This window comes from Dipodomys merriami, unplaced genomic scaffold (assembly GCF_024711535.1).
Source record: "Dipodomys merriami isolate MVZ:Mamm:240054 unplaced genomic scaffold, mDipMer1.0.p SCAF_21, whole genome shotgun sequence".
Taxonomy (NCBI): domain Eukaryota; kingdom Metazoa; phylum Chordata; class Mammalia; order Rodentia; family Heteromyidae; genus Dipodomys; species Dipodomys merriami.
Window position 1 is genome coordinate 29,181,512 of NW_027203493.1, and position 244,581 is coordinate 29,426,092.

At 47.1% G+C, this 244,581-nt stretch overlaps 5 protein-coding genes across 13 annotated transcripts; 3 read left to right on the forward strand and 2 right to left on the reverse strand.

Annotated features, from left to right (window-relative positions):
• Positions 1 to 6,102: 6,102 nt before the first annotated feature.
• Positions 6,103 to 75,875, reverse strand: Otog (otogelin). Its single transcript, XM_070032063.1, has 56 exons — positions 75,779 to 75,875; positions 75,290 to 75,350; positions 75,068 to 75,128; positions 74,023 to 74,098; positions 73,053 to 73,145; positions 72,722 to 72,876; positions 68,381 to 68,499; positions 66,946 to 67,151; positions 66,120 to 66,250; positions 65,768 to 65,874; positions 65,276 to 65,385; positions 64,784 to 64,912; positions 63,789 to 63,897; positions 63,494 to 63,540; positions 62,916 to 63,061; positions 61,480 to 61,612; positions 60,465 to 60,642; positions 58,713 to 58,837; positions 57,382 to 57,594; positions 56,020 to 56,212; positions 54,575 to 54,649; positions 54,300 to 54,343; positions 52,834 to 52,987; positions 50,557 to 50,664; positions 48,726 to 48,864; positions 46,897 to 47,031; positions 46,468 to 46,614; positions 46,076 to 46,195; positions 44,607 to 44,723; positions 43,523 to 43,679; positions 38,680 to 38,706; positions 35,995 to 36,162; positions 34,140 to 34,418; positions 27,967 to 28,084; positions 27,203 to 27,282; positions 24,949 to 26,738; positions 23,983 to 24,151; positions 23,535 to 23,680; positions 22,789 to 22,878; positions 20,932 to 21,115; positions 18,218 to 18,444; positions 17,914 to 18,052; positions 15,803 to 15,997; positions 15,386 to 15,598; positions 14,763 to 14,867; positions 14,529 to 14,636; positions 14,071 to 14,172; positions 13,704 to 13,802; positions 12,415 to 12,455; positions 11,312 to 11,387; positions 11,033 to 11,211; positions 10,184 to 10,288; positions 9,880 to 9,999; positions 8,773 to 8,818; positions 6,493 to 6,572; positions 6,103 to 6,374 (listed from the first exon to the last, which is right to left on the reverse strand). Exons 1-56 carry the CDS (start codon positions 75,873 to 75,875, stop codon positions 6,174 to 6,176), a joined length of 8,772 nt encoding a protein of 2,923 aa, XP_069888164.1. The 3' UTR covers positions 6,103 to 6,173.
• Positions 75,876 to 78,537: 2,662 nt separating this feature from the next.
• Positions 78,538 to 124,562, forward strand: Ush1c (USH1 protein network component harmonin). Of its 3 annotated transcripts, none has more exons than XM_070032792.1 (21): positions 78,538 to 78,677; positions 90,080 to 90,147; positions 91,596 to 91,739; positions 91,886 to 92,024; positions 94,969 to 95,077; positions 95,168 to 95,192; positions 95,367 to 95,424; positions 95,721 to 95,815; positions 97,723 to 97,807; positions 98,917 to 98,976; positions 99,115 to 99,171; positions 99,522 to 99,664; positions 100,699 to 100,764; positions 101,107 to 101,231; positions 104,285 to 104,361; positions 118,345 to 118,386; positions 118,855 to 118,929; positions 119,240 to 119,339; positions 120,473 to 120,582; positions 121,886 to 121,941; positions 124,098 to 124,562. In XM_070032792.1, the coding sequence occupies exons 1-21, from the start codon at positions 78,642 to 78,644 to the stop codon at positions 124,108 to 124,110; spliced, it is 1,683 nt and encodes a 560-aa protein (XP_069888893.1). In that variant the 5' UTR covers positions 78,538 to 78,641; the 3' UTR covers positions 124,111 to 124,562. The 3 variants fall into 3 exon arrangements, with proteins under 3 accessions (XP_069888893.1, XP_069888894.1, XP_069888895.1); XM_070032793.1 differs by having other exon boundaries at positions 104,288 to 104,361; XM_070032794.1 differs by having other exon boundaries at positions 104,288 to 104,361; positions 118,855 to 118,908.
• Positions 124,563 to 137,172: 12,610 nt separating this feature from the next.
• On the forward strand, positions 137,173 to 210,977 carry Abcc8 (ATP binding cassette subfamily C member 8). 7 transcript variants are annotated; one of them, XM_070032785.1, is made up of 40 exons: positions 137,191 to 137,386; positions 139,515 to 139,656; positions 143,910 to 144,031; positions 148,164 to 148,330; positions 150,415 to 150,657; positions 151,474 to 151,662; positions 155,687 to 155,731; positions 158,651 to 158,815; positions 162,676 to 162,831; positions 165,531 to 165,665; positions 165,943 to 166,105; positions 175,625 to 175,665; positions 176,779 to 176,924; positions 179,301 to 179,406; positions 179,556 to 179,672; positions 179,988 to 180,063; positions 180,601 to 180,706; positions 188,541 to 188,573; positions 190,033 to 190,071; positions 190,769 to 190,867; positions 191,786 to 191,870; positions 192,516 to 192,596; positions 194,135 to 194,272; positions 195,645 to 195,770; positions 196,402 to 196,501; positions 196,711 to 196,952; positions 197,051 to 197,217; positions 198,272 to 198,341; positions 199,069 to 199,226; positions 201,507 to 201,599; positions 205,758 to 205,860; positions 206,353 to 206,466; positions 206,796 to 206,916; positions 207,060 to 207,190; positions 208,134 to 208,212; positions 208,392 to 208,500; positions 208,835 to 208,938; positions 209,702 to 209,835; positions 210,212 to 210,274; positions 210,736 to 210,977. In XM_070032785.1, the coding sequence occupies exons 1-40, from the start codon at positions 137,239 to 137,241 to the stop codon at positions 210,871 to 210,873; spliced, it is 4,794 nt and encodes a 1,597-aa protein (XP_069888886.1). In that variant the 5' UTR covers positions 137,191 to 137,238; the 3' UTR covers positions 210,874 to 210,977. The 7 variants fall into 7 exon arrangements, with proteins under 7 accessions (XP_069888889.1, XP_069888890.1, XP_069888886.1 ...); XM_070032786.1 differs by having other exon boundaries at positions 190,036 to 190,071; XM_070032788.1 differs by lacking the exon at positions 155,687 to 155,731 and having other exon boundaries at positions 137,173 to 137,386.
• A 4,836-nt stretch (positions 210,978 to 215,813) lies between these two features.
• Positions 215,814 to 218,857, forward strand: Kcnj11 (potassium inwardly rectifying channel subfamily J member 11). The gene has a single exon (XM_070032796.1). It carries the CDS (start codon positions 216,065 to 216,067, stop codon positions 217,235 to 217,237), a length of 1,173 nt encoding a protein of 390 aa, XP_069888897.1. The 5' UTR covers positions 215,814 to 216,064; the 3' UTR covers positions 217,238 to 218,857.
• A 3,857-nt stretch (positions 218,858 to 222,714) lies between these two features.
• Ncr3lg1 (natural killer cell cytotoxicity receptor 3 ligand 1) lies at positions 222,715 to 237,706 on the reverse strand. The gene is made up of 4 exons (XM_070031777.1): positions 237,646 to 237,706; positions 231,038 to 231,385; positions 225,646 to 225,972; positions 222,715 to 222,800 (listed from the first exon to the last, which is right to left on the reverse strand). Exons 1-4 carry the CDS (start codon positions 237,704 to 237,706, stop codon positions 222,715 to 222,717), a joined length of 822 nt encoding a protein of 273 aa, XP_069887878.1.
• Between the last annotated feature and the right edge of the window lie 6,875 nt (positions 237,707 to 244,581).

Sequence of the window (244,581 nt, forward strand, 5' to 3'; positions counted from 1 at the left end):
ACTCTCCTTTTTAAAAATATTGTTATTATAGAAGTGATATACATAAAGGTTATCATAAGTCAGGTAATGAGTACATTTCTTTTTGGACAATGACACCATCACCATCATCTCTTTTAATCACCATGGACTCATCATAACTGGTGTGTGTGTGTGTGTGTGTGTGTGTGTATTGGTCCTGGAGCTTGAACTCAGGGCCTGAGTGCTGTCCTTGAGCTTGTTTTCCCCCGCCCTCAGATCTCAGCCTTCTGCATAGCTAGAATTACATGTGTGAACCACCGAATAACTTGGCTATATATTCTTTTTTAAGTAAAGATCTTCAGTGAGGTGAAGGCGTAGGTATTCTTGAGGGTCTTCTCATCCATTTGCAAAATAGCCTTTTATGGGTACATTCATACCAACAATGCATCAGAGGTCCAGCTTACTCTGCAGGGTGTCATTTTTAATTGGTGTCTTTGGGTGAACCCCCCAAGTTTCAAGCTGTCTAATGGTGAATTGAGGTACAGTGACATATGGGATGAAGAGACACATCGGAGGGAAGTGCCTTTCCTGTCCCTCCCGAATCCCTCACAGACCCCTTCTCTCCTCTTCAGAGAGTCCCTCCTGTACATGCCCGAGGGAAGGGGGGTGGGGTGGGGGTGGGGAAGGGCCTGCGGCACCTCTGCCAAGATCCTGCTGATCTATGTTCTCGCCTGACACTCAGCAGCTGTCGTGCAGGCGTGGGCTGCAGGCGCTGTCCCCATGGGCCGTGTGCAGGCTGCAAGCCGCGGAGCCTTTCCCGCCTAATCCAAGGGGCACTGGCAGTGGGGAAGGAGACAGCTGGGTGAAACTGATCTGCAAAGGAATGGAATGGTATAGGCCCCCCCAGCACTGGGTTGGGCCGTCTGCAGGCTGCCTGACCCAGCTGCTGAGCCTTTTAACCCTTCCTTCTCTTTCTTCTCTCTTTTCTCTGTCCTAGGAGTTGATGTTACCCTGCTTAGTCAAGTTCCAGGAAGCCCCTTGGCTTGGGACCTTGCAAAGAAGCCAGCCTTATGATAGTTACTTTGGGGCAAGAACAAAAGGTTGAGTTACCTAGGAGCTTTCTGTCTTAGGAGACTTGGCTCCTGGACAGTTTAGAGGTGAGTCCGATTGCAGAGGCAGTGGGATCAGAGCAGGCAGACCTACCCTGGGGTGGTGCTCTGTGAAGAGACCCCAGCAGAGGCAAGGGAAGAGCACCAGGTCTGGATTCTGGTGCTACCTCTGCTATTGCTGAGCTTTAATGAGACTTGGGTAAGTCTTGCTCTGGGGTGCTAAAAAAAAAAGTGGAGGTTGAAGAAGCCATTTAAGTTTCTTTCCATGGTGGTCACAATAACTCATGCATGAAATACATGCCTTGTACAAGACAGGGGCTTTAACTGGAAACATTCTCACCATCACTTTGCTGGGCTTTCATTCCCATTCCAGCCATAAGGAAGCTGAGTCTTGGAGAGGATAAATCACACAGTTCTTTTAACTCCTACTCCCTCTTCAGCTTCTATCTCTGCCAAGTAACTCTATTTAGGGAAACTGAGGCAGGAGGGCACAGCTGGCTGGGTTGCTGCAGAGGCAAAGGCTTGGGCTGAGCCTGATAGAGGGTGAGTTGGAGCTGCTTCCAGGTCTTTGTTCCTGCTTTCCTCTTGCCCTGGGCCATGTTGGGCTGGGATCCCCTGGCTCTGCTGGGCAGCTTCACACACAGGCACAGACTGCAGTTGTCCAGTGCTTTCCTACCCATGATCTCACTTGACCCTCATGCCAGCACTGAATGCAGAACCTGTCACTCCTCCTCACCATGAGTGACTGAGGCTTGAAGTTTGCCAGCACCCTACAGCTGTTAAACCATCCAAAGTAAGACTACCACCCTCTGTCCACTGCCTTCATCATTCCAGAGGAAAGCACCCAGAGAACCCCTTGATCTCTTCCCTAGTTGAGGAGGAAAGTCTGAATGTGAGCTCAGGAGTAACAAGTATGCATTAAGTCCTGATTTCCTCATCTCTCCAGCTGTGCAAGTATGCAAGTCACCTGCCTTCTCTGAGCCTTAACTTTCTTATCTGTTCTGAATAAAGATATAGATGAATAAATGAACAACTGCTGGAGCCAGACCAACATCCCCCTACCTTGGCCTGAGCACGGTCACTGGCCAGCATGCAAGTCCCAGATAAGAAGAATCTAGGGCTGTAGGGTGTGTGGGGTATTTTGGGGGGAGGGATATGGTAAAGGGTTTTTCAGATGGTCTGAAGGGCAGGCAGCTACTACCTAGGAGAGGAAGCAATATGCAGTCTCAGGGGAAGCAAAAACACAGAAGCAGGAAGGGACACTGTGCATGGAAAGGAGCTAGAATAGGACTCGAGTCTGGCTAATTGGGAAGGCGCTGAGCAAATGGATGTATGGGCTTCATAAGTATGTAAGGGCTTAGCAGCTAGCCTACGAGAGTAGCTTAATTTTAGAAAGTGAGCCCTTCAAGGGTCTTGGGGCAGAACCAGTTCTCGCTGCTTTCATCCACTACTGCCTACTTCTATCCAGTCCTTGGGCTGCCCGGATCTCTGGACAAGGGGCTGGGCTGGGGAAGGGAGGGGGTGCAATTCCAACTTGGGAGAGGGCTGCGCAGGCCTCCTGCCTGCTGCAGGGGATTAACTGGCACCACCACAGTGGGTTGGGGCACCTGCTCCCCAGTTCTACCCACCCCAGCACCCTTTAACTCTTTGCTGTCCAGGCCCTTCACTGTCAAGCTTAGAGGCATGCTCAGATTCATTATTATACTCTGAATTGTATGTTGGCAACCCAGATAAATAAATATCCAAGCAGGATCTACCTATCCCGGGCTTTCTTCGTGCCAGCCAGGGGCCCTCTGAGACTCTGGATTTCTCTTCTGCAACAAGCTCTTTTCTCTTTCTCTTTCCAGGACATATGGTCAAGTCATCCTTCCTTAGAGCATCGAATGACCCTCCTTGACTTCCTGCTGTGTCTCTCCTCCGTCCTTCTCAGACAAATCGCTCAACACCACCTTTCTCACTATTTCTACTTTCTCACTGAGAGGGCACTGTCCACCAGCCTCCTCTTCCTGGGAAGCAACTAGACTACCTTCTCCCAACCTTCCTTAGAGGTAAGTGTGGCCACAGCCCTGAGATCAGGACCATGGGATGGAAAGACAGCAAGTCACTTCCAGTCTAGCAGCCGCATCCTTCTTGTACATGCTCCCTGGACACCTGGGCACTGGCTGGATACAGGGGGAGCGTACCCTCTGTGGAGAAGATGGGGGCCCCTCCAGATGAAGGTGTTAGGATTTTGGGTCATTGCTGACACAAAGTTCCAGCTACCTAGGATCACCTCTTTTGGGCTTTTTTTTCTTGTACCCGTCCTGGGGCTTAAACTCAGGACCTGGGTATAGTACCTTAGTTCTTTCGCTCAAGGCTGGTGCTCTATCACTTGAGCCTCAGCTCTACTTCTGCCTGGGTTTGTTTTGAACATTGATCTTCAGATCTCAGTATCTTGAGGAGCTAGGATGACAGGGGAGAGCTGCTGGCGCCCAGTTTTTTTCTCAATAGGAGGAAAAAAATAAGTGTTTGAAAATAAAATATCTGAGCCACAGAGAAGTTGTAACTTACTGTGCATACACACCAGCCTGTGAAGGATTGAGCCCTCATAGCCCTTCTTCTCCTCTACTTTTCCATGTAGAAGAAGCCAGTCAAAGCAGGGAAAAACAGGTCTACAACTCAGAAAACAAGAATTGCAGGGGGGAAAATTCTAAGAGGGGAAAAGATTTCCTAGGAGAAAATGTGGCTGATAAAAGTTATAACTCTAACATTCGACTTTGAACTTGAACTTGTTTTTGTACTTGCCATCAGCCTTTCCTGACCCATCATCTTGAGTGGTTTGTAACTTGGAGAAGTACAAAAGACAGGGCCACACACATGGGTGAGAAGTTCATGGGGGCCAAGCCCCAGGAGAGAGGGCTGGTGCTGCCAGAGGTGACAGGATTGGTGAGGAAAGAGTTAAGGGGACTGTGTGAGCAGGGCTGGCTCCCCCCACAGAGGGGGCAGTAAAATCAGCATGTCGCCTCCAATTTGCTCTCCCCTGACCTTGAACGTGAATCATTCCATCACAATGTCCTTACTGATTTCCACAGGAAGAGGATTAAGCCCATAAAATCAGGGCGGGAACTTGAGCCTGCACCAAGGAGAATGGGATGGTTCTTGGGCTCACAACCCCTCGTGTTTGCAAATATGTCAGAGAGAGCTGCAGGCTGGACAGCCAACCTGCTCCACTACCGACTCCGAGTGTCCAGGCTGATCCTGGCCTTCTGTTTCCTTACCTGTCTCATGTGTGGCTCAGGGATTGTCTCAAGCTTTAAGTCTTGTCCAGAGAGCAGGGAGGAAGCAGAGAGATGAGGAAGATGATACAGTGGCTCTATCACTTGAACTATACCTTCATCTTGCCTTTCTGCTAGTTATTTTAGGGATGAAGTCTAGCAGACTTCTCTGCACAGGCCTGCTTCAAATTGAGATCCTCTGGATCTCAACTTCCTGAAAGAATTTCCTTCTCTTATTAGGGGGCAAGGGGGTGCCTCCCTGCCCCCTATCCTTTTTCCAACATGAAACAACCTACCAATGCACTCTTCTTCCTCAGTTGCTCCTCGGGTGTGCCAGTGCTGCTCTAAACTTGAAGGCTTACTGATAGCCCATTGTTGGATTCTCCTTAACCCTGCATCACCAGTACTGGCTGCAAAAATGGACTGAGTTTCTTGGAAGAACAACAAGGAAATTAATACAACAATGCAGAGTCCACATGACCTGTGCTCAGGGTCTGCCCCATTCATATCTTGGATGAGACCACTCTGCCTATGACTCCATAAAGCTGAGATCACTCCTCAGGCTCCTTACCTGGTGGCCAGCTCCCCAGCTCCCAATACCAATACTCTCTCCCCTTTTCCCACTCCATTCCTTTAGAAGCCAGTCCCACATCAGTTCATTCCCAACTAGCAATAGGGCACAATGCTGGGCACCTATTGGACAACACAAATTGGGCATGCCCTCCAGGGCTCTAAAATAGGATCTTCTCTTCCCAGCCAACATGCCTTCAGATTCAAAGTAAACCCAGACCCTCAGAGATGCTTGGAAGTCTTCCTGTGGTTTATTGATACATAATAACAGAACACAGTCTGTAGGAATAACAGAGGACCATGTGGCCTTTACTCCCCAAGGTGGCACCAGGCAGCCACACATCTGCAGACATCCAGGGCAGTGCTGAGGCCTGAGTAATCTCAGGTACCTGTGGACCCTGTAAGAGGTCTTTGGGAAGGACATTCTGCTTTGGAGACAAAGTTCTGACAGATACTAAGGGATGCTGGGACTGCATGCCCACTGGGCAGCATTCTTTCCCAACAGAAGCTCTCTTGCTAAAGAACTTCATGGAGCACAGGGCCTGGTATTGGCTAAAGCACAAAACACATGCTCAGCCCCATCCTGAGGCCAACTCTGCTGTATCCTTGGAGGAAAGGCACATTGCAGAGCCAGGAGCTACACTTGCAGCTTCAAAATACCCATGACACAAGCTAAGCTCCCTCCAATGGTCACCATGGGAGGTTAACAGTACTGAACATCAGGACATCTCTCTTCTGAGGAAGAGGGGCCTTGAAAGTCATTGAGCTCCCTCCCCCATCTCTGTGCTTGGCCTCACAGATCTCCATGAAAGAACTCTGGCCCTCAAGCTCACTTTCTGTACTTTGGGGGAGTCCTTCTGCGTAGCTCTAAGTAGGCCCAAATGTTTCAATTAAAGATCTCTTTCCTTTTAGTGTCTATGTTTTTCTTGTGGTTAAAAAACAACAACAAAAAAGAACCAGGTTACCTAATCAGCTATTCTAATCCTGTGTTTAGGCTGGGGTCCACTTTGGTCCCAGCGTCTTAGGAAGAGTCCCACCACCAAAGAACCACCCAGACTCGCAGAAGTACAGAGGCTGGATCTTCAGCCCTTCCTGGTCTTAAGCCAGAGACAGAGTAGAATTCCTGGAGTGCTGAGCTTGTGGCACTTTCCCATGGGGAAGAGGGGGAGGTGGGATGGGTGAGTGGAGCCTATTCCATGTCCACCACCCTTCCTGGGCCAGCTAGAAGAGGAATGTGCCAGTAGTGGGGATGAGTGGCCCAGCAGGTTCTGGCACCCAGGCCTCAGGACCACTGGCAGGCACAGTCAGTGGGCTCCTGCACTGTGTAGGGCACCCAGGTGGCATTGGTGGCACAAAAGAGTTGCACAGAGCGCCGCTGCAGCCCCACCTCACGGCAGCACTTGCAGAAACGAGCATAGGTGTTGATGTTATGGTTGTAGATGCTGGCGGATGGGCATCTTCCATCACAGGATACTAGATTCACCTGCAGACAGGCAAGTCAGTGAGGCAGGCTGAGGTGTACCTATTTATCCCTGCCCCACCCCCCAAGCCTTCTGCATCTCCACCTCGCCCACCCCATCCACCCTGTGGGTACCACGTACAGGAGTGTTGCTCCGGCATTCGTTCTTGCGGATGGTCATGCGAATGGTCACCTTCTTGCAGGAGCGTCCATCTTCTTTACCTGGGGGAAACAGAGTAGATGGGGCCCATTGTGGCCCCCAAGACCTTCCGAAGGGGGCCAGCCTGGGCAGTTAGCATCATGCTGGAGAGCTTCTCTTCCAGGTTAGTGTCCATGCATTAGTGTCCCATGGAGTGGGGCTTTTAACTCAACACCTGGAAGGAGGTGGAGTTGGGAAAAGCAAAGTCCATAGCCTTAGCAAATGAGACAGTGGGAGATGTCTGGAAAACTCTTTGGGGGACTCTGCTATGAAAGAGAAAGATTTGGGGTGAGGGGCAGGCTACCTTCCCACCCAAGCCCCAGAGCCTGTCCTTGGCAACCTGGACATCTTTCTCTGAGCTTCCATTTTCCTACTCTGAGAGGCCACAGAGCAGTGAAATTCTGCAATTTTCAAAGTGGATAGGATCTACAGATTTCCCTGTCCCTCAAAGGGGGCTAGGAACTTGTTCATGCTCTGCTCACAGAACGGTTTTAGGGATGGAAAGTGCTAGGTATAGGGTTTCTCCTTCCTGGACCCTGTCTCACAGGTGATCATGGACACAGCTCATTCCTGCTTTGCCTCCTTCAGTGATGTGCTCCAGTATCCCCTTACCCAGGCCTTTCCCAATGCCCCTTCTTGAAGGTATGACTCCCTCCCTCCATACGTCTTCTCTCCCTGACCTTCCCTTGTCTTATCACTCTCCAGGACACAATCGCTGTCCTATGTGAGGCACATCTGTCATTGTGCTGTTGAAGTGTAAGCTTTAGGCCTTCTATTGTAGAGCTCCTTCCACACTTCACTGCGAGTTCTTTTCTCATCCTAAATAAATACTCACTTTGACACCTCAATGCAGAGTTGTAATTATGTGCTTCCTCTGTGAATGAAACCCCCCTTTCCCACTGTAGGTGCTTCAGGCCTCGCAAAGCTCAATGGCTCTGTCTCATGATATATTTCCCTTGATGTTCTGTCTCCCACTAAAATGTCAGCTCCATGAGACCTCGCATATGCCCTGTTTACAACCATGCACATGGTTGGGGCTCAGCAGATACCAACACTATGTAAGCCCAGGAAGCCCACCAGAAATGGGATGGAATTCATTCTCTTGGCCCCCAAGCCTCCTCCTGCCTCTATGGCAGGAGAACCCACGGCTGTCCTGACCATAGCACTCTGGGCCCTGAACAGAGACTGGCTGGGTGACCAGCACCAGCAAAGCAGTGATGGCATTGGGCAATGGTGTGCACTAGGTCAGGGGGAGCTGCTAAAGCATTTCCATGCAAGCCCAGGGAATGTTGCTCATTACCCAGCATGCACTGTGGGCCAAATGGTCATTGCCAGAGTCAGGGAGCAAAGGCCTCCCCCTCCCTCACCCTAGGTGCTCAGGCCACATAGCAGAACAATACTGTGGAAAATAGCAATGCAGCTGCCTGTCTCCAGTCCTGTGGGCTTCTGAGTGAAGTACCTGGACGGCAGTGGACACTAACCCATGGAGGAGAGGTGGACCTAATGGGGACCACAGGAAACAAGGTCCCCAGAGAACCTGAAGAGAGGGACATCAGTCTCAGGTCACACAAGAATTCAGCGCATGAGGCTGTGGGTCAGGTATTAATTAACTAATGCTGTCCTAAGCCTGCTTTCTGATAGTAAATGCTGTGGGCATAAGAGGGGCTCATATTATACATCCCTCTGGGAGTAAGCCCTGAGCAGCATGGGGTGGGGGCGCAGTCACAGGAGCAAAGGTCATTAGGCCTATTGTCTATTTATGCATATGTGGTTGGGAGCTACAGGGTCTGGGTGTGTGGGTGTTTGGACAGATGCACAGTAGGAATTCTGGAGGCCTGAATCCCATTCAGGAAAAAACCTCTAAGCCCAGAGTTGCTGCCTACAAAGAAGAACTAAAGTGGGGGACATCCACACTGGAGTCCTTGTCGATGATAGTCAGAGGCAGAGTGACTGGTGAGCGACTGACTTCCGGACTGCAATGTCCGCCTTGTCTGCAAGGAGAAGCAGAGGTGTAATATCAGGGCAGAAGGGAAAGCATGTGTGAGGCCTTCAGCCGTCCCTGTGTGTATGTCGGTGCCATGAGCCTCATGTTAGGAATTACCCTTCATCTGCTCATCTGAACAAGTGCCATCACAGGTGCCCGGCCAGAGGCCTGGCCCTCTCACCCCTGACATGATACTCTGCCTCCAGCACCCCTCACCGCTGAGCTTCCGCCACACTCACATGTCCTGCAGCATCCTTCCAGGGAAGGTACAACAGAGCCCCCGACCTAGAGGGAGACAAGGAATAGGTAGGTGGCAACCTCTGACTAGGAGCCGGTACCCCAGCCACAGGCAAAAAAAAAAAAAAAAAAAACGAGTCTGAGAGTCTTGACTCTGTTTTTCCATGGTGTCCCAGGGCAGAAGCTCCAGGCATGGGAGAGGAGGAGGGGTCAACCTGACTGACAGCTAGCATGGAGTCTGCAGATAGCCCCTGGTGAGGCTGGGGCTTGGGTAAAGAAGCTACAGGGCCTCCCTTCTTTCCTCATCCTCCCCTACTGCCTCTGTCCTGGGAAAGAGGAAAATTTGGAGCCATCCCACCATTACTGTTTCCCTGCAAGGAGTGTCAGAAGAAGAGGTTCAGGGATAAGTCCATTTAAGTTAGTGTTCTCGGGTCAATCTCAGCCCTGGATAAGCCATCCTTCTTTGGGCAAGGATGCCCTACTGCCCTGCTTCTTTATTGTGAGATGGATAGAACAATGGATTGGGGTAGCTCTTTGTAAAGTAGTGTTTGTGAATGTGTGGATGAGGATGTGGATTTCAGGATACATGTGTGGTTTTCTGAGTGCATATTTGAGCATGTGTGTGTACATGTGTGATCTCGCAGGTCTAAGTATATATATATAAGCCTATATAATCAGCTATGGGTGTGTGTTTTCTAGAGAAGAGTCAGAGATCTTAAAATATCCAATATTAACCTTTGTAACATTATTAACTCATGCCCTCCAGGAATCCTCTTCTTTAAAGTATGTCCATTTGGACAGTTATGGCTCAAGACACATGTCAGCCACAGGACTAAGCTGTGAGTACCTGTCTGTGCATGTGCAAGAATAGGCCTCTCTGAGGGCCTTGAGGTATATCTGTATGGAGGTGTATATTAACATCCTTGTGGGGGGTGTGAGGTGTGTGGCCAACTGCCTGTGATGCTGCCAGGACTGTATACCTGCATGCATCAGTGCATGGTCATGTGAATGTGTGATGCTGCTCATCCTATCATCCTATACTCCTAAGCACAGGACTCCTGCCCTGTCACCACCACCACTAGCGAGAAAGTAGGAGAGAAGGCACTGACCTTGGCGCACTCTGTCTCATTGAATGGTGGGCAGCTGATGGGCGAGCGAACAAGCACAGCACCCAGGGGAGTGCTGCCACAGTGGTGGCGGGCGCAGTCTGCAATCCAGGACGTCCCGGGCTGGAGAATGCAGAGATGGGTGATGGGAGCATGTGACCACACAGACAGTTCTGAGGACAGGCACAACCTAGGACCTGCCCAACACCCTCCTCTGTATCAAGCCCCGGCCTGAAAGCCAAAGAGGGTCCTGCTTATAAAGACCCCTTTTAGGGTAGCTTCCCGGGTGGGCTTGGGATCTGCTTACCAAGAACAGGGAGGTGGTGCCGTTGGGGAAAGTAAAGAGGCAGGAGACATTCCTGCAGGAGCCGCAGCAGGCTGCCAGGTCCCGTGGGTGCTCATATTCCTGGTTCTGTAGACCAGGACAGGAAAGGAGGCTCAGCCTGGTGCAACTTCCACCCTCCACTCTCCATGACCTGCTTGCTTCTGAGTGAGTGCAAGGCCCCTGCGGGGGCTCGGGAAGGGGAGTTGCAGTCTACTTCTATCTCAGATAGCAGGCAGAACAACCTAGTCCCTACCCGAATCCCTGTGACTGCCTTCCCTGTGGCCGGGGACCTCTACCCCTCTGGAAGAGGCAGTATTCTGACAATCAAGGTACCAATTTTGGTTCTAGATGAACCTCGATTTGAGTCTCAATTCCTGCAGGACTCCTGACAAATGACTACATCTGCCCCCTCACACTTTTCTCATCTGTGAAATGGGAGTCATTCTAATACTGTTTATTCAAAGAATCCTTATTTGGGGCCTCTCTATAAGTCAGTCACTATTCTGGGTGCTACAAGAGCTCAACAAAAGACAACAACACACACAATAATCCAACCCCTAGGGAATGTGTCAGGCATCCAGTGGGTGTTTAATAGATGCACATTCTGCCTGTTAAATACCGACCTTTGCCGGGCCTTAATTCTGTCTCTTTACTATTGCTTCTGGCTTCTCCTAATCTTTGTAAGCCAGTCAGAGAGCCAGTGTGGTGCCCACTATCCAGACTTGTGGGTGGGAGGGCCAAGCATCCAGGGCTGCCTGATTTCTAGAATACCTAGCATCTGCCAGGACAGCCCTCCTGACCCCCACAAGCCCCACACTGTCCCGCCCGTACCGCCTCACAGTGAACGTCACACAGCACAGAAGTAGTGTTGATCTGGTAGAAGCTGGTGAGGGGGTCCAGCACATCTGTACAGCGAGAGGTGTGGCACACACCATCTGCTGAAAGTTCTACCACCGTCTGGCCAGGCTGCATCACCCCCAGCTCACGGCTCAGACACACGGGTGCTTTTACTGGGTGGGCAAACAAGGGAAAAACAATCCTCAAGAACTCAGCCACCAACGATGGCCCACCCAAGGCTTGTCCACCCAGGGACTTCCCTTCCCCACTCACCACACTCGTACTTGGCACAGCCACACACATTCTCCACGCTGTGTATGAACTCCTCGTCCAGCTGGGACTTCTCCCACTGGGGGAGGCAGAGGTGGTCAGCACCTAGAGTAAAAGCCCCACCCCACCCTCAAGAGCAGTCTGCCACTGGGGCTCCTCTCCATCAATTGCATCCTACAGTGGACAGAAGGGCCTGGCAGGCCTAGGGAGCCTTGGCATCCTAGGAACTCCATCACTATCCCCACTCAAGGAGAGTCTCCAATGTCCTCCTCTCATTGAGGGATTGTGCACAACTGCTGGTCCAGAGCTCTGCTTGGCCTACACCTACTTCTTATCTTTCTTCACCATCATGGAGAAGAGGGTGGGGATAAGGGAGAAAATGGGAGGTTATGGGTACCAGGATGGGGTGAAGGTATAGATATAAAAAATGATCTGAATATTACATTTCTTAAAGAATTCTTACTTCCCCTTCTGGTGGTATACCATGGTGATGAAGGGCATGGACTCTGGAATCAGAATTCCTGACTCCAATCTTAGCTCTGGTTTACCAGCTTTGTGACCTTAACCATAACTTCCTTGTTTGAATAGTTGAGATAATTAATCCCAGAATCAACCTCCTGGTTGGTTCCTATGATAATACAGAAGAAAGGTCTGGGAATGTTCTGGGCCCACGGAAAACTCTTGGTATGTACGAGCTACCACCATGATTATGATCAGTGCCATCATTATTACCACCTTCATCGTCCTTACCATACCTACTGTTACATCATATTGTCATCACCAACTACGCCATCACCATCACCATCACCTCTACCAATTCTGCATCGCCATCACCATCACCTCCATCGACTCTACCATTACCATCACCACCATCCTCACTAACTCCACCATCACCACAGCTATCAGAATCATCTCTATTGAATCTTCATCCCAATTCTGAGGGAAAGAGGGAAACAACACCCAGAAAGCTAGCAGCAGGGCCCAAATAAGAATGCTGACTTATGATCCAGGGATTATTGCACAAGATTGTGTCTCCAGAGAGGTGCAATGAGGATAGGAAAGAGGAAGCAGAGCAGAGCCAGTAGGCAGGGGCAAGGTCTCCATACCAGATGGCACCGAGGCACAGGAATTGTATCGCAGTCACACTCTGAAAAACAGGAGAGGCCAGGCCCCATCTTAACAGGAATGGTAAGGAACAAGTCTCCTGGGGGCTTTCACTGGAGGTACAACCCCCTCTCAGGACACAGATCCAGCTCCAGCCCAGCCCAGAGCAGTAGGGGTGGAGAGGCAAAAATCTCAGCCTTCTTCCAACTCCTCATGGGAGCCACAGCTCTTCTAGTTGGGCAGGTGGGTAGTGATGAATCCTGTATAGTAGGCTGCTTGCTGAGAATGCAGTTCAAATAATCAGGCAGGCAGACCACTGACAGATTTCCTTTTGTCATCTGTGATTCGTCTGTCTCCCTAGACACGTGGCTTCTCAGAGAACAAACACAGCAAGAACGGAACTTCTGACCATCTGAATTTCTCGAGTGTATGTTTCAGCTACTCAACTTTGCCACAGCCTTGCCCAAGAACAGGTCTGAGCTGTGCAAAATGGGCTGCTTGGCACCACTAAAACAGTTACGGGACACACCAGCTCTAGCTCTCAGGTTGGAGAGCTGCAGCTCAGAGCAGCTGGAAAACAGCCTTCTCATTTGTGCCTAGCTTTTTCTGTGCTGAGCACAAAGCAAGAAAGAACACAGACTATAATCCTGCCCTTGTGCACTGTGTTCTAGTAAGACCTACAAGCAAAGTACGGAGTTCCTCAACTCATTTCAACTCTTTCTATAAAAGGACAATATAAAAATCACTGGTTTGGATTATTGATCATTGATTCTCTTGTCTGCCCCCTCCAAAGGATGTCAGGTGACTTTTTCCCCTTTTTAAGTACTGGTGGATCATAAGCTCAGAGCTTCAAATCCTCTACCTCCTGAGCTACATCCACAACCCTTCCATTTCTAATTTATTTTCCAGATGGAGAAAAGCGTTTCACTAACTTTACCTAGGCTGGCTTCAAACTTTCCATCCTCCTTTCACTTCCTAAGTATCTGAGATTACACCCAGGTTTGAGGTGAGTTTTAATATATGTACCATCAGACAGTTGTAGAAACACTTTTAAAAATGGAAAACTGTTTTAGAATAGATAACTTGATTTTTCCCCCCTGCTTTTAGGCTGCAGAGGAAGGTACAGAATGCTTAGAACGCAGAGTGATGTAGGAGCAGCCAAGTCTTCTGTAGAGACCTGGGAGGTGGAGCCTCAGCACAGATGACAGTGGTGGGCCTCTCTCCCCACCTTGCTCCTCAGTAGGGGCCCTGGATCTCCACCTTGGGGTGGCCCCTCTGATCTAGAACTTACCACAGGACTTGTAGGGACAGCAGCGATCTGGGCTCCATACCTCCACCAGGGCCGTGCCCATGCCACACTGAACTTGGGGGCAACGAAAGCTCTCACACACTGGGGACACGGAGGGATAGGAAACATCTTAGTCATAGGCACCTTGGAGTATGAATCCCCAGGGAGCAACACTAACCAAGGAGTATGTGCCCCCCAGTTCCCCCTGAGGTGTCCTCAGTGTCCTTAGACACATCTAGGGCTGAAGTCCAGAGGGAATCTGAGCTCCTGGGCTCTCACAGGGCTACTTCTGGAGATTCTGGTGCTGTCCCTGAGGTTAGGAAGGACCCAGAGCCCCTGCCCGCATGGCCCTCTGTATTCCAGGACTCACCACACTGGTACAGAGGGCAGCAGAGCTCCGTGGTGTTCCTGCGCACAGTGAGCGCCTCCCCTTCCTGGCACTCTGGGATGGGATCCGGACAATCACCACAGGCTGCGGGCAGGACAAATCGTTCTGTCAAAGATGGCCCCTTTCTGGGGGATTGTACCTCCTGGGGTACAGAGCAGCTTTCTGGGGGTAGGGATGGGCACTTCCACTACTCAGATGTGGCAGGAGCTAAACCCAAATAAGCATTTTGAAGTCTTCTGTGACTCACTTTGGAGTCAGAACCTAGACATTCCCTATTTCCACCCAATATCTGACACTGAATAAGTGTCATTTCTTTGTGCACAGCGACCTAGGAGTGACGTGGAGTCCATTTCCTCTACACCGAAGACCCCCTTCCCTGAGCCTGCCCTCCAGCTCACCCAGGATGAGAACGGTGGAGGTCTCAGATCACAATTACCCACCACAGAAGTAGGAAGTGCAGCATGAATCCCCCAGGCGGCCTGAGATCAAGATCTGGTCTTCACGGCAACTGGGAATCAGTGCTGCCTCGCACAGATCTGGGTCACATTCTAGGCAAAGGACAGAGTATAGGCACTGAGAGCTCCTGCCATGGTTCTGCCCCATCTCCAACCAGGATCCAGCCCCAGGCCCAGCCCTGTCAGCCAGCCCCACTCTCCCCTTCCCTGTCCTCTTACCACAGCTGTAACTGGGGCAGCAGGAGTCCTCCTGAAAGTGGGTGAGGAGGCGGTACCCTGGGCGGCAGGTAGGGGCAAGCCCTTCACACAGAGTCTGGTTGCACACTGGCCAGGGAAGTACAGGGCCTGTTACCTATAGGCTAGGATGTCCCCCTCCATCCTCCAGTACTGCCCTACTCTTGTTTACTTACCTCTTTACACCCCTGCATCTCCTAAACCTATACTCCTGGAGTCTACTCCAGAGAGGGGCCTCTGAGGGTCACCCAAGGTCCGGGACCAAAGAGCAATAAATGTTCAAGATGTGCCATGTGTCAGCTGCTGTTCAAATCAGTGTTGACTCAGACAATTGACAGCCACACTAAGGTTTGATACTACCGAACAGACTCATGTTCCAGGCAGTCCAGCTGAGGCACAGCCCTTGTTAAGTATTTTGCCAAGCCTACAAGGTGGAAGATGAGGTCTAAGTCTCCTGATCCCAGAGCCTATGCTGTTTAGCACCACCCCACATCGATCGAACTTGGGCTTTCCCCTCCCAGTTCACATCCCACAAGATGCTTTAATTTTTCCAGGCTCGAGCCATCTGACTAACAGTTGAGATCTGGGGAAGTGAAAGGTGGACTCACCACAGACAGACCCCAGGCAGCATGGGTCCTCGGTAGGCAGGAGCAAGATAACCTCCCCAAAGCGTGGGCAGCTTTCAGGCCGGGGCCCCGGGCAATCCAGATCCACAGGGACGATGGTGTCTGGGGCTTGGCACTGGTGCTGGCAGCACCCACTGAGGGAGCTGTTCCAGGTCTCCCCCAATGCCCTGGGCACTCCTGCACTGTCGGTGCAGGCTGCAATGGGGCAGATCAGGGCACAGGGGACTGAGAGAGTAAGGCAGCCCCAGAATGCCCTGGCTAGACCCTCCCGAGACACTGATCACCCCAGAACAGACCTATTAGGAAACAGAGTGGCCCCAGCATGGGCAGCAGGAGTCAAAGGAGACTAGGAGATGAAGCCAGCGTTGAGGAGCCTCCCTGGGGCAGGGAGGGACCTACCACACTTGTCCTCAGGGATGCAGAGTGCAGAGTGGCGCCGGTGCAGGATGGTGCCCTCAGAGCACACACAGGCCTCTCCCAGTACCTGGCACTGCTCAGCATCTAGTGGGCCCAGAAGCCCATCCTGGCACGTCTCAGGGGGCTCGCAGGCCGCCACACATGCCTGGTAGGTGGAGTCACTGGAGCACAGGAAGGCTGCAAGGACACAGCAGTCATCAGACTCCAGGCAGGGCTCCCCAGGCAAGGCCAAATGAGCAGGAAAAGCTGATGAGAGGGCTCAGTGCAGAAATCGGGGTGTTTAATGTTTGACTTCTCTTTATAGCCTACAGCCCCCATCTGTTTTGCAAATAAAGTTTTATTAAACAATCATGTGTGCTTCTTTTGTACGGTGTTTGTAGCTCTTTTTGTACCACCCGGGAGGAGATAGGCACTGCAGAGCTCATAGAGCCGCAAATATTCACAATTTGACCTTTTGATAGAAGAATTTGCTAACTTCTGGCTATAGATCAGTATTTTCCAACTTTCTTGACTGTAAAAGTGTAATTTACATCGTGATGTCAATACACACAGTTTATAGAACAGCAACTTTCAAGCTTGAGGGCAAAAGATTCCCTGGGAGCTTGCTATTGTTGGGACCCCATCCAGGACCAATTGAACCTCTGGCTGTGGGACCCAGGCATGAATACTTTGTGAAGTTCCCCACATGACTAACAATGGTAGCTGGGATTGAAAATTGCTGACATTTTGAAACAAAAAAATTCTCTCATGAGATAATATCTTCCCATACACACAACACACACTTCTATTTTCCATCCTATTCCCCCCCCCAACCCCACCCCTACCCCCCTTCCTGTGGCTTGAACTCTGGGCCTGGGTGCCATCCCTGAGCTTTTGTGCTCAAGTCTAACACTCTATCCCTTGAGCCACAGCTCCACTTCTAGATTTTTATGGTTAATTGTACATAAAAGTCTCACAGACTTTCCTGCCTGTGCTTGCTTTGAACCACGATCCTCAGATCTCAGCCTCCTGAGTAGTTAGGATTATGGGTGTGAGCCACTTGTGCCTGGCTCTATTGCATTTTTTTGCATTTTTTGCATTTTTTTGGGGGGGGGGTCCAGTCGTGGGGCCTGAACTCTGGCCCTGGGTGCTGTCCCTCAGCTCTTCAGCTCAAGGCTAGCGCTCTACCACTTGAGCCACAGCGCCACTTCCGGCTTTTTTCTTTTTGCCTATGGAACCCAGGGCCTCAGGCATGCAAGGCAAGTGCTCTACCACTGAGCCACTTTCCCAGCCCCCGACCTTCCACAACTTTTTAAAATATCTTTTTCTTTTTTGTAAGAAAGGTCATATAATAGGTGTGGTCTTTCTGGGAGCTGTCCAGAGCCATTTTAGATGTGTTCATCATTAGAAATAGACTGCTTGAGAGGTCACCCCTGCCTATTGATTTACCTATTAATGGGAGGGAAGGAAGTCAAGGACGTGTATCTCATTTTAATCCTCAAGAAAACAGAATGGGGAGGAGGATTCAAAGAAAAGAAATATCAACAAAAATGAAGCAAAGCAAACTACCATTTGCTGTGAAGGCATTTATAGGACACCATACACAATTATTTCTCATTGTCTTCAGTAAGTCATAAATTAAAACAAAACTATTAATCTGCCAGGTGCGGGTGGCTCATGCCTATAATCCTAGCTACTCAGGAGGCTGAGATCTGAGGATCTCCGTTCAAAGCCAGCCTGGGAAGGAAAGTCCGTGAGACTCTTATCTCCAATAAACCACCAGAAAACTGGAATTGGTGCTGTGGCTTATGTGATAGAGTGCTCCCTTGAGCTGAAGAGCTGAGGGACAGAGCCCAGGCCCAGAGTTCAAGTCCCATGACTGCCAAAAAAAAAAAAAAGTATCAATCCATTAATATAAACAGTAATGTTCATTAATACAAAATATATTTTGTATGAATATAAAAATTACATGAAAATAAATGTTTTTAAACTCATGAATATGTCAGTGAATGAAGGAATAAGCACAGACTTAATCTTTGCCCTCGGGGCCCTTCCCTACTCTAGTTAGGGATGGGAACAATCTCAATGGAAGACACTTCTGACGCCCTACTCACGGCAATAGTCGGAACGCCGCCACTCAATACACACGTGGAACTTGTGGCACATGGCCACGTATACAGTCAGTGCCACACAAGGCTGCTGCACGTACTTGGTGTCCCGGATCCACAGCTCACAGAATGACTCTGGGGGGATCTGAACACATGCATCCATCAGTGCTCCCTACCCTACGGAGTGCCCCACATCCCTGGGCCTGGCTCCTCCCAGCCCTGCCCAGCAAACAACGAGCCTTTACTAGTGGATGCTGCCCGCCCCCCTCCTGCAGGAAGTCTCCCCACTCTGAACTCAACTGGCACATACAAAGCGGTGGCAGGCACTGAACGTGTGGTTGGACACCATGCGCAGGCAAGGAGAGCAGTCAGCCGTGGCACAGCTGTCTGGGCGGAAGCGGGTCTGGCCCTCTGAAGTTAAGGAACTGGGCATTTGCCAGCTGTCCAAAAATGGAGCAGGGTCCTCGGCCTCAGCCCCACCCACCACAGAGCCGTCCTTTAAGGTGAGGTCATTGGCCGCATCTCCATCACAAATACCTGCAAGACGCAGAATTATTCCAACAGCCACAAAACCAACACCCTCCCAGGGCTTCTGCTCTCACTTTGAATACTCATTACAATCACTTTTGTTGTTGGCTTGAATTCAGGGCCTGGGCACTATCTCTGAGCCAGAGCTCCACTTTCAGGTTTTAGATGGTGAATTGAAAATAAGAATCTCACAAGCTTTCCTCACCAGGCTGGCTTTGAACCACAATCCTCAGCTCTCACTCTCCTGAGTATCTAGGATTACAGGCATGAGCCACCAGCACCTAGCTACAATAACTTTTTATATAGTATTTACTGTTACCCATCCCTACCCCCAACACACACACTTTATAGATGAAGGAAAAATGAGGCAGAGAAAAGCTAGGATATGTGCTGTGTAAGGAACTATCTCTGTCTTGAGGAAATATACCCAAGCATTTAGAGATAGACACATGTCATGAGCTTACTTTCAAAAGGTACAGAAATGCAAATTCATATACTATGTATAATGTATGTATATGATGTGTATTATGGTATATATAATATTCAAAGAACATAGAAAAAGAGGAATGAGAGAAAGAGAAAGAGAGAGAGAAGCAAATAGGGTAAACTGTGAACACTCAGTAAACCTCTGGGTAAAAGGTAATAGGAGTCTCTTGTACTATTTTTTTCAGCTTCTAGGACGGATATGTCAAAATACAAAGTTATCCCAAAGAATTTGTTTTATCAGAATTTTTTAGCCAATCATAACATGCTTCTTCTTTCCAGAATCAGTTGTCCTATGTTCCTCAGGCTCCTTTGCATCTGTGTGTACCAGCCAATGGTATGAGTTAAGGTGAGGGCACCCCTTCCCCATTGTCTTTCCTCTGAAATTGTAAGGAAAATAGCAGTGCTACAGGCCAGGAGAAAAAAAAAATTGTCCCTGAGTTACCATTAATCATGTGGGATAATTGTAACCCCTCTGTACAGTATGTTCACAAATAAAATAAAATTTAAAAAAATCATGTGGGAATTCACATGTGCAATGAATGAATTTCGGGAGTATTAAGGCACCGGGATGAAGGTGAGGATGTGGCTTGTGTGCTGTAGTGTATGATGTGACCTGCACTTTCCACTCTGTCTCCCACATAGGGGGTCTGTATTCAAGGCTCCAGAAACACACTTCCCCATGTGTGACTGTGCTTGTACTGCTCTCCTTGCCTGAAATACCTTCTCAGACATTCTTCCTTTAAGGATGCCTCCCAGGCACCCATCCATGACCTCCCTGATTCCATATAACACAATTTTCCAAGTCTATCTTTCACAAAAGTTTTTTTTAAGATGAGTGCCAATGCTCATTTTCTCTTAGATTTTCATTAATCTCAGCATTTCCTCTATTATCTAGTGTGATGCCCCAGATATCGGGTGCTAGTTCAAACAAAGGAATCAATGCTCTGATTCCTGCTCTGACATCATGAACCTAGAGCATAATGTAGGTCAAAACTTTCTGAGTTTATAACCACGCCCGTGAGCACATTTGGGGTCTCGGTTTTGAGTCACTGAGGATTGTGACAAACATATCCTAGGAATGAGTTGGCTTGCCAGACTACTGCTGGCTACGGTGCTTGTTGCTGGAGATGAGCAGAGCAGAAGAAAAGTGAACAAAGCTGCTGTGCTGCTAGAGTATATGCATGTGTGAGAGGATATGTGTATGGTTAAGAATGGAAGCTAAATAAATAGATTCTCTTGCTATTCTGTGACTGAATAAGCATGCTAATGCACACATGTGAGTGGAATATGGACAGGGCATTCTGAAAACAGGGACATGGATATGAATTAACACAGTGGGTTTAGATGAAGGATGGAGGCTGTGTGTGGGTGTGTTGAGTGTGTGTGTAAACATTCCTACATCCCCCATCATCGTGATCATTGCAGTCTGCATGGAGTATCATGTGATGAGGGATAGTCACACTCAGACTTCTCCTGCGTCCCTTTTTCCTAGCCAAAAACATCTAGTCTCTTAGGGCATGCTCTCTGACATCATCTATGGTCTGAAGAGCACTAGTTCTTCATGTTGTGACAGTTCTGCCCTGTGTTCTTAGGCAGGCACCTAACTTCTCTGAGACTCCACTCTTCTTTGGTTTAGTGGGGATACTAAGGGCCACCTCTCAAAGCTGTTGTGTAAATGACCTGAAGAAAGTGAGCTCAAAGTGTGGGAAATCTTTGTGAAGGCCCAGGCACCTACAGAAAGGAAAGATGATCTGGCTTTTGTGGGAGCTAACAGACAAACCTGGCTGAAATGACAGCTGGCTAGAGTCCTGTACTATCTCCCTGCTAGCAGCTTCAGCTTTGGAACAAAACAGCAGGTAGATCTCTCTGCTCTGGACGCTCTATTGGTCCCATCTTGGTCTATCCCAGCCCTTCTTCTGGTCCAAAGAACTATGCCTGGTGGCAGAGATGGGCCCAGGAAGCACCACCAGTGCCTAGCTACTCCCCTCCCCCAGCTGGGTCCCACCTCACCACATAGGCCACGGCCCTGGCCCTTGCTGGCTTTGCTGGCCTCCAGGATCATGAGTCCTGAGCTGTGGAGCCACTGGATCTGGATGTCTGAGGGTGTCCGGGCTATATACATGTGGCCTGTATCCTCAATTCTGAACCCATACCTGCTTACAGGAGGCCACACAGCCTGTGAATCCACCGTCACCTTGAGGGATAGGGAGTTCAGTGTGAGCATAGCTTGTCCATCTGTCTGTCTGTCCAACTAACCAGCCAGCCAGCCTGCCATTTTTTGTTCACCTACCCATCCATCAGCTGACAAATATGTCACCTCCTTCATGTCAGGCTCTTTTGCAAGCACATCATATCAAGACTTGTAAGATACTGTTAAAGCAGTACTTTAAAAAATTATAATGTTAGGGGCTGGGAAGGTGGCTCAGTGGTAGAGCGCTTGCCTTGCATGCCTGAGGCCCTGGGTTCGATTCCTCAGCACCACATAAGCAAAAAGAAAAAAGCCGGAAGTGATGTTGTGGCTCAAGTGGTAGAGCACTAGCCTTGAGCTGAAGAGCTGAGGGACAGCGCTCAGGCCCAGAGTTCAGGCCCCACGACCGGACCCCCCCAAAAAATTATAATGTTAAATACTTATACTGGAAAAAAGTAGCCTGTTCTCCAATCACTGACTTAGACTTCCAGTTTAATAAACTAGATAAAGATTACTAAACTAAACCCAAAGGAAACATAAGGACTAATGTAATAAAGATCTTTGCAGGAATAAATGAAATAGAAAGCATATAAACAAGAGGGGGAAAAGTATGACCTATTTATTTCTCTTTGGAATTTTATTCATTTTTTATTTCATTCTTTGTGTGCAACAATAAATGATAAACTTCTAGTCAGCAGATCAGAGAGAAGAGAGAAGACACAAATTATTAGAGTCAATAATGCCCACCCTCTTCCTGACTACTAACAACCACCATTTTCTTTCCCTACCTTTGCCATTTCCAGAATGTCATGTGACCTGAACCAGAATCTATAGTGAAATTCATTTAAATTAAGGGGAAGAAATTATCTTCTATCATGATTGTAGTGATGGTTATGTAACTGTATAAGTTCATTAAAACTTACAGAATTGTATATTAAGCAAGATGAAATTATGGCTATAAAGTAGACCTTACTTTTTTAAGTATAAAAATAAAGAACTAAATGATGAATCTTAAAGAAGATTTTGCTTAAGCTTCTATTTCCCAAAGCCCTGTTTCTGAGCGCTCTGGGATGATGACTTTATATGAAGAGATTAAGGCTAGATTCCAACAGGGAGGTACAGGTCTTGGCTCATGAATAGGGGGAAAGACATCACTTTGGGACCTGAGGAGAAGACAAATATGTCTAGCCCTGTTGGGACAGAACTTCACATGGAGTGATCATTACTGGACAGTCCATCCTCTTGACTGAGGTGTCATGTCCTTCCTAGTTTTAGGCTTGCATGAAGTCAGATGGAATCAGAGCTTCTGTGGGATTCTATACACCATCTGCCCAGCGTTGCATGGGTTCACACTTACTCTCTCTCACTTAGATGGAAACTCACTTACACAGCCCAGTGACATTACTAGTCCCCTAATAATGAATTCACATGGGCATAAACTTTTATGAAAGTAACAAATGTGTGACAGTTTATCAGTAAATACTGAAGACTACTGTCTCTTTTCATCCAACTTCATATCATAATTTTCCTCCTGAAACCCTTCCTGGCTCTAATGTCAGGAAAGGTATATTTAAAATATACCTAGTTTTGAGTTTTAAAAAAGGATCTCCCCAATCATAACTTGGTTAACATGCTTGTAGATGATTGCTACCCTTCCCTGGAGGCTAACAGGTACTCACCTTTCTGTTGAAGCGATCAATGGTAACCTGATGGTCCAGATGAGTCACATTCAGTATTACCAGACAGAATGGGGGCCAGTTCAAATGTCCCTGCAGAAAGAGCCCAGCCTTATCAATCCAGGGTCCTGCCCCAAGTTTCCATCTAAGTGAGAGTGCAAGTGTGTGAGCACATTGAAAGAGCTGGGACCATGGCACACAGAATCCCATAGAACATCTCTGATTCCACCTGACTACATGCAAGCCCAGCAAAAGGGAAGGATGGAGGGTGGGAGGGAGGGAGGGAGGAAGGGAGGAAGGAAGGAAGGAAGGAAGGAGGAAGGAAGGAGAGAGGGAGGGAGGGAGGGAGGGAGGAAGGTAGGCAGGCAGGCTCACTTTGTTCAGGAGCCATCCTAGCAGGCAATCACCTGCAGCTGGCACACATAACTACAAGAGACACATTAGAGTGGCCTCCCAGTTCCTCCATACTCCAGTGCCAACCCACAGGAGCCTAGAAAGCTGGCAGTGGGTTGGGAATGGTGCAAGGGGCCCTAGGAATGGCGGGAAGGTGTATTCTGCACATCTCGTTCCCCATGTCATCTGGCCTGAAGCAGGGAAGACTCCCAGGAGACAGAAGGACTGTCTCTGTGCGGAGTGGACTGTCACATCTCATCCCTGGCCCCTTCAAAGCTCAGGGTATTTCCTAATCTCCCTCTCTAAACCTTGGTTAATGCCCAGGTCCTGCAGAGAAGAAAGCAAGGTGTACTTACCAAGTTGGCACTTTTGCAGTCAAGGACATGGACAGTGATCATTTCATCTGCTCTCTGGCTGAGGATGTAGATGCCCTCCTTGAACAGGGCCACATGGCTTCCATCAAAGGTCACAAAGCTCAGGTCAGGAAAGATTGAGCATCGGCCTGGGGGTGAAGACAAGGTGTGAGAATAAGCAGAAACCTCCAAGGCCAAGACCACCTAGGAAGATGGGCAAATGCCTGGGCCTTTTCATGGATGATTCAGAGGCCTAGACGTTGAAGGTTCTCTCAGATCGGGTATCTTACAGAGGTCAGAGATCAAAAGGGTAAGAAATATGCCAGGTCAAGGGTCACCCTGGGATAACAAGTCCCGTGGGAAGGGAGGCAGGGTAGTGAAGGTAAGGTAGCACACAGATCAGAGGTAGTTGTTAACTGGGTAAGATACATACAAAGACTCTACGACTCACAGGCACACTCCCAGATGGGGCAACAGCGATCTCCACCCACCCGAACAGCAAGGCCTAGGACCCCACAATGAGGGCGTGCAGCACTCTGAGGACAGTGCTGGGATTGGTTCACACGGATCAGCTGGCCTTCTAAACAAATATGGCGGACGCAGTCCTGCTCAGCAATGGGCTAGGGCACAGAAAAGAGAAAGAATATCACAGCCAGTACCAGGGCCTCCAGCCCCTCCACACCTGTTTGAACAATGCAGATCCTAGCAGGGTAGTTGACTTTGAGGTAAAAATTATTAGGGAATGGTTCCCACACCCCACATGCCTGCCAAGCCAACAAGGGCTTGGGACTGAGATTGGGAACCAGGGGCCAGAATCTCTGAGACCTCTGCATATCTGTGCTGAAAGCCCCAAGTACACAGACTTGCAGACACATTAGGTCATGCTCACAGACATCCAAGCATACATGCATACATGAACACACTTTCTTTTTCTTGATTTCATGTAAAAATACACACAAAGAATGTCACACCATGCAGCACATACACATAAATACATTAGAATTTACTTTGTCTAATGTGTAAACACATTATGTGTGTGTGCATATTGTGTGTGCATAGTCTTATAGCAGATACTCAAGAGACAAATACACACTCAGTGGCACACGGTCATTGTCACACCACATCAAGTACCACATCAAGTCATCTGATCAGCCCCTCAGGTCCAGATGGACAGAACGGGATGTTGCTGTGCTTTCCAGATTCAGAGAAGCCTTGGGAAATTCTTGGGGCACCAGAAGCTTGGGGCAGAGATAGAGAAAAAAAAAACCCTGCATCTCCATCTTGCAGCCTGGCATCTGTGAAGACAGAGGCTGTCATAGGCCTGAGAATATGTGTGGTCTGTCGAGCTCAGTGCATGGGGGATGGACACGTGTGGAGGGAGGTTCTGCAGATGAGTAAGAACCTGCAAGTCACTCACAACACAGCTGGCAGATGCATTCGCCTCCATGGAAGTTGCAAAGGCCTCAGCCGACCCTTGTGTGATGATGCCCTGGGCTGGAGCTGAGCGTCCCGACTGCTCAGTGGTGGCTTCACCCATTGGCTCTGCTGGGGGCTGGGGTCCTGCTGGGGTCCCATGAAGTCCCAGCTGAGGGAGCAGAGCTAGAGAGCTCTCCGGGGAGGCCGTCCTGGCTGAGGCGTGGCTCAAGGGGTAGGATGTAGGCACCACCGGCACAGTGCCAGCCCGAGGGCCTTCAGCTTTCGTCACCAGTGGGGCATCAGTGTGGTGCACAGTAGGCGTGAGCTCTGTGGATCTGTCTGGGACAGAACTATAGAGGGAGGTGGGCAGGGATACTTGCTTAGAAAGAATGGCCATTTTCTGGGTGGTGCTCTTTCGTGGGGCAACAGATACTGTGGGGGCTGCCCCTGCAGGCATGGCCATGACTCCAGAAGTTGGCAGTGTGGTTCCCAAAAGGAGGCTTGGTGCTGTGCCTGTTACCTGGGGGGTCATGTGGCTGGGTGGATGCACCTGGGCTACCACGGCTGGGGTGAGAGGCGCTGCTGAGCTGAGTGTCTGAGCAGGTGGAATTGTGGCCACCACCAGCGATGTGGCCTGAGGCTGATGTGGGGGAGTGAGAACAGAGCCTTTGGAGCCAAGCGTGGCCACAGGAGCAGATGTGCCCGTCTTAGCCAGGGGCAGGCTAGTGTCAGGATGCAGGCCGGAGAGGAGCTGGGAGGGCCGAGCTGACTCCAGAGACACTAAAGCTGTAGCCCCCAAGCCATGAGCAACTGTGGACAGGCTGGTGGCAGCCGAGGTCCTTGGGAGCAGGGTTCGAGGCCTTATGGCTACAGTGGTACGTCGGGCTGGATGGGGCAGGGCAGTGGGGACTGGGCTTGGACGTGAGGATACTGGCCTTCCCATGGGATGGCTGTGCCCAGGCTCTCCCTTCTCTGTGGATGACAACACCTCCATGCCCTTGGTGGCAAGGGGGCTGATGGGAGCCCACGCTGCAGCCGCACTCGCCATGGCCAGGGGGCTGCTGGGACTTGAAAGCCTCCGGGCCTGGGTGGGCTGGGGCATCCCCGTCTTGTTCATAGACATAGTTCCTGCAGATGTCAGCAGGGACTTGTGGGCCCTCAAGGAGGTGGCAGATCTGGGGGTAACTCCAGGGGTAGCCACGGGCTTGGAGGAGGGACTTGCCGGCAAAGAGGGCTGCAGGAGTGCTGTTGTCCTAACAGGCAAAGAGCCACGAGCTGTGACTGTCACAGCTTTGGTCACCAATGGGAAGCGAGCTACAGGGGATGATCGGGAGGAAACGGTGATGTTGCCGCTCCCTGCAAAGGCCAGTGTCACCTTGGTCGTCTGTGTGACACCTGATAACATGCCAGGCGTGGGTGTCTGCATTGACACAGGGTGGGTTGAGGACTCCAGGGGCTGAGAAGTTGCCAAGAGGCTGGTGGTCACTCCCTTGCTGCCAGTGGCCTCTGTGGGGTGGGCGGGGAGGTTGGATACAGTGAGCCCTATCGGATGCGGCAGGGCAGGCTTGGTGGGACCTGAGGTCGTCATTGACCCTTTGGTGGCTGCCATTGGTGGGTTTGAGGCTGAGGTAAAGGGGGCTGTTGGGGTGAAGGCCGGCCTGTGGGTGGCGGCCCTGGTTGTGTCCAGTGGAGGCTGCAGCTGTTTGTCGCTGAGCGTGGGCAGGACTTGGCTGGGTGTCAAGGTCTCATTGCCAAGCGCCTCTGTGGGGACCCAGACCGTTGGCTCTACACCTGAGGCAGACAAGAGAACAGGCTCAGTTGGGGTGGTAGCTACCCTTGGCTATCATCACTGGGTAGGACTGAGGTGCAGAGCTGGAGGCCTGGCACCCTAAAATGACAAGATAAGAACAGCTTCCCAGAACCAGGTAGTCAGGGCCTTCTGTCTTTTGGCCTCGGAGGTCTTCAGAGAAGTTAAGAGGTCTGGACTCTTCCCTAAGCTTGAAATCCTGAACCCAGAGCCAAGAAGTATCACCTCCAAGTCTGGCCGCCTTGTCTATTCAACACAAGACCCTGACTGGTCCTGTCCCCACCCAGGCCTCATCTTTCCCCTCTATGAAATAAGTGCATTTGAATTGTGAAGCCCATTTGGAAATATTCTCCTTCCTAAGGCCCTGACTCTATGGCTTCAGTCCTGGGGCTCTGGGCATGACAGCTCAATGACACTCTGGGCACCTAGAGGAATCCACGCCACTTACAGTCCTGCAGATAGACACATCTCTGGGTGACTTCATCTAGGACCTTGGGAGCAGGGCACACAGGGATACAACCTTCTACCCTGAGGATAGAGCAGGGACCCTGGTTAGTGGAGTAGAATATAGAGCTGGTCACCCCCTTTAAACCTAGATAGAACACAAACACTGCACTGTGCACATGCATGTGTATGCAGACTCAAATGTGTATGCTGAACATGGCTCCCTCCCCCAAGAGAGACAGAGCTGGATAAGATGTGAATATGAAGACATTTGTGCACATCCTAGCCACAGTGTACATACCCTCATATCTCCCTCTAATCACGCAGGTTGATAAAATAGTGACCCTTCTATTCCTCCATCCCTCAATCCATCCATGTATCCATCCACCTATCCATACACACACATTCACACAGATTCTCACAAACAGCAGTATGTATACCCTCATTCTCACACACAGCTGCACAGATCACCTTTTTCATGTAGATCAGATGTGTTCACATGTACAACTGTGTACAACCCAGGCAAACACACATAAGGCTCAGCTGTATGCATATCTATATTTGCATATGGTTTATCTACATATATGTACTGGGTATATGCAACACATGAAGCACTCATGCACAGACATGTGAGGTACACATACACACCTTTGTGTGAATTCATGCACATGCTCCCAGACGACAGACACGCCCATGTGTGTATACAGTTGTGTACAATACACTGGTGCACATACTTCAACCCCATGCTCACGATCCTCTGTCTCTCACCTGGGCACATCCTGACAGCTGGCTGCCCGTGGGTCCCGGCAGGTTTGGAAGCAGGGGCTGGCACAGGCATCATAGCGCCACTCACAGATGGGGTAGGCAGCTCCTGAGGGCTTGGCATCTAGAAAGATGACCCACCCACAGTCTCTGGACTGAGCATGATCAGACACCATCTCGGGGTCAGATATCAGAGCACAGAGGGCCTCCCAGCTCACTACCATGTCCTCCTTGCCCTAAAGAGGGGACAATAGGACTAAACACAGAGAAAGGGTAAAAAGCCAAACCAAGGGGACTGTATTCATGATGGCTGGGGTCAGTGCTTGGGGATCCTGATGATCTGAGGGTTCAGGCTGAGGGAAGTCTAGCATGGGTCTGGCATGGGTCGTTAAGGGTGGGTTTCGAGGACTGACTGAAGAGACTCCTGATCTCTCCCCAAGGCTCCCCATTTGCCCTGCCCTTCTGAGATGTTGGTCCCAGGATTCTCTGCATCCTGACATCTCGCCTTGTCTGCCTCCATGGAGGCAGGTCTGTCCTGTGACAGGTGAGGTGAGAGCATCTGGAGACCTGTTCCTATCTGAACACAAGGCCCTCCTGCGAAGACAGCCCTCACAGGTGAGGGGCCATCTTTAAGCTACACCCTCTGTTCATCTTTAAGCTCCGCCCTCTGTTCCCAAAGGTGTCACCCCACTAAGGGACTTGGTGCTCTGTGAGCACTGCTCTTGCTGCCTCTGGTAGCTGGACTCATGGTAATAATGACAATGAAGACACCAAATGTTGCCCCACACCGCTCACTGTATCCCTTCCTAAATCTTCTTCATCATCTTCTAAAGCAGACATGATTCCCAGCTTACAGATGAGGAAACAGAAACAGAAATCAGGGAGGGGAAATAAAGTTGTGAAGATGTTCTCCAAAGATGCCCTGTCCCCTGTGCCTTGATAAATGAGAAGTCTGTGGCCTATGGGGTGTGGAGATTAAAGTTAGTGAAGTAGACCAGATTCTAGACTATGTTGGCACAAGTGACAGTCTCTACACCGCAGCTAGAGTGGGTAGTGTGGCAGGTTCCATGGAGACCCGAGGAAGCAGTGGCGCCCCAGGAGTCCCTTCGAGGCACCCTGATTCCCCAGCTGCTGCTGAATGCAGACACCTGTTTTTCAAAGAGTTTGAAGATCTGAAGCAAAGACTGACTCCTGGGAGCATTTACTCTCTATCCTGCCCAGAGAACAGCCTGCAAAAGTCTTCAATCCTCACAATATCCTTTGAAGGCAAAGTACAGGTAAATTTACAGAGTTGAGATGAAAGTTCCCCTCCAGTGTCAAGCACCAAGGTCAAAATTTGAACCCAATCTGTTGCCTTCAGGAGACCCACCTCTCAGCCAAACATACAAACAAACTCAGAGTGAAGGGGTGGAAAAGGATCTACCAATCAAATGCCCCCAGTAAGAAAGCAGGTGTAGCTATCCTGATATCTGACAAAATAAACTTTTCATTAAAATCAGTACAGAAAGACAAGGACGGACACTACATATTAATAAAGGGAACAATCCAAGAGGAGGATATAACCATCATCAACTTATATGCCCCAAATATTGGTGCACCCAGATATGTCAAACAAATGCTCTCAAACTTACAGAATAAAATAGATCCCAATACGATAATACTAGGAGACTTTAACACACCACTCTCACCAAAGGACAGGTCTACCAACCAGAGGATTGGCAAAGAAGCTACCGAATTAAGAGAGGCCATACTTCAAACGGAATTAACTGACTGACATCTACCGAGTATTTCACCCTAAAACAACACAGTACACATTCTTCTCAGCAGCTCACGGAACTTTCTCCAAAATAGACCATATCATAGTTCATGCAAGGAACTTAAGCAAATACAAAGGGATCGACATAATCCCCTGTATCCTATCTGACCACAGTGGAATCAAGCTAGCTCTCAATAACAAAGCATACCGCAGAAATTTCTCTAATACATGGAAATTGAACAGCACACTCCTTAACAAAGCCTGGGTAACAGAAGAGATCAGAGAAGAAATAAAGCATTTCCTACAACTCAATGAAAATGAAAACACCTCACAAAGAAACTTGTGGGACACAGCAAAAGCATTTCCTACAACTCAATGAAAATGAAAACACCTCACAAAGAAACTTGTGGGACACAGCAAAAGCAGCCCTCAGTGCCCACATCAAGAGAATGGAGACAGACCAAGTAAATAATCTCATGTTGCAATTACAACAGCTAGAAAAACAAGCAAAAATGGGACCTAAAGCTACTAGACGAAGCCAGATAACCAAATTAAGAGCAGAGATTAACCAATCAGAAAATCAGAAAACCATAACCAAAATAAACCAAACAAAAAGCTGGTTCTTTGAAAAAATAAACAAAATTGATGGCCCGTTGGCTAGATTAATTTAAAAAAGAAGAGAGGAAACCCATATTAATAGGATTAGGGATGCCACGGGAAATATCACAACACGTACCCAAGATATCCAAACAATTCTAACAGACTACTTTCAAAAGCTATACTCTCTAAAGGAAGAAAATCGGGCAGAAATGGATGCATTTTTAGAGAAATACAAGTTGCCCAAACTGAGCAAAGAAGAAGTAAACCAATTAAATAAGCCAATATCCTATAATGAGATACAGGAAGCTATCAAAAGTCTTCCAACAAAAAAAAGCCCAGGACCAGATGGATTCACAGCAGAATTCTATAAGACCTTTAAACAAGAACTAATACCCATACTCCTCAAGCTCTTCAGAGAAACAGAGAAGGAGGGAGCTATCCCAAACTCATTCTACGAAGCCAATATCACACTCATCCCCAAACCAGGCAAAGACCCAACCAAAAAGGAGAATTACAGGCCAATTTCCTTGATGAACACGGATGCAAAGATCCTTAACAAGATTCCAGCTAACAGAATCCAGAAACACATAAAAAAATAATACACTATGACCAGGTAGGCTTCATCCCAGAGACACAGGGATGGTTTAACATACGTAAGTCAATAAATGTAATCCAACATAGCAACAGAGCCAAGGTCAAGAATCACATGATTATCGCCACAGATGCAGAAAAGGCCTTTGATAAAATTCAACATTCATTCATGCTAAAAGCTCTGGAGAAAATAGGAATAGAAGGAACATTTCTAAAAACAATAAAAGCCATTTATGACAGGCCAATAGCCAATATTATACTTAATGGGGAAAAGCTACAACCAATTCTCCTAAAATCAGGAACAAGGCAAGGATGCCCACTGTCTCCACTCCTCTTCAATATAGTCCTAGAGCCCTTAGCCAGGGCAATAAGGCAAGAAAAAGACATTAAAGGGATCCGCATAGGGAAAGAAGACGTTAAACTATCCCTTTTTGCAGACGACATGATACTATACCTCCACGATCCCAAAAACTCCGTCCCCAAACTCTTAGAAATCATAAATCACTTCAGCAAAATAGCAGGATACAAAATAAACCCACAAAAATCAGTTGCCTTCCTATACACTGATAATGTACAGGACGAGAGGGAAATAAAGGGAGCAACCCCATTCACAATAACCTCCCCCAAAATAAAATATTTAGGAATTAACCTAACCAAATATGTAAAAGAACTATTTAGTGAAAACTATAAAAAGTTAAAGAAAGAAATTGCAGAAGTCACTAGGAAATGGAAAGACCTCCCATGCTCCTGGATAGGCCGACTTAATATAGTAAAGATGGTAATACTTCCAAAACTAATATACAAATTCAACACAATTCCTATTAAAATCCCAATGACATACATCACTGAAATACAGAAAACAGTCCAAAAATTCATATGGAACAACAAAAGACCTAGAATAGCCAAAACAATTCTAGGGGATAAAGACAATATGGGAGGGCTATCCATGCCGAACTTCAAACTCTACTACAGAGCTATAATAACAAAGACAGCATGGTACTGGCACAAAAACAGACCTGAAGACCAATGGAACAGAATAGAAGATCCAGAAATAAATCCACAGGCCTACAGCCAGCTGATATTCGACAAAGGAGCCAAAGACATACAATGGAAGAAACACAGCCTCTTCAACCGCTGGTGCTGGGAAAACTGGGCAGCCACATGCAGAAAACTAAAAGTGGACCCCAGCCTATCACCATGCACCAACATCAACTCAAAATGGATTAAAGACCTTAACATTAAACCTGAATCTCTGAAAATACTGCAGGACAGAGTAGGAGAGACACTTGAACTAATAGGCACAGGAAGGAACTTCCTGAACAGAGTCCCAGGGTCACAACAAGTTGGAGAGAGACTCGACAAATGGGACTACCTTAAAATAAAAAGCTTCTGCACAGATAAAGCTATTGCAACCAAGCTAGAAAGACAACCAACTAATTGGGAAAAAATATTTACCAGCAATATATCAGACAAGGGGTTAACATCCTGTATATACAGGGAACTCAAGAAACTAATCCCTCCCAAACCAAACAAACCAATTACTAAATGGGCAAGGGAACTAAAGAGGGACTTCTCAAATGAAGAAATAAAAATGGCAAAGAAACACATGAGGAAATGTTCATCATCCCTGGTGGTGAAGGAAATGCAAATAAAGACAACCCTGAGATACCACCTTACCCCAGTCAGAATGTCCCACATCTACAAATCAGCCAATGACAAATGCTGGAGGGGATGTGGAGAAAGAGGAACCCTATTACACTGCTGGTGGGAATGTACACTTATACAACCACTTTGGAAAGCAGTCTGGAGGGTCCTTAGAAAGCTAAAGATTGACCTCCCTTATGACCCAGTCATACCACTTCTAGGCATCTACCCTGAACAACAGGCACCAATATACATGCACCTCCATGTTTATTGCAGCACTGTTCGCAATAGCTAGGATATGGAAACAACCTAGATGCCCCACCACAGATGAATGGATCCAAAAATTGTGGTATCTATACACAATGGAATATTATGCAGCCATTAGAAATGACAAAATAATGGCATTTGCAGGGAAATGGATGGAGCTAGAAGGAATCATGTTGAGCGAGGTAAGCCAAGAACGAAGAGACAAACGGTACATGGTCTCCCTGATAAGTGGATGCTAAATCCAAAATGTTAGGTGATATGACAAAACTAACAGGACTTAAGAAACAAAGAACTCCCACTCATCTGGTTGAACCACTACTAAATATCCCCATGCTGCTGATCACATATATGGTATATAACATGTGAGCACTGTTATATGTTACAGACTGTGATAGACAATTTGCTCCAGGAAAGTTAGAATGAACTTGTGACTTTAAATGAGCATCATTATTCCACAATACTGTGAATTTCCGGAAATTAAGTAATCACTTAATCACAATCAAAAAAAAAAAAAAAAGAACCTTGGGGAAGGGAGGGAGGGAGGGGATGGTAGGGGGAAAACAATGGAGGGGGTAACAATGTTCAAGAGGAAGTGTACTCATTACCTCACTCATGTAACTGTAACCCTCTGTATAGTATCTTTACAATAAAAAAAAGCAAAAAAAAATTTGAACCCAAGCTTTATAATCTGTGTTTATTCTACCCTTTCCCAGTGTCTCCTAGTGAAAACCCCAGCAGTTCTGCTGCCCTGGTTTGTTTTAAATCTGTCCTTGTGGGTGTCACTAGAGGACTCAACATGAGCTGAATGTAAGCATGGCCCCTCTGGGACTGAGACAAAGATCCACATTTTGGGGACAGACTCACCTAGCAAAAGAGAATAGTCAGTAGCCTCAACTGGAAAGATTAGGGAGTTAGCCCTCTCACTGCCTGGAAGCCTGGGCCTTACATGGAAGAGTTGGGCTTCTGGCTGCTCAGCCCTGGCGCTCCAGTGGGCAGTCTTAAGTTCATGGGTAGACATGAGCCCCTTCGGCAAGAAATCTGAGCCACAGGCTACCACGGCGGCTTCTCCCCTCACTTCCACAAAGGCCATGTATTTTTAGACCGTGTCATTGGCCTGTGGCCTGGGGCATTAGGCAGGACCCAGGAAATTGGCTGGACCCCAACCCACGTGGTTAGGGCTCCCTAGCCTGCCAATATGGAGGATGGGCCACCTCTGGTCCTACAGGCGGGACCACTGAAGGCAGCGAGGAAGAGGGCAGGAAGAACAGTTGAGTAGAGGGAAGGAGGAAGTGTCAAGAGTGACGGCCAGGTAGTCACTTACCCAGAAGATGGAAGAGTGTGCCCTGGCGGAAGGCGTCGGTGTGCTCATAAAGCCGCAGAGCCAGTCCCAGACCAGACACATGGAAGAAAAAGCCAGGCTTTGCCAGGGACTCCAGTGCCACTAGGCCTGCCTGCCACGTCCCCCGATGCACCGAGAAGGAGGCATGGTGGTGGAAGATTTCACTGCCCTGCCACTTAGCCAGCTCCAAAGACCCGTTGGCTGTGACATGGAGGAAGAAGTTGGGTCTGTCTGCTGCTTCCAGGGATACCACATCCGGGTCTGCAGAGCCAGGTGAAAAAGGTCAGTGACGAAAAGGGGGTCCAGAGTTGGAGCTGGGCAACAGGCTGGGATGTGTCCGCTCTGTTGGTGACTACTCCCCCATGGCTACCCCTAGCTCCCCGACTTCTGCATTCCCCGGGCCTCGTGTTATTCTACACTCTCAAGATTCGGCAGTAAATAAAGCAGGCAGAAACGGCTGCTCTGAAAGAGGGCACATTGTCAGACACGGGAGAGACGCTGGGCTTTGGCGATTTGCCAGGTTCCAATGTCTCCATGACACTTCTTGCTCCCTGTTTCTTTTCTATCACCAACTTTCCTATCCCTCAAGGCCCAAGACAAGGGGTTCCTCTCTGTGTAGACCCCAAGATCTCACTTTTTCTTTGCTATCTAATACCCTAGGTATGTATAGTACAGGGGAAGGAGCACAGGACAGGGGCCAGGAGAGCCTGGGCCTTCGCTGGGCTGATGAGACCCAGGCCTGATGATGACAGAGAGCCTGGGCTGGGCAGTCCTTTGCCTGGCAAGGTCTCTGAGGCTGAGCGTCTCAGGGGTTGTGCTGTAGTATGTCCACGGAGCTGCAGGAATGCCAGCATATACTCCTGACTACATATGATTACCACTACACTGAAAGAAGGTCAGAAAGTTCTCACAACCTCTTCAAGGAGGACCACGTGGATCCGGGGCTCAGAAATGACTAAGCAGGAAGTACTATCTTGGAGCTGAAGACTTCTGACCTTCCGATGGCTGGGTCTTGGCTCTTCACTCTCAGGTTCTTTGTGCAGCCATGTAATAATTCCACCTGCCACTTCCTACTGGACCCCAGCTTGCACTACTGAGAACGGGGACCGTGGCTCCCCTGGGGTAGGGCAGATGTCCTTTCTCTCCTACACCCCTTCCAGGACTCCTCAGTGCCCACTCCTGAGCTTAGCCAAGTCCCTTTCTTGTCCTTCTCAGCCCTCAGGGGGAAGGTCACGTATTCCAAGAAGCTTCTGCTGGCTCCCCAAGACTAACTTAAGAGCTCCCCCTAGTGTTGACTTGGGTGTTGTGCATGCCTTTAGCCATCCTCCCTGTGGGACCGAGACTGATGTTCAGCAGGGACTGCGCCTCATCCATCCCAAATTCCTGTGCCCAGCTCTGTGCCTGGCATGGGATTAATAAAAGGGAGAGAGGGAAGTGGACAGGAAGGAGAGGGATATAGGTGAGAAGAGAGGAAAGAAGGAGGAAGAAAATGAGAAAGGAGAGAAGGAGGAGTGAGGACAAAAGGGAGAAGGAGAAGGAGGAGGAGTGGGCATTGTGTTAAAGCATACAAGCTGCACAATGCAAGGTATAAAGAAAGACGCATCCAGCCTTGGCCTCCCTGGTATTTGGGGAGGAAGATGGAAAGTATCTCTTTTCTTCACAAAGGCTAATTAACTGTCCCAGAAGCCCAGGCTGAACTGGGAGATGAGACCCTGTTGGTGTCCTCATTCCTCCAGCCTCAGTAGATGGCTTAGGGTTTCAATACCTTCTCCTCCTCCAGCACCTGCCTCTCTCCTTCCCAATGGGCTAGAATGGACCTTCCCAGAATGGACCTTACCGTGGACCTTGGCCTTGTACAGAGCAGCTGTCAGCAGGAAGTTCGCAATGTCTCCTGGAGCCACATCCTTTGCCCTCACTAGGGCTAGGTCATCACCCAGTACCTTCACGACCACCAGGGCACCACCTGCCACCATGCTGGACAGCTGATAGGGGCCTTTACCCAGTGCTGGAGAGAAGAGCTCAGTCAGAACCCCCACACTTACCCCACCTATCCCACCCTGTCCAATCTAGGGAAGAGAGTGGGTACCAGGAAAGGACTCTTAGTGGCTTCTTATTCCAGGTCCCAGAGGCATTGATGTCCTTGAGTAGGAAGAGGGGCAGGGAGGGGGGACCCCAGGCTGGCATCTGCCACTGAAACTGGCCCTCTGCACAGTGATGGAATCATTCCACAAGGAGCCTGGGAAAGCTGGCCTCAGGGCGCATCTGAGGCCTCAAACGTCTCTCTATACCTGTTTCATCATCCCTGGTCTCTGCCCATCCATGGCTTGAGGGATGAAGGCCAGGAGGCCAGAGCTCAATGTTAATGATCATCTACTGGTTTCAAGCACATGCACATTTGTATTTTGGAGGTTTCTGTACATATGCACAGAGGCTGGAATGGGACGTGGGTTTCCCAGACAAATCTAACAGACTTGTAACTGAGCTTGCTGCTTGGGATGTGGTCGGACCCTCCATCGCCTTCCTCAGGCTTCCCGAGTCACTTCCCCAGCCACATTCCTACTGGGACTCACCAGTCATCCTTGGTGCCTTCAGGATAGAATCCAAAAGAGCCTACCTTCAATTTGGGGGCTCTTGACCCTCTGGACCCCCACTTCCCTCCATCCTCTCCTGCTACACCAAACTTCGCTTGCTCTCTTCCTTGAAAGAGCCACATTCTGGCTCAGCCTGTCTTCATTGTGCCATTCCACCCCCTCAGAATAGTCTTCCCTTTTTGGTGCCTGGCAAATGCCTACTCTATTGCTAGGGGCCAGCTCAAATGTCCACTCCGGAACCCTCTCCTGCCACACAGAAACATCCTCCTCCTCCTCTGCGCTCTGCCAGTTTTAGGAGCGGACACACATCCGTCATGCCTGTGCAATGTGAATCTGAATTGAGTTCTCTATCTGTCTCCCCCAGTAGAGAGTATATAGACAAGTGCTGTGTGGGTAAATGGTCAATAACATCTCAAAAATAAACAAAAAAACCATGTTCGGTGTTTGCTTATTCCTGTGGTGTAAATCCTCCCAGCAGAGATCACTTTTAAACTAACCACTGGATGCAGAGTTAGGGACACAGTTGGTGCTTGGGAGGCAGTGCGAACCTTTTCCAGGGCACCCCTATACCAGGTTCCAGTTCCCACTGACTTCCCAGCACCCCACCAGGCCTGACCATAGCAAATGTCGACAGAACAAAGCAAGGAATGGATGGGTGGGTGGGTGGTAGATGGAGGATGCTAGAAACAGCTTGTCCTTTGCCGGTTACTGCCACTCAAAATGCCACAGAAGGGGAAAAAAATCTCTGCTCAGAGCTGTCTTGCTGAAATGTCTCGCCTGAAGTCAGAAAGACACTGCCTGTCCTGGGGAACTATGATTTTCCCAATACAGACCCTTTCCTTTATGAGTTGGTGACTCATAAAGTCCCAAAGGACTAACATTTGGATGGAATTGTATCGCTGAATTATTATTGCTAGATCCCAAGTCCAGCTTTCATCTCATATGCTCTTGCAGTATCTTTGCCTCTGGTCTGTCTTCTTCAATTCCATCTACCATATTTTTTCCCAGGGGCAGTGATGTTTCTCAAACCAAAACCGGTAATGAAAGTAGATGGGGACATAGTCTTGGGCCTATGGCCACATAGGCCAGCTCATGCAGGGTAGCACCTAGAGGGTACCTGGGGGCTTAGGAGTCTGAGGTGAGCAGCACTGTGGACTAGATGAAGCACCTAACTATACTAAAGCCTGACTTGACCCAACTGGATGAAGTTCAGTGCAGAAAACTATTCTGGGCAACCATTCTGCCACTGCCCATTCAAGCTCAGTGATTAAATGGATTCAGTAGCTTGAACACTGGACACTAACCTCCCTTGGATCCTTAGTTAGAATCTGTGTTTCACCTCTGTTAATAATCTAGGTGTTGGCACATATCCTGATACCCTGCAAGCTTAACTATATTTAAAGACAGATCTGGCAGGCCATATGTTTTGCCCCAGCGCTCCTCAGAAAGAGCAGTTTGCATTTGCTTTTGCAACTCAAATCCTCAGGGAACTCAAGATGACATTCTGTAGAACTGATGAGCTTGATTAAGAAAGCCACATTGCTGGCACTCTGGTACAAGTGGCTTCTTCTCTCCTGTTTAAGCTGACTTGAGTGAGTCTAGTCCCTGGGAAACTGGCTGGCCTGAGCCCCATACTGGGACTGTAGAAACTACTGGGAACTGAGTTCCTGGGCATCTATGTGTTCTGCACTGTCAAGATGTGCTCTCTCTGTCTCTGTATCTGTGTCTCTCTCTGTGTCTCTGTCTCTGTGCTGTGTCTGTCTGTCTGTCCCCCCTCTCTCTCTTTCTCTCTCTCTTGGAGTCCTCCCAGCCCCCAAGCCATGGCTCTTCTGGGGGCAGCGGCACATCAGTCTGGCTGGGCTGGTGTGGTAAAAGGGCAAGGCTGGCAGTGAACAGGTTCCTGAGGTACCACTTGTGGGCAATGGACTTACCTTTGTTAAAGAAGTCACAGTCATATGCTGAAAAAGAAAGAATAGAGATTTCCTGTGAGCTGGCTCAGAGCTTGGAGCAGATGGACAGAGACAGGAACTTCGACCTAGCCTCTTCCCTTCCGCAAGGGCCTGAGTCTGAACTTCAAGATCCAGAGATGGTCTTCTATTTAAATGACTTTAAGTGGATGAAATACAGTGGTTCCTCTGAGCACCTCCAGCACAAGGCTCAAGGTCCAGTGTAGATATTCCAGAACGTATTGATATGAATAAATGGGCAAATGTTGGACAGAGGGTGGTGGCCCTACAGAGTAGGTTATACACAGAGTAGATTATGACCTTGGTTAGAACCAAGGCTTGATGCTCCAATTGGAAATGTCCCAAAGGAATACAAACAGAAGTTTGTTTCCAAGAAGCCTGGGTAGGAGACCAAGGGCTTTCAGGGACCCAGGCTTGTTTAGTTCATCTCTGTATAGTTTCTTTGGTTCTGGCAAGGTCTTCTACAAACCAACCATCCAGGCCTTGACAATCTCCTTCGAGAGTGGGCTCAGCATGCCCTCTAGTGGCCAAATCATAGCACCACAGCCTGTCTCCCTAGCACCTCTACATGGATTCCAGCCACAGTGGTAAACTGGGGACCTGGTGGGGACACATAATGCCAGGAACAAGGCATGAGGAAACAACTGATGGGCCTGAACTAAGAAGGGGTCTCCATTAGCTGTAGGCATGGTCTGTAAGGAGCCATCTTCCCCCCTTCACACCCTAAACCCATGGTCAGTACATTTGGCATTGCCTTCCAGAAATTATCTGCTGTGCAGCTACAGATAAATGTGTGCCTTTCCTCATTAGTGGATTCAGAAGGTTGAACTTAGAAAATTACAAGATGGCCAAGTCTCTGCTTTCAGATGTGCATCAGGTCAGTGGGAGAGAGCCCAAAAAATGTCATTAAAAGCCAGCTTTCTGGGGTCAGACCAAAATTTAAATCCCATCTCTCTCTCTTTTTCATCCATTAACTATACTAGGGCAAGTTATTTACTATCTCTGTTCTAAGATGGGACCTCTGCTAACACCTTACTGGATTCCCTAGGTAAGGCAAAGTACTTCTTTCATGGGGACCAAATTCTCAGCAATTAAGATTACAAAATGGGTCAAAATCAAAATAAAGTCACTTGTGTCAAGCCCTAACAGCAACAACAAAATAGTAAGTAGGGGCAGGTAGAGTATGAAGAAGAGACTCTCATACATGTCTCCCAGGTACCAGAATTATCCACAGAAGACTGTCAGAGCCACAACCTTATAGAAAGACCACCACCACCTTGCACAAAAAATACTGCAACTAGCCCGGTGCTGGTGGCTCATACCTGTAATCCTAGCTACTCAGGAGGCTGAGATCTGAGGATCACAGTTCAAGTCAGCCCAGGCAGGAAAAGACTATGAGACTCTTTTTTATTTTTATTTATTTATTTTTTTGGTCGTGGGGTTTGAACTCTGGGCTTGGGCGCTGTCCCTGCACTCTTCAGCTCAAGGCGAGCGCTCTACCGCTTGAGCCACAGCGCCACTTCTGGGTTGGTTTTTTTTTTTTTGAGTGGTTTATTGGAGATAAGAGTCTCACGGACTTTCCTGCCTGGGCTGGCTTTGAACCGTGATCCTCAGATCTCAGCCTCCTGAGTAGCTAGGATTATAGGCATGAGCCAGCGGTGCCCGGCTTCCATGAGACTCTTATCTCCAATCAACCACCAGAAAACTGGAAGTGCCAGTGTGGCTCAAGTGGTAGAGTGCTAGCCTTGAGCTCAAGAGTTCAGAGACAGCACCCAGGCCCAGAGTTCAAGCCCCTGACTGACAAAAAGAAAAAGAAAAAGAAAAGAAAATGCTACAACTGTTTAAGCTTGGACTGGGACAATCCTTGTTAGTGATCCTGAGCACACCTAGCTCTGATTTTTATGGCTAAGAATTATTCGTAAAACATCTCCTTCAGTCTCCTCCGTTTATTGTAAAAAATTTCCCCTTGACTAAACTCCTTTGCATACACCCACAGTTTACTACTGCACATGCATTCCCATTGCAATGTATTTATTCCCGAGTAAACTTAATCTCTGAAAACAAACTTTCTCTGTACTATTTAGGTTGACAATATTTCTGACATCAGAAATGAATACAAAAATCCATGATAAACAAAATACTGCAATTTTAAGATAAGCACCAAGTCAGTAACTGTATCCCACTGAGCCACAGTGGAGCCTGAGACAAAAAGAAAAAAATCTATAATATTGATCCTCTGACATTTCGTTCACTAAGGGTATCTTGAACCAGCTCTTACTTTTAAAAAACACTATTTAAAAAAATAAAAGAAAGAGAAAGAGAAAAAAAACTGTATTGAGCCAAATGGGATGGCTCACATCTATAACTCCCATACTTGGAAAGTAGAGGCAGGAAAATCATGAGTTTGAGGCCAGCCTAGGATATATAGTAAGACTCTGTCTCAAAAAAGCAAGGGTTCCATGTGTTAGTGACTCCAGGGTTGTCTACAGTAATTCCCTCTACCTCATCCTGGCACTACAATGCACATGAGTGTTGCTCATTTTACCTTCTTTCCTAGAAAATTTCCTTATGGGTTTTCTAAAGCAAACCAGCAAAACCTCGAAGTTTGAGGATGAAATTCAGTTATAGAATACTGACCTAGCATGCACAAAACTCTGGATTCAATCCCCAGCACTGAAAACATGTGTATCCATGTTATTTCATGCCAGGTGGCTCACGCCTGTAATCCTAGCTACTCAGGAGGCTGAGATCTGAGGATTGCAGTTCAAAACCAGCCCAGGCAGAAGTGTCTGTGAGACTCTTATCTTCAATTAACCACCAGAAAACTGGAAGTGGCACTGTGGCTCAAGTGATAGAGCACTTGCCTTGAGCTGAAGAACTGAGGGACAGCACCCAGGCCCAGTGTTCAAGCCCCATGACCTACCAAAAAAGATATTATTTCACTTGATCCTTGTGTTTTCTGATGTTTCCCTAAGTCTCACCTCTCCAGGGATGTGCTTTACTTGCCTCACCCTCATCTTGACGATGAGAAACGTTCATTTAATTGTGGCACAAAGCCTGATGCACTGGAGATCCACTGTGAACCTGTGTATCGTCTCCTTCCTGAAGGATTGTTATGACAGAAAAAGCAGGAAAGGAAGACTCTATGATGACCCAGGGCATCTCTGCTGAAGGAACTCAGTGAAAAACAGGCAGAGAAAATAGAGGCCAAAGGCAGATGCTCCTCCATCTTCTTCCTTAGTAACTAAGATTGTAAAAGTAACTAACTTTGTAAAAGCCTATTTTCTGGGACTCAGACAAAGCAATGGCAACCCCACTACAGGGTATGAGGTAATATCAAACTCTTTGCATGCTTTGTCCCATTTAACTCTTCCAGCAAGTTCTCGCCTACTACAGAAACAAAATTCAGAATGCAAGGAAGGTGCAAAGCTATCTGATTTGGTGGAGCTCAGATACAAACCTGGAGAGTTGGACCAGGAGAAACCAGTGCAGATATAAATAATAATCAATTAATGAATAACTTAACCTATTTTATTTTACTTTTGAACATTACCATATACATAATACTAAATATTAGTTATAATATTTAATTCTGTTTTGTGGTAAGCATTGACACACTAATAGAATATATGTATATATATTTGCATATATATATATGCAATTGTAATATTCTTATTGGATAGCAAATGTACAATCAACTGTGTTTGCAGGCTTCCATTTCTCTGAAAGAATGCATACTTGTAATAGGACCTCCAAACCTCAGCTAAGACAGAGCTTTTGTATTCATTACTCCCATTTGATCCTCACAATAAACCTGGCAAGGCAGAGTTATCTATTTTTCAAATGAGAAAATTGAGCCTAAGAAAAACTGGGTGGCTTGTCTGAGGTCACATGGCATGCAAATGTCATTTCTGGGCCTGGAGCCCAGGCCTCTGGACTCCTCTAGCGAAGTAGATAGGAAGGTTTGCACCTGACTGTCTGAGGATGGGCCTGCCCCACCCCCCACTAGCTTAATGTGACTTGATCTGGTTACTTCTCTAAGTCTCCAGACTACATGTTCTCCGAGTGTAACAAAGTAATTTACAGTTCTATTCCAAAGGGAAGTTGTAGGACTCTATATTCCTATATTACCACTGGAAAGCTTACCTAGCACGTGTGTGACCGTGAGTTCAATTCCCAATACTTAAAAAAAAAATCAGTCATGAATTTCTTGATCAATCACTTCACACCTGTAGCTAGGGCTACTTAGGAGGCTGAGAACTGAGGGTCACAGTTGGAAACCAGCCCAGACAGGAAAGTTCATGAGATTTTTACCTCCACTTAACTGCCAAAAAGCCAGAAGTAGAACTGTGCTCTACTAGTAGAACATTAGTCTTGAGCAAAAATGCTCAAAGATAGCACCCAGGCCCCAAGTCCAAGCACCAAGACCAACATACACACACAAAAAAATCAAAATCAAAAGAGAATCGTAAGAACTCAGTGAAAGTAAAGGGACAAAGAAAGGGTGAACAAAGGTAGAAGTAGTATTCAATAGACACTACGTTAAAAATGAACTATGAAACTTGTGGGCGGGGATGGGAGGGAAAACTGGGAGACAGAGAGGGAAGGTGTGACATTGTCCTAAAAGAAATGCACTCTTTACCTGACATGTAACTCTAGCCCCTCTGTACATCACCTTTATGATAACAATAAAAATTTTTAAAAAGGCCTCAGTGAATAATGCACACAAAGAAATCAGCTGGTGCCCATCACGCAGAGAGTACTCAGTAGACCCTAGCCCCAAAGATGGTGGGTCGGGGACACTCACGGCAGAGGCGGGGGCTCCTCCAGTCCACAGCTACCCCATGCTGGCAGCACTGGTGGGCATAGGCAGACACGCTGGCACAGAAGCACTCACAGTCACCACCCCGGCTGCATCCGCATGTGTCAGTCAGGCAGTTTGAGTAAAACCAAGTGACATCAACCTGGAGGAGGTCAGAGGTCAAGGGACAGATTCTGAAGGTTAGTTAGACTGACAACTTTCCATCTAATGGCCACCAGCACAAACATGATGGAGCCATGGCCTGGGAAGAAGCATCTGTGTGGGGTGACTGGTAGAAGAAGGCAGACATTTGGGAAGGAAACAAGAAGTCCATGGCACTTACAGACATACGCTTTTGAGAACACTGCTCTTCTCCCCAGGCTAGGAAAGTGACTAAAGAATAGGTAGAAGCTGTGCACTGGTGGCTCACGCATGTGATCCTAGCTACTCAGGAGGCTGAGATCTGAGGATCATGGTTCAAAGCCAGCCCAGGCAGGAAAGTCTAGGAGACTCTTATCTCCAATAAGCCACCAAAAAAAACTGGAAGTGGCAATGTGGCTCAATTGGTAGAGCACTAGCCTTGAGCTGAAGAGCTAAGGAACAGCACCCAAGCCGAGAGTTCAAGCCCTACAACTGACAACAAAAAGAATAGGTAGAGTCTGACATGGCCAGCCAACCAGTCCCAAGGCAGCCCAAGCTAGCCTAACAGCTACCTTTAAGCCCCAGGGTGGTATGCTGAGCTCGGCCCCAGCACTCATCTCCATGGAAGCCAGAGAGCAGACAAAAACAACAACAACAAAACAAAAAAAAACCAGAGCTAGAACATGAGAGATTGCACTCACTCTACAGCAGAACTTCCTAATAAGGAAGACGTGCCAGACAGAGATGAGCTTGCAAAGGGCAGAGCTACTGGCTGGCTGATTCTAGTCACCAAAGGACACTAGGCAGATTCATCTGGGCAAGCAGATAACAGAGAAGGATCTCTCTCTAGACTTGAGGTGTCTCTTCTGAGGCATGAGGGATCCCAGGGGCAGAATGGGTTTGGGGAAAGTTCTGGAAGCTCAGGAGGGGCTGAGGTGGGTCCACTCACCACAGGGTGGCAGGTCTCAAACACGGAGCTGAGGAGGATGCCACACTCCTTTCTGGCGAATGGCTCTCGGAGAGGATTCAGAACACATGTGTCCCTGGGGTCCAGAGTTTCTGGGCACTGAGGGGCAAAGACAGAACTCTGGCTTTCCCTCAGCCCCTGAATGTCTGTGGCTGGTAGGCAGAGACTCTTAGAATGACCATCTGCTATTCATGTTCTTGTATGATCCCCTCCTCTGGAGAGCTGCAGAGGGCAACAGCTTCAAAGGGATTCAAAGGGATGTATGTGGCTATATGTTTGCATTGACCCATTATGCAAAATCTCAGGGCTCAACTAGCTAAAATCTTTCCCTTGCTGGTTGTGAGGCAGCAACAGCCATGCTGGGAACCCTTTTGGAGCTAGGTGGTCTCTGGCAACAACTGCCCCCAATGTTGAAACTCTCCTTCCTGTAAGTTGCCAGAAACAGAACATAGCCCACAATCATACCAGTGGGTGGGAAGCTATTCCTTCTCCAGGGGAACAGTCTAGCCCTGGTTATCACCTTGACTGTAGTCTGTTAGATACTAAGCAGAGAACCAAGCCACAGTCCCTGATTCCTAACCCCAGAACTGAAGTAAGACAGACATGGTGTTTGGTGCTATAAGGTTTAACATGGTTGCACAGCAATTGATGACTAATACAGATTTTCCCTACATCCTGCCCCAGATCTACATTTTCACTAGATCCTAGTCATACAAGCTCTTCTCCACCTACATCCCCATTGGAGAATTAAGATCACTCAGTCCAGAAACGACAAATATGAAATACTCACGTCTACTATCTCCACTGCTGTACCCAAGGCAGACATAAATAATTGATCATAATTCTCCTTGCAACTGAACCTGACCCAAGTCATTCCTCAGCATCACTCCCCTGGCAACTTCATTTAACTAATTAGAGTCATCACACAAGGTGAAATCCATTCACCATCCCTGTCCTTGAACAGCTCCTTCACTTCACAGAGGACCCACACAGAAGAATTTAGGTTCATCAAGCAACTAATGGTGTCCTCCCTCTTAAAGTCCTCTATCCAAATATGGGGAACCACCAGTCCCACCTCCTCCCTGTGATTTCCTCAGCCCACATCACTCCTCTGCACCAGAGCCAGTGCAAGGCACTGAGAGGCAACTGGGATAGATGACTGTCAAACTTCAATGTGAACGGCCTTCCCCACTAGGTGGCCATGTCTCCTAGGAAAGAGACTACCTGCTCCAACCTCTCTCTCCTCCCCCTGGGACTTAGCCAATGGCAGGTGGGCAGCTGGCCCTGTGAGACTGGATGATGCGAAGAGATGAATCTCTACTTGAGGGAAAGTCAACCAGAGGCTGAGAGCAATTCCCAAGAGCAGCCTCACACCAAATAAAACAATCTCTTGACCAGTGTGGCAAGTGCCCACCTGAATGAGGGGCTCCAATCAGCCCAGGGAAATTTACCTCAACTGCAGCCCAACTGCTGCCAAACTCCTGGGGGTTCGTTAACTCTAGGTTCTCCGGGGTACGCATCTCATTGATGGTTTTTAAGTCGAAGTTCCCACACAGGCCTGCCAACTGGCCCTAAAAGGAGAGAAGGCATGTCCAGCTGCAGGCATACCAGGGGTGAGCCACGGGCAAAAGGATCCCCATGAGCCCCAGAGTCTTGCATTGATTCAGAAGCAACAGCTGGGACAGTATTAGAGGAGAAAGGACACAGAACGGGTGGGGACAGGTAGGGAAGAGGTATGTTCTTCTTGGCTCCTTGGGGAGAAACAGCTCAGCCAAGGATACCTAGTAGCTTGGCTCAGCCCCAGGCAAAAGCTGAAGCAGAAATGTCCTGCTCATATGACTACCTGCCACTGAGGCCCGGCTTGGATGTGCACTGTGGTCCTCTGATCCCACAGGAGGGTGATGTGCTCCCGTGGGAAATGCACCAGCGTGAAGAATCCTGCTCGCCAGGTGTGGACCTCCTGCTTCTCATCCAGGAAGCTCTCGGGACTCTAAAGGGGCAGAGGTGGTCAGTCCTTAGGAGCGAGTGTTTTCTAATATCCAGGTCAGCTGTGTTTGGCTACAAACCACTGCCCAATCCTAGGATCTCACCAATACCTCTGTTTCTTTCATGTCCTGACATTGACCTCTAGTTCACTTTGGACAAAGAATTTAGCCTGAGCTCCTGCCTTGATGATGCTCCAGGCCTCGGCCATCCCCTGTCCTCGTCCCCACCTATTTATTCTCCTTAGCCCACACACTGCAACACAACCTTCACCAGCCCCGGGCCTTACAGGATTCCCCGAGTCATCGTCAAAGATGATGAGTGAGTTCCCGACGTTGATGGAAATAAACTTCCTGCAGATGATGCCAGAGCTGTAGCAGTTCACATTTTCTACAATCACAGAGAAGCTGAAATTGGATGTGCTCTGAAGAGAAGAAAAGAGAACTCATTAAAACCAGGGAGATATGCTGAGTGCACAGAAGCGGGGGACATGGACCCTGAAGTTGTTTTCAAACCACTTTGTGTGAACTATGTGATTTAGGCAATTCCAGCTTTCTAAAGCTAGTTTCTTTGAGGTGGGGGTGGGGGTAGGAGAAGTAGCATAATATTTAGCATGTAAAGTGATCTAAGAATAAATGAGTGAGTTAATATAATAGGAATGATTGGGTTTGATGGGTGTAGGGAAGGGATTTTTTTTCCAAACTCTTGATGTGAGCCTTTCATTGGAGGGCAGCTTGCCAGCATTAAACATCATTTAAAATGTTTTAAGTTTTTTATACAGTAATTCTACTTCTAAGAATCAAAAGACACAGCCATACAAGTATTTGCTGAAAGGTTTAAATACTGGAAACAACCTAAATGCCCAGCAATAAATAATAAAACATAGTATGTAGAATGTACTACCAAGGTTCAAAAGAATAAACATGTACTGACAATATGTGATCATGCCCAAGGTATACTTTTAAGTAGAAAGGGCAAATAGAAGCTTATGTCTGCAATCCTAGCTACTCAGGAGGCTGAGATCAAGGAATCATGGTTCAAAGTCAACCTGGCCAGACAAATCTATGAGACTCATATCTCTAATTAACTAGCAAAATGCTAGAACTGGAGGCATGGGGTCAGGTGGTAGAGCATCAGCCTTAAGAACATGAGGCCCTGAGTTCGAACCTCAGTACAGGCATAAAAAGTGTATATGTACAAGTACATATATGTGTGTTGGTGTGTACCATGGAAACTGGTCCTTCAGTATTCACCCTTAAGAGTAGCTATTTAACAGAAAAGCAATATTAACTTCAATATATTCTTCTATATTACCTCAAATTATAATGAAGAGCATACAATGCTTTCAGTTCTTTTTAAATAAAATAGGGGCACAACGGCACACAGGCTTGCTGTCCCATATATTTAGGAATCTGAGGTGGGAGGACCACTTGAGCCCAGAATTCAAGTCAAAAATAAATAGATGATGGCTGGCTAGCTAGCTAAATAGATTAAAAAAATAGCACAAGGTACCACATGCCCTGTTCATGCCTCTCTTTGTGGGGCTGTTACCTTTGCTGTGCTACCTGCATCACTATTCCAATTCTTCTAAGAGAAACTAAAGACTTTTTAGCTCAGGGCCCCTGAGTCATGACTGGGGACATATTTCTTAGTTCAAATCCAACATAGTTCTACTGCTGGCCAGTTGTGTGGCTCAGAAAGTTCCCTAATGTCCTCAGGCCCAATTTACTACATCATAACCTACAGCCAGCAAACCCAGACTTGGAGGTTGCCATGAGAACTGAGTGAAAGAATCCACAAAAATGGCTCAGTAGACCACCAGGAATATACTGTATTAATAGCACTAGCTTTTAGGCATTAGCCCTTTCTCTTAGAAACAGAAAAACCAGTGGGACCAATTGACAAGTTTATATATAATGATGAGTGAGGAGGCAGCCGAGTTCTCTCCAGCTTTGATTTGCTACTCAACCCTTTTAGTCCCTGGCAGCCACATTCTCTGCCCCACCAATTATGTACTAGATCAGGATGCAGAGCATTAATATTTCCTGACTGGTTCCCCAGGCCTGGTGTCTATGGAGCCCTATGGAGTCAGTTGGGCAGACACACCCAGGAACTCACCTTGACCAAATGTACTTTGCAGGCCCCCACGAAGTCAAATGGGAGCCCATCAAATGTGCGGTAATGCCGGTCACCATAGGCCGTGCAGGTCGAAGCACAGGGGTAGAGGGTACAGAGGAATGAGCCCCGCTGGCACACACTGAAACACATACACAGAGGCTCACAAGGCCCAGCCCACCCTATTTGAAGGCTCTTGACAGAGCCTTGAATGCACACCTTGTGTCCCTAGGCAAGAAGGCCAACAAATATCCCCCACCTCCAACAGAAGCCTAGCGGGCAGGACTTTGAGCCTGAGATGCTGGGCTCATAGTTAAAGACACATACCTAATAAATAATGGGTCTTATATGTAATGTAGATCCCTTTGACTCTAAAATCCATACTCTGTCACTTGATTCATGCATTCAGTCAAGACTAGGTGCCTAGCATATCCCAGGCATTCTACCAGGAATTTGAGATATATTAGATTTTTTTAAAAACTCTGCTTTATTGAAACTTATATTCTAAAGGGACAAGATACACACTAACAATTTAAAAATAGCAAGCATGAGTAAGGAATACAATGTACTAGAAAGACAGTGAGAGTTCTGGAAGCAGCAAGCTGAAGGGACTTGGGAAATATATGAGAATGGAGTGGCTAATGGTCATGTAAACAGTCTTAAAAGAGGTTGGATGGACATCTAGATGAAAAGCATGCTGAAAAGGGGCATCATCAGCAAAGGCCCTGAAGTATACTTGGGAGATGAGATGGCTAGATGGTACAAGGGCAAGAGACTAGATGAAAGACTTGGAGGATGGTGGAAGGTCAGATGACATAGTCTCAGAAGACCGTGACAGAATGAGAGAGGATGTCGTTGGAGGAGTTGATGATGGGCATTACATTATCTGATTTGTGCTCTTCTCTGGCTGCTATACTGAATCCAAGCTGAAGGTTGGTGGGTTCAGGGAAAATGCACCATTTTGAGACTACTGCAGGAAGTCAGGAAAGAGAAAAACAGTAGCTCAGTGTACGGTAATTGCTGAAGAAGAAAGAGTCAGATTTGAGGTGTATCTTGAAAGCAGATCCAAACGGATTTGCAGATGGTACTCTTGGCAAGACTAAGCCATCAATTTTCAATCTGTTGCCACATGTACCTGGCACCCTGGTCAGTTCTGACCCACCAGAGTCATGAAGTCTCACAATCACTTGAGCACATTTGTATAGAGTTCTATGTCCTGGAATTAAAACTCAAGGACTTCTGGGGTCAGACAGCTAGGGATCAGATGCTATAGATACACACTTATGTGTCTGGGGAATACTGCTTTGGAGCAGATGGGCAGCATCTACAGAACTAGTCCCAAGTTTGTTTCTATAGAACCCAACATTCATATACACATTTGAATAAGCCCACATTCATGTAGTCACAAAATATGCCAAAATATGCCAGGTGATAGTGGCTTGAGACTGTAATTCTAGCTACTCGGGAGGCTGAGATAGAAGAATCACAGCTGGAAGCCAACCCAGGCAGGAATGTCTATGAGATTCTTATCTCCAGTTAACCACCACAAAGCCAGAAGTAGAAGTGTGACGCAAGGGATAAAGCACCAGCCTTGAGTAAAAAAGCAAAAGGATAGCAGCCAGGTCCTGAGTTCAAGCCCTAGTACTAGCACATAAAAATATATTATTTATATGCATAAATTTTGATATGTACACAGACTCCTCCATGACATACAAGCATTCACCATGAACTTGAACATGGTAGAAGGAGAAAGCCACACTATATTTGACAATGTATTCATAGCCATGCCCTTTCCAACAAAAAAATCAAAGCCTTCCTCAAGGGCCTCACTTACCAAGTATGGCAGGGTGACATCACCTGGTCCCCAGGGAAATACTCCTTCCCCTTCCAAGTGCAAGGGCACTCCTCTGGTGGAAAACATGTGTCCCCATGTCTAAGCAGGCTGTAGGGACACAACAAGCAAGTCATCAGAAGAGCACCTTTCTTCAGTCTGCCTTGATCTGTGCATCTAAGGTGCATGAAGCAGTTCTCAGTATATATGCTAGAAGAAACTGACCATGTATCTGCTATTCCATTCCGGTGCCACCCAAGGAAGCTCAGAGGTACCTTGGTAAGTGGAAAACCAAGAGACAGGCCAGGGCCAGTTCAGAAGTCTCTGCCAAACATCGATGGTAAGGTTCAGCTCTCCCAGCCACAGGCCTGCCTGGTCAAGTTGATATCAGGGTCTCTTTAGTCACTAGCTATAAACCAGCGACTAGATCCTGAAGGGTATTAGTGGAATTGTCAGCCTACAGGCCCCCAAAACTACCATGTTCTTACCTTCTAGTCTGGCTTCCTTGAAATCTGACTCACTATCAGGCAGGAGCTAAGAGAATCATCTCAGGAAATGTACTGAAGTTCTCAGGTTACAACTCTAAGCATGTCTCCTTTGGATGTGGGAGGACATTCAAAGTTTAAATGCTCCTTACAGAGACTTGCAGTTCACCCTCCTGTCTTCCTCCCACAAGGCCATGTTGTGATGCCTACGACTGCTGTTCTGGACGCTCTCAAGACAATGTGAGTTGTTTCTCCTTGATTGCACCTATACTCGTTACGATCAGTCTCTACGCGGCTAACCAGGTTCCTTCTTCAAAATCCATTAACCTATCTTGGGGCATTGTCATCCTGGTATCTTCATCACCACTCCTTTCTCTTTGGTTTTAAGGATTTATATCTCTTTCGTTCCATTACTAATGTTTTATTGTGATTGTAGAAGGAAGCCTGGAGATAGGGGGGTGTGCTCAACCCACTGTGTTTTACCTAAAGCTGCTAATCTTTATTTGTCTCTGTTTTTTTCATGTATAACACATGGATAATGACACCCTCTCCCAAGGTCATTAGGAGAATTATGATCCTGAGCACACTGTTTAGCACCAAGTAAATACACAGCAAATACTGCTTCCTTGTCTTCTGCTACCCCATAATTGTATCAGACATAGCAATGATCAGGTTCACTGTCTTCAGCTGTCAGGCCTAGGCCCAATCCCAGGCACACTGCCACCTACCATCCATACTCCCTCCTTGTTCCTGACATGTACCCACCACATGGGAGAGCATAGGAAAAATCAAGGCTGAGGTATCTGCCCTCAAATTGTTCTCAATTTGTGGATTATCTTCTCTTTACCTTTTACAGGGACCCAATCATTCCTGCATTCCATTCGAGTAGCATTTTTTTTTATTTATTTTTGGGGGTCCGGTCATGGGGCCTGAACTCTAGGCCTGGGCGCTGTCCCTCAGCTCTTTAGCTCCAGGCTAGCTCTCTACCACTTGAGCCATAGCACCACTTCCAGCTTTTTTTTCTGCTTATGTGGTACTAAGGAATCGAACCCATGGCCTCATGCATGCAAGGCAGGCGCTCTGCCACTGAGCCACCTTCCCAGCCCTAGAGTAGCATTTATAAAATACATCTGGGATTCAAATGAGTGAAGACAATGCTGTCTGCTCACATAAGAGTGCTTACTCTGCCATTTCACAGAAAGAAGAATGGAGACTCACTCAAAATCCACAAAACCTAGCTCCTGGAACTCTTATATGACTTTAATGGCAACATTTCAGGAGACTAGAAGAAAGAATATTTGCACTGGGCGAGGCTTTCTTTTTGAAGTATTTAAAGGATATCAGCTCTCCACCTGAGGACTCTGCTCAGAATTGTCCAGATGAAGAGGTTGAGAGCTGAAACCTGAGTTTCTTCTGGCCTGGTCTTCAACCCATCAGATCACTTGGGTGAACATACCAGACCTTCAACTCAACATTTCTACTTTGGGAACATACTCCATCCCCCTGTTGAGGTGAGCACCATCACTCACATTTCAAAGATGAAAAAATAGTCTCAGAGAAGATAGGTGCCTCCCTCATCCAAAGCCACACTTTCAACAAGAAGCACAGCCAGACAGAACCCATCTCTGGCTACCCCCTCAGACGCCTGCTCTTTCTAAAGCTCCTCCTGGGCATCATGGCTGCCCTGGGCCAGCACCACCCTGCCAGGTGGTGTGAGGCTGTCCTCACCCCTCCCCTCGGGTCCCTGGTTCTACCAGACTCCAGGCAGGTGAAGGAAGGAAACACAGGTCCATACCCCTGGGGACAGGCGCAGCCTGACAGGCAGGGGTTGCGGGCTGACACACTCAAGTTCAGCAGCTGCTGCTCACACGTCCGCTCCCTGCTCAGCTCTGGGTCTGTGTGCAGGTCACTGCAGTTCACAAAGACCTGGCCTGCTGGGCAAGCCACAGCTGGAAGGAAAGAAGTAAGTGCTGTAACCCCTGGGCGTGGAATGGACTCCTACTTCAGTGGGGACTCAGGAGGCCTAGGGCCCTGCAGCTGGAGAAGGCAGGGAGAGAATGGGTATTGCATGGGTTTCTACATACCCATGGCAGAGGGAGAGTTGGATTTGTTTGGTCACATTATGCAACAACTGCTACCATCAGGAACAGGTCTGCCATACCAGTTGCTGCCCCAGGCACTTCCTATGCATTATTTTATTTAGTCCTATTTAGTCACCCTGTATGGTGTTATTATCCCCCTCCCATGTGATGGAATGAAGTCACTTCTGCTTCGAAAGACAGTATAGACTGACAGGAAAGGCCCCAGAAGGACCAGGAGAGAGGCCAGAAAGGGGATAGCCAAGCATCATAACAAAATGGACAAAGTGCTTTGAACATTATGGAGCCATTTTCCTGCCACCTTCGACATTAACCTACTCTTTCTCCATAAGCCTTCAGTAAAGTCTGCCAAATTCACACTTGGTGTGAATTTTGTTTATGCTTTGGAGGGTGAGGGGGCACAGGGGAATCAGTAAATGTCCAGGCTCAGATGGAAGATAGAAAGGAATAGTTAAATCCCAAAGAAACAGAAATCCAACACAAGAAATTAGAAAACAAAAAACAACAACAACAACAACTTTGAAGAATCTACCTAAAACATGAATAGTATGTAGGAATCTGGGTTATCTTCAAGAGAGGAAGACTTAGAGAGGTGAAATGAGTTACTCAAAGCTTCACAGTTCATGTCAATAAAGATTTGAACCCAACTGAGTCTCAAGGCCCTGCCCTTCACCACCTGCCTCATAATTATTCTCCCATCCCCTCCTTAGGAGGCTCCTCTAACCCAGGAGGCCTGCCCTGAGGGCTCCAGTTCACATGCCCTACCTCCTTGCCCCAAGTAGACTGACATCCCACTGTTTCAACTACCTTGTCTCCGTGACCCCAAAATTTGGCACCATGCAGGGCCAGGCCAGCCTTGGTGGATTCTTGACAGCTCAGACCAAGGAAATCCAAGACTCAAGGGAGGATATGAAAATGTACAGATACTTCAGGAGTGTCTAGTGAGGGCTGAGGATGGGATAGAACTCTAGGATGCCAGCCTCCAAGATGGATCCTTTGCCAAGAGGGCAGAAACATAGAAGGCCCAAGGTAGGAAAATCTAGGGTAAGAAAATCTGGGGTAGGTTCATCCTACTCTAATAAGCACTCCAGCTTTCCACTCTCCTCTCCATAACTCCACTATCATGAGGGCGAGAGAGTCCCCACCGTCCAGTCCCCCTCACCTGGGACTCTGCTGTCACAGCTCATGACACCATCTTTGCAGTGGCTGCAGAAAGACAAGGGTGTTGAAGTTAGCTGGCTTGATCACTGTAAGACCCACACACCCAAGTCACTGCACTCATCACTCTAGGGTTCAGAGAGACACCCCCATTCAACTCACTGTCCCCCACTCCCTGTACAAAGGGGGAAGGAGAGTGTCACATGGTGGAAAGTTCTACTTGGCTGCAATGTCTTCAGTCAGCAGCAAGAACAACAGGCTCTTATTCTAGAAGCTCACCAGTGGCCCAAAGATGGGATGTCACTGTCCCCTGGAGGATAGTCCACTCCTTGAAAGTGGCAGGAACACTTGTTCCTACACAACAAAAACAAAAATGCAAAGAAAGGTGAGAAGACATAGAGGCTGGAGTAGATACAACCAAGGACAAGGAGCCTGCCTGAGCCAGCTGGAGGCAAGAAGACACGTGGAATCTTCTGTAACATGTGACATGCTTCCATGGTATGGGTAAGCCAACTTGGCATTAAGTGGGGCTGGGCATCTACCAAGATCAGATAAGGACAGCCCCACTATTTTCCATTCCCAAACAGGCTTCCCTTGGATGACAAATAGGAGAAGATAAGCGTGTGCCTCTACTTCCTCAGTCCACGTCATACTGTGTGAGAAAACATTATGCTGATGTGGCGTCCTGGTCATTCATACTCAGCATCTGTCCTGACCAGTCATTAAGTATTTTGACACTTGGTAGGGGACATCTGGCTAGCCCTTCACATACACTGCCTAAATGCTTCCTCAGAGATCCTGGGAGGTAGCGATTCTTAGGCTGTCTTCTGATTCTTCGAATCATGAGGTCAAAGGCCATGTCTTTTCACCCCACAATTCCCACACTACCTGCTGCTTCTGGACACATGCAGGCCTTAGAATAGAGAAAACCAAGGCACAAAGGGATTTCAGAACTCATCTACCCCGGTCCCACAAAGGTCTCATTTGTTGACAACACTTAACCTCCAGGAGTGAATGTGGAGAGAGCATCTAGATCCTGAGGGAGGATTCTGTGGTTTGGAAAGGCCTCTGAGTGATTCCTATTTTACTCTTCATGAGTCCCCTCTTCCCTTTGACCACTGGGAAACCAAGTAATTATTACACATAGAGAAAGGCACTAAGAGCCTTGCCAGTGTTCTAGGATCTTTGAGGCCTCTCTCCACTACTTTCTACTTCTGTTCTCTGACTACCTGGAGTACATGTAGGCCCCAAGCTACTCATCTGCCTAGAACCTTGTCCTTTACTTAGATCTCTCTCAGATGTCACCTTAGCCAAGGGCTTTCTCCCGTGCTTACCTCATAGATGTAATAGCCTAGGACTCTCTGGCCTCACTCTGCATTATATGCTTTATAGCTACAGTTTACACCTAGTCCCATATCTTTTTGTGTGTCTCTCTACCCTGAAGTGTGAGTTCTAAAAGGGCAGGACTCTGTCTTGGTCATTGCTGTATGTGAAGAACACACCAGAATGTAAATACATGTGAAAGAAGGGTAGCGGAATGGAGAGAGAGTCCCTCATGGCTGGGTGGGTGGTTCTGCCTGGTGAGAAAGCCAGCCTGAGTCAGTGACCTGCCAAGCCAGAGCTGAGGAGAGGCCTGGACAAGGGTCCAGGACTACTAGAAGCCCAGTGTGGCTCTCAAGTGTTAGCTGGGAGACCTGACATAGAGGTCAAGTTAGCTCACTTACCTGGGGACACAAAGGTCAGCTTTCATGTCCAGATACGTGTCTGGTGGGCAGGTGCATCCTTCCACACATTCGTCCCTATTAAAGCTGTCACCACCATCAACCCTACAGGGCTCAGGACTGGCCAGATCCTGGCAGGTTTGTCCACATGGGGCCACACAAGGGCTGTACTCCTTGGTGGCTTCACAGGACAGTGCTGCAGGGAAAAGAGGGATTGGGTTTTGTCTTTTTCATCGCCATAATCGTATGAAGTGGGGTTATGATCCTAAGAAACGTGAGAACCAAAGAAGTTAAGTTACTTGCCCAAGTTCAAGATCCAGGCTAAGCTTTGTACCCAGGTCTTGCTCCAGAGCCCTATTTATTGCTTCTTACTATACTACAATGTAAAGTAGGCTCCAACTACCTATTGATGTTCAGGCTGCAAAACCGCCAGGATTTTCCTTTCCTTATAGAGTATTGCTCTTTGGTGGTAACACAGGGGGAGGTCCCCATCTTCACAGGACTCTGAAGAGCAATTGTATGCTCTCTAGAAGTCTCTCAAGCTTTGCCCCAAGACTCTGGGCTGCCCTCTGCTTATCTGGCCACCATCTTACTTCCCAGGGGTCTCCTACTAGGTCAGGAACTACATACCCACTGAGGCAGACATGGTCAGTTGTTCTGAACTCAGGCTGAGCGTCAAAGCCATCGGGGGGAACTTTTAAAACATTCTTATGTCCAGACCCCACAGCAGGATGTGCTGTTTTGGATATGTGCCTATCTGGATGTGACCCAGATATGTGCACTTTTTTTTAACTTCTAATGTGCCATCAGGGGTGAGAACCACTGGTTCTGTCCAATCACCTCTGGAGAAACTCTAGCTTGGCGATGGATGGGGACTTTTACAAGGCCTTGGAACAACAGTTCACCTGCAAGGCTGGAGTAGAGCCAAGATCTCTTGACTCCAGGTACATTGCATTTTTTTTTTACTTATTTGCTAAAACCTCACAATGAGTTGGATCTGTTCTGAACTAAGAGACGACTAAAACATGGGGAACAGCATAGCATAGGGGTGGAGTAGGATGGGCACAGGTGCCTCGTACCTATTAAGCCAAACCCCAGGGCCTCAGAGACAGTGCTCTTGAGAAAGCTCATTCTGCAGCCAGGAGAAAGTGGCTCTGACCAAGGACAGTGGCAGTGGAGATGGTAAGAAATGGGTGGATCTGGACTGGTGACTGGGACAGGGGTCACCGGCAGAGATGGAGAGCACAGGAGAAACAGATCAGGTTGGGGGAGACCGAAGAGTCTAGAGAGGTGAGGGACACCCCGGTCTGGAACCCAGGCTCCTGCTGCCCACCTGCTATGGGTGTACAGGAATGGGGCACTTACCACATGCTGGCAGGTGAGCACGGAAGTCCACTGAGAGCCCGTGGCGCTGGCATAGGCGGGCATAGTGGGCCAGCGTGGCACACATGCAAGGCTGCCCACAGCGGCAGGCATCCCGACGGCACTGCTCGAAGTAGGGCACGGGACTCAGGTAGGCAGAGCAGGGCGCAAACAGCTCCCCTGTGAGTACACTGCAGGACTGCAGTGCGTAAGAGGCTGGGCACAGGGAAATAGGAGCCAGTGGGCCTGACATACCAGGATTCAGTGTCTCCCTCCACCTTTCTCTTTCTCTCTCAGTCCCTCTCACCTTCCTTCTCTCCCTCCCTCCTTCCTTTTTTTCCTCTTCCTATCTCCCTCTCTCCCTCATTCCTTCTCTCTTCCCCTTTATCTCCCCTTCCCAAAAGGATTCTCTGTGTGTGGTATGTGGTGTACGTGTGCGTGTGTGTGTGTGTGTGTGTGTGTGTGTTTGTGCAGTAGGCAGGTACCTCAGTGTGCACTGGCTGAGAATGTATGGGTACACTTTGCTCTGGGTATAAATAAATGGCTGGCAGTGGGCATTGTGTACAGAAGTGTGTGTGTGTGTGTGTGTGTGTGTGTGTGTGTGTGCGCGTGCACAGGCATTTCTGTAAGGATTCTGCCTCATAACAGGAACCTATCTAGCAGAGAGATATACAAAATAACGAAAATTCATATGCTCTTGTGGCTTACCTTCTGGTCAGAGGAGACACTCAGTATAAACAATCCCTACAGCAAGTTAGAAGGTGAAGAATCTAATGAATGAGAAAAGGCTCAGTGAGCAGCAAGCATGGGGTAGGGGCAGAAGTGGCCTCTGCAATTCAAGCATAGTGGTCAGGAAGGCCTCAATTAGAAGGTGATTCTTGAGCAGAACAATTGCAAGAATGGAGAGAGTGAGACACATATCTATCTGTGAGAAGAGCACTGTGGGAAAAGCCACAGCAAATGCAAAACCCTGGCAGGAGTGCAGACCTGGTTGTGCAGGTAGAACAGCAGGGAGGCCAGTGTGGTGGAAGCAGAATGGAAGGCAGAGGAAGCAGGAAGTGAGAGAAGAGGGAGAGCAGGAATTGGCCTGATGGGGCCACTTTGGGCCTACCTTGATAGGAGCCAGTATAAAGGTAAATGTTCAGGACAGTGGTAGACCATGAAGCTTCCTGTCTCCCTGGCCCTCACCTCTCTCCTGCCCTCTCTGTAGCTTCTTCTCTTTTCTCTCCTGGGAATCTAGCCAGCATCCCCCTACGTGAGTTCTCATCTCAACTCTCTCAAAGCAGTCCCGTGTCCATCCATTCCCCCCTGCCTCCCCCTTTCACCTGTCTCACCAGCTTGCAGGTGCATGTCACAGGGGTCCAGCAAGGAGCCAGGGGCCAAGGGGGAACAGGCAGATAGTGTTTTCCAAGAGTTGCCAAAGAGTTGTGGGGTGTTCTCAGGCACACCCACTGGGGACCTAGAGCCATGACAGAACTAGAGTCACATACTCGCCCATGTGGACCCTAGGACACATATAGCATCCACCCAGGCAAGCACATACCAGCATTTACACACGCAGACAGACATGGACTAAATAGAAACACATACTCAGGTACAAATGTACTCACCTAAAAATGTAACCCTCAGAGGCCCAAATAAAGCACTTGCACACACCCACAACACGTGTACACACAGTAAATATACACTGAGCATGCAAATTGCCAAGGGTAGTCTATACAACCACCTTCAAACACATACAATTATACAATCATTTAAAAAGATGCACAACAAAGGAGGAGGATGCAATGCTTGGTAAGAAATGTATGCATTATCCTGCCCATGTAATTGTAGCCCCTCTGTACAGTATGTTCTCAAATAAAATAAAATAAAATTTAAAAAAAAATAAAAATAAAAAAAAGATGCACAAAGTTCAAAATGGGTTAGAACTGTACACTTTCAGCACCCTCCCCCACTCTTCATGGAGACATGGGGGCATGTTGAGAAGCACCAAGCCTCGCTGGGTTATGACGCTCTCCCCCTCCCCTTTCTCTGGCTCTCTTGGTAGGAAATGGTGACACATGGTCAGCAGAAGGACAAGCATGCTTCCTAGACATGACCGGTCTTCAAGAGTCACCAACCCTGGGATGAGTGGTAAAGTGGAAAGAGGCTGTCATCTGCCTGTGGGCTGGTTCTGCCTGCACCCATCAGGTCTGCATTACTGCTCTAGGCCAGTGAGGATACTCACATTGCATATAGCAACACTCTTCCTAGAACTCACGCTTAAGAGGTAAAACAGCCATGCACTAAGCCAAGGTCTGCTTCCATCATTCTGGACAGCTGCCCTGACATCATCCCAACAGGCAAGAAAACAGGAAAGGACAATGGAAAAGACAACAGAATGTATATTTGTAAATATTCATCCAAGAGCTTTGAGATTTTCCTTGTCCAGGTAAGGGAGGAGGAGGAGGCTGTGCATGGACGTACTAGTAGTGGGACTTGAACTCGGACCTGGGCACGGTCCCTGAGCTTCTGTGCTCAAGGCTAGTGATCTACCACATGAGCCACAGCTCTACTTCTGGATGTTTGGTGGTTAATTAAAGATAAGAGTTTCATGGACTTTTCTGTCTTTAAACTGTGATCCTCAGATCTCAGCCTCCTGAGTAGGTAGGATTACAGGTGTGAGCCACCAGTGCCTGACTTGTCCTTGGTTTTTTGAGAGCAAATCTGCAAGTTCTTATTTCTGCAAATTTCTTATTTCTGGGCAAAGGATTCCTCCTAGCTATCCTTTCGTATTGCCCACCTGAAGTTTTGACTATAATTTCTAGCCCTATTATCACCAATTTGTCCCACTTTCTGAAAGGCTTGACTCCTGTCCCCTCCTCCGGGTCTCTCCACTCGCTTAGCTCATGGAAAACTACTTCCTCAGACTATTCAGAGTCTCACAGAGTGTAAATTCAAAAGCATTCAAGCCCCTGGTAAGAAAGACATACTGATTGCTCTGGGACAGAAAGCACAGTAAGAGCCCGTAGGAGACACACGGGCTTCTACATCCATGTGCCTAAGGTGCCAGCCTCCCCTTCTGTTGCCAGGGCGGGGGAACGTACAGGAAGTCGTCCTGTGTGTTGCCATTGAAGGTGCCACAGAGGCCCACGGTGTCCTCCACCCATCGCTGGTCTACCTGCAGGTAGAGCCGCAACCCTTCCCGGTCATAGAGCACCCGCACACCCACGTTGGTCCTCACCCGCAGGAACACAGAGGACAGCTTCCGGATCTCGAAAGCATCTGAGCACAGAACCAGAAATGGAATGTAAGGAGTTCGTCCAGTACAGCACAATCCAACATTACCACTATCACCAATCTGGCCCCCTACCACACCCAGCCTGAGAACACTGTGATGATGAAATTGGGACCTAGCAGATAGCCAGAGCTGAGAAATAATCTTTCACCATCAAATGCTGACAATTACAGCTTTCCTTTCCTTAAGGAAACGATCTGTTTCTTCCTCCAGCACAAGGAGAATTGTGAAAATCCTCATTGTTTTCACAATGTTCACAATACAACTATATAGTCAATATGGCAAATTTCAAATTTAGATTCAAGTGTAACAAGTTTTATACCCAATTCCTTTTATACCCAATTCATCCCACTCTTGTCAATCACAAGTAGCTATTCCTTCTCTTCCTCTCTTCCTATGTCCCTCCTTCCCAGCTTCCTTCCTTTCTTCCTTTCTTTGTTCCTTATTTACCTCCTTTCTTCCTTCCCTCAGTGCTGAATTTTACATGTTAAAAGTTTTTCCTTTTCTGTTAAATATATTTCTATAACTTACCGGTAAGTCACTTGTGAAATCAGGATTCAGTAAAATAATAACTAGTATATGTTGAAAACAACAGCCATGTGTATGTGGTAATGACAGAAACTATCAAACCACTACTAGAGAGACCACTGTCATGTTGGGGTGGGGACAAAGACACATTTTATGAGTCTATATTTCTGGAACCTAGCCTGAGCTACCACTTCCATGGAATGTGAGTTCTAGCCCATGTAGTAGTTCCTTTGACCAGAGGACCCAGAGGAAAGAGGCCTAAATAGCCAGCCCCCATAACTCTTAACTGTCCATACCATCTGTGTAGGGTGGGGTGATCTTGTACTGGTCAAAAAGAAGGATGTCCCCTGCCTGGGTCAGGGTCACCTGCCTCCGAGGATCCTGGTGCAGAATGACTGACACTGACTGGACACAGGCTCCATCTAGATTCTGGAGAGAAAGGACCAGTTGGGCAGAATTAACCTGTCTGTCCCTGCTGGCCCTCCAGGGATACAGACCCAGCCTAGTTTGAGAGGTAGACTCCTCAGATTGAGAGACAGAGACCCAAAGTATAGCAAGGAACATCTAACCAAATGCTCTCATCTGGGAAATTGTCAGAAAGAGATTAACAGACTTAGAATAACACTAATCAATACCATCGTCAGCTCTCATATTGTCTAAAGACACAGAGCAGAGATGGAAGCCCGAAGGCTCATTCTGACCTTGAAAATACACCATCTGACTGCAACTAGAATTTTAATTTCATCTTTCTATGAGAATCCTTCTATATGTCATATCTTGCACTCCACTGACAGGCAAGAATCACTGTCTGGACGTAAGGTCCTCCATCTCTGAAATGGATAGTACACTTGGATGCCTTCATACCTCTAATCACACATTCATTTCAACATTTTCTGAGGGCCTCCTGTGTGCCAGGTTTTGGACATAAATGATGGCCAAGATAGATATAGTATCTGAAGGAGATTACATATTCATGTAGTACACAGACATTATAAAATTGACTATAGTTGTAGATAGTGATACAAATAGTGGTGGATGTTAAAGAGCATGTAAAGGAAGCAAAGTCTACAGAAAAATCAAAGGCCATCTTAAGGATGACCTTTGGTGTATAGTAGTTTCAAATCATAACAACACAAGCCTTAACATTACAATATTACTATGATGGTATAGCTACAGTAAATTTTGATGTGCAGTTACCATGTTTAGGTGCTATTGTGATCTCTCCATACATATTCATTTGCTTAATCCTCACAGTACTTGGGGCTGGGAAGGTGGCTCAGTGGTAGAGCGCTTGCCTTTCATGCATGAGGCCCTGGGTTCGATTCCTCAGCACCACGTAAGCAGAAAAAAAAGCCGGAAGTGGCGCTGTGGCTCAAGTGGTAGAGTGCTAGCCTTGAGCTGAAGAGCTGAGGGACAGCACCCAGGCCCAGAGTTCAGGCTCCACGACCAGACCCCCCCAAAAAAAATCCTCACAGCACTTTGTCAATCAGAAAACAAAGACACAAAAAGGTAGCATTTGAGGTGAAGTCTTTTAATATGAAAAGAATAATAAAGTAGATTTAGACCTACTATAGAGATTTATTTAAAGCACTAAGGCCCAGGAAATGAAAATAATTCTCAGTCAGCAGTAGGCAGCTAGGCCAGGGAAAGACCTGGACCCTGCCCTAAATCTTAGTCCCTTCAGTGAGGTGGTTTGGGGCCTGGGGATGCAGGGGGTTCGTCCCAGGCTTACCAGACCACATGGGGCATTCTGCAGTGTCACTGTGAAGGTGCCCGAGGAGCGGCTCTTGGCCAGGATGTACTGACACGTGGCAGGAAATGTGTACCGACGCCCATCAAAGGTTGTGAAGTGGATGTCACCAGTCACTGAGCATTCCGCTGCGGGACAGAGAAAGGTTACTGACCCATGGGAGCTGCCCACACTCACACTCTGTAGGCCCAAGCATGCTCAGGGTATAGAATCCTGTTATCTGGCGTCTACAAGAAGGGGGAGATCTCCAGTTAGGGGAAGACCCTGTCCTCCCCAGAAACCTGTCTGAAATAGACACATCCCTCCTTGGGGCTTTTCTGAGACAAAGACTTAGGCCCTGGACTTGGAGAATACTCTAAATACCCCAAGCTCAGAAAGGGCTTAAATATATAGGACACTGTAAAAAGCCCTCTTGTCAGGGGCTCACGTTGTCCCTTAAGCAGAGTGACTCTCAAAGGGAGGGCAGGCTTAGCCAAGGGAACTAAGTGTCCCCAGAAGACCTAGCCTAGAACACCCTGAATCTAACAGAAAAGAACAGAGTCCAAGGTCATCAGACGTACCTGGGCAAACAGCTGTGCTGCACACCCATTTGCCAGCAGTGCAGGTGCTAGAACACAGAGCCCATAGGAGTAAGAGTCACCACTCCAAGGCCTGGAGGCTGCAGGGCTCACGTAAGTCCTGCCCCATCCCCCCATCTTCTCATCTCTATCATGGGTAGCCCCTCCCCTCTCTCCGTGGGTCTAATAAATTTCCTTTGGACTTGAAGAGGCTGAGTTTGTGGACCTGTGCCACTGGAGCTCCCAGATTCCACATAAGCAGCCCTGGCAGAGTACCCCAAGTACTGAAGATACAGACCAGGCATTGCAGTCTTCCTTCACCACAGAGCCAGGCGGGTACAGTGTCCCATGGAACTCACAGGGACACTCAGCTGGTGCCACGCAGCTCCCATCTTCAAAGATCATCCCTAGAGTGACAGCAAAGGCCACTCAACTCATTTCACAAGTAATCTGTCACTTTCCTTATTCACGTTCTTTGGCCTCTGTCCCTACTCTCAAACTGCTCAAAGTGAACCTTTTCAGGCAGACCTTTGCTCCATGGACCACTTCCAACTTGCATACTACCTGATTTCTTCTCAACACTTCTCAAAAGTCAGTTGTGTCTAGATACCATCTCCAGCAGGAAGCCTCCCTGACCTCTCACCCCTCTCACCTCTCACCCATGAATTCCACTATCTCTTCTTGTCTGAGCACTTGAGCACCATTTGACTTCAGGTTGGGGTCAGATGTGCATCTGATCTCTGATTCTGACCTCTAAAGTCAACACCTGCAGCTTGAGAATTTTTTTGTCTCAACCGTCCACCTAGCCAAGTGAATTTTACTTCACAGCTAGGCTGCAAATGTATATGCTACAATAAAAACAGGACAAAGTAATTATATATGCATAAATACTTAAGCAAAGATGTGTGCATACATGAATGAACGAGTGACTTGTCCTCTACTATACACCTTAGAAAGCTCGGTCCCTTGGGAAAGGAACACAAACGTGCAATGCCTATATTCCTCTCATCATACAAAATAATATTTGTCAAAGAGAGCTCCAGGAAATGGAAACAAGAGGTTTAAAAAAAAAAAAAAAAAGCTCAGTACCAACAAACTCAAATACCCTGATGATGAATCAAACTTTCAAGAGGCCACAGTTCCACCTCCATTCTTGCCTTCATTCATTCACTTATTCCCACATTAGTTGCTCACACTTTTCTTCATTCATTCCACCTTCAGACCCCTCATTCATGGCCATCTGTGCCAGGCCATGATGTGGTTCCCGGATTCCCACTCGCTACCCCTGCGTACCATTGGGACAGTAGCAGCCATCCACACAGGCGATCTCGCTGTCCACGCAGGACACCCGGGACTGGCAGGAGGCAGGGCAGCAGGCGATGCACTCGTTGTAGGTAAAAGCCTTCTCTTTACAGTGCACAGCTTGGAGGAGGGAACCTGTGTTATGTTGATTACTCTATGCCCCACCCTCATCCAAGCCTTGAGATGGGTGTGAGAAGTCTTTCATTTTCCTGATCCCCTACTCCTGGAGAGAGTATTGGGTGTCCAGAAAATTGGTCAGGGCCTGGGAGGCTCCGAGAACCACCTTTATGGCCCAAACTAGTCTCTCCCCTTCTAAGCCTCAGTTTTTCCATCTGTCACATGTAGATGGAATCTTACACTTAAAACTCTGACAACTATGGTTCTGACTGGGGCAGGACACTGAGCTAAGGACTGAGGATATCACCCGTAGCCCCCACAGAGCTTATCTGATCCCTCCCCTGCCCACTACCAGGTTGCACCTACTGCATTGTCGGAGCTTGGCCCTCCAGCCCTGCAGGGGCCGCCCAGCCTGTGCACATGCCCGAGCATACTCTGTCAGTGCTCGGCACCACGTGGCTTCATCACTTCCTGATCTGTATAAAGAACAAGGTCCAATCTATCATCAGCTCCCCCACATGCTGTCCAGACTGCCAGGGATTCAGACCACTTCAGCTGGGAATGGGATCTGGGAAGGCATCTAGTTACACCAATCCCCAGACTTGAAGCAGGAAGAATAAATCCAATCCCAGCATGGCTTCTGTCTGGCTAGGCAAGCCTGAGGAAGCCAGGCCTCATTCTGGGCCTCAGTTGAATAGGGAAGCTCTGCTCTACTCAAGCAGATAGGAATTTCAGAACTTTGGGAAGCAATTCTGTCAGTGCCTGGGATTCTTAGGCTCAGTGGCCCATGTGCCAAGCCCTTACCCCAATACTGAGAAGGTTTTCCCCAAACCACCCTACTTCTGGCTGACCACTCACTGGCATAGATCACTGGTACAGCTGGCTGTGAAGGGCAGAGGGCTGACATAGGCATGGCAGGCATCGAAGGGTGGCCTCAGCAGTGCCTCACATCGCTCATACACACCCTGAATGGGGCAAAGGCCAGGAACTGGGGCTAGGGGCTGACAGGGGCATGCATAGCCCTCTGACCACAACAGCCCCATAGGGAACACCAAACTAGACTGGAGGAAGAGGAAGAAAAGGAGGGAAATGGAGAGAAGGAAGAGGAGGCTATGGGCACCCTGAATCCAAGAGCTTTTCAAAAATGGGACAGGAATACAACTGCAACAGGGAACTAGGTGGAAAGGGAGAATCCTCTCCAGGGTCAGACCTGCATGGTTCCCAGGCTCTGCTGCAGGCATGGTGGGCGAGGCAGAGAAGAAGTTACAGGCCCTGGAGAGTGGTTGGGAGGCTGTTCCTGCCAGCTGTGCACAAACTCAGTCACATCATCTGTCAGCTTCCCTGCAGGAAAGAACTGAGTGACTGGGGAAGTTTGGAAGAATCCAGACTCCTGAGCTCCCAAAATAAAAAAGCACAGAGGAGGCAAGGCTATGTAACCAAAAGAGGCCTGATGTGTAAGCCTGACCAAGTTCCTATATTTCCTTGAACCTCAGCTTCCCCATGTGTGAAGAAGGGGAAAGAATCTGCTGCTCATAATCCCTGTGTGTATAGTTGAGTGGATGCAGTAAGTGTTTAGTAGCCCAGGGGTGGGCAAAGAGTGTTATTTCCTTTCTTGTGACCAGAGTCGCCATGTCCTGGCACTGAGTCCTTCCCTTCTACTTCTTACCACTCCTACATTGGGACATTGAGCTCCACCTAGGCTCTCTGCTCCCCTCTTCCTTCTCTTGCCACTTTGTGGAGTCTATCCTATCTGGCAAAGTGCTCATTAGACCTGTACACAACTCTGGTTGGAATGATTGTTATGACTATTTTATGACAGAAGGAACAAAGAGCTGGAATGTTTGAGAATATGCCCAAGACCACACATTTTAAAAGAGATTCCACTTGGCACCATTGAGTTTTGCATACAGAACTTGTGATCCTGAGTTCTGACTCCAGTGGTCTCCAACTTCTCCCAGCCTGACTGGTTCTCTCACCACCACCACCATTACCACCCCCCAGAAGAATCTCTCAGAGACACCTTCCTTAAACCTCACCGTAGCTGGTTACCAGGTCATCCTGAGGGTCAGCATTGTTGTTTCCACACAGCCCATGGGTCCAGCCCAGGAACTCTGGGCTCATCTTGATGTAGACAGCCGAGGCGCCATCCCAAGCCAGTGTGAAGGCTGACCGATGTCGCACAATGACATAGCCAGCCAGCTGCTGCAGATGCACGCCTCCCATCACATGTGGCAGTTGGACTCTACAGGGCATAGCCAAGAGCTCCAGGATTTCCACACTACCTCCATGGTACCATCCCTTCACCAAAAGGACCAGCCATCCTCTCCCCAGTGATCTGAGCATTCTACCTTCCCTCCCTTGATTTTTCTAGAAATCCCAAGTGACTGGAAGCACGCCACTGGAATGGGATTCTTTTACCCTCAGGTTTTTCAGAACTGCAATTCCTCTGGCAGGGATAGATCTTAAGAATCCTTAGATATGACAGCTCTTTTCTCCATGACAGGAGAGGGGATATAAGAGGACTTCTAATCTATTTTGCTATTAGGAAGCAAGAACAGAGTGGGAAGAGAAGCCAAGAGAGGGGAAATGGAGTTCAAGAAAAAACACACTCATGCACCAGCATTCCTGACCACATTCTCTGTCTTGCTGGTACATGGTCTCCTGACCAATATAGAATTCAGCAACTTTTGTCCAGCTGACAATCAGCAAAGAAAAAAATGTAGTGTCTGAAAAGCTAGACGATCTGAATACCAGCCCTTTCTTTGAAGGGAAATCCTTAGGCTTCAGCCTTATTCTGAGCTCCAGGACACTAGGTGCTGTTTCCAGACCCAAAGCTAGATGCTCTTCATAACGAGAAGAGCATCTCTGGCAGTAACCTGAAGTGACTATGGACTGCCAGGGAAGGAAGGAAAGACAAGAAAGAGATCCAAGGAACATTTCAGCAGGACCATTATCTGGGCCATTGGGCATGAAGGCAAAGATGTTTTGCCTCTCAGGTGGTCCCCAGGAGGAAGCCCCTGATAGCCCAGAAAGTTAAATGACATTCAAATGACCCTGTGTCCATCGAAAAGAGTGAAGAAAGTATACGCAGTGTCTGCCCACAGGAAACTGGATCCTTTGGGAAGATGTCTATCAAATATAAAGAGAAAGAGAGAGAGAGAGAGAGAGAGAGAGAGAGAGAGAGAGAGAGAGAGAGAGAGAGAGAGAGAGAGAGAGAGAAATGGGTATAGTATATAGTGGTAAACTCTCCACTCTTTAGAAAATTCTATTCTCCTGTAAACCTTGTACTTAGAAACTCATAGGAAGCCTGACTTGGTTCTCTCTGCCAGCCCTACTAAGAGGCTGAGAATGTTTCTTTCCTAGTAGTGACATAGTGACAAATGCTGTTTGTCCTTTAGGCTTGACAAGGCAAACATCCCCCTGTGCAGGATCAGGGAAGAGGACAGCTGAGGGTAGAAGGGTCACAGTTACCTCACACCTCCATGGGTGACTTCCTTGGCCAGACGAATCTCCTGCTCACCAGCAAGGAAGAGGCTGACAGACCTTGAGCAGATGTAGTGGGCAGAGCCACACTGTGGGTCATTATGCACCTGATTGAGGGTTTAAAGAGCAGCTTGCAGCTCCTGTCACAGGAGCTTCTACTTGTTGATGAGCTTCCAATAATACAGAATGTTTGCTGAGCACCTTTCTTCTGCATGATAGGGTACTGGAACTATGATGGTCTATATTTTTAGAGAGGTAACTGATACACAGTGAGAAGAGATGAAGGTTGCATGCACTTACAACTAGTAAATTAGACAGCCAGGTTTCAAATCAGAATGGTTTGTATTCCAGAGATTTGTGCCACGTCCATGTTTCTGGATTGGTCTATTTATCCTCCCCGGGTTATTTCACTGAAGGCACTCACCATCCCACTCCCCTGCAGATTCTCATACCCATACATACCTCTATACTTTCAAGACACTTTTAGTGAACACACTACACACTCTACTCCTCTCTCCCCCTGGTAGGAAGAGAATTGGCCACCCCTGTACACAACTCATTCCTATGTTGCTTGTCAGAGACCTATATCTATCTCTACTCTATTTCTAGCTATCTATTACCCAAATGTAGAGCAGAGTGCTCAAAGCTTAGGGAAAAGTTATGTAAATATCTCCCTGCCATATTTGGAAACCTTCTCAGGAACCAGTCTAATCTACCAGATTACTGTTAGCTGGTTAAGCAGGCAGAAGTCACTTGAACTGAAAATGAGTAGCACAAAATTCCAGCTACTCAGGAATGTCTAGGCCAGTCTAGGCAAAAAGATATTGGATCCCATTTCAAAAATGAATTGGGTGCGGTGATGAATATTAGGAGAGTACGTAGGAGGATCCTGGTCCAAGGCCAGATCCAGGCAAAAACTCAAGCTCCTATGTGAAAAATAAAGCAAAAAAAGAAGGTTTAAAGTGATAAAATGCCTTGTCTAGCAAGCATGAAGCCCTGTTTCAACCTCATTACTACCAAAAAATGAAATTAAAATATGAGGGATCAGCTGGACCCTGATGGCTCATGCCTATAATCCTGGCTTCTCATGAGGCTGAGATCTGAGGATTGTGGTTTGAAGTTAACCTGGGCAGGAAAATCCATGAAACTCTTAGCACCAATAAGCTACCCCAAAACAGCCAAAATGGAGCCATGGCTCAGTGGTAGAGTACTAGCCTTAAGCAATACCAACACCAACACACACACACACACACACACACACACACACACACAAATAGGACCAGTAGAGGAAGCCATCTATGTTCTAATTAAATGTTTTTCAACATTTTTAACTATGATTCAGAATACAAAATAAATATATAAATAAAACAAAGGTGTTTATATTATATATACATATTCATGCGTATTATCTTTTCTTCTTGTTTAATGCTGGCATGCCTCGAGTTGATTTCATAACTCCCTAGGTGGCATTAGTCTTAATAATTGTAATACAGCCATAAAATATTACAGTCATGAAAACTGATGTGAGATAGCTCAAGACAAAAGAGGAGAATGGTTAAGGGCCGCAGCCCAACCAGGGTGGGTAGCAGGCATAAACCTACCACAAGACCTATCAGGAAGAAGGATGGCACCCAGCTGAAAGAAAGATGACTCTCTATAACCCCAGCTCCTTGCACTCAGTACTGACCAGTGTACCCTTTAGCACAATTATTTCCCAAAGTAGGCGCCCTCCACCTACTAGAGAAACCTACTTGAAGAACCTACTTAGAAGAGAATTGGCCTAGCTGGGTGCTTGTGGCTCACGACTGTAATCCTAGCTACTCAGGAGGCTGAGATCTGAGGATCGCGGTTCAAAGCCAGCCCGCAGGAGAGACCGTGAGACTCCTATCTCCAATAAACCACCAGAAAACCAGAAGTGGCGCTGTAGCTCAAGTGGTAGAGCGCTCGCCTTGAGCTGAAGAGCTGAGGGACAGCGCCCAGGCCCAGAGTTCAAGCCCCACGACCGACAAAAAAAAAAAAAAAAAAAAAAAGAAGAGAATTGGCCTGTGCCTGACTCCCCAAGCAAGACATAAGTAGGCATGTAACTCAGATCTATGGGACAGCCACTCTCACAGAGGTATTCAATATATTTGACATGTTTTTTTTCTGAGCACTAATCCAGCTACAAGGGACATCAAACTAAGACATGGCCCTGGCCTAGAAAGGTTACAGTTGGTAGAGGAGACTAAGAAAAATATCTGCAATGGGGAAATGTGGTGTATATATAAATAGTGGAATTCTATGTTTCCATCAGAAAGAATGATACCACCCCATTTGTTAGGAAATGGAAAGACTTGGAAAAAATCATATTAAGTGAAATAAGTCAGACCCAAAGAAATATAGGTCCCATGGCTTCCCTCATTTTCGATAATCAATATATGTCTAGGATAATTTTATCAGATGAGCAGTAAAGCTCAAAAGCTGTGTACATATGACTACATAAGATGATACTAAGTGAAACGAACTCCAAGATAAGGACAAAAGCGGTTTTTCTGCGTTGTTGTTTTTAATGTACTATGTGATTTTTTTAACAGTCTTTCCAAAATTTATTGAGGGACCATTCTGTCTCAAATATGATTGTGGACCTTAGTGATAAACAAAAACCAAGTTAAATACTTGCAGTAACAGAGTTTGCATGGTATGTGGCCATAATCACAATACTGTTATTATATCAGACACTACTCTAAGCTCTTTACCTGTCTGCACTTTCTCCATCTCCAGATGAGAAGACTGAGGCATATAAAGGTTAGGAAAATTTTCCCAAATTCTACATGAATAGTAAAGGGTCAATGTCAGGATACCCATTCATCTTGGCTTAATTTTTTTGTTTCTTTTGTATGTTCTTCCCACTATAGTATATCCCCTGTTGTCCCTGTACTTGATTATGGTACTCTGCATCTTGTACATACATTTATCTAATTTGGGAAGGGGAAGGGGAATAACAAAATGCTTAAACAAAGACACAGGATTGCAACAAGGATACCCACAAGACACTCTATTGAAAATGAACTTTACGCCGGGCGCTGGTGGCTCACGCCTGTAATCCTAGCTACTCAGGAGGCTGAGATCTGAGGATCGCGGTTCAAAGCCAGCCCGGGCAGGAGAGACCGTGAGACTCCTATCTCCAATAAACCACCAGAAAACCGGAAGTGGCGCTGTAGCTCAAGTGGTAGAGCGCTCGCCTTGAGCTGAAGAGCTGAGGGACAGCGCTCAGGCCCAGAGTTCAAGCCCCACGACCGACAAAAAAAAAAAAAAAGAAAAAGAAAATGAACTTTACAACTTTGGGGGAGGGGAATGAAGGGGAGGTGGGGGAGGGAAGGGATAGTGGGAGAACAACAAAGGAAGGGGTAGCAATGCTCAACAAGAAATGTACTCATCGCCTCACTCATGTAACCGCAACCCCTCTGTACAGCATATTTACAATAAAATTAAATTAAAAAGAAAACAAAACAAAAAAACAGCCACAAGTAGAGAGAAGGGGGGGGAGAGAGTCCTGTAATGGTGGAGCTGTTTACCCAGAGAGGACGTCCTCAGCCAGCTTGGGTAGTCAGGAGACCTAGGAAGGCTCCGTGGAAGAGGTAGCTCTAAAATGAGCCTCATCTCCTGAGGCACCATGTTCTTTTCTTAGGAATCTAGCATTCCTTTTCTAAAGCATTCTCAAGATTGCTTCTCTTCACTTGGCTCACCTCCAATTCTTTTCTGATCTCAACTTAAATGTCACTCCCATCCTTTCTCAATAAACAAAATCAGGTTTCCCTAACGTGCACTTTTATCATTTGGTATCTCTCCCCTAGAGCACCCAGGAATACTTAGGAACTGATTCATTTCAGTTGCTGTCTGCTTTCTCCATTAAGCCACATCTAGGTTATCCTCAAAGCCTCTCACCACAAACCTTGTGCCCAGAAAAAGTGTACAGAATGCACTAAAATATCTGACAGATGCCTGTCTGAGCGAATGGGTAGCCAGACACAACCAGAAGTGGACGTGTGAACAAAGATGGTAGAGCCTATGGCTCCTCTGAGGAAGTGTTGAGGGAGTTGGGGACAGAAAGGTAAAAGCTTCTCTAGGACAAGCAGAGCCCAAGCCAGCCCAGGCCAGCCTCCAGGGTCTAGTGGAGACTTTGGAGACAATCAGGGACCAGGCCATCCAATGTGAACAGACCGTGAACAGGCATAGCCCAGGCCACCCAAGCTCTAACATCTAGCAGAGACTGTGGACAAGCAGAGCCTAGGCCACCCAGCCTCCAGGATCTAGTGGAGACTGTGGCAGGCAGGCCAGGGAAGACCTCACCTGGACAGAGAAGCTCTGGCCCTCGGCTTCGTGGTGCCCCACCAGCGTGTAGCTACCCTTTCCAGAGAGGTAGTAGTAGAGGCCGTCAAAGGTCTCCACGTGGTGCTGCCCCCATGCGCGGCAGATGCTGTCCCGCTCCAGCCCGGCGTTGTACACTGAGGTGGGGGAAAGAGAGACTATCTGCACAGCAGTGGTGGGTACCAGGCCAAGGCCAACTCTGGCAGGACCCCTATGCCCTGTCATCCTCCAGGCCCAGCACCCCAAACTTCAGGCCCATGGCTTTCCCTGAACCCCTTGGTCCTTCCCCAGTGTGGGTATAGCCCAGACCCACCCATTTGGCAGCGTGGGCCAGTAGCATTGAAGCGTCTGCAGTCACAGAAGGCCGGGTACACACATTCACCCCCATTGAAGCAGGAGAACAAGTCTGTAAGGGAGATATAGAAGCATTTCCATGAAGAGGAGAGCAGCAAAATCCACATACAAACCTCGCGACAGGCACAGGTGTCAGCCCTCCAGGATGTGTGGGAGTCAAGGTCCCCATACCAGGCAGTACCAGATTCCTCAGCAACTAGCCTGAATGGGACTGTGGGATGGGGTGGTTCATGGTACTGCCCTCTCCCTGACAGACAGGCAGACAGGGTGGGGGGGGGTCTCAGAATCTCTGTCTTTAATATACCACAAGATACCCCAAAGTCACTCCATCTGGGCCCTCAGTTTTTTAAGCTGCGTTCTGAGACCATAGGGCAGGTGGAGTGAGCAAGGGGACGGCCCTGAAGTCTTCAGGCACTCTGGCTCCATAGGTCAAAGGAGAAGTGAAAATGGGATTAGGGACAGATAGGGGAGAGGACTCATGCAGAGCACAGAAATGAGAACAGCTACCATGGACAAAGAAGAGACAAAATGTGGTAAGGGAAGAAGTCGCAGACACTGGACAGGTAAGGGGAGGGACCACAGGAAAGCGTCAATGCCACAGGAAGTAAGAAGAGGCCACAGAAGCAGGGTGTGTGTGTGTGAGGAGGGGACAATCACTAAACAAAACACAGTCTCAGTCAAGTCAGACAGGACCAGGGGGAGCCCCTGGGCCATGGGCACACAAACAGAATCAGGGAGAACACTCTCCTCAAGCAGGAAGGAGAAAGCCAGTGAAACTGGACACCAGGTCAGGGGAAGGGAAAAAGACAAAAACAGAGGAAAGAAGTCACAGCAGGCCCAAGGGACACCTCTGCCTGTCTTCAGAGGCTTCTCTGTGGGCTAGAATATCCCATGCATAGCCAGCAAGTCAAAGGAAGGGTGTCACTTACAAGATGGTGCACATTTTGCCCGATGGAGCCGCCTTTCCCAGGAAGACATGACCACAGAGTCCAGGCCTTCAGTCTCCTTTTAGAGACAAGAGCGGGGAGGAAAGCAATTAGGGCTGACCTCAGGCTGGGCCCCTGTTTGGCCTTCTTAGAGGTCACAGCAGAGGGCAGGTTCCCAGTCCCACAGTGTAACTCCTGAATCCTTGCCACCTTTCCTGGCCACCAGGATTTTCAGACCTGTCCTAGGCCCAGGGAAGCCCAGGATCTAGCGGGAAAACTCCAAAGTGGCATCTACAACTTGAACACATTCCCCACCAAGTCAGGACTCTCCCAGAGACCATGCATCTGAGGAGGAGAAAAGCAAGGTGGAGCTAAGAAATCTTAGTTCCAGACAGAACTCACAACCCTCTGTCTCACCAGACAGATACCTTTTAAAAGGACCGTGCTGACCATCATGGGTATTCAGTCACCACATTCTAGAAGACTTGGACACCTGTATTCTTAGGACTCCAGCCTGAGCAATTTAATGTCACCTAGAACTGGGACTCTGGCACAATAGGCTTCTCTGCTCAGAGCCTCAGCCTCCTCATCAGCACTACACATAAGGTACCATGCTACGTGTGGTAAGAAGAGTCTCTGCCCTCCATGAAGAGTATGTTCTTGTTCACATAGCCAATAAGCTACAAGTGACAACACTGTGATGTTTGTCTCCATGCCTGTCTCCCTCAGTGGCATCCCTATGAGCACAGGCTGAACCCCCAGCCTCCAACAAAGGATTCGAAACATTGGAAGCATTCAGAAACATTGGTCCCTGCAGCCCAGCCCCAATCTTGCCCTGGTGAGCAGAAGAAGTTTCTTTACCTCACCTTCAGACATAACCTCCATCCCCATCCTGACCCCCTGAGTGATCACTATCCTTTGCCAGTTTTCCCTGTTCTTAACCTACCTTGGGCCTTGATTCCTAGGTTCCCCCGGACAATTTTTATATAGACTTGTGTGTCCACCCACCTCACCCCTAATGAAGTCACCTTCCTCTGACCTATCTTACCTGGCTTCTCATCACTGTTGTGGCATCCTCTAGGGCCAGGGTCGCCTCCTGGTAGCCGTGACTAGATGAGAAACAAGCCTGGTAAGGGGTGGTGGGGGCTGGGAATTGCCAAGCCTCCCCTCATCCCCAGGCCCGTCCCCCACCCTCCCTACAAGCTAAGTCTCTGGGGTGACTTGTGCCTGGAATCAAGATGGTGGGGGTTGCCAGTACATACTTACTCACCTGGTTTCTGGTGCTGGCTGGGGCTCCAGCTCTGCACTGGCCCACAGTGTGGGTGCTGCAGCTAGATGGGGGCAGGTTGGGGGGAAGGAGATTAGTCTCCACCCTCTGTGAGTTCCCCCGACCACCCTCACCTGCCAGGAAGCCTCTCCCACATCATGCCACCATCCCCCATTTCCTCTCCCCTCAGTCTTCTCATGCTCTTGTTCCAGCTCCCCGGAGGCCCTTCTGGAACAAGGGTCTCCCTCTCCCGGCCACACCCCACTTTTCGAGGGAGGGTGGTCCCAGGTCTCTCTGTTTCTCTATCTTGGGTTTTCCCACCCACCTAGCTTTAGGACCCATTCCCCTCCTGGTGCCAGGCTTGATCTTGCCTTTGGTCTCTCCTCTACTGAGGAAGCTCTGTCCTTCCTCAGAGCATCTCTTTTTTTCTGCTTCTCTGCAACCTGTTCCCCCATGCAAACTTCCAGCCTCCCCAGTCCACACCCCTCTCACCCTGACGCTGGACCCGCCAGGACTTCACAGCCTGCTCCTCGTGGGACAGCCAGATGCAAATGAGTACCACGTAGAGCACAAACGACAGGGGTCCCATAGGGGCGTGTGGAGACCCGGAGCCTGAGCGCAGAGACTGGCCCCGAAGTGTCTCTCTCTGCCAAGGCTGGGTCACATCTCCACTTTGCAGACAGAAGTAGCTGCAGCTCCCCAGGGCCCTCCTCCAAGGCGCTCGGCTCCTCCCCAGGCTAGAGTAACAGGACTGCCCATCTCATTAGCATAAATTAGGCTCCTGGTAAAGGCCCAGCCTCTGCTGTACTAGACCTGGGAAACTACATTTCCCAGGGAAACCTAATTCAGTTCATTCACCTTAAGTTCTCTAGAAGTATCATCCAAACCCTGACCTGCAAGCCCCTTCCACCAGAGACTATGTGGCTGGTCCTACCAGGGCTGGTAGAAGACTTTTACAGAGCGCCACACTGAAGCCTAGAACAGTCTCAGGCCTGCAGAATCCTAGTCTGTGCATCCACTTGGGCTCCCCAATCCCCATTCTGTCTCCTAGCTTTGAGCACTTCTGGGAATACTGGTTCCTTAACCCTCTGAGTGCTGGTCTTGGCTCAACAAGTGTTGACACACATTCATTGTCCCCACCAAGGCCAGATTTGGACAAAACTAACTTGATGTTTTCAAGTTATTGCCCATATATATATATATATATATACAGTGAAATGTTGAACCTGGGAGCAACATTTGAGGAATATAAACTAACTGGATACCAGGTATTGAAGTTATTTATAATGCAGGAAAAAGAGGGAAAGGAGAAGAAGTTTGGTCCAGTAGTCTCCTGGGCATTCATTCATTTTATCTATTAGCAATGTGTTGAGTATGTGTCTTGTGCCCTGCACTGTCACAGACATACAAAGGAAAAATTGTCCTCATATGGGATATCTATACCCACAGGCACAGAAGGTAAAGTGAAAAGGAGAGAACCAAGGATGTGGTTTACAGAACACTGGTTCAGAAATGGACTAAGGATATGTGAGGCAAGAACCAGGACTCAGTACTATCCTCAAAACCAAGTGGAGACACAGTGAAATCAAAAGAGGATATTCTTAGGAGAGGATGACAAAGGCTCAATAGCTATGTGCATATCAAAATATAAAATTATGTTAATCAAAATGAACCCCAAGAAATGGAAACAAGGGTTTTTTGTTATTTTGGTTTTTTGTTTGTTTTCTCTTTGCCACTTTTTTTAAAATTTCTGTACCTTTTGTCTTGTAAGTTTATCTGTCTGGAGTAGAGTAAGGGGAAGCACAGAAATTGTGGGACAAAGGATGAACAAATGCAGCAGTGATATTCACTAGACACTGTGTTGAAAATGACCTGTACATGGGCAAGGGGGTTCAGAAGGAAAAAAAAAACTGAGAGAAAATTAGGGAAGAGGCAACACTGTTCAAAAAGAAATGTACTCATTACCTGACTCACATAACTATAACCCCTTTTTATATCACCTTTATAATAAAAAAATGGAGGGCATTTTAAGAAGGAGGAAGTCAGTGGGGCTGTTGTCATGGTGAAGAAGGCCATGGACTGCATTCTTCTGGGTAAGGACATTCCCACTCTGCCTGGATTCTATCAAATATATGAAATAGCCACATGACACATTTAAGAAATGTAGAGAATCAGGGGGCTTAAATGGGAAGAGAAATATGCCCTTTGTGGTTATTTCTCACATCATTCTCTTTAAGTCTTTATCCATGCCCTCACCTGTGAATTAACTAGTTAGTTGACATAGATAATCTTCTTGAGGGACTTAAAACTTAAATGAGGTGATAATTTAACTGCAGGAAAATAACCTGCTTGCAAAACTTCAGGAACTGGGAGAGGGAGCCAGAGAGGGAGACCTTGACCAATCTCTGAAGGTGTAACTGATTTAAGCCACTTCTATCTCTCCTAATAGGGTAGGTGCAAACAGGTCTAGAGGCTTATCCTGGTTAAATTCAAGCCCAAATTAAACTCTTCCTCCCACCCCCTTCTCACATGTTTATCAGCTCTCCCATGGCCTCCTCTTACCTTCAGTGTGATCCAGGTTTGGCTCATGGTCATGCGCATTCATCACAGGATGGGTGAAGTAAACACAAGCTGGCTGAATTGAATCAAATGAACCAGAGGGTCTGGGTAAAGGTCACTTTAAATCAGGATGTCACTTGCCATCACTTCTATGCCTCAGTGAATTGAGCTTTGTTTTGCTTTGCTTTGCTTGTTTGTTTTGCTGGGCCCTGTCAGGAAAAGAAGGTGAGGGTAGGGAGTCAGTGGAGAGAGCACTCTATGGCTCTACCCCCTGGGCCACAATAAGCCCAGCCCCCCCCTTCCCCAGGAGTTCACAGATCAAGGAACAGTACCTTCCTAGTAGGGAAAGTGCTTGGAAAAAAACACTGTGAAAGGTCCCCTAAACGTGAGATGTATGACAAGGAGTCCAGTCTCAGGAAGGCAGCTGGACCTCTTCTTGTATGTCAGAGAAAATGGACTAGATTACTCCACCCTTACCCACCTAAATGAAGAGATGGGAGTTTACTCTGGGCTCCACAAAGTACCAAAACATCTGGATTCTTCTTCCTCAGTCACCTACCACCGACCGCCCCAGGGGAGCTTTCTTCCATGCCTGGCGACAGGTGTCTTCCAGCCACTCAGCCCAGCCTCCTCCCGCCCCAGCCACGCCCCTGCAGCTACCAGACCCCGCCCCTAGTCCCGGAAGGAGGCCGGGCCAGGGTCACGGTCACGGCTGGCGCCTGCTCTGCAGCAGCCCGGGCACCCTAAGAAGAAACAGGACGAAACAGGCCTCGACACTGCTTCATCAGCCTCGGCCATGGACCGCAAAGTGGCCCGAGAGTTCCGGCACAAGGTCAGAAGCGCGAGGGAGGGATGTCCCAAGCTATGGGGGACTCTGGAGTCAAAGGCAGGGCAGGGCCGGAGGTGGGGCTGGACATCCTCCGCGCTGTCCTACCTTTCCCAGCCTGGGCTCAGGGCTGAAGGCGAGCCAAGCCCCAGGAGGAGGGTCCAGGGTTGCTTGGTTGCCAGGGGAGATCTCTAGCAAAATGAAAGTGAGGGCATTGGAAGTCCAGGTGTAAGGGCTGCCAAACTGACCCCTCTCCAAAATATATCTTTCCTCCCTCACCAGGGGTGATAACTTCCAGCTTTGGTCAGAGACTAGTACTTCCTAGAGGTGCCCAGCAATGGACAAATCCACTCCCCCCTAAGACCCCAGCCCAGGACTGTGGGAGCCAGTGGGAGAGCCTGGCCCCTGAGTGGCAAGAGTTGGAGAAGAGAAACTGGGCCTCTCCCTGCCCTGTGAGGTGGAAAGATGATAGGATAGGAGCATCTGAAGAGCCCCCTAAATGCCGAGGGGCATGCCTAGGGTCTGTATTGGGGCAACAAAGCTGATGGCAGCCAAGCTGAGGGTGTGAAGCAGGGCTCCTGCCCATCCTTCAGCCAGAGCCTCATCAGTCCCGGTGTGTCTATGGCCCTCCAAGTTCTTCACTGGAAGTTGCTGACTTTTATTCAGACAACATTTCCGGAGCTTTTATTCATGGCATTTCCTGCACAGGATCTGAGCACCCCTGAGGCCAAAGAAAGCCACTGAATGGTCCCCTCAGAATAAACTACCCTCAGGCCCTGCCCAAGGGATGGGCAGTGTGTGCCTTGAAGCCACCCCAGAGCCTTCTAGGGACCTTATCTTTAGGCAGAGGGACTTCTCAGTCTGAGGGGCCAGAGTTCAATAAGGGAAGATCAAGATGCTTCTCCCTTCCCCTCCCACTCCCCATTTTCCTTCCCCTTTTCTACTGGGCCCAAAGGAACCGAGCAGCCCTTTGAGGCACAAGCTGATGACTTGGGCCTGTAGTTTGGGTCAACCATGCAGGTAGTACATATTTTGAGCATCCACTCTGTGTCAGATCCAGTGTGTCCCCTCAACTCGCTTGGTAGGTAGATCCTATACTAGTACTTACCTATAGCTGGGCATATGATATTGGGACCAAAGCTTGGTGTGGGCACCAAGGATTAGTTCATAGTGATAGGAATAAGAGCTCATACTTCCAGGAATAAGAGACAGCTAGCTGTCATCAGCTACATGTTCATCAGGAATTGAGGGGCTGCTTGAACTGAATTCATCAGTACATCCTGTTACGGAGGGATGATTGGGAAGAAATTTAAGCCCCTGAGGACATTCTGTGCGTGTGGATTTCAGGCAACCCACTTTGAAGGAACTCAACCTCCTGTCTCCCACTCTGAGCTTAAATTTCACTTTCTTGCCTTTGGGCTAAAAATATCGAGTTTTCTTTTGCCTTTATCCTGTTGGGGTACCTACTGTTTGCCTCTTTTGAGAGCCATCTCCAGGGTCCCCAATATCTGAATGAACTCCAGGTTCACCACTATACATTCTCCCCAGGTGGAGGAAAGGTTCCATAGGGCCTCAGGCCTTTGTGTTCCAGCACCCTGCTCTTCCTCATCACAGGACATTATCTATTAATGCCCCAGTGTGTGCCTGCTGAGCAGGCGCCATGCTGTCCAAGGCCCTGGCTGGACTTTGTGCCCTGCTGCCTGGGAAATAGCAGCAGAAGTTTCTCTCTCAGGCTGGGGACCTGGGAGGAAGGAAGCCACACAGGACAGAGATAAAAAAAAAAACTTCATAGTGGCTTGCTGGGGGAATTTACAGCTTGCTTTCTAATTGTTCCTGTTCTGAGGTTTTAGAGAAAATTTACCCTGGAGCGATCATTTGTAATCTAAGTCTTTACTTGCTGGAAGTGGTAGTTAAGATACTCTGTTATAAGAGATAATGCTGGGTAGCCCTGGGCAATTTACCTCCCTCCTCCCCACTCTGTAATCAGGTCTCTAGTTTGTGAAACAAAGTTATCCTGAATGCTGAAAGTATGTCTGTGTAGTGGGCCAAGTTAGATCCTGTGCTCTGTGGTTTATTATCTGGAATTAGGCAGAACTGGAGTCAAGTCTCAACCCTGTCATCCACTTGTCAGTTGAGACTTGTAGCTAGTTACTTACTCTCTAAGCATAAGTTTCTCCAGCCTTGAGACAGAGTCTGTAGTGCATACACATGAGACAGTAAAGATTAAATAAGAATTCAAACACTGAATGTGGGCTTTGGGCCTACCATGTCTCCAAATATTGAACAAACCCAAAGATTCCAAATATTGCTTCTATGGGCTACTGCATTTTCCTGAGGCCACTAGCCCTTGCTGGTGGAACAACGTTGTGCCAGATAGGCTGTGAACATATGATCAGAGGCTGAGGTATCTCGCCTGAAAACCAGCTTTTCAAAGCAGCCTCTCTGCTCACAGCACAACAGGTTGTGGACTTGGTTACTCATTTGCCCAGGAAGTATTTATTGCCTCTTTGGTAATCATACATTTATGACTGGCCCGGTGTACCCTGCCCAAGGTGAAGGAAATGAGGGGGGGGTGTGGATGAATCAAATCAGAAAGAGCCTGCTAGGGATTTGTTCGTCACTCATTCACTCAATCATATATGTACTAAATTGACTGAGCTCCTAACCTATGCCAGTACTCTAAGCACTGAAGAACAAAACAAAGCCCTCTCTCTTACAGAACATATCCTAATGAGGAAGACAGACAGTTAACAAAGAAACCAATAAATTATTACACAATACCAAATATGATAAATGCTTTAAGAAAAATAAACTTGAATGAGGTATAAAGATTAACAGGTGGTACTTTTATAGAAGGTCATCAGGAAGCCTTCTCTGAAGAGGTATTGTTTGAATATAGGCCTGGAAGAGGAAAGGAGGAGTCATGGAATATACATGAAAGAGCCTTCTAGGAAGAGGACACAAGTGCAAAGGCCCTGACGCATGCACGCACCCGTTATATTCAGGAATAGCGAGTGTGACAATGTGTCTGAAAACGGTAGAGTGAAGAGTAGTAGTGAATTGTGGGTTAGAGGGGCCTGTCGAATGTCAGGATTTTGAGTTTTGTTCAACACTGATAAGTGGGATGACTGGTTTACACTTTAAAGGGATGCTTTCCTGGCTGCCCTATAGAGAAGGAAAGAGTGGGCCCTAGTGGATAGAGGACTCCAGCCAGACTAAGAGGAGCATGGGTCAGACTCAGGAATGTGTTAAAGGTGGCCCTGACGGTCAGCGATGTGATGGCTATGGATGTGGAGAGAGCAGCAGGTACATCCATGTGTCAAGAGAAGGAGTGGGGACAGAACAGGAAGTGATAAAAAATCAGAGTCCATCACAGGGTTTGACTTTTGAGATGCCCTGGGAAACCTTTAGGTGGAGAAGTGACTAAGAGGGTGTGTAGGAACCTGGAGATGAACAATGAGAAATCCGTGGTGTAGGAAGTATACTTAAAACCTGGAGACTGCTTAGATTACTTATAAAGAGAGAGTGCAAATAGAGAGAAGACCTAGGACCAAGCTGGACCCCCCAGTCTTGGAGGAAGGGAGAAGGAGAGGGCAAAGGAACAGCAAAAGAGATAGGAGATCCAGGAGAAGGAAGGTAGGAATGCTGGGCCAAGCCTGGATCAAGTGCTACAAACCAGCTGGCAAACCAGACTTGATAAAAAAAAAGGGGGGGGGGGGCTATGTCCATGGCTTGATGGTGGTGATAATTCCACAGGCGTGTGTTTATGACCAGATGCCTTAGGTTCAGATACATTGAGTGTGTACAGCTTTTTACATGCAATTCTGCTACAATGGAGTGGCTTGTGTGTGTGGGGGGGGGCATGGAGCTTGAACTCAGGATCTGGGCACTGATCCTGAGCTTTTCTGCTTAAGGCTAGCACTCTACCACTTTGAACCACAGCTCTACTTCTGGTTTTCTGGTGGTTAATAGTTAATTGGAGATAAGAGTGTCATGGTCTTTCCTGCCTAGGCTGGCTTTGGACCTTTATTCTCAAATCTCAGCCTCCTGAGTAGCTAGAATTACAGATGTGAGCCACCAGCACCTAGACAAAAAAAGATTTTTAAAAATGGAGAATAATAAACAAGACTGCAATAACATAAGTATTTACTGCAATATTCACTGTGAAGTTCCATGGCTGGATCTTTTCATCCCATCCACGCGAACAAATGGCACTATCAGCTTCTATAGATGTTGAATTTGTATTCATTTATTTTTATATAGTATGATATAAAAAATACGCAGAGCTTATTGCTTTCTAAACTATTCTTATTAACTCATTGAATTAGCAATGAAAACAATGATTAGTCTCAAATGAAAGCATCATATCCTATTTTCTAGGAAGGAGGGTTTTAAAAAAAGAGTTCAATGGCTCATGTTTGTAATTCCAGTTACTCAGAGGTTGAGGTAAGAAGATCTAAGTCCCAGGCTGCCCTGGGCAAAAAACACCAGACCTTATCTGAAAAGTAAAGCAAAAAGAGCTGGAGGCAAAAAAAAAAAATTGTACGATTATTTTACAGATGAGGAAACTGAGGCAGAGGGAGGTACAGAGCCAATTTAGGAAGGCTTTGTTGATCTCACCCTCAATACTCACTCCCAGGCCTATGTCAGACTACGAAGAAGAGAAAGTCCTACACAACTATGGAGGAGATGAGGGAAGAGTGCTGTGTGTTCACAGAGAGTGATAGGACAGGAACCTCAGGAACAGCGGAATCAGAGAGATGGAAGAAGAATGCAGAGAAGAAATGATACAGGGACCACCCTTGCTAGTGGCTGATACTTCCCACCAGCCAGGGCCACAGCACAAAGCAGATGCCACATCCTAAAGTGAAATCAAAGGGGCTCTCTTGAACGGATGGTGGGAACAAGCAGGAAGCACTGCACCCTAGGGCCAGCAGTAGGAAGCGCCTACAAGCCCAGAAGAGGGAGGGTCACCAGCTTGGGGAGATCCAGAGCTGCAGAGAGACCCAGAGGGAGGAACCTGATCAGGGTAGCTCCATGGGGACTAGGCGCCTGACTCCTTTCTCAGCACACCACTCATCTCAGCTTGCAACCCCCTCCCAGTGGTGGAACACAGCAGGAAGCAAGAGGGCATGAGGAAGGAAGTCTGCTTCCCCACTTCTCATAAAGGGCTAAAGGAAAAGCCTCTGGAACAAAGGAGGCCAAGGATACAAATGGGGAAGAAAATACAGCACACATATGTCCCCATTTAATCCCCACAGCAGCCCAGGGAGGGCTTGTCAGGTGGAACAACATGCATTACTTAGTTTATTTTCACTGTCTCTCTCCCTATTTGGCTAGATGCACACATAAAGTCAAATACTATGTGGTTCTCCTGGGCGGCTATCTTGGATGAACAGACCCATGAGAGATGCTGAGATGAGGCTTGAAAGATGCCATACCCAAGTGTTGACCCCACCCTCATCCTGTGCCCCAGGCACAGGGCTAGAACTTGGTGATGGCAGAGGTGTTCTTTCCCACCCTACATGGACCAAAAAGTATAGTACCAGCTGAACATCAGCCAGAAAACATGGTAGTGCTTGGAAATGGGGGTGATGTTGTGATAGAACTCCCCCGCCAATAGTTACCTGTGGATGATGAGCATTTCTTTCCCTACATCAAGGGGGAGCCAAGAAAAGAAAGCCTTCTAAATCTACTTGGAAAAAGAAGAGTGGTGGGCTGGGAATGTGGCTTAGTGGTAGAGTGCTTGCCTACTGTACACAAAGCCCTGGGTTCAATTCCTCAGTACCACACAAACAGAAAAAGCCGGAAGTGGCACTGTGGCTCAAGTGGTAGAGTGCTAGCCTTGAGCAAAAGAGGCTCAGGGACAGTGCCCCAGGCTCTGAGTTCTGAGTTCAAGCACCAGAACTGGAAAAGAAAGAAAGAAAGAAAGAAAGAAAGAAAGAAAGAAAGAAAGAAAGAAAGAAAGAAAGAAAGAAAGAAAGAAAGAAAGAAAGAGAGAAAGAGAGAAAGAGAGAAAGAGAGAAAGAGAGAAAGAGAGAAAGAGAGAGAGAAAGAAAGAAAGAAAGAAAGAAAGAAAGAAAGAAAGAAAGAAAGAAAGAAAGAGAGAGAAAGAGAGAGAAAGAGAGAGAGAAAGAAAGAGAGAAAGAAAGAAAGAAAGAAAGAAAGAAAGAAAGAAAGAAAGAAAGAAAGAAAGAAAGAAAGAAAGAAAGAAAGAAAGAAAGAGAGGAAGAAAGAGAGAAAGAAAGGAAGGAAGGAAGGAAGGAAGGAAGGAAGGAAGGAAGGAAGGAAGGAAGGAAGGAAGGGAGGGAGGGAAGGAGGGAGGGAGGGAAGGAGGGAGGGAAGGAAGGGAAGGAAGAAAGGCAGAGGAGGAGGAGGAAGAAGAAGAAGAGGAGGAGGAGGAGGAGGAAGAAAACTAGTATCTTGTATATAAGAAGTGTTTGATAAATGTCTATTAGTGCGCTGGTGGCTCATACCTGTAATCCTAGCTACTCAGGAGGCTGAGATCTGAGGATCTAGTCCAAAGCCAGCCCAGGCAGGAAAGACTGTGAGACTACTATCTCCAATAAACCACCATAAAACTGGAAGTGGCGCTGTAGCTCAAATGGTAAAGTGCTCGCCTTGATTTGAAGAGCTGAGGGACAACACCCAAGCCCAGATTCAGAGTTCAAGCCCACAACCGACCAAAAAAAAAAAAATCTATTAGTGCATACAAAAGAAAATGCACCCTACAGTATCTGTAGATACCATATTGGATTGAAATGGCTTTATGTGGGTTGAAAAAAAGTCAAAAGTTTCAGTGCCAACAGGGATAGACTAGAGTCTCAGCTCTGCCATTTTGCTGAGCCTCTATTTCTAGATCTGTAAAATGGAGATAAAGATATTTATCCCTAAAGGTTGTTGGGAGTTAAGAAGGTTGTAAAGTACCTCAGAGGTGGCAGAGTGTAACCCAAATAAGCAAGCTAGCCAAGAGCCACAGAGGCAATTCTCTAGAAGAATTTGGATCTTACCTTAAATGAAGTTAGGGCTCAGATGGAAGGAAGTAGAGCAGTCTATCTGGAGTGGACAAGCTGAAAGTGCACTTCGACCAGACAAATCCAAGAAGGTTCTGGTAGATGTATCCTGAGGCATGACCAGAAAGTGGTAGCCCAGGACTGAGCCAAGTGGGTAGAAGGAAGGCTGTCGTCCTGAGCAAGTGGAGTTCATTTGTCATTCAACGGATACCACTGAGTTCTTTATACCTGTGGGCACAGCACAGTGTCAGGCACCACAAAGAAACCAAGATCATGATGGAAAGAATGCTTGATAAGTATCTAAGAACAGTATAAAGCACCCTAGAGTGGGAGGGTCCCCAAAATGATCTTTGGGTGCTTTGTGGAATTCTAGGAGGAAAAAATAGTACATAAAAGTATAGTTTGGGTAACAGTGGCATTGTTATTGTACATTTAAGCTTCCAGGACTCTTTCTGTTTTCAGTATTTGTGAAAGCCTACAGAGTGAGGTGTGAGCGTGAGTTCAGAGAACAAAGCAGAACTATTTCCTTGAGTCTTCTTGGAGACACTTCTTGGGTCCCTCCATTGTAAAATCTCCAGTTGGATAATCACTTAAGTTCATCTTTAGAGAGTAGTCCAGTGAACCAGATCTACTACCCCAACAGCTTGGTGTAGAGATGAGTCCTTTGGGGGTGCTCAGCTTGGCTATGGAGGTAGAGACAAGGGAGGCACAGGTGTCTGGGGAGAAGGTTGCCCATGTGAACAGTGGAGAAGACCATCCTCCTGAAGCAGACAAGGACAAGGTTTGAGTGACCTTGCCAGTGAGTGCAGGATCATAAGGCTGAGTAGCTGAATCCTGCAGGCTGCCTCTGAAGGGGACTGGCAGGACATAGTTTTGGGATGAGGTTCTCCAGATGTAGCAGTCAGTGTTGGAAGCCTGCCTACGATGGCCAGGAGCCTGGGACCCTAAAAATGGGCTCTATCCTACAGAGACCATCTCCACCATGTCCACTTTCTTCCCAGGGAAGGCAGAAAAGCAGAAATCCAGGCCTCAAATTATTCTTGTTTTCAATCTCAGCTTTCCATCCAGTGTACAATAAAGTGGTCTGCTGAAGATAGTCTCCACTATTTAAACCTAAATAGTATATAGGAGGGTATTTTGTTTTTTTGGGGTTTTTTTGGGTCTGGTCATGGGGCCTGAACTCTGGGCCTGGGCGCTGTCCCTCAGCTCTTCAGCTCAAGGCTAGCACTCTACCACCTGAACCACAGTGCCACTTCCAGCTTTTTTCTTTTTGCTTATGTGGTGCTGAGGAATCGAACCCAGGGCCTCAGGCATGCAAGGCAAGCGCTCTACCACTGAGCCACCTTCCCAGCCCTAGGAGGGTATTTTGGCAAAGAGGGATGGGAGAGAATTTTAATTCTGAGGCTTAAATCAACAATAGACTCTTTTCTTTGTCCCTTTCCTCCTGTCACTAGCCACAACCATGGCTAGGCTAGAGGTTCTTTGGTCAGGGTGTCCTCATTTTACCACAGCAGAGGGGATTTTTATGCTCCCCCTAAGATGTTCTAAAACTGGGAGCAGTAGTTCACACCTATAATCCCAGCACTCTGGAGGCTGTGGTAGGAGGATCACACGTTCAAGGCAAGCTTGAACTATACAATGAATCCCAGGCAAGCCTGAGGTACCACTCTACCTCAAAAACCATAAACAAACAAAAACAATAACAAAGTTGTGAAGCTGAGTGGAGTGGTATACATCTATACTCCCAGGATTCAGGAGGCTAAGGAAGGAGGATTACATGTTTGAGGCTCATTTGGTCTATACAGTGGGAACCTCTTTCAACAAATAAGCAAATAAAAAGTTATCTTTTCTTCCTCATTATGAATCAAGCCTTTCTTTTTCCTTCTTTACCTTCTCTCTCTATCTCTGTCTCTGTCTCCCTTCCTTCCTACCTTCCTTCTTCCTTCCTGCCATCTTTCTTTTCTCTACCCCTCCCTTTTTGTTTGGATGGGGCTGAGGAAGGAATCCAGAGTTTCGTGTTTCCTGCAAACACTCTATCACTGAACTACATCCAGGGCTATAAAAGATTTCTCAATAGTGTGGAGGAGAAGAGAGATGTCATACAAAGCAAAGGCTAGAATTCCTGGCCTGAGGAGGCCTTGGGAGTTCTATCCTTGATAGGCCTGAGTCCCACTAGACCGGTGTGGTACAGCAGCAAGAGTGTAGACTGAAGTCAGATGTGGCTCCAGATCTTTGCTCTGCTTGTGAGCTGTGTGGCCTTGAATAAGTGAACTCCACATTTTCCATCCTCTCTCCAAAACCACTTGAGAGCATAGGTCTTATAGGACTGGCAGGGGGGACATAAAGCCCTGAAAAGCTTCTGGTGCCATAAGGGTGAGGGTCCTGTAGATTCTGCGAAGATCACTTCCCTACCCTTCTGTTGCCATACACATATGCACACACACACACACACACACACACACGCAAACTATGTGGGTATACATGTCGGCAGGGAACAAATCTATTCAGTTCTTACCTACTGGACACTTACAGTGTGCTAGGAATGAGGGATCTAGAACAAAACAGACTTCATCCTTCCCTTCATGGGGTTTTTTATCAAGCAAAAGAGACAGACAAGCATTTTATAAAACCCTAAATTTAAAAAAATCTAAGCAATGTAATGACAGAATCAAAATATCTCTGGAAGATGGGAGTGGAAACTGTTTGGGAGTGGGGACTGTTTAGAAGGACACCAGCCATATAGGAAGAAGGGGAACAGAGGGACAGCAGAGACGAAGGCTGCTAAAAGGAGCCACCACACAGTCAGGAAAAGTGGGAGGAGAGGAGGTAAAGCTTGAATATGTCAGAATAAATGATTTGGATTTAGCTTTGGCTTTAAGTGCAAGAGATCCTGTTAAGCAAGCGATGATATGATGGGTGTTTACCAATGTATTTCTGGCCAGTCTAGGGACTTAGATCTTTCTCTGCTCTGACTTCGGCATCATAATCCAATGTGTATGGGCCAGGCCTGACTGGAGGAAGTCCCCACACCTCTCATGAAGGTCAGGGCAGTGTGGGTAGCAAGAGCTTAGGTGTTCTGGTACCGATGGGTGTTTTGGGAAATGCCCATATGAGTGGGGTGGGGATGCATAGCCCAGCCTAGCACCCTTAGAGTTAAGTACCAGTCATGGAAGGATGTGCTGTTTCCAATTCTAGCTGGCTGGGAGCTCCTTGCAGTAGGGAGGGAGGAAGGAGTGTCCTGTGGGAAAAGCTGGCACCCACAATGTGAGTCTCTGGAGGGCAGCCTCCTGAGTTTGATTTCAGTGAAGTGTTCAGCCTGATTTTTAAGAAAAGGGGGTACGGCTAGATCAAAACTAGACACCGACATTCCCTACCCAGGCAAGAAAACCCAAGGGTTGGACACTGCAGTTTTTCCCTATGTTGGGACAGACTGACCCTGGGCTTCTAGAACCCTTGAGACACCCAGACGAAGCAAAGCTCTCCTATCCCTGCTCTGAGCACCAAGCAGGTAGAAGCAGCTTCTCTCTGCAGAGGGCTGAGGCAGAGTCCACACCCTTGAGCCAGGAAACTCAACAGACCCAGGACCCATTCAGTGTCCCGCCTTGTCCTACTACTCTGTCTTGTGCTGAAGAGAGAGATGAAGATACAATCCATAGAGATTCACACTGAGTTGTTCCAAGGAGTTGAATGTGGGGCTTCTGGTTCACTAGCTCCCCTGGAATTGAGGTGCTAATGAAACAGCTCCTGAACCTTACCTTGGAGTCACAGCCATTGACGTCAGCAAATGATGTAACCTGACCCTTCTACTTGGGGGACATGCAGGGACCAGGGAGGGAAGAAGAGTGGACAGGAGACTGCCTAGTGGACAGAACCCCAAGAAGTGACAGAGAAGAATTTCCCTGGCAAAGAAGTCACGCTGGAAATGAGTGATCGAGTGCTTCTGTAGGGTGGGATGTGCTATCTGAGTGAGTGGCCCAAATCCTTTTTGAAAGCATTTATCCGGCACTACAGCCACCATCAGGTAAGACAGTGGACTGCTTCCAGATATCGGTGACAGAGTCGTGGGGTGCGGGTGACACCACTGACGTGGGCGTGTGTCATGTCATGTGAGGTTATATATACATATATGTATGGGTATATATCCCTATGTGTGTATATGTATGTCACGCTCCCTGGGGTCGAGGCTTAGCCTGATCACTGTGGCGGTGCAGAGAGGCACTCCTGAGCACTCCGCAAGACCTCTGTGGATTTGCTATATGAGCCTGGCCCCTGGCCTCCTCCTCTCCTCACAGCCTTAGCCTAAACAACTACCAGGAAGGTTTTGATGGTCTCCTCCTTGAGTCTGCTGTGGTTCTGCCGGGTCTGGAGCTGTAATCTTGCCTTTTGCTTTCACAGGTGGATTTTCTGATTGAAAATGATGCAGAGAAGGACTATCTCTATGATGTGTTACGGATGTACCACCAGTAAGTGTGTGGGCTGGCTCCTGTGGGTTACCCGCAGAGATATGTTCAAGGAAGGAACTCGAGATAGTGGAGCCCAGACATACCATTGGCCTATTCACAGTTTCCGTAAATGTTTTTTTTGGCTTTTTTTTTTGGGTCCGGTCGTGGGGCCTGAACTCTGGGCCTGGGCACTATCCCTCAGCTCTTCAGCTCAAGGCTAGCGCTCTACCACTTGAGCCACAGCACCACTTCTGGCTTTTTTTCTTTTTGCTTATATGGTGCTGAGGAATCGAACCCAGGGCCTCAGGCATGTAAGGCAAGCGCTCTACCACTGAGCCACCTTCCCAGCCCCTCCGTAAATGTTTGCACACATACTTTGTGTTTCACTCTGGGCTAGGGAGCAGGGGTATTCTGGTGAACAAAGACCTACCCTTACTCTCAGATCACTTATAATCTGATGAAGAAGTTCATCAAATAGCAAGAGAGGTTCAATAGAGCATGCTTGTTGAGACAGAACGAGAAAGGCCAGTGACTCCCATCATAAATCATGTGTCTCTGGTCTCCCACTTGCTTTGTTCTTTTTTAAAAAAATTTTTTTAAAATTATTTTTCTGCTTATGTGGTACTGAGGAATTGAACTCAGGACCTCATGCATGCTAAGCAAGCACTCTACCACTGAGCCACATTCCCAGCCCTCCCACTTGCTTTTTGATTCATTCAGTACTTCAGCTTGAAGCTCCTGCTGTGAGAATCAGAGTGAGTAACTCCAGGCCTGGTTGGGGAAGATGGACTGATACCGAAACCCTCAAGAATCCTAACATGTTAGAATATAATAACTGTTAAGGGGAGATAAAATACAAGTGTATAGTTTTCACTTCCAACTGCTGGGGCAGTTTGGTGCTAAGAAGGCTTGAGCTGAGCAGGCAAGAATAAAGAGGATTTTGATAGGTGGTCTATCTGGAAGGAATCCCAGTTTGAGAGTCTAGCATCTGCACCGGTGCAGAAGTATGGACACACAGGCATGAATGGGGAGTGACAGCTAATGTGGGGGAGGACAGGACTTGGAGTACAAAGATGACATAGGATGGAGAGGTTCCTCGGTGACAGGCTGTGGAGACCTCTGAGCCTCGATTGTGTCCTCTGAACACTAGGAAGCCGTGGAAGGGTTTTTAGAAGGGGAGTGGCTTAGAAAAGATTGAGTGAGCAAGTTGGCAGGCAGTTGGCAATGTTGTGTGAAGGCATGTGAGAGGTAGTGTGATGGCAGAATTTCTAGATTTTTACCAGTAGAACAGATGGAAGATGAGAGTATGAGAGACATCATCAACATCTGGCCTAGCGGTAGGAGTTCTGGGATTTTTCAGGAGAGTTCTCCTCAATTCCTAGGCCTGGCCCCAGGGGATGGAACCCAGACTGGGACACACAGGTCGGTCGTGAGCGGGGATGAAGCTCCTGGCATTCCATTTCTCGCAGGACCATGGACGTCACAGTGCTTGTGGGGGATCTAAAGCTGGTCATCAATGAGCCCAACCGCCTGCCATTGTTTGATGCCATCCGACCCTTGATTCCGCTGAAGCACCAGGTGGAATATGACCAACTGACCCCTCGGCGCTCCAGGTGTGGAGAGAGCCACCAGTCTAATGGCAGGGAAGAGGGGGTGAGAGGAAGGGTGGAAGGGCTAACCCCCAGGACAGGGCAAGGCTACTCTGACAGCCAGACCCTCGCTGGGCCATCACTGACTGCCCATCACCTCACCATGACAGGAAGTTAAAGGAGGTACGTCTGGATCGACTGCACCCCGAAGGCCTTGGCCTCAGCGTGCGTGGCGGCCTTGAGTTTGGCTGTGGGCTCTTCATCTCCCACCTCATCAAAGGCGGTCAAGCAGACAGTGTTGGACTTCAGGTAAATAAGCAGAGTCGGAGAGAATAGGGCCAAGGGCCACTCTCTTTCCTGAGCATCTGCGAGAGGACAAGGCCAGCATGCTCTGACATGCACTTGCAGGCATACAGAATCAGGATACAGGCCCATTTCCTTGAATCAAGCTTGGGCACTGATGCCACCTTGTCCTGCTGCTGCTGTCTCCTGTCCTCCATCTCTCCTTCTTTCAAAGGAGAGATGTGGTCATGTCTGGGCAACTGAAGCTTAATGCTAAAAGCAGAGACTTTATAACTGGACTACCCCACCTTAAGGACCATTCTGTTCCTTGTACAACTTTAGTGATCTGACCTAAGACCTCTGTTTCCTCACCTGTCAAATGGAATGATTGATAAAACTATCTACCTCATCAGATTGTAGGAGGAACAAGCAAAAACTAGAAAGTACAATTATGGTGCCTGGCAAGTAGATGCCTTGTGTTTGATAAATCATCAGAGAAAGGGAGATTTAGTCGACACCTACACTCTGTGGACTAGACAAGGGCTTATGTTCATTTCTCATTATTGTGTTGGATGAGTCGCCTTCATTTTATAAATTAATACAGGTTCAGAGGCCAGTAAGTGGCAGAGCTAGAAGTTGAACCCGAGTTTCTTAGTGCCAGCCAGAGATCTCTCTTCAGCACCCCAAGTGCCTCTCCCCCGGAGTCAGGTCTGGGGTTTTTGTCTGTCCAGGTAAAGGAGTTTCCATAGTGACTATTATCAGCATCCCAATCAATGGCGCAGCCTGGGGTTCCAGGGGCCTCCAGCTCTAATGGTTCCAGACACCAAGGAGTACGGGGTAGAGACAGAGAGCTGACAGACATTGCTTTGTTCTAAATCCCTGTCTCACAGCTCCTGGTGACGGCTGAAATTTCAGCCCCTTCATTATTCCTTTCCTCTGTGGCACATTTTCCAGCCCAGAAACTCAACCAGGGAAGAAAACATAATGAGTGCCTCTCTTGGCGTCAGCTGGGCTCTCTTTTTTTTCCAGGACAAGCTCTCCTCCCAGTACGCATGTTTTCAGCAGTGCTCCATAGCTGGGGGCAGGAAGGCATTTAATGAAACTCAGACTTTCACCTTCTCAGCTGTTTCTAGGCTTATGAATTATGTACCCTTTCTGGGGCTGACAGGTTCAGCCCTTCTTTGTCCCTTTGTCCCCTCTGTCCCTCAGATCATCATGTCTCCATGCTCTCTGCACAAAGGCCCTTTTGCAGGATTCTATGAGTAGCTAGGGGGAGAGGGAAGTTGATCCCGCAACTCAAACCAGGCTTTTATGGGAATCATTTTAATGGGGACCTGGGCAAACTCCCTTTAGGAACAAAACAGGGAACTCAACAGAGAGAAACTTGGAGAAAAATGTTTGCATCCATTGACCTGTCCAAGGTTCAAGTTTCTCAAGTCTGAGGGAAACAGGGAGAAGATTCTGAAAGGCAGGGGAAGGGCAGATTCAGACAGCCTGACTGAACTAGAGATTCTGATTATTTATGAGGGCTTGAACCCTTCAATTGGACCTAATCTTAGGGCTCCATTCATCTGTTCTTGCTGCCTACTGGATACTTTTCAGTTTTCTTCAAAAGTGTTCTGTCTTTTTGTTTGTCCTCTGCCCTGCACAGGGCAGACTGTATATTCTAGGACTAGAGAATGAACCTCTGTGCCCTGTTGTCCTCTGAACAATGAACAGGGCAATCTCTGCTGACCCATGAGTCTGGAGGGAACTGACAAGTGATAGGGATCCAGAGAGGGCAAGCTGCAGAGAACTGCAGCCAAGTGTGGCCACATGCCCTTCTTCTCTGCTTCTAGGAGCCCAAGAGACAACATTTGTTGTCTTCTGTCAAGAAGACTTGACTACAATTCTCAGCAGCCCTGTTTGCTTGCTGGATGGGCTTGAGCAAGTCACTTCACCCCTCTGAGTCTCCTGACTCTCAGTCTCATCATCCAATACAATACAGGAAGGTCTTTCAGCAATTTGGTTATTCCATGAGGCATGACAGGACTGATCCATGAGGTAGAAGTAGTAGTGTCCGTCAGTGATCGATTTCATTATGGTCTGTGTCCAGAGCTGGTCTTGCAGGCCTCAAACTCTACAGACCCCATGTATGTCTTCATGGATGTTTCCTCTCATTCTGCAATGACCTAAGCTCTGAGAAGAGAGAGCTGAGAAGCATACTAAGCACTCAGGCATAATGGTAACAACAGCAACTATTTATTGAGCACTAAGTATGTACCAGACACTGGCATGAGTTTGCTTAATTTTCATAGTACTTCCCATTTTACAGGTAAGGGCAACTGAGGTTCAGAGAGTTCAAAATATTGCCCCAAATCACAAAAAAGCAGGGATTTGAACCCAGGACATTTGGATACCAAGGCTCGTTCATTGTTCTTTGTTGTTCCTATAATAGGAAGTTAGACATTAAGACCACAAAATGTTCATTGAATGTTCTGCAATGGAAAAGGAAAGATTGTGTATTTGTGTTGGTATGAGCTTGGGTGAAGCCTTCACTCCTACTCAATTGTGATGTTGAAGTAATTAACAAAGATAGAGAGCCATCCACACAAGAGTGGATGGAACAAAGGCCTGGTAGGGCTGCTTGGAGATTGGATTTGCATGGGTTCCTCAATGGGATGAAGGGAGCACCAGAGTAAAAGCATAGTCTAATCCTGCCACCCATTACCTAAGTACCTCACCCTATCTCTTGGTTTCCTCATCTGTAAAAAAGACTACTTGGAAGTGCTGTCTGCCCTGGGGTCCCTCAGGCTGATGGAGGGAAGGTTGCCTGGGATGAAGTACTAGGGCACATATCAAAGTTGTTCCTGGTGGCAGCATGGCTGTCAGTCCCTTGTTTAGAGAGCAGGCCAGGAGTGTCTGGTCAAAGACCTGCCTGCCACCTGCCACTCCCTCCCCTTGGGGCTCATTTGCTCTCTCTTTGGCCAAGTTAGGGGATGAAATCGTCCGGATCAATGGATATTCCATCTCCTCCTGCACACACGAAGAAGTCATCAACCTCATACGCACCAAGAAGACTGTGTCCATCAAAGTGAGACGTGAGTGAGGCTGGGGCTGGGAGGAAGGAGGTGGAAATGTTCAGCCCCAAGAACAGAGGATCCACTCTAACCTGTGTCTTTCTCCCACAGACATTGGCCTGATACCTGTGAAGAGGTGAGCAGAACCTTCTTCCCATAGCATCCAAGTCCTGGGGTCTGGTTTTACCCCCAGGCTCCAGGCCAGCTCTGCTCCTGGGCAAAGGCTACAGCCATGTCAGATCTGGACTTGGAGGTGGCTCCTTGAACATCTCTCGCTAACCATCATCCTTCTATTTCCCCTTCCCTTCAGCTCTCCTGATGAGTCCCTCAAATGGCAGTATGTGGATCAGTTTGTGTCCGAATCTGGGGTAAGGCCCAGGGCTACCTATGATGGGGCATGGACAGGCTGGTCTTCCAGGATGGACAGCTGTTATGGAACGGAGCGCTTGCTCTGGGGATATGTCCTCAAGGGCTTCACACAGCCCCCAGAATGCCCAGAATGCCTGTGTGGATGGTGGACCCTTAGTTGGCAGAGTTTACCTCTTGAGGAGCACTGTGGCCCTCTAGCCTGTGGGAATTCATCAGTGTTCACCAGGTCTCACAGGCTCAAGGGCTACTTTCATGCACATAGATACCCAGTAACTGTTTCTGTCTCTCCTTCCAGGGTGGACGTGGCAGTCTAGGCTCCCCTGGGAGTCGAACAAGCAAAGAGAAGAAGGTCTTCATCAGCCTGGTGGGTTCCCGAGGCCTTGGCTGCAGGTGGGTGGCATTCACACCGCTGGGCTCAGTCACAACCAGTATACCACATCAGACCCCCAGCATCTCTCCCCTTCCTTACCACGGCGTCTGAGAACACTTGTCATGGGACTTATCCTATATAAGTGATGATGATCTTATAGTGCCTATTTTCTTTCCCCTCTGAGATTCACAAGCACTTATAGGGCCAGAGGGACAGCACTAACAAGTTCCATTTTAAAGAGGAGAAAATTGAGGTTAAAAGGCAGAGCCACATTCCTTGGAGGGGCCCTTGAGTTACTGTCCACCTGTTCATTTCTGTCACAGTTCCCTTACCACCAATTGCCTGTGCACTTTCTTAAGAGTTAGGCAGGGATTTCCAAACAGGCCTAAGGCCTTGGTGAGGACTTGTTAAGCCTTCAGGTGCTATAGCCACTCAGAAGTCAATTCTATACTTGAGATCCAGGACCTTGAATTAAGCCTGTTTTTTTCCCTCTGTGATTTGGGAGTACTAATACCCATCTCATAGGCTTATGAAGGAAGTAAAGTACTAAGCTTAATGTCTGGTAGGTAGCAAGCTAGTTGTATAGAAAACAAGTTGAGAGGGCTGGGAAGGTGGCTCAGTGGTAGAGCAATTGCCTTGCATGCCTGAGGCCCTGGGTTCGATTCCTCAACACCACATAAGCAAAAAGAAAAAAGCCGGAAGTGGGACTGTGGCTCAAGTGGTAGAGCACTAGCCTTGAGCTGAAGAGCTGAGGGACAGCGCCCAAGCCAGAATTCAAGCCCTACGACCAGACCAAAAAAAAAAAAACAAAAAAAAAACAGGTTGAGATGAGAGACTCCAGCCCAGAAAAACTTGGAAGAAGTAGAGTTGAGAAAAACAGTAAGAAATGTCACTACCCTAGGCCTGGGAATGAGACAGTTGCAGTTTTACCAAGAACTGCTGCACCAGCTAAAATTGCAGAGATTTGCTCAAGGCTAACTGCCTATCCAGCTTCTGTTTTTTGCTTGCTTGCACAGCTAGCTGAGCCTTGCAAAATAGCTGGCCACCTGTGAGTGGCTTCTTTGTGGTTTTTCACTATAAAACACCTCCCCTGAGCTATAATTGGGGCTGGTATTTACTGTCTTGATAGTGGGGATCAGTCGCTGTACAGCTAATGAAGATTCCTAACCCGATTGACTGAGTGCTAGTGACTCCTTTTGCCGATCATGGGTTCAAGTCTCACCGGTCCCAGGAAGTTGGAATACTTCATTTCATAAATATTAGCTATTATTATTAATCCATTTTCTTTAATTCATATCACTTAACACCTTTATAAATGATTTTAAAAAGTTCTTTCTTTCTGGAAAATGATAACTTAGTGTAGTTACAACATAGGGTAACAAGGACTCTGATAGAGCTTCATCCTGAACAAGGGGTGGAACACAGGTTAACTATCTGTGCCATCTCCAATCAATTAGTAATGGCTGCCTAGGGTACAGTTCTGCAAAGATTCTAACTCTGTATTCAGTTTGGTGGGGAAGAGTGTTGTGATCAATTAGTGATCTAGGAGGGGAAAATAACAGTACAAGTGCCATCCTTAATCTCGGGATACAAAATGAGTCAAGTGAAAAATCTAATAGAGGAGATGAATTTGAGTCATAAGGGATGACAGGAAGTTCCAGCAACAGGAAATAGACATATGGTATATTGGGTGAGGAACTGGATAGAGGGAAAAATCACAAGTAGTTTTCTAAGGCTATTGCCCAGGGTAGCAATTGAAGACATGTTGGAAGGGAGAGAGACACACAGGGCCTCCTTGGATCCTGAGCTTGTGAGTATCCCATTGTCTGAGCTTTAGACACTCAGGTGACAGGCAGGGCACTGAGAATGAGCAAGGACTCCAGATGACAAGAGAGCAGAGCCTCACCCACATTCCCACCTCCCACAGCATTTCCAGTGGCCCTATTCAGAAGCCTGGCATCTTCATCAGCCATGTGAAGCCTGGATCTTTGTCTGCGGAAGTAGGGCTGGAGGTGAGTGACCTGGTGCTGGCCCAGTGGCAGTAGGGTCAGACTGTGATCACAAAGCCCTCTCTTGGTCATCACTGGCTAATGATTGCTCATTAGAACTCACTCTCCAATAGAAGGCTTCAGAGTGGGTGATATCTGACTCCTCTTCAGTGGTCTCCAGCTCTGAAAGTCATCGGGCCTGAGCTTGGGAATGTTTTAGTAACAACCAAATTGACATTCTGTGCTTATTTACACTGGACTGTGTTTTAATCCCTATAGAAACTCTGAGGTTTAGGTACTGTTTATGGTACCCCATTTACAGATGAGGAAACAGAACCAGAGAATGTATATGATTTTCCCAAGATTGTGTACCTGATATGGTAGGGCTGGGATTCAAACCCAGGTGGTTTGATGCCAGAGCTGAAACTATTTTTTTTTTGCCAGTCCTGGGGCTTGAACTCAGGGACTGGGCACTCTCCCTGACTATTTTTGCTCAAGCTAGCACTCTACCACTTGAGACAGAGTGCCATTTCTGGCTCTTTCTGTTTATGTGATACTGAGGAATCAAACCCAGGACTTCATGCATGCTAGGCAAGCACTCTACCACTAAGCCACATTCCCAGCCCCAGAGCTGAAACTCCTGACCTCTTCTTTGGACAAGTTATTTACTTCATGTCCTTGTGTCTCATATGTAAAATGGGGAGCCTTCCTTCTTGGGTTATTGTGTGCATATGCTATATCTGTGCTAGGTACATAATGATTAATGAACATTAGCCCTAACTATTGTTAGGAAGATGCCTCAACAGCAGCCTCTGCTGCCTGAGATGCCCAATGCCTCCTGTGTCTGAGAACTAAATTCACAAAGCAAACGTCTGAATTCAGCCAAAGAAATTAACCTCTAATGGTATAGTATTTGCTAGCTGATAGGATAGGATGTAAAGGCTGCACATATGAACTTGAGGCTCTCCCAGGCCCCCATTAGAGCTTTTCACCGGTCTTCTCAGTAAGAAGGGTTGATGTTCAGCCATCTGAAAAACCGACATCTATGTCTGGCAAACTGGCAGAGGCCTTCCTGGAGATGATGAATGTAAGGATGATGCCAACACCCTGATCCTACTTTGTTTCTCCATCAGACAGGGGATCAGATTGTCGAAGTCAATGGCATCGACTTCTCCAACCTGGACCACAAGGAGGTAAGATGAGACCTTAACCTATAACCCTTCATCATCATTATCATGTCCCTACTCTACTTCTTACCCCATAGGATCTGGGATCTTCCATGCTCTCTGGTTTATTTTCAGTCCAATTAACAGTCCCTCTTGTCTTTACAGGCTGTGAATGTGCTGAAGAGTAGCCGCAGCCTGACCATCTCCATTGTAGCTGGTGCTGTAAGTCCAGAATGAGGTGATGGGAACCCCATGATCCCTGTCCCCAACTCCAGACCTTCACCTGACCCCTGAACTCTGTGACAGACTCTCCAAAAAGGTCAATTTCTCTGTACAACTACTTAAAGATAAGGGGAAAAAATAGCTTTTTTTTTTTTTTTTAAAAGAAGGGCCAAAGCTCTCTTTTGAAGACCTGACAGCAGAAGGAAAAGACTTCTGCCCTACAAGAAGTTTGAGACAGAGACAGAGTCACAATGCATGGCACCAAGAGAACTGACCACTTTTATGTTGGGCAGTAAATGCTCAAATTCCCCTGGGGAACTGAACAAGGGACCTCTCTTCCTCCCACTAAGGGCCGGGAGCTGTTCATGACGGATCGGGAGCGGTTGGAGGAGGTGCGGCAGAGGGAGCTGCAGCGTCAGGAGCTCCTGATGCAGAAGCGGCTGGCCATGGAGTCCAGCAAGATTCTCCAAGAGCAGCAGGAGATGGAGCGGCAGTGAGTAGCCTACCCAGGGCACCCCACCCACTCTCCTAGACTCCAATTCTGCTCCCAAATCCCATCCACTTTCTTCCTGTCTACTTCCTCTTCCACCTGGGCCAATTTCATCCACAGTCTGAATGAGATCTGTCCTCAGACCACATGGGCCCAGGGGCAGGTCCACCTTTCCATCCTTTGCTTCAAACCACCTGCTCCTCGCACTTTGCTGAGGAGATCTCTGGTCTCTGGACATGTTGAGTACCTCCTGTGTGCTGTATTAGGACCTTGGCTTATTTTAGGATATAATTCCTCCACTAGTCCTGGAAAGTAGATAATATTAACCCATTTTAGAGGCTGAGACTCACAGAGGTGAAGCCAGTCATCACCAAAGCCACACAAGGCAAAGCTAGGATTCACATTCAGACAATCTGGTTCCAGGAGTTCCTGGGAGTTCTTGTATGGCCACATACCTATGATGGTAAGTGTCTCACCCCTCAGGTGGTTGAAATAATGGACTAGAGAATCAATGAGGCGTGCAATTCATAAATCAGAAACTACTGTCAAAATACAAATGTGATACATTCTCAGCACTGAATAAGTGTTTGGAATAGGAAGACAAAAGGATGTGTCCATCTTCTCTATCACAGAGTCAGCCTGGAGGGTCCACACTTAGTTAGCAGCCTCTAGCTTTGCTCTGGGGCCTGGTAGGACCCTCACTCAGTCTAAATCTTTCCTGTCTTCAGTCACTTCACCCATGACTTTAGAGGATGGTATGAAAACCTGGCACTTGGCTTTGGTAGCACTCAGAATCTCTGCACAGTAGCACCAGACAAAACCATCCAGGAGCACAGGGGCCAGACTTTGTTGGATAGCTTTCTTGATCTCCCCCTCCCGCGTCCCCCCCCCCCCCCCGCCTCCCGCCCTGAGCTGATACAGAAGTCTTTGAAAGGGAGCTTGCAGAAAAACTTAAAACTGTTCTCCCATCAGGAATGAGCCATAGGGAAGGGTTGACTCGTCTTATGTAAACTCACACATGCCCATGTGTATTTCAGAAGGAGAAAGGAAATCGCCCAGAAGGCAGCTGAAGAAAATGAGAGATACCGGAAGGAGATGGAACAGTGAGTAGCTCAGATCCATGTGTATTTACACACGTGTCTAAACAGACATGAGCATGCTTACAGGAGTGCGGGCAGCCAGGGATGACCTCCAGACCTGGCTGATAGATTCTCCCTTATTTGCAGCCATCCCTTAATTTAAGTCTAGCCTGCCATAGCAGGGCAACTGGAGCATAGTCTTATACAATTGCTCAGGCTTTGTTCACATTCAGGTTAGAATACCAGGTTTAGAACACTAGAACCATGAGGCTTGGTCTGGTTGTGGTCCTCTGGGAGGCAGAAGGTGGGCCTACCAAAGTTCTTATTCCAACTACAGTCTTTGGGGGTGGGGGGGTCTCATTTTAGGATTGTGGAAGAGGAAGAAAAATTTAAGAAGCAGTGGGAAGAAGACTGGGGCTCGAAGGAACCACTCATCTTGCCTAAAACCATCACTGCTGACGTGCAGCCAGTACCCCTTCGCAAGCCAAAGTGTATGTATTGTGGCGGGGGTAGGGAGCAGGCACTGACTTTCTAGGGCCTGGAATTAAAGGGGGCTAAATTCGGGTCACCACCATCTCCCTAGGTAACTAGTCATGGTTTTCTGAGCTTCCTTCTATACATGGAGAACAGCCATGTGTCAGGGGCCATCTTCCAGGGGCCATTTTCCTTGTTCTGGGCCTACTCCATAAAGCTTCTCCACAGCACAAAGCAGGCAGGCTCCTGGGCTGCTGTATAAGGGATAGGGATCTGTGCAAAAGTGGAAGTGTGCAATGGGATGACAATCTTACTTAGCTTGATGGATGACATAGCCTCTTCCATCCACATTCTGAACATGGCCTGGGTGAAATACGAAAGAGAGGAAAGAGCACTGTTGATCTGAGGTGATGGGTAACTGAGAGAGGAGCTGGCTTGAAGTGCCCCATCACCCACATCCCAGCATATCGGTCACTGTCATGCTGATTCAGAGAGGCAGGCAGGGAGAGGACCATGAGATCCCTCAGCTGTGGTCTGCTGGCTGCACTTTTCTGGGATCTCAGCATTCCCATCTCCTTTTTGTGGGCCCTATGTGCTCATCTCCAGTTTTAATCCAGACCTCGACTAGCTCCTTCCCTAGTCATCTGCTCCCAATCAAGATTCCAGAATGCCTCTTTAAGAGACGCTCAAGCTGCTAGGGCAGAAAGGGGGTCTCTTTTCCTCATGAACTCATGGGAGATAGGGATCAGAAGTATCACAAGAGGAAGCTATGACCATCACAAGTCTAGGATTCCTGGATGAGTATGTATTCCACTTCCAAGATGGGTTAGAGTTATAACTGATAAGCACAGGCCCAGGCTCGGATAATCTGTAGATGGAGGTGAATCTGAATCTGGTTTTGAGAACCAAGATTCCCTACTTCTGTTTTGTGGCAGCCAGTTGGAATGTTTGAATAGGGTCTGGTTAGCTTTGGCTCAAGCTTGGGTGTCAAGCTTTCTAACACAGGTCACTTAGACTAAGGAAGAGTGCAGAACGTCTGGATGGTTCTATTTCACCCATCCCTGGTGCAGGGCAAACAAACAACTCCCAGTCTAGTCCTTCCTGGCAACAGGACACAGTGTCATCTTATGGTCCTCTCAGAAGGACAAAGCACACTCTCATCAGCCACCCTATGACATTCAATATTAGCTGAAAATGAAGCCCAAGCTTAATTCCCAGTGAATATGCTGTGTTTTAGATGGAAAGCTAATTTGCTCTTACAAATGAAATAGGAGCTTCAGAAGGAGAGAAATCGATTTTAATTGCTTCTCATGAAGGTAATCCGAGTCAATGTAGTACCTTCCTAGGAATTGGATCTCAGTTTCACAGCAAACACATCCTCTCAGGAATGATGGAAAGTAAATACCTTTCACTTGCTATTTATTTTAACACTTTTTAACGAAATTGTTTTGCGAATAAAAGGAGCAAGAATTTTTGTCATTGTTCAGGATACACATATTATATTCTGAGGCAGTGCCACAAAGCATGCTATTGATAGTTGAGTTCTCCAGCTCACCTGGGGCAGTGGCTGCAGCCATCCATCTCCATATGCTCTGACAGTTTAGCTCCAATTTGTACTCCTACCAGAATCAGAAAGTGCAGTGAGGTCTCCTAGGGCCTTGTGCAATTCCCACCTCTCCATTCCCAGGAAGCTGCAATGAACAAGGCTATGCTGGGCCCATGACCACATCCTAGACAGCCTTCTCGATCACCCTTCAACATTGAAACCCTGTTAGCTAGCAGGTTAGACTGTGAAGGTGAACCCTGAGTTTTAGAACAAAAAGAGAGAGAGCATAGAACTTTTTGAGCCTAAGACTTAAGCCTGTAGCCTAAGCACGTAGATGGAACAAATTCCTCCGACCCGGCAACACACACATGCAATCCTGGCTCTCCAGAGGGGCTCAAACAGTTGCTTCAAACTCATCTACTTGTGGTCAGCTAGCAGCACCCTAACAGTCTGCCAACCCCTTAGAACTAGCACACATTGTCACAGAAGCCCCTAAAAGACCCTTAGTCATAGTGTAGGCCAAGGGAATATATGAAAGGACCCAGAACTTGGAGATGAGAAGGTTTAAATAAGAGATCTCCAGCTATTTCCTTCCTTCTCTCTCACTCTCTTTCCTTCTCTCTCTTTTTCCCTCCCCCCATCTCTTGGAGCCTATCAGTTACCCCCCCCGTCCCCCCCCGTTCCCCCCCCCCACGTCCCATAGACCCATGATAGGAAGTTGAGAGTTTTTCCTACCAAAACTGTTAGGCAATCTTTTGTACTCCCATTGCATGACTAAATAGTCTTCTGTTGGTTGGCAAGGGAACAACAGTGTTGTCCCACTGAGTAAATGTGATTAACATTGAAAACAAAGAAAAAATGTGCAGCCTTCTCACTGGCCCATGGACAATGAAACTTCAAAGTATTAACACCTTGCTCATCCGCAAGCTTTTACACCGTGTATCAGGGCCCCAGAGAAGCCAGTCTAGTTTACACATAGCTACAATGGATGGATTGCTGTTTTCCCCATACATGGTTAAAAATTCCTGCTTTCCTAACAGGAAATGTGCCCCATTTCCTTTTGAAGTCTCTTCCCAAGCCTCCATCTGCTGCCTGCAAATCTCAGACACTCCCCGGGAGATCCAGAACCCTTAGGCAGAGATGATGAGAAGATGAAAGATACATCCTCCCGTGGCAAGCCTGGGCCTTCAAATGAGTTTAACAGATATTTCACCCTTCTCACCACACTGCCCACTTTCAACCCAATGCCTCAAAGTTGTTCTCGTGTCCCTATCAGATCAGAGTCCCCTTGCTGTTCGTCCATTTTGCAGAAAAAGCAATGAAAGCTACGGAGGTTAAAAGCACTTGGTGCACCAACTAGAGCAAGAAATTTTGCTTTGGGCTTCTGAGCCCAGCTGCTGCCCCTGTCCTCACAGCTGCCCTGGAGGAGGCTGGTCACAGGTGCTCAGGCTCCTGGAAAGCATCTCTGGCTTCTCAATGTCCCACATCCTCTCACTTCACCAGTTTGCTCCTCTTTTCCCCTAGTAGATGATCAGGGAATGGAAGCTGAGCTCAAGCCTACGGATGACCTGGATGGAGGCACGGAGGAGCAGGGACAGCAGGTTGGCACCCCTGCTTCGCTCTCTGGCTTGGCTACCCTGCTTGTACTGTCTGCCTCCTCCTGAAGCAGTGTAGACACTGGCTCCAAGGGGCCAGCCTGTGGTGGGGATCTCTAGAGTCTGGGAAGCTCCTCCAACTCCCTTGGTGGCCCAAAACTTTAGGGACAGGATATACATGGCCTGGATGAAAAACCAGTGACTAGACACATGTCCATCTGCTGGTTGAGCCCCAGTGGTCCACAGCTGCTGTTGGCCTCTCCCCCAGGATTCTCTAGATGCCTCTTAAATTCAACAACTGAGGAAGTAGGACTTGATGCTGTAAGGGGCTTTTAACAACACATTCTAGCACTCATGGCCAAGGGTAGACAATTATTTAAGCCATCACTCCTGATCTCAGGGAGCTCAGGTCTTGGATACTGCTCTGGCATCCTGCCTTCTGGGGAAAGACTAGAGGCTGTGCCTTGCTTATCTGGCATGTTCCAGGAGCACATCTTCCCGCTGCTGCCACTGCTGTTCTTCCAGAGCTGCCCTGGCCACTGCCTCTTTCCATGTTGAAATAGGAAGGTTCACCCGTGCTGTGAGACAAGACAGTTTTGTTCTGTCTGGCAGAGACCCAGGCTTGCTTTTGTCTCGAGCCATTTCTTGGATGGATGGACAGGGTGTCAGATAGGGAGGGCTTTTTCTTTTCTTTTCTTTTCTTTTTTTCCAATGGGACATTGTGTTCAAAGATTATCCATGATCTAGGAAAGCTCATCCTTTCACAAAGAGTTTGCTTGCTGATTTTTGGCACTGACTTCTGAAACCTGTGTCCTGGGGAGAGGCATTCCAGGACCTGGGAATTGGGACTTTTCTCAGGTGGTATTGGGTTTGCTTTGCTCCAGAGTAGGCCAGGTAAGTGGAGAGTCAGAAGGCGGCCTTTGCTGTTGGATCTGCCAATACTATTCTTCATCTCACAAAGCCGCATATTCTTTGGGACCTGAACTTCCATGGATGCTCCAGCCCAGCTGAATATACCTCATCATTTTGCTCTGTGTTCTTATAGCCTTTGGATGGTTTTACCGTTATGATGGCAAATTCCCAACCATCCGGAAGGTAGGACAGGCCTGGGTGAGGCCAGTTTGCTGTTGAGTTTGCTATGGGTTGTGGCTTTCTCCAAACATTTCTTTTGCTATTGATCTGGCCCATTCTCTTGGAGGGCTAGCCCTACCTTCACCTCTCTGACGTCCATTGGCAGGGTTCTCTGGTGGAAGGTTGGTGGGACAGGAATGCTTGGCATGAGAAATGCCCAAGGACCATCAGGCTCCACATAGTTCTGCACCAGTTTCAATCAGCAGAGGCCAAAGGAAGGAAATTCTAATTTATTCTGTCATGTAGACCCAGAGGCTATGACTGGGAACCTGTCAGACAGAATGAAATACCAGGGTATTGTACACAAAGCAGGTCATAGCATCAGTGGTGCCAGATGCAGACTTGCTGTCCAGGAAGGAATTTGTTGAATGAAGTTGCAACAGAAAGTCACACAAATCATAACAGTGTCTCTGCAGGCACCCAGGATTATATATCTTTCCATTCTTAAGGGTTCTAATTTTCCCTCTAAATCTTATTACATTTGTCATTTGTTTTTCTTAATCACTTTGGCATTTTGATTATGAAAATGCCATTCTTATTATCTGTGGCTTTGACATTCGAGATGATTCGGTACTTGGAAATCAGGCTATTGATATAAATCTGAGAGAGCTAAATTGCATGTTATCACTTGACCAGCTCTCTGTGACAATAAGTTTGTCCCCCAGAAACCAATGCACTAACAGCCAGGTGACCTTGATACATAACTTCTTCCTGCTTGAAAAATGGGCTTCTCAGATGTGCCAAGAAAATCTACCCATTTTTCCAGAACATTCCTATGAGTCTATCAGACAACAATATTTTCCTTACCTAGGAGCCTAGATCAGGGTTCATAAAAACCACATAAACTTAGAACACAGCTCCCCCAGGATTCCTTCCCACATTATCATAGTGTCAGAAAACCCTCAGTCTCGTAGGTCACTGGGTTCTTTGTCTTACAGGCCAAATCTATGATTCAGGTTCTTTCATTGTCTTAGACTGCAAATTCTTTTCCACCACTATCTGTTAGAACTCAACTCCAGAGCACCACACACACACGCACACACACACACATGTGCGCGTGCGCACGCACGCACGCATGCACCGGATTTTACTGCCAAAATAATAAAAGGAGACAAATAAGCTTTTTGTTTTCCAGGCACTCATAACAATGCAAATGTGAAAGAGCTAGAATCTCCTGCACACAAATCATCTCACTTGAAACTTCTTGTTTTATTTCCGAAAGCGAATGGTTGTTTGTAGGTAGCACATTGTGCCGTCTGACTCTCCTCTCAGTCTAGATCAAAATGAAACATCTGCCATGAATTAACTGGCAGCGGAAAGGACAATACAATGATGTCTCTCATACCATCTCTGGAAAACTATCATTATTTTGCCTTGAGGCACGGGAGATGCTTTGTTTGTCAGCAACTGAACCACTGAGTCCCTGGGAAATCAAAGGTGGCTATCCACAGCCATCATCAGTGCCTAAAATCTCAGTGTCTCCTATTCCCACCTTGGCAGTAAATCCCTCAGGGATTCAAGAACTCCAGCCTGTGGTCCCACGGTCTATACCAAGCCTTGGAAAATTCATAGTTCTGTTTAAGATCTCTCAGCAGAATTCCTTGAATATATCATTCAGAGCAACCCCACCAATAGCCCACAGTCCTGCAGGAAAGGCAGATTCACACACTTGCCTGGAGCAGTTACCTGGACACGTTTCCTGTACCTACAAGGCAATATTGTGGGCCACTTGCCCCTTTGCATCTAGGCAAATTTTACTTGACTAGGGATGAGGCAGAAACTGTCTGCTGTTGGCCCACTCTACCAAGGAGCCTTGCTCTAATACCTTAGCATTGCTGGTTTGTTTCTAAACCCACAGAGTGGCCATCAATATCCTGCTGGTCCCTGTGGGAGGTCATGCCCTTAATCTAGCAAGCTGCCACTGGACAGAATATTTGTTGCTCCTTTTGGAGAATTGCTGTCTGAACCTAAAACGTGTTGTCAGTGATTCATTTCTGAAATAAGCTAAGAACCTAGTGAACAGTCTAGACAAAGAAGCAGGGGCTCAGAAGCAAAGAAAACCATTTTCTCAAGAGGCCCATAGACTTCTCTTGAGGTAGGTCCCATTTCCAAAGCATTTCAGATGTGTATAGAAGTGGAGTGATGGGACAGGATGAGTCTATAGAGGTCTATAATGACCCATCATCCCCCCAGCTTAGTTGAATGTTGTATGTCCATGGCTGGGCACCCATATTCCTCATTCCTAACCTTGGAAGCTGAGTTGAGTCAGGAAATCCCAGAGCAGGACCAGGAAGACTTCTAAGAGGTGGAGGTGAGCTCAGTGAATGGGGTGCTTCCTCTTGAGTGTGGACTTGCCCTGAGTGTGGACTCTGCATCCTCTCTCCTGCATGCCAGCTCTGTACTTTGTGCTGTGTGGGAAGGGGGCTGACTTCCTTTCTGCCATGTTCCCCTAGCCCCTAGCTTATCAGCACTGTGATCTGGAATTCTCAGGTTTGAATCCTGGTGCAATCACTTACTAGCTATCTGACATCGGGAAAGGGATTTCACCTTGAGCCTTAACTCCTACGTGAGGAGAATGCACAGTACCTACAAAGGAAATAATCCATACAGCCTCCCCATTACCTACTCCATGAGAGAAATAGCCGGGAAAGAGGGCTTGCTTTTGTGGGTCCAGTTCCAGCAAGGTATATTTGCCATTCATCTGACTCCCAATATCCATTGGAACCCTGTGACCAGTGTAAAGAAATTAGTCCTGTCACCTCAGACCACGTCACCCTGTGCTGTAGTTTCCAGCTAGTCCTCAGTTGAGGGAGCCCTGAGTTTGGACTCTCTAGATGCAAGGTCCACATGGGGACCATATCTGATGTCCCTGACTCCGACCCCAGGTCTGGATCTTTTGCCTCCTCTACCCCAGGAGAGTAATTCTTTGCAGAAGAGATTTACCAGCTCTCCAAGACTTTCTAGAATCTCTTAAAACACCTCTCTGGTATCTGAACATGTTTACTTTTCTCTTCAGATGATGGAGACGGCATGTGTCCAGATACTAGGGAATCAGTACAGGGTCTTTTATTCAGATTACACTTTGAAGTTCACAATACCTTTTCATAGATACTATTTCATGGGCACTGAATGAAAACTCGAGCAGCAGCTATTTTTTTCCTAGTTTAGAGATGAGGTGAATCAGGTCCAGAGAGGTTGAGGAATCTAGCTAGTGTCACACGGCTAGTTAGTGAACTAGTAAGTCAGTTTTTTTCTGGCTGGCAAAGGAATATGTCTTGATTTAGCCTGAGATCTGATGCTCAGTTTGGTACAGCAGAGCTGGGGCTAGGGCTCACTATGGGATGGTTACTGGCTATTGTCTGAGGATCAAATGCCCTGTTTGCTGTCCTATGCTAGTGTCAACCCTATCTTGTAACTTTTGTCATATAAACAATGCTACATCTGCTCAGAAAGGAAAAGATAAGAAGAAAGCCAAGTATGACAGCCTACAGGAGTTGAGAAAGAATAAAAAGGAATTGGAGTTTGAACAAAAGCTTTACAAAGAGAAAGAGGAAATGCTGGAGAAGGAAAAGCAACTAAAGATCAACCGGCTGGCTCAGGAGGTATGTGTCCTGCTCACAGATCAGGTGAGCATCCCTGGGACCATAGTGCCAGGGGTCAGCTCAAGTTGTTTCCTGCAGATAGTTCAAGGGTGGGCAATGCCTCCCTTCCAGTCTGGAGAGTGAGGCCCTCCCTCCTGCCAGGGCTGTCTAAGATCAGCTGCAAGGTTAAGCCCATGCTTGAGAATGAAGCTAGCCCACTGCCTCCTACTGACTCTAGGCTGAGGCTAGCGTTTTTGCCCAGATGGTCTCAGTCTAGGCATTAATACACTTGGCTGGAGGTTTGAGTTTGTCCCTTTTATTCTGCCCCAACAAAATGAATTTGTCTAGATGCTCTATCTACAATGTGGTGATGAAGCTGGTCTCTCTGCTCAAAGCCGAGTCTGAGGTTAACTCTTCTGGCTAGCTATAGATCTTCAGTTAGCCCTCCACTCCCTTTGTCTATAGGCTTTCATTAATCTCGGGCCTCTACCCAAATTTGGAGTGCAAAACCAGGTTTCCCTAAGCTGACTTGGCTCTGAATATATGGGTTTAGCTAAGGCTAACCCCTTTGCACAGATGGTAAGGCTGAGGATATCCCCAATTGGGTTATGTGTCTAAGGCTGCTCCCTTCAACAGAAGGTGGATGTGTCTGCAGCTGGATCTCATTAACTTAGGAATTTATCCAAGACTGTCTCCTGCCAGACATGTCCAAAGCAATCACAGCATAAGCAATTACTAGTTCCAACCCTTAACTCCCTATCCACAGGTATTATTCTTTCAGCTTCTCTTTAATGCTTCCATGAATCAGAATGCCAAGCTGATTAGATTATAAGCACAGAGAAGTCCTGGAAAATGTGAAGTGTATTAGGTCTGACATTAGGAAGGAATTAGCTACAAAATTAACAATAAGATTCAATTTGTGCTTCTGAAAGACAAGACACCCTGGAGGAGGGAAGGGTAAGTTAAACTAAGATCAAGGATAAGTTAAACTTGGAACGCACAAGGAGGCAACCAAAAAAAAAAAAATCTTGGAGAACTCTGTGAATACCCTGGGGTTGGACTGACGCCTGGCAATGCATAAGCCCCTTCTCTGGTTTTGCTTGCAAGTGCTGTTAAGTCACATTGGCCCTCACCCTCATTTCCACCTCCTGCAGGTCAGGTGGAACTAGCTTGAGTCTTGCTCTAGACAGGTGATTTCTGGTACTTTGCAGTGCTCTCCTGGTTTTGGAGCAGTGCTGCCATGGGATTCAAAGTGTGCCTTTTGTCCTTTCCTTTTGGCACTTGTCTTGGGTCCCAGGTGTCTGAGACTGAGCGAGAAGACCTTGAGGAATCGGAAAAGATTCAGTATTGGGTGGAAAGGCTCTGTCAGACTCGCCTGGAGCAGATTTCCTCTGCTGATAATGAGATTTCAGAGGTAACAGGGCCCTTCTTTCTGCACAGAACCTCCCAGCTACCTTCAGCATGATCCTCCCTGAGGATAACAGGAGGCATGGTAATCAACATCACCAGCCACACTGGCACCCATTCCCACTGCCCAGGACCCATGCCACCTACCAGCTCCATCCCCCTTTCTCTGTTGCAGAGGGGCATATGTCTTGTATTTCTGGGTTTATCTTCAGAGTTGTTGTCTTATTGTAATTACTAAGCATGCCCTTTACCCACTCAAATTGTGTTCCTGTTTAGAGGCGAAGCTGACTGACCGCCTGACTTACTATTCCCAGTTGGTATCATTTGGGTCTCTCCTGTACTTGGGTACTCTCTACCAGCCTTGTGGGTTCATTTGGGCAACCAACTGGCAAAGAGTGGTGCCCCATAGTTTCTTTTTTGAGGGAATGGATCTCCAACAGCAACAGAAACAGATTAGAAAAGCATTGTATTCCATGCATTATGGTGTGGAGCACTAGTCAGTGTGGACAATAACAGAACTTCCTTACCACCCCCAGATGACCACAGGGCCCCCGCCTCCCCCACCTTCTGTGTCTCCTCTGGCCCCGCCCTTGAGACGCTTTGCAGGCGGGCTACACCTCCATACCACGGACCTGGATGACATCCCTTTGGATATGTTCTACTACCCCCCAAAGACTCCCTCTGCTTTGCCTGTGATGCCCCACCCCCCACCCTCCAACCCACCTTCCAAGGTCCCTGCGCCCCCGGTGCTTGCATCAGGCCACACAAGCACCTCATCTTCACCCTGGGTGCAGCGCACCCCACCCCCTATCCCCATCCCTCCCCCTCCTTCCATTCCCACCCAAGACCTCACTCCTACCCGCCCACTGCCCTCGGCTTTAGAAGAGGCACTGGGCAGCCTCTCCTTCCGCATTGGTGACCCAGGCAATGCAGTGGAGGAGTGGGAGGCAAAGACCCAAAGTGGGAAGCCCTCCAGCTCTCCTGCCCCCGAAAGGAGCTTCCCGCCTACCCCAAAGGTACTCCTTTTGTTCTGCATGCTGTGTTTGCAGGCAGGAGGAGGGGCTGTTTCCCACTGTGAAGACAGGAGGAAACACCATCTCATTCCGTTTTCCAGTATGGACACCCCCCCTCCCCCAGGGCTGCATGTGCATGTGCATGGTTTCTGCTGTTTTGGAGGTCTGTGTTGTATGGACAGTTGCTGCAGGCCTTGGGATGACCAGCAGTATTTCCATCCAAGCCCTTAGCTCTTCTTGGCTAGTGAGGGCTGGGGGGGGGGGGGGGACCTGGCAATATAGTCCTTTAAGATTCCGCTCATGACTAGCCAGCCCTGTGTCACAGGCAGTCAGTTCATGATATTATCCCAGAAAGCCTTGAATATGTAAAGTAACAACAGGAATAAAGTAGGGATGGGGAAGCCGGGAAGAGAGGTGCTGAGTTCTGCAAACGCAGAATGCCTTAGTACAGTGCCCTTTTCCCTGGCATTTGTCAGCTGCATACACTTAAAGTGTAGCATTTTTAGCCAACATCTACCTTAAGGAAAAATGGAGAGAGAGTGCCTAGAAATCTCCAAATTTGCTATTAAGAGACTTGAGATGCTTTTCTTGGACGCTGAGAGATTGAATAGTGATTTTTTTTCCCCTCAAAAAGACATTGTGCTCATTAATTGCTTTTTATCCAAAGATTTTTGGAAGAGGTGATCACTATGGAAGATGTGTGGAGCTTTGACTCTAGGAAACACAAAGTGTTCCTTTGCTTCCATAGCCATAGAGCCGGCTTGAGTCAGAGCTGGGACACTGGCTAAGAATGGGAATACTGAATATTTGGGGGTCTGGTCATGATAGTGGCTTAGCAGCAGTGGTTGATATCAGCCTTCCCATCAACTCTTCCATTTCAGTTACTGCTTGAAGGGCAGAATAAGATTCTCAGAGCATTCAGGAGAGCTTGCTGGGGAGGCAGGTGGATAGGAAGGCCCTGGCAGGCTGATAAGGCTAAGGCTCTAAACAGGTCTCAGAAATTTCTCTGGACCTCTGGTTGGAGTTTGAGTCCTGCAGGGAGAAATCTGTGCACCTTGATGCCTCCTCCAAAGTTCATTCTGCATTCCATTGACTGAGCTCTACCGGAAAGGAGAACAGCTGCCTCTGCTCTGAGCAGGCCTCGGCTATAAACCTGATACAGACCATGGGCTGTGGCAAGGGCTCATCTAATGGGACGCTGAAGACACCTCTTTGTGGTGTTGAGTCATGAGAGAAAGGTGGGAGAGCACCTCAGGAGAGGGAACACAAAAATGGCGGCAGAATAGTAGAGAGTTAAGACTGACCAAGCCTGAATCCTGGCTCTTCCACTTACTGGCTAGATGATTGGGGACATGTGTTATTCCATGTGTCTAAGCCTGAATATCCTCATCTATAAGATAGGAATCATATTAGCACCTTCCTCTCACGAGAATCACATGAATTATATATGAACATGCAAAAACAATGAAATAGTAACACATTCTAAATTGATGCTTATAAAATAAGAGTAGCAGGCCCATGGTAGTTGTTCACTAGGCATTAACTATGGTTATTAACCATACAAAGTGCAAGTCAGTTGGGGTAAAACCAAAAACAAGGAATTGAAGGTCATCTCAACAAACTTTGAGGCAGTTGGTGTTGAAGACAGGGTCCTCTTAGAAATTACAGTGTTCTCACTGTTTGTTCTTAAGCAGAGGGCAGGGAAGATTAAAAATCCCAAACGCAAGGCATCTCTAGGGAGCTGGACCACAGACATTTGAAGTGACTTCACAACCCAGGCTATCCCTGACTCAAAGATGAGGCCCTTGCTTCTGGGTTGGCTCTCCGGCCCCGTTGTCATCATGAGGTGTCTATAGTCAGCCCAGCCACCAGCAGGCCATAGTGGAAACGGTCAACTGTGTTAGCTTGACATGTACATCTGACATACTGGCACTAGTTAGAGGTAAGATTCAGGGCCAGATCTACTCCAGGTATCATGTGATCTTTATATTTTCATTCATCACAATATTTACTCATGACTACTATCTGCCAGACACTGCACTGGGTACTAGGAAACACTACTGGACAGGCAGCCCCAGTCTCTGCCCAAGACAGTCTAGTGGGAAAGAGACAAATAGGCTGACAACTATCACACTACTGAAGGAGTGAGACTAAGGGACACACAGGTGCTGCGACAAGGTGTGAGGATGGGAAGGAAATGCTTAAGGAAGATCTCTGGAAGGCAGTGATATTCCAGATTGAGACTTGGACAGGCAGAATAGAAAGTGTAGACACAAAGCCATGGTAGCAGGAGAGTCTGGCATTTCACAGGTTGTCTGACTGTGTGGGGAAGCTGTCAAGGAAAGTAGAGAAGCTCGTGAATGATCTCAGGGGTTCTTCAGGGGCTCAGAAGTCAGCAGGGACTTGAAAGGTTTGGGCAGAGTTGTGATTTGATCAGATACACCTTGCCCAAGATGAGCAAGTGCGTTAGAGCAAAGCAGACAAGTCACATCAACTACCCTGGATGCCCCTCTTACTGATCCTCTTCCTAAGGTCTCTGGACACTTAATGCCCAGTCATTGAGAATAGAAGATAACTTGTACCGATATACAGGGGATAGACTGTGTCCAAAAGAGCCAGCCCTTAAAAGGAGAGGAAACTGGTGTGGTCCTGTGTTTACCAAGGGAAAGCCTTGACAATGTGTCTGAGTGCCAGTGGCTGCTGGTGCTGGCTCTTGGTCCAAATACCAGATTGCTTACAGCCACTTGGACCACACTTTCAACAGTGGAGCTCTCATCTCTTTCCTGAAAGTCATACCAAGGCCTCAGAAGAGTGGCTAGCCAGACAGGCTCCTGTGCATGGGGGGTAGATTTGCATGTGCGTAGAAGTGCCATGGCTGATCTTGGTTACCCCCCGCCCCATTCACAACCTCACATGGGTCTCTCTTAAACTAACTCTGTAGACATTTTGCCCAAGCCCACAGCCTCCAAGAGGCCCTGGTGTATCAACCATCTCCAAGCCTGTCATGGTCCACCAGGAGTCCAACTTTATCTACAGGCCAGCTGTGAAATCTGAGGTCCTGGTAAGATCCTTGGGTCTCCTCCAGTGTATTTCTAGAGGAGCAAGGCAAACCATGTCTCCTGGGCTCTGCCATCCCTGAGGAGTGTGAAATGCATGCAAAGTAAGATTGGGTATCATCTTGCAACTGTCTTATTGCCAAGAAATGAGTCCGCATGGGTGCACTGGGTGGTGACCTCCCCGTGGCATTCTTGTCCCCTGCCTGACCACACTACGGGGGTATCACCTAAAAGTGACAATGCTAAGCAGAGTGTGGTGGTTCATGCCTCTAATCCCAGTACTCAAGAGGCTGAGGGAGGAGAATTTTGAAGTTCTAGTCAGCCTGGGCCTACATGATGAGTTCTAGGGAATAAAAAACAACAACAACAATAACAAAAAACAGTTCAGTGAAAATGATAGTGTTCATAGCTAAGATTTAGTAAGAGCTCCAGCCATGTTCTGGGCTGTTATGGTCTCATCAGATCCTCATTATGATTATTCTTAGTGTTGTCTATGTTTAAAAATTGCAGAAGCTGAAACATACAGAAGTAAAAAGTAGTTTTCCCAAGGCAGAGCACAAACGTACTAGTCTTTCAGACTTTAAAGCCACAGTCTTACCGACAGAGATTCCTGATGCCTGTGCCACAAGGTCTGCGTGGCATTCATGTGGGGTACCCTTGGCTGGGGAAGAAGCCAAAACTGGTCCACTCTTTGTCTCCATTTTACTTCTCACTGCTCATTAGGGCTGAGTCCTGGGAGTGGTCCTGGGGAATAGGGAGACCTGTCCACCCTGGGCTCCAGTGGACTTCATGGGCATCCCTCACAGTGCCAGCCTCTGACTAGCTTCCCACTCAAGGTGGAAACAGAGCCAGGCCAGAAGAGTTTCAAGGAAACTCTATCCAAATGTCAGGGTAGGCCACTCAGATACTTATTTTGAGCTTTAGCTGTCCTGTTAGCTCCCAAAAAGGCAGAGGCCATGCTTCTGAGATAGCCTGAAACATCCACATCATTCTCTGCTTCACGATAGGGTGTGTCTGCTTAACTGGGACTCTGGAACTGGGACCATTGAGCAAGCCTGGATCTTAAGTCAGACCATGTATATTTAGGAAGGGACTACAGCTTCAGGGATGCAGGCCCAGGATCTGACACCAGGGGGCAGAAAAGACCTGCTTTTAACATCTGGTGGGGATTTTTTTTTTTTTTCTTCCCACCAGCCTCAGGAAATGTTGAAGAGGATGGTGGTTTATCAGACGACATTCCGTCAAGTACTATGATATCTGTTGTGTGTATGGTCTTTTTCACCACCTGTCCCTCCTGTCTGTCTGTGCCTGACTTCTTTCTCCCTGGGAGTTCTTGGCAGTTTCAAGGTGGCTCCAAGTGCCATCTGCCTGGCAATCTCAGACCAGTACTGAGGATTTTGTATTTCTTATGCCTGTGTTTGGGTTAAGAGTGCTCTGGGGTCCCTGCTGCTGCAGGCCAGAGGGAGCCCTCGGAGAGCCACAGAGACCAAGATGGGCTCTGGCTCTAGCTTTAGGAAAAAGGAAAGGGGCTGCTGGAAATGCACACCCCCCCTCCACGCCCCACTCCTTGCCTTCCTTTGTCTCTCCCTTCCAGGCAGACCACAGCTTCAAACTGAGCCCTAATGCTGAATCTCCCTCAGCAGGAAATGGTGGCTCCGCTCAGCCATCTGCCCAGGGTGCCTGTAGTTTCCCTACCTTCTGGAGCTTATGCCCAGAGCCAGCCATTGGATTGGTGGTCTGAGTACCACTGAAAGAAACCTGAAACAGCAAACCTCACAGGCAGCCCTTGCTTCTCCAGCCTTCCCATTCCCAGGCTGATTTAACACTGACAGGCAATTAAAGTGGTTGGGTGGGGGCTGAGGGGGGGAGATGCATATAAAAAGTGGCTGTTCCCAGACCACGACTGCAGAGTGACGCGAGACAGCTAATCCTTAGAACAGTGCAGTACCAAGCCTTGTTCTGAAATACATTATGTATATGAACTCATTTAATCTTTCAACAACTCTGGGAGACAGAAGCTATTATCACTTTCATTTTATAGGCAGAAAGAAACAGAAGCAGAGAGACCTGGACATGCATCCGTAATTACATAGCTCATGTCAGACCCTAGATTTGGATCTAATATGTTCTTAGAAGCACCTATCACCTGCTTCTCAAAGCACTGTTGTTGAAAATAGGCATTGAAAGGCCTGTTGTTTATGAAGCAAATAGCCCTTAGGAGAAAGACATGGAAGATTCCAAGGCTCCAGATTCGGAGTCAAACTCTTTGCTTGTCTTCCCACTGACCAAGTGACTTTAGGCATTAATGCTATCTTTCTGGGTTTCTGTTTCTCCATCCATTGAATGAGAAGTGAGGCTTCTTCTTTAAGGGCCAACCAGCTGAAATGGCTTATAAGTCTCTGAATTCACACAAGACTTGCCATCCGGCTGGCTTATCTCTCAGAGAAGATTTTCAGGGTCACCGAAAAAGAAGGTGGTAGCCAGGGATGTGCCCAGTTTTCCAGAAGGAATAGCCAGGATAATCAGGCCCAGCTCATAAAAGGGTCTGGGCTCCAACCCTGCCTCCTGAGCCCTCTTACGCATGATCAACTGCATCCCTTCTCTGTGTGGTGCCCCAACAATCATAGACTGAAATGTCCCCCTCTCCTTTCCCATGTCTCTCCCCTTCAGGCAAACCATGCTTCATGGAACCCCCAACTTGGACCAGTCTAAACTCTTTGGGGGTTGAGCCTAGGAGATACTATCCAGTGAGAGGGGGAGGAGACAGATGTCCAGGGACCTGTCTGCTTGTCTGGTGTTCAGAGTTTGGCTGCTACCCCCGGAGCAAGGTCTCTAGCCTGACCACAATGCTACAGACCCGGGGACATTTTAGTGTGGTCTAGGGAACTGTGTGCTCCAGACAGCTCTGATCAGTCCAGTGAGGAGTGTGTGGGAACCTGTCATGAATCTCTCACCTTCCTATGGGGACTTGCTGTGGCTTTGTGGTCCTCATTTAGGCTTAGCATCCTGGGTCTTGGATCTGGCTCTGTTTACTACGTAGCTCCTGGCTAAGGCCATGTGATCTGGCTCTGCTTTCTTCTCCTCACTACCCTCTTTCTAAATCTTTGGGGCATTGTCCCTACAGCAACCCCATCAATCCAAGGCCTCAGTTCTGTGCATGCTCCCTCCTTCTCTCCAAATAAAAGACCAATCCGGGGAGGCATCTTACCTTCTAGATCAGCTAACAACAGTGCCAAGCACTGGGTCAGCAGAGTCTCACCACTGCCATGTCTAGCCTTTTGGTGGTACTTTTTTTAACCTCCCTTGGTCACCTTGTAACTATTTTTCCCAGGCAGAGCATCCTCTTGAGCAGGCCTGGCCCCTTCTGCTGGGTCAGAGCACTGAACTGAGAAGCCTGCCTTCAATCCGCCAGGGCCTGGCATGTCCTGAGTGGGGATATAGAAGAGATGAGGTAGTGTCTCAAAAGTCAGAGGGGTGAGACTTTCTGTAGGATAGGAGCCATTCACCCAGGTTCCCAGACAGCAACTGCAGATTTCCACCCCCCTGCTGGACAGTGTAGGGGGTAGGACCACATGCCTCTGAATGCTTCCTGCAGCTTCCTGATCCACCCTGAACAGAGCACTGTGGCTGTTGGGCTGCCAGTCTCCTTTCTGCATCCCCATCCAGGCTACACCTGCCGCTATCCTTTTCCCATCTCTCATCCTTGGGTTTGAACTCATTTTCCCTCCTTTCCTGAGCTTGGGTTTGCAGTGACCACAGGACCACAGCTATGACATCCTAAAATCCTCCTTTTGCTTCCAGGATTTCCGGAAATATGAGGAAGGCTTTGACCCCTACTCCATGGTAAGAACACTCCTGTCCCAGGCAAGTAGTCCCCCAAAATGGGGAGAAAGTTCAAAAGGGTTTGATGGTAGAATGATATGGGATACTTGAAAGCCCTAAGGATGCCCTGAGTTGTTCCTTCCTGTGAAGGCTCCTTTCAGTCAGAACTGCATGGTGTGTGTGTGTGTGTGTGTGTGTGTGTGTGTGTGTGTGTGTGTGTGTGTGTGTGTGTAAGGGGTTAGAACAAGGATTATGCTCACTGCGTGCTAACCAGTCACTGTATTGTGCATTCATAAGGCCTGCTGTTGCTCCATTCTCACATTAACCCCATTCATAAGGCCTGCTGTTGCTCCATTCTCACATTAACCCCAGAAGAATGTACCTGGAAGTTTTATGACATCATGTGTACATACATGTCCATTGTCCCTCATAGGGCCCAGAGCCACTTCCACCTGTCAAGGTTGCCCTATTGGTTTTGTTTCCCTCTAGTTCTCCCCAGAGCAGATCATAGGGAAGGACGTCCGGCTTCTACGCATCAAGAAGGTACCTGGGCAGGTGCCAGAGGTCAGGCCACCATCCTTCTCTTCCCCTGACTCCTACTTTCCCTGTTTTACTTACTCCAAGGTGATTCCTAGGTGACCCCTCCTGTCTCAGGGATGCCCTCCAATGCTGGGCCACTGAGCCCCAATGGGCATCTGGTCTGTTTTCTTTCCATAGCACTGTCCTGGCCTATGCCTTTTCCTTCTTCCTTCTTTCCTTCCTTCCTTCCATCCTTCCCCCCCCCTCTCCTTTCCTTTCTTCCTTTTTTGCTTGCTTGTGCCCAGATACCCACGGGCATCTGTGTGGATCATAAGACCTGTTTTCCTGTAACCAGGAGGGATCTTTAGACCTGGCCCTGGAAGGTGGTGTGGACTCCCCAATTGGGAAGGTGGTGGTCTCTGCTGTTTACGAAGGGGGTGCTGCTGAGCGGCATGGTGAGTGGGTAGGGCCATGCCTGGTTTGGGGATGATGTGTTGGCTATATAAGGCCTCTCAGGAAAGCAGACAGATGCTTGTGTGGAGCAGGCTGACAGTTTCTCAAGAGCTTAAGGTCCATCTTGCAAGCCATCTACCCAGTTTCAGACATTACCTGAAGGTGTGTCATGATGCCAGGACCTGGCCTACACCAACAAAGTAGATGCCAACTTGCCTTGACAGGTTGATGGAAGAAACATTCATAAGATCACCAGATCCTTGACAGTAATAGTACCATCTTCCAAGGGCTGAAGAGGAACAGAAGAGAGATGGAGCCTAATCCATGGGGATGCTGGGAAGGGAAACAACAAGTTGATCCTTAATAGATGAGTGGATGTCACCCTTGTGGCAGAGGGAAGAAAGGCTTTCTGGGAGAAGGACCTGCACATGGAAAGCATGAATAACCCATCCAATCCTGACCTGTCCTCTCAGTGATAATAGTTCGTGCCACATACTAGTCTTAAGTGCCTGACAAAGCAGCCTGGTATTGGTGCTTCATGTGTATTAATCTTATAGCTCCCAAAGTAGGTGCTATAATTATTCTTATTTTGCAGCTTAGGCAAACTGAGGCACAGACAGATCAAAGTACTCCTTAAATACCCACAGCTGGTAAAAGAAGGAAGCAGAACTTAAATCCAGGCAGTGTGGACATTTGGTTTACTTCTTTGCCCAAGTGCTACCACTGCCTAAAATCCTTGGCAGCCTTGCCCTATCCTAGAGGGCCAGAGGCTTGCCATACTCTTTGCCTCTCCCTACACGTGATCTTCTTGCTTTACCAATGTCCCCTTTTCAACAAAATCCTCATTGTTGACAAGCAAAGCCTCTTTGGACCCAGTCTCAGTCTCTTCTTTTGCACTGTTAGCCAGCATCTAAAACTTTCTAGAACATTGGTGAGGACCTCGGTCACATCAGGGAGGTTCTTCCATGCCCTTGAGTGCTGGGGCAGTGTGGTCTCCCTTTCTGTTTGCTCAGCTCATGTGAGTCTCAGAGTCCAGGGTTGGGCCTCTTGAGCCATCCCACAATGAGTCATTCTGCCAATCGCTGGGCTTCGGACACATGTCACATATAACCCAGTTGGCTTTGTCTTCATACAGGTGGCATTGTGAAAGGAGATGAGATCATGGCCATCAATGGCAAGATTGTGACAGATTACACCTTGGCAGAAGCTGAGGCTGCCCTACAGAAGGCCTGGAATAAGGGTGGGGTAAGAAGAAGCCCCTCTCCCCTTCCCTCCTCACCTGCCTGTCTCAGATCCTGGCCTCTGCAGCCAGACCTTACTGTCGGGGTGCCCCAACAGTAAGTGCCCAACAGGGCAGATATCCAAGGTACAAACAACTCTTGGATGATACCCACAAATTCCTGTTTAGTCAATGGACTAAATCCGACAGGATAGAATTCTGAGAAGTGGTCATTTCTTGACCTTGAACAACAACAACAAAAAACAAAAACCCACAAAACATTGGCACAAACCCACTCCAGAAGACTGGGCATGACAAGTCTTCTGACCTGAGAACAAAATGAAAGCTTTCTCTAAGTATTTACTGAATACGAATCAAGAGAGTACTGGAAGCTACTATTAACAGACGTAGAAGGCCCAAGAGGAAGGAGGGGCTGGTGGTCCTCTGCTTTGTGTGTACTAGACTCCTTCCTGCATCAGGGCCACTGTACAAGGTTTTCCCAAAGGCCGTGCACTGCACAATCTGAGAGAGGGTGCCCTCCTACAGAATACAGTATGAATGGTGCCCACTCGTGTTGTGCAATGCACAACCTGTACAACTGTATGCAGGCAGCTGAGCCTGAGGTATTAAGTTCAGTGCCGAGGAAGCTGACCAGATGGGCCTGGGACCCACATGACAGGATGTGGAGAAGAGAAGACGAACGGGTAACATGATGGCTGTCTGTGATTGTCTGAAGGGAACAGAAGTGATCTATGATTCTTGAAGGCAGAGCTGGATGGGCTGGAAGTTGGTCCTGGGGAGAGAGATTCCAACTCAGTCTTAGGAACTATGGCCTGGTAGAGGGCCCAATGCTATTTTTGCTACTTTTTCAATGATTCGGTCAAGCCCAAGATGACAGTCATGGGCAAGCCAACCAAGGCAGTGATGTCATGAAAGGGATCAGTGTTAATGAGACAGAAGTCCAGCCGTTGATCTGGAGATCTTACTAGAAGAACTCTTTCCCAGGACCCACTCCAGACTTCCAGGGGTCAAGTTCAGGAATCTATGCTCCAAAGGAATTCTCCCAAGTGATTTGGAGGTTGCTGCCTGACTCAAACCTCAGAGACTGGAAACTTCCCCCTCCCACCTCCTGCAAAAAATAGTATGGGGTTCTATCTGGGCGCCCATCCCAAACAGGAGGACTCCAGCCGAACTGGAGTGCCCAGCTTCCCCATGGGAAGAAGGCCCTGCTGGCTGACTCCAGGCCATGGAGGCCAGATAGGGGAATGGAGCCCCCGGGGCACATGTACCATCTGTTACTCTCCTCAGTCACATGGCTTCTTCCCACAGGACTGGATCGACCTTGTGGTTGCAGTCTGCCCCCCGAAGGAGTACGACGATGAGCTGTAAGTGTGCTCAGGCACCCTGCTTCCGCCTCCCAACTTCCTCCAACCTCAGCCAGTTGTAAAGGAGTAGCCTCCTGCAGACACACGACTGGCTGTAGTCATGGGCCCTAGACCATCTAGACGAGACAAGTTCTCCAACTAAGCTAGTGCTCAAGTAGTATCAGAGCTAAGGCTGTCTTGGCCGAATTCTTTACATATGTGAACCCAAGGTTCAAGGTCTCAGATCAAGTATGCAATATAAAATTGGGACAAAGATTCAAGACTTTTGATTCCCCGCTCATATGTTTATCTCCTATACCATTAGCAGATAATGATTTCTATATCCATCTGTCACCCTATAGAAGGTCTCCCTGATGTCTAGTGGCATTCACTAGTACTGCATCACTAAGCCACTAAGATCTCAGGCTCTTATCTCAAACCTGTGGGCTCTCAGGAAGCTCCACTTGGCCTGTCATGCTCTGTGAGTCCTTGTGTCTACCTGTGTCTAGAAGTCTTTCTCTGTCCTCTTTTTCTCTTTCCCCTATCCTTCCTATTAGCCTCTCCCTCAGAAGTCCCCCTTCCCTTCCTTCCTCCCTTTCTTCCCTTTTCCCCTTCCTCTGTCCTCCTGCATTCCCTCTCCTTTGCTTATGTTCTGTTTCTCTCTATCCCTGGCTCCAGGTCCCTGCTTCTTCTTGTCATTTCACATGCATTCTTACTTCTGTCTGTTGTTCTCTCTTTTGGCATCTCATCTCTATGCTTAACACAACACCTCCCTACCTCTTCCCCATGGAAGAGGTCATGGCCATGCTGACCAGCTCTCCCTACCCAAAAGAATCTGAATTCTTGCATGTCTTAAAGAAGCCAAGGTCTGAAACCCAGGGTCTAAGCAGGAGCCAAGGCAGGAGCCAAGCAGGGAGCGGTCCGACAGAGCTCTGCCCAGGAGTAACCAAGCCCTTTTGTTTCCTGCTCTGCTCTGCGTATGGAGCTCTTCTCTTCCCTCTTCTGCAGCGGAAAGTCCCCAGCCGGTCCGAAAGCTCCTTGAAGACCGTGCTCTCGTGTACAGACAAGGGTTCCTCCTGCAGCTGGAGCCCACGGTGAATAGGCAGGCGGCCGAAGGGCCCTGTCTGCCAGTGCTGCATGCAGTGGCCATGAGTTGCCAGTGCTGTTGCAGGTTCTTTGGACTGGTATTTGGAGGACACAAGGCACCCTGAAGCGCCTCCTGAGATGTCCTGCCAGCCCCTCTGGAATGCTGTGGGACTCAAGGGAATGTGAACAGCCCAAGTTAGGACCTCTGGCTTGGGTCCCAGGGGTTCTGACAGATGATAGCCCTTGGGATCCACCTTGGGTCACACACAGCACCCAAATGAACGGCAGGACTCTGAGCATAGTTCTCTGTGGACACTGACAATACCAGGAGCTGGGGATGCTGGTCTGGGAAAGCCACAGGAAATCCAGCCTGATTCTCCTCCAGAGGTGCTACCCTGCCCATAAGTGTTGCCCATGCTTGGGCATAGCCAGGGCCATGCACAGGCCCTGAAGGCTAGTCCAAAGAACCAGGGTTGGTGGATTCCATTGGCTCCTGTCCTGTTGTGCCCTGTCGTGACCTGATACTTGCTCAGCCCACACTATCTTCTGCCTTCTCCTTCCCTGGACCCATGCTCTATCTTGGGACTCACTGTGGAGGCCAGCTTTGGTGTGTTGCCCACCTTTGTGCTCCATGATTGTGAAACTGGGATTGGATGTGGCAGCCTCTGCGACAGACCCCACCCCCCACCCCATCTTGGACTTGTAGGCTTCTCTGTTGCGAGTTTCCCAAAACATTAGGGCCTCATGTCCCCAAGATAGTGAGCCTGTTATGTCGTGGCTTCTGGGGTCACCTAAGCGGCCCTATGATTTTGTCACTTGTTCTTGGCAAGGGACCCTCTTCCCTATCACTCTTTTTCCTGGTCCTCTGCATCTCCATCACCAGAAGGTGTCCCTTCTGCTGTCTCCCTGGCCTCTTGTGTGCTGTGGCTGTGGCTGGTGTGGAGCCTCTCAGGGCCACACCATGAGGGGACCCTGGAGGTTAGCAGGGCTTTGGGCTGCCAGGGTGGGAGTCCCATCAGTGGGACCTCACCCTAGGGTAAACATCACCCACAAAGTCTGCACCTACCTGGTCTGTTTTCTCTTCCCTGCAGGACTTTCTTCTAAAGTCCAGAGAGAGAAACCAAATTCACCCTTAGCAGAAGGTGAGCTCCTGACCCCTGTCCTGAGCACAAAGCCTGGGACCAGCTTTGAGAGAAGACAGTCACCAGGCATCAGAAAGCGTCTCCAGACATCGTTCTCAGAACCCGGGAATTTCGAACCTATCTGGTCTATAACTAGAGCTGAATAAGGAACACATGGGCTACTCCTGAAGGCAAATATGGAGGAGGGGGAACCGGCTGTTCTGGACAGGACTTCATGGGCCTGGGCTCTTGTTTCTAGCTTCTGACATTGTGACTTTGGCCTCTCCCAGCTCTAGGTGACCCCTGGCTTCCTTGAGCCCTGAACATAACTCTAAGTCTTTTCTATTCTTTCCTTCATTCCTCTTTTCCCCCTGAATGCTACAAATCTTACTCCCAGCTCATTAATAAAAAAAAACAGATTTCTTTTTCAGCTTATGTGAGTGAATGTGGATTTGAGCAACAGATTCAAGGCTATCAAATAAAAAAACTCCACATGGTTTTGATCCCTATCTAGTGGTGAGAAACATCTCCCAGAGCTGTGATCTGGGCCTGATATGAAGAGGTGACAGAAATCTAGGGTCAGCTTGGAACAGAGGATGAGGGAATAGGACGCCCATGGTGTGAGAACAGTCATGTGGAGGAACTTCTTGCATTTTCTTATCTAGCACTTGGCTCTGGAACAATTCCAAAACCAAAGTAAGAAGAGGGAACCTTATTTGCTGACCTCTACTGTGTGCCAAGCTTTGGATGGATGCTTACCTTTAATCTATGCTATAAGGGTAGGGGCCTTAGATTTTGGATTAATTATGCAGAATAATTCTTGCCCAAACTGAAGGACAGTTAATAATCTGGAATTCCATGATGACTATGTCCTCTGGTGATCTACAAACAGCATTGTGGAGTCCTTCACCTTGAAGTGCCTGGAATCACACCATTTGAAATTCAGCTCTATCTGTTCTTAATTATTGACACCTCAGTGCTTATGGGGACTTGATGAGTGAGATGGTAAAGCAGGAAGGGAAAGGGAGGCATGCTACTGGGCAAGGCAGGAAGAAAGAGGTTGGCAACGGGGATGACATTAATTCCTGAATCATAAGGTCATATAGGGCTGGTAAGGAACGTGGGCTACCATGAGCCTCTTTACTGTCATCAAAGAAATCAGCTCACTTTGGAAAGATGCCCCATACTGAACCCAAAGTACACAGCAGATTAGTTAGTATTAATTGGCTAAGTGAAAAGATCTAGAGAATTTGTATAAAGTTGGTGCCAAAAGCAGTTTCTGGGCTGCTTGGGAAACCATGAGAAACTGAGCTGAGGCCAGAGTCTACAAAGGAGCTGGACTAGACATGGAGATCCTCTTTGGTGATCAAATATGAATAGCACGGACACTCCATTCTGTCCCACATGCAGCAAAAATGAGCTGACAGTCTCTGTATACTACCTTGACAATAATTTTTTTTAATGAGCTGACAGAAGCCACTGAGTGACCTTGTTGTGAAACCTCCAAACACTGGCCCGCTAGGTGACCTTGTTTGCTACCTTAGAATCAACACTATCAGGACACTATCTGGGCCCAAGGTGGTAGGATGCCATATTTCTGTACCACACAATAGAGACATAAACCTCTAAGGCTGACAATTCTGGTACCTTTTGACTCTCCACATTCTAGCTCTCGTTGAAGTTGCTTCCCACAGCTAGTCCCCAGGGCAGCTGAAATGGCTTTGAGCCTCTCAATTTCTGTCTCTGGCAGTCATAGTGAAAGAGCTGCGTATATGGCCTTTGCTCCTGAGACACTTCCTTTGGGCCTGTGTATCTGGGAACCTCATTCTCGCCCAGTTCCAGTCCAATTCTTAAATCTCAAATTTGGATAAAAGGCTGTTTTCAGAGCTCAGAGCCATGTCCTCTTCCTTCCCAGTGGTAACATTTCCCTGACCCCTAGGACCCAGGCTATCCCTGACTTTGTGAGAACTAGGGGGATAGGCATGGACTTCCCAGGGAAGGCAGGTGTGCTGCCCAACACAGAGAGGGCAGAGGGCCACAGCTGTCATCCTCGGGTAGGGATCTGCAGCCCAGAAGCCCCCCTACCCCTCTTAGGAGGGATCTAGAGTGCTACTGATGACCAACTGTCTCTGATTTACTGTGGCTCAACTTTACAACATGACATTCACTAAAAGCCACACTATGAATTTTGACCTTTTCCTGGATTTGCATAAATAGTAGGATCACCCCTGGTGATTCCGAGCTGCAGCAGTGAGCCACAGCTGTCAGTCAGCCCCAAGATCATGAGAGATACAACCATCCCATTCCATACTGTGTGGCTAAGAGATGATGCTCTATTAATGATTGTCAAGTACATTAAAAAAAATCTGTTTTCAAGTGCATCTTTTTACTTACCATACTTTCAACTTTGATGGGAGTATAGTCTAAATTTGGACTCTTCTCTGAAGGCCCCTGAGTTGAGAGGTGGTGGAAACCTCAAGCGATGGGTGCTAATGGGGACTCTGGGGATTGACTTCTGGCTGTGATGCAAGGGTTTCCTCCGCCATGCACTATGTTCCATGTACTGCTTCCATGATGGGCAATCCTGCTACTGGCTCAAAATCAAAGGGCCTACTTGATCATGGACTTAAAATTCCAAAACTGTGGCCCTAAATAAGCATTTCCTCTTTCAAGTTGATTGTTTCAAGGGCTGGGAATGTGGCCTAGTGGTAGAGTGTTTGCCTAGCATGCATGAAGCCCTGGGTTTGATTCCTCAATACCACATAAATAGAAAAAGCTGAAAGTGGCACTGTGGCTCAAGTGGTAGAGTACCACTTTGATTGAGCAAAAGAAGCTCAGGGATAGTGCCCAGGCCCTGAGTTCAAGCCCTAGGACTGGCAAAAATAAAATAAAAGTTGATTGTTTCAGACTTTTTAAAAACATATTAGTGAAAAGCTGACTAACACAGTTGGGGTTAGCAGAACATTAACCCCAGCTAAGTTGTAATCCCATTGTTAATTGAGGAGCATGGATACCAGATGTTTATGCATCAACACGGTGAAGGGCTTCAAACCCATAGCCATGCATTTCATCCTTAAAAACATCAACTCTGGGGGGGAGGGGGAGGATAGGGTGGGGGGGAGGGGATGCTGGGAAGGGATGTGAAGGGTAAACAAAGGAGGAGGCTGCAATGCGTGATAAGAAATGTACGCATTATCCTGCCCATGTAATTGTAACCCCTCTGTACAGTATGTTCACAAAAAATTAAATTAAATTAAAAAAACATCAACTCTGAGATGAAGACAATATCATAATCTCCATGGAGGAAACTGAAGAACCAAAATGTTCAGTGACATGCCAAAGATTAAACAGATAGTAAGTGGCAGACATAGGCAAAGTAGTTCCAGGAGTTAGGCCATTAACCATGGTACTATAACACTTCTATTAGACAAGTAAAAAATGACACAGAATCTGATTTCAGAAGGATCAGAAAGAAAAGGAAAAAAAAAAAACTTTAGCCAGAAAATCGGTCCTCATTCTGTTTTCTGTTTCTAGCCAATCAAAGCCTGGATCCGATTATGACTCTTCTCTGCTTGAATAATCTTCAATATTCCTTGCTGCCTCAGGACAAATTCTTATCTAACATTCAAAGCTCAGTATCTCCTGGCCCCTGACCACTTTTCCATCCTTGCTCTTACAATCTCTTCCTTTACTACATTGAATGCATTAGTTTCCTGGTCTTGCCTTGCCCATCACTTTCCTCTGTCTTCACATATTGTTCCCTCTACTCAAACCCATATGAACTGCTATTCAGCCTTTAAGGTCTAAGTGATTCTAAAAGGGGAGCTCTAGGCTTGGAATGAACTGAGTGCTCTCAGCAGGAGTGTGCTGTTTCCTCTTGAGAAGGCCCCTTGGGGTTTCAAATGACAGAAATTCAACTCAAGAGGACCATTTAAGTGAAAAGGCCAGGGGTATTTGATACCAAGTTGAGCTGGGTCCAGATGCTAAAACATAGCCATCAATATGCTATCCTGTTTTAATTAGCATTCTCTAAAGAAATAGAATATATATGTTTTAAAGAATTGGCTCAACAGGGAGGGTGTAGCATGCTTGTGATTCTAGCTAGTGGGGAGGCACAGACAAGAGGATCACAAGTTCAAGGCTAGCCAGGTCAAAGTAATGCCCTATTTCCAACACAAAACAACAACAACAAAAGAGGAGGATACATGCATAACTCAGCCAATCCCCAGTATCATAAAGGTAAGAAAGAGAAAGAGAGAAAAGAAAGAAAGAAAGAAAGAAAGAAAGAAAGAAAGAAAGAAAGAAAGAAAGAAAGAAAGAGAAAGAAAGGAAGGAAGAAAGAAAGAAAGAGAAAGAGAAAGAGAGAAAGAGAAAAGAAAGAGAGAGAAAAAGAGAGAAAGAGAAAAAGAAAGGAGAGAAAGAAAAAGAAAGACAGAGAAAGATAGAAAGAGAAAGAAAGGAAGGAAGGAAGGAAGGAAGGAAGGAAGGAAGGAAGGAAGGAAGGAAGGAAGGAAGGAAAGGAAGGAAGGAAAGGAAGAAGGAAGGAAGGAAATTGAAGCTGACTCACACAACTGTAAGGGATAGTAAGCCCCAAATCTGCAAGGCAGGTCTATGAGCTAGGAACCCAAGAAAGAGTTGATATTTTAGTTCAAGTCCACAGCCAGCCTACTGGCAAAATGTCTTCTTCCTTAGAGAATATTAGTCTTTTTTTTCTATTAAGGCCTTTAACTAATTGGATGAGGTCCACCTGTAGTATAGAAGGTGACTGCACAAAGTCTACTGACAAGTGCTACGCTCATCTGAAAGAAAAGAAAAACATCTTCATAGCAACTTTAATAATGATCAAATATCTGGATATAGTATATAGCCTAACCAAGTTGATATATAGATTTTACCACCACACCACCTCCAGTGGGCTTCATTCTCAGATAAACCTTTTTTTTTTTTTTTTTCTGGCCCTGGGACTCATATGCTGGACCTGAGCGCTGTCCCTGAGCTCCTTTTGCTCAAGGCCAGTGCTTTACCACTTTGAGCCACAGTGCCATTTCTAGTTATTTTCTGTGGTTAACTGAGGATAAGAGTCTCATGACTTTCCTGCCTGGGCTGTATTCAAACCATGGTCTTTAGATCTCAGCCTCCTGGGATTATAGGCATCAGGCACCAGCACCTGGCATCAGATAGGCTCTTTTGACATAATGCCAAGATGGCTTCCCTTATTCTAAACCCATTCTACTAGAAAGTCCAGCCCCAGCTGTCCTGAGCATTTACTCTGGGTAGCTCAGCCCTGATGATGGAGTGTCCTCAAGATGGGCTCTGAGATAGGGAGAATGATGGAATGGAGGACATTGATCAAGATGTATTATATTCTTGTACATAAAGATACTTCAAAAATTATATAAATTTTACAAACTAAAAGATGAGGTTCTCTTACCCTGCCTCTGCATCTCTATACCTCCTCCTACAGCACCTGGGAGAAGCTCTCCATCTCTACCTTCACATCAAAACAGACAGCCTTTTATGTCCTTTCCCTTTCACTAGGGGAATAGCTCCTGCTCCCACAAGCCATCAGCTGAGTATGTGTGTCTGTATGTCTGTGTGTGTTCATGTGTGCACGTACATACATACATATATATACCTGCTAGATTTTTTTTGTATTCACCTTTATAATATCCAGATCATAGAACAGAGACAAATTTCTTATCAATTACCTTACTGTAAATAAGTGTGTCACCTTCCTTTGCCCACCCCTTACCTACTAGGATGATGTCATGAAATTTGAATGAAAAAAAAAAAAACACCTCCTGCGTGAGTGGCAAATGCTGGAACACTCCATGAGCAAGGAATGAAAAATAATGGATTTTTGGTTTGTATACAGGAGACATTCTCTCCCCCTGCAAGCAAGAAAGGAAAAAGGCAAACATATTTGCTTTCTTGGAGAGAATTCAATTCTCATCTTGATCTTTTGGAACAAAAATATCTAGGGAGACAGGATTCTAGTCTTCCTGGCATCTTGGGCAAGTAACCTAATGACCTGTCTGGCTCTAACGTTTTGGCTGTCTTAAGGGAAATTTCATTTTCTTATAATTATTTCCACGTTACTGGGGCTTGAATTCAGAGTCTTGCACTTGCCAGGCAGGCAGGCAAGTGCTTTCCCATTGAAGCCATACTCACTGTTCCTTTTGCTTTTCAGTTTTTATTTTTCAGGTAGGGTCTCATGCTTTTGCCCAGGCTGGCTTCACACTTCAATCCTATTCCCACTTCCTGCATAGCTGAGATTACAGGCATGAACCACCATGCCTTTCTTTTTTCTAATGGTAGAATACACATACTACCAAATTTAGTATCATAATCGTTTCTAAATGTATGGTTCAGTTATAGTAAGTACACTTACACTGTTGTAGAACTATTATCACCATCCTTCTCCAGAACTTTTCGTCTTACAACCTGAAACTCTATACTCATTAAACAATAAGAGAACTACTAGATTCCCATCCCCTCCCGACCCAAATTCTATTTTCTGTGTGAATAAATCTGGTACCTCATATATAATATATAATACTTGGTCTTTTTGTGGTTGGTTTATTTCACTAATTGTAATATCCTCCAGATTCACACATTTGTGGCTTGTGTTGGAATTCTTTTCATTTTTTTTCTTTTTTTGTGGGGCAAGAGATGGAACCCAAGCCCTCATGCGTGCTAGACAAGCATTCTTCCACTGAGCTACATTTCTGACCTGGAATATCCTTCCTTTTGAAGACTGAATAATAATTATTCCACTGTATGTATACAGTATATTTAATTGAAGCTCTCCATCTATTGAGGTATGTGTAGGTTGTTCCCAGCATTGTACTGTTATGAACAGTGCTTCTGTCCATACATGAGTGTGCAAATAGCTCTTCAAGGTCCTGCTTTCAGTTCTTTTAGTTAGACACCTAGAATTGAGCTGCTGTGTATATCTTACTATACCTTGGAACAGAACCATTACCTAGACTAATAGCTACAACTCTCTCATGTATGCAAAGGGAAAAATGTCTCTAGAGAAAACAAAAGCAAAGCCTTCTTATCTTTATATCATAAACATTTCCAGTCTCATGAGACTAGAGCTTTTTAAAGGAGCACAGAGAAATCCAAAGAGGTTTTATTCCCTGACAGGCCATATATGTACATGAAGTATGCTGGTTGTTTACTTAAATTCACTCTCATAAACAGAAAAAAATTAAGTACTTATTTATTTATTTTCATTTATTTTTGTGCCAGTCTTGGGGTTTGAACTCAAGAGCCTGGGAGCTGTCCCTGAGCTTCATTTTGCTCAAGGCTAGCACTTTACTATTTAAATCACAGCTCTACTTCTGTGGTTTTTTTTGTTGTTGTTATTGTTGTTTGTTTTTTGGGTTTTTTTTTGTAATTTATTGGAGATAAGAGTCTCATAGAACTTCCCTGCCTGGGCTGGCTTCGAACCGTGATCCTCCGGTCTCAGCTTTCTGACTAGCTAGGATTACAATAATAAGCCAAAATGAGAAATTTGGAATTCCCCAAAAGACTAAACAGTGAGCTCCTTCAATGTAGACCCTGTATTCACTATTCTATCTCTAGCAATTAATAGGGATCCTAGCACATAATAGATACTAAGCATAAGAAGGTCACTACATGAATGAAGAATAATCTATCAGGGGCTGGGAAGGTGGCTCAGTGGTAGAGCGCTTGCCTTGCATGCATGAGACCCTGGGTTCGATTCCTCAGCACCACATAAGCAAAAAGAAAAAAGCCGGAAGTGGCGCTGTGGCTCAAGTGGTAGAGCACTAGCCTTGAGCTGAAGAGCTGAGGGACAGTGCCCAGGCCCAGAGTTCAGGTCCCACGACCAGACCCAAAAAAAAAAAAAAAAAAAAAAAAAGAATAATCTATCAAAGCCAAAAAAAGCACATCTCTAATGACATAAAACACACGAACAAGATGGGGGCTGGGAAGATGGCTCAGTGGTAGAGCGCTTGCCTTGCATGCCTCTGAGGCCCTGGGTTCGATTCCTCAGCACCACATAAGAAAAAAGAAAAAAGCCAAAAGTGGTGCTATGGCTCAAGTGGTAGAACGTTAGCCTTGAGCTGAAGAGCTGAGGGACAGCGCCCAGACCCAGAGTTCAGGCCCTATGACCGGACCCCCCCCCCCAAAAAACAAACCCACACGAACAAGAAAGAAAGATAAAAGTATACAGAAATCAGCTTTCCACTCAGCTAAGCAAGCACACAAGTGCTACATGCTACATTCATGGATAAATGTCATTGCTGATCGAGTCATCCACTCATTTGCTCACTCATTGACTCATTCATTCATCCATTGATCCATTTATTGACTATGCATTGAGATAATTTAACTCTGTGCTTGGGCCAAAGCCTCACAAGTCAGTCTTGGCCCGGTAGTAGCTCCTTGCCTCCTGAGGCTGTTAGAACCATAAATGAGTAATTACCATTCTGGGTGATCATGCCAAGGATTACAAGTGTACACTGTCCTGAGGGCGGGATGTGGCTCAGGGAGTCCCTTACAGCTTTGTGTGGATCTGTCTTGAGGGCAAGGCAGGAAAGTTTTTACAAGGATGGGAAGTCTGAGCCCAGTGTTGAAAGGTGAGAAGATGGTGCTGTCCCCACAGTAGGACGAGCATAGCCTCCATTGCTGGGCACACACAGCTGGTGTTTCCTAATGATGGCTTGTGCAGCCAGCCTGGAGGGGTAGAATGCAGGTGGGAACACTTTACCAGGAAATTCCTGAGTACCCACCTCATTGTTGTCCATGATTCCCTCAGTGTGCCTCCTCCTAGTAAGACTCATTAGCTCACTCTCTGTATCTGGAAAGCCTACCTCTAGCTCTCTCAGCATTACACATTTTAGTTCCCTTCTCCAGTTCTCCAGACAACCTCCCTGGCCCTTCTTCACCCCCCCCCCCCCGGCTGTGCTGCCCTAAAGGCCATGTTTTACCCAAAGCTCCCTGAAAGCTGCGTCTCCATGTCTGGCCAAATTACTTTCCCCTTCCCTTTCCTTCCCCTCCACCCCACTTCTGTCTTTTGAGAGCAGCAGGCATTAGATAAGTTTATTGCTGTTTGTGTGAATTGTCAGGAAGAAGGACTTACCCAGTTGGTCATACTGAGAGAATTATTATTCAACACAAATCACAAATACAAGAACACTAGTCAGAACCACATGGCAAAAATAAACATATAATAGTTTTCCTTTTCTCTTTTTCCTTTCCTCTTATTTCCACTCCTTTTCTCTTTTTTCTTTTGCTAAATATATGATGTTTTATTTTGTTTTACTTAGCCAGAGCGTAATCCGCTGAAGGCAGGGACCATCTGTTGGTTTTGGTCCTTACCAGGTGACAGTATGGTAGAGCTGTGGTCTCAACATGTGTTGGGACCACCTTGAGACTTGCTAATCACTAAGGACAGATTGTTTCTTGGACTCTACCAAAATAGTGGCAGACTTAACTGGGAATCTGCATTTTTAACAAATTGCTAGGTCCCTGTTTGTGCAGGGACCACACTTTGAGAGTTACTGCTGCAAGCACCAGGTTCCAGATGCAGCCAAACCTGGTTCCTACTGAAGTGCTGTAGCTTCATAGGGTTCATAAGCTAGGAAAAGTCCCCTAGTCTCTTTCCACCTTAATTTCCCAGAGACACAGTAATAGTCACTTTGGGGGGTTACAGAGGACCCAGCTGGCTAAAAAGCAGCTGCTGAATAAATGCCTATTACAGATCATTTCCATCACTAATGCAGCTCTCACGACTGAACCGGGCAATTCTCCCCGATTAGAGGATTCAGAACTTCTCCACTTCCTCCTCTCCTACTCCATCTTCCCCTCTCCATTCTGTCTTTGAGACAACAGAAAATTTTGATGTGAGTTTCCAGTTCCCATGCAAAAGACAGTATTTTACCCCCAAACCTCTGGGCTCACTCTTCTTAACAAAGCTTCTCCAGGCCTTATCCCCAGCTAAGACCCCAAAGCACCCATATCATTAAAGAATTATCTTGCAAGGACATATTGTCTATACAAAAAGGAAAACAAACAAACTTAACACTAAATATACTCACCACTTTTGAATTTTTAAATTCACTACCTTAGATACACTCACCAATTCAGCTAACAATAGATTTTGGCTCTATGTGGGTCATGAGGGAAACACGTTAGCAATGCTTGCTTAGAGCAGATAAATATTAGGTAGAGCCTGATTCTATTTCAATGTCTTGTTCCCTCAGTCCCATTCTTCTCTCCCTCTCAAGTCTCTACTTGGAAGAGTGAAGAGGTCTTTCCCACACAGAATCATGTACCATTTTAGGGAGCCCACACTCACTACCATTGTACACCAAATTTTCACTGGTCACAGATACCTTAGTTTATCCTGGCTTATAAACAACAATAACTTATTTCTTATAGTTTTGGTGGCAAGGAAGTCCAAGATCAAATCACCAGAAGATGTAGTGGCTGCTGGAGGGCCTACTTGGTTATAGCTGGCTGTCTTGTCATTGTAACTCCACATGGTGTAGGGAACAAATGAATGTTCTGGTTGCCTCATTTTAATGGCAATAATTCTATTTATGAGTGTGCTTTCCTTATGACCCAGTCATCTCCCAAAGCTCCTACCTCCTAAACCTAACCTTGGTTTAGGATTTAAATATCCAATCCCTTATAATAGAGAAGTTATCTGTATGTATTATGAACAGAGCCAGCCAGCTCTAAGTAAGAACAGGGCCTCTGTAGATTGTTCTGCAGATACTGCTTCCAGATAGTCCCTTCTACCACCTACTATATCACCATCCTTTTTGCCTTGATGGTTTACCCCACATCTACCATCCCTGTTTCTTAGAAGGATGCTCCTAGGAGGAACCTGAACTCTGCCACCTGCTTTGCTGGATGACTTTGGGTTCTAAGTTTTCCTTTCTGCTATATCTTCATCTGTGTCATAATGACAGTATGATCTGCTTTCAAGAGAGCTGGTGATCAAGCCAGGTAACATAATAAAGACTCAACACTAGGTAGGAAATCAATCAATTGAAAAATAAATCAGCGAGTGGGCTGGAAATGTGGCTTAGAGGTAGACTGCTTGCCTAGCATGCATGAAGCCCTGGGTTTGATTCCTCAGTACCACATAAACAGAAAAGGCCAGAAGTGGTGCTATGGCTCAAGTGGTAGCCTTAAGCAAAAGAAGTTCAGGGACAGTACACAGGCCCTGAGTTCAAGCCCCAGTACTGGCAAAAAAAGAAAAATCAGCAAGTGCCTAGGGATTCCAGGCAAGAAGTGCCTAGTGACGAGAAATGAACGTTTGAGTGGTGAGTCCACTGTGTACCATGATGTCTCACATATGTGATCCATTGTCCAACTGAGATACTGGGAGGTTGACTTGCCCAAGGTCACTTAGATGGACAGAGTGGAACTGGAACCTGTTCTTCCCCAGCAGAGTTTAGATCCATGCTGTGCTCAAGGAACAGGGGCTGAGGTCCCTGTGGAGGGAGAAGACGGAAGGATAGAAAAGGCAAGCTACTACATCTAGCCTCAGTCCCAGCTCTGGTGCGATCCTCCAGGACCGGATAGCTGAGGTCATGATGGACCTACCAGAGGCTTCTGTGCTGGAGAGGGATGTCCTCTTTTGCTGAGCCCTGATAAGAATTCTACTGCCTTGGGTGGGGAGAAGGACCAGCCAGAGCACCTTACAGGATCTCACAGCACTGGATCAGGTTGAGAACTGAATGAAGAGGATATAATGGAAGGCTGAGTTTGGCCTTCAGTGCTCTCAAGGGTGTATGCTTGGGATCTGCCTTTCTAGATTGTTACTTAGTATGAGTGTTATCTTGGACCAAAGCTTAAGTGGGCAATTTTATCATGTTCTTTTTTTTCTTTTTCTTTCTTTCTTTCTTTTTTTTTTTTTTTTTTGGTTGGTTGTGGGGCTTGAACTCTGGGCCTGGGCACTGTCCCTCAGCTTTTCAGCTCAAGGCGAGTGCTCTACCACTTGAGCCACAGTGCCACTTCCGGTTTTCTGGTGGTTAATTGGAGGTAAAGAGTCTCATGGACATTTTTCCCGGGCTGGCTATGAACTGTGATCTTCAGATCTCAGCTTCCTGAGTAGCTAGGATTAATTACAGGCGCGAGCCACCAGCGCCTGGTTCATCATGTTCTTGAACCTGTGAGGTCTGTCTCAAAGTAAGGTAAGAATTTCAGTTCCTGAGCTCTACCCTCATGGTAGAACACTGCTCTACCATGGGCCAGGCCATGGGTTCCATTACCAGCTAGAGAGAAGAGAGAACTCATAGCTCTTTGGCCAGATACATTTCTACAGCTCCGTTTTCTCCATTCTACCCATTGTCTGCTGACCAGGCTGCAACAATATATCAGAGGCACTAGGAAAGGAGAGAGGGTGGGGTCAGGGGATGTGCAGAGCTGGATTGGAGCCACGTTTCCTGCTTGCTGACAGTGACCTGCTTGGGTCAGTCATGTAATCTCCTTGAACTTCATTTCTCTCCTGAGAAAAATGGAAGTTATGATAACCGTACATAGCAGGACTGGTGAAAGCCTGACCACGTGTGGGAGAGAGCTGGGGACTAGTTTTGAAAATTTCCCATCACCTTCCAAAATCAAGGTTTTTCTCTTCCATGTAGGGTGAGGACTTGCACCACTACATCCACGCGAGCCACGCCCTGGATCTACTCACTTCGGGTCCATGTGGACCCTCTTCCCCTCTTCTGTGCCCCCCAATTCCCACTCAGACGACAGCATGCCCACCGCCTCCCCCTTACCGCCCACCCCCTTCGCCCCCAGCGCACGCGCGCAACGGGGCACTCACAAAGCGATACTCCCCGCCCCCCCCCCCCGCCCTTCCCCGCCAGCACATAGCTGGAACGCAGGCCGGGCTGGTCGGGCTTCTCCCCCCCTCCCCCCCCCCCCCGGTCCCCGGCAGGTAGTGGAGCGGGAGGGAGGGCTGCGGGCGGGCGGGGAGGGGGAGAGGAGCGCCGGCCGGCGGGGCGGGGCGGGGCCCGCGCGGCGGGGGTGCTGACGGCCCGGCCTGGGTGGCGGAGCTGCGAGGGACCGAGGAGCGGAAGGCGCGCGGAGCCCAGCCGGAGCCGGAGCCCGCGCCGCCATGCCCTTGGCCTTCTGCGGCAGCGAGAACCACTCGGCCGCCTACCGGGTGGACCAGGGCGTCCTCAACAACGGCTGCTTCGTGGACGCGCTCAACGTGGTGCCGCACGTCTTCCTGCTCTTCATCACCTTTCCCATCCTGTTCATCGGTGAGCGCGCGCGCGCGGAGGAGGACCGGGGCGGGGAGGGAGGGCGGGCGGGGAGGAGGGGAAGGGAGGCCCGGGGGAGGGGCGGCGCGCCGGGGTCCCGGAGCAGTCCTGCGCCTCTCTCCTGCGGGGAGGGGGGGGTCCCCTGTCCCGGGAAACGCCCTCTGCTCCCCGCATTCTCACACTCAAGTCATCCCTCCACTCTCGGGGGGCGGAGGATGGAGAGGGTGCCCTCCCCCTCCCCCCCCAGCCCCGCGACGAACACAGCCGATGCTCCAATCCCAAAGGATCCCCAAGTTTGGGCACCGCAGGTGTGCAGAGTTGGGATGGAGAGTAGGGCACGGCGGAGGTCTCTGCGCGTGCGCTAGGGAGGAGGGGTGTTGCGGGGCCGGCTGCAGCCTAGGTGGCGCAGCGCGGGGCGTCGGGTCACCCCTCCCCCGGGGCACACTGCCGGTTGGTCCGCCGCTGCCCGAGGTGGAGGTGGAGGCGCCGGGGAGCCCCGGTGCCTTCCCGGGGCTGAGCCTCACAGGAATCCGTAGCCTCCCGACAGTCCTGGGGGGGCCGGTGAGAGGTGCGAGCTAGGGATTCGGATTCCCGCACCGGCCCCGCATGTCTGGGGAGTGCAACTTCTCCGGCTCTGTCTCACCGCGCTGCGTAACCGCGCTGCGTAAAGAACGCAGCGCCCAGCCTGCCGGCTTGAACGTGGGCTGCAAAGTTGGGCGCCGCGGTCGGAGCCAGGGGCCCCTTCTCTTAGATCCCCTTCATCTCTCGTTCTAAGGCCTTGAATCTCCCAGACCAGTCAGTTCTGCCCATATGTTGGCGGTCCTTTGGAGTTCCAGCATGGGTTCGTTCACTTTTAATTAAGAAAAGTAGGGCCCTGTGCAGTGGCCGCAGTAATCTCAGCCCTGGCAAAAATTTAAAGCTACCCCACCTCGACAAATAAACCAGGCTTAGCGGGTTTGTAACTGTAACACCAGCTCCATGGGAGGCATAGGTAGTAGAAGAATCTCCATGGCCTGCTGGCCCAGGCCAAAAAACAAAAACAAAAAACACGTGACCCTATCTGAAACCTACTTAAAGCAAATAAGTGTTGGGGGCGTGGCTTGATTGAAGTGTCCAGTACTTCGAGTACCTAGCATGTGCCAGGCTCAGTACTCCCCAAACCAAAAGTACCTAGCAAGTGCCAGGCTCAGTACTCCCCAAACTAATCAACCAACCCAGAGAGGGGGGGGGGGAGAAAGACGGGGCGGGGTGGGGGGGGGGAGGAAGGAGAATGCAGTCAAGAATTCAATGTGTATCCTAGAAAATGAGGTGAGGGAAGGGGTGAGTAGGGGAGAGACAGGCAAGAATGTTGAAAGGGGTAACACTAGTCAAGATGCTTTGTGTTCATAAACTGCTTTGTTAAATGGAACTTCTTTGTACAACTACCTAAAGATAACAAAAGCATTAAAAATGACAAATCTTAAAATCCATGTAGTTTTGGAAAAGGAAGGAAAAATGGTCACAAAGTTAAATTAATAAGAAGTTGCTGCAAGAGCAAGTTGCTAGTTACTGATAAAATGATTAGACAAAATACAAAAAAATGTGCAACACATGCTCTTGTGTGTATGGAAATAAGGACTGCACACTTCTGTTCATTGTTATGTGGTTTAACTATCTGGTGATATCCCACAAGAGGTCAGTATGTAAAAGGGGTACCAGAATAGGACCCACCAGCACAGGTCCAGGCTTCGTTCTAGGATGTTTAATTCTTTTTTTTTGGTCTTGGGGCTTGAAATCTAGACTTGGGCACTATCCCTCAGCTCTTCAGCTCAATGTGAGTACTCTACTGCTTGAGCCACAGCGCCATTTCTGGTTTTCTAGTGGTTTATATGAGATAAGAGTCTCACAGACTCTGCCCGGGCTGGCTTTGAACCGTGATCCTCAGCTCTCAGCCTCCTGAGTAGCTAGGATTACAGGCATGAGCCATGGGTGCCCAGCTGGATGTTTAATTCTTGTGCAGCAGATGTAGCAGGCATCCTCTTCCTCAGCCTCGTTGTGAACCCCGTCCCCACACACCCTCATATAGTCCATGTTCTTTTCTCCAAGTGGACCAGGTTTCCTACCTACCTCTTACCATCTCTCCTCTCAGGATGGGGCAGTCAGAGCTCCAAGGTGCACATCCACCATAGTACATGGCTACATTTCCCAGGGCACAACCTACGCTGGATCCTGACCTTCATGCTGCTCTTTGTCCTCGTGTGTGAGATCGCAGAGGGCATCCTGTCTGATGGGTAAGTGACTGAGAACTCAGGAGAGAGTGGGATTGCTCCAGGAGGCTAGAAAAGACCAAGGAGATTCCAGCTCACCTGCCTCCCATAAACCAGGATCATTTGCTATGAAATCCAATGCTTTGCCCCACATAGAGAGTGTCCAGTTCTCTTGTGCCAGGCACTAGATACATGGGAAAAACAGGGCCTACTGTCAGTCCATGTCAAAGGAGAGAACACAGACCTGCAGGTCAAGTCCCAGGAATAATATGAGAGCCTATTATCAGCTCCCAAGTCCCGTAAAAGATGCCAAGCCTTGTCTACAAGTTGCTGGAGTTAATTCGGGAAGGCTGGTGGAAACAACTAAGCATGTCAGCCATTCTACTTAAGACCTTTCCTTGGTTTTCTGCTGTTTTATAAGATGCCATTGCTGGGTCCCTGAGTGGCCATTGTCCAAACCTATCTACCTCTAGTCTTATTCCCACAGCTTTTCTCCCCACACCCACCTCTCTCTCTGGGCTTCACCTTCTGGGCCTAACAACTTCTGCCACAGCATAAATGAAACAGTATGTCAAAGTTTTTATATCTGTTTGCAAAACTGTCTCTGGACCTAATCAGAAAGGTCTTGTGTGCATCCAGAAATCCCAGGCCTTAATCATATTTGTACTCACGGCTCAAGGCACATGAAAGTGCCATAAACGTTTATTGAATCCTAGAAGACAAAATAAAATGTTACAAGCAACTTTTCTGGAAGGAAAGAGGAGAAGGCTATATTGGGCAAGCTCTCTGGTGGAGAGGTCCTGGAGTGGAACCCTATGACTAGGGTTCTGACAGGCAGAGTTTAGAAGGGAAATAACAGTGCAGGAGGAGGGGATCAAAGAACAGAGATGACAAGTGTGATCTGTGATAGGATGCCCAGAGGAAAGGTGGGCGTGGTGAGAAGGCTTTAGAAGGCAGGTGGCGCTGAGGGAAGAAGGCAGGCAAGGGTGGAAGTGGGCTGAAACATTAGAACAATGTAGAGGAACCAAGGAGGCTGAGGCTTGGAAACTTGCCTGGGGCATCTTGGGGAGGCTCTGAATCCCAGACTGCATGTTTGTGTTGGATTCAGCCAGCAGTTGGGAACAGAAGAGAGGTGTCATCAGCCCAGTGATTTTAGAGGAGAGGCTGTGGGTGTCCTGGGGAATTGGAGGCAAGAGAGACTGGAAGTGGAAACAGCCTTGTGAGGTGGCTGTAGTAATGTAGGTGAGAGATGACTGCGGTGGAAATGAGTGTCAGCATCAGGGGAGGGGGCAAGAGGGGAACTGCCAACTCCCTGAGACAGAATGGACGAATTAGCAAAGCTCAGTGGCTACTTGGGTGACTGATGGGGCAAGAGAAGAGCATCTGAGGTCCAGCCTCTCTGAGTTAGAATCAGATTGTAGCCAGGCTTGGCTCCTGCCAGCATGGTCTAGATTGGGATCTGGCCACAGAGAAACAGGATCCTTCTATTCCTTTATTCTCCCAATCCCCATTATCCCTACATCTGAGCATCAGCAGTGATCTCTGTAGTGCCTGCTTGCCTAGGAGCTTCTGATGAGTAAAGTCTCCTAGGACCAGCAAGACAACCAGAGGGTGCACACTGTTGACTAAGTAGCAGATGCCCAGTCTGTGTTCCATCCTCACCCCTTCCAAAACAGCACAAATGCTCCAGAGGGTCTAGAGGCATAACCCCCCACACCTAGAAATACTCAAATACGCATTGGCCAAACAGGGGATGGCTGATTCGGACAGCCTGGGCATCTGCTAGCACTAGTTTGTGCCAGCTGTGAAACTTCACAAGTCACCTGGCCTTTCTGAGCCTCACTTTCTCCACCTGTGAAACCAGCATCAAAGCTCTTGTCCAGCTGATTCAGGGTTCATGGAGAATGAAATCAGAGATGGACAGGGTTTAGAGCCTAGTGTAGAAAGGCCCTGGGCAGATGATGTGTTTCCAGAATATGAGACCTGGAGGGAATCAGTCCGGGTATTCCCTCCTACTGGTGATCAACAGCCTCTGCTCTGTGACTGGGCCCCAAATCAGCACAGTGCAAATGGCCATCTCCTTCCCAGAGCACAGGGCAGCGCTTGGGCTGGGCATTTGTCACCTAGTCCCTAGAGCAGGCAAGTGTGAGGAGCATAGAAAACAGGCAGACAGAAGACCCTGCCTTGTAGCACCTATGTTTAATCCAGACTGGGGACATGTAGGGGTGGTGAAGGTAGACTTCACCTCAAGTTTGACTGAGGGTAGGCCTCATTTAGCAATTCACATATCTTAAAACCACTGGCCTTCCTGTGCTCCTTAGCAGTTACTCTGGTGTATGATGCTCTAGAAATATAGGTTAATGAGGAAAATTAATATGTATATGGAAACTCTTCTCAAATCATTGTATGCTGGATTAAGTCTGTGAAAACATTCCCTAATGTAGTATGTATCATCCAAAAAAGAAGACCCCTGCGCAGAGAGAGAGGAAGGAGGGGAAGCTGGTCATTCCCAGGGTTCTCACAAATGATTGCTTTTTGCTTTCCTTGCTTTTGTACCTCCTCTGGTAGTTGGAAGAACTTTTGCTGAGCATAGTCCCCTTTCAACATTTAAAATCAATATTTACAAACTTACTTAATAAGAGAGCTAGATGTTGCCTTTTCTGGTTGGTTTGGTGGCTCAGTGATGTCCCCAGGGATCCAGCCTCTTCTCATCTTTCTATGTCTTCTCTGTGTGTCAGTCATATCTTCCTCATGATCACAAAGTGGCTGCTCCCCTTCTGGAAAAAAAGGGCAAAGGCCGAGGAGACATGCCTCTTCCTTACAGGAAGGATCGTCTTCTATACCCTTTCTTTTGTATCCCATTGGGCCAAGGTTGGGTTATATGCTCCACCTCCCCAGACCAACCACTGGCAAAGGGTGTCTGCTTCAACCAATCAGCCTCCATTCCCCAGGGCTGAGAACATTGGTGCTGGGCAGACTCTAGTGGTTCTTTTCTCCAGGAGTGTGAGGGGGGTGTGCTATTTTGTGAAGAGCCCACATCCCCTCTGTACCTGCACCAGAATCCCACCAGAGAGAGCCTTTGGAGTCCCTGTCCCTGAGCTCTTCAGCTCAAGGCGAGTTCTCTACCACTTGAGCTGCAGCACCACTGCCAGTTTTCTGGTGGTTACCATGAGATAAGAGTCTCATAGATGTTTCTGGCTTTGAACCGTGATCCTCAGATCTTAGCCTCTTGAGTAGCTAGGATTACAGGCATGGTGGATATCCAGTGCCAGGATATCATCCCCATTTCTTTCTTCTGCTTTAGATTTCTATTCATCTGCAGCTTCCCTTCCCTAGACCACATCATAGTTAGAGGCAGGTCCTCCAAGGCTGGAGCCCTGGGCATGCTGCCAGGAGCTGCACAAGCAAGGACAGCACTGAACAGGAAGCTAAAGCAGGCTCTCTGGGGACAGAAGGGTCCCAATGTGACTGGAGCAGAAAGAGCAGGACAGGCAGTGTGGGAGACCACACTGTTGGGCCTCAGGTACCAGGCTGAGCTGCATGGGTCTTACTGTGTTCAGGAGGGAGCCCCCTGCTAAGGGAGAAAGCCTGTGGTCTGGAGGATGCTCTCATTCCTTAGGGGAGTATCACTGAACAGAGTCCAACCACCACAGAGGCCTTGGAGAGTTCCAGTGGGGCGAGCAGGAGCTGTCACTAACTTCTCTCTGTGCTCATCTTGATAGAGGTATAAGGCATGTACCTTTGGCTCCTCTCTACATCTATAACATGAGAAGACTCCGAATACGCATTTCTCCATCACATACTTAGAACTGTGTCTAGTGCAGGGCAAATGCTCAACAAATATTGACTCTTGTTGTTGCTGCAAGTACAGCACTAAGGGAGGGTGTCGGTGCTGACCTGGGCCACTCTGTTAAATGGGTTGTCACTGAGTGATCTGGGGCACACAGGCCTCCATTTCCTACACACCCACCGAGCTCTGGGGACAGTTGCCCAGCTGCATTGTGATTCTTGGCTTCGCAGCAGCTGCTGCCATAGCTGACCCTCCTGGTACCTGGGAAAGAAGACTGAGTGTCCAAGCCTCAACCCTAAGCCCTGAGCCTCACTCTCTGGATTCCTGAGCCCCTTAGTGAGTGCTTTGTTTAAGGTATGGGTATATGAAGTACACTGTGGTTCTGATTTGAGGCCCTATTATGTACTGAGCAATCAGCACAAGGCCTGGGCTGCTGTACTGGTCAAATCCACATCCTCTCTGTCCTCTCTTTCTCTCCCCATCTCAGCGTGACGGAATCTCGCCATCTCCACCTGTACATGCCAGCTGGGATGGCGTTCATGGCTGCTGTTACCTCTGTGGTCTACTATCATAACATCGAGACCTCCAACTTCCCCAAGCTGCTGATCGGTAGGGCGAGGAGAGCGGGAGGGGGGTGGGGCCCAGGGACACTTTCATTCTTTTCAATGTTTTCTGAGGACTTACATACCAGACAAGCTCCTAAGAGCCACAGAATCAAAACTGCAAAGAAAAGATCACCGCCTTTGTGGAGCTTACAGTCAGGTGGAAGGTGTAGTAAGTAAACAAATGAATGGTGATGCTGTGAAGAAAATCAAGCTGAGCAAGGGAAAGGGGAGGGAGGAGAGACGTGGCAGTCTATACACGGTGGCCAGGGACATTGTCCGATAACAGTGACCAAAAAAAGCCTTCTGATAGGAGCAGACCTGGCAGAGAGGCTGGTGTGGGCAAAGCCCAAAGGGCAGAGGGAAGAACGAAATAGGAGAGGTCAGGAGAGAGCAAGGCAGACTCCTTCTTTTCAATGGGCCTGAGCAGCTGGGCTAACAGTGGTTCTGGTATGTATCTGAGATGGCTCAGGAGCAGGAGCTGGGACTGGAGTGCAGGTCAAGCTTTGTGTTTGGAGCATGCTTAAGTTGAGAGATGGTCAACTCTTCTGTCAAGTGAGCAGTTAGATAAGTGAGGTGGCCATTCAGAGGAGATGTAAGGCAGAAGATACACTTTCTATCATGGTGAGTTTACAGCTGGCATCTAAAACTTGAGCCTGGCTGAGATCTCCTGGAGAGAGTAGAAAATGGCCCCAGGACCAGGCTTGCCAGCACTTAGACACAGAAAGGAGTGCCTGCTTGCAGCTTCTCACTCCCTGTGTCTGAGTCCTGGGAGGAAACAGGGATGGCTTCTGGCCTTTATAGGGCACAGACTGTGGTCCAGGCTCAGTGCTGTGCCTTCCTGTTACCTCAGTAGTTCCCATGACTGTGCTGTTGGTACCATTAGTACCCCTGGGTTATGGGGGTGAGGGGAAGGTCAGAAAATCAGAGAGGTTTAAAATAACACCAGCAAACACTCGTTTAGCACTGATGACATGCCAGGCTCTGACCCAAGCATAAGACAGATTCATGAAATCCTTACAAGCCTGTCACATACATCTCATTATTGTTTCCCTTCTATCTACTGTGCAGAAAGCTGGAGTCGGGCTAAGTTCCTCTCACAGAGTACCCAACTAGTCAAAAGATGCAGCCGGAGTCTGACATCCATGCAGGTTTCTGACTGCTTCTGAGACCGTGTGCCTCAGGGTCTCAGCCTGAACTTACAGTCAGAGGTGTATCAGATGTGCTTCTGTGGGCCACATGTCTAAGGCTGAGCTGTGTGTATCTGGTGGTTAGATCATGGCCTTGAGGAATCGGGATATCTGATGGATGTTGGGGTCTAGAACCCTCCATGCTCAGGTCATGGCAGTGCCATGTTGTTGTTAGAAGACAGGAGATAATTGCTGATTTAGTCATGGGTCTGGCCTCCTATGGACGGTGGAATCTGAGCTGAATCAAGATTATCCAGGTGATATCCAGGTGGTGTCCTGATCTCAGAACCCTTCCAGATGATATGCATGGGGGCTAGGGCAGCAGTTGATGACCCCCTGCTTCAGTTTCTGGATCAACCCTCATTTAGAGAGTCCCTCACTAACTACCAAGGCCTAGCTGAATGGAGACCCTGTGGAAACATCCTGTGAGCATCTGGCTAGTTCCTTTTCTCCTTTTCCAGCGCATGATAGTGTGTGCACATGTGCATGTGTGCGCACGCGCAGACACACAGATGTTCTCTGGGAACAACCTTCATCAGACATGGATGGGTTAGTCCTTTTCCAAGGACAAAGGCTTTCCCTTTCAGGAAAAACTTCAAGCATTTCTCCAGAGACAGAAATTCTACAAGAAGGGAAAGTGGGTGAGGTTTTAGGTGCATAATGGCTGTATCTGTAAGGTGTAGGGAGAATAGATGGCCATCAGAGGAGGCTGTTGTAGATCTGGAGTTTCACAGAAAGATTAACAATGTGGCTTACATTGTCTTATGAAAGATCTATAATCCTCAGGCTCCAGATGAGCTGGAGATGTCTTTTGCATGGAAGACATGTCTGAGCAGGAACTGGAATGGAGAGAAGGGAGCTGAGTACGTCAGGAAGAGGTGCCAAGGCTCTGAGGCCAAGAGGAAAAGGGGCATTAGGGAATCTGGAAGGAGTGTGGAGAGCACAAAGGAGCTGGACCTTGGAGGCTAAAGCTGCTTCAGGACCTCTAAGAGCACACCACAGGCCTTGGTCTTTATCCCAGTGGTACTAAGAAGTTGTTTGGGGGTGTTTGTTTGTTTTGTTATTTTTGAGAGTCTCAAAAATGTTGGTCTCAACTTTGTAATCTTCCTGCTTCAAATTCTTGGAGGTTAGTGGGTGCCAGTATATTTGTTTGTGTGTGTGTGTGTGTGTGTGTGTGTGTGTGTGTGTGTGTGTGTGTGTGTGTGTATTTGTTTGTATATATAGAAACATAATAAATGTTACCATCTTAAGCATTTATAAATTCCTTGGCACTAAGTACATTCACACTGGAACTATCACCCACTATCCATCTCTAGAACTTTTTTCATTCCCCCCAAACTGAAATTCTACAAACACCAACTACCCTTAGACCACTTAGACACCTTTCCCAGGTGAGTGGGCAGACTCACCCAGGGCCAGAAGAATTTCCAGGTGGGGACAGTCAAGGAGGCACAAGTGGCCTCCAGTTGCAGGTTCCTGTGACCTGGAGCCCAGATGGAGCTGAAGAAATGTCCCGAGGGCTTCTGCCCACTCTCTTCCTGCCCTCACCTGGGATCCTAAGACAATAGCACCAGCCCCTTTGGGTACACTCAGCCTGGGCCATATGGTAGAACCCAATGTCGTCTACTTCCCAGGCCAGTCAGGCCAAGCAGATCTCCATCATCCCCAAGAGATGATTTTTCCCCTCTGGGATAGAAGGTGTAAGTCTCCTTCGCTCACTTTGAGTCCTCCCTAGAGGAGGGGGCTTGAGGCTGGCTTTACTCCTTGTGGCTCTCAGAGTAAGGTCAGGAGCCACCAGTGCCAAAACATCCCCTCAAGGGTGACTGAGCTAGTTAATGTCCCAAGCTGACAGTGGCTGATTGGTGAATTAGAGGAAAGGGGCCAGGAATTTAGGACAGTCCACCCTAGCTTCTGATGCTTACTCTGCTTGAAATCTGGTTTGAAGATAATAAAAATATCAACAACTGATGCCCAAAGAGTACCTACTGCACCAAGCTCACTGTGGTAAATGTTTTCTATATACTATTTACAACCACTGTCAATGGTCCCCATTTTATTGATGGGGAAACTGAGGGTCTAGATGACTTATCCAAGATCACACCGCTATTTTGTCACAAGATGTAAACCCAGGTGTCTCTGTCTGCAGGGACCCCGCCTCTAACCACTCTACGGCACTGCCTTATAAGTCGACTCACTTTTTCTATACCCCCTACCTCCCTAGTCCCCCTAGGGGACATCACCATGGGCTTGGGACTATGAGTGTGAGACTCCTAGTGGGCTCTCACCCTCCCTTTGCCATGAGCTGGCTGTGAATGTGCACAGGTTACCTCCTCTTCTCTCCCACGCTCTTTCTTATGAGGCCTCAGTTTCCTTACCTAAAGAAAGAAAGGCCAGATTGGCTGAGATATCCCGAGCTTGAACGTTACACTAGGAAGTACTTACAGCCTGGGGTTTGCAGGCATGAGCTCTGGCACTAGGCTAGTCCAGCTCTGCCACTGAATGGCTTCATGGCCCCAATCTTTCTGAGCCTCAATTCATTTATCTGACAAATTGAGCATGATGGCAACTTTCCCACCCAAAGTTGTAGGAAGGAGTGAGAGAATGTGTTTAAAGTGCTTACTTGGCACGGTGCCTATAACTTGGTTAACGTCAAGAAATAATTGCCCTATTCTTCTCGTTATTACTTATTCAAGGGAGATTTGTCTGACTAGTTTGATTTATGAGATCATTTTGGATATGCTTGTAATGACTGTTACAATATGTCACTTCATCTCAAAGGGTCACATTCTGGTATATTCACATGTACACAGCCTCTTGTCAGACATGGATACACATGCATACACACACACACCTCTCCAGCACACCGGTTCTCTCTCTTCTCCTACCCACTTGCACACACACACACATGTACACATACATCCTCTGTGCTCTTGGGTCTCTCCTCCACAGCCCTGCTCATCTACTGGACCTTGGCCTTTATCACCAAGACCATCAAGTTTGTTAAGTTCTACGACCACGCCATTGGCTTCTCGCAGCTGCGCTTCTGCCTGACAGGGCTGCTGGTGGTCCTGTACGGGATGCTGCTTCTGGTGGAGCTCAATGTCATCCGGGTGAGGGTAAGGAGACCATCTGAGGATGGACCTGGATGTGGGCAAGAAGGGCATGGGGTCTGACCCTCATCCTGTTCCTGGGTGTGGGGTGCCCACCTGCTGCAACAGCTAAGCCCCAGAAGAGTCTAGCTGCCATTATCTACCCCAGAAAAGGGAGCAGAGGCACTAAATGAAGTTTTCTTAAAAAATCAGTCCATCTGGCTCAGTGGCCTCTACTCCAGGGTCCCAGAGGGAGAGAAGGAAGTCAGCATGTTTAGCAGAGGTTGAAGCTCATAGATATAAACACTTTAGGAGCTGGCTTTCCCCACTTCATTTTGTTTAGGGCCAGGAGGATGTATCTGTGCTTTTTTTTTTTTTTTTTTTTGTCAGTTGGCCTGGGCACTGTCCCTCAGCTCTTCAGCTCAAGGCGAGTGTTCTAGCACTTGAGCCACAGTGCCACTTCTGGATTTTTCTGCTTACATGGTGCTTAGGAATCGAACCCAGGGCCTCATGCATGCAAGGCAAGCACTCTACCACTGAGCCACCTTCCCAGCCCGTCTGTGCTTTTTTTAAAAACGACTTTTTATTGTTATTATAAAGGTGATATAAAAGGCGGTTATAATTATATAAATCAGGTAAAGAGTACATTTCTTTTTGGACAATGTCACGCCTTCTCTTGATCTCTCCCAGTTTTTCCCTCCCATTGTTTGTGCTTTAACATATTCATATATGTGATGGAGTGCACACCTGTCTTTGTTTTGTTATCTTTCTTGTATTCCTCTTTCCCCTTCACTTCTTACCTCAGACAGACTCCAGCCTTCTCCTTCCCCTGTCCCAGCCCTCACCTGCTCAAATAGCACAGACCAAGCTACTTTGTTTTCCATGCTATGTTCTTATTCGTATAATATCATATGCATCCCACAAAAGAATAATCTATTTAGGGTTTTTCCCTCGATACTAGATACATAAGATTTTCCCCTCAATATTTATTTTACAAAAATAAAAATTTATTTTATAAGAAAAATATATGCTACAGGGTTGGAGGCATGGCTCAGGTGGTAGAGCACTAGCCAGTGAGATACCAGGTTCAAGTTCTGATTGCAGGAAGAGGGTATATGCTATTTTCCACATAATATTTTTCTCACCCAATAAATATCTCCCATGACTCCTTCATAGCAGTCTAATATGTCTAATTCAGGGTTCTCAAGGACTGCATAATATCCTATCATGCAGATGAGCCTTAATGTATTCAGTATCACAGATGGACATTTGTCTTGTTGCCAAGTTTTTGGCAGTACCAGGGGTTTGAACTCAGGGTCTTGAACTTTCTAGGCTGGTGCAATACCACTGAGCCATGCCTCCCAACCTGTTGCCAATTTCTTGCCTTCTGAAGTGATAGTGCATTGAGCAAACCTTTATCTGTATGCATTGCTGCTCTTGGTCCTGTGGGAGAGAGAGCCCAGTGAGAGAGTTACTGGATCAACGTTTCTCTGCATTTTAAGCTGTCATTAGTGTTGTAGATTCCTAGTCAGAAAGGCCGTGATCTACCTGCAGTGAATGAATAAACCCTTCCTTCACCCTCCAGTCAGCCATGGAGTAGAAGTGCTTGCTAACTTGGACCTTCCAATGAGTGTAAGATGCTCATTTAAATAACATTTGTCTGGTTTTTCTGTTTTTAAGTGGTGGTCCATATGATACAAGGCCCTTATATTCCCTCCTTCCATTGCCCCTCATAGTAGATGAATCTTGTCCAACCATTCCTTACTAGTAAGTGGAGAAGTCAGGGCTCAAACCTAGATCTGCATGCTTCAAGTACTGGGAACACTGTATGTAACCCAGTGAGGTCCTTAGATCTGTGGGGAAGACAATACCTAGGAGATGCTTGTTCTTCCCCAACTCAACTTCAGCCCAATCCAGCCCAGCCTGTGAGGTTCAGAGTAGAGCCAGTGAATACTTACAAAGTGACAATGCCCTGGGTCTTTCAGAATAATTATAGACAAGACATGGCGGCATCTGGTGGAGGTCCAGTGTGGAACATCACATCCTGGATTCTTGCTGGGGTGGTGATGGGTAGTGAAGAGTTAACCTTACCATATCCATGTGCCCCACAGAGATACATATTCTTCAAGACACCCAGAGAGGTGAAGCCCCCTGAGGACCTGCAGGACCTGGGGGTGCGCTTCCTGCAGCCCTTCGTGAACCTGCTATCCAAGGGTACCTACTGGTGGATGAATGCCTTCATCAAGACTGCCCACAAAAAGCCCATTGATCTGCGAGCCATCGGGAAACTGCCCATCGCCATGAGGGCCCTCACCAACTACCGACGGCTATGCGAGGCCTTTGATGCCCAGGCGGTCAGTGGGGCATGGCTACTCCACCCATTCTCTGACCTACAGTGTAGAGTCATAGACAGGGACTCAGAGGGCTCCAGTTCAAACCCATGGTAGGCAGGTGGGGAAACTGAGGCCTCATGAGAGGACTAGGCTTACTGTAAGTCACACACTGAGCCAGGGACGAGTTCAGGACTAAAGATTCACAGAATGGTCACAGTTGGACTGCTCACAGGTCCCTCATCCAGATGGGGAAATAGGTCTGATAAGCCCCACTCTTCTTCCCTCTGGGTCTCAGTGAACATAAAAGTAGATTTAAAAAACAAAAAACAGGAGGGTAGAGATATCTCATTCTTATGCTAACACTGTGAGTTTGGCCAGGCAGACATTGTCCCATATCAGAAAAAGAGAAACCATCCCCAGACCTGCCTATAGCTAACCCATTGCTAGCAAGTGTCAGTGCCCATTTCCTGACTTTCTGTCCAGTGCTTCTTCACTGCTGCTGCCCAGCACCACTAAGGCAGGCACAGGGAGCAGTGGTCATGGGTGAGTGTGGTTCATGTCACTCCCTAAGCGTGGTGTTCTGCTCATCACACATCCTTGGGGCCTTGATCAGTCCTCTAGCCTCAGTTTCCCCATCTGTACTGTGTTGACGTTGACAGGGCCCACTCAAATATGCCTTTGATTGCTCTGTAACTTCTTCTTGGGGCTCACCTGTGTGTAGATAAAACTCCCTCTGGGTTTCCCCAGGTGGTAAGAGCCAGGGGCTTCCTGGGAGCTGGGCTCTGCTGTGAATGAATCCTCAGCCACTCTGACCTGGCCATGGTTCTCTCTGGGCAGCGGAAGGATACACAGAGCACACAGGGAGCTCGGGCCATCTGGCGGGCCCTCTGCCACGCCTTTGGGAGACGCCTAGTCCTCAGCAGTACTTTCCGCATCTTGGCTGACCTGCTGGGCTTTGCTGGACCACTGTGCATCTTTGGGATTGTGGATCATCTTGGGAAGGAGAACCATGTCTTCCAGCCCAAGGTAGGCTGGAAGGTAGGGAAGGGCACCCTTGAGATTTGTACTCTTGTGAGAGAGTGAAAGAGGTTGATGTGTGTCAGCCATGGCTCCAGGGAGGGGAGGATGGTTGTCCACACATGCACAAAAAGCCTTAGCAATGTGGCCTCTGGAAGCTGTTCTGTATCTGGTCAACAGAAATGGCAACAGGCAAGCTTGTACCCTAGGGGATTCCTGGTGCCCAATTTTCTCCATGGTCATGGCCATGACCACTCCTGCTGTGAAGTCACTGGGAAAGTTGCAGAAAGTACGTGTGGCAACCCAGGGCCCAGAGACCCCGTGATTGGTTAGGTGTGGTGATTTTTAGTTCTTGTCTTCATCATAGTCTCAGAGGATGCATGAAGAGCCTTCTTCACCTCTGCATACTCTCATTCTGGAGGTTCTACAGGGGTATTTGGGAGGGTGGCTCTCAGAAGAGTCAGAAGCCTCCATGGGCAGGTCTTCTTTCCCGACTCCAGTTTCTACTTAGAGCTATGCTAGTCTGCTAAAAATGCTAGACCTTCCTTCCCATTAAAGCTTAATGATGAAAGGGTTGACATCAATCAAGATACTTAAACTACTTTGTTGAATGGAAACTCCTTTGTACAGCTACTTAAAGATAATACAAAATGTAATTTTTTTAAATAAAGAAGCTTTTATTAATAGAAGCTTCCATGACTTAAAGATAGTTGAAACCCACTAGACTAGGTAATATCTTTCCAGCTCAAAAGATGCTGTGATCTGAAATATTTTGCCTAAAAGTGTCAGAAAGCTATTTCTAGGGGTGATTTTCCCTGCTTGGGCCAGTAGCTCCCACTACAGGGGCATAAGGCCCTTATTCTGTATAGCCACTTAGATTTAGATGGCCCAAAAGGGAAATTTTACCCCAATAAGACTCTCAGCCTTTTTAAAATTCCCAGTGAGGATGCCATTAGTATTTTAACCACAGTCAGACACAATGAAGAGAATTAGTCATGAGGGCCCTTAATAATTTATAATGCCTCTTGTATAGCATTCATTCATGATTGTAGCAGTCAATCCCTCAGGAAGCTTATATTAATTTTTTCTGGAGTTATAATTAGCTGGCTGAGCACTTTAGGTAAGAAATATGATATGTTAAATCTGCACGTCTGATTTATTCATCCAGTACTTATTGAACCCTACCGTGTGTGAGACCTAAGTAGGGCAGTGAGAATATGAAGGTACTGTTTGTGCTGAAGACTTTTGAGGGGAGGGGCGAAGTATTGGGGATTGAACTCAGGGGCCTCCCATCTGCTGAACAGGTGCTCTGCCACTTGAGCCACAACTCTAGCCCCTTTTTGCTTAGGTTATTTTCAGGGTAGGATATAGATTTATGTGCTTTCATAAGACTGGAACATAATCTTATTTGTGATTTTCTATGTCTGACCATTGTGCTTCCCCTGTAGCTTGGGTAAGGGGTCTGTGTCACCACACCCAGCCATTGGTTAAGATGGAGTCTCAAGACCTTTTTTTTTTTTTTTTTTGGCCAGGCTGGCCCTGAAGCATGATCTCAGAATCTCAACCTCCCAAGTAGCTAGGGTTAAAGTTACAGATTGAGCCATCACAACCAGCAAGAAGACGACTTTTAACAACAATGGCCACTTAGGGAGTGGCTGGTTGTGTTCAGGAGTTAGTTGTGCCTTTTCATATTTAACTCCTACAAAAACACTTTTGAGATGAGTACTTATTTTGTAACAGTGTATTGAGATATATTTACCATACCATATAATTCGTGAAATAGGTATTGTTATCTCTGTTTTACAGATTAGAAACTTGAGGTTCAAAGAAGTTGAGCAACTTTCCCCATGATCACTCAGCTAGTTAATAATAGAGTCAGTTTTGAACCTAAGTCTCAAAATACAATACTAAATTGATTGTTACTTACCAAACCATCACCTCTGGGTCTAAAGATTGTGAAATTCAATGATGGAGAGAAAAATCTGAACTTAATTGATGATACTGGAATTTTGAACTCAGGGTCCTATGCTTGCTAAACAAGTGCTCCATTACTTGCTACACCTCTAGCTCTTTTTTACTTCAGGTATTTTTTTTGGTAGAATCTTGAATTTTTCCTCAATGCTGTCATTGAACCATCATCCTCTTATCGCTACCTCCTAAAGAGATGGTCTTATAGGCATGAGTGACCATACTTGGCAAAATATTTTATCCTGTATATTACATAAGACCATGAGGAGAAAACTGGAAAGAGAAATGGCCAACTCAGCTTGTGGTCCTAGACAGCTTCATAAAGATGGATATTAGATGTGGTATGGACAGTCAAGTAGGAGTTGGTTCAATCAAGAATACAACTGTGGGGCTCGGAAGGTGGCTCAGAGGTAGAGGGCTTTTGCCTTGCATGCATGAGGCCCTGGGTTCAATTCCTCAGCACCACATAAGCAGAAAAAGCCGGAAGTGGCGCTGTGGCTCAAGTGGTACAGTGCTATTCTTGAGCTAAAGAGCTGAGGGACAGCACCCAGGCCCACAGTTCAGGCCCCATTCCAGGAAAAAAAAAAGAATACAACTGTGTGTAGGTGGCTCATGCCTATAGTTACTCTGGAGGCTGTAAAGACAACTTTTGTTTTGAGAGGTGGTAAAGTACCGGGGTGTGAACTCAGGGCCTTGCACTTGCTAGGCCAGTGTCCTTCCCCTTGAACCATATCTTCACTCATTTTGCTTTTAGGTTATTTTCAGTTATAGTCTCAAACTTTTGCCCAGGCTACTTTCCAACCACAATCCTCCCATCTATGCTTCCTGAGTAGCTGGGTTACAGGCATTTAACCCAACTGTGCCTAGCAAGAATGTGAGGATTCTTCTTACTGATTTAGACTTTGATGGATTTTAAAGCCTTGCCCAGCATTTTTATTTTTTTTAATTTTTTTTGGTTTTTTTATTTTTTTTATTTTTTATTTTTTGTGAACATACTGTACAGAGGGGTTACAATTACATGGGCAGGATAATGCGTACATTTCTTATCAAGCATTGCAGCCTCCTCCTTTGTTTACCCTTCACATCCCTTCCCAGCCTCCCCCCCCACCCCCCCAAGCCTCCCCCCCTCCCCCCCTCCCCCGCATCAACATTGTAAAGCTTGTTTTCGACATGACAACTTGTACTTCTCATTGTTGCAACAGGTTTGCCCAGCATTTTTAATCTCTGACCTTTACCTGACCCAGAAAAGAGAAGAGAAGAGATTACTTCTTTCACCTACGAGGATGTCACCTTCAGTCTTAGTGAGATCATAGAAACCCCAGAAAATTCTCTATTCACAATCCTGCAGCAACATGGAGCTAGTTGTTAATATTAGGCAGAAATGACACTGGCCAGAGCCTTTATCGGCTTGTCCAGCCATCCTTTTCTTCCTATGTCCCCTAACCCTTGGAGAATTCTTCTAAAGATAGAACTCTGGATATATGAGAGAGGGTAAGAATGATATTTAGAAGTTTATCTTAGAGGCACCTTTGCAGACTTTTTCCCTTAATTTATAGACAAACTCTGGATTTATTACCCTCTCATTGGAATGTTCTAGTCCCAGTTCCTTATCAGCACACAAATCCCCGAGACAGATGGTCCTGCCTCAGTGGCAGCGGGCCTTATCAGATTATAATATTTGTTCCCTGCAGTCCAAATACAATCAGTGAGTTTCCGACATGGAAACGAGAGGTGAAAGTAAATACAGTCCCCAGGCTCTGGAACAAGGAACTCTCCATCCTATGTTTGCCTTATTTGGATTAGTTGTCATCTAAGCCCAGAAAATGGGTAACAGGGACCATTTACTGGGATTGCTTGGTTCTTCTCCTGGCCTTCCACCAGCTCTACCCAGAGAGCAGGGGTTACTGTGATTTTTAGAAGCTCCTTAGCTGTGTACTGCAGCGGTTAATCTTAATTGGAGCCTGGGGGAGGAAGCTCAGCCTGAATCCATCCTGCTTCAGTCCACATAGGTTGTACCCACAGTTTACTCTTACCAATGGCTGCCCTGTCCTTGCTTCCCTTCCAGGATACACAGTTGGCAAAAAGCACATTGCCTTTGGCATCCACAAGGGTAAGAGGTTCTAGTTTCTCCTGTAGTGTGTCTTTAGGTATTTTTTTAATTGCCATTATAAAGGTGATATACAAAGGGATTATAGTTACATAAGTCAGGTGATGAGTCCATTTCTTTTTGGACAATGTCACCCCCCCCCATTCCTTGGCTGTCTTCCAGTTTTTCCCTCCCATCCACACTCACAAGTTGTATAGTTCACGTTCAACACAGTGTCCAGTGATTACCACTGCTGCATTTGTTCACCCTTTGTCCCTCCATTTCTGTGCAGCACCCCCCCTTACCTTCCCAAAGACAGTTAAACAAACAATACAAAAAGAAGATAAAAGTAGCAACAAGGCAAAAAAAACCCTTGTTTCCAGTTCCTAGAATTCATTACAATAAATATTATCTTATATGATCAGATGCACATAGGCATTGTGCCTTTGTGTTCTCCTGAGTATCCTCCTTTGGACTTAAGGTATTTTTGTGACCTGCTGGTTTTCTCATGCTCTTGTCTCCCTGCCTCTCACTAAAAAATGCTGGGACCTAGGCTGATTCTGCCCATGATCTAGTTCTTTCCAGCCCCTGCCCCACCCCCACTCCAATCTGTCACTTGCAGCTGATGCCACCGATCTGGCTGGAGGGCTAGGAAATTGGATTCATAAAGAATCGCTCGTGTCTGAAACCTGCTAGCATTGCTCTGGGATATCAGCTGCTCCAGGAGGAGGGGGGCAGGGGAGGGTGGGGGGCAGGCAGGAATGGATCTAAGACTAAAGCTTCAAATGGACTCTAAGCCCCAGTAGGGAAGATGTGTGTGATGCTAATGAACATGTGTGCATGGAGTACAAACGTTTCTGACAAGTTCTTCTAGAATTGGCTTATAGTTCTGAATGTATGTTCTTCTGTCTGTCCTTCTGTTTCTTGCTCTGTGTGTGTGTGTGTGTGTGTGTGTGTGTGTGTGTGTGTGTGTGTGTGTATGCATGCCATCCCAATTGTGACCATATTTGTGGCTCTCACTATGGGTGGTCTTATCCACCCAAATACACAAGTGCTCCATGATGCTGGTATGCTAGTGTGTACATTGGCTTCTTCATGACAATGCCCAGGGAGCTACCCGGGCCTGGAGAGCCTGCCTTCAGGTCACCGAGTCCTCAGCCACCAAGACTGTTCAGCGTCACCTCTTCCAGGAAAGCCCTACCCATGTTAAATTAGATGCTTCTCCTTTGTGCTCCCACAATATCATGAATGGCTGGAGTACTGCTCAGTGATTGAGTGCATACCTTACATCTGTGAAGCCATGGGTTCAAACTCTAGCACCACAAAGAAGAAGCACCCCTTTTCTTTCCCCCAACTTGGCCATGAATCCTCCAAGAGTTCAGACAGGAGCTGCATTATCTGATCTCTGTACCAAGCACCCAGCTTCCTGAGTGACCCCAGTAGACCTGTGGAAATTGATCCTACAATGATCCAGTACATTAGTGAGATCCGGAGTCAGGAACTCCAGGTTGTGATAAGATCTTCCACTCAGAAGGTTCCACAGTGGCTTCTGGTCCCTGCTCTCCCCAACAGAGAGAAATCTTTCCCACAGATACAAGGAGAGAAAGCCATACATAAGATCAGACAACTCTGTGAGCCAGGAAGGCTGGTTTAGAGGCGCCTCTTAATGAAACCTTGCACCCAAGGTCCAGGAACTTCTTAGTTTAGGAAAAGAACTCAACTCAGAGCTGCCCTGCCCATGTCCTCCTATCCTGGCAGAATATACTTTCAGGCTATTTTTTGTGATTTTAGGGTTTCAACTCAGAGCCTCATACTTGAGAGGCAAGTACTTACCCTTAAGTCACATCCTCAACCCTATTTGTGCTTTAGTTAGTTTTCAGGTAGGGTCTTGTTTTTACCCAGGGCTAGCCTCAGACCCTGATCATAAGCATGGGCTACCTCACAAAGTTTGTAGGTTGAGATGGGATCTTGCTAACTTTCAGCCTTCAATTGACCTTGAACTTGGATCCACACAATCTTTGCCATCTAAGCAACTACAGTTACAGTAGCTGAGCCATAGAACCAGACCTTGACCTTGGGTTCCTTCTCACTTTGTCCCCTTTGCTGTTTACCCTGCAGCAGCTCCCACACCCATCCAAAATGCATGCAGAGTTCAGGGTGGTCTGTCCAAAAGGAGAGAGTTGTGTATTCATGGAAACATTGGTGGGGGCTTTGCTGCAAAGAGATGGATTTATCAAGATCAAAGTTTCCCTGGAAGCTAGTGATGCTGAATTTGGAAACAGACACACTGTTATTCCCTGGTATCTTTAGCAACAAAAGCAAAATGTTTCGCTCCACTGATTAGCATCTGGGATCTTGCTAGAAGTGCAGAGAGAAAGCCTTAAATTAAAAAGGAGGTCCTGGGAGCCCACAGAGCTGGGTGCTCAGGTCTTTGATCCTTTCAGTCTGTTGTCACTGCTTATTTCCCATCTGTCCCCCGGGAGCATCACAGTGCCAGGTTTCCCACTGGTCTTTTCTGTCCAAAAGTCACTGCATGGCAGACTGTTGGTACACACGGATGAGGCCGCAGCTGATTTCATTCCTGTAGCTGAGAGTGCATGATGAGATTTTCTCTAGCAGGTCTGGCTTTGCTCTATTTATTCTTGTTCCCTGCACAGGGAGCTCCCTTGGGCATTGTGCCACAATGCTGAGAGCCTCTAGGCCTGAGGTTAGAAATGAGTTGCATTCTGTTTCAAATGGGAGGTGAAGAAGGCACAGGCAGCCCTCCTTATACTTAGCAGAAGGCTTAGTTGGATTTATTTGTCGGGCTTTTCACTCATAAAGAATTGCAAGCGTGGGGGTGGTCTTTTGATAATCAGGGCTACAATGGCCCAGTGGTATGTACTGATGATGTCATTTTGTTGGTAATGACAATTACCTCTGTTTCTGACCTCTTTCCAACAGACACAATTTCTCGGGGTATATTTTGTCTCATCCCAAGAGTTCCTTGGTAACGCCTACGTCTTAGCTGTGCTTCTGTTCCTTGCCCTCCTACTACAAAGGACATTTCTGCAGGCTTCTTACTATGTCGCCATTGAAACTGGTATTAACTTGAGAGGAGCAATACAGGTATTGTGTGATTCACCGTAAGAAGTACGCTATTCCTTCTCATAAACGTGAATAGTTCTGATGTGAATTTATTTTTGTTGCCCTTCATCTGTGTTTGGAAATAACCATTGCCAAGGTATTATGGGATAGCAGAAAGTGTTTGGGGCTGGATTTGGGACATGTAGTAAGTAATTCTAGCTCTGGCCCTTCCTTGGACTACACAAAAGATGAGATGTCAGCTGCTTAGCCCTTGGGCCTCCTTTTAAAAGTGGCAAACACTCGTAGCATTCCTTCCTGCTGAGTACAGAGGCAACCTCAGAGTCCTTCTCTGCAATTCCTCCAGAGTCTGCTACCAGCTGGTCTTCTTTTGGGCACAGAAATATAAATTCATGTATGTACTAACTCTCCATAGTGTCTAAGAACTTGAGTCTGGGATCACTTCTAAGAGTCACTAGTCTGGTGTGACTCATGACTTACATTTGTTTGCTTGTTTTCTTGGCATACTGGGGATTGAACTCAGGACCTTGCACTTGCTAGATTCCTCCAACCCCTTATTTGGTTATTTTCAAGAATCTTGATTTATGCCCTGACCAGTGGGCTGTGATCCTCCTACTGTGCTTTCTCTCCCTGTCACTGGGGGGGTGGGGTGGGGTGGGTAATAGGTGCATGTTACTGTGCCCACCCACTGTACTTCTCTCATAAGTGGGATAATGGTGTGTGCCTCTGCACCTTGTCATTAGTAGAGATGCTTATGCTGGCTTTGAACCACAATCCCTCAATCTCTTCTTCCCAAGTAGGTAGGGTTACAGACTTGAACTACCCCCTCCCCATAGATTCTAGATTCTTGGTCCTGGTTTTTAGAGTTCATTGGAAGGATGATCAGTCAGTGAGGATGCCCCTTTGAAGATGGTAGTGATATGAGTTACTCAAGCCCCAGGGTTCCATTGAGAATTTCAGCTCATGGTTGAAATAGCAAATCCTTTATGAGAGTCACTTACATAGGATAGAAGATTCCCATAGATTCAGGACTTGTACAGCAGGTACACAATCATCTAAGACCATAGATTCTATGCTAGAAATTCTCAAGAGGAGAACAAGGGCTAGCTTGCTAAGGCTGCCATTCCTAGTAATTTCCATACATGGTGGCAACATCTTAAAGCTACTTTATTCTTGTTTTTCATTTTTTAGAATCAGTAACATTGGCTGGTCCCTTGGGAGCTAGAATTGAGGCTTTTCTAAAAGGGAATGAAAAGAAAAAGATGTAGCCTGGGCTGGAGACAATATTAAAAGCCAAAGTCTGGCTATTCTATTTGTGAGTCTATGTGAATGTTGCCTCTCATGTTGTATGGAACACAACCTGTACAGCTATGCAAACAATACTGTCCACTCTAAATGGACTTTCAGGGAGAAATCAGAGGATTTGCTCAGGGATACCATCATGTGAGAATAGTAGAAAGCACCTAGAAAAAAAGACCTTCAAAGGTTCATAGAAGCTCAGGCTTAGGAACAGCAAAACCACTGCTTCCCACATTCTACCCAGACCCTGTATGTGACTTACAGCACCATAGCCAATTTTGTGGTTGGATAATTTTGTAATTAAATTGATTTTGAATGTGTATGTCATAAATCACCTGCCAGCCTAGAATTTTCCAATTACACTAAAAGAGCCAAAATATGTTTTATAATGTATTAACATGTAATAAGGTTTTTTAAAAATCAGATTGCTTGAATCATTTACGTTAATGAGATATATGAATACATGTGCCCTCGAAAAGAGATGCTGCATTAATTACAGAAACAAATTATGAAGTGAAAATTCTTCCTTGCAGAGATTTACAGAAAGTTATTTATAAAAAAAATTACCCTTATTGATGACTATGTGTCTTTGTAAGTTAGACAACTGTCATATTGTCCGTGAAAAGTTATTAAACAGGAGCTTGGAAGGTGGCTCAGTGGTAAAGTGCTTGCCTTGCATGCATGAGGCCGTGGGTTCGATTCCTGAGTACCACATAAGAAGAAAAAACTGGAAGAGTTGCTGTGCCTCAAGTGATAGAGCGCTAGCCTTAGCTGAAGAGCTAAGAGACAGTGCCCAGGCTCAGCGTTCAGGCCCCACGACCGACTAAAAAAAAGTTATTAAACAAAATTCCTGGAAAAAATATATATGTATACATACACACACACACACACACACACACACACACACACACACACACACACACACACACACACACACACACACACACACACACACACTAGTTGGCATTTGGTGTGTAATCCATGCATCCTGTTAGTTAGTTGGCAGATTACTCTATATCCCTACCTCATGAAAACTAGATGATTATCTTTTTTTTTTTTCTTTTTTTCTTTTTTTTTTTGTCAGTCATGGGTCTTGAACTCAGAGCCTGGGCACTGTCCTTGAGCTCTTTTGCTCAAGGCTAATGCTCTGCTACTTTGAGCCACAGTGCCACTTCTGGTTTTCTGGTGGTTAATTGGAAATAAGAATCTCACAGACTTTCCTGCCCAAGCTGGCTTTGAACTGCAATCCTCAGATCTCAGTCTCCTGAGTAGCTAGGATTACAGGTATGAGCCACTAGCACCTGCTGGTGATTATCTACCTGATCTTGAGCTCACTTAACCTAGGAAGAACATAGATTTGTCCAAAAGTTCTTCCATTATTTTAAATCTGACCTTTGAGATAGAGAGAGAGAGAGAGAGAGAGAGAGAGAGAGAGAGAGAGAGAGAGAGAGAGAGAGAGAGAGCTAGCGCTAGAGCTATAGACATATAGGAACAGATATATCGCCCAGAAAGTCAGCAAAGATATTCATGCTTTAAGAAAACCTGACCCGTTTCCAGGCACTGGTGGCTCATGCCTCTAATCCTAGCTACTCAGGAAGCTGAGATTTGAGGATCATGGTTCTGAGCCAGCCAGGGCAGGAAACTGTGAGACTCTTATCTCCAATAAACTACTCAAAAAAATGCAGAAGTATTGCTGTGGCTCAAGTGGTAAAGGGCACACCTTGAGCAAAAAGAAACTCAGGGATGGCACCCATGCCCAGAGTTCACAAAAAAAAAAAAAAAAAAAAAAAAAAAAAAAAGCCTGAGTTTACACAAGCTAACTTAGGGGTTTAGAATCTACTTTACAACAAGACACAATAGAACTGCACTCTGGAGGAGCATCCCTAGGACATTTAAGACAGGAAAGACTGTTTCCTTATTCAGGAGCAACAGCCTGAAAAAATCAACCTTCCAGGGAGACACATTGCTCTATACATGAAGCCATTAGGTTCAGACCCCATGGGAACCATTACTCTGGCTGCTGCTTGGCAGCCCCATGGAAGCCCTCAGGTGACTCCAAGTGCTGTGTTGGGGCTGAGACTTGGGGTCTTGTCTCACATCAGACCTGCTGAAGCGGAGCCCTTGTTTTGTTTCAAGGCCCTGTGCTGACAGGACCTGCCCCAGGGTGGAGATGGCCACACTGACACACTTAGCCTCCCACTTCATCATTTTTATGGCTCTGAAATGTGTTTTCCATTGGCCCCTGGTAAATCAAGTATACAACTGGACATGAAGATCTGCTTTTAAGATTTAAGAGCTAATTAAGTCCTGTCCCTCAAGGGAGAGGCCTCACTGGCTGGGGAGGAAGTAACTTGCTGGGCCTTCATTTGAATGCTGCCTCCATGATTTAACTTGATCTGTAACAAAGTCCCTGGTCTCTCTGGTCTTAATTTGTCTGAAATTATAAAAGAGAAGCAATGACACAAATCTGCTCTTGGATCCTGTGGGATGTCAGAGGAGCCCCTGGAACATTCCAGACCTGTAGTGTCTGGAGTGGTGATTGGCATAATGATGATGAATGTGAAACACTCTGCTCTCATTTCCAGACCAAGATTTACAATAAAATCATGCATCTGTCTACCTCCAACCTGTCCATGGGAGAAATGACTGCTGGGCAGATCTGCAACCTGGTGGCCATTGATACCAACCAACTCATGTGGTTTTTCTTCTTGTGCCCAAACCTCTGGGCTATGCCAGTACAGGTATTGGATGTGTGCTTAGGACACTGGATGCAGGGTATGGGCCAGCACAACAAAACCTGAGAATCTGCTGGTCCATGTCCAGTGACTAGCTCATTGTCTTCCACTCTGTGTTTGTGTGGGATTTTTTTCCTCCCTGGGGTCTCCATGGGGTGTGCCATGCACTGAAAACAGTCCAGCAATTTCTCTCAACCATCCAAGAAAGCATTGTCATTATACCTTTGAAAATGGAGCCAACCTTCAATAGACTATAGAATATGTACATGTAGAACAAATTTATGGACATTAAAATTTACATTGTAGCAAAGTACTTAATTATATTGAGAAATGTTTATAATGGCTTATTTTAGAAGCACTCCTGTTTGAACTCAGAACCTCCTTCTCCTACTCTACTAGTCGAGCCACACCTCTAGCCCTTTTAACCTGGTTATGTTTTGAAATAGGATCAAGCAGGCCAGTGTAGACCATGATCCCCTATTTGTTTCCCACCAGAGCTGAGATGACAGGCACAAACCACCACACTTACCTTTTCCCATTGAGATGGAAATTCTCCAACTTTTTGCCCAGACCAGCCTCAAGCCACAATCCTCCTAATCTCAGCCTCCTAAGTAGCTAAGATTATAGGCATGAGCCACCTCACTGAGCTCAAACAATGTTAATATTGTTAAACAAGAAGAAAGAAAGTTGCATAAATAGTATATGCCATGTACTTCCTACTAAGTTGTATGTACAATTTGCACTGATTCTCACAGGAAAGAGAATTGGGAGACCTCAGGATAGGATTACAAGCGATTTCTATGTTTTTATGTGTTTCTAAATCCTCTAATAAGTGTGTATTGGTTTAGGAAATTGAAAATGTCTTCTTAACCAAGCTGCCTGAATTTTTCCTCTCTGGCCAAACTCTGTGCTAGGATGGCACACTTGGTGTGACTCTCTAGCCTTAAACTTTTCACTGAAACACTAAAACTGGTTTCTACATGAGAGCTTGTTTAGCCCCCAGCTTCTCCTCCTCCATCTTCTTCTGGACTCCAGCCAGAGTTCCTTCTTTGAAAACATGACATTTTTAAAGCCGAATAAGCTTTGGATTTGGCTCAGGCGGAAGCACATTGTCCCTGGATGGTAGTGGGAAATGCACCTAACCGCTGGCCTTGTCCTGCGTCTCTGGAGTTTCTCCCCCTTTGCACTCTAGTCTCTGACCTGGGAATGAATCTTCACTCTGGTGCTCAAGCCAGAAGTAAAATCCCAGATCACCTCCCAGAAGACTTGCAGGATCTACCGACACTGGTAAATGACTGAAATTAACTTAGGAGCCCCAATCCTATGTGAGCCCCAAGATTGCACAGCTGATAAGTGCTATAGGGCCAAAGATCCCAGTCTTTGCTTTGCATACCCAGACTTGCTGAGGGTTCCCTCCCAAGCAGGCTATTCCAAACCCTCTAGATAAGAGGAATGGACCAAGGATTCCAGGAGCTTGGGGATAAAAGGCCAGAGAAGCATCAGGAGGATCCTGGGAGCAGCCACAGCTACACCCCTAGTCCTACCAGCCTCTGCCAGTCCCTAGGAGATGTATGAGTACAGAGGCTGACCGTGAAAGCTGTCTAAGGCAGGGACTATTAGTGGCTGAGGCACTCTCAGTGTCTGGTACAACCCTAGTAGCTGACTCAGTTCCCCATTGCTTTCATATGAGCATAGCTTGTGCAGGAATTAGGAATGAAGGACTGGATGCCAAAAGGAATTTCTTGGAGAGTAGTGGGGTGGGGCTGCAGGGATCGGCTCATCTCCTGATGTGGTCCTCTGCCTGTGTGTGCCAGCTTTAATGTGAGTTTAACACAGGGAGACAGATGGTGACAGGATCATTTCTCAGTCTCTGAGATACCTGCTAATGCAGGAGGCCTCTGTGATTAACGCCTACCTCATCCCTGAGATGGTGCACGGAGCTTCGTGCAAGGCTGATGCTGAGCTCCGGTACTGCAGGGCCCCCTCAGGTGGTTTCCTTTTATTTCTCTTTTTTTTTTTCTTTCAACTAAGGAAAGCAAAACATTTGTTTTTGTTTGCTTGTTTAGAGAGTAAGCTCTGTATTTACAGGTATTTCTTTGACAGTGACCTGAGAAACTGTTGTCTCAATGCTTTGGGGACTAGCAAAACTGGATTTTATACTCAACATAAATATTCATAAGCAGGCAGAAATTTACATAAAGTTCCAATAGAAACAAAATGAATTCTCTTTTCAGAGAATACCTGCCAGCTCCACTTAAAAAAAAAAAAAAAAAAAAAAGACACCAAGGGCTTTAAGAGTAAGAAGCAAATTCATGGATCCATGACTGGCTCTGGCATGGATGACATAATTTTGCCCCTTTGTTTGTGGATGATTGTTTTCCATTGAAAGTGAAAGGCCAGCAAACCAAAGTGCTGTCACATTTATTGTGTAGACTCAGCCTTGAGTCTTCCATTGGGAAAGTAGACTTGGAGAGCAAGTAAATATTAACACGTCAGCCAGCCTTGCAGACAGTTACCAGCCCAGACCCTCTGTTGGTTTATGAGCCCAGCATGTTGCTCTGTCCTTCTGACATTGCTTTGTCACACCTCCTTACCTGTTTGGAAACTTTAGCATATTCTATTCTAAAGGCTTGGGGTAGAGGGTTGACAGTGCTCCTGGTAGAGCAGCCTCCTGATGAAACATCTCATCCTGTGACCTTCCCCAGATCATTGTGGGCGTCATTCTTCTCTACTACATCCTCGGGGTCAGTGCCTTAATTGGAGCAGCTGTCATCATTCTACTGGCTCCAGTCCAGTACTTTGTGGCCACCAAGCTTTCCCAGGCCCAGAGAAGCACACTGGTGAGTGTCCTAAGATATCTGTGTACCCCCTTTCCCTCTTATCTGCCTGGATCGCTGTCCCTCCATCAGTGGTCTCCTCCCACACTAGACTGTCACTGACCTGTAGTAGGATACTGCTCAGGTCTCCGCTTCTTTATATGTGAAATGGGATTAACAGAGAAGCCAGGGATCATGCCTCTGGGGGACAGGAGCTGTTGGTGAGGACATTGAATGGCTGTCATCCTCTGGGCTAAGAGATGGGCAAAGGCATCTCCCTTCTGGTTTGATGACTTCACAGGAATATTCCAATGAGAGGCTAAAACAGACCAATGAAATGCTCCGCGGCATCAAGTTGCTCAAGCTGTACGCCTGGGAGAATATTTTCTGTACTCGGGTGGAAACAACTCGAAAGAAGGAGATGACAAGTCTCCGGGCCTTTGCTGTCTACACCTCCATCTCTAGTAAGTCCATTGAACTGTCCAGCCCACGTGCTGCTGCATGCACACAGGGCGAGAGTGTTAGGCATGGGTGAGGGTGGAGACAGTGAATTGGAGAGTCTTTAGGATCGATCATCCAACCCAGGGGGCCCTCAAACTGGTTGTAGTAACTGAGCCTCCAGAAACTATAGGCCCTCAGTGTAGAGTGGGGAGAACAAGTGAAGTCTTGTTCCTCATGAAGCTGGTACATGATTGACAGGCAGTAAGCCAATGAACAACAGTGGTTTCCAGTGCTTCTGGGTAGGAGAACTTGTCAGTAAGTCAGCCAGAGCTGCAGCCTCCATTGAGGTCCTGCAAAAGGAAAGATCACAGACCTAAGCCACAGGTGTAGACTGGATTTATAGCAACCAAGTAATTTAGAAACCCCAAGCCAAAGGGAAAGGCAAAGCAATCCCCTGTAGTCCTTGAAGGTAAACAGAGAAAAGCTACTTCAAAGAGACTAGGTAGCTTTCTAGCAACTGTTCCTGTGGAACAATGATCTAGTAATAAATAAATTAAAACCAACAAGAGAATAAAAAGTGTGCCACCAGAGTACAAATCAGTAAACTAAAAAAAAAATAGAATTAAAAAGATTTTTTAAAATAGTTTCTTGATACTTGGGGAGGGTAGATAGACTAATCCAAAATAAATGTGTTTAACATAATGCAACTATAATAAAGTATAAAACCAATAAGGCATTATAGGAGATTATCAGAGGAAATGAATGAAAAAATCCAGAAGTTAATATTTTAGTTAATGAAATTAATTAATTCATGGGACAATGGTTCTCTGGACAGGGAGAGGGCATATGGAGGCCAGGTGATGGTGGGGTCCTAGCCCCAGCTTGTCTGACATGTGACTCATGGCTTCATGGGCCCACCCCTTAGTGATTACTCTCCTAGTGCCTAATTGGGATGTGGATGTTTAGTAACTGGCAGACGTCACTTTAGTTCCCTGATTGTCTAGTTTAAGAGTATTATGGTAAGCAGGGCCAAGTGGAAGGCCCCCAAAAGGAAAGAAAAAAAGAAGCAAAAAGCCAACTCAATGTGCAGGTAAAAGAAGAATTTGTGAATTAGAAGACAGTTCTGTGGAAATTATATAGAACATAGCAAGGAGAGTCCATGAGAAATTCTCCAAGTTGTGCAGCAGTATTGCAGGTGGGAAATGGAGGCCCTGGGGTTTGCAGGATGGCTCCCACCACTCTGCAGTCTCTGTGCTATATTCCAAAGCACTGGGAAGCTGTAAGGGGCAAAGATTTGTGTGAGTCTACTTTCTCTTAGGAGATGAGAAATAGCCTAGGATGGCTTTGAGATGAGTAGGAATGGGGGGGGGGGGGATTGAGAGAAATGGTTGATACTACTTCCTCCAGGTGAAATTGTTTCTTTTTGGTGAACTGCTGGAGGGAGGAGCAGGAAGCAGTAATAAAGTTCTAGAAATGTTTCCCAGACTCATGGAGGATGAGTTGGTCACACAGGTCATCTTCTGTGTTCCTCATGTGTACTAGAGAGAGGATCTAATGGGGCCAGATGGACACCATCCAACACAAGTGCTCCCACAGGACCCAGCTGGTATTGAGCATCCCAAGTATCCGGCCTCCCTGGGACCATCTACAACTTAGTGCCTGTGCCTCAGACAGGACCCTTGACCTAGTAAGCACTTACGGTCCATCCTTTATAAATGGCACAGACTATGATATCTTTTTTCCCCCTGGTCCTAATGCTTGAACTCAAGGCCTAGGTGCTGTCCCTGAGCCTCTTTGTGCTCAAGGCTAGTGCTCTACCACTTGAGCCATAGCACTACTTCTCGCTTTTTCTGAGAAGTTTATTGGAAATAGTCTCATGGACTTTTCTGCCCAGGCTGGCTGGTATTGAACCGTGATCCTTAGATCTCAGCCTTGTGAGTAGCTAGGATTATAGGCGTGAGCCACCAGTGCCCAGCTAGACTATGGTATCTTTACACAGAAAATTCTAGGATCTGATTTTCTCAGAATGAAGCTGAGAGCATGACAAACAGTCATTGTTTCCTGGATTCCTCACCAGAAGAGCTGAATTTCTGGTCTCTCCTTTTATCCTCATGCCTGACTGTGGCACTCAGAAGCCTAGCACTATTCTATAACACAAAGAAAATTGGGGTAGAACACAGAAGAATCAAAAAAGTCAGCCCAGGTCCCTAGCCCCAGTCCCATATCCACCTTCTATCTGTCAGCAATGCCTTTCTGCTCCAGGGGCTGGTCGTATTACCAATACACCCATCCTTGATTGCAGACCGCTGAGTTATACCTGTTCCCAGGAGCAGTGAAGGAGGAAAGGCTCTCCCTACAGCTAGGGGACTTCCTCTCCCAGCACACACAACAGAGTGGGCCAGGGCTGGCTGAATATTGCTGACATGGAAAGAGAGAGAAGAGAAGCAGAAAGGGAAGTGGAGGCACTGTGTCCCCAAGATTCCAGGCACAGTAAGCATCAAAGTAGGGGTAGTTTTACGGCATGCAGTTGGTGGCATGTACAGCTACTTTGCTCCTAGTAGATATATATTCATTTCTTGGATTCCAAGTTGCAATCTGGGATATGTTTTCTTATGAAAACAATATTATAAGATGCTTAAGTTCCTAGGCTATCCCACTGATGCCTGTCTAGGAGGTGTGCTTTGTCCATGGGGCTACAAGGACCTGAGGAAAAGTGACTCTCAAGAGTCAAGATGACCCTGGAAAGAGCAAGAGGCTCTGAAGTAAAGCAGGAGCTTTCCCAGAGCCCCATACTTGTACGGTGACTGAGAATGATAAGCAACAGCCCAGGCTTGTACCAGGAAAGGAAAGGAAATAGTCTTCAAGAGGTGTTATTATTATAACTTCAATCCGTGTATACAGTTATAATGATCAAAGCAGAGTAACTAGCATTTCCATCTCTATACACATTTCATTTTGAAATTTTTGATTGACATGAAATAATTGTACATACTTCTGAGGTAGAGTGTGATGCTTCAGTGCTTGTGTACAATGCATGCTAATCAAATCAGAGTAATTAATGTATTCACCTCCTTATCATCACTTTGTGCTTAGAACCTTTCAGCTCTTCCCTGGTTATTCAGAAAATAGATAGTAGGTTTCTGTGGACTACTCCTCCACTGTGCAGTACAACTCTTGAACTTAAGTGAAATAAGTCAGATAGAGAAAGAAAAATAGCATATGTTCTCTCTCTCAAAAACAGGAAGGAAGGGAAGAAGGAAGAAAGGAAAGGAGAAGGAAGGAAGGAAGAAAGGAAGGAAGGGAAGAAGAAGGAAGGAAGGAAGGAAAGGAAGGAAGGGAGGGAGGGAAGAAGGAAGGAAGGAAGGAAAGGAAGGAAGGGAAGGAGGGAGGGAGGGAGAAAGAAAGAAAGGAAGAAAGAAAGAACGAAAGGAAGAAAGAGAAGGAAGAAAGAGAGGAGGGAGGGAGGCAGGCAGGCAGGAAGGAAGGAAGGAAGGGAAGAAGGAAGGAAGGAAGGAAGGAAAGAAGGAAGGGAAAAAGGAAGGAAGGAAGGAAAGAAGGAAGGGAAAAAGGAAGGAAGGAAGGAAGGAAAGAAAGAAAGGAAGAAGGAAGGGAGGAAGGGAGGGAGGAAGGGAGGGAGGAAGGAAGGAAGGAAGGAAGGAAGGAAAAAATGAAGGAAGGAAGGAAGGAAGGAAAGAAGGAAAGGAAGAAGGAAGGGAGGGAGGAAGGAAGGAAGGGAGGGAGGGAGGGAGAGAGGAAGGAAGGAAGGAAGGGAGAGAGGAAGGAAGGAAGGAAGGGAAAAAGGAAGGAAGGAAGGAAAGAAGGAAAGGAAGAAGGAAGGGAGGAAGGAAGGGAGGGAGGGAGGGAGAGGAAGGAAGGAAGGAAGGAAGAAAGAAAGGAAGGAAGGAAGAACCAATCTGAATGTAGAATGGTGATTACTAGAGGTTGAGAGGGATGGACAAATGGAGGGAGGGGGATAGTAGCTGGATAACAGATATCAAAACAGCCAGAATTTCCCCAGTCCTCCAGGGAGAGCGCTGATAGCCAAGTGCTGTTGGCTCTTCTTGGGATGTCTATTCTCCTGAGAAGAGAGAGCTGGGAACCTGCTCCTGGCTGCAGGCACATGCTTTGTGTGAATTTTCCTCTTCTTCCTCCTGAACCTCCTGCCTTCTGTTACCAGGGATCAAAACATAGGTCATTAGGCTGAGGTAATGAGAATCTCTCATTCTTGCCCTGGCACCAGTCATAAGGTCCTGGAGACAGAATTGCCCTGGAGTCACGCTACCCAATGGGGCCCATCTGGGCTTCCAGTCTGGTTGCCTAGTGCCATAGTCAGACTGTGGGACAGACCAAACCATCTCTGACACTGTCTGATGGTCTCACCAGCAGTGCTACCTAGAGCTTCAGTTTGTGGAGCCCTGGCAGCACATGAAGCTGAAAAGGAATGGACACAGTTTTCCTGACTAAAATCTATATTTGCTCCTGCAAGAAAGCAATGATGTAAGTTACTGGTGGCTGCTGAGTGACTCTATCTGCAGGCTCTTCCTGAACCCAGCATCTGAGAAAAGTAGATAGTGTCCCCATTGTAAAGCAGTTTATGTTCTTCTCAGGAGTCAGAGTTGGCTTGCATAGAACACTGGCAGCAAGTTCAGAACTATAGCCAATTCTGTGCTGGCTGCCTGGCAAGACTGAGAACTCATCATCCTCATTACAACTCAGTGGGGTGTGTTGCTCTACTGTCCCATCATACAGCGGAGAGGACTGAGGTCTAACAAGTGAAATGACTCTAAGATCTCATCCAGAAAAGGAGCTCAAGTGGCTAGAGCATTCGCAGAAATTCACGTGGAGAAGACTTAGGATGTACCTTATGCTATGGGTAGAAGGAAGAGTGGGAGAAAGTTGGAGGCACGAGTCATCATGCTCTTTCAAAGTCAGCTCAATCTATTTCTTTGCAGAAGCAGCTTTACTCCTGGTGCTACTTTATTTGGGGACAAGTTTTGCACAAGTGATACAAGAGTCAGTTTCTGCAAATCAACCAATTTCCACCAGTTCCTCTGTCCTTTGCACAGATGCCATCCCTGTTTCTATGCCAGGCTTTACTGAGGCATTGGGTATTTGGAGATGGGCCTCAGCCTGGCCCTTGAGTCCTAGGAGAAACTGGCCAGGCCCATGAACAGTAGCTGTTAAGTGGCTAAAGTCAGTTCCCAATGACCCTCTGCCTTTTGTGTTACTTGCTTGGTCCTGAGTCTTTCATTTCTTCCATTTACTTATTCAACAGTATTTTTCAAACATCTATGTGCCTGGCCCCATGATGGCATTGGGTGAGAAGATACACTGGTCCCAGCTACTTGTTACTTACAGTCTATTAGACAAGTCAGACACACCACAGTACCATGAGTGACAGGAACAGAAGGGTGCTTTGGGTGCCATATAAGTTGTGCATTGCACCCCACCTAGACTTAGGGATGGTGGTTCCCACTTAGTCACTGTGGTTCCCACAGGATGACCATTAAATAGCCTTAAGAGGAAGGTATGCCTATGTACTAAGGCCTCAGGGTGAGAAAGACAATGTTGGGTTATTTCAAATATCCAAGACTGGCTCAGGTGGGATGTTATACGCTGTGCCCAGACCCCTAGGGTTTCTGCTCAGACAGATGGATCCATGGAAGGAGTTGAAATGAAAGATGTGTCTGCCATATCCTTCAGTGTTCTGTATCACAGTCAATATGAATGGATGTGTTTGAGGTAAAGGTGGTTTGAAAAAACGGCCCAACTAGCACTTCTATACCTCCAAAACCCAGTAGAATGCCTGAACCCAGGCAACTTTCAAAAACTAACTTCTGAGTGAGTTCACTGGTAAAGTATGGTTTGTTTGTTTATTTATTTATCTATTTATTTATTTGTGCCAGTATTGTGCCTTGAATTCAGGGCCTGGGCACTATCTCTTAGCCTTTTCACTCAAGGTTGGAATACTCGCACTTGAGTTACAGATTTTCTCTTCTGTCTTTTTGGTGATTAATTGCAGGTAAAAATTTCCTGGACTTTCCTACTCAACCTGGCTTCAAATTGCGATCTTCAAATCTCATCCTGCTGAGTAGCTAGGATTATAGACGTGAACCACCAGCAACTGGCTCAAAGAATGCTTTATAAATCTTATTTCTACATCATTATAAAAGGGCTTTCACTTTTAATGGAGGTCCTTCAGGCCTGCCTATGTGCAATTAAACTTTCCATAGCAGCATCACACCTACAGCTCACCCTGTAATCTTGTATTTCACCTGGCATTATTATTTAGCTAATGTTTTTTGCTCCCTAACACTCAAGAGTTGAATACTGTCATGTTCTTCCTTTTTTGTGTATTTTGTTTTTGTTTTTTTTTAAATCAACTCCAGGTGAGTCACCCACTCTGTGCCCAAATTGGAGAGAAATCTATTCTCAGTTGTACTCCCCACCCCTCCTACCACCTTACGATCTCGTAGAGCTGTATGTGATCCAGGAAAATGAGTCAAGGCCTTAGTCTTTAGTCACTGACAACTGAGTATCTGGTTCTCTGCTCCCTGAACCCCAGCTGTCTTCTGTGTTGGGAGAAATACCAGAGCCCACTGAAGCCTTGAGCATCACTGTCTTCACAGTGACCATCCACTCTGGGATGATGGGATGATCTTTAGAGACCTTTGAAACACAAGCAGCCATTAATACCAATTCCCCATCCCCCACCCCAAAGGGTATCTAGAACGCTGCACAGCAGCCATTCTTCCAGGAGGGGGATGAGGGAAGTGAAAATTTCATCCTCCAACATTTTACATTTCATCCTTCAACATCTCTCCACCATAGCCAGAATAGCACAGAAATTAATTAGATCATAAGCATTATCCATGTTGCCGCTATATCAGTTTTGAAATGACCATTTTTAATTTTATTAATTGATAGCTTATCTCATTCCTCACAGCAGTTCAGGATTCTATAAACAGAAAGGCAATGAAATAGGAAAAAATATAAAGTAAAAACATCAGGACCAGAGAAAATGCGTAGTGGAATAAATCATCAATTATGCTTTCTGATTGCCAAATCTCCTCAAGAGGCGTTGTGGTGAACGTTTACTGGAACAGTCCCTTCTGTTGGAAATTTCTGGCTTCTTTTGCTTTCGGTGGTTTGTTGGTGTGGTTGTGGTTTGTTTTGGCTGTGACAGTTCTGCAGCTAGCACCATCTTGCTGATGGCTTTGTGCTTCTCTTGACTGATTATTCAGGATAAATTCCCAGGAGATGGATTAGAGGATCAGAATGCCTGGACTTCTGTGTAGTTCTAGCTACAAAGCAACAGATTGCTTTCTCAGCAATTCACATTCCACTCCCAGTTTATTTTTTTAGCTAGGAGTATAGCTGTAGAATGTCGATAGCTCTTGGCTTGGGGCAGAGGGTGGAATAGTAGTGCACATGTACCTTCTGTGGCTTAAGCCCCTCTTCATTTGTAATTATTTTAGAGGGCACCACTCCCTGCCCTGAGCATGTAGCTTGGAAAAACTTTAGAGAGAAAAGGCTACCTTGTGTTGAGAGCTAAGTGGCTGGTGATAGTGAGGGGCCAAGATTTGATGGGCATCTTCCTATTTCCTCTGTTTCTCCCAAACTAATGATGGATGTGCTGTGGTTTGTGTCTCAGATCTGAGTCCCTAATACTGTAAAACTAATCAATGATGATTATACTGCCCCTTGCCAGCAACTATAAGTGAATGCTATGGTATTGTTGTGGGTAACTGGAGATTATCTATTCTTCTTCAAGAAAGGCAATTAAGGTAAATTTATAAGATCATGTATAAAATTGGTATTAAAAAGACTGACCATAAGACTATGATCAGAGAGATTAGCAATGCCACCATTAAGATTGGGAATTCCCCAAAAACAGAGGCCTTATTTTTCCTATCAGATTAAAAATTGTCCAAATTGGGGCTGGGAAGGTGGCTCAGTGGTAGAGCGCTTGCCTTGCATGCATGAGGCCCTGGGTTCGATTCCTCAGCACCACATAAGCAAAAAAAAAAAAGCCAGAAGTGGCGCTATGGCTCAAGTGGTAGAGCACTAGCCTTGAGCTGAAGAGCTGAGGGACAGCGCCCAGGCCCAGAGTTCAGGCCCACGACCGGACCCCCCCAAAAAAAATTGTCCAAATTCAGTAGGTATCCTATCTGCTTGGAAATTCCAGGAGTGTATCCTCTTCTCCTCTTCATATAGGGAACTTGCTGAGAGCATTGTTCCTATCTCCTTCCTCTGACTTAGAGTCCCCTAAGGACAAGGCCTGACCTCTACTCAGTTGGGTTTCCCCGAAGCTGGGACCACATCTCCAAGTGTAGTTTGAAGGTTCTAGCTGGTGCGGGGTTCGTGTAACAAGGGAACAGCCAATCATTTTCTTGGAATAGAGTTGACCATAGAGTTTTGAAGATGCCACCATTCATTAGCCAAGGGTCATGTGCACAGGCCGAGTTCTTGGGCTCTGGCTATTGGCTCCTGGTGTTACAAGACAGCTAATTGCAGAAACAGGCTAGATGGAAACAGAGGATAGAAGAAAGCAAGGTAAAATGGGAAGGTGGCAGCCATGAACAGTCATCTCTTACTCCAGGCTGCTCTCTGAAACTACAGGCCTAGATCAGGGCTCTCATGGGCATCTTACACCTTGGGGCAAGGAAGGAAAGGTGACTTGGGGGGCTGGTCACACTAGTAATTTATGAAGCACAATGTGCAGACAGTACTCAGGGCTCATAGAGGCTGTCACCTACATTATCTCCTCTGACCTTGAGGAAGAGCCTGGGTCTAAGAACAAGTCACTAAAAGTTTACAAAACTCAGTGAGGAACCTGAGGAACAGGGAAGGGAAATGATGTGTCCAAGGACATATAAGAGGGATCCTGGCCTTCTGTGACTTTAAGTCCAGCTCTGTTTGCTCTCTGGAGTTCTTATGAAAGCTCTGAGGCACTTCGGCTAACAGCATAAGGAGGGGCCATTGTTGCAGCAAACCAGCTGTGCCATCCAAACAGACACTAGGAGCTCTAAGGAAGACACCACTTTGTGGTACCCTGAGTCGCTCCTACTTAAGTGTGAATGAGTTTGAAACGCTGCAAGAAGCAGGAGACTGAGAAGCTCATAGAGAACATGCTTGGGTACATACAGGGGCAAAGGCAGCGGAAGGAGCAGCAGCTTGGTGCCTCCAGAAACACATGCTGCTGACCTCACAGTTGGCCCTGGCAACCAGCACTCCAGTCCTTTTCTAACCACTTTCCCACAAGGCTTCATTACTCCATCCAGAGGGAGCAGAATAAGAGCAGTTATGCCTTTATTTAAAGGCTTTAGTCTCTGAGACAGGTCAGCTATGTGGGTGGAACAGGAGCCCTGAGGGAAAATAGGGCTAGAGGAGCCCTCCAGCTAAAGTACTACATCCATCCCTACTTCCTAAATTAGAGGAAGGATTCCCCTGGTCCACACTGCTGGGAGCCATCTTAGACATTTTCCTGTTCAATGTTCATTCCTCCCCCACACTAACTCTTCCTTGTGCTTCCTCTACAGTTTTCATGAACACAGCCATCCCCATTGCTGCGGTTCTCATTGTAAGTGAACCTTTCTCTACTTTCTTTGAGTGAAGGGAGACATATATAGGAGAACTATTTAGGTTCAGCTCTTCTGTACAGGGAGCTCAGAAGATGGGCCCAGTTGGGCAAGAGAGGATCAAGGGAGTTCATCCCTCCCCATCCACGTGTACAGCCTCTCTCCCTCAGGGCTTGGGTGACCTCAGGTTTAGTATCTAGAAAATCAACATTGTCTCTTGAAAATAGCTATTGATTTTTTTTCATGCTAACAATGAAACATGTGTATTATGAAACGAATGGGAAATTCAGAAAAAGAAGGCACTGTAATCCCACTTCGTAACATCTTCAGGGTGTTTCTTTCCCATCTTTATTTTTAAGGCCTAGGATATGTCATTTCTACAAAAATAGGCTTGTGTTGCACATGCAGTTGTGTAACCTGCTTTTTTTTTAATTTAAGAATAAGCCACACATAGCTCCCCATGTCGTAAAATATCACGATGCATTTTTGTTGGGTTTGTTTTTTAACTGATTTTGACCAAAGCTGGGTGGTGAGCTCAGCTATGGGGGAAGGTAAGAAGACCCAGACCCAGCCTCCTGTCACTCACTGCCTGCTATGAGGGATACAGTTCTTTAAAAAGATGTACTTATTTCCCCTGGGGCCAATGTCTCTGAGCTGCGTGAAGTTCACAGCCTGTCAAGCATGCTTGGGAATTCACTTTCAATGTGATTTATGGAGCTGATTCCTGGTCTAGCATTTGGGGAACTGTGGGTAACAGACTGCAGAGCCAGACAGGTAGCCTTAGATAGGCACAGGGAGGAAGTGGAAGGACTGTTTGTTGAATGTTTTCCAACTGAGGACTGGGAAAATGAGCATTCAAGAATGCAGTCTAAGGAGGGTACCTAACGCCAGGCCTGGCAGAACCTGGAGGGAACCAGCCCTGCCCCTAGCAGAAGTCCTGAGCTTCCAGGAGACATTTCAAGGAGATGACAGAGAATAAATAGATATCTCTAATCAGAAAGCCCCATAATGTGACCTTCCCTACCAGCACCCAGACTCTATTCCCAGGGCTGTTTCCAGTGTGGGAAGGAAATAGCCCCTGAGACACCTTAATCTCACTTGTACTCTATCCACAGACCTTCGTGGGCCATGTCAGCTTCTTCAAAGAGTCTGACTTCTCACCCTCCGTGGCCTTTGCTTCCCTCTCCCTCTTTCATATCCTGGTCACACCGCTCTTCCTGCTGTCCAGTGTGGTCCGGTCCACAGTCAAAGCTCTAGTGAGGTGAGAGGAGGGTCTGGACAAGGGCACTGGACAGGCAGCTCATGGGTCAGCCCCAGGGCTTGCAATCACTGGGACTACAGCTGTTTGTCCATGTACACACCTCCCCATTGCTCTGAGTCCCCCTGAAGCTGGTCATGTCTGGTCCAAGGGTCACAGACCATTCAAAGTCTCCAGCACAAAATCTCTAGGGAAGAACACTATCACCTCCAAGACAAAATAAATATATTAAGATAAAATAATGAGCTGAAATTCATATCTTCATAAATTCCACCCAGGGACCCTAGTTCTACTTTTCAGAGCCCACTCAGAATAAGCATCTTCTAGCTGCCTACTGAATGTCTGTTCTCCCCAGGTTAAGCAACTGCTTTTCTTTCCACGGCCCCAGAGCCTTCCCAGCCCTGCTAGTGCAGCAGCTTTCTCTCCAACTCCTGAGTTACTCTCTGTTGGTCCACAGCTCTGGGTTCTAGAGCCTAGAGGTAATGCTGACAGTCTCCCAGAGGTGTCACCCTCTTGAGAATGGAAATCTGAGTGCAGAGGCAGAGCCTCTTCTGGAAAGCCTTTATTACCTGGAGTAGGAAGATTTCCAAGGACCTTGGAAATCTTGAAAGCAAGAATTTGTCCAGGGGGCTGGGAAGGTGGCTCAGAGGTAGAACGCTTGCCTTGCATGCCTGAAGCCCTGGGTTCAATTCCTCAGCACCACATAAGCAAAAAGAAAAAAGCCGGAAGTGGCGCTGTGGCTCAAGTGGTAGAGCGCTAGCCTTGAGCTGAAGAGCTGAGGGACAGCGCCCAGGCCCAGAGTTCAGGCCCCACGACCGGACTCAAAAAAAAAAATAAAAGAAAAGTAAAGAAAGCAAGAATTTGTCCTACGTTGAAAGAGCTGGTCATGTCCTTACCCAGACATAGCAAATGTCTTGAGCCTTCAGTAAATATCCCATTTTCTTATGGGACCCTGGCAGGTCCTGGACAGCTGACAAGAAGGAATAGTTACTAGAATGAAGTCGTGGATGGGAGTCTGAGCCAAGCTCTAGCTCTCAAACACAGAATTCTAGGATCCAAAGACAGAAGCAGAGCTGATGGCCTGGCTTGAGTGCAGGAGCCTCTGCTTAACAGGCAGGAAGCCCTAGTTTAAACTCCAGGACCACCACTACAAAAAAAACACAACAACAACAACAACAACAACAAAACAAAGCAGGCCTAATGTAATGAAATTGTATCCAAGGAGTATTTGACCAGGAAGTGACTTTCTGAAAAGAGACTGGCTCCTATATCCTTGCTATACTACCTCAGTTTATCAGCCATAACATTGAGATTTCTGATGTGCATCCTTCCCCCACCACCCTCATTCCAGCCCTATAATTTTTGTAGACACCCCAGGTGCAACGATGCTGCACCTGTTAGAAATCTATGTCAGTAATCTGGAAGTAGCACATTCTCAAAACCTTTCTTTCTAGAAATACAACATCAGGGTAGCTGAGGCCTGAGGGAGCTCAAACTCTTGTCTAAAGATGGAAAGGAGGACATACCTGAAATAAAGGCTGGCTCCACCCTTTCCCCTTGCTCACTCTTATAATACAGGAGGAGACAGTAAGGCAAGGAGGCAGAGCCTAGGGGTCTGCCCCTCAGAGGACAGGTGCTCAGAGCAGAAGAGTCGTAAGAGCTCCTTTTCAGCCCCAGACTATTAATTTAGGATGTATGTCTGGCTTTAGGCCTGTTGGACACTTAGCAGAAGGAAAGAGGGGATAGAAACAATTCTTGAGCTTCCTGAGACAGCTTCCACAGCCAAGGATGGGTGAGAATGAACCGAAATGCGAAGCTCCAGGTGCTGCCTCCTAACAATTTTTCTGGGGGAGAGGTGAAAATAGCCACCTCTACATGGGATGAGAGAAATAACAGCTGCCCCCACAGCTTATTATGGGGATTCGGTTCTATAATGCTTCTAAAACAATTAACACAGCATCTAGCATGGAGTACATACTCGCAAAATACTAGTTTTGGTAATAATCAAGTTTTAATCCTAATTAATCTTGACACCAACCAACCTTAACCCTGATACTAACTAATAGACACCAACCCTAATCATCATTTAGCTCAATAATCCAGACGAACTACTTTTACGACTAAACTAACCCAAAAACTAACCAAAGACATCCCTAGTCTAGACTCTAGCCTACTCCAGCTAAGAAAAGCACTGGTAATTTGTTTTCCACTCTCAAGAGGGTGACAAGTTGTTTGTTCCCCTCCACTGTGGGCTTTGTGGGAGCTACCTGTAGACCAGGCATTTTCTCAGAGCTGCACACTCAAACCACATCTTCCTCTTTCTCCCCCCCCCCTCTGCCTCTGGCAGGGGTGAGGGGAATCGCTGTGTTTCCATTGCAGTGTGCAAAAGCTAAGTGAATTCCTGTCCAGTGCAGAGATTCGTGAGGAGCAGTGCGCTCCCCGTGAGCCAGCACCCCAAGGTCAAGCCAGCAAGTACCAGGCTGTGGTGAGTTCCTGGCCTGCCCTAGCTACTACTCCTAGCATGTTTCTCTAAGGCCTAAAGCAACATGCCCTGCTGCTTTATGCCTCCACCCCCACTCAGTCCAAAAAAGGAGTTCTAAACCCAGTGGACTCTTACTTCCTTACCCTTCCTAGCCCCTCAAGGTTGTAAACCGCAAGCATCCAACCCGGGAGGATAATCGGGACCTCATGGGTCCACTACAGAGGCTGGCCCCCAGTGCAGACGGGGATGCTGACAACTGCTGTGTCCAGGTGAGTCCCTGACCTTTTCCTGCCACCAGCACCAATTCCCAGAGAAGTTCAGCCCAGGAGAGGCCAGCGCCGAGTCTTCTGCACAGAGGTCACCTTGCCTGTCTCTAGGAACACTGTTTTCATCTCCACCCAGCAGGGGGACCCCTGCCTTCCTCTTGGGCAGTGCCTTGGGTAGGAGCCAGTCCCCAGTGTTCCAAGGGGTGGAATCAAAGTAAGGGGGAGGCTTTCATAAAGGATGGGAAGCCAAAGACCATTCACAGTGAGAACCCCCCTCCTCTCTGTCCTCCTGTGTGACATGGGGTGTGGCCCATGAAGATCATCGGAGGCTTCTTCACCTGGACCCCTGATGGAATCCCCACACTGTCCAACATCACCATCCGTATCCCTCGAGGTATGACCCCTTGTCCCAGCATATACCCCTCCCCAGAGAGAGAAAAAGCAAAGTCGGCATTTCCTGAGTGCCTGCTCCTACTCACTTGTGGTGGGCCCTGTGAGATCCAAACATTTAGAGAGGCATAAGCTGTATCTTCAAGGCCTCTGCCTGCTTGGTTGGAGACTAGCAGCAAGGACAGGGTGCGACAGCAGAACCTTGAGGCCACCACCGGCTATTACAATGATCAATTCAGAAAAAGATCAACTTGAATAGCCAACGATGTCAGGTGCATGAGGTGGGGATCACACTGGGGATCATGTAAGAAAGAAGCAAGGAAGAGGGCATCAGAGTGAAGGAAGAGAAACAAGAGGATGCTGTCAGTTTCGGGAAGGAAAGACTCAAAGGCAGGAGAGGACTTCTCAGGGCTTCCAAGGAGGAGAAAAGAAAATGCCCTCAGAGTTGGATATATTTTTGTCTGACTATTCTTCTGGGTTATGGTTGGTTAGTCAGATTCTCCCCAGCTCCTCTCCCATCTCCTACCCTCTCTCCTTGCAGGTCAGCTGACCATGATTGTGGGGCAGGTAGGCTGTGGCAAGTCCTCACTCCTCCTTGCCACACTGGGAGAGATGCAGAAGATCTCAGGGGCTGTCTTCTGGAACAGGTAACAAGTCTATTCTCCAGTCCCAATTAGTAGGGTGCCCTCTCAACAACTGTTCTGTCTGTGGAGGATGCATCGTGCATTTACTGACTTCCCACTGTGCATTTAGTCAGTACTCGGTAAATGCTAGATATTCTTATCATCATCATTAGTATTTATATCGCATATTTCTCACTAGGTGATATAATACAGTTTTTTGCCAAGTCTTTTGCATGTACCATTTCATTTAATCATTGTGATAATGAAAAAGATAAGTACTGTTACTAGGCCATGTTGTATGAATGAGGGTTAAATTAATTGCTCCAATTCATATATCTACTAAGTGACAGACCTGGAATCCAAACTCAGTTCTGTTTGACCCTAGGTCCCATGTTCACTCAGCTACACTTCCCGTGTGGGAACTTGCAATGCACCATTGGTTTCTGGCTTGGTTATGAGCAAAGTTGACACAGACCATCCAGTGGGTATGTGAAAACCAAGAGCTAACACAGACCAATAGTGGAGGGAGAGAGGCAAAGATCACTACCTTAATTAAAGAGAGAAAACCTCAGGCTGAGTCCATCATGAATCTATTATTTATAATCACCTTCTTCTACATAGCACTGAAGTTGGTAGATAAAAAGATGCATATAATGTGTGTGTGTGTGTGTGTGTGTGTGTGTGTGTGTGTGTGTGTGCATATGCCAGTGCTGGGGCCTCAAGTTGGGGCCTCTCACTGGCTTTTTCAGTCAAGGCTGGCACTTTACCACTTGAGCCACACCTCCACTTCCAGCTTTTTGCTGGTTAATTGAAGGCATAAAAGTCTCTTGGACTTTTCTGTTTCAGGCTGGCTTCAAACTTTGGTCCTTAGATCTCTACTCCTAAAGAGCAAGGATTACAGACATGAGCAAGGATTACAGACATGTGTCTTTTTTAAAGAGCCTTGAAATGAAGAGGGTATAAAGGTGTTCAGTAGTCCTCACAGAGCCTGACTTTTCCAAGGGTAAGACAGCTCAAGCATCCTGCTGGGGTTTTTACTCTTACCCAGGAATAGGATTGCTGCCAGTTCCTCAAAGGGACAGGTTTTCTCTGCTAGTCATTTTTAGGGTAAAATTATCTAGATGTCAATTATTCATCAGCTTAAGTACAGAAATGAGCTAAGGCGTATGGGGGATTGGAAGGGGAAACAACAGGGAGGCAACAATGCTTGATAAGAAATGTACTCGTTATCTTGCCCATGTAATTGTAACCCTCTGTACGGTATTCTCACAATTTAAAAAAATGTAAAAAAAAAAAAAAAGAAAGAAAGAAAGAAAAGAAAGAAAAAGAAATGAGCTAAGGCAAAAATCTTGGGCCCAATGTCTGGATACCAACATGTCCCTGATCCTTGTCTCTTCTTCCTCCTTACCTTCTTCTTTCACGTATCCTCACAGAAGCATAGCACTTCTGGCCAGAAGAGATGGCAAGTGGCTTTCCATGGACTCAACCTTGCTAGTTCAGCCACACATGTCCTCCAAGATATGCCCATCCTCAAGGTCTTACTGCTTCCATTCTCTGTGTAGTAGGCCTTCCCCCCCCCCAGGAGATGCAAGGGACTTCTTCAGGGAAGCTAACACAAGCCACTTCTCATGTGCCAGTCTCTTTGCCAGGTACTGCATTGCCACAGTCTTCGCCACACCCTATGAGACAGGGACAATTGCTATTCACAGAGGAGGAAAGTAAGCTGAAGAAAATGGTACCTCACTCAAGTGGCAGAAGTGGGATTTATAGCTGGACTCCAGCACTTGATCTTCCACTACGAACTGAGAGAAGGGTACATGAACATTGTGAAGGAATAACTATTCTCCCAACCATTAGTCCAAAGGCCAGCAAGCTCTGTACTGTGATACATGTACTTGTTTCTTCAGCCGAGCTTTCAAGGCTCTGTCATTAACACTTATGCTCCTCAACAAGGCAACTCAGTTCCCACCCAGCTCCTATCTCTGTTCAAGACTGGGTTTGGAGACTGTAGTGCCCAGATTTATTGCCCTAGAATGCTCCTTGCTCTAAACAGGCCAACTCTTGCCCAGGCCCAGTGGGGACATCCTTTTAGCCAACCCTAAGAAGTTGTGAGTACTTGTTATAGACTTAGTTTGTGCTCCTATTTTCCCACATTGATGTATTCACTCACTCAACATGGACTGAGCACTTGCTGTGTGACAGACCCTGTACATAAATAACAGGAATGCAAGGATGGTTAAGATGTAGCCTTTGATTTGAATGGAGAGGAAAAAAGATCAGTGTGATGCTAGAGCTCAAAGGAATAACAATGATTTCTGTAGTTGACTAGAAAAGACCCACTGTAGATGTGATATGCAAGCCTTGGAAACAAGTGTGGGCTCATCCAGTGGAAAGGCAGGAATGGCTAGCTATTCAGGAAGCTGATATCTAAGGATCACAGTTCAAAGGCATCCCAGGCAGACAAATCCATGAAACTCTTATCAAATAACCACCAAAAAGCTGAAAGTGGAAGTGTAGTTCCAATGGTAGAATGTCATCCTTGAGAAGAAAAGGCCAAGCAAAAGCACAAGGCCCTGAGTTCAAGCCCCAGTACTGGCACAAAAGTAAAAAGGAAAGAAGTGGGGAAGGAAGGAGTGACAGGAGGAAGGAAGGGAAAGAAAAGAAAAGGCAGAAGTGGAACAGGCAAGTGATCCAGGTAAGCATATGGATTTGCTGCTATTTAAGAGGTGGTTCTACGTGCCTGGAGTTCTGGGGTGTGGGTAGAGTGCTAAAGACCAGACTGCAAAAGTAAATTTGATTTTTATTAGACATGGAAATTGAGATTTAGCCCAAAGGCTGGAGAAAATGAGAGACTAATAGGGCAGGGAAGGAGAGGGAGGGAGAATGAATATGAATGAGAGAAGAGGCTGCAGGAAAGGAGTCAGATATGAGCTTATTGCCCTGGCTGAGAAAAGGAATCTAAGCAAACATGATTCATTTGCCTTCTGTTGTTGGTCCCATGAAGTCCTGGGTAGACTCACATCCTTATATGAACCCCCTGTCCTGTGAGTGGGGGATAGGTTGTATGTCCTTCCATTACTAGGAGAAGCTCCAAGCCTTGGGTATTGGGCCTTTGGTCAGCAGAGAGATGGTATACTTGCAAAGTGAGCCAAGAACAAAATAGCTTTTGATCTGGTAGCCCCTCCTGACATTCTGTGAACCTGAAGCCAGAGGTGAGGACAATGCCAAACCATGCCCAATGGCATGGTTTGGTTTTTGTCCCTACCAGGGCTAAGCCCTCAGCAACCAGACAGTCAGAAAGAGTTCCAAAAGTCACAAAGCAGGAAGTTGGGAGATTAGGAAACACAGCCAAGAATGCTCTGGGGAGACAGGGCTTGGTTTATTGGTACAACTGTTCATTTATTCCTCCAGGGACCAAATGAACTAAGTATGGCTGAGCAGAGAGGACAAATGCTCTGGAGCCAAGTTCCCTGGGCTCCCATTTGTTCTCCATGCTTTGGAAAATTCCATAAGCTTTATGTGCCAATTTCTCCTTTTAACTTGTAGGGCTGATATGAGGATTAACCTAACATGAAGAAAGTGCCCTGTAAATATTATTATAAACATTATTATTTAGCAGTGTACATCTTTGCCAAGAACAAAATTCCCTGCTGTTATTTAATCATATTTCAGCCTATATCTCAAGAGAGACAATGGAAAGCTCCCCAGAGACAGCTAGGATTACAGGTGTGAGCCACCAGCACTCAGCTCCATCAATACTTGAATGAGCAAATTCTATTAGTGTATGTGTCTTACTGCATTGCAATTATTTGCTAATCTGTCCTTCCCCCAGGGGTCTAATACACAATATATATTTTTGTGAACTGCTCTGTGTAGGCTACATAGGGAAATACCTGGTCTCTGGCATAGGGAGTCCTAGGTAGACAGGGACAGATGGAACCCCATTCGCTGAGATCTTGCATAGCACCCTGGAGAACTACTACAGTATCCCTGAACAGACTCTGCATGTCGGCATCCTGACTCTGGGTCTCAGCCTTTTGGCTCCCAAGCATTCAATTTAACGAGTCATAACCCTGGCTGGCTGTCTGCTTCAGTAAACTGCCAACATGGGAATTTACAAACTCCTTTTGTAATTCTTAAAAAGAAAACATGTTAGTGAAAGGTCAATGTTAGCAGATATATGCAGATGGAGTTTCTTCCAGGAAATAAAGAATAGGGCCATGAATATTGAAACAGAATGATTTTAAGTGCCCCCATTGGGACCAGCAAGAAGCAGGTCCTTAGAAAAGCTTTAGAAGCCTGGCCTGATGGCCCACACCTGTAATCATAGCTACTCAACCTAAGCAAGAAAGTCGGTTGAGACTCATCACCAATTTGCCACCAAAAAAATCAGAAGTGGCGCTGTGGCTCAAAGTGGTAGAGCACTAGCCTTGAGCTGAAGAGCTCAGGGACAGGTTGCAGGCCCAAGAGTTCAAGCCCCATGATAGACCAAAAAAGAAAAGGTGGAAGGGGGGGGGGGAGAAAGAAAGAAAAGCTTTAGAAGGGAGGGTCCCCACTCCCAGAAGGAACTGAAAATCTTCCCATTTCCTAAGGCTCTCTACTGGCCCTGCCCCTTCTACCTGCTAACTCTCCTAACTATTACCAATGTCTGCTGACTCAGGGGGCCTGAGTCCTCTTTGCCCTGGGCCTGCCTCAGAGCCTGTTGCCTGGTTGTGGTTGGTGTGAAGTGTGTCTGCCAAGTCCCCTTAATCCCCAAGAGATGATTTTTTTTAATGTCCTTTTCAGCACTGCTGCGAGGTCTGATTTGCCCAAGAGGCTCTGGAACTTTTAGGATGGAGAAGTCAGGGGCTTAAGTACCCCTGGTTTCCTGGAGGAGGTGGTGTGGCACGAGAAATGGAGCTCACTAGCCTAACTTGGAAAACGGATGTCTTCTGGTTAAAGTCCTGACTCTGCCACTCTCTAGATCTATGAACTTGGGCAGGTTTCTTCACTTCTCTGGGGCTCAGTTTCTTACTCTGGACATGAAAAGTATTTTTCTCAACTATGTGGGACCTGATGGCATTAACTGAACTAAGTACTGTGGGCGAAAGCAGTGTTTCATAACAGCCAAGGGCCTGCCAGAAGCGGAACATGTGGAGTGCAGAGGCCTTCAAATCCTAACTCTTCCCACCTCAGTTCACCCATCCTGCCTTTTATGTATGACATAGGTCTTAACGGAGTGTTGGGGCCACTTGGAAGACTTCAGCAATGAGCTTCAAAGACAGTGTTTCTCAGTTCTCCACCCTCACATCCTTCCCTCCAACCACCTGCATGCTGTATTTACAACATATTCTCAGTAAGGCTATATCTCCACTCCCATCTGACAGAGAAGGAAATGGAGGCTTCTCTTAGAAAAAAGGGTTTGCCTTGGGTTTCTCAGCCAGTTAGCAGAAAAGCCTCTAGATTCAATCTGCCTACTTCTCCACTGTCTGCCTCCATATGTTGCATCCTCTTTCACCGGACATTTCCCTCCCTCTTCCTCCACTGCCCTGTCCTTCCCCACCTTCATGATTCAGCTCAGCTCTGCCATGCTAGGAACTTTTCCTCTTCCATATGATTTTAAAATTGCATTTTTCTCTGATTCTACAACAATGCACATTAAATTAGAGAAGTAACACAAGTATAAAGAGGATTTTTTAAAAAGCACTTAATACCCTGAAGCCTCCTATCTTTTCTCTATGTATTTGTATACATGTTTTCATGTACTTTCCCCCAAATTTTCTTCAATACTTTGTTCCTTCTACTTTTCTTTTGACCCTTATAACTCTCTGACTTTCCCCTGATTCATCAAGACTGTGAACCCTGGGTAGGACAGGAAGGTTCTGTGTTGATTCCATGTGGCACCTTTGGCTAACTGGAGAGAATGTGGGTTCCCCAAAATGCAGAGGAGAAACTGGATGCCCACAACACACATGTAAGTCCCTTGCACCTGCCAGATGTATCATTCTTAACTTCTTTTTAATTTTAAATTTTGAAACAGGATCTCACTATGTAGCCCAGGCTGGTCTTGAACTTGTTCTCCTCTTCCTCCTGCCTCAACCTCCTGAGTGCTAGGCATTTTTTCTCTTTATTTCTTTGCATTAAAACAGACACACACAAGCCTTGGAAGGACCCGAAGGAGCTATCCTAGAGTAGTCGAACCCAGATGTACGCTGCAGCCCTTCCCCTCCTCCTTTCTCTGAGCCCGCTCTGCAGACTCTGAGTCCATCTCCTCATCTGTAGAATGGAGATAGGATGTATGGGGCTGAAGGATGAGATGGTATCTGGAAACAGCTTTGCGTCATGCATGAGAAAGGGCCCACAGTGAATACTATACCCGCCCTCTCTTTTTCCCAAATAATTAATATATCCATTAGCAAGCTCCATTTATTACAGATCTATCATGTGGTAAGCACCGTGGAAGCTGAAAAAGATGCTCTTCCTGCCTTAAAATCCCTGCAGACAACCGAAGAGTTGATTGGAGAGTTAGGTAGTCCATTATGAGGGCTAATTGAGCAGCCAGGACAATGATGCACACTGAGTCAGGGCTAGGAGCACTGGCGTGCTGGGTCCCCAGGGAGTCTCCAGATGCATTAACAGCAGCTTTTGCTACTCTAGAAGCAGTTAAAGCAGGACTCCAGAGATAAGCTTATCTGGGATGTGGCCACAGAGCTGGAATTTGTCAGCTTTGGTTTTCTTAATCTGCCTCCCATTAGCAAAGCCTGTCTGCAAATTGTGAATTACAGCAATCTAGTCGTTGGAGAATTCATGTTAGTTTGGGTTAAGAGATTGGAAAGAGCCTACCAACCTCAAAGAAACGGAATGGAGGAGACTGGTAATTCTATTATACATCCCTCATGACTGTCCCCATCACTCATCATTTTTGCCCCCTACCTGAGCAGGAGGTCAGTTTTAATGTACATCCCTATGTTGACCCATCTAAGTTTCCTGACAGAGGTATGGTGATGGGAAGCCACAGTGAAGAAACATTGCGTGAATATTTAAAGCATGAAGTTTGGAGGGAAATGTATTTACTCTGCTACTCCTTGCTGTGTGACTTTGGGCAAGTTATTGAGCCTCTCTAAAATTCACTATTTATAGCCAAAGTGGGAACAATCAAAATAAACCTTCATGTGGTTATTTTGTAAAGTACAAGAAGCAATACTATTATGGTAGTTACCATAGTGCCTATAAAAGTTCGGTAAATGTCAACTGTTCTCAATCATATGAAAATAAGATCTATATACAAAGAGAGCAAGTTGATTTTTCTTAAATGGCAGAGGGCTGTTTCTGGAAAGATGGGAGATGTTCATTGGGCAAGGGTAAATTAACAAGCACAGAGAAAGTCGCTATCAAAATTCAAGTCACTTACTTCCTTATTTCTCAATAAAACTTTTTGCTAGAATTTATAGTGTTGAAATGCATTTTTACATCAAAGTTGCATGTATCTGTGCATTGATCCATAAGAGAAATAGTCACAAAAAAACCAGATCTGAATCACATGCAGTGCATTCTATTAAAAAAAAAAAAAGTCAGTCACACCCTATTCCATTATTAGGTCAGAGATTTCCTAACTATGAAACCACCTTGGTGCCTTGCTGCTGCTCTGAGCCAATCCTGGGTGACTGACTGAGCCTGGAGATTCAATTGGAGGGTGCACAGCTAGGTTCTGGGGGAAGTTGGTAGGCTGTCATGAAGAAGAGTAGCTTCTGCCATAAGGAAGCCACATGGGACCTTTAGGAAGGGAGGGGGTGGGAGGAGTAGGGCACCCTTCTTCCCAGAGCTTCAGTAAGATGGAAAAATGTAATTGCCGTTGATCTTCCTATTTGTGCCCCAACAGCCTTCCTGACAGCGAGACAGGAGAGGATTCCAGGTACCTCCTGGGGGCTCATGACTGGGTTAGGAGTGGGTCCCAAGGAAGAGGAGGGTCTGGGTAGGGGTGAGGGGCCTCTGGGTGAGAATGCTAAATATGCAAAGTGTGTTACTGACACACTCTCAGAGGTAGGAATGTTAAGTCATGTTCTCGGCGAAGGCAAAACTTGGTTTTGATAGAGGAGAAAAAAAAATTAGATTTTACAGTACTTTTTGCCCATCAAAGGGTCATAGTACATAAACAGGTGTTAGCATATCTGTGATATTAAATTCATGGAAAGCAGAAGCATAAAGTCGATTAAGGGTTTCCAGAGGCTCCTTTCAAGGGAGGAAGAAGGAATGACTGCTAATGTAGTGAGGGAGAGGATTCTTTTGGGAGGATGATGCATATGTTCTTGAACTAGATAGTAGTGATTGAATAACTGTGTGAATATCCCAAAACACACCAAATTGATTTTCTTAAATGACAGAAAACAGGCAATTAGAAAGCTATGTCTAAAATGGCTCTAGAAGTAATCATGAAAAAAATAATAATCTGAGAAACATGACTATAAGACAGGGAGCTAGATGTTGAGATAAGTCAGTCTCTTTGCTCTGTTTGTTCAATGCAAGTCCAAAAATTCCAAAGGAAGCAAATCAACAAGATGCTGAGACCTCACAACCCTCCCCTCCCCTCCTCTCTCCTCCCCTCCCTTCCCCTGAGGACATAGTTAGGACCCTGGCCTGGGAAGACCCATCACCTGAGTAAATCAGTTAAGTCTCCAGCTGTCACACCCCACCACCATTGTCATCCCTTCCAGTGTTGTACATGCCCTTTCTCCCACCTTGTCCTCAATGTGATGACAGGCTCAGCTGTAGTAACAATATTTCTTGAGCCAAAAATCATACATAGCATGTGACAAGTATTTGTATGTGTATGATGAGAATGAAGAGATAGACTATTTCTCATGGAGCCACTCAGGCAGTCAGAGCATGAGGGCATCACAACCAAAGTGGCCTCCCTGGCAGATCCCTCAGATCCCCCTGCCTTCCGATAAGGCCACGTGGTCTGAGCCTGGAGCCCTGTTCAGCTCTTCAGCTATAGGTGGCACCCAGCGTCCAGAGTGCCCTGCCCATGTGTAGCCCTGGGCCTAAGACCTCAGCCTGCTCATCTGAGCCAGATTCAGAGGCTAGGCCAGAGGGGCCTTACATTCCTCTCACTGGGAGGTTTTCCCCCAAGACCCTGCCCAATGGTACTCCCCCTCCCCTTCTTCCTCTTTACTGAACCAGGCTCCCAGGGTCTCCTCACATACCGGTTAAGCAGTAGTAGCACCTCCAGAATGGCCATCCCTCAGACTTTACTTGTGGCTACCAATGTGGTTATCGAGGCACACTCAGGTGGAATTTGAGGGAGCCTGAAGTCTTTTTAGGAGATGCAGTCCACTGGACAAAACCTGAGGCCTGTCTTTGCTCCCAACCAGCAGCCCAGAGCGGGAAACAGCAGCTGACTCTGATATCAGGTATGCGGTCTGGGAGTACTTGTCCTCCAGATTAGGCATTCCCCCCGCCCCCCCCCACACACAGAGGGCCTTTGGGCCCATGGGACTCATGTAACCCTGGGGAACATCATCAGGTCCAGCCCCCGTGACTGAACAAGCAGAGAGGGGGTGGGGGGCCTTTGTGCTTCCCTCAGGTTCAGGTGCTGCCTCCTTGCATGGCTGCTCCCTTCACAATGGTTCACCAGGGTGAGGGAGTGGGAGAAGAGAGCTTGAAAGCCATGGTGCACGAAATATGATATCCATGGCTCTCTGTTTAAAAATAAAGTCTTTCTCTTCTCTTTGTAATTCAGTAGTGTTCAAGGGATACTGAAGGAGGAAGAAATTAGGGGTTGAGTGATCATTGGTTTGGAGTGATCATTGGAGTGATCCTGGGGCTCTTCCCTGCTTCAGGTAGAGAAGCAGGACAGAGAGCAGCCCACCGGGCTGGGAGGACTGGGTGTAGGGTAGGAGGCCAAGGTCCTGTCCCTCTCATAGTCAGCCGAGGCCTGCCCACCTAGATCTTCCACAGGCCAGTGGGGAAGAAGAGGTAACACAATGAATTTAGGGGAAGAAATGTCCCTCTCTCTTGCCCCAACCTAAGCCATCAGCTTGACCATGTCCCTGAGAATGAACCCCTGAGAATGCCTCCCTTAATTCCCAGTTCCCTTGCTTGTTCCAGAAAGAGGGGCCCTGTGGCCTATGCTTCTCAGAAACCATGGCTGCTAAATGCCACTGTAGAGGAGAACATCACCTTCGAGAGTTCCTTCAACAAACAACGGTAACAAAGGAGAGGCTGGGGCGGAACACAGGGCTCTTCTGCAGGGTTACCAACCTTCCCTGGGCCCCAGTCCTCCCTCAGTCGCCCTGCCCCTCATTAGTCACTCACACCCAGGTGTCTAATCTGGAGTTCAGCCAATTCCATGTGGCTCAACTGAAAAGGATCCAAATGTACCTGGGTATGGGATAGTCCATCACTATGTCTTGTCTCAAGCTCAGTCTGGTTTTCCATGTTCAACACCCCCTCCTCCCCATGAGGACATTCACAACCAGCACCCACTGAGCTTTTACCAGGCATAGGCCCTGTGCCAGGTTCTTCCTCCATATGATTTCCCCTAACACAACAATACTATTATTATCTCCATTTACAAATGAGAGAACCACACCTCCAAAAGGTTAGGTAACTTGCCCAAGGTTATCTAGGTGACTAAAAAAGGTGTCAAAGCTAAAGCTGCCTCAGAAGAGTGTCACCAAGACACTCTGGTGCTTCCATGGAGCCTGGCTGGCACCTGCCCAGGCTAAGGGCTGGTCAGGAGAGAATGAGAAGTGCAAGCAAGACAAATATTTGACTAGCCATCATCATTTCTGCCTAAATCAACCAGCAGTGATTTTTCCCAGGCAGAGCCCTGAGGATAGGCTCTGACTGCAGCCTTTCCCACTGCATAAGGACTTGTCACTCACTCAGCCTGTTTGTTCCCATCCAATTTCATACTTCAAATATTTAACTTGCTCCAAGTCTGCATGAGGGTGCTGACCTCAGCTGTTTTCAAACTCACATGGTGTTTGCTTGTGCCCAAGCAGGAGGCCCATTTAAGCCATCATTTACCAGGGTTCAGCTACCCAGAGACAAATGATCCCAGGTGCTGAGGTTCCACTCAAACCAGGCTGATCAGGTGCCCTCACCCTTACCTCTCTCCAGGTACAAGATGGTCATCGAAGCCTGCTCTTTGCAACCAGACATTGATATCCTGCCCCATGGAGACCAGACCCAGATTGGGGAACGGGTTAGTAGCAGCCTCCGTTGGTCTCTACCCCCCACCATTACACTTACTACCACTGTTCCCTGAGGTACTTCTCAAGAAGACTGAGTGACCCGGAATAAGGGGTGAGGGAGGTAAAGACTAAAGAGCTGCCTGATATGGGATCCAGTGTGAACCCCTTGTTGATGGTTGTCCTGTTGGTTTTTGAGCCCTAGCTGATGGGCCAGGTCAGCTTCAAGCCCTCCCTGCCTAGGGATGGCAATATGTCTTTCATTTGTACCACACATATGTATACTCAGCCCACATGACACTGGGTCAGGCCAAAGGGTTGTATAGTTTCTGTTCTTGGTCCAGATGGAATCCTCCTTCATTAATTTTTACAAACAGGATTCTACCATCCTTTTCCTTGTGTGTGATTTAAATCCCCAATTCTTCTATTGGCAGTATGAGAAGAATCTTCAAAGACTTGGAAATTCCAGTTGAATTCAGTAAATATTCACAAGTTCCTTCTCTCTACAAAGCAAGGAGGAGACTAAGAGATGGATAGATCCAGGCTTTTGTCCCAAAGAGCTCACAGTCCAGTAGATGAAGGCAGGGGGTGGGGAGGGTGTTGTAGGGCAGCATCCCTAAATGGCTGTGGCATGATCTATTTCTCCCCTTTGGTGATAGGGTATTAACCTGTCTGGTGGTCAGCGACAACGAATCAGTGTGGCCCGTGCGCTTTACCAGCACACTAACGTTGTCTTCTTGGTGAGTGCCTGAGCTGGCTTGTCCCTTGGATCCTCATTCCTGACTGCCTCCTTGGCCATTAGAGGCTTACACATTTGTACACATGTGTGCCATCCATCACCCAACAATCTCTCCCCACCCCCCCTCCCTCTGGGTAAACTTTTCCTTCCAGAGTATTTCTTATTGATAAGGAAACTAAGGCAAGGATAGAGACCTACTATATACTTGAGCCTGAGATCTACAATAGCCATGAGGGAAGTCAAGTTGTGGCTAGGGTCAGCTTTTTAAAGGACAGCTCCAACTTATCAACATATTTGCAGATCAGCTATCAGAATAGCAAATGCATGGAATACATCCTACACTTAGGGCAGACATTGCTAATTGATCACTGTAATGATCACATAGCACTCCAGGTAAACACAAGTTGTCAAAAATGAGATAATACTTATTAGCTACTACTGCATGACTTCATGCTAAACTCTCTGTTAGAGGCTTTAGTTGATATTGAAGAATCCTAAAACCCAGCCCTTGGACTTGAAGATGTAGATTATGATTAGGAAGACAGAGTTCACCCACATACAGCCACAACCAGTTCAAAGCTGAGCTGTGCGGTGCAGAGTAAGAGCCTGGTCCCGGAGACAGCTTTATGGGCTAGAATAATCATGGGTGACTTCCTGAAAGACAGCCTTGGAGAGAGTTAAGCAGTTAAACAGAAGGAAGGTAGGAAGCTGTTTGGACAGGGCATTAGAACGAGGAACCTTGGGCCTCTGATCCCAGGTTTTATTCTCTTTCCTCTCCCATGACATACATAACCCTCCTCACCAAAGGTGCTTCAAAAGTGAAGGTTCATGGTCTGTGTTAGCACTCGGCAGATGAGGTTCTAGATCATTCAGGGTCTTGCCTGAGATATAAACAACCATGTTAAGGAAAAGTGGGGAGAGTTTCAGAAACCTTTTTTAAGCTCCTACTCTGCACCAGTCACAGGCACAATAGATGCCAGCTCTTGGGAGTCTTCACAGTCAGAGCTAAACCGTAACTCAAATCTGGCTTTGCACAGGATTTCCCAAGAGGCAAGAAGAGGGAAAGGTAGGAGGAGGGTGAGCTCAGGACTAGTTCTTGGGTGAGTAGGAGTTCAGTAGGCAGACAGAAGGCAGAACAGTACCCCAGACAGAGGGAACAGCTTGGACAAAGAGCTTGAGTGGCCTGCTCCTTGGAAAACTAGAACAGAGGGGACTTGGGAAAGACATGAGGAAGATTAAGCAGGTTGGAGAGGGCCTGGAATGCTGCACTAGGAAATTTGGGCTTTATACGTGGTGGGGAAACACTGAAGTTTCAGGAGATGGGAAATAAAATGATTGGATCTGTTTGAGAGTAAGAACTGATAGTAGTCCCATTTTAAGATAAGGCAACTGAGCTCAGAGAAGTCAGATGAGTTGTCTAAGATTACACAGCTAACCAGCATCAGTCCTGAGATCATGGTTGATGTAACTCTGGTAGCTCTTCATGCTCACTGTTACCCCTTCCCCCACACCTACCTCTGCCTTTTCCCGTCTGCACAGGATGATCCTTTCTCAGCTCTGGATGTGCATCTGAGTGATCACTTGATGCAGGCTGGAATCCTTGAACTTCTCCGAGATGACAAGAGGACAGTGGTCCTCGTGACCCACAAGCTACAGTACCTGCCCCATGCAGACTGGGTGAGGAGCCATAAGGGGTTCAGAATATAGATGCTTGGAGTGGGGGTGAGCAATCAGGCATCTTTAAAGGAGTCAGTCAGGTGTCTGGTAGCAATTGCCAAAGGCAGCAAAGCAGAAGAGGCCAGCCCTGGGTGGCTTTGTACAGATTGGACAGCTCAGAGAGCTGTTCAAGATTTCCAAGGACCCAGGGATTTGAGATCACCTTGGCCTTCAGATGTCCCCCTGTGCATGTACCCAAGGCTGGCACCAGTCTTGGGAATGCAGAGACACTCAGTTCCTAACATCTCTTCTCCCCTAGCTGATGCCTCATCCTTCAGCCTCAGAAATGTGTGGATGGGAGAGCTGTCTCCCCTCCTCTAACTTCCTGAGAGTGTTGGATTCAAGATGGGATTAGAAGGAGATAATAGAAACAAACAGTGGCAGTAATGGAAACTTTAGTATTCCCAATAGAATGCCTTTTGTGAAACCTCACAGTAATTACATTCTCATATTCTTCAACAAGCAGAAAATAGTTCCTTTTTAAGTCACTGGCAATCACTCCATTTCCACAATGAAGATAATGTGAGTTTTGAAATCCAAGCCCTGCCTACTCCTATATAAAATTTCCTGGGATAGAAGCCAAAACTTGAGGTCTTCTCTGAGCTTCAGACCTATGCCAAATGGTCCTCAAATTTCTCCCCAAATAACTCTTCCTTCCATGTGTGCTGAGATCCTCCTCCACTGTGAGAAAGACCAAAAAGACCAAAGGAAGTCCATATTTTTAAAAATATCCAAACAGGTACAGAAGGCTTATTTATGAGTTTCTGTGCTGACCCTGGCAGGGTAATTCAGAACAATCCTGAATTCAAAGAAGGCAGACATGGGTGCTTAGTTTCCTAAGATGCCCATGAACAAGGCTCCTAGGTGTCTTCCCTGAATCCCCTCACGGTATGGATTGAGAAGGGTCAATTAATTGGGGACTATGTGACAGTGCCATTGGGCATTTCAAATAAAGTCTGGGTGGTTCCAAAAGGGCACAGACACACATATTTAGACCAACATGAGCTTTGGCAAGTACTGAAAGACTCTACAAGCCCTGCCATCGGCAGGAGCAAAGGGTAATTGCAGGTAGCCTGTTAAGCAGATGAAAACTAGTACTGGTGGAGTCCTTGTGGGTAACAGCCATTTGACTAGGAGGAACTCAATTGCTCTGCAGATTGAACCACTGAGAATGGTGTTGGTAAGGGTTGGTTACCACTACTGCCTACTGAAGTAAATGAAGAAGGCTACCCCTAGAAGGTGAACAGTTATACACACATCCATCTCAGACTTCTCAGCCATGGCTCCACCTCCTCAACCAACCTCCATGCCAACTTTGTTTTTGCCTTTGCAGATCATCGCCATGAAGGATGGCACCATCCAGAGGGAGGGTACACTCAAGGACTTCCAGAGGTGCGAATGCCAGCTCTTTGAGCACTGGAAGACCCTCATGAACAGGCAGGACCAAGAACTGGAGAAGGTGAGTGTATCTTGTGAGGTAGGCAGCACTCTTGGATATGAGGTTCTGCTAGAAACTGCATTCACAAAGCCCTACCTATTCTCACTATCCCTGGACACCCGCAAAGGACAGCACATGTGAGCTGGCATGAACTTACTCATATCAGAGAAGAGCCAGTGCCTATGCCAGGTCCCCAGAGCAGAAACAAATAAATGCATGCCTTCCTCTCATCCTCTGGTACTTATATATAACTCATCTGTAAAGCTTTGGGAAATCAACTCAAACTGGCTAAGCAAAGACTCATCAGACTGTCATTGGTCCAATTTAGTTCTGCGTTCGCCTCTGAATAGATCGTCATGGTGAAGGGGATGGAATATGAGGATTGGCCCATCCAAGGTTGTGGGCTGTGAATCACTTGAATCACAGAAACTAAGTAAAGGGGAAATGATAGATCTACCACCTCCTCCTCCACTAGGATCATAAGGTGCTGGTAGCTGATGAAGTGGAAGGAGTACATATCTATGTACACCTCCCCAAGCCAGGGGCTGCCTGGAAGCCTGACACTGGTCACCATGGGAATGGTAGCTCCACACACCTCCCTTTTCCTACCTGCACAGCCTGAAACATTGACCAGCTCCTGTCTGTCTTTAAGGAAACAATCATGGAAAGAAAATCCACAGATCCTCCTGAGGGCTTGCCCCGTGCCATGTCCTCAAGAGATGGATTTCTGCAGGATGAAGAAGAAGAGGAAGGTACAGAAACGTGGGACTAGGCGTAAAATGATCAACCACAGGGATACTAAGATGTTGGGTGCCAGGTGTAGGGAGAGAGTGTGTCTTGATTAAATCTCTCCTCTGTGTACCTCAATTTCCCCATCGGTAAGTAGGGATAAATGCTCATTGGTTCACCCTTAGAAGGATGTGACATTTAAAGCCACAGGGTGGGTTCTTGCGGCCTACAGAGGAGGCAGCCGAGAGCGAGGAAGATGACAACCTGTCGTCAGTGCTGCACCAACGAGCCAAGATTCCATGGCGAGCCTGTGCCAAGTATCTGTCCTCAGCCGGCATCCTGCTCCTGTCACTGCTCATCTTCTCCCAGCTGCTCAAGCACATGGTCTTGGTGGCCATCGACTACTGGCTAGCCAAGTGGACTGACAGTGCCCTGACTCTGAGCCCTGTGGCCAGGAACTGCTCCCTCAGCCAGGTGTGGCCACAGCCCCACAACAAGGGCCAGGGTGGGGGAAGAGGGCTGAGCCTATACATCTCTACAGCTGCAGGATCCCTTGTTCTCTGTCTCTCCAGGAGTGTACCCTGGACCAGTCTGTCTATGCCATGGTGTTCACTGTGCTCTGCAGCCTGGGCATTGTGCTGTGTCTCATCACCTCTGTCACGGTGGAGTGGACGGGGCTGAAGGTGGCCAAGAGGCTGCACCGCAGCCTGCTGAACCGTATCATCCTCGCCCCGATGAGGTAAACACACACACACACACACACACACACACACACACACACACACACACACACACACACACGCAGCTATGTGGTAGCTAGTCATTGACTTCTGAACCTCAGTTCCCCACCTATAAACTGGACACAGACTACCTTTGTCATAGACTTGCGGTGGTGACACAAGGACACAGTGAATGTTGGACTGTCTTCCTCAGCTCTGTGCTGGATGTTTGGCATAATTAGTTCATCTAAATGTCCCACTAGCCCTTCAACATGAGCATCTGTAGGCTCTGGGCAAAGGTGAGCTCCCTGCCTTAGATAGTGCCGACTGCCCTTTGCCACCCACTGGCTCTGCTGCCACCTCTCTCCTTCCCTCCCTCCACCAGCCTGGGAATGGACATAGTGTTCCAATCGTCCTAATGGGATAGATATGAAGCTGAAACCTGCCTGGTTAGGAAAACTTAGCACTGTGACTGCCCAACTGGCCAGACAACTCAGCGTAAAAGTTCAACAGACAAATAGGTTATCAGATCCCTGGAGGACGTCAGACCTATCACCTGACAACACTTTCTATCTTGCTGCTTCCTGGGCTCTCTGTGGCCATGAACATGTCCTCCCCTTAGCCTTTATTTGCTCCAGATCTGTGGTTCAGAAATTCTCTGGGGTTGGGCTGACTCCAGGTCACAGCCTAAGCACTGGCTTAGGGTTTTGCAGGGTCAGCCAGCTGACAGGCTGTCCCAGAGCCTGGTTCTCCTGGCAGGTTGTCCCACTGAAGAGGACTGTATGTCCCAGGAAGACAGCTGCTGAGTGAGTGAGCCAGGCTAACAAACAGTTGAGAAGGGTGGCACTTGTCACAAATGGGCCTTCAAGTCAGTGAAGCTAACCAGAGGCTAATACCCCTTTGAATAACTGGGGGAATTCTCAGGGACATGGGCCATATGTCTGCAGACATGACAAGGCAGCTGCTCCCAGGAGGTCAGACTCACAGGTGACTCTGGAGACACTGAATACCTTGCTTAATATACAAAGAGCAAATCAATAAATGAATGAATAACTGTTCTGCTTGCCTTCTCAGGTTCTTTGAGACCACACCCCTTGGGAGCATCCTGAACAGATTCTCATCTGATTGTAACACCATTGACCAGGTGTAGTAGACTATAACACATTCCCTCCAGAGAGGGAGGCTAGGCCCCAGGGAGATTCTCCTCTCTCTTTATGCTGGGCTCCCCAGATCAGGTGATCAAAGCCCTGGGGGAGAAGTCCAATGTTCCTGACCTGATTCCAATGCTGTGTCAAGGCCAGAGTATCCCCATGAGACCTTAACAAAAGATCTGAGAGAGGCTGAGTGCTAGTGGCTCACACCTGTAATCCTAGCTAATCAGAAGGCTGCGATTTGAGGATTGCAGTTCAAAGCCAGCCTGCACAGAAAAATCCATGGGATTCTTAGCTTCAGTTAACTTGGAAGTGAAGCTGTGGCTCAAAGTGGTAGAGCACTAGCCTTGAGCAAAATAGCTCAGGGATAGAGCCCTGCCTGAGTTCAAGCCCCACAACAACAACAAAAGAGATCTGAGAGAAATCAAATCTCTTAAGCTTCCATCTAAGACCTTACTAGCTTTATTCCAAGTTTTGGCATATTCTGAACCAATGTGCCCAATTATGTGGTAAATATTCATTTGGATTTGGCCTGTCTTCTTTACTTTTACCATCTTAGTAGATGGTAACAGAATCAAGTCATGATTCCTTCTCTCAAGTAGCTTATGTGTATATGGATGGTTAAGCTATGTGCCTGTAATGAAGTCAGAACACAAACACCATGGCAGGTAACAGTCTGAACACAGTCTAATCCAGATGCACCTTACTGTCTCCCCTCAGCACATCCCATCCACGCTGGAGTGCCTGAGCCGCTCCACGCTGCTCTGTGTCTCAGCCTTGGCCGTCATCTCCTATGTCACACCTGTCTTCCTGGTGGCCCTCTTGCCCCTGGCTGTTGTGTGCTACTTCATCCAGAAGTACTTCCGGGTGGCATCCAGGTGATGGCAGCACTTGCCAACTTTAGGGGGTGGGTAGGGAATACTTTGTAACAGGCAGTTTGGTATACTTGCTATAGAATTATCATCCTAAAAGTAGTAGAATCATCTCTTCCCCCAAAAAAATAGAAATAACAGATTAACTGTGATGTAAATATCCATATTGACTCCCCTAACATGATTATCTGTTAGCATACACAAACACTGCAGTTCATATCTAAATTATTTCCTTGAGAGATATGGTCAGGAATGGGATTGCTAGGTCAGGGTGTGTACACCTTTATGTCCTTCGTTTCATTTTGCCAAGATGCTTTCCACAGGGTTGCATGATTCCAGGAGCCTGGCTGATTTAGGAACCAGACTAGTTTCCAATACACCTGATAAGAGAGGTGTTACTGACCCACACTTCCCAGCTAGCGGACTCCAAGCATGGCTGGAAGACTGTCCCAGACATTTCCATTGGTCATATTTGCCCTCTCGCCTTGGAGCCATGTATACCCCTTTCCTACTCAAAATTTTCTAGAAAGAGAGAAATAGCTTTTAACTCTAAACTCTATTTGGTGATTATACTGTTTCTAAATTCGCCTCCCCCAAAACAGACTGTAAATAATGTCAGAAAATTGAGACTATATCTTCTCAAGAATTTCCCCCTCTCATAGTAAGCAGGCATTACTATTTGTTTAGTAGCTCAATAGATTAAAATGTAGAAATCTGTTATGTATGTGTAAAGGAGGAATTAAATATACATTGAGGTTGTCATATTGCTCTGTCTAAGGCAATTCTCATAAACTAACTAATAGCAACTCCTCTCTAAATACTCATTAATACTTAAATAAAAATTCTAGTTGAAGTATCTATACAGTTAGGTGCTGGTGGCTCACATCTGTAATTCTCCTCAGAAGGCTAAAATCTGAGGATCGCAGTTCAAAGCCACCTGGGCAGAAAAGTCCATGAGACACAAAAATCTTGCACGTTTATGTGCCTCAAGTGGCTTGAAGCTGTGATCCTGAGATCTTGGCCTTCAGAGTATCTAAGGTTGAGAACATGAGCCACTGGCACCTGCATTCTTTATTTAAAACAAAACCACACTATTCTCCAGGAAGTTCTCTCTGGGAGTGATTCTGTTAAACTCATAGATTAAAAAAAAAATTGGAGGAAAGTTTTAAAGATCCTCTAAGCTACTATTTGTCAAATTGCCATTTACAACAAATAATGGGTCATGAAATCAGTATCATAGCTCACAACTAGCACTTTAAAATGATGAAATAGAGAGGGTATGTATGTCTGTATTCATATAATAATAGCAAGCTATACTTTGTGAAAACTTTGTTTTGTTCATGTAGGAGTGACATTACTGATTTGTGATATAAAATACATTTCGTATGCAGGTTGTGGTTAGAAAGGTTGAGTACTCTTCCCAAGTGTATGTAGCTGAGTAGAAACAAGAGTCAAAATACTGATCAGTAACAATAATTATTAAATTTAGATGCATTCTGACCACAATCACCTGCCCTACGGGACCAATGTTTGTATAAATGGCTTTTTGCTTGAACAATCCAGAACCCCCTGGCACCAAAGAGGAACATAATACATTGATATTAACAGAATTCTAGTGGCTTTTCAGACACCCTACTGTACTTTGTATTTGAAGAGTTAGAAAACAATGTAGTACAGGCTGTTCTACAAAGTTTATTTCTTCTGCCAGAGGAAATGTTCTCCCTATTCCTCTGGTTTCTACTCTGGTCCTGGAGATGAATGCCTGGGAAAACTAGACTGCCCCACCCTGGTGTATAGTCAAAGAACAGCTGTAGGGAAAGAAGGATGCCCTGATGCCATGGAAACATCTGGCTTCTCCCTCCCCTACAAGTTTTCAGACTTTAGACTGATGCAAAGCCTATCTTGGTCCTTGGGAGAGGAGGGATTTGATTTGGCCTTTCCATTCCCTTGACAAACTATCTCAGCTGTCTACCTGGAAAATGGAGCCAGCACTCCCTGCCTCACCTTTCCTCAGTGCCAGGCTGTACAATAGGAGCCCAGACCCAAATGTGAGCTGACAAATGCATAGGAAGACAGGAGCGAAGCCTCGCAAGCTCTAGTTGAGCGTTTTACATTCAGTACTCAGCCTGATGTACAGGTCCCTTTGTCCTCCCTCTCTGCAGGTGAGAAACTGAGACCTGGAGAGATGAAGCTGCCAGCCCACATCCTGCTAGGTGGAGCTGGGATGCACACCTGGCTGCACCCTGACCCATCCTCCTCACCATTCTGTTCTGCTCCTGGGCACAGGGACCTGCAGCAGCTAGATGACACCACCCAGCTCCCACTGCTCTCCCACTTTGCTGAAACCGTCGAAGGCCTCACTACCATCCGGGCCTTCAGGTAGGAGCCCAGATCCTCCCTTCTCTCGAGACAAGAATAGAATGGAGGAGGGCAGGGTCACAGGTCACGAGATTCAATTGAAAGCACTCTTCTAAGGAAGGTCCCCTTCCCAGGACCTTCCTAGGGACAAGCCCAAGGCCTTTGTGAGCCAAGAGCATAAAAAGAAACAAGGCCGGGCAAGTCTCTATGTATTAATGCTAGAAAGGCCTTGGTTCCCTGGCACCAGCCTTGGGGCTTCTGGGGATGAAATTCTCCTGTGTCAAATGCTACTCCCATTCATTGTACACAGCACGATCTCAATACACAAGTAAGGAAATTGAAGAACAGACTTGAGCCTCCTGGCTCAGCCAATAAACACCTACCATAGATACTGAGCTCCACACCAGGCACTAAAGAAATGAATCAGGTAAACCACTGCCCAGGAGGCAGTTACAGACTAGATTTAGAGCATCCCAGAACAAATCCATGTGACAGCACTCTGCTAGATGATCAGTAGATGCATAGAAGGAAGAACTAATCATCAGGGACTTTACAGTGGACAGGTCACAGGCTCTAGGACTCCAGGAATGGGTAAGAGTTCATCATGCTGGAGGAATTATTGTAAAACTTCAGTACCCTGTCACCTCTGGCCACCTTGTGTGGTGGTGTTGGTCTGGACAGGAGTCTCTGAGGCTGCAGGGGAGTGGAAGAGGCCATTGCTGCTCTCAGCCAAATCTTAGTAGTATCTATTGGAGTATCTCTCTCCCTTGCAGCCAGGACAGAGACTCCTGACCCAGAATGTTGGACTCTAGTCTCTAAACCTCACCTAGATACTGATAGCAAGTTATTTTTAGAATGGCACAGCTGCACAGGGTGTGACAATAACCATGTGACACAAAGCCCTGTGTCCAGGAGGCTCCAGACTAGCCATTGGCTCAGAGACACTTGTAACTTCTCCCCCAACCCAGAAGCCTAGGGTCATCCTGGGAAAGGTTCCTGAGCCTCTGGCACAATGCTACCATCTCCACTCACTGCTAGGTAATGTGAGCCAATAGGAGGACACCTCTTAAAAATCTCAGTAAAGCAGAGCTGAGCTGAGCAATCCCCTAGCTGTCACTGACTGAGCATTCCCTGCCCTTTACAAACCCATGCTTCTTCCACTTGGAGGCCTTGGAGCCAGTCACATGGTTCTAGAGTTGGCTTCTAGCCACCTTCTCATCTCAGTCCTGAATTTCCACAGGTCCCACCACTTCCAGCTCTTTCCAAATCCCTTGGCCTAGCTGCTCTGTAGCTTTACAATTGGTGTCCAAAGGTCTTGGGGCTGGGCAGAGAGTATGACTTTCCTAAAGTGGGCTGGACCTCTTGTGAAGATTCCAGCACCCCGTTACCCACCTCAGATCAAGGCTGAGCTCGAGCCAAGCCTGTGGTCAGCCAGAGGAGCTGCTGCCCAGGGGAGGTCTCTCACTCCTGACACTGACACCGTGAATGTTTTCTAAGTGAATGGAAGACTTTTAATCACCCCTGTGTCTAACTTGTTGGCTATAGCCCAACAGCCTGCCCTGTTGATAACAAGTGTTTATTGATTCCACACTTCCAGAGTACCAAATGCTATGTGTGCATGATTGTATTTAATCAACAGCTTTATAACATAGGTATGGGAAGCCATGTTCTATAGATGCAGGATTGAGAACCAGAGAGGCTACACAAACAGAGTTGATGCAAGGCTTGGAACCCAGCTGATTTGCCCTTCTAGACTTTCACAAGATGCACTGTTGGGGTTGTTGTTGTTGTTCGTATGTTTTGTTCTGTTTTGTTTTTGTTTTTTGCTTACAAGAGTTTCTAATCCTCAGCCCTGGGCTTGATGAAATTATTGGCTCAGAGGTTCTTTCAGTACATACAGGAACTATTACTTTTGTCCATGAAGAGACCGAATCTCCATCCTGACACAGTCATGACATTAAGACTCCAAACTGGGTTAGCCCTACTTTAAAAGTGGGCTTTTCTGCACAGTTCTCAGGTGCACACACTTACAGCCGGAGTGTGCTCGCTCACCCCCAGACTCTTCAATCGTGCACATAAGCCCTCAGACCCACACATACTCAGCCTCAGCCTCCTCTTCCACATATCTGCACTCACACACACACACAGTCACATGTACAGTTGGTTTTTTTTGGCGGGGGAGTGGGTCCAGTCGTAGGGCCTGAACTCTGGGACTAGGCGCTGTCCCTCAGCTCTTCAGCTCCAGGCTAGCGCTCTACCACTTGAGCCACAGCGCCACTTCTGGCTTTTTTCTTTTTTTTGCTTATGTAGTGCTGAGGAATTAAACCCAGGGCCTCATGCATGCAAGGCAAGCGCTCTGCCACTGAGCCACCTTCCCAGCTACCACATGTACAGTTGTACAAGATATATAGTTGCACACTCCCACATTCTTTTTTTTTTTTTTTGTCAGTCGTGGGGCTTGAACTCTGGGCCTGAGCACTGTCCCTCAGCTCTTCAGCTCAAGGCAAGCACTCTACCTCTTGAGCCACAGTGCCACTTCCAGTTTTCTAGTGGTTTATTGGAGATAAGAGTCTCATGGACTTTCCTGCCTGGGCTGGCTTTGAACCGTGATCCTCAGATCTCAGCCTCCTGAGTAGCTAGGATCCCTCATACTTCTTATCTACCCACACACATCAAACATTTGGCCATGCAATCATGAACTTCAGAGACTCACTTCACTATCGGCACACACACATGCCCTCCAAATAGAAATAATCCAAGCTGAACAGCTTCATAAGTAAAAGTAAATGTCCAACAATAATTCCTGGTTTCCTTTGAGTCCCTAAGATTGATTTTAGCAGATCAGTAGTAGTGAGATGTCTTCTCTTTCCCTCATCATGAAGTGTTCCTCTGAGTCCTCCAGGCCTGCCCCATTCCATCAAGGTCTGAGGGAAGTGGCTGGGGGCCCAGGCAGAAAGAGGAGGCAGGGTCCATGAACAGTGAGACAGGAAAATGCAGTGAGTGTCCAGGGTGAAAAAGAAACCTAGAGCTCCCTACACAGAGAAATCCTATCTTCCTATATATGAATATATATATATATAATATATATATATATTCAATGACAAAGCCAGGTGTTGATAACAAATTTGACCTGCTCTGTATCCTCAAGGTTTTTCCAGTTTGGTGAATGAGATGAGTCAGAAACAGCTACAGAAGCAAATGTACAAGTAGATCACATACTATGCAAAGCCAGGTGTTGATAACAAATTTGACCTGCTCTGTATCCTCAAGGTTTTTCCAGTTTGGTGAATGAGATGAGTCAGAAACAGCTACAGAAGCAAATGTACAAGTAGATCACATACTATGCAGTTAATCAGCTGCATAGATGGAGAATTGGGGAAAAGGGCACTTTGGGTAAAGGAATGTCCAGTAAAAGCCTCTCAGAGGAGATATCAGTTGAGAAGTAACTAAACTTGTGAACATGAAGTGAGAAGATATTCTAGCAATTGGCAGAACCTGATCCAAAGGCCTTAGGGTAGAAAAGAGCTCAGTATTGTCAGACTAGCATTTGAAAAGGCCTCAGGTGGCTGTGGCATACTGAACAAGGGAGCTTATGGCAGAGATGAGTTCAGCAAGAGCTGGCTCACACAGGCCAGGCCCAGGGTAAGGAGGTGGTTCCTTACCCTAAAAGCAATGGGAGGCCATTGCTATTCTCAGTGGGGACAGTTTGTGATTTACAAGGTTGCTGCTGACAGCTCAGGAGAGAGAGGCCTGCTGGAAGATTACAGAACATCTGTTAGGGAGCTCATGTAATAGTCAAGTGGGCAGGAAGCAGGAGAGGTGTTGACAGAGGTAAGGATGGTTTGGGAGATAGATATAAGATGGCTTGTGATTGGATATGAGTCCTCAGTTACTGGCCTGAGAAACTAGGCAGATGGTGTTGCCCTTTAACATAGGGAAGACCTGACAAGAGGCAGAGGTGTTTGAGTGAACAAGAGTATGAAGGACGTAGAAATTGACAGGTTAGAATAAGTTGGAAGGAGCTGGGCAGGCCTTCCAGAAGGTGTGGTACATGTACAGTGATCGAGATAGCATGTCTGGGGCTGATGAGACCCAGACAGCCTCACTGTAGGAAGGGAGGGTCCCAGGATCTACGCAGTCCAACATCACTGCCTCAGAACCTCCTCTTCCTCTCCCCAGGTATGAAGCCCGGTTCCAGCAAAAGCTTCTTGAATACACAGACTCCAACAACATCGCCTCCCTCTTCCTCACTGCTGCCAACAGGTGGCTAGAAGTCCGCATGGCAAGTGCCAATGGGAGTGTGGAGTCTGGGCAAGAGCCAAATGTGGGCTAGGGGTGGGAAGAGAAGATGGGGCAGTAGATCATGGATCCTTCCTGCTCTCCAGCCCTGACAGCGTCTCTGCCTGTGGGCTTCTGTGTCTGAGGTGTATACCAAGAGCAAAACTAGTTTGTGTAACTGTGTGGGTACAGAGTTAAAGAATAGTAGTGAGTGGGGGGTGAGGGGCGTGCGCACATAGCAGGCCACTTGACACAGACATATGTGTACATGTGGGGCCCCTCAGTGAGTCACCCCTGCTCAGAGAGCGGGGAGTGGAAACTTGGGGCACAGGCTAGCTCCCGTGCATCAGCTTTCACCGGCTTCCAGTGTGTGTGATGTGTGAGTGCTGGTTTGGGGTGGGGCTGGCTGAGCTGCTCTCTGCCCAGGGAGTGAGGAGGGATGGGGCTACTGTGGCTCCAGCTCCAAGTGCCGGGGCCAGCTGCTCTCCCTCCACAGGAATACATTGGTGCATGTGTGGTACTCATTGCGGCCGCCACCTCCATCTCCAACTCCCTGCACAAGGAGCTCTCCGCTGGCCTGGTCGGTCTGGGTCTCACTTATGCACTAATGGTGAGTAGCTGGAAGTCAGGGTGGGGTAAGATCAGACATCTGCTCTCAGGATCCCAGGGCCCTTCTGCAACCGAGACCTGGGACTGTCCCTCTCCAGGCCTTCCCATGTAGCCAGAAAGACTGACAGGGCCCAGAGACCCCGGACAGGTAGTGAATAAGAAGCCATAGTCACTGTGACCCTTATCATGCCCCCAGGGAGGCCACTCTGAACTGGTGGACAGCAAGAAAGTATCTAGGGGCTCCCGACCCTCAGCTTACTAGAGAGCTTTGTTGATCCAGGGCAAAACTAAGGGAATCCTGAGTGTCTGTGACTGGCTTACTCCACACAGGTCTCCAACTACCTCAACTGGATGGTGAGAAACCTGGCAGACATGGAGATCCAGCTAGGGGCTGTGAAGCGTATCCATGGGCTCCTGAAAACAGAGGCAGAAAGCTATGAGGGGCTGCTGGGTGAGAGCGTGAGAACTCCTGGGGAAGGATCTGAAGGAGGGAATGGCCGGAAGGAGGGGTGGAAGCCTGCGAGTAATGGCACTCCAGATAGTAGGTGTGGCCCAGCCCGGTGGCTGACCCCCAACCTCTCCCCCCACCCCCAGCACCATCACTGATCCCTAGGAACTGGCCAGACCAGGGGAAGATCCAGATCCAGAACCTGAGTGTGCGCTACGACAGCTCTCTGAAGCCTGTGCTGAAGCACGTCAATGCCCTGATCTCCCCAGGACAGAAGGTCAGACAGAGGGCCCAGGAGGGCAAGCAGAGGGGTGGCTCAGAGTCACCTTGTGCACTTCCAGATCTCCTCCAGACCTCGCGCCTCTTCAGACCCCCAGATTCTTGGCTCTGGGCCTGTCACTCTGACAAGATTCCTTCTCCCCTTCCTCTTCTCGTCTTGCTGTTCTCAGGCCCTGGCTCCTCAGCTACCCACCAAAAAATGAACCCCCTGAGCAGCCCTGACTTAGAGGGGCTTTGTCAGGGACTTCTTCATCTGAGCTTCAGCGCATGGGCTTAAGATGGAGATGAAGGCTGCTCTTGACCTCAGGGAGGAAGATACTATCTAGACTTCTGACTCAGTTCTTCCCATGTCCTACCTCACTAGACCCATCTTTCTCATACTGCTCCCTCCATTCATCTCTTTATCTCTCATAGTCTGTGGCTGTCTATTTCATTATCTCTTACCTCTTACCACCACCTCAAGCCTCTTTCCATCTGTCCTTGCTTCACTTGTCTTTCTATGTTGCTATCTCTATCTCCATATTGTTCTCTTGTTTTAATTTCTGCAGGGATCCAAGATCTAGGAAGCAATGCATGGGGTTGGAGCTGCCCCAGGTTTAAGGTGGGGAATACACAGAGATATCCCTGCACACCAAATCTGTGTTCTCTTGCTACACCCATGCAATCTCAGCTCCCTTGCAGCTGCACACCAGACAGACCCAAACCCACACACTAGGCCCAGACAAGAGGATATGTGCACCCTGCACTTTTCTCGGGTCCTCATGTGAGCCAGTAAGCCCAAGCCTGTAACCTAGCCTGGCCAAAGCTAGCTAGTCAGAAAACCAAGACAAGAGGCAATGCTGTGACCTCCCACACCTGAGCACACACCCCAAGTCCAACACTCAAGGCCCCTCTCAGCAGCCCCCAGAGCCACAGCAATGCACCTGCTTCTCTCTTTCCAGATTGGGATCTGTGGTCGTACAGGCAGTGGGAAGTCCTCCTTCTCACTTGCCTTCTTCCGCATGGTGGACACCTTCGAAGGTAAGCGAGTGGATGTGCCCACCAACGGGACCTCCATCCTGCCCTCTGGCCAGATGTCACATCAGGCCCAGTCACTGCCTTCATCTGCATCCTCATGGGGACTGTGTCTCAGGCTGAACCCAGTCACAGTACTGCCCTCACCCTGGTGGTGGTCCACCTGTGCCATCTCCTCCATGCAGGCCGCATCATCATTGATGGCATTGACATCGCCAAACTGCCTCTGCACACCCTGCGCTCGCGTCTCTCCATCATCCTTCAGGACCCCGTCCTCTTTAGTGGCACCATCAGGTGAGTCCCAGCTACTCCTCATCCCTGCCCCAGCTCTGAGCTGGCTCAAGTCCCTTGGATTTATAGCTCAAAGCACCCTAGAGAGACAGGAGCAACACTTTCACGCCCTTCCCATTAGGCCCAAGAAGCCACTGGTGAGGCCCTTTTGCCAGCTCTTGAATGCTGCCCTCCACCACTGCCTTTACCTTGGTGCTCCCCACCCAGCCAGACCCCCCAAGTCACTCAGTTTTTATCCACAACCCCTTCACCACCTTCACCCTCTGAGAGGCCATGGGGAGAATTCAGCAGCAGGACTCTACTCCTCTCCCTGTGGACTTTCCGTACCCTTCTCCAGATTTAACCTGGACCCAGAGAAGAAATGCTCTGACAGCACACTGTGGGAGGCCCTGGAGATCGCCCAGCTGAAGCCAGTGGTGAAGGCACTGCCAGGAGGCCTGGGTAACCATTCCTGGCACTAATGGGCTCTGGATGGTGGAGGAGGGAAGCCTTACACTCAGGTCTTAGTGAGTTCAACTTGAGAGCCTGGAGTCACCAAGACCCCTAAGTCCACTGAGTTCTACCTTTCACAATACAGAAAGGTCACAAGTTACATAACTGGACAGTTCAGGGTCTGGCTCCTCCTGCAAACCAAGGCTGGGGGCGGGGGGGGGGTGAAGAGGAGGGAAAGAGGGTCAGGGAGAGCGAAGACAACAGCTGTCACTGTAAGATGGAGGTTGCAAGTCTCCAAAACCACAGGTGGTGTCTTCAGGCCTGCTTTGTCCCATCTGCCTGCTGAGCTAGTTCTGGCCTGGAAGAGGAGAGAACACAGAGAAATCATAGACACAGGACACTGGATGGATCTTGCTGGAAAGACTTCTCCCTTCCAGGCCTCAGCACAGGCCTTGGTGTGTTTGTGTGTGCAGCCTGCTCCAAGCTCAGTGAGCTGACTAAGCTTTGGCTTCAGTGGATCACTCCCCCACACCATGGCCCCCACACATATTGCAGACACTCTTGCCCTTCTTAAGACATCGCAGCACCATTTCAGTGCACACCATAGTGGGGGAGGGTGAGACTTCTCACTCTAATCCCTACATCCATGTTATGTCAGGTGCACAGACATGTGCTTACTGACACACAGCCACACACTCATGCCTGTCCACACACTTCCCTACAGTTCAAAATGAACTCAGCCCTGCTTCCCTCCCCTCCTGGATGCTTTCAGATGCCATCATTACAGAAGGTGGGGAAAATTTCAGCCAAGGTCAGCGACAGCTGTTCTGCCTGGCTCGGGCCTTTGTGAGGAAGACCAGCATCTTTATTATGGATGAGGCTACAGCTTCCATTGACATGGCTACGGTTGGTTCTGGGCATAGCTGTGGGGCGTCGGCTATGGAAAAGGTCTTAGTGAGATGTCAGGGATCCGATTACACAAAGTAGTCCTAAGGTTCAGGTTGCACTTAACATCAAGTGTGACACAGCAGCACAGGCAAAAGAAAGGGTGGGGGGACCCTGACTCCATCTAGGAAGCATTCACACCCACATAGACTCCACACCAGCATGCAGAGCACAGACTCCCATCCCAGCAGGCTGAGACTTAGCCGCTGAGTGCTGGGTGAGCATGGTCAATCCTACTGGGACTTGGGCTAGATAGAAGCAGGACACGGAGGTAGGACTGGGGTCAAATGGGTCCCCCATGGGCAGGTGAGCCAATAGCTGCTGCCTCCACCTACAGGAGAACATTCTTCAGAAGGTGGTGATGACGGCCTTTGCAGACCGCACTGTGGTCACCATCGCGGTAAGGAGCCCTTCAGTGGGGTGAGAAGGCCACACGCTGAGCTGGTCTCCTTCAAGGAAGGACCCTGGAACAGTTCAGGACAAGAGTCTAGAGTGCTACCAGAGAGCTAGGGCAGGATTTGGGGAGTGGGCAAGATCTGCACCTATACTCCCCTCAGACCATCCCTCTTTTTCTCCAGATTCCAAGATCCACCCCTGTCCCAAGGCCCCAGGAACCAGGCTGGGCTACTTCTCCACAGGAAGGGTGGGGGAGGTCTCTGAGTCTGGAAGCCTGGAGATGAGGGCAGAGCTGGAGGGAGAAAAGTTGTATTAATGATAAGGACCTGGGTCACAGCCCCTTCCTGCCACAACAGTGGGACATGGGGCCTCTTCCTTCAAGCTGCAGGAGGGAGCTCTTAGTTGCTACCCTGCCCCTTCCCTACCTACCTTCCCACCCCTGACCAGCCCCTCCTGCCTGCCCAGCATCGAGTACACACCATCCTGAGTGCAGACCTGGTGATCGTCCTGAAGCGTGGAGCCATCCTGGAGTTTGACAAGCCAGAGAAGCTGCTCAGCCAGAAGGACAGCGTCTTTGCCTCCTTCGTCCGTGCAGACAAGTGACCCATCAGAGCACAAGGGCCACCACACGCTCACCCTGCCCCATCCTTGCCTGGGTTTTCTAACTGTAAATCACTTGTAAATAAAGAGATTGATTATTTCCTTTTCTTTCTTCCTTTTTTCTTTTTGTTGTTGTGAAACTGGGACTTGAACTCAGTACCAGACACTTTGCTCATGGGCTGACACTGTACCAACTATACCAACTGACCCGTGTTTCCAACCCCTGATTATTTCCATTTTTATGACCTTAGCAGACAAGGATTTCGGTGCACTGTGGACGCAGCAGGCAAGGCTGCTTCTGACACATGGCAGCGCTGAAGACACTGTGTGAGCATGGACAAAAGCGTGTTCCTGCTTTGGGAAGTGAGGGTTGTGTGGATCTGTTTGGGCTACTACAACAAAATACCACCACAGACTGGGTAACTTTAACAACAGAAATTTATTTCTCACAGGTGTTGGCAGCTTTGGTTTCTCCTGAGGCCTTTGTCCATGGCTTGTAGCCATCTCTCTGTGTCCTCATGTGGCCTTTCCCTTGGTCTTTCAGTGTCTGTCTATCCCTCCCTTCATCTCTCCTCTTCTTCTATCCCTGACTCTCCTTATAAAGACACCAGTCACAATGATATAGGGTTCCATCTTTCCTACTTCATTAAGCCTTCTTACCTTCTTGCCAAATACAATTATACTGGGAGCTAGGTCTTCAACCTATGAACTTGGGGGTGGGGGGGAGAGACAGTTCAAGCCACTGCCAGGATGATAACATTTCTGTGGTGACCTCATCAGATAAAGTAATAGATCTCTATCCAGTTTGGTCCTCTTCCTTCTCACTTTTATTCTTTTTTTTAATTGTTTATTGTTGTTATAAAGGTGATATATAGATGGGTTAGTTATATAAGTCTAGTGCTAAGTACATTTCTCTTTGGACAGTGTCACCCCTTCCTTCCCTCACTCTTATTCTTGCATTAAAACTATGCAGCCTCATGCTCTGGGTCAGCACTAATTCCATTGCACATGGCAGGAGCCTAAATCAAAGTGGCTTAAACAAAAACTTAAACGTATTATGTTTAAACTTATTACGGTATGTAACCTAAGAGACCAGGAGGTCTTCAAGCATATGAGACTCCAGGGATATGTTTCCACTTCTGGGTTCCATTTTTCTCCCTTTCCTGATGGCAGATGGCCACTAGCAGCTCCAACTTATATCCTACTTCAGGGCAAAGAAGAGGAAGAAGAGATGATGTTTCCCAATAGTTTCATCAAAAATATTGGGAGCTAATCTCAGTAGACCCACTTTGGTCACATTGCTACTCACTGATCAGAGGGCTGGAACACACTGACTGGCCAGGCCTAGACCCCCAGCCCCATCTCTCTATTCCCTGGGCAGGGCATTCAGAAGTGACAGAAGTCTGGTCCTTGTAGCATCTGTACCACAAGTCATCCAGATGGTAGCTGGGAGATCTGGGGATCTAGACACCAAGGGACCAAAACTTTTATCTGCATCAGGAAATGGGAGTACACACCTGCATCCAGCCAAGAAATGACAGATGCTTATTTACCTACCATTTTATGTCTTAAGGCAGCAACTCTCTTGAGTCTGAAAGTCAAAGCTGCACAATACAAGGAAAACCTGCCCATCTGGAGGGGGCCCAGCACAGGCTGGTGTGGAAGTGTTGTGAGCAGAGGAGCTCAGGACCACAGAGCACTTCAAGGTCTGGCAGGCTGGGAAAGGTAAGATTTGAGCTGGGTGTGGGTGGGTAGGAATCAGATAGGCAGAGGGTTAGAAGGGCAAGGGGTAGACTAAGTTATGATGGAGAAAGTGAGTTAGGAGTGTCCATGATCAGAGAAGCAGGGAAGACATCAGCTCAGAGGAATGCAAGGACAAAGAGTATGAAACAGGCCTACAGGAAAAGGGTTTTGAGCCAGAAAGAAACCTAACAAGTGCAGTGTGTAGGGGACGTGAGTATTAGCCAGCATGGGACAGAGTAGAGTAAGATGATGAACACTTTGGATAGGAGACTGATAGTCCTGTCAAGGGGGGGCATTGACTAGCTGGGCTCCAGGGCCATGCCAGGGCCTGGCCTTCACAGCTCTGAGCTGCCTCTGGTAGGTTAGCAGCTTCCTCCAAAGTGGGTTTCTAGGAGAAAAGCCCATAAGGGGCAAGAAGACTCTACCCTTCCCCAAGCCCATCCACCTCAGGTGATTAAAGTGGCAGGGCCATGACAGGAAGTCTTGTGAGAATGCCCAAGGTCATCCTCACTCAAACCCTTCCATTATGCTTTGGTGGTTTACCTGCTTTGACCTGGATTCTCCATAGATGGGCCATCCCTGCTGACTGTCACTAGAACTGATTCTTGCACCTGCCTCTGTTTCATTCACTGTCCCAGTTCTACCATTTGGGCCAGGCAAAATTACTAAACCAGTCATGCTTCAAACCTTTGGTTTGGTGTTTTGTTTCTGAGATAGGATCTTTTCATCCCTGCCCTGGTGGGGCTTGAACTCAGGACCTGAGCGCTGTCCCTGAGCTTTTGTGCTCAAGGCAAGCACTTTGAGCCATAGTATCACTTCTGATTTTCTAGTGGTTAATTGGACATAAGAGCCTTTCCTGCCTGGGTGGGACCATGATCCTCCCATCTCAGCCTCCAGAGTAGCCAGGGTTACAGGCATGAGCTACAAGTACAATTTTTCCTAGTCTGGCTTCTGTCTTCTGAGTATTACAGGTATGAACTACCAACCCCACCTGCAAATATTCTTTTGTAAGGGCTAACAAAGTACATTTGCTTCAGAGATTTCTCAAGTAACTGTCTTTCCTTGATCTTCCTGCTTAGCTCAACATGATTTCCTCTTCTACCTTAGGCACTGCATCTCTCTTAATACAGCCAAAGACGACACCCTTGGTGGCAGGGTTTCCTTAGGATGCAAGTAGGTATGGGAAATAGGAAAACTCACTCTCATCAATATTAAAGTGGCCCACTGTGGCCCATATCCCCAATCTTCCTATTTCATTCCAGCCCCTTGCCTCAAGCCCCCACTCCAACAAATGCTCACTTAAGGGCAAGAGTTTCCTCTCTAAGGGTCTAAACCCAGGAGTGGGTGGAGCCATTGGTTAGCCAACAATTCACAGGGCAGTCCTAGGTTGATGCCTGCAATAGAAACATCAATCCTGTCCAGGTTAACAGCCTGGGGCTGACAGTGTCCAAACTCACCCTGAAACAGCCACTCTGTATAGCCTCACAGGCTACAGTGTGAATATTATAAAGCAAGTGGCAGTAGCTTAAACTCTCTTTAAAATGGGGGAAGGGACTGGAGCTTATCAATGTTTAAGATGTGTGTGTGTGTGTGTGTCTGTGTGTATCCCTTTACATTTATTTAGTGTACATTACCATGGTAACCTAGTAACTTTCCTTTTTGTCGTTTAATAAAGCAGTTTATGAATACAATACATCTTAATCAATGTCACCCCCTCTCAATATTCTCACACAACCCTCCCCTACCCATCCCTTTCCCTCCCTCTTCTTACTTTTGTAAGCTATACATTGGATTCTCGACTGTATTCTCCCCCACTTCTCCTCATTCAGATGACTACCCTGTTCCTTTGACCCCACCTCCACTCCTTCCCAGTACCAGCTTCCTCATGTTGGTTCTGTTGTTGTTGGTTTTGCTGAACTTTGATTTTTGCCTTTCTAAGGAATTGCACTATTTGAGCTCTCCCCAAAGTGTGTGTGTGTGTGTGTGTGTGTGTGTGTGTGTGTGTGTGTGTGTGTGTGTGTGTGTGTGTTAAGCAGACAGGGATTCCGTGCTTTCAGGAAATTCTCAGAGGATCTAAGACTAAGAAAAGACTGAGTGTCTCCCAAAGAGAAGCTGCTGTCAGTTGGGAAGTCCTGGGGTCGTCTAACGCCCCCCGCCCCGCGCCCAGCCCCGGGTTGGTGATGCCACCACTCCGGGTCTCTTTCGCCTGGGAACCTAGCTAGGGCTGCATTAGAGGCAGTGATGACCCAACCGCGGACATGGAAAGGGACCGAGGGGAGCCCGGACGATGGTGACTGCTGTCCCAGAGCAGGAGAAAGGTCACGCTTCTTGGCTGCGCCCCAGTTTCGTAGTGGGGGCCGAAGGAATCTCTTTTAACCCATCCTGATTGGACAAACCCCAGGGCTGCGTCTAGAGGCGGAGGCTGGGGCGGGGTCGGGGCGGCGCGGGGCGGGGCTTGCGCCTGGGCCCGCCCCCTCTCCCTCTCCGGAGCAGGTCGGGCTCCCCCTGGCGGCGCAGGCTTGCCTCTCCGCTCCGCGTGCGCCTCCCCCCACCCGTGTCTCCGGCCCCCACCTTGCACAGGTCGGTATCTGTGCACCGACCGACAGACAGACAGACAGGCGGGGAAACCAGCCGGCGGCGAGCACCCGGGCGGCGGGAGGGGCGGGGAGGCGACGGCTGTGGTTTGAGGAGCAGGAGCAGGTGCGGCAGCGGCGGCGGCGGCTGCGGCGGCGAGCGCGGGCGGAGCCAGGACGAGCGGCGGGCGGGGGCCGCGGCGCCGGCGGGCGTGCGGCGGGGCAGCCGGGGAGGCCAGGGCTGGGGCGAGCTGGGCCGGGGCGGCGGGGGGCGAGGGGATTCGGAGTGGCGCGGCGTGGTGGGGCGGGGGCGGGGGGTGACTCCGGAGGGCGCAGGATCCCAAGGAGACGGAGAGGACGAGAGCTGGGGGAGGCTCCGGAGCGCGGCCGGGGCTGGGGCGGGGGAGGTGGGCTGGGGCGGGCGGCAGACCTGGAGCCGCGGCCGGGCGCGATCGGGTCAGCCAGCTCAGAGGGGATGGGCACCCGAGCGGGAGAGGCGGGAGGAGCGTGGGGGTGGCGTGCGATCTGGGGACTTGGTGAGATCCCGAGGTGTTAAGTTCTGAGGTGGCTCGGGAAGAAAGGCTGGGCGGGGGGGGGGGGGGAACCCGGGAGTGGGGGTCGGCCGGTGGAGGACAGCTTGGCCGGAATCCAGGGCCGGGTGGAGAGAGCAGGGGCGCTCACAAGGCCATGGGCAGGGGGGTTGAGTTGTGAGGCTGAGGCCGGGGCATCTCCGGGAGTAAAGTGGCTCCAAAGTGAGCGGGTCCCTCGGGCGGGAGGAGGGGGCTGACGAAGACCCCGGAGTGCTGCACTAAGCCAGGCCAGGGCGGTGCCCCCCCCCGCCACATGGGGGAAGCCCCTCCCCTGGGGTCACCGGAGCCATGCTGTCCCGCAAGGGAATCATCCCCGAGGAGTATGTGCTGACCAGACTGGCAGAGGACCCCGCGGAGCCCAGGTACCGGGCCCGGGAGCGGAGGGCCCGCTTTGTATCCAAGAAAGGCAACTGCAACGTGGCCCACAAAAACATCCGGGAGCAGGGCCGCTTCCTGCAGGACGTGTTCACGACGCTGGTGGACCTCAAGTGGCCCCACACGCTGCTCATCTTCACCATGTCCTTCCTGTGCAGCTGGCTCCTCTTCGCCATGGTCTGGTGGCTCATCGCCTTCGCCCACGGTGACCTGGCCCCCGGCGAAGGCGCCGCGGTGCCCTGCGTCACCAGCATCCACTCTTTCTCATCCGCCTTCCTCTTCTCCATCGAGGTCCAGGTAACCATTGGTTTTGGCGGGCGCATGGTGACTGAGGAGTGCCCCGTGGCCATCCTGATCCTCATCGTGCAGAACATCGTGGGGCTCATGATCAACGCCATCATGCTGGGCTGCATCTTCATGAAGACCGCGCAGGCGCACCGCCGCGCCGAGACCCTCATCTTCAGCAAGCACGCGGTCATCACCCTGCGCCACGGCCGCCTCTGCTTCATGCTGCGAGTGGGGGACCTCCGCAAGAGCATGATCATCAGCGCCACCATCCACATGCAGGTGGTCCGCAAGACCACGAGCCCCGAGGGCGAGGTGGTGCCCCTTCACCAAGTGGACATCCCCATGGAGAACGGGGTGGGCGGCAACAGCATCTTCCTGGTAGCCCCGCTCATCATCTACCACGTCATTGACTCCAATAGCCCGCTCTACGACCTGGCACCTAGCGACCTGCACCACCACCAGGACCTCGAGATCATCGTCATCCTGGAAGGCGTGGTAGAAACCACCGGCATCACCACGCAGGCCCGCACCTCCTACTTAGCTGACGAGATCCTATGGGGCCAGCGCTTTGTCCCCATTGTGGCCGAGGAGGACGGCCGCTATTCCGTGGACTATTCCAAGTTTGGCAACACCATTAAAGTGCCCACGCCTCTCTGCACAGCTCGCCAGCTTGATGAGGACCGCAGCCTGCTGGATGCCCTGACTCTCGCTTCGACCCGTGGACCTCTGCGCAAGCGCAGTGTGGCTGTGGCCAAGACCAAACCCAAGTTTAGCATCTCTCCAGATTCCCTATCCTGAGAGAGACATGGTCCCTCAGGCCCAGCACACGTGTATGTGTGCACAGAGGCAGTGTGATATGGTATGTAGAGCGATCTGGTGTGGGTCCCTTAGCCACTGTAAAAGCCTGCTGTGAGGTTGGATCCTCCTCAACTCAGCCTCTACGCTGCTTGTGTGCCCGGGGTGTGACAAGGCACTTGTCATTACCCTATTTCTGGCCTCAAGCAGCCTGTACTGGGTTATTTTTGTCCCTGCTCCTCCCATTCCCAGCTCAGGACTAGCTTACCCCTCTCTCCCTGCCCAAGGCTGAGGAGGCTGTAAGAGGCGCTGGGCCCTTACAACTCGTTCTCCAACCAGTCCTGCCCTCCGTGACCAGCCTGCTACAAGTAGGTGGCTGGGGGAAAACAGTACTTAGGTTTAGAGGTCTACTAGCCTGTTTCTGTGGTTCCAAGAAATACCTGTCCCTGAAGTAGTGATGGGCCTAGAGGGGTGAACCTGGCCAGCCCGGGAGGGCCGCATGGAGAGAGCACCTTCCAGCTGCAGCACTGCGCGTGGGGAGCCTTCTTCACGAGCAGGGACAGGTCAGGTTGGTAGGGTTCCCTCCAAAGCACAGATTCTAGCCAGGGAGGAGTAGGAAGCCAGGAGGGCCACGGTGAGCCCTTGCTGACCCCTGCACAGACATAGAGAACAGGAGATAGACCAGGGCCTCAGCCCTTCACTCCCTCCACCAATCTTCCACAGAGAGGGTGCATAGGCCAGGCCAACTGCTCCTTCCTATACTGTCTCCATCCTGGGAGGCTGGGATGTGCTGGGAAAACTGGTATAACAAGTAGAGAGACTGAGACCAGTGTTGTGCTGCTATACACAATAAGCCTCAAGCTGAAGTTTCCCTCAGACTCCCCACCAGGAACTGCTATTGCCCAAAGGGTGATGGGGGGGGCGTGTCTTGGGGCTGTTGGAGAAGGTGTTGGAAAGTTCAGGATGGTAGGGTTGAGGGGGCCCTGGGTTCTGTCTGGACTTCCAGAGCAATATTGTAGATATGTCCTTGCCCAGAATTCTGCTTCCCATTGTCAATAAAGCCTCCCCTCCAGGACCTGAAATCTGGGCTGTTCTTGCCAGGGAAGCAGTAAATGTGCTGGTGGAATGGGAGGGCAGGGCTAGCATCTGCCATCCCACATTCAAAAGGTACCATGCCCTAGCAGAAAGGCCAGGGAAGGGATCTGGAGCTGGACCATCTTCCACTAGCTCAGGGAGCATTTGCCCCTCTACCCAGGAGACCCCACACTACCAGCCTGTCTGGCCATCTCAACCTTTGGACATTTGCCATGCTTTAGAGCCCTGGACCCTGCTTTCCTCCCAGGAATCTGCTGGGAGGCTGAGATACCCAGGGAGAGGGGTAGGGGTATCAGACATTAATGGGGAGGGCTGAATTCTGGCTCTTCAGCCAGCTGTCTTGGGTTCAAATGCTGACTTAAGCTATATAAGTGTGCTCAAGTGATTTAACTTCTTTGTGTCTCAGTTCCCTCATCTATGCTAATTGTCCCTACCTCATAGAATTGTTGTGGGAACAGATAGAAGCACATGTAAAATGCGGAGTGCCTGGTCTATAATAAGTGCTCAATAAATGTTGAAATCTATTAACCCAGACCAGTGGTACTCCTTGAAGCCTTCCCTCCTCTGCACTAAGACCATTCTCTTTTCCTGGGCTTATGCATCTGTTTCCCCACCCCTTTCAGGTTTGGAACTGTGTCTGACTCGGCACTTTGCACTGAGTAGGTGTTGAGTGAATGAATGAATGAATGACGGATGGATGTGCTATGGATGGGTAGACAATTAGATGGATGGATTGCATACGGAACTACAAGCCATGCCTACTGCTGCAGTGAGGCCTGGAGGTAGGATTTGGGTCTGAACAGTAAGATTCTGCCCCAGGCTGATCTGGAGATGTGCTTGAGGGGACCAGTAAGTCGGTGTTGCTGCTAAGCAGCCCTCTCCCCCACACCTTCCTTGCACAGCTGAACTACTACTAGAGTTCTGGGGGGCCTGAATCCTGGACTGTCAGCCACGCTGTTCCTAAAACCTAAGGGAGAATCTAGAGTCACTAATAATAAGCTCCTGAGTGACGATATCCTTGGCCTCCCTTCCATAATAACCTTCCTCCACCTCCTTAGGTGACTGGTGAGCGCCTGAAGCCAGTAAAATTAGGACTTAGTGCCACCTGCTGGCCACAGAGAGAATGTACTTGATCCCAGAAATGGACTGCAGGCATATCCTCCACCTTACTGGGTAGAGGCATTAAGGGCAAGACTATGCCCTCCTTGCTCAAGAGGAACAGTGTGACTCAAGAACACCAAAACCATGGCCAGGCACCAGTGTCTTAGGCTTGTAATCATAGCTACTCAGGAGGCTGAGATCCGAGCATCATGGTTCAAAGCCAGTCCAGCCAGAAAACCATCAGAAAACCAGAAGTGGAGCTGTGGCTCAAAGTGATAGGGTGCTAGCCTTGAGCACAAAAGCTTGGGGACAGCACCCAGTTGCTGAGTTCAAGCCCCAAGAAGAGGGAAGGAAGGAAGGAAGGAAGGAAGGAAGGAAGGAAGGAAGGAAGGAAGGAAGGAAGGAAGGAAGGAAGGAAGGAAGGGAGGGAGGGAGGGAGGGAGGGAGAGTGGGAGGGAGGGAGGGAGGGAGGGAAGAGTGGAAGGAAGGAAGGGAGGGAGGGAGGGAGGGAGGAAGGGAGGGAGGGAGGGAAGAGTGGAAGGAAGGAAGGGAGGAAAGAAGGCCAAAACCTTCCCTGACATTCCATATTCAAAACTGACAGCAGGCTCAGTTGTGTTGTGACAGCCTAGACTATATCCAAATCACCCATGCAATCAGGGACCTCACTGGTACTTTTTCTGACCCGTGTGCATGGTTACATCCTCTCCTTTTTTTTCTTTTTCTTTTTCTTTTTTTGTCAGTTATGGGGCCTGAACTCTGGGCCTGGGCACTGTCCCTCAGCTCTTCTGCTCAAGGCAAGCACTCTACCACTTCCGGCTTTTTCTGCTTATGTGGTGCTGAGGAATCAAACCCAGGGCCTCATGTGTGCAAGGCAAGCACTCTACCACTGAGCACCTTCCCAGCCCTCATCTGATTTCTATAGACCCACTCTCTCCTCAGAGATTGCATCCTTCTAGCTCTTCCCTTCGCCATAGCTCTTGGCTAACATATTTACCTGGTGAGAACATTCCTAAGAGTTGCTGTCACTAGAGTGACAAGCCTTTCAGGTCTCCCAGGCCTGTAAAAGATAGTTTATATTATGTAGATGACTTTGGGGAGCAAAAGACAAATTCTCCACATCAAGGTCATACTGTCCCCAGACTGAGTCAGGTCTGAAGTACTACAGATCTAGTCTAGCTTGAAAGAAAAGAAACAACAGTGGGACTAAATGCTAAAACAGGTAGAAAGTAGATTATGTCACACTAGAGTTCAGATTACTAACAGCCTCTCTACTAGGTCCTCTTGTGTCTGAGTCATTCAATCTCCTCATGGTATTCTAGTTCTATTGTAATCTATCTTCCCATTCTAGTTCTGTGCTGGGAAAGCTAGCTCTGACGTAATGTTAAGGGGGGACTGGCTAGACCAGCCAATCTAGACCCCAGAGTATTAACTCTTTCCTGACTTTTCCTTGACTTTGTCTCCTTTTTTGGCCCTGATGCTACTAAGTAAAGCATGAAATACAAAGTACATATCCACATCAGCTTTGGCCCTCCTCTGTGAGGAGCAACGTGTACAGATAGATGTACAGCAGGACCAGCACCACCCAGCAGTGTTCTTCAGCTCCTACGCTCAACTTCATCCTTTGATGTCATCCCATAACCGACCTATCATGAATGAATCTCATTTTTTGCAACACAAACATGTTCCAAATTCCTCTATCAGCACCCCAGCTGAAACAAACCAGACATTAGGTAGTCCCGTCTCTGTTTATTCTATTTCATTTGACCAATCCTAGTTTTTCATAATGGCATTATTTGGGGGGAAGGGAAGTAACCCAGAGAGGAGAAATTGTAATACAGTCTACGAAATATTTTGGCTCCTTTTAGTTCAATTTCCTGCTACTGTTTTCCTGGAAGGAAGGCAGTTTAAACAGTGTGTTCTTAAGTGGGCTGTTCGAGTCCTTAGGGAAAGTCTTCCAGTCACTTATTCTGTGAGACACTGTGTGGTCTCTATTGTGTCTCCATGCAGAAACCACCACTGTCCATCTTGAAGAAGCCACAAATGCATCATGGGTGTACCATGTCCCTCTTATTACTCTTCTGTATAATTATTCAGTCTCTCTTGTGTCACTTTGGGTCTTCTTAGAAGCAGCTTCCAGATGGGAGTCCAACGTGGAAGACAGTTATTTTGTACAAAAGTCAATTCAAAATGTATCAGAGAGCTTAATGGAACTACTAAAGGAAAATACAGGGAAGACACTTGGAACATTCATATAGGAAATCAGTCATTAAACTCATTAAAATTATATTAAAAGCCAAGCACCAGTGGCTCATGCCTGTAATCCTAGCTCCTCAGGAGGCTGAGATCTGAGGGTTGCAATTGGACAGCACCCAGGTCCTGAGTTCAAGCCCCAGGATTATCACACACACGCACACACACACACACACACACACACACACACACACACACACACACACACACACCCATTATGTTCAAAGAGAGGGGAAGAGGAGATAAGAAAGAGAAGTAGAGGGAGTCAGTATGCTCAAAGCACATTATAACTACATATGCACATACTACAGTGAAACCTCTTACACAGTTAATATACACCAATAAATAAAAGAAGTACAGTACTTTTTAAAAAGATAAGTCCAGTGCAATATACACATGAGAGTCAGTAAGAGGGAAATTCCTTCCAGTTGCAAGGCAGGCTCACTGTGAAGAGAGAGGCAGGAAGAAAGTGGAAGAATTGAATAGGAAGACCCTAATTCCATTTAAATCCTGCTGTGCTCTGTCATTGGCCGTGCCTGAGCAGGAGAGCAGGGATTGGCTCACATACTTGAGAGATGCTTTAGGATAGAGGTGTTGGGAACCATGTCAGCTAAATCAGTGAGCAGTGCTCACAGAAAGCTGTAGCAGCATATCCCCATTCCTAACACAGTCCTCTTGGTCAAAATTTAGCTTCCCAGGGAGCTGTGTCTGTTTTTTGCTGTGTAACAAACAACAAACAACCCTAAAACAGTGCACTGAAGCTTTAGTACAAATGACTACTAGATCCAGGCTAGTCATAAAGACTTTGGTTCCTTTTCTTTCTTCCTTCCTTTCTCTCTCCTTTTTCCTTCCTTCTTTCCTCCTCCTCCTTCTTCTTCTTCCTCCTCCTCCTCGCCCACCTCTTCCTCCTTCTTCATTTTGGTCTCAGAAAGGCAAAATTAACTTGTGCAAAAGAGTATACCAGCAAGTATCAAGAACTTGAACAAGATTTAGGTTAAGCTCCTGTTTTTGTCTCTTCTTTGTTGAAAAGGATTTTAGTGTTTCCAATTTGTCTCCAAGGACTTTAGTGTTTCCAATTTGGCTCCTTGTAAATGTTGCCAGAAGTCTGTTACCACAGCACCTGGATACAACAGTAAATATGACAGCAGTCACAAGTCACAAGAAATATTTGAACACCACTTTATATCCAGTTTCCTAACTGGCTTACTTTTCACCAGAAGAATAAGTTTCATATATCAGCTGGCTAATGTTAGATAGTCAACTGATTATTCCATTAATGTATTCACAATCAAAAGTACTAGGTCTTACAGATATTTCACTTTGACAAGTACATAAATAATTGAGGGCAATTTTATTATCTAGAGCCATTTTAACTCACACCTTTACAGGCAAGTACTCTTACTGCTGAGTTGAGCCTCCAGCCTTCAACACACTTACAGTGGTTTCCTGGGCCTCTAAAGTTTGCACTGTTGTTTTGTTTACTCTTAGGTCATAATTGAGGATTTAACTTGGAAACATCTAGTGAAGATTAAGAACTCTTGGTCAAAAATAGAATTTTCTCATGTAGAGATATATAATTATCCTATATGGTATTAAAAAATATGAACAGCCACATGCTGGTGGCTCATGCCTGTAATCCTAGCTACTCAGGAGGCTGAGAGCTGAGGACTGCGGTTCAAAGCCAGCCCAGGCAGGAAAGTCTGAAACTCTTATCTCCAATAAAACACAAGAAAACTGTAAAAGGTGCTGTGGCTCAAGTGATAGAGCACTTGCCTTGAGCTGAAGAGCTCAAGGACAGTGCCCAGGCCGAGAGTTCAGGCCACAAAAGGCAAAAAGCCACAATGAACAACAAAAAAAGAGCAAAGCCAGGCACTAGTGACTCATGCCTGTAACACTAACTACTCAGGAGACTGAGATCTGAGGATTGTGGTTCAGTCACCCTTGGCAGAAAGATCTGTGAGACTAATCAACCTTAAAAAAGCTAGAAGTGGAGCTGTAGCCCAAGTGGTAAAGCACTAGCCTTGCCCACAAAAGTTTGGATAATGCCCAGGCTGATTTCAAACCCCAGGACTAGTAAGAGAAGGGGGGGCACAATTAGGGGAAGAAACTACCCCCCCCTTTCTCCACTGTGTGTATGGGTGGTCAGGGGGGTGTTTAATCTATGGGACAGTAATGCAGACCACACACAGTCCAAAGCACTGGCCTGTACTAGTAAAGACAGACTCAATTCACAGTGATTTTTGGATAACATGGACAGAGGGAGATTTACAACACATCTCCCAGAGTCACAAAGCATCACATGGCAATCAAATGAAGAAGTTCTTCCCCAATATAACATCAGGGAAAAAAACCCACACACCACACTACAACATCTCCTAACATCAATCATCAGACCTCTCCCACAGCATCTGTTGACTACAGTCATGAATTCTTAAAGCCAAATTTGTTTCAAAACTCCTTACCTTTTTCAACAAGAGGTAATTGATACAATTAAGCAAGTAAGGATAAAAAGGAACCATAAGTACTTCAAGGAAAGTATCTTCACAGATTCTGGAGAAAAATAGAAGAATATTGAGAAAATCAACGAGAGCCAAAAAGCACACACAGATGCTGCTAGTATCTGTTGGTTTGTGCCATGTGTCTCTACAGTGCCATCCCTAGCACACACATCAGAGTATCCTACCACATGTCAGAGTACTTACCACATGTTACAAATACAATGCAGGGCAAGATGTGATGGCACACATCTGTACTCCCAGGAGGTAGAGGCAGAAAAATCATGAATTTCGGGCCATGCTGGGCTATATAGTAAAAACTTGTCTCAAAACCAAGAGGGAAGTCTCTCCCTTTGAGCACCCAAAAAGCTTGACTATTTGCCTGCTTGTCATCTCTTTGTCTGCTTGCTTGTTTACTCAATAAAACTCTGCCAAGTTTTCTTATCATTAAAGCAAATGCTCAAAGGAGAGAATTACAGTACAATATATACAACATATATATACAACATATATATCATATATATATATATATATATATATATATATCATATACATTCAAGATTCCACATCATTATATCGTTGATACCATACTACCCAAACACCTCACAGGGAATAACCAAAGCAAATTACAATTTCATGCCTCCCATGTTCTCACACTTTATCCATACATATTCCCCTCAACCATTACTTTCAAGAACAGTTCCCTTTCCCCCTTAAGAGCATCCAAGGATCTACCTGGCACATCCAGACAATATCTCTCAGGGCCCCTACCTTTCTGATTCCTCTCAGCTCAAGAAGATGCATTTGATCAACTAGATCATTCCCACCAAAGACCAGAGCTGTGATGAAGGCAATCAGGATGTGAACTCAACAAATATCACCCCACCACCAAGAGGGATTCTACAGTGAATTGTGTCATCCAAAGGATTCAGTGTAGTTACAGAAAGCCTGGGGCATCTGTCAGCAAGACCAGCCTACAATAGCCTCCTCATCTTGAGCCAGTAAATAGGATTGCTGATATGGCCTCTACAAGCCAATTGTGGTTGACAGACCTGAAGCCTGATTAGAAGGGGTACTGACAGGACTAGTCCCTGGCCCCTGACAAACTATCCTCAGGAAGCATGACCAAGATCCTGTCCCTAATCCTTTAGCAATTGACCAGCTTTCTACTCCCAGCCACATGGAGCATCCAGAACCCTGAAGCCACTAGGAGCTGACAAATAGCCCTGTTTCCACCTGACCACTACTATCACCTTCTCCACCTTCCAGACAATCTGTCTTGACATAGTGCCCAAGCCTGGGCTTTGGACCCGGAAATGGGCTCAACTTGTTCCTTCTGGGTCACATTTTTTGTTTGGGTTTTTTTTTTCATTAACCCCTAGCAAAACCCCCAGACTTCCTGGGAACCAAAGTTTTAAGTTATATACCCTAAAGGTGACCCATGGGAGAAGTGTGCAAGAAGACACTTACCTGTCCCATTCAGTGTGATGTTGTACCTCTGGGGGGTATCCAAGGAGATGTGCCATACCACACACTGGTAGGTAGTCCCAGAGTCTTCCCCAGAGGACTTTATGTTCAAGCTGCTGGTAATGTTAAATGTACCATCTTCATTCTTGAGAAGGGGACTCCTGGTGATGTCCTTAGTGACCTCTTGAAACTGGGGAACCTTTGGGAGCCTTTTCTCCCATGTTATATTAGTGTTGGGAGGGTAGAACCCATTTGCCTCACATACAAGATATTTTTCTTCATTATTATTCACTGTGTGCTTCTCTTCAAACAATTTGCTGTTTGGCAAAGCTGTCATGGAAGAGAAGGTACATAATTAGGATCAGGACCAACACACAGTTCTCCCCCCTCAACCTTACCCTCACTGACTTCTATGATACCTGTACCCCTCTATATTACTCTTATCATGGCCAGGCAAGACAGAAAACATCAGATATCCACTTTTTTTTAAGATGGAGTCTGAGACATAGATAATGCTGCAACGATGTCCAGCATTAGGCTGGAGACCTATCAATTCCAGACCAGACTGGGAACTCCTTGAGGGCTGGTAGGAACTAGCTCACTATCAGCCAGATGCTTGAATGGGGTTTTACTGAGGCTAAATATTCTGAGTATGTTAGTGCCAGTGTCAGTAAGATGCTGGCATAATGTCCCCTCACCTTCACCATAATTTTCTTAAGCTTTACACAGTAAAGTTTCTTGAGCTAGTTTGTGTTAGACACAGATTCTTCAGAATCCAAAGAAAGCCTTGGGATATTGGTATGGTAGAGACTACTAATTCTAAGTATTTTTAACTGGACATGATATATTTAGAGTAAAGTTACATCGCCAATTTTTATTGCAAGTGGGTAGAGCCATGTAAACATAGGGTCTAGTAGTTTTGGATATACTCAAAAGTGGAAACATCTCCTAGGAAGTATCCTTAAATAGAAACTGTGGTAGTGGTGAAAGAATAGACCAAGAGATCAATGGGACAGAACAAGAGGCCCAGAAGCAGGCACACACAAATCTAATCCACTAATCTTTGACAATAAGTAAAAGCAATTCAAAGTTGAAAAATGAACTTTGTGTGTGTGGGGTTGTTGAGGAGGGATGGGATGGTAGGGGAAAAACAAAGGAGAGGGCAACAATGCTGGATAAGAAATGTACTCATTACCTTGCTCATGTAACTGTAACCCCTCTGTACAGTATTTTCACAATAAAAAACTTATTAAGAAAAAGAAGTAAAACCAATTCAATAGAAAAAGTCTTAAAAAAAACAAATGATGCTAGAATTATTGGACATCTATCCATACGAAATAAACACACAAAAAATTTAGACAGAGACATTATACCTCATAAAAATTAACTCAGAATGAATCACAGACCTAAATGGAACAATAAAATATCTAGAAGGTAACGTAGAAAAAAAATAGATGGCTGTGAATTTAGTCATGTGTTTTAAAATATAATGCTGGAGCTGGGACATAGCTCAGTGGTAGACTTTGTCTTGCATGCATGAAACCCTAGGTTTGATCCCAGCCACACCAAAAAGGAGAAAAAAAGAAAGAGAGAGAGAAAGAAAGAAAAAGAATTAAGTACAGTGGTGCCAAAGCATAAATTATAAAATAAAACTTGATAAGTTGATTACGAACTTTATTAAGAACTTCTTAGAGCCACTAAATAATCAGCAGGGAGATTAAAAATTTTAAACTTAGGGCTGGGAAGGTGACTCAGTGGTAGAGTGATTGCCTTGCATGCATGAGGCCCTGAGTTCGATTCCTCAGCACCACATAAGCAGAAAAAGCCTGAAGTGGCGCTGTGGCTCAAGTGGTAGAGTGCTCACCTTGAGCTGAAGAGCTGAGGAACAGCGCCCAGGCCCAGAGTTCAAGCCTCAGGACAGACAAAAAAAATACTGTATCTAACACATAAAAAGAACTTTTAAAAAGCCAGTAATAGCTGGGAGTGGTGGTGCATGCCTATAATTCCTGCTAACTGAAAGATTCCCTAGGGCTCAGTGAAGGCCCCCCTGGATCTGAGCAAAAATATTAATAGAATAGTATCAGATTATACCCAACACATATTACCCAAAATGCAAAATAAATACTTAGAGTTCTTGTTAATACAAATAAATGATCTAATATATCAATAAAGAAAGACATCTCCCATGCAGAGATAAATTAATATCCAATGAAGTATGTCCAGCATCCTTTTATAATAAAAATTCTGAAGAAGCCAAGAATAAAAAGGGCATATCTGAACTTAATAAAGGCTATATATGACAAACCTAAACCCAACATTCCCTCTAACTTCATTTAGGAACAAGATAATGGTATCCACTTTCTCTATTTAATATGGTGCTAAAATTCCTAGACAGAGCAATAAGGCAGAAGAAAGAAATAAAGGAGATTGAAGGGGCTGGGAAGGTAGCTCAGTGGTAGAGTGCTTGCCTTGCATGCATGAGGCCCTGGGTTCGATTCCTCAGCACCACATAAGAAAAAAGAAAAAAGCCGGAAGTGGCGCTGTGGCTCTAATGGTAGAGCGCTAGCCTTGAGCTGAAGAGCTGAGGGACAGCGTCCAGGCCCAGAGTTCAGGCCCCACGACCGGACCCAAAAAAAAAAAAGAGATTCAAGTAGGGAAAGAAGATGTCAAATTTTCCCTATTTGCAGATGGTATTTTCCTATATTAACACACCTCACAGACTCCACCAAAAAACTTCTATATCTAAAAAATACTTTTAGAACCATAGCAGGATACAAAGGCAATACTCAAAAATCAATTATTTTTCAGTACACCAACAATAAACAGGTTGAGAAAGAAACAATCCAATTCACAGTAGTCTCAAACACAATAAAATACCTAGGTATTAACTTAATCAAGAAGTGAAAGACTTCTACAATGAAAACTATAACACCCTGAAGAGAGAAATTGAAGAAGACACCAGAAGACAGAAAGACCTCCCAGGCTCATGGATCAGCAGAATCAGCATTATGAAAATAACTATCATACTGCCAACAGAATCAAAGTAATACCTACCCAAGTCATTCTTCACAGAAATTGAAAACTCAATCCAAAAGTTCATATGGAAACATAAAAAAAAACCCAACTAGCAAAAGCAATTGAGTAAAAACAGCAACACTGGAAATATCACAGTACAGACTTTAAGTTATACTATAAAGACATAGTAATAAAAACAGGTTGGTATTGGCACAAAAAAATATGCAACCATCCTATCTCAAAGGAGATAATTCCTTACATTCTAAGTGTGGGCTGCAAAGAGTGCCATCCTTTCAAAGACTACCATATGGATATAGCAAAAATGTAAATGGAAAAAGTAATTTCACAGTGAAGAGACTAGACAAATTCAATTTCACTTAGGGCTTAAGGTCAACACCAATGTCACAAATTACAGGGGTTGGGGGGTAGCTCAGAAGAGCACTTGCCTGGCAAGTGCAAGGGCCTGGGTTCTATCCTCGGCTCTGAAAAACAAAAAGAAAGAAGGAAGAAGGAAGAAGAAGAAGGAAGAGGAAGAAGAAGACGAAGGAGGAGGCAGAGGAGGAAGAGGAGGGGGGGAGGAGGAGGAAGGAAGGGGAGGAGGAAAAGGAAGAAGAAAGGGGAGGAGGAAAAGGAAGAAGGAAGGAAGGAAGGAAGGAAGGAAGGAAGGAAGGATGGAAGGAAAGAAGGAAGGAAGGAAGGAAGAAGAAGAAGCTAAAAAGACCCAAAATGGAGGGAAAAAAAGGCAACAAATTATGCCATTTCATTGGATGTGATGAAAACTACTTCACCTCTGTGATCATCCTCCAAAAATCAAAGCACCAATCTAGTAAGAAAAACAGTATGGATACCCAAATAGAGTGGGAGCCTACCACATACTGAGCTCAAAGCTGTCAAGAATATCAAGACAAGGAAAACATGAGAAATTTATCATAGCCAAGAAGCTAGGGAGACATAACAAAAGTAAAGTGATATTCCAGATGGGATCCCCAAACAGAAATGTGTGTGTGTGTGTGTGTGTGTGTGTGTGTGTGTGTGTGTGTGTGTGTGTGTGTGTGTGTGTGTGTGTGTGTGTGTGTGAATACAGGCCCTAGTAGTAATTAATCAATATAAATACCATATTAATGATAGGGGAAATGGTATTCAGGAGTGGGAAATAATTAAGTTAAAATGAGGCCATCAGTGTGGAGCCTCATTTATTATAACTAGTGGGCTTATACAAATAAAGGAAGCAGAACACAGATACATTCAGAGAAGAAAGACTATGAGAAGTACTTAGGAGCTGACAGCCTTAGGAGGGAAGCTTCAGAAGATATCCTGCTGACACTTTGGTCTTGGACTTTTAGTCTTCAGGATCGTGGGAAAATAGACATATTATTTAAGCCAATCAGTTAGCAATATCTTGCTATGGCATCCCTAGAAAATAATATATTCACCAAATACATCCCTACTTTATAACAGAATAAAGAACTCAATAAAAAAAATGTTGGAGTGGGATGTCGTGGGCACACCTATAATCCCAACACTCAGGTAGCTAAGTCAGGAGGATGATGAGTTTGAGGTCACCCTGGACTATATAGTAAGACTTATCTCCCCCAAAAATGTATTTGAGAGCTGTTATAAGCCTACCCTGGGAACCTCCCTAGCATAGAAGAGGCACTTAGTGGGACATTTTCATACATTATCTTGGGAAAGTTCTGATCCAAAGATATTCCACAGTTGGCCCAATAATTCAGTGGAAATAGCAAAGCTGGAATCGAATTCTGATCTATGAAGCCAGATCCCAGCTCTTCTCTCCCTTGCCAGCTTCTTTCATTTCTTCATTGAAGACCCAGTGTCCATACAACAGGACAGTTATTTAACCACTATGGCTATTACTTCTTTTTTTGTTTTTTTTGTTTTTGGTTTTTTTTTTTTTTTGTTGGCCATGGGGCCTGAACTCTGGGCCTGGGCACTGTCCCTCAGCTTGTCAGCTCAGGGCTAGCACCCTACCACTTGAGCCACAGTACTTCCTGCTTTTTCTGCTTATGTGGTACTGAGGAATTGAACCCAGGGCCTCATGCATGTGAGGCAAGCACTCTACCACTGAGCCACCTTCCCAGCCCCGGCTATTACTTCTTAAATATCTGCAACAGGCTGAGCATGATGCTAAGCTTTTCACCTGCATTTTTCATAGACTCTTCACTATTTAGGTAGATATTGTTTTGGGTAAATGAGAGGGGCACTGAAATTCAGTTACTGAGAACTCACTTGAGGCTATTTGTTTATAAAAACCCACATCTAGACTCAGACTCTAAACCCTGTGCTGTACTTGGCCCATCTGCAGCTCCACACCAAGCTCCAGCACCATGGGAACTACAGGGCATTGCCCTTAGGTACTTACCCACAACTTTTACCAAGATGGTGCCTTCTGCCTTCTGAGGGGTAACTGTCACCTCACATCGGTATTCTCCCTCATCTCTCAACTGGACCTTAGGCAACTGTAGTGAGGCGTCACCCTTCTTCAGCCCTGTTGGAGACACCATGGCCCCAGGTCTAGATGATTTTAGATTATCTCCATGAAACTCAAACACCATGCTCTCTGATTTAGACATCTGACTCAAATAAAACCACCTGATACCCATCATTTCGGTGTCCAGGTATGGAGAGCCAGGGATTATGCAGGCTATGGTGACATTGTCATTCAGGGACACCGTCTGTGTCTTCCCTGCCATCTGCACTTCCAGGGAACCTGTGGCAACAAGAGACATCAGTTATGAGATCCTTGGTTCTCTCATACACTAGCAAGTAATCAACATTTCTTGGAGTGGGCAGAGAAGGGCTTAATACAAAAGCTTTCTTATTAATCCACATAATATCTTTTTCTTTCTTTTTCAAGCTTGTTTTGACTGCTGTAGGTTCCATGTAATGCCATGTACATTTAAGAACCACCTTGTGGATTTCTATAAAGACTCAACTGAGGTTCTGTTCAGAATTGCACCGAATCTGAAGATCAATTTGGGTAATATCTTAAAAATGCTAAGTTTTCAGGCTGGGAAAGTGGCTCAGTGGTAGAGTGCTAGCCTTGCGTATGAGGCCCTGGGTTTGATTCCTCAGCACCACATACACAGAAAAGTTTGGCTGGGAGTGGCACAGTGGTAGAGCGCTCGCCCTGAGCTGAAAAACTGGGGGACAGCTCCCAGGCCCAGAGTTTAAGCTCTGCGATCAACAAAACAAAACAAAAAATGCTAAGTTTTCAGTCCATGTATGACATGTTGCTTTTGTTTTGTTGTTGTTTTGTGTCTATGTGCCTGTCCTGGGGCTTGAATTCAGAGCACGGGTGATGTCCCTGGGCTTTTTTGCTCAAGGCTAGTCCTCAACCACTTACGCCACACAGCCTCATTTCTAGCTTTTTGGTGGTCAATTGGACTTTCCTGCCTGGACTGGCTTTGAATCTCAACTTTTAGATCTCAGCCTCCTGAATAGCAAGTATTACTGCCTGATGAAAGTAAGACAGGATATTTTTCCATTCAACCATTTAAATCTTCTTAGATTTCTTTTGATAATATTTAATAGGTTTCAGAAAGTCATAGTCACTTAATAATGAGAATTATTTCTGAGAACTGTCATTACATAATTTTATCTTTGTGAGACAATCAGGGTGCAATTGTGTGTATGTGTGTCTGTGTGTGTGTGTCTGTGTGTCTATATGACAGTGCTAGGACTTGAACACAGAACCTCAAAGTCTCATTTGGCTTTTTCAACCAAGGCTGATACGCTGCCACTGAAGCTATACCTCCACTTTTGGCTTTGTGTCAGGGAATTGCAGATTAGAGTTGTACAGACTTTTCTGCCCACACTGGCTTTGAACTGCAATCCTCAAATCTCAGCCTCCTGAGTAGCTAAAATTTCAGGTGTGAGCCACCAGTGCCTGTTTTTTAATGTGATTTCTTTTTTGGCGGGGGGGGGGGGGGGGGGGGGGGGGGGAGGTCCGGTCGTGGGGCCTGAACTCTGGGCCTGGGCACTGTCCCTCAGCTCTTCAGCTCAAGGCTAGCACGCTATCACTTGAGCCACAGCGACACTTCCGGCTTTTTTCTTTTTGCTTATGTGGTGCCGAGGAATCGAACCCAGGGCCTCATGCATGCAAGGCAAGCACTCTACCACTGAGCCACCTTCCCAGCCCCTTAATGTGATTTCTTGATGAAGTAAATACAAGTCTCTTATTCATTGTTTTAAGTGCATACTAATTGCTCAAAGAGATGATACCATGCTATTTCATACATACATGTATTATATTTAAATCAGATTGACTCCCTTCTATGGTTTTCTCTTTCTCCATCCTCCCTACCCACTTATAAATGAACAACTTTCTGTGAATATCCTAGAACTGCTTACTCATCCCCTACGGAGCCTTTCCTCTATGGACCATTTTCTTTCACCTTCTAGTAGCTCTCTTCCTGTGTCCTCTGCACAGCCCTCAAAACCCAACCTCTTTAACCCTTCCATAGCATCCCCTACACATTATTATGTACAATGTGTAAGGTGTCCCCAGGCCATGCAGGCCCTGTGCAGACACAGTATCTGTTATCTAGGTAACTGGCACACCTGGAAGCAGTCACCTCCCGGTCCTGCTAGGTCACCTCCTGGGCCACCTCATCACCTGCCTCCCAATTGATGTTGGAGGGTCCAAGGCCCTGAGTTCACATCCGATCCAGTGTGGCCACACCTTTCCCCCACCTAGCCACACCTCTTCCTGTCACTGGCCTAGATGAGTCCTGGCCTGAGGGTCAGGGGTCTCCCCTTTTGGGCCATGGGGGGTGGAGGGAGGGGAGCAGCTGTTCAGTAAATAAACTTCTTTTCCTGCCTGAATAGTGTGTTCTCTTAATTGGCTACCTAATGAAACCTACCTACTTAATATACCTTACACAATGTAATTTGTGATCTGAGAGTTGATAATAGTCATTGAGATAAAAGACTCGGGGGCCCGTGGCTTATGCCTGTACTCCTAGCTACTCAGGAGGCTGAGATCTGAGGATCATAGTTCAAAGCCAGCCCAGGCAGGAAAGACCATGAGATTATATCTCCAATTAACCAACAGAAAACCAGAAGTGGCGCTGTGGCTAACCTTGAGCTGAAGAACTGAGGGACAGGTTCCAGGCCCAGAGTTCAAGCCCCATGACTAACAAGAGAGAGAGAGAGACAGAGAGAGAGAGAGAGAGAGAGAGAGAGAGAGAGAGAGAGAGAGAGTACCTGTGTTGCTGGGCATTTATGGCTCACGCCTGTAATCCTAGCTACTCAGGAGGCTGAGATCTAAGAATCATGGTTCAAAGTGGGCAGGAAAGTCTGTGAGACTCCTATCTCCAATAAACCACTAGAAAACCAGAAGTGGCGCTGTGGCTCAAGCGGTAGAGTGCTTGCCTTGAGCTGAAGAGCGCAGGGACAGTGCCTAAGCCCAGAGTTCAAGCCCCACAACTCACACACACACAAAAAGAGTACCTGTGTTGCCAACCACCTATATGACCTCATTAGAACTTACCGAGTTGTTGCCAACAAAATTGCTTTAGTTCATTTTTTTTTGGGGGGGGGGGTCCGGTCATGGACCTGAACTCTGGGCCTGGACACTGTCCCTCAGCTCTTCAGCTCAAGGCTAGCGCTCTACCACTTGAGCCACAGCACTACTTCCGGCTTTTTTGTTTTTGCTTATGTGGTGCTGAGGAATGGAACCCAGGGCCTCATGCATGCAAGGCAAGTGCTCTACCGCTGAGCCACCTTCCCAGCCCATTGCTTTAGTTCATAAACTAAAGTTAACTTTAGTCAATAAATTCATGGCATGACACAGGAGTGTAGGTCTATGATTCCAACACAGCTCATAACATCTATCATTTTCCTTTTCAGTCCCAACTTCCAGCAGAGATGAGGAAACTTTTTTCTGACCAGGGCCACTTGGATTTTTTTTTGGGGGGGGGGGCGGCAGGCAGTGGTCATAAGGCTTGAATTCAGGGCCTGGGTGCTGTCCCTGAGCTCCTTCTGCTCAAGGCTAGTGCACTACCACTTAGAGCCACAGTGCCACTTCTGGTCTCCTGATGGTTAATTGGAAATAAGAGTTTCACAGACTTAACTGTCTGGGCAGACTCTGAACTTCTCTCTTCAGATTTCAGCCTCATGAGTAGCTAGGATTACGGTCATGAGCCACCGGCACCTGATTACTTGGATTTTTTTTTTTCCTGGTCAGTTGTGGGGCCTGAACTCTGGGCCTAGGTGCTGTCCCTCAGCTCTGCAGCTCAAGGCTAGCGCTGTACCACTTGAGCCATAGCGCCACTTCTGGCGTTTTCTGCTTATGTGGTGCTGAGGAATTGAACCCAGGGCCTCCTGCATGCAAGGCAAGCACTCTACCACTAAGCCATCTTCCCAGCCCCTGGATATATTTTTTTAACATGTTTATGGGACACAAAAAATTATCCCGGCAGCCCACGAGAAGCATATCTGACTGTCCCATCAGGCACCAAATGATTGCAGTAAGCCATAATTGGCAGGGGTTTCTCCACATTCAAAAGCATGATACAACAGGCATCTCCATGCAGTCACGGCAAGATGGCAGAAATACACAAGAGACCAGAGACTGCCTGAGGCACAAACAAGCCCCCATTGCCCCCACTGCCAACACCCCCCCTTCCATTCCTTTCCTCCTCACCTGTGGGGGGCCCATGCCACAGAACCAGGCCCAGCCCAACTTTCCACAGGACACACCAGCAACACCTTGGGGTCATCAGCCCACAGATGTGTGTGCAAGTTTCTTAGGGCACTCGGTCCGACAGGTGCATTTGGGTTTACAAAGCCTGGGATCCTCTGAGAAGCCCAGGAAGTCCTCTTCACTCTTCTTCCTTCAGGATGCACGAGCATCCAGGTGACTCTGTCTGTGGAGGAGCCCGGTGACCTGACTATTTGAGACCAGGAGGGCGGGGAGTGTTTAGGGGTGGCTGGCGAGAGGGGGAGGGAGACACGGAGTCCCGGGCTGCTCCAATGATGACTATGAGTCCTTAATACCCAGGTCTGTTCAATACCTCTGGGGTGACATTTTTTCCATTGGATGAAGTGACATACATAAATGAAATAGGAATGGATAAAGCTTTACTGTTTTAGATGACAACTTAGAAGGCTAGATATCGGGGGTTTTAGCCTCGGGGTATCTTGGGAACTTGGAAAAGCAAGAGCCAGGCTCTATCTGTAAGGAGGGGACCCTAACTACCCTCTTCCCTCAAGAGCACCTCTAGCCTCTCCTTCTCCCTGGGGTGCTGTTGGGACTTGTTCTAGGTTGGTTATTCATTCCTTTGACTCTTCGTCCTTGCCATGCCCAAACCTGTCTGGTTAGCTCCAGGATTTTAGCCGTTTGGGAGTCCGAGATGTAGCAACCTCAAAACAGTTAACGTCATTATTCAGCTCTCCAGACCAGCAGATTTGGGAGGCTAAGGCCCAGATTCCACCTCTGCCTCTACCTCTGCCCCACCTACCCCTGCTCGGCTGTTTAGGGACTCCTGTATGGAGATGCTCTTAGTGGGAGGGGCAGGATCCACAGCTCCCACTTAGGGATGAACCACTACCCTTAGCTGCCTGAAAACCCCTCCTCCAGGGTTGCACAGAGCGTGCACGCGCGCGCGCGCACACACACACACACACACACGTTCTTCCCAGGCAAGACCATAGGAAGATAGACACTGATTTGGGGGCATTTTAAAGAAATCCTGTGCCCTGGGAGCTTCTTGGCCTCCACTGGGGAGGGCATTTCAATGGTCTCTTGCTTGGGTAGATTTGGTTGTAAGGGAGGTTTTTAAACTAGGCAAGGTTAGTTTCAAATACTCAATCTATTTTTTCTTTTCTTTCTTTCTTTTTTTTTTTTTTTTTTTGCACAGAAGCTGGTAATCTAGGACCTACCTGTGAACAACTTTGTGTGATTTTTTTGTTGTTTTATGTCGATTGTAGGCTTGCACTCTGGGCTTGGGCGCTGTTCCTCAGCTCCTCAGCTCAAGGCGAGCACTCTACAGCTTAAGCCACAGCTCCACTTCTGGTTTTCTAATGTTTTCTTGGAGATAAGAGTCTCACAGACTTTCCTTCCCAGGCTGGCTTTGAATCAAGATCCTCAGATCTCAGTCTCCTGAGTAGTTAGGATTACAGGCATGAGCCACTGGCATCTGGCCTCTCTGATTTTTTTTTTTGTACTTGGTTTATTTGGGTTGATATGATACATTATATTTAAGTTCCTTGAACACTGTATGAATGACTGAGGCTTTGTAAATTAAGGGATGTTTGTGTGGATAAAGTTATTTGATGGGGTCAAAGAAGCCATATGCAATTGGAAAAAAAAATCTTAAATAAAATAAATCTTAAACCAAACACCCAAATAAATCTCCAGAAATCTTTAGCTAAGGTTTTGCTATGGTCCTTAACTGCCCTAGCCCACATGTAATCTATAACCCTTTGAAGCAAACCCTAAAATTCAGTTCATTCCATGGTTTTCAGTTTTACCACCTCCAGGTGAATGTGAAAATTAACGGCATCATTCAGAACTATTATAAGTGGGTGGCCTTTAACCAGGTGGACATCATGCCCCACTACCATGCATCCCAGCTCTCTCACTGACTCTATTTCACTATTTCATTTTCTCCCTCACATCCTTAACCTGTGATGTATCCAAGTATAGTGCCAGGCAAGAAGGTCACTGCAAAGGAATTGTAAAGGTGAGAAGAAACTGACAGGTTAAGTCAGAATTTATTTGATTAATGACTGCATTAATACATTATTTTTCTGGCATTGATTGTTAGGTGTTGGGTGTTAGGCACTAGGCAAACACTTGGTCATCTAGGGACTAGAAGTCCCTGCCCTGAAAGATCCTACTTAGTATCCTACTTAGTAGATGCCACAGTGGCAAGTAGGAGTATCATAATCAAGGTGTATTTAGGCCTCTAAGGTTTAAACATGGGGCACTGTTCTAGCCCTCTGGGAACTGAGACTACATACTGCACATCAGCTGGTAAGCAGCCTGAGATTTCTCCATGGTTTCAAGTTTTCTAGAGTTCATGACTACGGATTGGGGGATTTAGCTCAATGGAAGACCACTTGCCTAGCAAGCAAAAATCTCTGAGTTTAGATCTCAGAATTGCAAAAAATAAAAAAAGCAATTCCATTTCATAATTAGCTTAATAGACACAACCAGAAGTTTATCTAGGAGCCTCAAAATGACAGGTTATTACATAGACACTGGATTTCCTAACCACAGGAAGCTGACCATAATTTGCATCCTAGACCTTCAAACTGAGGCATGGGAATTCTGGCAGCTTGTTTCATGGTAGGTAGTAATAATTGTACTGCTCAGTGGTGATGGAAAAGACAGTCCCCAAGGAGCAGGGTAAATGCCTCAGAGGACTATAATTAAAGACATGGACCTTGGAGTCAAGTCAAATGTCTGTCGTCATTCTGTAAAGCTTTGGGCAACATAAGAAGTGACTTTTTTCCTCCCATGACTGTGGTTGTAAGAAGTGAGAAAAGCCTCACAGAATGCAATTAGCAAATGCCAGCACAGAACAGGCATACAACGGATTGGTCTAAGGTCTCAGAGTCAGCTTGCTGATTAAGTCCCTACCCTGTTTACAAAAAATGTTACATTTCTATCTTCCTTGATTCTGTATCACTTTCCTCGTGTGATCTACAAATTCCTACCCCAGTTCAACAGTCTCGTTCTTGGAATGTTTCTCCCCCCAATTCCTGTAGCCCATGTAATACCCTCTCAGAACTGACTTTCCCCCCCCAAATTCTCATGGTCTATGTAATGTTACCCATGTAATTGCCTCCTAAAATTCCATTTAAATTCTGTTCACACCTGTCCACTGCTACTGCCTCCATTCCTGCTTGAAGCAGCCCAGCAGGTTCATTTCCCAATAAAGGCTTGAATCCATATCAGTCGCTCTCATTTTTTTTTATTGTCAAGGTGATGTACAGAGGAGTTACAGTTACATAAATAAGGTAATAAGTACATTTCTTGTCAAACTTGTTACCCCTTCCCTCATTTGCTCCTACTTTCCCTCCCCTCCCCCCCCAAGTTGTACAGATCATTTCCAACATAGTGTCTTGCGTATATCGCTGTTGCATTGGTTCCCCCTTGTCTTTGTCTCACCATTCTGTTGTTCCCCTTCCCTTTCCTAATTCAAATAAACATACATACAATACCAGGATACCAAAATCAAATATAGTGACAACAGGGGATATACCATAGAACATACAAAAGAAACAAAAAATTACATAGTACACTAAAAACAACAAAAACAAAGAAAAACCTTTTGTGTCCATGTCTTGGAGTTCATTTTGCTTACCATCATATTTTATGGTCATACATACATAGATATTGAGCTATTCTGCTCATCTGCTAAGATTATCCTAGACATATACTAATTATTGCAAATAAGGGAAACCATGGGACCTATGTTTCTTTTTTTTTTTAAGAATTCTTTTTTTTTTTTTTTTGGGTCCGGTCGTAGGGCCTGAACTCTGGGCCTGGGCGCTGTCCCTCAGCTCTTCAGCTCAAGGCTAGCGCTCTACCACTTGAGCCACAGTGCCACTTCCGGCTTTTTTCTTTTTGCTTATGTGGTGCTGAGGAATCGAACCCAGGGCCTCATGCATGCAAGGCAAGCACTCTACCACTGAGCCACCTTCCCAGCCCCACCTATGTTTCTTTAGGTCTGGCTTACTTCACTTATTATTTTTTTCCAAGTCTTTCCATTTCCTTACAAATGGGGCAATGTCATCCTTTCTGATGAAAGCATAAAATTTTATTTTATATATATATATATATATATATATGCATACATCACATTTTCTTGACCCATTCATCTACTGAGGGGCATCTGGATTGGTTCCACAGTTTAGCTATGGTGAATAATGCTGTGATAAACATAGTTGTGCTGGTAGCTTTAGTATGGCCTTGTTTGATCATTTCGGTAAATGCCCAGAAGTGGGATTGCTGGGTCATAGGGGAGTTCTGTGTATAGTCTTTTGTTTGTTTGTATGTTTTTTGTTTTTTTGGTCAGTTGTGGGGCTTGAATTTTGGGTCTGGGCACTGTCCCTGAGCTCTTCAGCTCAAGGCAAGTGCTCTACCACTTGAGCCACAGCACCACTTCCAGTATTCTGGTGGTTTATTGGAGATAAGAATATCACAGATATTTCTGACTGGGCTGGCTTTGAACTGTGATCCTCAGATCTTAGCCTACAGAGTAGCTAAGATTACAAGCATGAGCTACCAATGCCCTGCTATGTGTAATCTTTTGAGGAACATCCATACTGCTTTCCAGAGTGGTTGAACAAGTTTACACTGCCACAAGTACAGTAGGTACAGTAGGTATAGTAGGTGTCAGTTGACACATTTAATCAGAGAATTTGGCAGCTGCAGGCTTGTCTTTCCATCCACCATCTATCTTCCCTGGAGTCAGCTCCCTACTGCACCAGTGCAGTGGCATTTGTTGAGCACAGGCTGGTTGTCTGGCCATGGGACCATGGCTGTCATTGGTGTGGTGTCCGGGTCCAGTCTATATCTGTCAGACTTAGGGTTCTTTCTCCAAGTTCAGGGCTTCAATGCAGATATGGGTTTGGTTAGAGATCTGTCTGAAGGCAGCTGATCTCAGAACGGCGTAGTTGATAGGATTATAAAACTGTTAATTTCCCGATCTGAAGAAGCTTACCTCGGGTAACATAGTAAGATGTCAATATTTGGGAGAGCTAAGTGTAGAACCTAATGGAAGTCCTTTGCCCTATTTTTGCAAGTTTTTTTCTCCTAAAACTGATATTATTTAAAATAAAAAAGTTTTAAAAAATCACAATCATAACTGCTAAGCTTTTTTTTTTTTCTACAAAGAGGAGAAAAAGTCAGAACAACAGCCAGAATCCTAACCTCCAATCCAGTAGTTTACATTGTCCATCATCATGGTTTCTGGCAGTATATCTTCCTGTTAAGTGGAAATGTTTCCTGTATATTACACAAACACTGGTGTGTGTGTGTGTGTGTGTGTGTGTGCGTGTGTGTAGGTATAAGTCCTTTCAAGTGATTATGTCTATAGAACCTTCCTAACAAGGATCAGGTTTCTAAGATTAATTGCTCAATGCTATAAAACAAGAAGGAATCACTATGCAAAGATATTAGAGGTTTTAATGGTTGTGCTTAATAAAAATATTTCCACCTAAAAGTTTAAAATATTAAAGGACATGGTACATATGTTTTTTAAAAAGAGAAATTAGCTATGCCCACTTAAATAAGAAGTATTTAGAAAGTAGAAATAGCAACTTCTCAAGGAGTTAAAAGTAAAGCAAACCTAAATCACTGTAACAAAGAGAGTGGACCACAAAGTAGATAGAACAACATGGTACAAAAGGAATGCATGACTAGAGCTGCACATGTGTTTCATATCCCACACATACAGAATCTAAAGTAAGGATAGGGATCCAATTTAATCACATTTACTCTGATGTCAATGAAACTGAACATTCAAAATGGACTAAACTAAAAATAACATGCTAATAACCAATGACTCACAGGAGATGGTCAAAAGGACTAGATAGAATCTTTTCTCTTTCATTTTTAAATCACTCCAGACCAGTTATAATCTAATTTTGCATTAGATTATAAACTAAACAAAACTTGGTTCTCAGGAGCCGGGCGCTGGTGGCTCACGCCTGTAATCCTAGCTACTCAGGAGGCTAAGATCTGAGGATTGTGGTTCAAAGCCAGCCTGGGCAGGAGAGACCGTGAGACTCCTATCTCCAATAAACCACTAGAAAACTGGAAGTGGCGCTGTGGCTCAAGCAGTAGAGCGCTCACCTTGAGCTGAAGAACGCAGGGACAGCGCCCAGGCCCAGAGTTCAAGCCCCACGACTGACCAAAAAAAAAAAAAAAAAAAGCCAAGATACCTCCAGATAGACACAGTATCCACATATCATGTTGATAATAATGAATGCCCTCCAACAGCTGGTATGTCATCCAGTCTTTGACTACGTACTTTGTTCACCCATCCCACCCCTCTTAGTAATTCTTGTTGCCATCAAAACTCTGCATTTCTTTAGAACCAAGTTTCTTTAGAACCAAGTCTCACAGACTTTGCTGCCTGGGCTGGATTTGAACTGCGAGCCTCAGATCTCAGCCTCCTGAGTAGCTACGATTACAGGCATGAGCCACAGGCACCCGGCTATCTTGGCATCTTGATGGATGAAGGCCTTTCCAAACACTCATAGAAATGAAATCCTAAACCCACTCTCAGGTGATATTATGCACCCAAATTCCTAGAGGCCAGGGCAGGGACTGGAACAATGCATACTAAACCTGCCAGACCTGTACCACGAACTAGCAAGATTCTTTAAACTCTCCAGTGCTCTGTGACCCTGCCCCTAACCATGACCCTATTTGGCCTCAGTACCTCAGCTGCCATTTTGTGCCACGTCTCCTGTCTCCTGACTCTTCTCAGGTCACCATGGCATCCCTCTGCAACTCTCCATTAGAGTTGATCTGATTTGAAATTGTTTTTCTGTTCTTTCTTTACTACCCTCATGGCTCAGTTTCCTAACAGTATTAAGTGTAATCAAGGCTAAAAATTCTTTTGGAGGGGGACATATGTCTGCTAGCAGCTGCTGGCTTTCTAATAAAGACTCTGGATTTGACCTCTCAAAATCTGGCTTCTTTGTATCTCAAGAGTGAATTACTGTATAACAAACATATGACTGAAAGCAATCAAAATGTATATTTAGGACTTCAAACCAAGATCCTCAGATTTCAGTCTCCTGAGTAGCTGGGATTATAAGCAGTGTCACCAGAATGTGACAGGATACAGAATACTATATCCTTTATTCTCACTCTAGGATTGCTTGAAAAGGTTTATATTATACTGGGACACTAGTCAAGAAAAATCCAGATTCCTCCCAATAAAAAGGACATTTGGTTTTCACCCATGAGTTCCAAAAACTCCTCTGAAACTTCTGAAGCAAATCAACAGAAAAAGGCAGTAAGGAGTTTTGTTGTGAGGAATCATGAATAAGCAGAAGAAATTGTATACAGAAAAACAGAGAGAAACTCATACGTGGAGGGAGGGCAAGAAAAAAAAAAAGCTGACATCTTAAACACTGACATAACTACTTTAGACAACTTACATTTTTATCTCCAAAAGCAATTCTGAGAGACAGGGACAATTAGCAATCCTGCTCTCCTTTCCAGAAGAACAAAACAAAACAAATGAGGCTATCTCCCCAATATCAGCCGGGTAGGGCACCACACCCAGCTACAGCTGAATCATCCCCAAGACAAAATACCAGGACAACACATTCCAGAGAGGCTTACCTATTCTACAGGAATGCCCTAACCAACAACTGGGGTGCATAGCGCATTCCAGAAACTACCTCTCTATGTTTTTGTTTTGCCAGTCCTGGGACTTGAACTCAAGGCGTGGGTGCTGTCCCTGAGCTTCTTTTGCTCAAGGTTGGTGCTCTACCACTTGAGCTACAGCACCACTTCTGGCTTTTTCTGTTTATATGGTACTGAAGAATTGAACCCAGGGCTTCAGGCATGCTAGGCAAGCACTGTATCACTAAGCCCAGCCCACATTCCCAGACCTCTCTATGTATTTCTACATTCCATTTTCCATTCTTCTTGTGTGCCTATTCCATAAGGTGTAGCCCTCAGGATTACAACAATACACACAAATATTTGTAATATATCAACACACCATGCCTAATATTTTTTCTGATGGCATCTAACCCAAAAAACTAAAACACCAGTCCTAGAGTTCAAAATAACAGATGTCTACACGTGCGTGTGTGTGTGCACTACGGCTTGAATTCAGTGTCTGGGCTTTTTCCACTCAAGGCTGATGATCTATCTCTTGAGCCATATCTCTACTTCCAACTTTTTGCTGGTTCATTGGAGATAAGGATCTCACAGACTTTCCTGTCCAGGCTGGCTCTGAACTCTGATCCTCAGATTTCAGCCTCTTGAATAACTGGGATTATGGGTATGAGCCACTGGTACCCGGCTAGAAGTCTACTTCTAAAGTGACAGCTTTTATATTGACAATGGCCTCCCTCAGAAATAATCTCAAAATTACTAGAAAGAAGCTGGGTACCAGTGGCTCATGTCTGTAATCCCAGCTACTCAGGAGGCTGAGTTCTGAGGATGACAGTTCAAAGCCAGCCTGGGCAGGAAAGTCTATGAGACTCTTATGTCAAATAAACTATTCAGAAAAAGCTGGAAGTGGTACTGTGGCTCAAGAGGTAGAGCATTAAAGCCGGGTGCTGGTGGCTCACGCCTGTAATCCTAGCTACTCAGGAGGCTGAGATCTGAGGATCGCAGTTCAAAGCCAGCCCGGGCAGGAGAGACTGTGAGACTCCTATCTCCAATAAACCACCAGAAAACCGGAAGTGGCGCTGTAGCTCAAGTGGTAGAGCGCTCGCCTTGAGCTGAAGAGCTGAGGGACAGCGCCCAGGCCCAGAGTTCAAGCCCCACGACCGACAAAAAAAAAAAAAAAAAAGAGGTAGAGCATTAGTCTTAAGCACAAAAAAGCTCAGGGACAGTGCCCAGGCACTAAGTTCAAGCCCCACAACCGACCAAAAAGAAAAAAGAAAAAGAGAAAACTGTAAAGCTTCAAAACTGCAATGAAAACTATAATCAGCTATAAACAACAAATGTAGTTGTATTTTCCAACATAATGCAATAGGTAATATTGAAAACCTCGCAGTTCCTAAAATCATGTCACTGGTTTTATTTTGCTGTATTGATAAGCAGCTGGCAGTGCTGGAAATTCTAGGTCCAGATTTTACAATACTGTCTGAGGTTTTCAGTTCTTGCTGCTACTGCTTGTTCTGGCTCAGTTCTTAGATTTTCTAAGACATGGTTTCGGATTCATAGATAACTTCTCATTTAGGAAACAA

What these genes read in the sequence shown, in the direction of transcription:
- Ncr3lg1 (XM_070031777.1), bottom strand. Translation starts at nt 237,706, where the DNA reads ATGAACTCTAGAAAACTTGAAACCATGGAGAAATCTCAGGCTGCTTAC. An exon ending in TGCTTACCAGCTGATGTGCA is followed by an intron (nt 231,386 to 237,645) that starts GTATGTAGTCTC and finishes TTGTTGCCACAG; the next exon opens with GTTCCCTGGAAGTGCAGATG. An exon ending in CATCACACTGAATGGGACAG is followed by an intron (nt 222,801 to 225,645) that starts GTAAGTGTCTTC and finishes TGTTGTATCCAG; the next exon opens with GTGCTGTGGTAACAGACTTC.
- Abcc8 (XM_070032785.1), top strand. Translation starts at nt 137,239, where the DNA reads ATGCCCTTGGCCTTCTGCGGCAGCGAGAACCACTCGGCCGCCTACCGG. An exon ending in CCAGCAAGTACCAGGCTGTG is followed by an intron (nt 179,407 to 179,555) that starts GTGAGTTCCTGG and finishes TACCCTTCCTAG; the next exon opens with CCCCTCAAGGTTGTAAACCG. An exon ending in ACCTGCCCCATGCAGACTGG is followed by an intron (nt 194,273 to 195,644) that starts GTGAGGAGCCAT and finishes TTGCCTTTGCAG; the next exon opens with ATCATCGCCATGAAGGATGG.
- Ush1c (XM_070032792.1), top strand. Translation starts at nt 78,642, where the DNA reads ATGGACCGCAAAGTGGCCCGAGAGTTCCGGCACAAG. An exon ending in CTGACCCCTCGGCGCTCCAG is followed by an intron (nt 91,740 to 91,885) that starts GTGTGGAGAGAG and finishes TCACCATGACAG; the next exon opens with GAAGTTAAAGGAGGTACGTC. An exon ending in AGGCCTGGAATAAGGGTGGG is followed by an intron (nt 120,583 to 121,885) that starts GTAAGAAGAAGC and finishes TTCTTCCCACAG; the next exon opens with GACTGGATCGACCTTGTGGT.
- Kcnj11 (XM_070032796.1), top strand. Translation starts at nt 216,065, where the DNA reads ATGCTGTCCCGCAAGGGAATCATCCCCGAGGAGTATGTGCTGACCAGA.
- Otog (XM_070032063.1), bottom strand. Translation starts at nt 75,875, where the DNA reads ATGGGACCCCTGTCGTTTGTGCTCTACGTGGTACTCATTTGCATCTGG. An exon ending in ATGTCACCCTGCCATACTTG is followed by an intron (nt 48,865 to 50,556) that starts GTAAGTGAGGCC and finishes TATGTGTTTCAG; the next exon opens with TGTGTGCCAGCGGGGCTCAT. An exon ending in ACTGCAAAAGTGCCAACTTG is followed by an intron (nt 22,879 to 23,534) that starts GTAAGTACACCT and finishes CTCTTTCTGCAG; the next exon opens with GGACATTTGAACTGGCCCCC.